This window comes from Ylistrum balloti, unplaced genomic scaffold (assembly GCF_031769215.1).
Source record: "Ylistrum balloti isolate Yb309-2 unplaced genomic scaffold, AGI_CSIRO_Ybal_v1 Utg371442, whole genome shotgun sequence".
In the NCBI taxonomy this organism is placed as follows: domain Eukaryota; kingdom Metazoa; phylum Mollusca; class Bivalvia; order Pectinida; family Pectinidae; genus Ylistrum; species Ylistrum balloti.
Window position 1 is genome coordinate 138,480 of NW_026782756.1, and position 230,788 is coordinate 369,267.

The following is a 230,788-nucleotide window of genomic DNA, read 5'->3' on the forward strand; positions in this document are numbered from 1 at the left end:
AAGACTTGAGTACCTTACTCGAGAAAGGTTCTAGTACATTACTAGTGGAAAGACTTGAGTACCTTACTCGAGAAAGGTTCTAGTACATTACTAGTGAAAAGACTTGAGTACCTTACTCGAGAAAGGTTCTAGTACATTACTAGTGGAAAGACTTGAGTACCTTACTCGAGAAAGGTTCTAGTACATTGCTAGTGAAAAGACTTGAGTACCTTACTCGAGAAAGGTTCTAGTACATTGCTAGTGAAAAGACTTGAGTACCTTACTCGAGAAAGGTTCTAGTACATTGCTAGTGGAAAGACTTGAGTACCTTACTCGAGAAAGGTTCTAGTACATTACTAGTGGAAAGACTTGAGTACCTTACTCGAGAAAGGTTCTAGTACATTACTAGTGGAAAAACTTGAGTACCTTACTCGATGAAAGGTTCTAGTACATTACTAGTGAAAAGACTTGAGTACCTTACTCGAGAAAGGTTCTAGTACATTACTAGTGGAAAGACTTGAGTACCTTACTCGATGAAAGGTTCTAGTACATTACTAGTAAAAAGGCTTGAGTACCTTACTCGATGAAAGGTTCTAGTACATTACTAGTGGAAAGACTTGAGTACCTTACTCGATGAAAGGTTGTAGTACATTACTAGTAAAAAGGCTTGAGTACCTTACTCGAGAAAGGTTCTAGTACATTACTAGTGGAAAGACTTGAGAACCTTACTCGATGAAAGGTTCTAGTACATTACTAGTGGAAAGACTTGAGTACCTTACTCGATGAAAGCTACAATTTCATTACTAGTGGAAAGACTTGAGTACCTTACTCAAGAAAGGTTCTAGTACATTACTAGTGGAAAGACTTGAGTACCTTACTCGAGAAAGGTTCTAGTACATTACTAGTGGAAAGACTTGAGTACCTTACTCGATGAAAGGTTCTAGTACATTACTAGTGGAAAGACTTGAGTACCTTACTCGATGAAAGCTACAATTTCATTACTAGTGGAAAGACTTGAGTACCTTACTCAAGATAGGTTCTAGTACATTACTAGTGGAAAGACTTGAGTACCTTACTCGATGAAAGGTTCTAGTACATTACTAGTGGAAAGACTTGGGTACCTTACTCGAGAAAGGTTCTAGTACATTACTAGTGGAAAGACTTGAGTACCTTACTCGATGAAAGGTTCTAGTACATTACTAGTGAAAAGACTTGAGTACCTTACTCGAGAAAGGTTCTAGTACATTACTAGTGGAAAGACTTGAGTACCTTACTCGATGAAAGGTTCTAGTACATTACTAGTAAAAAGGCTTGAGTACCTTACTCGATGAAAGGTTCTAGTACATTACTAGTGGAAAGACTTGAGTACCTTACTCGATGAAAGGTTGTAGTACATTACTAGTAAAAAGGCTTGAGTACCTTACTCGAGAAAGGTTCTAGTACATTACTAGTGGAAAGACTTGAGAACCTTACTCGATGAAAGGTTCTAGTACATTACTAGTGGAAAGACTTGAGTACCTTACTCGATGAAAGCTACAATTTCATTACTAGTGGAAAGACTTGAGTACCTTACTCAAGAAAGGTTCTAGTACATTACTAGTGGAAAGACTTGAGTACCTTACTCGAGAAAGGTTCTAGTACATTACTAGTGGAAAGACTTGAGTACCTTACTCGATGAAAGGTTCTAGTACATTACTAGTGGAAAGACTTGAGTACCTTACTCGATGAAAGCTACAATTTCATTACTAGTGGAAAGACTTGAGTACCTTACTCAAGATAGGTTCTAGTACATTACTAGTGGAAAGACTTGAGTACCTTACTCGATGAAAGGTTCTAGTACATTACTAGTGGAAAGACTTGGGTACCTTACTCGAGAAAGGTTCTAGTACATTACTAGTGGAAAGACTTGAGTACCTTACTCGATGAAAGGTTCTAGTACATTACTAGTGGAAAGACTTGAGTACCTTACTCGAGAAAGGTTCTAGTACATTACTAGTGGAAAGACTTGAGTACCTTACTCGATGAAAGGTTCTAGTACATTACTAGTGGAAAGACTTGAGTACCTTACTCGATGAAAGGTTCTAGTACATTACTAGTGGAAAGACTTGAGTACCTTACTCGAGAAAGGTTCTAGTACATTACTAGTGAAAAGACTTGAGTACCTTACTCGAGAAAGGTTCTAGTACATTACTAGTGAAAAGACTTGAGTACCTTACTCGAGAAAGGTTCTAGTACATTACTAGTGGAAAGACTTGAGTACCTTACTCGAGAAAGGTTCTAGTACATTACTAGTGGAAAGACTTGAGTACCTTACTCGAGAAAGGTTCTAGTACATTACTAGTGGAAAGACTTGAGTACCTTACTCGAGAAAGGTTCTAGTACATTGCTAGTGAAAAGACTTGGGTACCTTACTCGAGAAAGGTTCTAGTACATTGCTAGTGAAAAGACTTAAGTACCTTACTCGAGAAAGGTTCTAGTACATTGCTAGTGGAAAGACTTGAGTACCTTACTCGAGAAAGGTTCTAGTACATTACTAGTGGAAAGACTTGAGTACCTTACTCGAGAAAGGTTCTAGTACATTACTAGTGGAAAAACTTGAGTACCTTACTCGATGAAAGGTTCTAGTACATTACTAGTGAAAAGACTTGAGTACCTTACTCGAGAAAGGTTCTAGTACATTACTAGTGGAAAGACTTGAGTACCTTACTCGATGAAAGGTTCTAGTACATTACTAGTAAAAAGGCTTGAGTACCTTACTCGATGAAAGGTTCTAGTACATTACTAGTGGAAAGACTTGAGTACCTTACTCGATGAAAGGTTGTAGTACATTACTAGTAAAAAGGCTTGAGTACCTTACTCGAGAAAGGTTCTAGTACATTACTAGTGGAAAGACTTGAGAACCTTACTCGATGAAAGGTTCTAGTACATTACTAGTGGAAAGACTTGAGTACCTTACTCGATGAAAGCTACAATTTCATTACTAGTGGAAAGACTTGAGTACCTTACTCAAGAAAGGTTCTAGTACATTACTAGTGGAAAGACTTGAGTACCTTACTCGAGAAAGGTTCTAGTACATTACTAGTGGAAAGACTTGAGTACCTTACTCGATGAAAGGTTCTAGTACATTACTAGTGGAAAGACTTGAGTACCTTACTCGATGAAAGCTACAATTTCATTACTAGTGGAAAGACTTGAGTACCTTACTCAAGATAGGTTCTAGTACATTACTAGTGGAAAGACTTGAGTACCTTACTCGATGAAAGGTTCTAGTACATTACTAGTGGAAAGACTTGGGTACCTTACTCGAGAAAGGTTCTAGTACATTACTAGTGGAAAGACTTGAGTACCTTACTCGATGAAAGGTTCTAGTACATTACTAGTGGAAAGACTTGAGTACCTTACTCGAGAAAGGTTCTAGTACATTACTAGTGGAAAGACTTGAGTACCTTACTCGATGAAAGGTTCTAGTACATTACTAGTGGAAAGACTTGAGTACCTTACTCGATGAAAGCTACAATTTCATTACTAGTGGAAAGACTTGAGTACCTTACTCAAGAAAGGTTCTAGTACATTACTAGTGGAAAGACTTGAGTACCTTACTCGAGAAAGGTTCTAGTACATTACTAGTGGAAAGACTTGAGTACCTTACTCGATGAAAGGTTCTAGTACATTACTAGTGGAAAGACTTGAGTACCTTACTCGATGAAAGCTACAATTTCATTACTAGTGGAAAGACTTGAGTACCTTACTCAAGATAGGTTCTAGTACATTACTAGTGGAAAGACTTGAGTACCTTACTCGATGAAAGGTTCTAGTACATTACTAGTGGAAAGACTTGGGTACCTTACTCGAGAAAGGTTCTAGTACATTACTAGTGGAAAGACTTGAGTACCTTACTCGATGAAAGGTTCTAGTACATTACTAGTGGAAAGACTTGAGTACCTTACTCGAGAAAGGTTCTAGTACATTACTAGTGGAAAGACTTGAGTACCTTACTCGATGAAAGGTTCTAGTACATTACTAGTGGAAAGACTTGAGTACCTTACTCGATGAAAGGTTCTAGTACATTACTAGTGGAAAGACTTGAGTACCTTACTCGAGAAAGGTTCTAGTACATTACTAGTGAAAAGACTTGAGTACCTTACTCGAGAAAGGTTCTAGTACATTACTAGTGAAAAGACTTGAGTACCTTACTCGAGAAAGGTTCTAGTACATTACTAGTGGAAAGACTTGAGTACCTTACTCGAGAAAGGTTCTAGTACATTACTAGTGGAAAGACTTGAGTACCTTACTCGAGAAAGGTTCTAGTACATTACTAGTGGAAAGACTTGAGTACCTTACTCGAGAAAGGTTCTAGTACATTGCTAGTGAAAAGACTTGAGTACCTTACTCGAGAAAGGTTCTAGTACATTGCTAGTGAAAAGACTTGAGTACCTTACTCGAGAAAGGTTCTAGTACATTGCTAGTGGAAAGACTTGAGTACCTTACTCGAGAAAGGTTCTAGTACATTACTAGTGGAAAGACTTGAGTACCTTACTCGAGAAAGGTTCTAGTACATTACTAGTGGAAAAACTTGAGTACCTTACTCGATGAAAGGTTCTAGTACATTACTAGTGAAAAGACTTGAGTACCTTACTCGAGAAAGGTTCTAGTACATTACTAGTGGAAAGACTTGAGTACCTTACTCGATGAAAGGTTCTAGTACATTACTAGTAAAAAGGCTTGAGTACCTTACTCGATGAAAGGTTCTAGTACATTACTAGTGGAAAGACTTGAGTACCTTACTCGATGAAAGGTTGTAGTACATTACTAGTAAAAAGGCTTGAGTACCTTACTCGAGAAAGGTTCTAGTACATTACTAGTGGAAAGACTTGAGAACCTTACTCGATGAAAGGTTCTAGTACATTACTAGTGGAAAGACTTGAGTACCTTACTCGATGAAAGCTACAATTTCATTACTAGTGGAAAGACTTGAGTACCTTACTCAAGAAAGGTTCTAGTACATTACTAGTGGAAAGACTTGAGTACCTTACTCGAGAAAGGTTCTAGTACATTACTAGTGGAAAGACTTGAGTACCTTACTCGATGAAAGGTTCTAGTACATTACTAGTGGAAAGACTTGAGTACCTTACTCGATGAAAGCTACAATTTCATTACTAGTGGAAAGACTTGAGTACCTTACTCAAGATAGGTTCTAGTACATTACTAGTGGAAAGACTTGAGTACCTTACTCGATGAAAGGTTCTAGTACATTACTAGTGGAAAGACTTGGGTACCTTACTCGAGAAAGGTTCTAGTACATTACTAGTGGAAAGACTTGAGTACCTTACTCGATGAAAGGTTCTAGTACATTACCAGTGAAAAGACTTGAGTACCTTACTCGAGAAAGGTTCTAGTACATTACTAGTGGAAAGACTTGAGTACCTTACTCGATGAAAGGTTCTAGTACATTACTAGTGGAAAGACTTGAGTACCTTACTCGATGAAAGGTTCTAGTACATTACTAGTGGAAAGACTTGAGTACTTTACTCGATGAAAGCTACAATTTCATTACTAGTTAATAGACACAAGTACAAATTTGATGCTGCCTTTTATTAATTTATCTGTTTCAAATAGGATGGAAGTTCCAACTGCAGGTGTAGGATTTCCTGAATAGATGATGTTTGGTTTATGAGATATTACTGTTTTAAAGGCACAGTACCATTCTAGTTAAAAGGCAGAAGTACATTTACTTGTTAATGGGCACAAGTACATAACTAGTTACAGGCACGAGTACAGGTTTGAGGTTGCTTTTTATTCAGTAATCTGTTTCAAATAAAATGGAAGTCTTGGACTGTCCAACTGCAACTTTATCATAAGACTATTATCACTGGTGTACGATATCCTGAATGAGATGATATATGGTTTAAGAGACATTACTGTTTTCACCAGGTAGCCACTCTTTGTTTTTATTGTTTGATGATTTATCCTTTGTTTTGTTCTGTTGAGTGTGTAATTTATATCCGTGGTGCATATCTCTGTATTTGATATCTTAAGTGCTCTTGTCTAGCATTAGTGGACAGTTTTATTCAGCCTTTTTTATTTTCCAAAGTAACAAATGATGGCATGTGTCAGAACGTTTATGTTTGTGATAGTTGGTAAGATATGTTACTGTCAGACTTATTACACCACAGAAACCTTTCAATTTCAAAAAAATTTAAAATCGATAGAGAATCATATTCCTGACAAGAGAGGTCACCAAAACAGCAGCTTATTACAAATTTTATTTAGAACCACAATAAGAACTTTTAAATCATCTTTTGTTGTTACATTGAAAGGTATTTATGGAGGCTGCCACAAATTCAGGGATAAAATCGACCAATTCAACACACGAGTAGGGTAGACAGGGTCTCCTAGCATAATCTGACTCTGTCTTTTTATACTGTGTTTGCTACAGAACACTCCTTAGTGATAAAGATTGGTCTCCCTTTATGTTGTGACAATGGCTTTGACAGGGAGTTTTATACTTTTACAGCACATTTATTTTACTGATTATTGTTACTGTTCATGATGTGCAATAGTTCTGTATGGTATAATTATTTGCTTTAATTTCTATATACAAAATTTATACCGTATATACATGATGCCATTGAATAGATTCTGACTAATTAGCATGGAAGCCAGTCCAGCAGACAACCACCTTGCTGTTATACAGCAAAATTTTATGTAATCCCATCTAAATAGAGAAACGTTTTTCATCATTTGCCTGATTTTGTTTCACAGCCAGGATTTTATTGTATGAATATCTTGGGTAAAATACATTGGTATTTATGTTGAATAAATTTAAGAGATTTTAGACAGTTTTTAAAGAAAATAAAATGCAAGCCAAATGGCCAACATTTAGAATGTGTTATCATGGCAGATGTACACTACATTGATGATGAAATTTGTCATGGTGTATATATTCTTAGATTGATACAATTGTACATGTATATCAAAATAATTATTTATGGAAGAATAAATCCTTGACTATCACAGGTGGCATTTTCTTATTATGTGGCAAAACATGGTGTTATGTAGAAGTATGTTAACTAGAACAAAATTAAAATTATCTGCATTAAACAAAAGCTACTACACATGTTATTATTGGTGATCAGGGTCATTACACAATTACAGGATTACATGATTCTGGTGATAAAAAATCTGAATCCAATACAATAAATGAACGATTTGCTGATTGAGATATTAACACCACTTGCTGGTCATGACTCAAATCGCACTTATATGATTCCACCACTTGAGACATACTACAAGGATTGCAGTGTGTACTTGGTATCCTCTACAATAACTTTGAACTAGTCACAGTTGCTATACACCATTCAATATACTCTGAACTAGTCACAGTTGCTATACACCATTATACTTTGAACTAGTCACAGTTGCTATACACCATCCATTATACTCTGAACTAGTCACAGTTGCTATACACCATTCAATATACTCTGAACTAGTCACAGTTGCTATACACCATTCAATATACTCTGAACTAGTCACAGTTGCTATACACCATTCAATATACTCTGAACTAGTCACAGTTGCTATACACCATCCATTATACTCTGAACTAGTCACAGTTGCTATACACCATTATACTCTGAACTAGTCACAGTTGCTATACACCATTATACTCTGAACTAGTCACAGTTGCTATACACCATTATACTCTGAACTAGTCACAGTTGCTATACACCATCCATTATACTCTGAACTAGTCACAGTTGCTATACACCATTCAATATACTTTGAACTAGTCACAGTTGCTATACACCATTATACTCTGAACTAGTCACAGTTGCTATACACCATTATACTCTGAACTAGTCACAGTTGCTATACACCATCCATTATACTCTGAACTAGTCACAGTTGCTATACACCATTCAATATACTCTGAACTAGTCACAGTTGCTATACACCATCCATTATACTCTGAACTAGTCACAGTTGCTATACACCATTCAATATACTCTGAACTAGTCACAGTTGCTATACACCATTATACTCTGAACTAGTCACAGTTGCTATACACCATCCATTATACTCTGAACTAGTCACAGTTGCTATACACCATTATACTTTGAACTAGTCACAGTTGCTATACACCATTCAATATACTCTGAACTAGTCACAGTTGCTATACACCATTCAATATACTCTGAACTAGTCACAGTTGCTATACACCATCCATTATACTCTGAACTAGTCACAGTTGCTATACACCATCCATTATACTCTGAACTAGTCACAGTTGCTATACACCATTCAATATACTCTGAACTAGTCACAGTTGCTATACACCATTCAATATACTCTGAACTAGTCACAGTTGCTATACACCATTATACTTTGAACTAGTCACAGTTGCTATACACCATTCAATATACTCTGAACTAGTCACAGTTGCTATACACCATTATACTTTGAACTAGTCACAGTTGCTATACACCATTATACTTTGAACTAGTCACAGTTGCTATACACCATTCAATATACTCTGAACTAGTCACAGTTGCTATACACCATTATACTTTGAACTAGTCACAGTTGCTATACACCATTCAATATACTCTGAACTAGTCACAGTTGCTATACACCATTATACTTTGAACTAGTCACAGTTGCTATACACCATTATACTCTGAACTAGTCACAGTTGCTATACACCATTATACTCTGAACTAGTCACAGTTGCTATACACCAATATACTCTGAACTAGTCACAGTTGCTATACACCATTATACTTTGAACTAGTCACAGTTGCTATACACCATTCAATATACTCTGAACTAGTCACAGTTGCTATACACCATTATACTTTGAACTAGTCACAGTTGCTATACACCATTCAATATACTCTGAACTAGTCACAGTTGCTATACACCAATATACTCTGAACTAGTCACAGTTGCTATACACCATTATACTCTGAACTAGTCACAGTTGCTATACACCATTCAATATACTCTGAACTAGTCACAGTTGCTATACACCATTCAATATACTCTGAACTAGTCACAGTTGCTATACACCATTCAATATACTCTGAACTAGTCACAGTTGCTATACACCATTATACTTTGAACTAGTCACAGTTGCTATACACCATTCAATATACTCTGAACTAGTCACAGTTGCTATACACCAATATACTCTGAACTAGTCACAGTTGCTATACACCATTATACTCTGAACTAGTCACAGTTGCTATACACCATTCAATATACTCTGAACTAGTCACAGTTGCTATACACCATTCAATATACTCTGAACTAGTCACAGTTGCTATACACCATTCAATATACTCTGAACTAGTCACAGTTGCTATACACCATTCAATATACTCTGAACTAGTCACAGTTGCTATACACCATTATACTTTGAACTAGTCACAGTTGCTATACACCATTCAATATACTCTGAACTAGTCACAGTTGCTATACACCAATATACTCTGAACTAGTCACAGTTGCTATACACCATTATACTCTGAACTAGTCACAGTTGCTATACACCAATATACTCTGAACTAGTCACAGTTGCTATACACCATTCAATATACTCTGAACTAGTCACAGTTGCTATACACCATTCAATATACTCTGAACTAGTCACAGTTGCTATACACCATTATACTCTGAACTAGTCACAGTTGCTATACACCATCCATTATACTCTGAACTAGTCACAGTTGCTATACACCATTCAATATACTCTGAACTAGTCACAGTTGCTATACACCATTCAATATACTCTGAACTAGTCACAGTTGCTATACACCATTATACTCTGAACTAGTCACAGTTGCTATACACCATTATACTCTGAACTAGTCACAGTTGCTATACACCATTTATACTCTGAACTAGTCACAGTTGCTATACACCTATACTCTGAACTAGTCACAGTTGCTATAGTCACACACCATTATACTCTGAACTAGTCACAGTTGCTATACACCATCCATTATACTCTGAACTAGTCACAGTTGCTATACACCTATACACCATTCAATATACTCTGAACTAGTCACAGTTGCTATACACCATTATACTCTGAACTAGTCACAGTTGCTATACACCATCCATTATACTCTGAACTAGTCACAGTTGCTATACACCATTATACTCTGAACTAGTCACAGTTGCTATACACCATTATACTCTGAACTAGTCACAGTTGCTATACACCAGTTGCTATACACCATTATACTCTGAACTAGTCACAGTTGCTATACACCATTCAATATACTCTGAACTAGTCACAGTTGCTATACACCATCACCATTATACTCTGAACTAGTCACAGTTGCTATACACCATTCAATATACTCTGAACTAGTCACAGTTGCTATACACCATCACCATTATACTCTGAACTAGTCACAGTTGCAGTTGCTATATCCATTATACTCTGAACTAGTCACAGTTGCTATACACCATTATACTCTGAACTAGTCACAGTTGCTATACACCATCCATTATACTCTGAACTAGTCACAGTTGCTATACACCATTCAATATACTCTGAACTAGTCACAGTTGCTATACACCATTATACTATGAACTAGTCACAGTTGCTATACACCATTATACTTTGAACTAGTCACAGTTGCTATACACCCATTATACTCTGAACTAGTCACAGTTGCTATAGTCACACCATTATACTCTGAACTAGTCACAGTTGCTATACACCATGCAATATACTCTGAACTAGTCACAGTTGCTATACACCATTATACTCTGAACTAGTCACAGTTTGCTAGTCACAGTTGTTGCTATCACACACCATATACTCTGAATAGTCACAGTTGCTATACACCATTATACTCTGAACTAGTCACAGTTGCTATACACCATCCATTATACTCTGAACTAGTCACAGTTGCTATACACCATTATACTCTGAACTAGTCACAGTTGCTATACACCATTATACTCTGAACTAGTCACAGTTGCTATACACCATCCATTATACTCTGAACTAGTCACAGTTGCTATACACCATTATACTCTGAACTAGTCACAGTTGCTATACACCAATATACTCTGAACTAGTCACAGTTGCTATACACCATCCAAAATTCTCTGAACTAGTCACAGTAGCAATACACCATTATACTCTGAACTAGTCACAGTTGCTATACACCACCATTATACTCTGAACTAGTCACAGTTGCTATACACCAGTCCATTATACTCTGAACTAGTCACAGTTGCTATACACCATCCATTATACTCTGAACTAGTCACAGTTGCTATACACCATTATACTCTGAACTAGTCACAGTTGCTAGTCACAGTTGCATCCATTATACTCTGAACTAGTCACAGTTGCTATACACAGTTGCCACCATTCAATATACTCTGAACTAGTCACAGTTGCTATACACCATCCATTATACTCTGAACTAGTCACAGTTGCTATACACCATTATACTCTGAACTAGTCACAGTTGCTATACACCATTATACTCTGAACTAGTCACAGTTGCTATACACCATACATTATACTCTGAACTAGTCACAGTTGCTATACACCATCCATTATACTCTGAACTAGTCACAGTTGCAGTTGCTATACATTATACTCTGAACTAGTCACAGTTGCTATACACCACCATTATACTCTGAACTAGTCACAGTTGCTATACACCATTATACTATGAACTAGTCACAGTTGCTATACACCATTCATTATACTCTGAACTAGTCACAGTTGCTATACACCATTCAATATACTCTGAACTAGTCACACTAGCTAAACACCAACCATTATACTCTGAACTAGTCACTGTTGCTATACACCATTATACTCTGAACTAGTCACAGTTGCTATACACCATCCATTATACTCTGAACTAGTCACAGTTGCTATACACCATCCATTATACTCTGAACTAGTCACAGTTGCTATACACCACCATTATACTCTGAACTAGTCACAGTTGCTATACACCATCCATTATACTCTGAACTAGTCACAGTTGCTATACACCATCCATTATACTCTGAACTAGTCACAGTTGCTATACACCATCCATTATACTCTGAACTAGTCACAGTTGCTATACACCATTATACTCTGAACTAGTCACAGTTGCTACACCATACACCATCCATTATACTCTGAACTAGTCACAGTTGCTATACCACCATTATACTCTGAACTAGTCACAGTTGCTATACACCATCCATTATACTCTGAACTAGTCACAGTTGCTATACACCATCCATTATACTCTGATACTCTGAACTAGTCACAGTTGCTATACACCACCATTATACTCTGAACTAGTCACAGTTGCTATACACCATCCATTATACTCTGAACTAGTCACAGTTGCTATAGTCACAGTTGCTATACACCATCCATTATACTCTGAACTAGTCACAGTTGCTATACACCATCCATTATACTCTGAACTAGTCACAGTTGCTATACACCATCCATTATACTCTGAACTAGTCACAGTTGCTATACACCATCCATTATACTCTGAACTAGTCACAGTTGCTATACACCATCCATTATACTCTGAACTAGTCACAGTTGCTATACACCATCCATTATACTCTGAACTAGTCACAGTTGCTATACACCATCCATTATACTCTGAACTAGTCACAGTTGCTATACACCATCCATTACTCTGAACTAGTCACAGTTGCTATACACCATCCATTATACTCTGAACTAGTTGCTATCACAGTTGCTATACACCATTATACTCTGAACTAGTCACAGTTGCTATACACCATTATACTCTGAACTAGTCACAGTTGCTATACACCATCCATTATACTCTGAACTAGTCACAGTTGCTATACACCATCCATTATACTCTGAACTAGTCACAGTTGCTATACACCATCCATTATACTCTGAACTAGTCACAGTTGCTATACACCATCCATTATACTCTGAACTAGTCACAGTTGCTATACACCATTCAATATACTCTGAACTAGTCACAGTTGCTATACACCATCCATTATACTCTGAACTAGTCACAGTTGCTATACACCCATTATACTCTGAACTAGTCACAGTTGCTATACACCACATTATACTCTGAACTAGTCACATCTGAACTAGTCACAGTTGCTATACACCATCCATTATACTCTGAACTAGTCACAGTTGCTATACACCATCCATTATACTCTGAACTAGTCACAGTTGCTATACACCATTCAATATACTCTGAACTAGTCACAGTTGCTATACACCATCCATTATACTCTGAACTAGTCACAGTTGCTATACACCATCCATTATACTCTGAACTAGTCACAGTTGCTATACACCATCCATTATACTCTGAACTAGTCACAGTTGCTATACACCATTATACTCTGAACTAGTCACAGTTGCTATACACCATTATACTCTGAACTAGTCACAGTTGCTATACACCATTCAATATACTCTGAACTAGTCACAGTTGCTATACACCATTATACTTTGAACTAGTCACAGTTGCTATACACCATTATACTCTGAACTAGTCACAGTTGCTATACACCATTATACTTTGAACTAGTCACAGTTGCTATACACCATTATACTTTGAACTAGTCACAGTTGCTATAAACCATTATACTTGAGGATTATATGTATGTGTTGAGGGACATGGTTTTGCTCTATTTACAATCACCTTTTGGATAGTCCATGCAACATGATCGCTGGTTGGTTGCGAGAATGTGCAAGAAATGATCAAACAGTATTTATCACAGGAACTTTTGTCATTTTAATAAAATATACTTACTTAAATACATTTTATGATTTGCTGGAAAATTATCATTTCAGTCTACTATTTGACTTGGGCAACACCCATTTTCAATTGATGATGAAATAGTTAGGAACATCAAAGGTAGAATACTTAAGAGGCGTTTTAAGGACTATGGATTAAGGGTTTTCAATGAAAAATGTACATCTTGGTCAAAATCAACACTGGAAAACTTATTATAAAGGAGAGAATGAGGAAAGCATTGAACATAGAAACAAGCTATCACTTTTGTTGCAATTTTATCAGGAAAGCAGAGGGGAACAGCAGCACATCAAGAATGAAAGCATTCAACAATGGAATGCTGGTCATTATTCAACAAAGGAATGCTGGTCATTATACAACAATGGAATGCTGGTCATTATTCAACAAAGGAATGCTGGTCATTATTCAACAATGGAGTGCTGGTCATTATTCAACAAAGGAATGCTGGTCATTATTCAACAATGGAGTGCTGGTCATTATTCAAAAATGGAATGCTGGTCATTATTCAACAAAGGAATGCTGGTCATTATTCAACAATGGAGTGCTGGTCATTATTCAACAATGGAGTGCTGGTCATTATTCAACAATGGAGCGCTGGTCATTATTCAAAAATGGAGTGCTGGTCATTATTCAACAATGGAGTGCTGGTCATTATTCAAAAATGGAGCGCTGGTCATTATTCAACAAAGGAATTCTGGTCATTATTCAAAAATGGAATGCTGGTCATTATTCAACAATGGAGCGCTGGTCATTATTCAACAATGGAGTGCTGGTCATTATTCAACAATGGAGCGCTGGTCATTATTCAACAGGAATTCTTGGAATGCTGGTCATTATTCAACAATGGAGCGCTGGTCATTATTCAACAATGGAGCGCTGGTCATTATTCAACAATGGAATGCTGGTCATTATTCAACAATGGAGTGCTGGTCATTATTCAACAATGGAATGCTGGTCATTACATTCTATGGACATTGTGCATTTTAATTTCTTTCTGATCTTGCCAATCTACAGCTTTATATTTCAATATCCCTATTACCAAATATGGTGTAAGTGCAGGTACTAGACTCTTATTCCTGAAGTATCTATAAGTAGGTCTACTTCAGCAATCTCTGTTCACATACATGTTATATAAAGATAACAAACGTTCTGTGTAAGTACACTTCGTTTTCTTAACATGTATGTTAGATTAGGTTAAACACAGAGGCGTGCCTATATGAGCAATTCATTATTAACTGGCTCAGACCTGTATTAAGAGCCTCCTAAAGGACAGATAGAAACTGGCTCAGTAAGACAAGTAGTTACTTAAACAAAGTTCACTCGAAACTTACAACAAATAAAGTTTCCATACGTGTACAGTTGTGATGCCATAAAACAGTTGGATATACATGTACACATGATTGTAAAATATTATAACGGAATTCTTTACTATTATTGTACTCATACGATGCATGGAAACTAATAACGATGTACATGTTCGTTATATATTTACGTGTATACTGGTCCCCAAATCATATATCAAATAGTTAATTAACTAGAGACGCTCCTGTGCTCCGTTCTCAATTTTAAACCATCGGCCTCCTCAAGTCGTAATGTTAAATCCATAAGCTCTCCTTGTAATACCCGATCAGACAATATCCCGGATCCGGCTCCAGTTTGAGTGGGGGGTGTAAGAGAGACACATTTTCCGTCACTGTCATATGTCAGGGCATTAATCCGACTGGTCACAAATGAATAGACAGATTCCCTTTGGTTATCACTGATGCGAAAGGACGGAACAGTGTACATGTATTCACAAACTGATGCCTAGTTTAACATCATTTCCGTGCTTGAAAACCATATGAAACAGGTTTCAAATGCTTTCTTGCATTTCATACTGAAGACCTTATAGCTATATGCCAAAAGGAGATTAACACCAACTCATTCCATACTACATGCATAAACCTGGCCAGTTCTGGGTCGTCTCCAGAAAACTGCAAAATAATGAATTACACTATATCATACAGATGTTTCGCCCGTCTAGGACTCGTCAGTGATACTACATCATACAGATGTTTCGTCCTTCTAGGACTCGTCAGTGATACTACATCATACAGATGTTTCGTCCTTCTAGGACTCCATCATACAGATGTTTCGCCCGTCTAGGACTCGTCAGCGACTACATCATACAGATGTTTCGCCCGTCTAGGACTCGTCAGTGATACTACATCATACAGATGTTTCGTCCTTCTAGGACTCGTCAGTGATACTACATCATACAGATGTTTCGTCCTTCTAGGACTCCATCATACAGATGTTTCGCCCGTCTTGGACTCGTCAGCGACTACATCATACAGATGTTTCACCCGTCTAGGACTCGTCAGTGATACTACATCATACAGATGTTTCGTCCTTCTAGGACTCGTCAGTGATACTACATCATACAGATGTTTCGGCCGTCTAGGACTCGTCAGTGATGCTACATCATACCGCTGTTTCCCCCGTCTAGGACTCGTCAGTGATACTACATCATGCAGATGTTTCGCCCGTCTAGGACTCGTCAGTGATGCTACATCATACAGATGTTTCGCCCGTCTAGGACTCGTCAGTGATGCTACATCATACCGCTGTTTCGCTCGTCTAGGACTCGTCAGTGATACTACATCATACCGCTGTTTCGCCCGTCTAGGACTCGTCAGTGATACTACATCATACAGATGTTTCGCCCGTCTAGGACTCGTCAGTGATACTACATCATACAGATGTTTCGCCCGTCTAGGACTCGTCAGTGATACTACATCATGCAGCTGTTTCGTCCGTCTAGGACTCGTCAGTGATACTACATTATACAGTTGTTTCGCCCGTCTAGGACTCGTCAGCGATGCAAAGGCCGTAAATTGTTGAACTTAAACTTAAACCAGGTCTTAACGCATACAATATTCTCTTTAAACCAGGTCTTAATTCAATACGATATTCTCTTTAAACCAGATCTTAATTCAATACAATACAATATTCTCTTTAAACCAGATCTTAATTCAATACAATATTCTCTTTAAACCAGGTCTTAACGCATACAATATTCTCTTTAAACCAGGTCTTAACGCATACAATATTCTCTTTAAACCAGGTCTTAATTCAATACGATATTCTCTTTCAACCAGGTCTTAATTCAATACGATATTCTCTTTAAACCAGATCTTAATTCAATACAATATTCTCTTTAAACCAGATCTTAATTCAATACAATATTCTCTTTAAACCAGGTCTTAACGCATACAATATTCTCTTTAAACCAGGTCTTAACGCATACAATATTCTCTTTAAACCAGGTCTTAATTCAATATGATATTCTCTTTAAACCAGGTCTTAACGCATACAATATTCTCTTTAAACCAGGTCTTAACGCATACAATATTCTCTTTAAACCAGGTCTTAATTCAATACGATATTCTCTTTAAACCAGGTCTTAATTAAATACAATATTCACTTTAAACCAGATCTTAATTCAAAACGATTTTTTTTCTACATTCACTACGATTCTCTCTTTAATCAAAACCCGCTTTTTATCAGACTTAGATATTGGTATTGTTTTACAATTAAGATACTTTTTCAATACTTGACCATGAACGCAATTGAAGGCGAAGGTTAAGTTATTTAAAAGAATTTAATTAATATTGCCGATGACAGACGGACGTTGTAAAGAACAAGTATTTTTGGAGGACCGGTACGCTGTACCTGTCCTTGTGGGCGGGGTCATCTGCACCAATGTCTGTTATATATATACACCTGTCTCGCTTCCTTGATTACCAGTCTTCTTATATTTCTTGAGATTTGTTTCTACTGGTATAAATGCAACGTACTTAATTATCTGTCAGCTCGAATAATGCATTACCAATAGCTGTAGCGTTGGTATCTTTTGTCTCCGGTGACATGCCCTTTATTCCCGACAAAGGTTACAATGGACTTCGTCTGAATGACTGGGTCAGTGATTCTTAATATCTTATTGCTGGTCCATTTGTCGAATCAGCCTTTTATCGAGCCTGTCATCAGACGTGCCGCGGTATATACCAACCCTTATATGTATCGATATTGAGTGCTGATACACGTGTATTTGATACCTCAGTGTAGATATATTATGTATGTATAGCACCCGGCAGCTATCATCATATCGCGAGATACACACCCTGTTTAAAGTTGTATAAGTCTGGAAGGAAGTCGAATCGGGAGTTTTACCACGAATGTTCATAGTTTAAAGTACTAAATTTATACAGGGGCGCAGTTTTATGCATCATCAACGATGGACACACGTGATTCCGTTTGATTTTGATGTCATGAATACTCCAATTTCTTGATATCATGCGATGTTTCAACATTTTCGTCGACGGAATAATTTTAACTGTGTATTGCTGATAAATACAGGCAGTACATTGACAAATATGTGAAGCACTATTAATCGATAGCCAGAGGAAATATGTCTCAACGTTCCGTGCCCGAAAATCACCGTTAAAATGATGAAACGACGTTTTACAAAAACATCCCAATCTTTCCAACAGGCCGGACAACTTGGGAAATCAGGCCTGAAAGAAGAGACCAGGAAAAGGGACGCTTTTCAACTAAAACATGTAAATCCCTTACGCTGTGGCATGTGTTCTGGAACCCTACGTAATCCAAAGTTGCTTCCATGTTACCACACTTTCTGTTCCAAGTGCCTTCAGGAGTACATTAAGAGAAAATCCACCACGGATGAACCATGGTCATTTCCTTGTCCTTTGTGTTTGGTGCCTACTGACATTCCTCAAGATGGCGTCTCCGGCTTGAAAGACAATCTGTATGTACTAGTGTACGACGCCATGCACGCCTCTAAGAATCCGTGTCAGCAGTGTGACACTGGGGCCGGGGCGGTGGTCAGGTGTGTCGACTGTGACGAAAACATGTGTTTATCGTGTAAAAATGTCCACCAGAAAATGAAGGCTACCAAATTACACAAGCTTGTCCTCCTGGCAGAGCACGAGAAGGTCCTCAGTGAATCTCTCTTGCGACAATGCACGTGTCCAGAACATGCGAATGAGGAAATGTGTTTTGTCTGTAAGCCATGCAATGCACTTTTATGCATGCAGTGTAAAGAGAGTCATCTGGACCATAAGTTAGAGGATGTGACAATGACCGCCAAGGTAAGGAAAGAGGAATTGTCAAGACTGGCAGACGGTGTACGGTCATACTTACCCTACATAAAAAATAATATGAAAAAGGCTGACAAAGAATCAGAAAAACTAAGAAAAGATACGGACAAGACAAAACAACACATCATGGACACAGCCGAAACCCTAAAAAAAGAAATCGATGCATCGTGTGCAAGAAAGATAGAAGGTGTTGATGAAATTCTAAACCAATATCTGTCATCTATCGAAAGATTCCGCGCAGAAATGGAGCGAGTTTACCTTTCAATAAAAACTCTCGCGGTGATGTCGGATCAGATATTTGATCTGGCACCTGACAGTCTGTTACTGCAAGCAAATCATGACATCAGCGCGCGTTTGGAGTCCGTTCCCACGGAGATACCCGCATGTTCTTTAGAAAGCGCCCAGACAAGTTTTGAGCCGAATTCCATTCCACATGCAGAATTACTGGGCGAGACACATTTGACAGTCTTGCCAATCCTCAAGTTTACTCCAGGTGACAAGAAAGTTCCGACATTTTATTGCCCAGGTCGGCCCTACTCGATATGTCCGGTGTCTGATGATGAAGCTTGGGTTATCCACGACACCTCAGAGACTATACAGCTCTATTCCAAGCATGGTGCAATCCGACAGTTCCTCAAACTTCCAGGGGAAGCAAACGATATATGTTGTTATCCAAATGGCAATCTCTATGTTACAGAACTTAGAGGGTGTGCTATCTGGAAAATTGGCATTGACAACGCTGTGACAACCTTTACTACCATCGATGACACTGTCCGTGGCATTTGTTACTTTTGTGAGAAGTTCTATGTCACATGCAAGGATTCCAGTAGACACCGGGTGTCCATTTTGACAAATGATACGGGAGATGTGGAAAACGAGATCATACAAGACAATGGCAGACCGATTTTTTGTCATCCAGACCGTCTTGCAGTCACAAGTACTGGTACAGTTTGTGTGACCGACAGGGGCAAAGATAGCGCTGTCATTTTCGTCACGCCAAATGGTCATGTGAAATCCTCTTACAAGGGAGAGGGAAGCGGCGAAGATGAGGGACGTAGGGAGCGATTTGAACCCTGGGGACTATGTGTTGATCAACACGACAATATCTTCATATCTGATCGTTTCAATGACAAAATACATGTTCTCAACGAAAGTGGTGTCTTTCAAAAGTATTTGCTTAATGAAGATGATGGGATAAGGCGTCCCCTGGGGGTTGCCGTGGACAATGCTGGGCACATTTGGGTCGGCAATGAGGACGGAAGTATCCGTGTATTTGAGTACCAAGAGTTGTTGTAATGTTCAAGAGAATTTCATTTTTCACTCGGGTACTTCTGGAGTCTGAAGAAAGACTTATTTAGGTGAGTCACCCGAGTGTTTCATGAGATTTTCGGATATACTGTCTACTCCGTGATTAACCGCTGTTTAACAATGGTGGATAATTGAAGACACGATTCATCAAATGGCAAACATATCAAATTAACTTCAAACGCATATGTGCTAAAATGATATTTATTTGTTTGAGTAGTTATTTACACGCATACAAATGATAAACCTAAAACACTAAATTGTCTCGAATGGTAGAATTACACCAGTGGGTGGTTATAGTTAAGTTACATATCCTAATATATGATGTGAAGCCAACAGTACAGAGAATTTATTGATAGATTTAGTACGGGAAATGGAAAGCTCCTGTCGGACAGGACGATTCTGTTCTTATCTGTTTATTTATTTAATTATTGTTTTGTCTTAATACAACTTGTTTCGTAAGCATCGTTGTTTTGTCCTTTTGTTTTTTTTTTACTCAGTTATTTCGTTGTGTCTGAATGATAACACTCGAGAATATTATTTTTACGTTAAACCTTTCCATGATGTGTTTTTAAAAGGCATAGGCTTACCTTCGTTGATAATATTCAAACCAAAGGCGGGGTTCGAATGAGTATCGTATTATTAGATGATGGACAGAGGTTTGGGAAAACATTATAAAGTGTGCAATGAAGAAACTTGTAGATGCACTGTAAGAATTGAAGGGGTTGAAACGTAGGTAAGGCAAACTGAGATAAATAAACATTGAATGATAAAACAGGTCTGTTAATTTAACACAGAACATTGGGAAATTAAAAAAAATTAAAATACAGTTGTCCATAACGAACGACTAAACATCATGCTTTAAATACTGATAAGGGAAATAAAATTGAAGAGTCAAGAAGTTTTATTTATAGTCTCATATTACAAACAGGATAAACATTAGCACTGTAGTGCTATTCTTGCGACAAACACAGATATAAGATTAACAATAACACAGTGCAGTTATATAAATACTATGTACATAACAAGATCAATATCAACATGTCACAGTTAGTTTAGACCTAGATATAATAATCAAAGAAACAGTTTACAAATGGATTCTTGTATCTTGAAATCCCAAACAAGTCTAATAAACATACATACACAAGAAGATACTGACATAGACCCACTATACACCAAACAAGACCCCACCCCTCTCCCACCTCACCTCACTGACAAAGGCCCGCTATACATCAAACAAGACCCCACCCCTCTCCCACCTCACCTCACTGACAAAGGCCCGCTATACACCAAACAAGACCCCCACCCCTCTCCCACCTCACCTCACTGACATAGGTCCACTATACACCAAACAAGACCCCACCCCTCTCCCACCTCACCTCACTGACATAGGTCCACTATACACCAAACAAGACCCCACTGCCCTCGCCCACCTCACCTCACTGACATAGGCCCACTATAACCATACAAGACACCACCCCTCCCCCACCTTACTGACATAGGTCCACTATACACCGTACAAGACACCATCCCTCGCCCATCTCACCTCACTGATATATGTCCACTATACACCATAAAAGACACCACCCCTCCCCCACCTCACCTCACTGACATAGGTCCGCTATACACCAAACAAGACCCCACCCCTCTCCCACCTCACCTCACTGACATAGGTCCACTATACACCAAACAAGACCCCACCCCTCTTCCACCTCACCTCACTGACATAGGTCCACTTAACACCATACCGGACCTCACCTCTCCACCACCTCACTGACATAGGCCCACTATAGACCATACAAGACACCACCCCTCCCCCACCTCACTGACATAGGCCCACTATACACCAAACAAGACCCCACCCCTCTCCCATCTCACTGACATAGGTCCACTATACACCATACAAGACACAACCCCTCCCCCACCTCATCTCACTGACATAGGCCCGCTATACACCAAACAAGACCCCACCCCACCTCACTGACATAGGTCCACTATACACCAAACAAGACCCCATCCCTCTCCCACCCTATAAAACTATTACTTTTACACAAATCTGCAGATAAACAGAATGTTTATGATAGTATATAGGACAGAATAGACAAATTAATCCCGCTCTATTTGGACTCAAAGTGTAACCTGTGAGACCCGATACATTACTTCTTCTAAACATATAGCCTACCAACAGAAAACATGCCTTTTTATTAAATTGTTGCTATATATTGTTGACTTGTGCAAGTCTCAAATATGTTGTATGTGTTTGTAAACAATGATTTAAAGGGCAAGTAAGCTTCTGCTGTCCTGGGTCATCCGTCCAGCTATAACTATGAGTTTTTCTGCTATATTGTTTGACCATCTTCTTTCCTTGATTTTAAAGAAAGCTATCAATTATATTTAACTGGAAACATAAGAAAATCTCAATTCAACTTTGCACAGACGAGGGGGTTGACTAAGGGACAGAACCCATATGGAGTAATTTGTCATATTGCTTTAAGCATATACTGTGAAACATAATCACAGATATAGTACTGTTGGTCATAAAGATCCAGGTGAGTGATACAGGCTCTGTGGGCCTCTTGTGTTTAATACCAGAACAGTGTAGTTCACTCTGTTCATTGTACCACAGCAAAAACAAAAATAAAAACATGGGAAGTCAACATTGGTGTTTTGTTATTTATTTTGAATACCTGATCTATTGATTTAAAACAAATACACTCATAAAATATTTTTGTCATTAGCTAAATAAGTCAATATTAAATAATTATGTGTCTATATTGAGGAGCAAAATGCCTTGCTTCCTGTGGACATATTACAAAGAATCTGTATAAATATATATACATCCATCAAATAAATATCAAAATTTATAAGTTTCAATGTGTATGTGAATATTTCCTCAAACCATTTAATGTAGATTCTACTTCTATTTGATACTCAATGTGATGTGTGTGCCTCCTACTGTCATTTATAATTGAAATCAATGTTACAATGAACGGTGATGAGTGATTAATATATGTAAATATGCATCAATGACATTCAAACGATGATTTCGCGATTAAGTTATAATTATCACTTGTGTAATCTGATTTATAAGATTGGCCTAGACTTTGGTGCATTTCTTTCCAGAGCCAAGAATTTTATTTCAAAACTTGCATATGTTGTAAAATAATAATAATAATAAACTTTATTTTCTGAGGATTACATATTTAGCCAACGGCTAATCTTCCATATGGTCCTTTTGTTTGTAAAATACAGTATATATATGTTAGTTAAAAGTTACATATTGTATATACATAGTAAACCTGAAGTAAGAAAGCAAGATATCACAGATAACAATTTGGATTGGAATATCACAGGATGCATATATATCATACATAATAATAAATCAATTTAAACAGATCCAGCCTTATACATATATATAATTGTGTAGCAAAAAAAAAAAAAAAAACAAAACAAAAATGTGTGTTTACAATGTTGACAAAAGAAATACACTGGAGGATAAACAGTTAATTATGGGTTAAAAGTTTTATAGGTAAGACAACAGGATAGTAATCTGCTAAAATATTGAATAGACTTAAAACAGTTCTTTAGAGAATTTTATTATGAAATCTGTTCATCCATGCTCCATGAGGTGATTGCTGAGGGAATGTTTAAAGGAGGCAAAACGTGTTGCTGTCCTTATCTCATTCGGCAAACTGTTCCAGAGTTGGCTTCCTGCAACTACAAAATTATTGCCATAAAACTTGGTACGATGTTTAGGAATATGTAAAATATTGCAATGGCTTGATCTTGTACATCTGGTATGGATATCAGACTTAAACAAACTACATAAATATTCCAGAACAAGATGATGGACACATTTGTATACCATTGAACCTGTCCTGTAACAATGGACAGTGGGGAAAAACGCATGCATTAAAATATTTGATTCTAGCGTTCCTCGGAAGGTATTTCTTAATTCTTCTCAACAGACACAAACCTTTATTTACTTTTCCTAATACATAGTTGACATGATCTTCCCAGCATAAACACTTATCAATATTTACACTCAGCAGTTTAGCAGATTGTACCTGGTCAAGCTCTGTATTGTTTAAAGACAGATCTAAGACAATCATTTCTACTATGTTTCTGCTTTGTGGTTATAACCATACAGTGTGTTTTGTCAGCATTAATAACCATTCTATTTTCAGTACACCAGTTTTTTGACTGCATTTAGGTCACATTGTAATAACAGCATTAACATTATATGCTCATTACTCAATAGATTACATGGAATACGTATCAACCTTCAAACCAGTGAGTAAAAACCTTGGACATGTTATAGATAGACTACCTGGTATCCAATCTCTAGTGCAATTATGTACACAATTTAACTAACATCACACAAATAGAATCAAACTTATGAAAGGAAAACAAAACGGTGACAAAAAACATACAAATTTGGTAGGTTTTCAAACTTACTTCAAATCAATTGCTTCAAAAAAAAATCTTGAAAATGATTATAGAAGAAAACATTTTTTTTAAAGAGGATTTGCATTAAAATGATCAATATGAAGTGGCTGTGAGAACATGTACATGGCTTTTGTCCTAGATGTGAGACAGCGGATTGCTATCTATTGTGAAATTGTGAAACGCTCAACCTGTTTATTACTTCAAACAAAATAAAGTATGCACACAAAAACTGCAAAACAAACAAAAAAACCAAGACTTTGGTATATCAGGGACTACTCACTCTGACTAAATATCTTATTTACAGACTGTACTGTTTATGTAATACATTAAAATTACACCTAAATCTAAAACCTTTTGAGAGGATAAATTAACAAGACTCTTTAGAGACTCAAGAGAAGCCTACTCAGTAAAAGGAATACAAATTCAGGCTCTTTTTTAAGTATCACAATTGACACACATTGTACAGTCTATAGCTGACCCTCATTTTGTGGACTGTCATGTCCATTAGAAGGTGCTTCAGAAGAAGAAGGGATCCGAAAGAAGAACACATAACTTGAAAGTGTCCCTTCTGGATCATTTTGGTGTTCTCTCCAGGGAGTCATATATCCACTTTCATCATTCGGATAAAAGTACCAGCGTCCAATTGGTCTCCCTTGGCTATCTGTCTCACCAGAAGTATCTGGACAGTAGACTCGGGACATATAATGTCCCAGGTTGCCCTGTCCATCCGGAGGTCGAACAAAGGTAAACAAGAACATGAAGTACCTATAATAATAAAAAAAAAATTACTAAAAAAGAAAACACCTTAACACAATCAACATTTCTCAAATTCTAATGATTTTTTGAGTTTGCTTTCATAATCAGATTAACAAATTTTCTCAAATGTCGTGTGGCCTTTTAAAAATTCTTATGTTCTATGACCTCTTCACAGAAATGGCATAGCCCTGGAAGACTGGAATTTTTTTACTGTATGCCTGTACGTTTTATTTGAGGACTCCAAAGAGTTATCCCTGAATTTTTGTATTGTATCACTAACATGAGCAACAAACCAATACAAACCTTACACCAAAGAGCTCCAGAACCTCATTATCATTAATGCTTTGACTGTGGGGTATGAGATCATGAATGAAGTGTAAATTAATTGGAAGAATGAGTGGTGCAACTCCGGATTCAAATTCTGTCTGGGTCATTGTTTCACCGCCACATCTATATCAAAACAATAATTAAAGCCAGAGATTACTACACAGATTCATGATCAAACAAAACTCAAAGAACATTACAGGTATGTGTATATTCTGTTGTTTGTTGTCTTTGTGACATGTTATAGCAACCTAAATTATCAGGGTGCGAGGTCACACAGGTCAATAGTGCATGTGATACATGTAAATAACGGTCCAGAACCGATGTCCAGACAGTATGCTTCAATTTTTTTTTTATTTTGCAGAATATTTTTTCGTCCACCAAACAGCATGATATAAAATCTGAACTAATCAGTGGTGTAACAAGACCGTCTGAGTATAAGATTCATGTGCACTCGGAAAGTTGTGCATAAGACTATGATTTTGATGATGTGGTACATACCCCTCCTGGCTGCAAATGTCACTTCCAGATGAAAAAAAGTCACTTAAAAATCCTTGGAAACTCCTGAAACTGTAAATGATTATATTAATAATTCAATTATAAAAATTGCTTAGAGCAATGCATTTGATAACAAGAGATTCACAGGGCCTGTATCACTCATCTGGTTTGGTTTAACAAAATTACTTTATAGAAAACATTACACTCATATTTTATACATTATCTGAAAATCTGCAGTAAAAAATTCACACACTCAACATTCAGGCCAACCAGATTTTTTTTAAAATACTTTATTTCAGTGAATGATGTAGTAGGTATCAGAAACACTAACTTTTAAAGAAAGTAAACTTACTTATTAAATTGATAGCAGCTGATGTCCACACATGGATTTCCCTGAAAACTATGCCCACATTTTTTGCAACATGTTCTCCGACAATGCCGCAGTTGTGCTTGTAAAAGAGGCATCACCGTATATCCTTCTGAATTAAACATGTCAGGAGTTCTAGGCACTAGAAAAGATTTAGCCTCTGTAAATCGCCCTTCCTCACACATACACAATGCCTGCCACAGATGCTGTAAATACGATACATGATTACCAAATCTGCTACACTTACATAAATATATCAATAATTGCTCTCAAAATAGAAATGATCCCAGCAATTTTGTTTTTATGTAATTGTGGGATGCAGGACTAAGTCAGGTACCAGTGTAAAATTTTTAAGAAAGATACATTTCCTCTCAAGAAGTACTAATAAACAAGAGATCCTAGTGGGATCTTGGCGCCCACCATTTGAGATTTGTTTTTGTTTGTTACAGGTGTTGTAAATGTTCATGAACTGGTCTTCATTGAATGTACTCAATGATGGCACAAGATATTTTTATTAAGCACCTATTAGCAAATATCATTTGAAAAAGATAAAAAAGTATTATTAGATAGCAGTCAGTTACAGGTGGATAATGGACAATATGCTTGTGCTGTATTACTGTCGACATCCAAGATGGCTGCCTGTGGGCCACCTTGATTTCAAATCAGTCCAAAAAAGGTACAATGCACAACTATGGAACAAGGGAAACCAATATCTATGAAATATCAGAAGGATCCATCCAGTACTTCCTCAGAAATAGCAGTAACAAGATTTTACTCTCAAAATCCAGGATGGCCACCTGTCTGCCATCTTGAATTTGAATCAGTCCAAAAAAAGTACAATGCACAACTAAGACCAGGGGGAACCTGCATATGAAATTTGAGAAAGATCCATCCAGTACTTTCCCGGAAATAGTGGTAACAAACTTTTACTTCCAAAATCCAAAATGGCCACCTGTCAGCCATCTTGAATTCGAATCAGTCTAAAATAGGTACAATGCACAACTAGGGACCAAGGGGAAACTGCATATGAAATTTGACAAAGATCCATCCAGTACTTTCCAAGAAATAGCGGTAACAAACTTTTACTTTCAAAATCCAAGATGGCCACCTGTCGGCCATCTTGAATTTGAATCAGTCCAAAAAAGGTACAATGCACAACTAGGGACCAAGGGGAAACAACATATGAAATTTGAGAAAGATCCATCCAGTGCTTTCCCAGGAATAGCGGTAACAAACTTTTACTTTCAAAATAAAAGATGGTCGCCTATTGGCCATCTTGAATTCGAATCAGTCCAAAAAAGGTACAATGCACAACTAGGGACCAAGGGGAACCTGCATATGAAATTTGAGAAAGATCCATTCCGTACTTTCCAGAAATAACGGTAACAAGAATTGTTTACAGACATGGATGGACGGACCACGGACGCAGGGCGATTTGAATAGCCCAGCATCTAAAAATACTAAAAAAAAATCCAAGAAGGTCACATTTTCATTTTGTTTCTCAGATCACTTTCAAAATTCAAAGAGCACCATTGTATAGGAATTGAGGGGAACCTACAATGAAACTTGAGAAAGAATGTCAACAAACTTGCATTGTCAGGATCGAAAACAGCAATAACAATCATTCATTGCCAAAATCCAAGTTGGCTGCCTGCCAACCATTTTGTTTTAATGATCAGTCCAAAATCAAACAAGAGGCCCATGGGCCTTAATGGTCATCTGACAAAAAGCAAGCCAAACTCTAACAACAGTGAGTCTGCTGTTAAAACAGTGGGCTTTATTCATTTGAATAAAATTGGTAGCCCTTCCTCCAACCATCCTACAGGCCCAATATCAGCACTCTTGGACTTTTGCTTATTGAGAAGAAGTCGTTTGTATATTTTAACATACTTGAACCCTGTGATTTTGAAAATGGGTCGAGGTCATTCATTTGAACAAACTTGGTAGCCCTTCCTCCAACCATCCTACAGGCCCAATATCAGCACTCTTGGACTTTTGCTTATTGAGAAGAAGTCGTTTGTATATTTTAACATATTTGACCCCTGTGACCTTGAAAGTGGGTCAAGGTCATTAATTTCAACAAACTTTGTAGGGCTCCATGCCAGCATGCTATGGGCCAAGTATTAGCCCCATAGGCCTTCTAGTATTTGAGAAGTCTTTTGAATGAAAAGTTTGCGGACGACGCACGGCCGACGGCGCAAGACGACAGATGAAGCACGATGGCTATAGGTCATCTCGACCCTTCATGACCCTTTATGACAGACAGACAGAAAGAGACCAAAGCTATCCCAAGTTAATTCACTTATAAGAACTGTAATTACAATTATCAAAAGTTAAAACTTACACTATAGGAATTTTGGCATCTGTATGCTAGCTCCCCTAAAAGGCGTCGTAATGGGGGGGAACGTGATACTTGGAATAGACCATTTAAAAATTGGTCTAAACTACAGGTGTTAGATAATGTCATTTGTCCTCCTTTCCTTCCTCCATGTGGTACACCTGCAAAGATTTGAAATTAACCATCAATTCAGTATCAACACAAGTTTACCAGGCCTTTATGAATATCTATGGAGGTCAGTGAAATTCTTAAAAAAAGTTGTCATATACATAAAGATACTGAAAAAATTAACTGTAAAAGCTGTCAAAGCTACAAAACTTATGTTGTGACAAAAATTACCTGGAATTCGGTTTTCTGGTGGTTGAGTTGTATTGTTTCCAAAACATTCCCGTTCTTGGGTGTTGTCTACTTCTTCAACAATTTAATATGGAAAACAATGATGATATTTAAAGTGACTGAATAAACATGAGGCTCTCAAGTATAGCCATTAGCCCTAAAGATGGAAAATCTCTGATGGGTCAATATGGACCCTTAATTTAGCACTATACACATGTAAAACAAAATGTCAACTGGTCTATAATTATGACATAAAATTCTAGCTAAAACTAGATAACACTAGTAGAACTTGTGTAAAATTTAATTACTGATGTGCCCCAAGGAAATAATCACTGGAGTGTCCCCAAAATAAGAAACAGATGTATAGTATTACCACAGAATACTGAGGATAACCCTCGAGATACCAAGGTATCAACATCTATATATCAAGCCAACCCCCTATATAAAGGAGTTCTCACTGCTTAACTCAACAGGGGTACCATTGACGGAACGGTGCAAGGAAAGTACTAAGAAAGCAGAGCTGTCATCCAGTTGTCAGAATGGTACAAGTACTAAGAGAAGGGAGCTGTCATACTGTTGACAGGACGGAGCAGTGAGGAAGCAGAGGCGTTGTCCTGCTTACGGGCAGAATGGAATTCTAAGTAGGAAAAAACATTTCACTGACGAGACAGAGAAGTAGGGAGTTGAACCTCACCTGACGGTGTATAGTAACACAGTCAGCTGCCGACTAGAAGTAGAGAGAGCGAGCACCCAAATATGACCAGCTTTATAGACCCAAAATAATCTCTAACCAAGAGATTCCACTAACAAAATCCTACAAAGCAAACCAATGGCTCCATCCACAATAGGCAGCCAATCAAAAATCGGTTAACATAAGTAAACCGCTGCGACGAAATAGGAAAACAAACAGGGTACATGGTTCTCCGGAGTTATGAGCTTCCCCAATAACAGTATTACGAAATGGAACCTAGTGGTAACAAACTGTCCTAGCTAGCCTAGTGACTTAGTGTCACCATATGCAATGGTGCGTTTAACTATAAATCTCATACAGTAAAATCTGACTCTGCCACATTATGATATATACTAAGTTAACAATCATATAAGCATGCTTACATTCGACAACAAAATTATTGTAAACCAATACATTAATAGGGGCCCTGTAAAAAATATATTAAACATATAACATAGCTACTGTGACAGAATGGTAATGTGACCCAGTATTACTTTATATGGGAGTGTGTAGAGACCAGATCTAGAGCGTATGTCTGGTTTCTTTACATCTGACCTACATATTTAGAAAGATGATTTGCTCATGGAACCATAGGATGGTCTGATGCTATTGGACCACTCTTCATTAGTTATAGTGAATACATAATTAGCTGATTATACCAAATTGGATGACAACAAAAGGTCAAGTCCTGGTCAAAGTGATGTCAAGATCAGTTTGAATTAAAAGGGATAACAGTTTACCTAGAAATATACCAATTTAACTGGATTACCAGTAAGTTATGGAAAGGAACATAAGCTTAGTCCTGAAGGCAGGTGGAATGAACTTTAAAACATGATGAAGACTTTTATCGTTAGTTATCTATTTATTTATTGGGTTTAACCCTACATATATTGTGACAGTCTACACGCTACCATGTTGTAGAGATCTGAGATTGGGTCCAGATTATTATGGTGTCACACTATTGTGCCCAAACCCTCTGTCCCCATGGGGTTGGGTGGGGGAGGAGTGTCTTAGTCAAATCATTCAGAAAAAACAAGAATTTAAAATAATTTGCTCTATTCCCTCTTATCAGACCCCACCCCTAATGCCTCAGGTGGACTAAGACCCACCCTTCACATCAAATTTGGGGAAAATCTAATCCTTCTTACCGACAGAACAAGTAGGATTTTAAACAATTTTCTCTATTTCCTCTATTGGGCTCTACCCATTCTGCCTCAGATAGCCAATGTAAAGATTTTTAAAACATCTAACCCGTGTGAACTTGAAAGAGGGTCAAGGTCATTTATCTGAATATGCTTGGTATCCCTTCATCCTAGCATGCTACTGGCCCAAGAAACTGTCTCTCTGTCTGTATGACAACATTCTCCAATATCTTTACCGGCAGAAAATGTATAATGATTCACCATGCATACATTCCAATATTATTATCACATCCAGCTTAGACTTTATCTTTGACCAAGTTATGTCATTCTTTCAATGACATTATGAAGTAAACTTTTCTCTGTCTGACAAAATCAGAGAAGTATCTACAAGAATCAAAAGGATGTTTTAACTCGGGTTCACTTGAATCCTTTTAAACCATTTACTATCTACTAATATATATAAGTTTAATCAAGATAGTTTTGTTTACTCACGGTTGGAATCCCAATTCTAAACTCCCGCTGACATAAACCTCACCATATATGTCTTTTAAAGTTTCAGCAAGCTGCAAACATTAACAATACTATCATTTTATATAATCATTATTAGTGAAAAAAATGTTCAAATGCACATTGAAATATCACTACATGAAACTCAATAAGTCATTTTATAAATCATGTACAAGCTGCAAATCAGATTGATATAATAAATAACAGCCAAACCAAGAGCCTAATATTTAATGTTCTGAGTTGATACCTGAAATTTAGCAAAACATATGTCAAGTTTCATCAATTTATTTCCATCATTTAGTGAAGGCAAAGGACATGTAAAGAGTTGAATTCAACAAATTTAAATCTCATATTTGGTAGATTAGAAAAGATTTATATTGTTACTAGTTGCTGTTAGCTAAAACTAAACAAGATTACCACCAATAGTACAAAAGCTCACATAACCCTTGCACCAAAATTTTAACATTAGCTTTGACATAAAAAGTTACAAAAAGGGGAAAAAAAAAAAAAAAAACAAAAAAAAAAAAAAACAAAAACATTTTTCGAAAAAGATTATTCATTCTGACTCCCAGAAGTAACACTTAACCCTTAAACCACCCCTCAAACCAAACATCAGTACCCCACTACACTTACAAAGAAGTTAACACTTGCAGTAGGTAACATGATACAATCAATTGGCTGGTTGCTTGAATACAGGTTGTTCATCTCTGCGACTCTTCCTATTGCTAGGCATTGTCATTACAACAATGTCTTATTTATAAGTATGATACTCACGACAACTTCCATATAGGGAAGAACTTCCTGTTTGTCACAGTCGCACAATATATGTACAGTTCCTTCTTTTGTAGTAGAGTCCGAGACATCTTCTAAAATAGATACACATTAATTAACAAAGGATTTATATCCTGTCACAACTAATATGCAATCAATGATTCACAACATACTGGCTAACCAGAAATTGCTTAATGCTAAATATATTCATTATGACCAACAATTCTTTTATCAATAATTCTGTCCTGTTGTAAGTCCTTCACTTACCAATACATGTGGTATTTCTGAATGTAACATTCCACTCATTCAATTTAGAGTCAATTAAGATAAACTGATTACCTATATCCACTTCTATCATAACTTCATTTGATTGAATGCAATATCCTGAATAAATAAAAGGCATAATCATTCTTTGGAGTTGAAACACCTCTGATACATCATTATCAATTTAATTGTTCAATTTAAAGCAGCACACTTAATTGTTTAGATTAAATTAGAACTGCCATTCTGTGGGTAACTTATACCACCTGTGGTGGCAAAGAGTTAATACATCAATTGTTTTAGTTTCAGGCCCAGTGTCCTCAACGTTTTAAGTATGATATCAAATTTTTCCGAGACATGTCCCATTCCCTTGTCATGCTCCATCTCCTTACCATATTTTATAAAGTCAACCATTAAATGGCTCATTTAAACCCTGTTCTTCAAAACCCTTGTATATCAAGTTTCAGCATAATCAGACAATATCTCAATTTTGACCATTCAGAAGTTTCCATTTAGTTTCCATAGTAACGGATCTGGTAACACTTGATGTGTAAAATTGATAAGTTCGCACAAGTCAATGAATTAGACAATTAACCTTTTGAAGCACTTCTGGTACTTTATCTAGGTTCAGTGCATCAATTTTTCTCTCTTTGTACTAGTTAATGAATTAAAAAATGCTTATCCTTTTGTAACACAGCTGGTACTTTCAGAATGACGCTTATTCTTACGCCTGGTACTTTATCTAGGTTCAGTGTATAAATTTTCCTTTCCTTGTACTTGTCAATGAATTAGGAAGACGCTTATCCTTTTGTAATTCACCTGATACTTTTATCAAGATTCAGAGTGTAATTTTTCCTTGTTTTGTACTTGTCAATGGATTATAATACACTTATCCCTTTGTTACACTTTTGTTACAGTGTATTATTTTTCCTTTCTTTGTACTAATCAATGAATAAAGAAGACTTTATCCTTTTGTAACACTTCCGGTACTTTATCAAGGGTCTTATTTTTGCTCTGCTGCAGTTTTAGAGTTACTAAAGTAACAAAAGTAGCTAATAAGGCAGTAAATGCTTGAAAAATTATGACCATGATATGATTTGGCTTCACCTGCATCCTCACTATCACAATTGGCAAGATCTATATGTGAATCTTTCCAGTGTTGCGCTTTTCTCTGCTTGATTTTTCTGGTCTGGAGTACAACTGTCATCGACATAGCTAGGATACATGTGGTTCTGGTCGAAACATTCTTTAAAAGCTTTGTGTGACCTATAAGAGACAAACCATCAAGATATACATTTGGATGTCTATGAAAAATTTGAACCAAAAACTAAATACTTGATTAAGTACGATCCAATAAGGAGGATGTAAATCATCCAAAAATACTCTCTATTGAGGTTAAAGGATCTGCTCTGATTTGACTTACAGTTTCTTTTATCTTCAAAATCATAACTGTAGCATAGAAAATGGTTTGTTTTGTTTTAATCATAGAAAATGCTAATGCTTACGACATAAGCGACCCAGTGGCTGGCAGACCATAAAGGTAACCACAACCAAACTAACAACGTCAGACAACAAGGCAGAGTGACAAGATCTAACCATGTCGACAAGAATTATGTACATGGAAAAAAACCAAGGAAAAACCCCTATAATATGATAGCATTGTTCAACCAAAATGTGAACCATTAAGTTTCAAGTCAACTCGGTGCTTGGAAAACAGCTTTTTCTAAAAATACCAGCCAAAAATTGTGAGTTTTTTTTTTCATATGAAAGGAGGATAACTCTCTAAACTACTGACTATTCCCAAAACTTTTTAAAAATACCCGTTGTAACCTGAGCGAATGTATAGCCAGAAAAAGCGCATCTACAAATGGACGGGCTGACAGACAGAGCAGGTGAGTCCAGTTGTCTCCCAACTCCCTCCCCTCAGCCTCCTTGCAGGATGTTATGTCAGCTTGTATACAACCAATGTTTTTTATCCTTCTGTTACAAAATCAATGTATTTTGTGGTACCAGGAGAGGTTGCCATGTATTACAAACAATTGAAAAAAAAGCACAAGAATATTGTGTCAGCATGCTTAGCAGCCCTGAAAATCATTGTATGACAACTACATATTGTACTTACGAACAATAATTTGTTGTTGGATCACTCTGATAAAGAAGGGTGTACACACACGGTGCTATGAGCCTCAGCATCAGCTTGTCTGGTTTGTCACAAATAGATCCTTTCAAAATTTCCACTATAAAACAAACAAAAAAGGCTCATCACATTTAATGGTAATGTGGGTTAATCTAATGCTGTGTTTGCCGTATATAAGCAGAGGTAATAAGCAACAAAAAAATAGTAAACTGAAAACTCATTCAAACAAATTATTTCAATAAGTATAACAAGAGATTCCTTAGGAATCTTGGTACCCATCGTTGTTTGATATTGATGTCATAACATGATATATGATATTTGACCTTGACCTACTTAACATAGCTTCAGAATCATATAAAAATATTGAGATACAAAATGTGAAATTGACTTTTAACCTTTTTGACCAGACCTTTGATAAGGCACTTTCCCATATGATATAGGTAAACATTGCTGCATAATGTCATAATAAAACAAAAAAAAAAATTAGCAGAAAAATATCTAAACAAGAGATCCCAGAAGGAGATTCATCCTATACTTCTCAAGAACAAGAGACCCATAGGGCCTGTATTGCTTACCTGGTTTAGTTTGCTGAAATTATTTAATTTCAACTGAAGGAAAGAAACATTTAAAACACTTGCATCTATTTCCCCCTTGTCAGCCACAAGGGGGTTATATGCACAATTTATACAAAACTAAGTTCTCTTCACTCAAGAATGCTTCAGATCAAATCTGGACAAACTTTAATCATACCAGCAGAAGAAAGATTTTAAAGAATTTCCTCTATTTCTACTATTGGATCCCACCCATTCCATCCCAGACTTCTCACAAAATAATGACAAGATTTTTCATTGCTGAAATCCCAGATAGCCACCATTCTTTCCTCTGATCAGTCCTAAAATCAAATAGGCACAACTTGGGGGAAAAAAGAAACCTTCACATGAAATTTGAGAGATCCACCCACTTCTACCCAAGAAATAGTGATAGCATTGTTAAAATCAAAGATGGCCATCTGGCCACCATTTTGTTTTTCTGATAAGTCCAAAAATTAAAAGGACACAACTAGGGCCCAAGTGGAACTTATACATGACAAAATTGAGACAGATCCATCCCATACTTCTCAAGAAAAAGCAATACAAAACTTTCATTGTAAAAACCAGTAATGGCCACCTGTCAGCCATTTTGTTTTTCTGATCAGTCCCAAATCAAACAGCTTAGGACCAAGGGCAATCTACGCTTGGAATTTGTGAAGGTTCCATTCAGTATTTCTTAAGAAATAGCAATAACAACAAGAGAATCAGACAAATTGATAAATGCTCCCCAAAAAGGACTTTATTGGACACAACGAAAATCAGTTGGTATCTTCCCTATTTCTTAAGCAATATTTACCTGTCTCATTGCATTTGTCGAGTAAACTAAGGTCAGCCTTTAGCCCAAAATGTTGAAATGAGTGCTGGATAAGCCGCTTTCCACCAACAAGTAAATTTTTCTCCGTACAATGATCTCCAGTTTCCTGCAAATATTTCCTGATCGATCCAAGTTCCATTGTAAACACACTGAAAGTATCAGAAAAGAACATTAAGTTTCAAAAAATTCATCCGAAAGTACACTCCTAGAGTGATGATAAAGAAGAGTGACTGAATATTCTAAAAATGACTGTGGTCATAGTCTTCTTCAACAAACATAGATGAATATAATGTCCAATGTAGACAGAAATATTTCAATACAGGATTTAGATTTATGATATTTAGCAAGCTGCAATGCAGAGTGAGGGCTTCTATTAATTTTATCTAATGTATACTATGGAAAGTAATTTGTGAATTTCTCAATGTAATACCTGCACACAAATTCCCTCAGTACCAGTGTTATGTTGAAAATAGATTCATTCACTGGGAGGCTTCCAGTTGTGCTATTCTGAAAACTAGCTGAGCCATTAATAAATGGGCCATCGGTGGTGACTTTGGTCCAACTATTCATGTTCATGTAAGCAATGGTAGCAAGTTGGTAGACTGATTGGAAGGTTCCACTCAAAGGGTCTGAAGAGCCAACAGATTCCATGACTCCTTGTAAATATGCAGGCAACAAACAAAGCTGTCCATCATTACTGTTGGCTGGAGTGAAATATCGGTAGAATAAATTATTACACGTTATTATTTGTTGATAAATAAGTCACTGAACTGACACATTATTTCATATGGAAATCATACTATTGTCAAGAGAGAAATCAGTGCTTCAACTTTTGATGGCAAATCAAAGTATACAACGATGGTTTACGTAGAAATTTCTGGACAAATTTAAATATTGGAAAAGGGACAGTAACTCTCTTAAGTATTGTTGAGTCAAGATGCTGTTTATGAAATCACATTTTTATGTTAAGTATTTAAAGCCTATTCAATTTCAGAGAAAGCGTTCAAAAACTGAGTGAAGAGATCTCCGTACAAGCTAGTTTGAAATGAATAGAATGATAACCGAGAAAGGTCTTCAGAAAAAAATTTAAACAAAGAAAATAAGGCAGTAACTCTTCGAAATACAGTGGAATCAAACTGCCATTCATAAAAACACAACTTCCTGTCATGGTGATTCTGCCTACCAACCATGAACAAGATTCATTAAAATATTTTCATATTTACTCAAGTTATCCTGGTTACAAGGTTTATACTAATAAAACTATGAAGGGCCATAACTTTTCAAAACTACAATAGAATCATTCCCATTTTCTAATTCATCCAAGATGTTATTAATTGAAGTCTTATGTAGTACCGGTATATGTAACACGTTCCATCAAATTCTGTTCGTGTTTACTCAAGTTATCATGTCCACAAAATCTGATGAGAAAAAAAATTGCAAGAGCCATCAATCTGAAAATAACAATGCAATCAACACTATTGTCGAACTCATCCAATGATCTTATCCAATTAATGCAGCATACCAAGTTTTACAAAAATCTAATCAAATTTACTTAACCTGTCGTTTTCGCAAGAAAAAGTTAAGTTCTATGACAGAGAAACATTGGTGAATTGACAATTTATGCACAAATCAAAGTTTCAATCTCCTTATATCATATGTATGATGATCTATCTAAGAGCTAAAAAAGACATTTCATTCACCTGGACATGAAGTAGCATTGAAGTCAGATGCATTGTTGAAAGCATATTTCATTGCAGGCAAGATCCACCCCAAAGCAGACTTGTTGTAAGTAGATCCATTGTTCAATGTAGAATTCATTACACACTCTAAGGTAATGTTGATTAACCTAAAATCAGTAGTTCAGTACAATGTTATTCATATGTTCTGTTTGTTTAATTGTTAAATAGAGGCAAACAATTTCTGTAAGAACAAAAGTAGATCTTTTTTTATTTACAGAAACACTTTAACTTGTGCAGAATAACTCTTCAATTACCTATTACATAAATTAAAACTTATAAGTGAAAGTACTGTCTCAAATACTGTTTTGTTCAGAAACTGCAAGTCACATTTGTGCTGTGAAACAAAAAGAAAACTTGTCATGTAGAGTTATGTGTGGATTTTTCTTGTCTTTCCCCCACCCCCTTAGTATTTTGCACTAACGACAGTTACAGCTTACATAATTTTAGTACAGGACACATGCTGTACCTACTTTCAGATATGTCATACTGGATGTAGTAACCAATATACAATCGAAACTCCAAACAACAAAACATGTAATAACTACTCCAATCTAATGCATTTGTACTCACATCATTCCCTCCCACACACATGTACAATACCCTTACTGACCAACCACATATACATTATATATTTTACGGGATGACAATAGCATGAAATTAGAATTTGCTTTTGATACGCTACAAAAAACGAAGTATAAAGCTACAGATCATATCATTGACTTTATTACGAATCAATAAGCATTTGAAAAAAAGAGGCCCTAGAAAGCTTTTACCTGTTTAAGAAAACATTTCAGCACTTCATTGTCCAAACACTAAATATAGCAAAGTTCTCATTCACAGTCCTTTAGTAAACAAGCTTAAAATTAGTTTCTCGGAATTGTGGGGATCAAATTTTCTCAAAAGCTCTTACTGGTTTAACACTTTTGTTTTTATCATTCCTGAAGATGCATGTAACCAAGCTAAATGTTTTCATGTTTTGTGTAAATGCGATACTTTTTTTAACATACAGGTAAGTCACTGCTACAGGATGGTGACACTAATTAAGAAGCCAAACTTTAATTGGATAATTAAACTGGTTATCAATCGCTAAGAGACCAAGTGTTGTGTGTACGACGGACCACCGATGTGCCATAATTAGCCATGTGGTACGCACAGGTGACTTTATACTTTGTGTATGTATAATACCATAGCACATCCAAAATATTCCAGTGAAAATACTGGGAAAACTAAAAATCAAGAAACAGTATTACTACTTACTTGCATGTAGCTAGGTGAGTCTCATATGTGTTTGGAGTATGCCCTGTTTTCATAACCTCTGCTAGTAGAGCCAAGCAATTAGTCCAGTTGCCATACCCTACACCATCTGCACCAAGAATAGCAAGATTGTCTACTTTATTTGAAATACAGCTACCTTTTTCAAGTTGCTTGAGAACACATTTAAAGTTCCTATTTTGTACAAAAAATGAAACAATGTTTACAGGCCCCATCCTCTGCCATCCGGTCAGCCAAACCAATCATACTAAAATAAACTTCACCCAAGGATGCTTCAGACCACCTTGGGACAAACTAATGCCATTCCTAATGAAGAAGAAATTTCAAAGAATTTGCACTACAGAAAAGAGGTTTAAAATAATCTGTTCTGGTTTCAGTATTGAGCATCACCTCTCCTGCGCCAGGGGGACAAGACAGATTGTTTATAACAAACTGATCCTGACCAATCACCATGTACACATCAGACTCCCACCTGTTCGAAAGCTTATGTCGACCCTCAAACGTCAAGATCTTGACCAAAACGCGATCGCCAATGTCCAACATGGCATGTCGAACTTTGACATCGTACATCACTTTCTGTCGATGCTGGGCCTCCCTGGCTTTCTTGTAAGCCAACTCAAATGACTGAGACATACACTTCCTCAGATCCTTAGCATACTCCGGCATCCTGACACTGCTCCCAGGTTCCTCCAACCCTAATACCAAATCAACTGGAAGTCTAGGCTGCCTCCCGAACAACAACTCAAAGGGTGAGTAGCTGGTGGTGTCGTGGCGAATACAGATGTACGCAAATGTCAATGGGCCTAGATACCGCTTCCAGTCCTTCTTCTGGTCATCGTCCAAAGTCCCCAGCATGTCCATCAACGTCCTGTAGAACCTCTAGCATGTACCGTTCCCACTCGGATGGTAAGGTGACGTCCGAGACTTTTGGATATCTAGCGTCTGACACAGATGCCGAATAACCTCACCGCAAAAGTTAGCTTCTTGATCTGAATGGAACCGCCGTGGAATTCCATAGTGATGAATTTAATCCAGGAGGGCGTCGGCTGTAGCTCTGGCAGACATGTTGCGTGTTGATATAGCCTGAGCGAAGCGAGTAAAATGATCTTTAACTACTAAGACGTAGGTATAGCCTCCTTTGCAAGATTCCAGGGTGAGGTAGTCCATGCAGACAAGCTCCATTGGCTGTGTTGTCACGATGTTCACCAATGGCACCCGCTGTGACGTAGGTGTTTTCCTCAACACACAACGAGGACACTTCCTTATCCAACCATCCACGTCCTTGAACATCCCTGGCCAGAAGAATCTGTCTCGGAGCAGGGAAATTGTCCTGTCCCGTCCAACATGGTCGTGCAGGTAAGTGAGGACCTTCTCTCTCACCGCCAAGGGAAGAATCAGCTGGTCAACACTTGAGCCTTCCTGCTGTACGCATCTGTAAAGTACACCGCGCTTGAGGTTCAGCGAATCCCAGACTCTCATCATCGTCGCATGGTGAGGACTAGTAGGAATCTCCCTTTTGGTAGGCTTTTGGTTCCGTCTAATGAATGGTAAGAGCTGGCTAATCACAGGATCCTGTGACTGTAACTGTCTCCAAACCTGTGGAGTCATGGTCTGAACATCCTGTATGTCATCATCTATGGCATCCACCGCATCAGCAGACATGCAGGTGCTTTCCAGTAAGGAATCCTCCATATGGACCACAGCCTGGTACATCGCCTGAATGCTGGATGATGAAACTACCCCTTCATGTCCTACACCATCCTTCAAAGCCTCAGTTGTAGCCGGTGTTGGAAGTCTGGATAACGCATCAGCATCTATGTTGTGTTTGCCAGGCCTATACCTAATATCGAAATTGTATGCTGACAATGCTGAAAGCCAACGGTGACCTGTCGCATCCAAATTCGCCTTAGAAAGAATGTAAATCAAAGGATTGTTATCTGTGTAAACGGTAAAGGCCCTCCCATACAAGTAGTCGTGAAACTTGTTTATACCCCTGCCCTCGAGCCCGGACGGACAACATAAAGTCCATGATGTTAATGTCCGACCAGAGCACGAGCATCGGGGGCAGGTGAACTTATATATTTTATATACTCTAGCATAGTGAGGAAAAACACTCTGTTAATATAGGTATTTCATAAATGTGCACACACACTAAATATTTAACTGCACTTTTATGGTAGCGCAAATATTGTAGAACGATTTACACATTACGCATGTTCTATGAGTTATTTGTACACCTGCAAGTACTATTTTCAGTTCCATATCAAAACACATAAAGGTAAGGAATGGTTGATCCATACATGTATGCCAAGACACTCAGTGTAGAGTAAATTTATTTGACTTATTTAGAGGCGAGAATGGGAAGAAATAGCTAAATTTATCCATATGATTTTACATCATATAGCAGAGAATCTCAGTTCAAGAGTATAAACATGACGATGGGTAGTTCATAGAGGAACTTTTAGTTAAGTGTGAAAATTGCGGATATTGGAAGAATAACACTGAATCGTCATGCTAAGAGGAATGAGTTATCAATGAATACTCTTATGATTCTGTTGACTATCAAATGGACTATGGACTAACACAGGAGTACATTACATATATATATATATATATATATATGTAGTATAATGATCGACCATAATCTATACTGTATACAAAAATCGGTATTGAAGGATGTACTGTACAAGTACAGTGAAGCAATAAGAAAGGGAAATGTTTCTTATGTGGATACAGTGTGTCTTCGAGATCTTGCCTTCCTTGGCAAGTCTCCTCGCAAAGAAAGCTAGTTTACTCCGGTTTTGGGTAAGGTCTTCGTTCACAGAGACGTGTTTAAAGTCAGCACTGCTTCTAAATCCTGAGCTGGATTTAAGCAGTTTAAATTTGGCTTCGGTCGATCGAAGCCTAACAATAATTTGACGGGTCTTTCCAAAAGACGGACGACCCACACGATACGATCTCTCAATATCCTCAGGTTTGAGATCGACAGACGCTTCGCTGGCTGCCTGAATCAGCAGGTCGTTGGTAGTCTCATCCTTGGTTTCTGGAAATCCAGAAAACCTGACCAAGGTCCGGCGCCCATATTGTTCCAGGTCGTCTATCTGGAGACGAAGTGCGTCATTCTCGGCCTCCAACTTGGACACGCGATTGACCAAGGGTGCGATGTGGCTCTCCACAGCACTGCTGATGTCGTCCAGCAGTAGGCCCCCGACGGCCCTGGCTATCCTATCAACATCAGCATCAGATATCGAACTAGAGTGTGGGGGAATGCCAGTAAACTGTGACGGCTGTTGAAAAAACATATGTTGGAAAGGCAGGCCGGCTGGTTGGGTCTGGACGAATGGTCCTTGGGGGACATTGGATTGAGTAGTATCCGTCATCGTACATGTAGGAGACGATTCACAAGTGTAGGAATAAGTAATAACCCCAGGAGAGCAGTCTCTCAGTTTTTTATTTTCGAATGGTGACGGAGTGGAAGAAATAGAGAGCGGGCGTTTCGACGTAGGCACTGTTGCATCAACACTCGGACTGTTCGTTCAATATGTAAACAGAGTTCGCGGTTGAATGGCCTCGAGGTCTCGCACTGTACGCGTACGTGTATGCGTGAATGTGTCTTTTCAACGGTGAGCCATTACCTAAAGCAAAAACAGTTCCCGTGAAAAGTTAGACTGTTTGAATTGCCGAAGAAAACTTAAGACACTGGCAACATTATAAAAGCACCCTAGAGACAGTAGAACTTACATTTCAATCGGAGCTGAAATCTTTACGTCCATCATGCCACAGGGGCAGGTCACTGCATGTAGAATTTGGGCATTAAATTGTTCTTAGTGTAAATATTTTGTTTTTTAATGACCACCATTCAAAAATTTAAGTTTCAAATTGACCAAAATTGTATTTTTCTCGCAGAACGTACTTTGCTGCGCAAGACCGAAAGACGATTTACAGGATCGGGCAGAATCGGGGTAGAATAGTGCCGTTTTATTCATTTTAATGAATTACCTTTGCATTGATACCATCATATGTTAAACATTATGTTCAGTTTTAAGGAAAAATGGAGACCTATTACATAAAAGAAAACTGAAGACGTATTACATAAAACACTCATATCTGCTTTGGTCGCGCAAGACCGAAAGACGATTTACAGGATCGGACAGAATCGGACAGAATCTGGCAGAATCGGGCAGTTTTTATGTAGAATTTGGGCATTAAATTGTTTTTTGTGTAATTATTGTGGTGTTAAATGTTTTGGGTTTATTTTGATTTTTTAGGATATACATGCTATGTGGAATTTTCCATCGCAATCCGACCTCTTTTATTCGTATAAAATTGTAAACTCGCATTATATAAAATGGCGAGGAGTACCATTACATGTCAGAGAAATTGAAAGTATTTATTTATTTATTTCACATCATGAAATTAGATCAAGACAATTTTTGAAATGGTAATAAAAAATAATTTTCAAAAATAAGCAAAAATAAAAGAAAACCAACTACAATGGGTCTCCGTGAAAGCAGGGTCCTCGATCCCGGCACCCGTTGTGGGCAATGTGGTGATATATTGCCGGCGCGACGATTTACCCAAATACACCCAAATACACCAAATACACCCAAATCTTTCCCAGATATACCCAAGTAAAGCCAAATTATAACCAAGTATACCTAAATCTTACCCAAATATACCATTATCATACCCAAATATACAAAAAATCTTACACAATTACCACAAATATTAACAATTTAATCTACCGGATGTCATTTTTCAGGTCAATAACGTTTCTCGATTGCGATTGTCTCCCTTGAAAAGTGAATTTCTGAGCTTATTCAAATCGACCGACCATTTTCTGGACAATTTAATGTTCATTATCATAGATACTCCATTCCCCACGAGATTCTTAATTATGTCGCAATTATGATGTGGCAGAGACGATATTTCGTTATTATAATATCAATACATATATACGTTATAGCGTCCGTCTATTAATTTAAATATGCGTTTCCCTTTATTTTGGCCTTGGTGTATGTTTAAGGTATTTCTATTTCTTGATTGGTCAGTTTCTGATAATCCCGTCAGTACCTCTTTCTTCAGCCAATGGTCAGTGTTTTCTTTGTCGTTATTGTATTTTGGTCATTTTTGGCGCGCTATTCGGCACTCTGTCCATAGGCACTTGACTGACAGGATGGAATTTTGACAGGTAAGACATTTACTAATTTTCACTAAATTAATTGTGCAATTACTAATTAATTTGCTTCCTTTGAAAGTATATTCGATTTGTGTAATCGTGGTCGGATTTATATATGTACCGGTAACGCTATATGTTTTTTTTTAATTTACTGTATTGTGTTTGTTTTTTATGCAGATTACTGTTACTTATTAGTACTATATCGTCGGCTGTACAGTGATCCCACCGCCCTATTCCACAAATGGGTACGCTCTTAAAAGTCTGATGTATATTCAATTTATTGCGTTTTTAACGATCTGTTCTGTATGTACATGGATGATAAGATTTGCAATATTCTTTATATATTATTATGCTCAATATAGCATGTAACTATTATATTTGAAACTGTAAATCTAGTTAAAGTATTTGTAATTTTAATAGTTCTATACCTACATGTATAAGCGAACAGCTTGTTATCAAAATATTCATATTGTGCTGTATATGTGCGATATCTACAAAGTAATTTATGGTAAAGCCATCGCTAATGATTGTTATATATTGTTACAGGGTGATAAATGTAGTTTTATCAATAAATCGGGGAACCCTTTACAAGTGTGTTTGTTGGTGTTTAAACTGGCAAAGATCTACACTGCTACAATGATATTTCATGATTTATTTGGTATATGGTCAAAACGACCTCACTGCAATAACGGTCCTAGTTGAAACGGTCATACCTGTATATAGTGTAATGTTGCGCTAGTACTGTGGTGATTAAAACAGATTTTGAAAATTCAATACATTGTATATCATCAATAAAATGCTGATCTCTAAAAAAAATAATAATAGTTTTAAAGAATGATGTGTTGCGTTTGTCTTCATTTAATCCTTTACCATTCTCAGTAATGAGAAGCAATTGGGAAAATAAATATTGCAAATTCTTACAGCAAGATAATGCTATTTTTTTCACATTTTTATTTAAACATACATTGTGACCCAATCAAACTTATTCCCAAAATTTCTTTATCACCAAAGCAATAGATTTCGAGAAAATTTTATTAGAAAGAAACGGAAAAAATCAAGAAATTTGTCGTGTGAAATGTCCGTTACCATTGTTAAGACAAAACCAGCTGCCACGGGTAGAAAAGGAACAGTATCGACAATCTTTGTGATGGATATTGATTATTTGTGATCAATTTCAAACTACGGAATCAATTTGGAAACTGTATCTAATCAAAATTGAAAATAAGTTCCGAAATCTAATTTTCCGAGACCGGAAACTTTTCTGAATACCAAAGCTTTCTACTGAACTGTCGTAAAACACAGAATGTAAAAATAAAATCAAGCAAAGTTTTTAACAAGTTAAATGTTGTTTTATATGCAAAACAAGAACAATGAACTTCAAGATAAGAGCCAATTATTGGTGAACATTTCAAAATTGTGTTCAAAATGTAACGTACATTTCACGTATTACTGATATTTCAAACTCTAATATTTCGTCAAGTGTACCACATCATTATGTGGAAAAGAAACTGTTCTAAAATAATTTGACCACACATTTTCAAAGCGTGACAAACTCTATCAAGTTGAACCAATTTTTAATTCGATAAAATGATTTTCTTTGTAAAATATCACCGAATTTTCTACACACCTATATATATATATGCTAAAATCTAAAATATTACCTTATTTTACGCAAAAAAAAGACAAAATAGTTGGAGTCAAATAACGCTCACTGAGTATCTTTTCTTATGGTGATGTAAAATGAGAAACAAACATTGCGGTGACGTATATTTCCTTTTTTCGATATATTCGTTTACAGAGTTTAGAAAAGGACACTCAACAATGGATACTATTTCGCTGGTTGTGGTGAGGGGGTGACAGGGTCGGTAACCCGTGACAAAAACAACTGTCGTGAACGACACCCATACTCGCGGTTCACTGATCACCAGCAAAACTTTAATCACTGGTCATAACTTGGTCGTAATTGTGAGGTCAGTTATCGTTAATTAGTGGTCGTTGGGCTGTAAGAAGTGGTCGTAATACGGAATAGCTAGGTGGTCGTAAAAAACGGGACTGAAAAAAGTGCCCGTAATATAGCGGGGTTGTCGTAATTTTTGGGTTGGTCGTTAGGTGAGGTTTCACTGTATAGTGTTATGCCATACAATACTTAAAAGACATTGCACGGACTTTAGAATTATCCGTAACTTAAACCTAATCTGCGTAGGTCCCTTATCCCTCCTTTCCACTTCTAGACATGTTTCAGACTGCTACAGCTAAGATAAGGCATTATTAGGGTCTGGAGCCGTCTTCTAAACTAGCATAATCAGACACACGCCGCTGAAGACGGTTTCATCATTCTCCGGGAATGCAAACCGACCCTCACGTTGCCAGAACACTTACGTTCGTCGGTGAGACGATACCCGGCAACAAGAGGATCGCGGAGAGACGCAAAACCTGTAACTAAATAAGTAAAGGACTGATTAGTGTGATGTCTAGATTCCCGGTTAGAGACAAGGATGTGTGGCCTGTCTAGACAGCTAGAAGGGAGTCAGACCTGCCTAATTTTCAACACAATTTTTCAGTAAAACATTATTTTACAAAAAGAAAAATATCGGCTTGAATTATTTTTAAAAATCGGAAGTTTTGTTCATACAAAACATTGAACACCTCTGTTTGGTCTATTTTTAGCTCTACTTTCTCTTTTACAAATCAACGCTGTCTTGCATGAAAAAAAAGCAATCTATAATTAACAGATTGTGTTTTTTATTGGAAATATTTGTCATTTTCAAGATAAATGTCACGGGACTTACATTACAAAGCTGGGTAGAGATTAGAGTGGGCTACAAGTTTACGAACGTTGTCGGCTCCATCTTCCTTTTGCACATGCGCACGGTTTCATCTACCTCGCAGACACCCGGCAGCATACAGCGTGCTCACCGATACACAGGGTAGGCCTATGCCTGATACTTTACTAATCGGATTTTATATACTTACTATACTTAACAATTTTAAGAAACTATCGAGATATCTTTACAATAGACACAGACTATTAGAACTAGGAAGTGTATTTCACGCCGCATATGACGCATGCTTTTTCATGTGAGGGCAGGGTCTTGTTTACATTTGTTCTTACTGTCTAAAATGTCGGCATGATGGATGAATGACTTTTTACGGTAGAATAAGACTTCTCTATGTCGAAAAACTTATCTACTTCAAAATAGCCCTCATTTCATACCGCATAGAACTTAGGAAAACAACAACCGGTCAGATGTCCCAGTTATTAGTATGGCGGTATCCGATAGAAACGGCATAAATAAAGTGACGTAACATGGAATGTACAGGCATTAGGCCTAGTCAATGTCACACATAGTTTAACCCATACATTTTAATAAATATCTCATTCTTTCATCTCTTTTACTTCTTGGGAACTTTCCCCTGTTGTCGAATAGCTTTAAAACTTATAATTATTACAGTAACAAATTTTGAGAAGTCCCATGTTTATAAATGGTAACATATCAGCTTCTTGCTAAAGTATAGATCTAATAATATTTCATCAATTTTGGAAGAGAGTATGTTATAACTGGAAAATCATTTTCCTTTGTCCTTGTTGAATTTTGCTATACCTATTGTCATGCCACTGTGTGATAATGAAATTACACACTTGCAGATTTGCTGATTAATTAATTAGTCCTGTATCTTGAAATCATACTTGTATATTTGATAATTGCATTTATAATTAATGTAATAATAGTAAAGCACAATGTGTTAAGAAAAGCACAACAAAAATATGACTACCAAGTATAGTGACATAAAAAAGTTTTATGTAATATTTGTGAAATTTGGAAGAAAAAATTTGAAGTCTTAATTAATCATGAAAAGCACTGTATGGATCTATCAATAATTTCATTTTTTCATTTTTAATTTTCATTTGTTATGATTGCTTAATCATAATATTAAATGCTATAGTGTTTTAAAATTTCATTACCTGTTTTCTAATTGTCTTTGGGATTGCCTTCTCTTGCTTGGATATGTAATAAAACGATAAATTGCTTACAAAGCAGACTATGTACACAGCATCATAGAGCTATAAGATAATTTATACAGTGATCAATAAACATGACCACCAGAAAATTGAATTCATCCAAGCATGACAAAACATTTCAATGAGACTATTATAAAGGAGGGTTAAAAGTAATTTGCACTCAGCTATCTTCCAGTTTGATATCATCAAATTTGACACATGATTTGGCACACATGCTTTCAACTATAATATGGCAAAGTAATCAGTTATCGCAGTTCACTATATCTAACAAGAATTTTTATAGACATTTTTAAAGGGGAAAAATTAGGCTTAATCTTTTTTCTATCTGGATCATTGACTATGAATCGCATTATGGAAATTAATCCTGTAAGGATAAAAGTCACAGTATAATATTCTTGTTTGGATTTTCTATGGTCACCTGTTATTCCCATATTGGTTGATATGCTGATTCAAAAAGACAAATTATTCACATGACTGATTTACTGCAGCAAATTAGAATGATTGTCATACCAATGTTCACAGTAAAATGAAAAATAGCTGCCTAAACATGTGGTATGAATTTAGCTGTTGTCTTTGGTTGATTGTTGTGTCATCTCTTGGAGTACTGTGTTAATGAAAATTAATTTAGGAAAAAAAATTTAAACTTTAGTTACCGTATTTATATAGCTATAAACCCATGCCTGATGATAATCCCACCTACATCTATTGTATCTTCATAAAAATGTGAACAAATGCTACATCACTGTAATAATATGTCTGCCCTCCTCCTAAGAGTCAGAAAATGTTTCTTTGGTTCCCTTGCAGGATAGATATGCTGGGTTTATAAACTTTATATATTTTACAACAATTGTGAAACAAGTTATTTGAACTTATGCTAATTACTCTTGTTGGCCCGGATGGAAGTGTATGAGAGGTCTTATTGTGAGAGGAAATCGGAGTACCCGGGGAAAACCCACGTGGTCAGGTAGGTGACCACTGCCTTTTCACATTTGTTCTAGTAGTCAAACCCAGGACGGCTAGGTGAAAGGCGAGTGTATTCCGACCACCCATGTTAGGTTTCCATACTTTTGATAACGTCTGTAAATAATTGTTTTTGTTTTCAGATAAAAGTAGGCAAGATCTGGTAGAAAGCTTTAGAAATGGCAGGATTCATAGTAGATGCCCAGAAAATGTGGGATGAGGTTCTTGTCAATGCAGGTAAATACCTTTTCATCGCAACTGTTAGACACATTCGTGAATTAGAATAATCAAAACTATGAACACAATTTCCTTTAGGAATGTACATTTTCATGTTTTGAGTACTGCACAACAGATTTTTTTTTGTAGTTAATGTAAAATTTTATAGTTCTGACAGAAAATCTACTCTACCTGGTTATCTTAAGCTGTTGAAATAAACTAGTGATATCAAATCTGAGTCATAATTCAAAAATCTTTGAATATCTTTATTGTATTGTTAAAAGAATGGTGCTGCTTTGACTCAAACGTGTGAACACATTCTCAGTTCTTTATTTCATTGAGAATTTTAAATCCAAACTTTATCACAATAAATCAGTGGATCAGGACCTCTTGAGTCCTAAATTGCTTTAAAGTGGAACTATTGACATAAAAATACAGACTATATTACTTAAAGTTTGCATATTTTTTTTTCAGATCCACGTGTAGAGGATTGGTTTATGATGTCCAGTTTTGTCCCTAGCCTCATTATCTGTGTGTTGTACATAACAATTGTGTTACTTGGCCCCACGCTGATGGCAAACCGGAAACCAATGGAGATCAAAAATATCTTGTTGGTGTATAACTTGGGAATGGTAGCTCTCTCTACATATATTTTTGTGGAGGTATGTTATTTTTTTTTCACTGAAATGTTTTGTATTACCATGATATCATTTATTTGATGTAGTTGTGAAAATTTAATTGTAACTAAAAACCCAATGGCAGTACAATTACAATTGAATGAAATATGTGAAAGTATCTGTCAGTCAGATATGAAAATGGCACTGAGTATAATGGCTGATTTTGGAGTCAATCCATGCAACAGTTAATACTATAAGGATAATATCTGAACTGTATGTAATGTTTACCTACTGGAAGTCCAAATGGCCTTAATAGCAGGTGTAAAACTTCTTATTTAATGACTGAAAAAAACTTTTCTGTTAAACCACTTATATCACTTGCTGGGACTTGCAAATTCATTTTGGTGTGTGTGTTAAAAATTAATACACTGTATACTACACATTAGTGAAAAGTGAGTGTTTTCAAGAGGTGCAGGTTTAAGATTTATGTATGAAGATGGCAAATAATTTGTTTCTGTGGGATATGGACAAATTATAAGTCTTATATTACCCTTCTTTCATATATGTCCCACATACTATGTACTGTGTATATTTTCCCAACAGTTCCTGTTGTCGGGCTGGGCCACTGGTTACAGCTTACATTGTCAGCCAGTAGATTACTCCAACTCTAAGGCTGCTGTGAGGGTAAGAAACATTGACAAGCTCAAAGAATGCTATAAATATGTGAACTGTATAGAAATGTCCAACAAAATTAAGTTTGATTTCCCAATACAATGATAGAATAAACTACTTCATTGTAATGTCTTATCTAACTATTACTACACCATACTCCTTGATTAGATAGATTGTTACTTGTTTATCTTCTCATTTTATTGGCCCATTACCAGTCAAGGTCATTTTGAGGTGAGGTTTTTTTATAGCAAATGTAGGCTACCCTCACATACCATCCAGAGCAAATGAAAGAAAGCTTCATAAATGCAAGAAAACAGAATGGTCATGATCTTGGCTTCAGACCAACCTGTACAGGGATCAAACCTATGAACACTGGATCTTCATCTGAAGTTGTATAGTTTGATTCTCTACAAGATCAACGTAGCTTTTTTAGTTAGATTGATGTGAACAAAACATTAATTTTTACTTGTTATGGCTGGAAAATGCATACATTATAATTTGTCTTCACTGAGTCTTTCACTAGTAATATTTAATATATGGTTTCATATGAAAGACATCAGCCCAACATGATGATTATGTATGTTTAATTACATGTTTCTTTTATGATTTTGCAGATGGCAAGTACTTGCTGGTGGTTTTACATATCCAAGTTCATTGAACTTTTTGACACCGTAAGTACATTATTGTATTATGGAATATAAAGTGGCATGTACTGTTTAATCTTAACTACAAGTTATATTAACTTTTTGTGATATGTCATGCATGAACTGATGATCTTTATACCAATAAGAGAATTTCATGACATGGCCAGTCATGTTCTGCAGTATTCTTTTTTATTTTTTAATACTTCTCTTACAGAACATATGATATGACCATAGGTAAAATTAGACAATACAAAATGTACTTTCCAATTATATTTACATTGATATTGGCAAATTTTGCAATTAGCAGATTGTAAATCTAATTTGAATTTAAATTTTGTTATGGTAGATGAAGCTGTGGATGATCTAGATATTTTCTTTTGCATGTAATTCAAACACTAAACATGATGTTAATTGGAGCAATATTTGATTTTATTTCAGATTTTCTTCATAATGAGAAAAAAGTTTAGCCAGGTTTCATTCCTGCATGTATTCCATCATGGGATTATGCCGTTTTCCTGGTGGTTTGGAGTCAAGTTTGTGCCAGGTATGGTTTCTCTCTATCACATGTAGTGATATTGTTTATGTGAAAAAGTAGTAATATAATCTGTAGAAAGATTGTCTACCTGAAAACTTCAGTAAAACAGGAGTTGTCTCCCCTCTGCAGAGACACTATTACCAGCCCGGTTTTCATTTATCACCGTGAACAATGGGACCACATTTTTTCATTTATAAAACAAATACTACAAAAGTATTTTGCTTTCTGGTGATCTTCTACTAAACCGTTCAAGGCCAGTGTTAAAATTTGCAGGTATGTCCTGATAATTCCTGACATGTTGCATAAAAGAAACAAACAGGCCCCAAGATTGACATAATATTTACATTTTTCAAGACTTGAGACTATTTCTGTAAAATAAATTTCCCTGACCTACATTGAAATACTTTTCAAATGATTTGTTTCAATTCATAACAAAACTTCTAGCAGTTGTTTCCAGAATGTCACAAGCAAAATAGATATGACAGAGGATTTTCACTGTTTACTGCTACAGGTGGATTTGGTACCTTCCATGCACTGTTGAATTCCTTTATCCATCTAATGATGTATACCTACTATGGACTGGCAGCTTTGGGACCTCAATATCAAAAATATCTTTGGTGGAAAAAGTATATGACAAAAATGCAGCTGGTAAGTGCAGCATGTAAGACATGTTAATTACCTGTAAAATGTCACCCATTTCACTTCAATATCAAATATAGAGGGCAACACTACACGCTACCTTCACTTAAATACAGTAACAGATAAAGAGTATTTGCCTGGTCCGTTAATTCAAGGATGCTGTGTCCTGTTATTTTAGCTGATATTTCACACATTGAGAAAAGAGTTGATACTTCAGTTGTCAGGTGGCATGTTATATAAAAAAAGGACCCAATAAGACCCCAAATTTACTATTTGACTTTCATTCTTTAAAAATGGTTCCATAATGAATCTTTTTATTGGCAAATGTTGACAATCACTGCAAACATCTATTTGACTTAGAATTTCAAGAACTATGCATATAAGTTAATAAAAATAAAGATTCCTGGATCATAGCTTGGTCGTTATGCAGGTACATCCTGAGCCTTTTTTCTAGATTAAAATGGGATTATCTTTTGTTTTGTTAATTTTTTTTTTTGTTGCCAACATACTGGATATACATAACAAAATATCATATAAAACAAAGCAAATGAAAGAATAATGCTTGATTAAAGCTACATTGTTAAGTAAATCAGATGTATGAAGTGAAGAACCACATAAAAAGAAACAAGGTGTCCTCTCATTTACCTCTATCCTCTATCGCACCACAACAGATTAGTTGTTAGCATTAGTGTACTAACTCTTAAATACAATAAGACAAATGGGGTTATTTTGATCTTTGTTAGAATTTGTGATTTGTACATAGGCTGTCAATTTTCTACATTGAAATCTCTAAAGTATTTTCTTGATGTTTGCTTTTATCTTGGTTATGTGACACTCAGAAAAAAAGACATGATGGATTTCATGTATGTACTGATCAGGAATTCATCTAAAGAATGATAGATAGTCCTAACAGAGAAAGACTTTAAAACCTTTACATATACCCAAATCCAAATCTATTGACAGCTTGGCAAAGAAGCTTTGGGAAGTGGGCAGAGCTTCAACATCACCAAAGTTTGCTATAAGCATATATAATATTACTAGGTACAATTACTATATCAACACGATGGTTAAACTCAAAGTTTTGCAAATTTTTGAAATATATTCTGTTTATAGGCTTTAGTTGAGAGTTTGATATTTTAATAAGATATGAATTGATTTTGATGAAAAGGAAAAGATAATTTAAAAACATGTATTGGCATATTTGGTTACAAGTAATAAAAATGTTTTCTTTATTTGAGATATGGGCACGGAGAGTTAATCAGTTTGGATACAAAGTGTTTTGAAAATACATAAGAATTTAAAAGTTGTGCCAGTCAGTGGCACTGAGTTATCTTTTTTGTTTTGTTTTTGTTTCTTACACTGTTATATTTTTTTAACATGAAAGATGTAAGTGTGTATATAGTTTCATTTGTTACAGAGTTAAATGTGGATTATAGGGTATGGTTTATGGTGTATGTTTGACTTTTCAGACCCAGTTCATACTCTGCCTGATTCATGCCACACAATTATTGTACATGGAATGTAATTATCCAACACTGTTTGCCTACTGGATTGCACTGTATGCAGGAATATTTCTTGTGCTGTTTGCGGACTTCTACTACAAGGCATATATGTCCCGCAGGTCAAAGCCACAGAGCAATGGTGCTGCACAGAATGGTGTCAAGGAGAAAACTAATTGATGTTCCTGGTTGATTAGTTCATTAGTTATTTGCACGATTGTTAGAGATCTGATTTATTTTTTTACTGAAATGCTTTTACTTTGTGCCTTTTTTACACTATTTATATAATAGTACTAACAACACTTTGGTAGGTGCCTCCATTGTCAAAATATATATGAAATAATTATGTTGTACTACTGAGTTTGATCTGATTGTTGTCGTATTACTTAGATATTGACATATATTATATTTAGAAATTTGTAAAAGTCACTTAATTGCTGCAATTAACCTGTTAGCTCTATCCAAAGTTTGTGATTCTGGTTTTTCACTAGACATTTCCTTGTTTTATGTATACACTGGTAGAACTACATGTTTTGATTAAGGTAGTGGTCTGTTTGGCATTGCGTAGATACATTACTAAACAATCCAGTTATTAATCTACCTACGAGTCCAGGCACAAATGACCCATACATTTCTAAATTGTCCCATTAATATAGAGAAATCAACATGCTATATATAGGGAATGTCATGTTATTTGCTTGGTTTTTTGAGGAATATGTTCAACATTTCAAACTGTAGATAAACTGAAGAAGATATTCGTGATATTGCTGAGGTGATGATTATTTGTGGTGCACTGTAATGCTGTAGAACAAACATGACCTCATCAGATTTATTTGAACATTTTTGGTCCTTGAATGACTGTTAAATGGTATACAACATCAATTATATATGTGATTTACAACATCAATTATATGTGTGACTTACAGGACTATGTAATACATTGTATGGTTTATATCAGAAAATTCAACACGACTAAATTTGATACAAAAACCAACAGACCAAAATGTTTCAAATAATTTGCATATCAGGTGATGTCTGAAAAAATGATATCTTTGCGTGTCCCCTTAAAAAGTAGTACTGTATGTCTGGATCATGATGTTGGCAGCTATAGTGGTTGTTTCATGCATTATTCTGTGAATCCCAAAGACCTCAGATTTCTTGTGTGAAATCTAAGATCAGTATATTGTTTGTTACTTCCCTTGGGATTATCTTGTTCAGACTTCTTCATGTCAGTTTCTTTATTTGAATGCTTGGAATGGCAATTCAGGTCTATGATTGGGTAATTGTGACTTCCTATCGTCATCTGTTGTCCTGTGTCAGGACAATTGGTTACTGATGATGATAACAAAAAGAAAAAGGATTAAAGCATAATAAAAATATTCCTCTTTGACTAGCAATACACCATGAAGTGCTGAAAGTTTTAACTAGGAATTTTTATTGAGCTGCTTCTGAAATCCAATATGGCTACCAACGACTAACAGTATCTTGATTTTTTTCACTATCAGTGTTTTGATTTTAAGAACTCCTAAAGGGATGCTACGGCATATTTTCAGATTATTAATGTTATTATTTCAGTTACATTGGCTTCTGCAGAAATCTTGTTAAAGTGTGTTGTATGTAACAGTTGTAAATTATTCCGTATCCTCACTACATAGGGATATATACATGTGGTAAAACAATGACCCATCCTGGTGCACATATATCCGTCCTCGTGTGAACCCGTTTTTTATTGGCATACTATTTTTGTTCAATTTTGATTCATTATGAGAATATCATACTATCTTAACAATTTTTGTTTAGTTATTACCTTTATACCTCCAACTAGAGGATGGGCTTATTTGTGAGCATCCCATCATTCATTAGGGTCTACCATCTTTGTTAATTTTCATACCTTACTTAGACCTAGTTCCTCGAAGACACAAAAAAGTGGAGAGGGACTTATTTGTGGGTGATGGCTTAAATGAAGGAAAATTCAGTGACTTGGGGGAGAAAAGTGCATTCTAACTTCAGACAGTCCTGACTGGATATACTGAAAGTTGATGCCAACAATAGGGTCATTACAATTTGAAATGTTTGCAGTCAAATGCCCTATTGATAAAAAGGTTACAGCCGAACTTGATCAGAATGCAAAATACCAGGTAGTTGTGGTTACATTGGTAGTTCTGAACCATTGACGATGTCATATTATTTTGTGTGATTAAGATGTTTAGAAAAATTCTATTGTTGATCAATCATTTATTTACAGTCTGTCTATAATTAATTACATACAGTTTATGAATTCAATGTATCTCTTTTACATGTAATAGAATAGAAAGAAAATTAAGCTTGACAAATGATTTACACATTGATAGGTGAGTGTGATATAACACTATTATTCCCATTAGAGAATGGTTGGTAAAAGTGATCTACATATTGGCAGGTGATTCTGTCCCGAGAATGGATGAAATGTTTGATCTACACATCAATATGTGTCCTGTCCTTGAAGGAAGGGAACGTTTGATCTACACATCAATAGCTGATCCTGTCCTTGAAAGGGTGGGAATGTTTGATCTACACATCAATAGCTGATCCTGTCCTTGAAAGGGAAGGAATGTTTGATCTACACATCAGTTGTTGATCCTGTCCTTGAAGGAAGGGTATGTTTGATCTACACATCGATAGGAGTCCTGTCCTTGAAGGGAGGGTATGGTTGATCTACACATCAATAGATGTCCTGTCCTTGAAGGAAGGGAATTTTTGATCTACACATCAATAGGTGTCCTGTCCTTGAAGGAAGGGATTGTTTGATCTACACATCAATAGGTGTCCTGTCCTTGAAGGAAGGGAATGTTTGATCTACAAATCAATGGGTGTCCTGTCCTTGAAGGAAGGAAATGTTTGATCTACACATCAATAGGTGTCCTGTCCTTGAAGGGAGTGTATGTTTGATCTACACATCAATAGGTAATCCTGTACATGAAAGGAAGGGAATGTTTGATCTACACATCAATTGTTGATCCTGTCTGTGAAAGGTAGGGCATGTTTGATCCACACATCAATTGTTGATCCTGTCCTTGAAAGGGAGGGTATTTTTGATCTACACATCAATAGCTGATCCTGTCCTTGAAAGGGAGGGTATGGTTGATGTACACATCAATAGCTGATCCTGTCCTTGAAAGGGAGGGTATGTTTGATCTACACATCAATAGCTGATCCTTTCCTTGAAAGGGAGGGTATGTTTGATCTACACATCAATAGCTGATCCTGTCCTTGAAAGGGAGGGTATGTTTGATCTACACATCAATAGCTGATCCTGTCCTTGAAAGGGAGGGTATGTTTGATCTACACATCAATAGCTGATCCTGTCCTTGAAAGGGAGGGTATAGCTGATCCTGTCCTTGAAAGGGAGGGTATGGTTACACATCAATAGCTGATCCTGTCCTTGAAAGGGAGGGTATGGTTGATCTACACATCAATAGCTGATCCTGTCCTTGAAAGGGAGGGTATGTTTGATCTACACATCAATAGCTGATCCTGTCCTTGAAAGGGAGGGTATGTTTGATCTACACATCAATAGCTGATCCTGTCCTTGAAAGGGAGGGTATGTTTGATCTACACATCAATAGCTGATCCTGTCCTTGAAAGGGAGGGTATGGTTGATCTACACATCAATAGCTGATCCTGTCCTTGAAAGGGAGGGTATGTTTGATCTACACATCAATAGGTAATCCTGTCCTTGAAGGGAGGGTATGCTTGAGCTAAACATCAATAACTGATCCTGTCTTTGAAAGGGAGGGTATGTTTCTTCTACATATTGATAGGCGATTCAGAGCAAAGAATGATGTCAGGTTGGGTGTGTTCCTTTATGAACTGATCAGAGGTCTTGACCAAAATAATCAGGTTCCAAGTCATAGCAGATCAAAAGGGTTGGGATTTTCTTTATTGTTAATCAAAGATTATCTTTTAAGGTCTTGCTAGACTTACACATTATGTATCAATAATGTAGGTTTTATTTCTATGATAAAGGTCCTTTTTTTTCAATATCTATATATTTATCGTAGGTTGATCACAATTTTTATTCACAAAATCTTTGAACACTTGTCTTATTAATGGATTTATTTTTTGGGAGTCATATTGAATATCAATCCCATTCTTATCCATTGTTATTGCGTTATGATTATAAACATTTTTTAATTTTAGTTGTTTAGGGTGTTTTTTTCATTAAAACAACATGGTTTATATATACAAAGAAAGTTCTCTATGATGTTCTGTGTTTCTGAAAGATTGTTTTGATATTTATTGTGTCGTTTTTCCTAACTTGGATACAAGATTATTGGTGTAATAGACTCTTGCCTGTAAGATATTATTATGCAGATGTATTTTGAAACCATCCAAATCATCTTTTTATGTTAAGAGAATATAGAGAATTCAATCATTTAATACATTGAATTTATTTTTAAGTAAAAATTTGCATTGTATTGTTTTGATGTCTTTCACACTGATATTAAAAATAGTATCTGTTATTGTGTGAAAGACATTTTTGCCAGTATTGACTGATATAGTACTGTCACTAATTCATTGCTTCCAACATTTCAGATTTTTAATTCAGTGAACATGAAAATTCATTTTTTATCTTTGTTAAATGGTATTTACTTAACATGAACAATCAATTTCATATGGAAAGCTTGCCAAAGAATTGCATGTCTGATTCACTAACATTGTATAAATACTAGTAGTCACAACTTCATTATTCATTATATACACCAAATATAATTTTTCTTAATTCACACTATTTTTGTTGGCATTGCTAAAACATTTTGTCATTATAAGTTTAAGATTTGGAAACAAAATTAGTTGGTTTTAAGGTATCCTCTTGAATACGAGTTTTTGTGGAAGTTCAGGGATATGGGCATTTCATCTGCACAGTGTTGTAGAGCTTTTGTGGCTGTGTGATAAAGTGTCATGTCTTGACAAAGTTAAGCAGCATCAAGCACAGTTATCTCTTGGATGGATGGCCAGTATCCCGGTGCATGTAGCATATTTACTTTTATAATTGAAAATAAACAGTAGTGTTTTTTTATGCTTTGTCAACCAAGAGAAGTAAATGTGCAAACATTCTGATAAATATCTTACTCATCTATATATTGTTGATTAAAATAAGATGTTTATGATGGGTTAAATATGTGTATATACAGCACATTGACTTCTTGGTGCTTTAGATACATTCTCTATGTAACATATCCTTAGGTGCTTCTTACACAGCCTCTGATACATATCTTCAGGTGCAATACATACATTCTCTGGCGTATGAACAAAAGTGATTTTAAGACATGTTCATGATTATATTGATTTGCATGTGCAGTTATTTTAGTTTTGCATCACAGCTGGTTAGTCCAATAATTTTTATCACAGTATAATTATCTGTTTATAATTCACATATTTTGTGATGGCTATCACATTAGGTTTGCTTTAGTATAAATTCTATTTTATTTCATATATTACTATATAATATATTGCACAAAGATTATGATATATAATATATAGAACAAAGGAAGAAGATCTAGAAAGAAGTTGTGAAACTTTCATTGACATAATTCTTTGTTTGCTTTTTTCACACTTGAAAACTGTTACACATGTAGTTACATTATTTCTATATTAAATTGATCCAAATGATAAAGACGTTTGTGTTTTGCAGAATAAATAATTGGCCTTCATCTAAGGCCTGACAAGTAGCCAATCAGGGATGCAGGGGTAGAAGCATCCAGGGATGAAGCCCCAGTAGGGATTTGGAGGGAAAACCTGGAAAGAAATTTGGATGTTTGGCATTTAATTTGCACTATCAAAATTACATGTATACCGCAGATGTATTTGTTTAAAGGCAGCTACATCCCTAGAGGCCACTCTCCACTTATAATATCCTTCAAAGTCTCCATTTACTATTTGTAGGGAAGAGCTCTAGTGTTCTCTTTCATATACAGATTTCCCATTATTTGCAGCTGTACAAGTTGAATTTTAGGACTGCAACATCAGGAAAATAAAAATGACCTCTTGCATTTTGACTGAAAATGCTTCTTAATGCTATTTCTTGAAAAGAAATGGAAGGATCTTTTTCGCAAATTTTGCATGTGCATGTGTCAGGTTTTTATTGGTCGCTAGTATTTAATTATCAGTTTCGGTTCAATTGCAAAAAAATGGTCTACAAATGTACTCATGTATCTTGGATTTCTGACAAATTATCTGACCAAATTTCATATCTAGGGTTTTTGTTCATGCTTATCTATGTTAAGTCTTGAGACTACGCGGAAAAGTAACTTAATTCAAATTTTGCATTATAGTAAAATCTTAAATGACCATCAATGATGCAATACTCCGCCCTTCAGGTCCATTCTTGCATACCTGGCAGGTAAAATAATAGAATGAAAACTTGAGATCATTAATGATATATAGAGATAGGTAATTCTCCAAATACGAAAAGGAAAGAACTTGTCAATGAAAGCATAGGTCCTTTTAATTATAATAACATTTTTTCAGAGTCTAATTTGGGGTATAGCTCTGAATTTTTTTTCATGAATATGAACAAAAATCCCCAGTCCGTATGTAATTTAAGTACAGTAGACCTATAAGCATGTATGATCATGAAATTTCAGTTTATTGTTTTCACAAAAAATAAATATGGTCACTTGGGTAATTTTAGAAGGGGGTGCACACTGGGTGCATCCCCTCTGGATCTACCAGTGGTTGATTCCCAAGAAGTTAGAAGATGGGGTCCAAAAGAGGGTCACAATGTAAACAAGTATAAAAAAAAACTTGCCAGAAGTTAATCCTTGGAATTTTACAAGTGTAAGTGAAATTATAATAAAATGTGGGAATTGAAATGTGTGTTTGACACCAAATATCACAATCAATAACAAATTTGTGAGATTATTGATGCCTGCATGGTCATGCACATGAGATGAATGGCCATTGAGAAACATGTCTTTGAAGTATACAGGGTATGAGATGGTAATGTTCACTAAAGGTGAAAATAATGTGATGTGATTTGTGGTAATAAGATTCAAGGGGAAACAGGGTGAAATGGTCTTTCATAGGTACATTCAACTGTACAAGAGAACCCAGAAGCCCACCAACATTTGATCTTTATTTTCTATAAGTGTCATATCTTACATTCTTTTCTTTGTTTTTGGCACAAATAGTGACTTAGGGAAACCTACATTTGATAAAGATTCCTCCAGTTCTCAAGAAAATAAATAACAAACTTTCATAGTAAAAATCTGAAATTGGCCTGTCTGCCAAGTTAGACATTTCATCAGTCCCAAAATCAAAAGAGCACAACTAGGGACCAAGGGGAACCTACGTAGGAAATTTGAGAAAGATTCATGCAATACTTCTCAAGAAAAAGTGATAACAAACTTTTATTGTCAAAATCAAAATGTTTTTCTAATCGTCCCAAAATCAAACCACACAACTATGAACCAAGGAGATCAATAGAGAACTTATTAAGATGTAGCAATATCAAACTTTCATTGTCAAAATCCAAGATGGCCCTCTGTCAACCATTTGGTCTTTCTAATCAATCCTAAAATCACAAGGCAGACTAGGGGTCAAAGGGGAGCTACATGTGAAATTTGAGGAAGATCCATCCAGTAATTCTTGAAATACCAAGTATTATTGATGGATTAATAAATGACAGAATGTAAGGGGATGCATTATCCCATGTAAGTAGATTTGATTATTACCTGGTTATAGATGTGTACAGTCCATGGGCCCCCTTGTCCTTATTCATTACTGGCCTGACACACACAGGGTATCCAGTTGGTGCCCTTGATCTACGGATTCTGTACTGTGTTACCAAAAGAAGGCTAGTGTTTTCATTCAGATGATTTAATTTAGTATTTGCCACTGTAATGATAATGTCCCAGGCAATACAGCATATTATGTTGGTCTGTGTTAAGGAATTTGGAACACTCATTAGTACCAACTTTAGATGTATCTTTTTAAAGGTGCTCTTCACAGGACCAAGGTCATTATGTGTTAGAACGTAAAACAAAGTAAATGTCGCTAAAAGGAAAAGTGACTGCTCGTACATACTAACTTCGAAAAGTTTAAATAAAACCAGCAAATACAAAATTTCACATACATCAAATTTTATTAATTAATTTCAAACATACAAATGCTGCAACTTTGTATAATATTTTTTCAAGTTGTCTTGTTTTATTACCCTTTTCAGGGTGCACATGTAGCCTTCATATTTACAAATTGAATTCTTTTAAAACAATATCTAGTCTTCCAATGTCTCAGTGTCTGTTGGTGAATTAATTTTCTTTCTTGCAGCCCGTTGTAATAATCTTTTTTCACGTTCATATTCTTTCATCCTAATCACAAATCTGAAAGAAAAGAAAGTTTAAACCAATAAAAGATCTTTAAAATTTCATGAATGAGAAATCTGAGTAAATATATAAGAATTATAATTGACTTTTTATCAATACTTTAACCTTGACATTGAATCCTGAAATACAACAATTACTTTGTAATTTTTTTGTATACTTGATATTTGAAGGAGGTTTTATTAAGGTACTTAAATTTAGGAACAGCTGTTAGAGAATTGACCTTGAATAAGTTTCCTCTCACAGCAAGACCCCTTACACATCTCCAGTTGGACCAACAAATGTGATTGATATGAGCTGATAGCTTGTTTAGCAGTTATCGTAAAATAATTAAAGATATAGTTATATTAAAGTTTTCATATGCAGATATGAACAAATGCTGACTGAGACACTGGTTCCTGCAATATGAAACATTTTAAGGTTAAAATATATCACATCCTTGTGAGGAACATTTGAAATCAGGTTGATGAAGATACAATAAGAAATGGAGAGACTACAGGAATCAATACAGCATATGATATTCAGGTTATGTGAATATGGTGATACTGAATGCTTTTTTGTGTAAATACATCTTTGTATTTCATAAATTGTCACAGGTCCATTCTATACAATTGCAATGTGGTATTCCCTCACAGTCTTTTGATAAAAATTTGAACAACAGGAACATTTTTTTAAACATTTTCTTCAGGTTGGTAATGTCAATAGAACAGAAGTTCTTATAACGCAACCAGAAGAAGATTAGAGTGTGACTTTTGATGACTGCACAGTCACCATCAGACAAATGACCAGTGTGGAGCGTACTAACACTGACGTATGTAGCGTATGAGATGGAAGCAACCAACTTTTTCAGCTGTACTGTAATCCTATGTACACTAAAGTAGAAAACAGTGTGTGGAAGGAGATTTAAAGAGATAAGTATTTTGTATATGGTCTTCATTTTCTTACAGCTTTAATATTCATCAATCTCAAATTCTTATAATTTTACGTACTCATCAAACTGGCAATCATCCCAATGGTGCTTTTCATGAGAACATCTGTAACCGAATGGCATATGCTTCCGAAAACATTTTTGTAATTCAGCATAATGATGGGCGCAGTAATCCCGAAATTCTTCTGGTATTTTATATGCTACCATTTCTTCATATGTAAGAGTAGGCTCTGAAATAAACAAAAACTCACAATTAGCAGAATATTACAGAGTCTTAACATAGAAGATGTGAGGTGGTCTGACTAAACTTAAATACATGTAATACATTTAATATTTCATACAAATAAAATAAAACCTGACATCAACTTGTACATACATTATGCACAAAAGGAATAGAGGGCTAAATACTGATGACTAGTAGTAGATTGATGCTGAAAGAAGTTACGTCATATTTCTTGTGTTGCTTTCTGATAAAGTGACAGTCAAATGACTTGTTGCTGAGAAAGTCAAGTGATATGGAGAAGAGGAAGTCATTTTGCTATGTCAAAATGCTGATATAAAAACAAATTTCAGTATTGGACCATGCTTACCAAATGAATTTCAATCACTGGGTCACATTATGTCGAGGAAAAATATACCTTATTGGTCACTGGATTGTGTAACATAGTAATTGGTTGGTGGCACTTTTTCTCCAATGACTTGACTGATAATCAGATGAATGCAAAGCAAGGTATATGTGCTTATGAAGTAATATAGGAGAGATTGACCAGAGTGTGACAACATATAGGTAAAGTTTGTATATAAGTTATAAATACTGAAAATATGTGATTTTAATCTTGCTCGTCTGGTAGACAAGTGAACTGATGGTCATGGGGTCCAGATTTTTAATCCTCCATCATCAACATTTCCCTTTAAATAACCTCTCTTTAATAACCAAAAAACAAATTCATGAAATGTTCAATGCTAAATTGGGAAATGTTAAAAATCATATAAAAGTCATTTTTGTTACAATGTTCTGAATGAACTTTATGTGTTTCTATTTCAAATCATTTCCTATTTGAGAAACCATTTAGCAGTAAATGTTACTTAAATGTAGGACTATGATATTACCATATGTGCCCAACCTGTAAAATGTTGTAGCAAAAAATATTCTTGTTTTAAGTTCAGCCTTTAACAAATTGGGCACACTCCCACATATGGGTAATATTCCAACATTTAAGTAACACTTACCAATTTGAGTAATAAAATTTGATACTCAAGTGTGAGGTAATTTGAAATAGAGACACTAAGAGCTTTCAAACATCTGCATCAAAAATTCATCACAGCCAAAAAATATATGCAACATCATACATTTTTACACAAAAAACAAACAATTCCGTTGACTTATTTTTTGTAAAAACAACAAACTTGATCACCTCCATTGCTTATAATGTGTCTAAAAAAAAAGAACACAGGTAAATACACACTCACCTGAGATATTTGCACTGAATGGTCCCAATGACTATAAAGTGCAGTCAATGGAGAACAAAGTCAGTGATGTAGATTGTCATTTTAACACAAAGTTAGATAAGAGAAATGAATATTATACAATATTTTATTGGCTATTGAGTCATGTCAGGGCTCTCGATCTGCCAGATTTGGGGCAGATATTTGACCCAATTCCCAATGCAAAATAGTATCTTTTTTCCCAATTCTAAGGAAAACACTGTTATTATTCCCAATTCTAGGGGCCCCGGACCCTTGGCCCCAGTCCCAAAATGGGGTGAGAGCCCTGCATGTTGAATTATGACACCCTGTTTTGATGCAAATGTTTGAAAGAACTACATGTCTATCTGTTTTAAATCACTATGCATTCAAGTAACAATTTCATTACCCAAATCGGTAGCTGCAACTCAAAAGCAGGGCTCTTTCCCATTGCAAGAGTGTGCTCAACATGCTTAATCTTTTTTATATTAAATCACAAGTCTTGAACTGTTCAACAATGAATAATTTGTGTTGTTATTATCTTTTGGAAGGCCAGTACAACATGTTTCATGCCAAATGTGAAATGCTTTATCTTTAATTCCAATTAGTTGAAAGATTTTAAGTTAACCTAAAGTCATTAAGTTCATACCTGTTTGAGGATAATAAATCATCTACATCTATATAAAGGTAAGAGTCCTGTCATGACATTTCTTTTCATTTAGTTTGAGACATCCAATATAACTGAACACTTACTTGCTTTTAATGCATTACGCTTGGTACTTTATGCAAAGAGCATTATGCTAAATCCTTTCTTTGAAATGCTTCATTTGAAATGCTGAATGTGAAAAGCATAATCAGATTGATATTTTGTGCTGAATGCAATATGCTTTAAATGAACTATTTTTAATGAAATAAACCCTCTTATTTTGATATACTGAATGTTCGACACCTGCTCTAGGCCTACGGGCAACTATGGACGCTTTCTGTATCCCTTCCAGTTCGATTATAAATCTTATTGATAAAAAACATACTGTTTGACATTTCACATTACGCATTTCATTTTCAGCATTTTGCAAATATCAATTCGCGTTGAGCATTTTGCATGTCTTACATTCCACTTTATTACAAATACCAATGTGTTGGTGCTCAGAAAATTTTCATTGGGGTATTGAGGATCAATCAGAACAGTTGAAGGTGAAATGGTCAAATTGAAAAGACAAATGATCGTGATACCTCTCTCTTTACGACCATTGGGAAATCCATAATTGGCGTCAAAAGTAGGGGGCTCCAGACGATTAGGATGCAAATGTGGTTCCTTCCATTCCCGGTAACCTGATGACATTACCATCCCCATTTTGCCACTGAGACAGGCTTTCAATGGCGACAATCGCTTAAGTTCATAAAAATAAAAGAAATACATATATTTTGTTTATAAATTATGAAGACATGTTTTTATCGTAATTCATTATATTCAACTAAAATTACATGAATTTGAAATATACAACAAAACTTATGTTCTTTTCTATAGTTTTGATAGTTATATCATACTTACTATTGAAAACGGTGTGCTCCCTCACGCAAGCGCCTTTCAGACTTCCGATATCCTTTCATTTCCGGTGTGCATGGCAGCCTTTCGAAATAACGCAAAATGGTAATATGTTGTGTAGTTTTGTGCGGGTGGATGGTTTTAATTATCATCGTATTGAATAGAAAGAAGCAGTTCATAATATTTTCTGTTGTAATGATAATAATATGTTGACCAGTTCCATCAAACTTGTTTTACAGATAATAGATAGCATTACCCCAGTAAAAGTATGGTCTCTGTAACTATCATTTGTCCATTTGTTTCGGACCCTCTAGGAATCACATCTCGGTAGCTAAGCTAAGTTGACGAATTACAACAAAGCAATTATATACACGTATTGAAATGTTTCCAGAATACATTTTCAATAAGGTGTCTTTGTAGAATCAGTATTTTCAATAAATATAACGAAACCTTGGTCACCTGAAATTGTAGTCTCGTTCACCCATTTTTGTATCATTTCTCTGTTGACGTAGTATGTGCAATCGACAAGAGTCTGATAAAACGAAATTATTTAAATTGTGAGTTACACATGCTATTTGTATTTTGAAATATTAAATGAGATACACTACCTTCATGTACTCTGTTGTACATCACACAGGAATTGTTTTCTTGGTGTACTCTGCTCGTGTGACAACACTTCTGTTTTCTGTTGTCATAACTAAAATGTTCAAGTCACCCTTTTAGCCTAAAATGCAGGCTTTACATTGTCTCTCTGATTTGACAGAATGGTTATTATCACTTTCTTGATTGGAATTTATAAATTGAAAGAAGGGAAAAGGTCCCAATTTCACAAAAGGATATAAAACGTGGTGGGCACCAAAATCACCATGGGATCTATACCTGTAGATTTCAGACAGACAAAATTTACTACCACAAATCTGTACTTTGGCATGGTTTATTAATTGATTATTTTTTTTTAAATTAGATTTAATTTGTTTTTCTTCTTACAGAAGCCAATTTTACTACATGGTCATGAGCGATCAATCACAGAAATCAAATACAACAGGGAGGGTGACCTTATCTTTTCTTGTGCTAAGGATCACCAACCTAATGTGTGGTATTCTCTCAATGGAGAGAGACTTGGGTCCTTTAAAGGACATACAGGAGCTGTGTGGAACATGGATGTCAATTGTATCCTTTTAATGTTAAAAATTATATGTAAATGTTGTTAAGTAACTGTTGAAACAAGCCAAGGTCAAAATAAACAAAAGTTGATATTGTTCAAATGTTTTAAGTAAATTATAGAATTTTAAACAAAAAACACTGTATATGTCAGTAGTTGTTTTTGAGGGTCAAAAAAATGGTTACTAGTAAAGGCAGTTGAAATACTCTTTAACTCATAGGTGTCTACAGCCTATGTTAATCTTTGAACAATATGCCCATCAGCATTTATTGTAACTCTGATAGAAATTCTTTCTCATTATCCTGTATCAAGCTCATCTCTACTTTGAGTCTGTGACAGTGTGTTGATCCTGAGAACTTATTGTACATTGAAGGATGAATACTCGGTGCTGTGTGTCCATTTATCACCCTTACCTACATGTACCTGTTAACTGCAGTCAGGATTTTTGTACATTATATAACATTTGTTCTATTATGAATAAAACAGTACTTTCAGAATTTTACCTTGACTACAGCGTTCAGGGGACACAACCTATGTGTTGACAGCTTCTGCAGACAACTCTTGTAAACTGTGGGATTGTCAAACAGGTCAGTTAATAATGATACTTAGTATTCAGTCATGTTAATTAGATCACACAATCTGTAAATGAATTTAATCATCACATAACAGTAACATGGCATGAATTTGATGCATTTTAGATAGCTGCCATAAAGTGTCTGTATTTCATTTTGAGAAGCATGAAGAGACAAACTTCCCAACAGGATTGTTTATTTTGTTTTATTTATTGTTTGTTTTTTTTTTTTGTCGCTAGAGATTTGTTTACAGAATCTCTTTCAATTACAAGCTTTTGCAGTATAAAGATATATAACTTTGCAAAAATACCTAAGTGAGTAATTAAGTCCGCTTAATTTGGTATCTTACAGGGAAAATGCTGTCAACAATGGAGTCTAAGACAGCTGTACGTACATGTGGGTTCTCATACAGCGGAAATCTTATAATGTACACAACTGACAAAACCATGGGACATCCTTGTGAAATCCACATCTACGACATCAATGATATGAGTACGAACTTTAAAAGTTAAACTAATGACAATAATGACTGAACTGTAAATCTGATTGGAGGAGTGTAATAAATCACACCTTTCATCTATCAAGTAATAAAATATCTCATGAATCAGTAATATGAGTATGATCTGTATATTACCTGCATCTGTGACATAGAAATACCCAGTTTGCCAGTTCAGTTCATTTTGACTTAATTATAGATACCAGTATGTTGATTGATCATTTGTGTTCACTTAAGCATAACCTTAATACAAATTATTTCACTTGAAACTTTATTTGATAATTTTGGTGCAAACTTTTATGTACTTCAGGAGAGCCGGCTATGATCATTCCTATAGCTGGGCCAAAGATAACATCTGCTCTCTGGGGTCCATATGAAGAATACATTATCACAGGACATGAAAATGGAGAGTTATGTCACATTGATCTTAAAGTAAGTGTTAAAAGTCATTTTCATTATAAAACTTATGAATAATCACCATGCTTAATCACCATGACATCAACTTGTGTTTACCTGAATGGCAGTTTGATTCAGTAGATTTTAAAGGTGTAATTGCTCCCCCTTTTTTTTAGACCACCTGAGACAAAGTCTCATGGGGATTTAGTGTGATCACCTGAGACAAAGTCATGATTATGTATTATTTTATCAAGAGAATATATAGCACCATTTTCCTTGTGACATTTTGAGACAATATTACCATATCATTTTGTACATTGTTCTGCCCTTTGGTACTTTCTTTCATCTGATGGTCTTTGTCTGAAAATTTGGGGGAACATTGACAAATAAAAGATTACAGGGTTATCTGACATGATGTTTTTTATATGATAATATTATTCATAATGTATTGATGGTATTTCTCTAACAGTACCTGTGCTAAATTTATTTGTAGACTGGTGAAAAGATCCATGCTGTCCATGACCATTCTAAACAGATCAATGACATCCGATACTCTAATGATATGTCCATGATTATCACAGCATCGAAAGACACTACAGCCAAGGTAATTAACTTTATCAATGTTTTAAGTCAACACACCCAAGGTTATTCGCTGTCTCAATAATTATAGTCTATGCAACAAAGAGAACCAACTCTGTCAAGGTTTGATTGTCAACACAACAGAGGTAACCCCCCCCCCTCTGCCAATATGAAATTAGATGTCTAAATACTACACATTTGGAAATCTGGAACTGAATCATTAATTTGATAGATTTTTTTGATGTGAAACTTTGGGTGAATACACAAGTCTGTAAGCTGATCAATTAAACTTTCTTCTAGTATCTGAATTTCATCGCTTTGTTTGACTTATTTGTTATCAAATTTAAAATATACACAAATATTTCACACTGTCCAGCTAACAAGAAACACCTTTTAAGGCTTAATCATGGTTAAGATAATGTTTTGAATCAGTTCAGCTTGATCTACATAGAATTTACATAAATTAAATATTAGAAGATTGTTTATATGGTGATTGTGGCATACTATTTCTATAAGAGCACAAGTATACTATTTTGTGATGTTTGTAACCCATCATCATTCAATTTTCGGTCTGATCAGAGAAATAAAATGGCCAACAAGGGGCCATTCAAGATTTGGATATTAAATGTTTGTCATTGCTATTTGTTGAGAAGTACTGCATAGATCCTCCTCAGAATTTATATGTAGGTTTTCCTTAGTCCCTTGTAATGAACTTTTGTCTTGGGATTGTCAGAAAATCAAAATACTGACCGGCTTTTATTTGACAGTTGAGAGCAATTCCAAAATTTTGTATAATTAAGAGCAAATTAGGGGAACACAGAGACACTTTTAAAGAGTTAAAGAAGACCACGCACGCAGTGGTGGGGGCCAAGATCCCTCTGGGATATCTTGTTATAAAAAACCATATAATGCAGAATAAATCTTTAATGATCTTCACAGCCAGAGTAACTAATTCTGTCAATGTTTATGGTCTGTACAACCAATATTGTAAAATTAGCTTTTTGTGCATTATCATCAAAAATTTATTCGAGAGTTTTTAAGCTCAGAATAATGTGAACTGAAAACAAAACAAAAACAAAAATAACTGAAACCAAAATATTCCAAAGAAATGGAAATATGAAAAATTAATAGTTTCTATTTGATCAGAGTGAATCAAGTACTGATTTCAAATATTAATCTTTCTGTAATATTTCCTCTCCACAGCTGTTTGATACATTATCCTTACGACATATGAAGACCTACAAGACAGAAAGACCTGTCAACTCCGCAGCCATTTCTCCTATCAGGGATCACGTAAGTTTATTATAAAGTTCACAAAACAGTAGTAAATTCTTAATTCTTCTGAACACATTATAGAGATCCAAAAGTATACTCATTAAATCATTAGCCATTTCAAAATTAAATGAAAATGTTAAATGTATTAACAAAAACTTGTCATGTTTCTGCTTGTATCCTGATGTCACATTTCTGTCTGTATTCTGATGACATCTTTCTGTCAGTATCATGATGTCATCTTTCTGTCTGTATCCTCATGTTTCCTGATGCAATATTTTTGTCTTTACTTATTGATGTAGCTTTCTGTATTCTGATAAAACCTTTCTTTCTGTATAACAATGCCAGGTGGTACTTGGAGGTGGACAGGAAGCTATGGAAGTCACTACAACTTCATCAAGGGTAGGCAAATTTGATGCTCGCTTCTATCACCTTGTCTTTGAAGAGGAATTTGGCAGAGTTAAAGGTCACTTCGGTCCAATCAACAGTTTATCATTTCATCCAGATGGAAAAAGGTAGGTGTTTTTGACAAACGCAAGTACCATCAATGTAATCAATACTATTTTTCTAGAAGGGATTTTTGAGGACGTGCAATGATTATTTGTCCTTATAATGGTCAAATAGATATAAGAATATCATGGATTATTATATTCCACTGTGTGTGTTATTGCTTTTGTGTTATCTTCCTAAATTATATGTATCAACATGTGCACTGGTCTGCTGGGGCTACGCCATACAAAGACTGGTAGTTAATAAACATGTTTGAATTATGATGATATATTGAAAAGATTTATTATTTATAGTTGAAAAGATCTTATGAATGTCGTCAAATTTATTTAGACTGAGACTTCTTTTGAGTCCATTACAAGCCTTTGCAAATCAAGAACATCAGAATTACATCATGGTATAACAGAAAGCGAGTTTGATTAGAAACATTTCCTGTGATCCGAGTGCAGCAGACATTACTGGAGTAGTAGCCATTTTAAATACCAACTGCAGATGGATATCTACCAGTCTTTGTAAAGCGAGGCACAGTCCTTGTGAAAATAAGCTTGGAATGTGTGTTACCCTGTTGATTTTTTACCTCCCCTGATTCTAATACTGTATCTCTTACAGCTATAGCAGCGGAGGAGAAGACGGATATGTACGAGTTCATCATTTTGATCCAAGCTACTTTGAGTTCAGGTTTGATTATTAACACTAGTGGAACGTTAAAACTTGGAAATTGACTGTTTATTTATATTCAAAAAGTGCTCTGGACACTGAAAAGGTCTGCCATGCCTAAATCTCAACACAACGGAAAATTAATTTGGAAGATGGATAATGTTCCTATCAGCAAGATCCATTTCGAACACAGTGGTGATTATTGGATCATGAATAAATTTTTCATCTGGATACAATATCTTGTCTTTATTTTCATTCATGTACTTAAGATTTTATTTCTGTCTAGCCATCTCTTCCTTTACCCAATATCACATAATGGTTCGATGTTTGGTGATATTAGCCAACTTTCCTTATTCTTTAGCAAAACCTCTCCATAACTAGATATATTCAGTTTCAGTATCATAAGTCTGTATCCGAAACAACAGGAAACAACATGAATACACTGGTTGATATAAAACCATTTATTAACAAAACATGGCAACAGAACATCTACATAAGTGTTGGGTCTGTTTTATTTGTAAAAAAAAAAAATCATACAACTGTGTACCATTGATATCTTGCAATAAGCACACAAGTCAACACATTATCTTCATCTCAAAGTCAGGAATTGCGCTTATAAAGGGCTATTTAAGCAATGATATAGTGTTGCTAATAGTTTTGTTGAAACCACAATAAATGTGGGTGGGGTTATTACTAAGCATGTGCTTGTCACTGGATTTGTTCTGTAATGTCAGAAAAACGTCCAGCAAGTTACCACATTTGATAAAATTTAACAATCTTCAAGAATATACTGTTTTTGACAAGGCATTACTCTTACACCTCTCATACCCCAACCTATTGAAATCACATTTAATCTGACTTGTAGCTTGTTGGATGCAGGAGAAATGTGACGGGTCCATAGAGGCATCAAATCTTGTTTATTTCTCAGAATTCACAAGCCAAAAGTATTAAAAAAAAACTTTCTTGTAGAATAATTAATCGGAAACTATCAACAAATTATGAAATATTGTGTAAACTTCCTGTATGCATTTTCATAATGTATTGAAGTTTTATGATATTGCTAACTACAAAATACAAAAAATATTTGGAATAGTTTATGACATGTAATTTTAACAATTTAGGCTATATAAATATAGCATTCACAGACACATAAATCACCCCTGACAATGGACATGTATTATCCAATTCAACTTGAATGACCGACACACAAATCTGCTGCTTTTCAAATACATGTTAGGAATTGTTAAAATCAGAGAATGTTTTATTGGTGGTTAGTCTGAACTATGTTAATTTTCTAGAAAGCGAAAACAATCTTCTAGAAAATCCCATTCAGACTTATTGTTCCTTGCAGAAACTAAATGTAAAAATGGATGAGCCCACCTAAGCACAAGCATCTCAAATGTAGGTGGTAACCTAATTTTCATTAATTGAAATATGATTTTGAAATGTCAACCAAGCACGATTTGTGATCCATCGTTCATCACAAAATGACTGAATAAAGTCTGTATTGCAACATTTATTACAGAATATCTACATTTGTTGTGAGCATATCTTAAATCCTGTCTTTCGTTGGGAGATGGTATCAGGATTTGGAGGCCCTACTCCTGCTTCTACTAGACCCTGCTGACTTTTTTCGGTCTTCCTTAGGACTTTTAGGTTTCCTCACAGGAGTCACTGCTGGTGTTTTCGGTTTCGTGTTGAATCTTGGAGGCTGGCCTGTAAGAGATACTTGACAAGATTAGTCTTCTACCATTACAATGACTTTGAATGAAATTAGCCGCAAAAAATTTGATTCAGACAAGAAAAAAATCAGGCTAAGTGATTTCAAATGAATAGAAAATGGGCAAAGATCTTGATTTCAACATACTTTAGTAACTGATGCATGTTTGTTGAGTTAAATCTATAGTTAAATTTCGCTCCGTTGAGGATAGTATATATATATGTAACTGGAGTTTAAACTTGGCTAAAGGATATGTATTGCCTTTAAAACTCAAATAACTTTATAACTTTGATAAGCAGAATTTGATAGCAGCCAATAATGACTACAGAAGATTTATCTCACACTACATTACACAAATTACACCTGTTTTCCTCTTCGATACCTTAGTTTTTGTCATGATATGTTTGTTGGATGTACATGAAGCTAACAATGCTTTAGATGTTTGAAAGCACTGACTAAAATAAAATCATGAGTGATGAAAAAGTAAAGCATGCTTTGTAATTAAATGTTGTGTAATATAATTTTTCATGCAATATATATGTATTCAATGTCAGTATGTATTTCTGTAGTAAATCTCGATTGACATGATCCACCTTTACCATTGTGACATGGAATGGATTTATCATGTTACCTTCTTGTTTACTGATCAAAACAACATTTGTATTAGCGTGTTGTTCTGTACCTATCTACCAACTGTTTTTTCTATATAAATGAGAATTTTAGTAAAACACATTCTCCCATTCCTGCTTTGGTATCATAGTACTTGTATTATTGGGCTTTGTGTTTTGTCACTCTATAAAGTTAAAATTGTGTAAGAAAATGACAAAAGAATTATTAATTATCACTCTAGAATAAAATTGTTACATCAAATGCCATTGAAGAAATTCACCATCCTATAACGTAAATGTTGTGTGTGGTGCCATTATCCACTATCATGGCGAGATCTTAAATTCACAGCAAACCTTATGGCAAACAAATCAATGAAGCAGTCAAATTTCACACCAAAACACAACTTATATCCATCAATATTTTATGAAAATGTCATCTTTATACTTTAAACAAAATTTAACTGTTTTCTGATGTGTTGACATGAACATGGAAGCAAATTGTGAAAAAAACATTACAAAGGAAATTACTCGTAATGTATGCATATAAAATTTCAAAACTAGATTTGTCCAGTTTGTTTGGAAGTGCTTAAACTTCTAAACCTCTCAATCAAAACCATGGTGTTTTACCTTGGTCATCAGATTTGAAAATTGGTTAATAATAGTGAAATGCTGAAATTGGTAGCCATTCATGATCCGAGTTACATTTATGTCATCAATAATCATTAGATTTTGTGATTAATTATTTGACAATTGTAACATACAGGACAATCTTTTTTCAGGGTGTTTTTCTTGCTATTTTTGACTAGGATATCAGCCTTGGATTTGACAACAATTTTTGTACTCAACCTCAGTCAACATATGTTTATCATTGTTACTGTATCAGTAATTGTTACAATTAGACTTCTGATTACTAATGTGAATGATAACTTTACTGAATACCCAAATTGTTAATATCACTCTTAAACATACTTTCCTGAATACTGATTGTTAATCTGAAAATGTACCAATTAGAAATATACATGATCACATATCTGTGTATACATTATGACATAGAGAATATATATAGATGGCTACATAATACACATATTTCCCCAACAGTTTGTTATACACATACAATAAGATATACCATGTGTTTTGTATATATAATAGCCCTGGTCAATGTCGCCTGTTATCCAGAAACAAACCAGTGCATTTGCTTCTATTGTAGCAAAAACAAAAAACATCAACAAATTCTGTATAAATGGCTGTGAGATTATTGAAATACTTACATCTCCTCGTCATCTACAAGTAGGTCTTAAAACGAACAACGATCATCAAAATTCATTGACACAGTCAAGCTAATAAATTCATACACTCCACCTGTTTTATAACAATGCGAAATGGCCAAAGCTTAACTGAAATCTGATATTCTTGTGAACTTCATGCTCCCCAACTACATTTACCATGATCTATTTGAATTTTGTCAACCTGCCCAAAAGTGTAGACTTAAAATTCTCCTCTATAGATATATATAACTGTTAGAAATGGAAAGTGGGATGGGATTATGTGAGGGAAATCAAAGAAATCCTACTCCTCCAGTAAACATTGATGTTCTTTAATGAAACTTAGTGTGGAGCATCCATATTCAGGAGGGCTTATTTTGCAAAAAAAAAAAAAAAAAAAAACATATGAGGATTAAAATGGGAAATGAATTCTTGCAGATCTAGTCTATACCTTTCCTTAAATGTTGAGGGATGTCTGAGGGGAAGGAATTGTAATCAAATCAGTTTTTGATGGTAGAGGTTAACGTGGGTGACATATATTCATACAATTTCCAAAAGGTTAAGGAGGTTGCTAAGTTAGAAAATCAACTATGGTCATACAAGTCTCTAGAGCTTAAGGGGGTAGTCATATAGGTGACAAACTTTATCAGAACAAGTCCCTGAATGGTAAGTGGGTAGTCATATAGGTGACAAACTATATCAGAACAAGTCCCTGAATGGTAAGTGGGTTTCCCTGTGGGTGACAAAACTATATCAGAACAAGTCCCTGAATGTTACGGGGGTTTCCCTGTGGGTGACAAAACTATATCAGAACAAGTCCCTGAATGGTAAGTGGGTTTCCCTGTGGGTGACAAAACTATATCAGAACAAGTCCCTGAATGTTACGGGGGTTTCCCTGTGGGTGACAAAACTATATCAGAACAAGTCCCTGAATGTTACGGGGGTTTCCCTGTGGGTGAAAACTATATCAGAACAAGTCCCTGAATGTTACGGGGTTTCCCTGTGGGTGACAAACTATATCAGAACAAGTCCCTGAATGTTACGGGGGTTTCCCTGTGGGTGACAAACTATATCAGATCAAGTCCCTGAATGTTACGGGGGTTTCCCTGTGGGTGACAAAACTATATCAGAACAAGTCCCTGAATGTTACGGGGTTTCCCTGTGGGTGACAAACTATATCAGAACAAGTCCCTGAATGTTACGGGGTTTCCCTGTGGGTGACAAACTATATTAGAACAAGTCCCTGAATGTTACGGGGGTTTCCTTGTGGGTGACAAACTATATCAGATCAAGTCCCTGAATGTTACGGGGGTTTCCCTGTGGGTGACAAAACTGTATCAGAACAAGTCCCTGAATGGTAAGTGGGTTTCCCTGTGGGTGACAAAACTATATCAGAACAAGTCCCTGAATGTTACGGGGGTTTCCCTGTGGGTGACAAACTATATCAGAACAAGTCCCTGAATGGTAAGTGGGTTTCCCTGTGGGTGACAAACTATATCAGAACAAGTCCCTGAATGTTACGGGGGTTTCCCTGTGGGTGACAAACTATGTCAGAACAAAACCCTGAATGTTACGGGGTTTCCCTGTGGGTGACAAACTATATCAGAACAAGTCCCTGAATGTTACCGGGTTTCCCTGTGGGTGACAAACTATATCAGAACAAGTCCCTGAATGTTACGGGGGTTTCCCTGTGGGTGACAAACTATATCAGATCAAGTCCCTGAATGTTACGGGGGTTTCCCTGTGGGTGACAAACTATGTCAGAACAAAACCCTGAATGTTACGGGGGTTTCCTTGTGGGTGACAATCTAAGCCAATACAAGTCCTTGAAGGACAAGGGGGTTTCCCTGTGGGTGACAAACTATGTCAGAACAAAACCCTGAATGTTACGGGGGTTTCCCTGTGGGTGACAATCTAAGCCAATACAAGTCCTTGAAGGACAAGGGGGTCATCAAGATGGTGATAATTATGTCTATAAAAGTTCCTGATGATTGAGGGGGTTCCTGTTCACAGAGAGAGCTACCTAGTCTAATGATAGAGAGTGGTGGATTTACATACATTGTACACAGGGAAACATTCACCTTTGCATAAAACTTTTCATTTTGACCCAATGTCAAATTCACCCTTACATATGAGTACATATAAACATGTTTCCACTGAAATTCAAACTTAGCTCAAATTTTATTTTATTGCAAAAAGGGTGAAACAGGTGAAAGATAAACTGCTGTGAACGTTTTCTTGTATTTAATAGACTAAAAATTAGGAGAAACATTGATTTGAGGAAGATAAACTTGATATCGATTAAACATTTGTAACAGATAACATATATGTGTATACCTCATGGCTATGAATATTTCATTATATAGCACAAAATGCAGGAGAATGTTAAAACTTACAGGTTATGCAATAGTAGCTAGCTGAGATTACAGAGTATATAAGTCAATAAATATTGATAGCATCAAATTAAATACTGCAAAAACCCATATAATGTACACTGGGTTTTTTGGAGAAATTTAAAGTCCAAAGTGTGATTGCCAATATAACATAGGTAAATGATTACATTATCTATGTGAGATATTTCTGATTTCTTTCTTGTGGGTTTAAATTATGCAAAGATTAGGAGGGTTGTTCCTTTTCCAGACTTACCCATGTTAGCAGGACGAGGAATGCTTGTCTTCTCCAGCTTAAGTTCCAGATCCTCTTTCATGTCGTTTATGTTGTTTTTCATCTTATCCAACAATGCACTGGTATGTGCTTGTAAAACCTCTCGGATTATTTCTCCTACTTTCTACAATCAACAAAAAAAGTTAAAGGAATTAGTGAAAATTTGAAACTGCAATCCATTTTAACAGCATTTTCTTTTGAAACTTTATTCAAAGAGAAAAATTCAATATGATATTTACTTTCATATGCATGTCAAAAATTTTGACAGGATGCACTAGTACATGTATCATGGTAAGGCATAGTCCCTCATTCAGTGTAAGCTTTAATTTGTATGGAGTTCTTCCATAGTTCTGTTTCTATTTTGGTAGGCTTGATTATCATGACATGAAGTTGTGAATTCTTGAATGACAGCTGATTGAACAACTTTTTGTTTAGGTATTTCTATGGGGTTCCCGCCCCTCCCCACTCTTTCGTTTTGATTCGATAGATTGCAAGTTCTTTTTATTGTCTTTTATTTCTTTTTTTATTCTATCACTATTTTCATCTTTTCTGTAGATCTCTTGAAGTTTCTGACTGATCTCTTTCCAACTTGTTACACTTTTTCACTTAAATATATATCACTGTTTCCACTATGTTATTTTGACTCAAGGAGTTTTGGAAGAGTTATTGCCCTTTGTTTTTTCCAGCTTTTGTTGATCTCTTGATATATCCCCTCACTTAGTTTACAACAGATATTGCATAAATTGGTAGATTTTATTATAGTGACATGAAATTGTGCAGTTCTATTCATTGAGATACAATAATGTGTTTCTCTTCAGTAAGGGAAGGGCATATGTCGTTCTGCACTGCAATTTTCTTGTTAAAAGCAAAGAATCAGTTTAAACAAATCTTCCAAAAAGTTATTTTATTTCTACTCTACCTCTTTATTTAATGGCTGTTGTTCCTGACTTTCTGTAATTTTTTTCATCATCTGCTCTTTCTGTTTACCAGCTTCTGCAGCCTGAATCTCCCGCTTAGCAGCCCTCTGCTCCGCACAATCTCTCTCCCTTTGTTGTACTGCTTCATACTTCTGATTATATTCCCAAATACGTTTTTCTTTGGCTGTCTTTAAGGCTTCTGAGCACGATGATGGAGGTGTATGAATCTCTAGTTGGACATTGGGTACCCGACTCTCACGATCATGTGTAAATACATATTGGAATAATCTGTATTGCCTCATGAATGTCAAAAACACATACTCTGCATAAACTTTGTAATTTCTTGTAGCTAAAACAAAGCCCAGTTCTTCTGATTTCTGTTTGAATATTTCCAATGTATCTGGAAGACTTTTACCTGGAATATTGAAGACGATATATCAGAATCAAACAAAACAAAATAAAAATTAAAGAATTTATTTTTTAGCTATTGAAGTAAAGAATTTAGTAAATATCAGTTCAGCAATCAAACCTCTTTATGCTCTATTACTTGTAAAAGTAACATTTGATGTTGTGAAGGAATTAGTTTAACAGTCAATATGTCAGTCAGAATCGAACTGACCTACCTAAGATTTTACTGTTAAATTAGATAACAAACATCACATTACACACTAAAACATGTTATATTTACCAGCAAAGCTCAGTGTCATTGATGTTGACTGTAAATGGCGCAGAAGTGCAGTTTTATGATTTCATTAATACATTTTACACACTTTGCTATCCTATGCAGATCCTTGTTCAATTTTTACCTACCATGATCATTAAAAAGGAACAATCATTTAAATTTTGACAACTTTAACATAGCAATTCATAATAAAATGACAGGTGATCCATGTCATTAGGTTTGTATATTTATATAGTCTTAAGAGTAACAATGTCATGTCAATGTAAATCTTAATCATCCTTGCATACCTATAGATTCCTGTAACAGTTGTTCGGAGAAGTCCACAGCTGCACACACCTGGTCCCAGGAAAAGCCCTTCTCAACAGCAAACATAAGGCACTCATAAAGGAAATCCAAATGGATATCATGGCGCATAGCCAGCTCTGCATTGAAGGGCTGCCATCCTAAGTGTTTTAGGAGACTTTGCTTCCCTTTTTCTTTCTGAAGAAAAATAAATAAATAGAAATGCCACATGGTTTAATATAATATAGCTTTGTATCTAGGAAGGATTTTTTTAAATAGTTATCCTATTTTAGTATAATTACATAAATGGCCATGGGAAGCATCAATCATACATATTTTTAACTTAACTAAAAGCAAACTACAATATTATGTCAACACTTTTAATCTTAGAATAATTATCTAGCAATGTTTGCATCCCTCCTTGCAATGTGTTTGCCCACGAACACTGCATCAACCCAGGTTATATAGCCCCTCCAACAAAGCCTTTCACTCTCCTAGCATGTACTTGATTGGTGTACTGAATCAAATTTAGCAGGAAAGATTACTGTATCCCCACCGTGGGTCACACCTTTGACCCCTGGCTTAGCTAAATGGAATTTCCCTCTAGCATGAAGCTAAAATGCTACCATACCTCTATATAAATTAAAACCTGTCACAAATAGAAAGTGTATAGTTATTGATATGATGAAACTGGGTATATTAAAAGCATGTATAAACGTTGTTTTTGTACAGTTTTACCGCTACTGAGAACCCATGCTATTTTTTCAACTATATATACAAACACATAACGGTCCGGAATCGATGTCGAGACAATACAACTACTTGGCAGAAAATATGACTACTACACAATTTTCCGATCTTTGGAAAAAAAAATCAGAAAAAAACAGACAAAACAAAATTTGATATATTTCATACGACGACTTTCATTTTTCAATTATAAATGTAAATAATTGCATCAAATCAATATTTGGCGTAACGTAAATTTAGGTGTCATACACATTTTCTTCGATAGCACGATCAACTTTCGCTTTCGACGCATATGAATGTGGTTAACACGCATGATAAATTGTTTGGCACTAAATATATTCAGAGAAATAAAATAGAAGTTTCATTTTAAGATGAAGGTGATTTGTTTCAGCCAAAATGCTCATGCGAAGCAGTCAACATACCGAAAGACTTGCGACGTGCTGTGCAGCAGTTGTTGACAGAATCGCCGCCATTTTGTTGCTACCAAGCTTTTAACGCGATTCTCGTAAAATCTCGACTTTGTTAACTACATTATTTGCAAGATAATGCGAAACATAGATCATAGTATACTTCATATTTTCAACATGGCAAAAATGGAAATTTGAAAAAACAAAATTGACGTTATGAATGGACAAATAACAGAAAATAATTGTTTGCCGATCTATTGTAAAACAAAATCACGTGATTAGAAACGAGATTAACCGCCTGCTTCATGTGGATTACTTTCCAGTAACGATAGTAAACAACAAGGAAATGTCATCCTACTTCAGACAAGGTAAAACTAAAGATAGAGATGCACTGCCAACCTCTAGATTAGTTCTATCGCGCGTGTTAACAGAATTTCTTCTTTAACTAATTCACATAATGTTGTCAGTGAACAAAAATGTGCATGCCCGCGAAACGCAATACATGTTGAACAAGTTCATTTTTCCAGATCTCGTTTTAAAAAGTGAGACACTGATGGTTGAATGTTTCCTTAAATGCGTAAATGCACTTGTTTTTCTTGTTTACCGAATAGCATAACGATCTGTCTGTGTAAATCGTAAGGGGAATTAAGGTACCTGTTACTTGATATTAGGAATGCAAAAGAAGATGTACAATTATGCCATATTATATTTGTCCATTTTTAGCCGAATAAACAATGAATCATTGAACCAGCTTGGATTGATCTATGTTTCAATATCTTTCAATTATGGATTAATCCTGATTTTATGTATTTGAATTCTTAAAATCCTTTGACAAGTGTTCCATTCATCTACATCCTGTATAAAAAAAATTATAATTTTCCTGATGTTTAGCCTCGATTAATCAATGTCATGCTGTGGCCTCTGCTTTGGGTTATACATCATTGTTTATCGCAAAGATTGTCTACACCATTCAGTAGACGGTATTTGGATAATATCACTCCTTCTATGTGTATGTATTTGGGGGATAGTGATTCTAGAATTTGAAGCGTTTCACTGTTTGATTTATCCTTGAGATCATACTACATTTTTGTGGTGTGTTGTTTGACTCAATAGCTTGTATCCTTTATAAATAAAGGACTCCATGTCTTTAGAGTCTAAATATGGTCATAATAAGGCTTTATATAAAGACATGAACATTAATAGGTAACCCTGTTATTATGAACTTCATGAAATGTCTATTATGAAGTTAATATGTTTGTTGATATACATTTAGGTGGATGACTGGAAGAGTTCCAAACTAATGGCAGACACTGATACCATGGACTCCAAAGGGAGGGAGGAGTTGGACCCTACCTCCCAGAATACAAAGGAGGAAAGGAAGCAGTTTCGAATAGTCAAACCAAAAACACGCAAGCTCAAACCTTTGTTTGAATCAGATTCACAGAGTGTGGAGGAGGGAAGGAATCGTAAAGATCAAATTCATCACAGTCGCACATCTTTGACTGCCCCAACACAAGCAAAAATATGTTACTTCTACAAAGATGATGATTACACTTTCAAGTCATTGAAAGTAGCAGTCAGTGACCGTAAATACAAGAGATTTGATTCCCTCTTTAGTGAATTAACAAAAAGAATGCCAGGTTTAAACTATGGTGTTAGAAGCATTTTCACACCACGAGGAAAAAACAGAGTTGAAAGTTTCGATCAGTTGACGAATGAGCAAAAATACATCTGTTCAACTAAGCGACATACACTGAAAGGTTTGGATTTAGACAGACTAGATAACCGTGAAATGTGGCACTCAACTCGTCCTCCAAGTGGACGTAGGGCATATAACCGTCTGGTGAGGGACTCTCGGTTACGAGAAAGTAAAGTGAGAAAAACAGGAAAACGAGACCCTCAGATGGCATATGCTTATTATTATTCCATGCCTAAAAAAGTTACCATTATGAGGAATGGAGACCCAACAAATCGTCATGTCATGATATTTAACAGAAAGACTGCCCAGACATTTGACCAAGTGCGAGATGACATGGGAGATGTAGTGAAATGTTCAGCCATGAGAATTTACACCATTGATGGAAAGGAGGTTTGTATTTACTAAAGAACACTTATACAAATCGATGCATTAACATCACTGAACAGGCAACTTAATTTTGATTTCTTAAACTGTTAGTGTTGGCAGAATATCAGATTTTCATGGGTAATACCTATAAATCAAAGTCCATGTTACATTTACTCTTTCATTGTTCCATAAATAAATGTGAGATTGCTAATAAAAGAATTGTTTACATACTCTAATGGATCCTGATGATGAGATTTGTAACAATACTACTCAATATTTGCAGCAAATGATGCCCTTTTCCTCCTGATCATTATGGTTTGATAAATTTTAACAGATACGGAATTTACAGCAATTGATGAACGGCCCAGATGTAATGATAGTAGGAGGTAAAGAACCATTCCGTCACATGGAGGGGGTTTCATTCACACCTCGACAGTCCAGACTCGCCTTTTCTCGTGGGGGCCTCAGCACTCGAGGAGGGTCTGACATGATTGCCAGGAAAATGCAAGAACGAAGAGAGAGATTAAAGAAAACTCGTAAGTATTATTTTAGAATTTCAAAGTAAACAAATGAGTTGTACATTTGGGAGAATCAGGTTATGTAGATAGGTTCTTGGTGGTCTGTATTCAATTGGTATTCATCAAAATCAAAATGTAATATTATATCACTTTGCAAACCTCATGTTTCCTACTTTAAAATCTTTCACCTGCTAGTTGAGATCACCCTATTTCATCCCAAAGGGGTTGTAAGATTAAATCAGTATTTTATCACTGCATTGGTGAATGGTGGGGACCCAATGGTACTGTATCTGTGACAACAGGTGATTTAAGAGTACCCAATAGTAATTGGTTAGCATTTGTCTCCGTGGCAACATATGATCGAGTGCTGGACATTCACCAGCATTGTGGGTCTCTCATATGTGATGGCCAGCATGAACTGTAAAGACTTTGTAGAAAGAAGAGTATAAAGAGTTTGAAAATACAATGTATTGTATAACATTTAAGATTAATGTTCTGCAAAATATTTTGCCAACCACTTCAGTGTTAAGATTGAGCACAAGTGAGAATTCACATACTCAAGATTACTTGACTTACTCTGACAACCAGACAACTGAATACATGTAGTTTATTTGACAAACCTGTTACCCCTCTATATGTTAACAAATAACCATAACCATACATTGCCGTTTTCAGAGGGTAAATGGAAGGTCCTAGTCCAGACCAACAAACACCCGTCTACTGGAACACCAGCTCAAGTAACGCTGACTGTGTATGGACACAAGGGAAATTCTGGACCCATTGCTCTTGGAAATGGAGATGGCACCCAATTTAAAAGTGGGAACATGGATACATTTGATGTATGTATGGGGACTACTATTGTTGGGGAAAAGCTAAAAGATTGATTGTTTGATCAGCCTTCCTCCAAGAGGTGATGATCAGTTTTTGTATATTTGGTAATCTTTGTGGAGGGTTTAATTTCACTTTGTTTGTGATCGTTAAGGATTGCAAATATGCAACATAGATTTTACTGTTTATCAAAAAATGCTGTCCTGTTTATAGCTGAAGAATAAATTGCTTGAAATTTGATGTTGTGAAATATCTCTAACCTTGATAACTGAAAAATATCTAACAGTACTACAGTATAAAATTGATGGTATTGTAAAATTGTTCCTGGGATCAATTCTTCTATTATATCAATAACACCTGAAAATTTGTATGTTGGGGTTATTCATGGAAACTCTTGATTTAGTCAAATGAGCCATTATTGATTAAATAGATTAGTCAAACAATGCTTAGTCACATTATCATATTACAAATAGACCTGGTTTCCTTATTCAATCATCTAAAAAGGAATATAAGTGGGAGGGAGAGTTTTTTCACTTAATTTCAGTAAAGCAAATGTGTTCTGTAAACATACACATTCAGTAACATATGTAAAAATGAACTCATTCATGTACATCATTTTTATCACAATAAGGGAAAACATCAAAAGAAAAAAATGACTGAAATTTTTTCCACAGAAAATAACAATAGGCTATTCGTACTGAGTACGTTTAGCCTAAAAACCTTTTATAGAACTGCTACATAATGAAAGAAACAATAAATGTAGGATTCAATGAACTTTCATCCTTATTTGTTTTCTGCTGAGGAAGTTTTGGCAAGTAGAAAACCTGGATCATATCATTATTTCATTATGATTAATGAAGGTTTTATTATCCAAGGTTGTAGTACAACAGATGCTTCAGTGATTAATACTTTTCAATAAAATTTATATGGAAGCACAGTCTTGGGCTTAACAGTGTCTAAAATTGGCTGAAAACATAAGGAGGGTTGAAATGGAAGAAGGAAGGAAAAAAGCAATACAATTATTTTGTTGGTCATATTTACAAATGGTCAGTTAAGTTACCTTCCTGAGACTTTTAAAGAACATGAATATAGATTATTGTGCTCAATGACTGGAAAGTTGAATTGTTTAGCAAACATGTGAAATTATTAGTCTTTTGTTTTATTAGATATTTAAAGGTCAAAGCATGCAATGACATTTACTTATATAGCTGATGAAACATAAGATTCACTTCTTTTTATTGGGAAGTTTTAGATTTATCAAATATTTTCGCATAATTTTTAACATTTGCTATTTACACACGAGCTTCCTACATAAATTATTTTTTATCCAAATTTAACAAAAAACTCCCACAATTGTAATAGAATGTGTGATCTCATTCTATAGGTGTCTGTAGGATCATAGTAGGAATTATAATGGTATGTGCGACTTCATTCTACAGCTGCCTGTAGGATCATAGTAGGAATTATAATGGTATGTATGACCTCATTCTACAGCTGCCTGTAGGATCATAGTAGGAATTGTAATAGAATGTGTGACCTCATTCTACAGGTGTCTGTAGGATCATAGTAGGAATTATAATGGTATGTACGACCTCATTCTACAGCTGCCTGTAGGATCATAGTAGGAATTGTAATAGAATGTGTGACCTCATTCTACAGCTGCCTGTAGGATCATAGTAGGAATTGTAATAGAATGTGTGACCTCATTCTATAGGTGTCTGTAGGATCATAGTAAGAATTATAATGGTATGTGCGACTTCATTCTATAGGTGTCTGTAGGATCATAGTAGGAATTGTAATAGAATGTGTGACCTCATTCTATAGGTGTCTGTAGGATCATAGTAAGAATTATAATGGTATGTGCGACTTCATTCTATAGGTGTCTGTAGGATCAATAGGAGAGATATACAAGATTCGCATTGGACATGACAACTCTGGAGACAACCCAGGATGGCTCTGCGATGAGGTTAGTTACAGATATTAAATGTAAGATTAAAAAAAAACCAATAGAGTTTCTAGAGATTTTTTATATTTTTGTAATGTATTTTCTTTTCAATCTACTGTTTTGAAACTTAGTAAATAAGAAATTCAAAATTACTAGTAAACTTTGTCTTTTCAAGTATAGATTTGAAAAAATTATTAAATGAGATATATAATACAAAAAGACTTTAGGTGTGAACTAAAAAAATGAACGTGAAAATATTTGGTTGTAATAAATCTTGTATATAATGATAAATCCTTGTTCAATGTTTGATATCAGGTAAAAATGATGGACACACACAGTGGTGAAGAGCTGAGATTTGAGTGTCACAGGTGGATGGCTCGAGACGAGGATGACATGGAGATCTGTCGAGAAATGCCTGCTGTGCGTAAGAGGGAGCCCATACTACCAGGTGTGTGGACAAATCTGTACCATACTGTCAAAAGTGGAAAGCTGTATAGGGCAAAAAGAGAATCAGATCACAGTTCAGTTTTACAGTTCCATCGGGGCATTGGAAAGTCATAAGGTCAAAGGTGAATTTAAAGTAAAACCTCATACACTAGAGGTCATTTATTTCTCTTTGAACCTGTAAAAGTAAGAGAGAAAAAAGGTCAAATCTCATATAATATAGGGTATTCACGTCATCTAGGCAGGAGGAAAGGAAATGAATAGAAATGAAAAATTGACCAATTGAGACAGACTTAAAATTTTTACAACTTATTTTGACTGATACTGATATTTCTATTTTCCTTTTGTAGTAATACGATACGAAGTGTATATACACACAGGAAGTCTGTGGAATGCTGGGACAGATGCAAATGTGTACATGACCATATATGGTGATCGAGGAGATACAGGTGTAAGGCAGCTGTTTGCTGAAGCCAAGACCTCAGTGTTTCGACAAGGCCAGGTAAGTGATTTGTAGACTAATAGACCCTATTTTATACTCTATCATGTGAAACAAATTATATCCATTTCTTTTTTAACTGGAAAATGGTATTTCATGATAACATCATAGATTTATTAAATGACCCTTTGTAGTAGATGTTTTCATACTTTAAAACTTGGTGTTGCGTTGCAGGAGGATAGGTTTACAGTGGAGGCAGTCAGCCTTGGACGTCTAAAAAGGGTCATTATTGGCCACGACGGAACAGGCTCTGGTCAGTATTTAGGACTATAAATACATACATAGTAAAGGAAATAACATTAACCAGTTTTCAAAAAAACTTTTCATAATCAAGCAAAATGAAATACTGTAAAACTTAAATTTGTCGGCATTAATTTTTAGATATATTAGTAAATTAGGGAAAGTGCTGAGGCTTATGATTTTTTGCAGAAGATTGGTTGAAGAAATTCCCCCCCCCCCTATTTTTGTTGTTGTTTTCATCAAAGGTGCACAATACTTTATGTGTGTGTATTGTACTAAAATTGTATATGTTTGCTATTAGTAGTTTGTAATGTTTTTTGGTATTTCTTGTGTTTAGGAAATGGCTGGTTTTTGGAGAAAGTTGTGATCAGGGAACCAAATAGCAAGGCCACAGATGACTACTCCTTCTACTGTGGAAAGTAAGTCACACTTTTATGTAAAATAGAAATAATTTATATTGATATATGAATTAAACTTACCTGTGTACTACTAAGTAAAAGACATCTGTATAGTCTACTATAGATGAAGGCTGTTTATAACTTATATGAAATTTATATAGTAGTATTGTAGTAGAAGATACAGGCAATACTGACTACATATGTTTATCTTATCAGATATTTGGGGTAATTTTATTTTCATTTGTTTTGCTGATGTAGAAAGTCAATACAGAAATATATTAAACATAAAAATAAAGTGACATGTGAAATATGTCTTACATTGCATTTTACTGAATGATAGTAATTTGCAATTGGAGTATTTAAAAACAAATAATTACGTAAAGAGTGAAAAAATAAAACTACAGGAAAGGAACATTTATATAGCCAATCATTTACCGTTATAATGAATATTTTGTATTCTGGAGTTATCAGATAAAGAGTTGTGTATATATATCCACTGTCAAGAGAAAAAATGGGTCACTATTGTGTAACCCAATTGGAATTGTTCAGGCTGTACAGAACTATTCCATGATAAACAAATACACTTGTACCGTATGTTGGAAATATAACATGTAAAGATCACAACACAGTTTCAGAATTTCTTGTCAAATGTTAAACAATAAACCAATGATAAAACTCGTGTCATTTTAACCCCTTCTGAATATCATAACATTTTCAGACCCTATTTTATGCAGAAACCCTGAAAGCAAATAATATTCAGCTGGTTAGTTTTTAATAACAGGTACAACTAACTCCCTCAAACTACTTTCCATATATCCCCAGATCAGCCTCTCATGGTGTTGTTCTCAGGTTCAGTCAATCAAAAAATTCAACTGCTTACACAAAGCAATCAAAGATTCCTTGACAGTGCACATAATTCTCAGCCAAAAATATCATTTTTTCTTCCTTTACTTTCACATCAATGAGGCATTATTATATGTTAGAAAAAAAAACTGCTCAAAACTGGAACTCTTCTTCAGAACTGATTCAGTAGTATCCTTCATCTTAATCATGGTGTAAATGTTATGTTTTAGATTAGGTGATCTTCCTGTTTGTACATTCTGGCTTACGTAAAATGTTTACCTTTCTGTTATGTTTTAGGTGGTTAGATGAAGGAGAAGATGATGGGAAAATTGTGAGAGAGCTGAAAGTTCAGGAAGAATACATGGATGACATACTAGAAAAACGAAATGTGAGTGAGATCAGCGACAAAGCAGAAGATGATGATTTAAATGTTTGGTTTGAGTATAAAATTGATTTGTAATATCTAGAATGACTGAATTTCTGTCTAGTATCTTATGTTTGTGAGTGCATTACATACTTCCTTAGAGTATCATAATATAGTGTATTTTTGTGATGTTTAGCTGTTTAGTACGTCAGCTCTGATATCGTAAACCATTAAATGGGTACATGTGATCTGAATATGTATAGAAATGTAAGTTATTATGGGTATCTAATACTTCCAAATGGTTTTTCCTTTGAAATTCTTTGTAATTATAAACTGGTTATATTTAAACTTGTTATGAAGATATTATCTGTCTGCTTTAGACACTGCTTCATGCTGCAAACACTCACTTGTGACATGGTCAAACTTTGTTGTACATAAGCCATTCACTGTGCTGAGAAGTGAAACTAATTTTTGGCTTTAATCACCTAACTCATGCTATTTTTTTAATCAATTGATGTGAAAAAAAGTAAAATTAAAAACGATGTTATCCTAAATACACCATGATGTATCTTATCTATACAATGTATTACATTAAGGTAGAGTGTCTCAAATGTCTAGGTAATCTTCCTGGAAGAGAAATTCAAGGTATTTTTTTTTTCACTTCGGAATTCTTGCCAATGTCTACACAAGGAGTCAAACAGTCTGTATTGTGAAGAACACTCTGTACTATACCGATCCTTAACATCTTTGATGTTAACAAGGATTTGTTCACTTCACTTTACTACAGCAGTGAATGAACACTTTGCCTGTCATCTACTTTGTATCAATATGACAAAAATAACACCAAGTACATGTTTTAAATAGAAAAATACCTTACAAGCTCTGTATACAAAGCATTGGGACTCTCTACTTGATAATCTGTTTTGCACTTTGTAATTTGTAATAAGTTGTTTAATGTGCTGTGAACACTACAATAGCCCTAATATGGTATGTTTTGCACTGTAAGCCTTTAATTGAGCATTGTACTCTGGAGCAATGTCATTTGTGATTTTTTTAGCACTTATGTTATTGTTGCTCTGTTATTAATCCACTAAGTGTTTTATATTAATCCTTCTGCTACTAGATGTAAATCATCTTGTGTCATCACATACAAATTGTCATCTAAGATTTCCTTTACTTTTCTCCATTTCTGTATCTTTCTGTATCTCATCTTTTTTCATCTTAACAAAGCTTCATTTGTGTTTGCATCATTATGTGCCTTTGGGTCGCTCAAAGGACGAAGATTATAACAATACATGTGATTTAACCTCTATGTACACTTGTCTTTGTCAGCACATTCTCAAAACATACTGCACATGCACTTCTTATAGAACCTTAGATAAATGAAAACAGGACAGAGTTTTGAGAATATTGAAATGTATCACAGTGGCTGTGGTTCTGTAACAAGTGTCTAGAAATGTATTGGTAATTGTTAAACTACCAACATTCACTGTATATATTAGGAGTTGTCAATTTCACAATCTCCTCATGTTCTGTTTTGTAAGATCCACTTTAAGACAACATGATATGCATATATTTCAATGTTTGCTAAATTGCAGCTCCTACAATATTTTTGACATTATAGATAGCAGTCTGTAGTCTTGTGAGGTTGTAACATTGATGATAATTCCTATTATATCATCAAACCATGTTATATGACCAAAGTTTAACTTTGAACTTTTGTACTTAACTACTAACTTTTGAGGTTATGTTAAAAATTTTGAATTGTAATGTTTCACATTTATTTTGATAGTGATTTTATGGTACTGATGCATATTTGTTTATGATTCAATTGTAGCTAGTTGATATATGTAGGATGAATATTTACTTTGTGAGCATGAGATGTATGATAAGGGGAGGTAACCCTACTGGGTCTTTCAGGGTTGCTTGGGTTTTTGCATAAAAAATGGTTTAGTCAACATTTCAGCTGCATGTCAATTTTTGGCTTTGGTTGGGACAGACATACATATGTTAATACAGGCCTTGAAAGGCTTCGTCAAGATGCCTTTCTTGTGTCAAGGGCAGGTAACTCTTTTTAACGCAAAGAGCAAGTGACGTGAGAGTTTGTATTGCAGTGGGAGTATGAGATGTGGAAGTTCCAGAAAGACAGCAAGGTCAAATTCTACAGTTTAGTCACACACAAAGCTGTCCGTATAAGACCCAACCTCACAGTTGATGCGCTAGCTGATGATCAAGACAATGATGGTAAGTTTTGGAGATGTTTCAATTACTTCTTAGGTGTAGCACTGATGTTTCACTGTAATTATTTCAGTCTTAAGATGGTTGTATGTAACAAAAGGTGAATTTTGTGTTCCAGCAGTGTTCAATGTGGTTGTGAAGAAAAAATCTATGGTGAGAGCATTCAGTAGTGCAACAAAACCCAAGAACTTCCTAGCCATCGACAATGGCAAGATCACCATGCAGGTAATAATTTGTGTTGTCTATGTATGTAGTTATTGCCACATGTAGCCAATTCTTGATACAGTGAGATTTTGTTGAAACTGTAATCGATATAAACCAACATCTAATTCTGCAACAGGTAGGCTGTTATGTTACTCAAGGAAGGCGTTAAAATATTGTCATAGTGTTGGAGTAGGAGAAGTTATTTAGCTGTGTGTTTAGATTATCTTGGGTAGATTTCTACTGTGTTGAAGTGACAATTTCTGAATAAAATACATTTCATTGACAGGGTATGGGAGGACCATATTGTGAATTTCGGGTACGTGTCCAAAATGACTGGTCAGTGATGCTGGAGTCTATTAAGAATCCTCTACAATTTGTCACATTTGGTGAAGATGGTCAACCCGATGATGTGCGAGGCATTCTTGATAAGGACCCGACTCGAAGATTCTTTGTTTACACTAAGGTAGGTTATTCTAGTAATCTTCATTATATGAAACACCCTGGATAAACAAATCAGACGTGAAGATTTTGTTTACCCTTATGTTAGTGATATACTACAAGGTATTTTTTTGTGTAACCAAATAAATAACTGTTATATTTTATTCCTTGCACACAGGGAATGTTTCGTCACCGTGGTGTGATCATGCTGTGTTCCTCCTTTACACAAGCCATCACAATCAACCATGACTACACCATGCAGGCTACTGGAAAACAAAACAAAATGGCACAGTTCAGGGTTCACAAGATCTCTACTGGAGGTGTTCGCATGTTTGAGAGCATGATGAGCCCTGGAAAGTTTATACGCATGAAAGATGGCAAAATTGATTCATTGGTGAGTTATAGATGTATAATCAGATAAACTGGAAATGCTGCTATGAAATAACTATTATATAGTTGTCACCTCCATGATTGTTAACCATGAAGGATGAGATAAACGACCTTGAACTTCAAGGATGGGAGAAATTGAAGAAATAAATTGAACTCGAGAAATGAGAGAAATATGTATGATTAAAACATTAATGCTTAACTATTGGCCATTTAGACTCAGAATAATGAATAATCCAACTGCCATTATTTGTTGACCTTGACATTGTTAAGATGTCACTGGGAATCCCTATTGCTATTAATACATGAACTTTGACATGGCAGGGTGAGCGAGATGAGTACTCTCACTTCATAGTTGAAAAGCATCGTGACCTGGGATACGTATCACTCCAGTCAGGTACACAGCGTGGCTTGTATCTCGGGATGAAGCCAGATGGTCGTATATGGCCCACAGTGGATACAGGTGTCAACAATATCTGGTTGTACCCTTCAGTCATTGAATGTAAGTCACTGGTTCTCTGTGATTATGTTACTTCTGCCATATATCTGGTATTTGACTAAACAGGATTTATTCTTAACTTTAAAATGTTCAGAACAGCTATACCTCTTAATGTCTCTCTGTTATCATACTGGAGACTTGTTGTACATTTATGTAATTCTGTACATACACGTTGTATTGGGACTGTTTTGGTAATATCAATTATACTGTCTTTTGGATAAATTTTATCTAAAATTTGTTTAAGAATTTTAACAAAACGTTGTATAAAGAAGGACCTGTTCTTGATTCTCATTCCTACCTGACAGTTGGTGTCCCGAAGATACGAAGCACAGAACAGGTTGAGGAGAATGCCATGATGCAAGCCAGACAAACTGACAGTGCCATGACTGTTGACTACACGCCCACTCCTACTCCCCGTGCAGACTTTGCAGGTATTGTAAAAACATTGCTACGTATTCAGATTCCTTTTAAATATAGCTTAAATCAAAATCTGATAAACTGGTATTACATATAAGATGCCTTAATCACTTAATTACATTTGAAGTTGTAGTTTTTTGTGTATGTATGGCTAATGGAAATTAGAGGTTACTCAGTCAGTAAATGACATTAGCCATATCTATTGATACTTTTTAGTACATGTATCAGAAGGAACCAAGCCTGCTGTCAAAGGTAGGTTGTCTGGAGACTGGTTGTGAATGTGGTGGCTGTACAAGGAAACTTGGTTGGCTGAAAACTTTATAAACTTGAAGCTTGATACTATCTGCAAATGCAGGATGGTCCATATTCTCCAAGTTTCCCTGTACATGTCATTCAACGTTGTTGCAAGTCATCATAACATCATTGTTTGCTATTTTTGTGAATGTGATTGTTTTATAAAGTTAATTGTACGTCATTTGAATTCATTGTCACTTTGTTTGTGACTAATTGCTTGAATTGAATCTAACATATGACATTTTTTTTTGTTTTGAAACTAATACATGTCTATGTTTGGTCTTCACAAAATTTCATAATGTTTTAGTAACTGGGTAAATGGTGTGAAATATATCTAGTTTAGGAAACTGAAGACTCTCCATTACAAATGAGTTAAACTAACGTTTAGCCCTCCTATGCTGCATGGCCATTAGTCTTCAAATGATATAATATGAATTTACTTGAATGTCTACTCTGTCAGTTTGCCACAGAAAACTTGTTGTGACTTACATTTACTCAGCTAACTTTGGTTAGGTTTGGTGTTAACATTCATTTTTTTCTGAAACATGTATATGCAAGATTTCATTTACATATATATCTGAACCCTGTTACCTCTATATTATAACCACTGCTAGACAATGGACATTTTACAGTGTAAACATGTGCTACTGGAGATCTTTAAGTATGACGATTTTTCATTTGGTCCTTGATACCTGGCAAATTTCTAAATGTGGACCTTGGTTTCCTTGTGTTTTGTAGTGGGAGACTGGAGTATCCAGGTCAGTACCTTGGACACACTACAGGATGGAGAAGTGGCCCTGGTTGTGTACGGTGACCATGGAAACTCGGGAGCTATCCAGTTAGGGGCTCCGGGTAAGGACATTTTCCAGAAAGGCAACAAGGACGAGTTCAGGGTAAGTAGGGGGCTTCAATGTCCTATGTTTACTGTTACTGCTGTCATTGATAAAGGGAGGATATTGTTTTACTGAGTTTGGCTTGCTGAAACAGTGATTCTGAAAAGATATAAATTATCTAATGCTGCATTTATTATATCCATTGTGACATTGTTTGCATTTTCAGGCAAATCTGCAGAAAGTTGGTACAATAAAAAAAATTCGACTTGAACTGACTCCTAAGGGACCTGATGCCTCCTGGAAGGTAGAAGATGTTGTGTTTGAGAACTTGGGTTCTGATGAAGTGCTTGAATTCCACTTTAATAAATGGCTGTCCAACAAAAAAGAGGATCAACAGAACATGAGAGAAATGCCAGCCATCAAACCCGGCACAGACTCCTTAAGATGTAAGTGTGGTAGAAAACTTGTCAGTTTATTGTATCAGACAGGTTTTTAAGTTGCTGTATCAGACAAGTTTCTTATTGACTGTATTAGACAAGTTTCTCATTGACTGTTTCAGACAGGTTTCCCAGTGGCTGTATCAGATAGGTTTCATAGTGGCTATATCTGACAGGTTTCCTAGTGGCTGTATCAGACAGGTTTCCCAGTGGCTATATCAAACAGGTTTCCTAGTGGCTATATCTGACAGGTTTCCTAGTGGCTGTATCAGACAGGTTTCCCAGTGGCTATATCAGACAGATTTCCTAGTGGCTATATCAAACAGGTTTCCTAGTGGCTGTATCAGACAGGTTTCCCATTGGCTGTATCAGACAAGTTCCCCAGTGTCTGTATCAGAAAGGATTCCCATTGGCTGTATCTGACAAATTTCTAGTGGCTGTATCAGACAGGTTTCCAATTGATTGTATTAGACAAGTTTCTAGTGGCTGTATCAGACAGGTTTCCCTATTGGCTGTATCTGACAAGTTTCCAGGTTTCCCATTGGCTGTATCTGACAAATTTTCTAGTGGCTGTATCAGACAGGTTTCCCAGTGGCTGTATCAGACAAGTTCCCCAGTGGCTGTATCAGAAAGGTTTCCCATTGGCTGTATCTGACAAGTTTCTAGTGGCTGTATCAGACAGGTTTCCAATTGGCTGTATCAGACAGGTTTCCCATTGACTGTTTAAGACAAGTTTCTAGTGGCTGTATCAGACAGGTTTCCCAGTGGCTGTATCTGACAAGTTTCTAGTGGCTATATCAGACAGGTTTCCCAGTGGCTGTATCAGACAGGTTTCCCAGTGACTATATCTGACATGTTTCTAGTGGCTATATCAGACAGGGTTCCCAGTGGCTATGTCAGACAGGTTTCCCATTGGCTGTTTCTGACAAATTTTCTAGTGGCTGTATCAGACAAGTTTCCCAGTGGCTGTATCAGAAAGGTTTCTATGTGGCTTTATCAGACAAGGTTCCAAGTAGCTGTATCAGACAGGTTTCCCATAGGCTGCATTAGACAGGTTTCCTGTTAGCTGTAACAGACAAGTTTACCTACCATTGACTGTATCAGACAGGTTTCCCACCAACACTGACAGACAGGTTTCCCAGAAACTGTATCAGACAGGTTTCCTAGTGACTGTATCAGACAGGTTTTCTAGTGGCTATATCAAACAGGTTTCCTAGTGGCTGTATCAGACAGGTTTCCTAGTGGCTATATCAGACAGGTTTCCTAGTGTCTGTATCAAGCAGGTTTCCTAGTGGCTATATCAGACAGGTTTCCTAGTGTCTGTATCAAGCAGGTTTCCTAGTGGCTGTATCAGACAGGTTTCCCATAGGCTGCATTAGACAGGTTTCCTGTTAGCTGTAACAGACAAGTTTACCTACCATTGACTGTATCAGACAGGTTTCCCACCAACACTGACAGACAGGTTTCCCAGAAACTGTATCAGACAGGTTTCCTAGTGACTGTATCAGACAAGTTTCCCAGTGGCTGTATCAAACAGGTTTTCTAGTGGCTGTATCAGACAGGTTTCCTAGTGGCTATATCAAACAGGTTTCCTAGTGGCTATATCAGACAGGTTTCCTAGTGTCTGTATCAAGCAGGTTTCCTAGTGGCTATATCAGACAGGTTTCCTAGTGTCTGTATCAAGCAGGTTTCCTAGTGGCTGTATCAGACAAGTTTTCCAGTTCCTGTTTTAAGCAAATAGTATGATTGATAGTCACCAGCTTCCATGCTTAGTATTAATCACATCTATAGTAGAAATACCTTCAATTACTGTATCTTTGTCCTACAGTACTGTAAAATCATATATTTTCATTGGGTTCAATTTTTGCAGTATTTCGAAACATTTATTCATGGATGCTTGATTTTGTGGATAAATAGCTCAATAATTCTACTTTTTCTAACAGATCATGGATATTTGAATTTGTGGATTAAGAGTACTATAAAATCAATCAAAATAATGAAAAAATGAAAAATACCCACAAAAATTAATTATTGTACTGTAAATCTTTCTGCCAACTGAAGGTGAGGTGTTACTTGTTGGTCCTCATGGTGTATTGAAGGAAAATTATGGTATCTGTGTGTATGATTCTGATGTTGATTTTCTGTGTAGCCTGTGATGGCTGTGTATGATGCATAGATGAAATACATGTCCTGTTTCTGCACCAAACATTACTGTCATCAATTTTATGGTTCAGCAGACAAATTATAATAGTGATAACATTTTATGAAAGTCATACAGGTGTAATGGTGTTCTACAAAGTAAAGAGATAATATCTTGGTGTATTGCTAAGGCATGTTTATGCGTATAGATCTGAAGTCACTATGGGGAGTTGTGTTTTTAGAATATTTTCTAGTGTTGGTTGGAATATTTGGTTGATTAATAGAGAAAACTTACACAATGAGATTCAGACATAATTCTATTTATACCGTGAAACTTGTATGTCAGACCAACCGTCTGTAAGTTACCTGTTGAAAGTTACTACCAGTCTAAAGTTACAAAGTGTCTTTATCTACTACCTGTCTTATAAATATCACCAGTCTGTATCTTTTGGTATGTCTTTATCACTTCTCTAAATCTATCAACTTTCTATATCTATCATCATTCTAAATCACCTGTCTTTATAAATTACCTGTCTATACATACCACCTGTCACATGACTACATCTGTCATCTTTCTACACCTGTCATCTGTCTATATCTATCGTCAGTCTAAATCACCGTCTTTATAAATTACCTGTCTATATCTATCACTTGTCTATATTATATTACCTGTCTTTAACTGTCACCTGACTACATCTATCAGTTGTCTACATCTATCACCTGTCTACATCTATCATCTGTCTTCACCTATCATCTGTCTATATCTATCACCTGTCTACATCTATCATCTGTCTACATCTATCACCTGTCTACATCTATCATCTGTCTACATCTATAACCTGTCTAAATCTTCCACCTGTCTACATCTATCATCTGTCTACATCTATCATCTGTCTAAATCTTCCACCTGTCTACATATATTACCTATCTACATCTATTACCTGTCTATATTTATAATCTGCCTATGTCTATTGTCTGTCAACATCTATCATCTGTCTATAACTACTGCCTGTCTGTCTCAATTCTCTGTTTATCTCCACCTCAAGTTTGTAGATACAGTGTACATTGTTATAGAAATTTTAAAAATAACTCTATTGACTATAGATCACTTGTCGACTTATTTGTTGAGACTGATTTTACTGTCCTTAAAGGATTGATAGAGACATGTTTTACACTGTCATACCAAGCAGTAGGTCTAGAGGATTAACTGGTAACTTTGTTTACATGTACAATGATCAGTAATCTCTATTTACCAGTAATGAAGTATAAGGTGATAGTCCAGACCGGAAATGAGATTGGTTCAGAAACAGATGCTACTGTCTACTTCAACCTGTTTGGAGATGATGGAGACATAGGAAAACGTCTCCTGCTTAATTCCAGCAATAGGCAGAGATTCCGACGTAGTCAGGTCAGTTCTCAGTTTGTCTCTTGTTGCTTCCTTAAACCCATATATTCAGTACCTTTTATTCAAATTAGATATTCAAGATCAGTGTTACAATTATCTAAACAACAAGTTCAAGATTCATAATTTAAGGAATTTTTTTCTTCTTCCTCAAAATTCAAAAGAACAAACTAGAATACATTGGAACTATAATAAAATCTTTTGACTGATGTTATTTCAGGTTGATGTGTTTGAGCTGGAGGCAGTTTCGATTGGTCGTCCACAGCGGTGCATTGTAGGTCATGAAGAGACAGCTGATGGTAAGGGATGGTACTTAGACCAGGTTGTAGTACAGGAGGGAGATGATGCACAGGAGAAGTACATCTTTGAATGTGACAGGTATGTAACTTACCCAGACTTGTTTCTATCATGTGCAATGTAAGGTTAACCAAGGTTACCAGGAGCAACCAAGGGTCATGTAGGGCTACCCAGGGTTATACAGGGCAACCAAGACTTGTGTAGTACTACCAAGGGTTGTGTAAGGCTACCTAGGGTTATACAGGGCAACCTAGACTTGTGTAGTACTACCAAGGGTTGTGTAAGGCTACCTAGGGTTATACAGGGCAACCTAGACTTGTGTAGTACTACCAAGGGTTGTGTAGGGCTACCCAGTGTTATACAGGGCAACCTAGACTTGTGTAGTACTACCAAGGGTTGTGTAGGGCTACCCAGGGTTATACAGGGCAACCTGGACTTGTGTAGTACTACCAAGGGTTGTGTAGGGCTACCTAGGGTATTGAAGAGATACTCATTGCTGTAAGAGGTTAACTAGTATTGTTTGAGGATGCATAGGATTGTTTCAAGATATCTAGGGCAATGTAAGTAAAACCTGGGGCTCCATGGGGCCAACTGTTGTATGGGGAACTTAGTGATGTGTGGGGCTAACTAATATTGCTTGAGGCTATTTGGATTCATTGGAATATGAAAGGTTGCCAAAGGTTGTGATGTGTGGGGCTAACTAATATTGTGTGAGGCTTTTTGGATTCATTGGGATGTGAAGGTTGCCAAGGGTTGTGTAGGTCTATCTTGGGTTATGGTGGGGGTTAATAGGGCTGTAAAGGATCCCTTTGGGATGTATTGGGCTATGTAGAGCTTAGTGATGCTCCTCATGGCTATGTGGGACTACTAGTATTGCTTAAGGTTATCTAGAGTTGTGTTATGATTACTTGGGTTGTAAAAGGTTGTCAAGGGTTGTGTAGGTCTACCTAGGCATTTGTTGGGCCAACCTTATGCTGCCAAAGGTAACCTAGGGTTGTGTCGGGCTATCTAGGGCTATATGGTGCTGCCAAGGGCAGTGAAGGCTCTCTGCTTCTATCATTATTTGTGTCAAGAAATCATGTATGTGTTGATGAGTATTAATGTCTAATCGATTAAGAACAGTGCTAGTATTACTGTAATGTCATATTCTCTCTACTACACTGAGGATTTTCTTTTTGTTGTAGGTGGTTGGACACTGGTCAAGAAGATCGCCGTATAGAGAGGACACTTACACTCAAGGGTAGGTGATGGTGTTCAATCACGTCGTACTTACCAACTGCTCATCTAACCGTGTTTTGGGCGTGGTTTGAAAACTGGGAGCATGTGATGGGTGGGTGTATCTGAGATGTTTGCTGAGTGTGTGTCTGGGTGGTGGAAAGGAGGGGATGAGGTGGGTGGAAGGGCGTAGATAGGGTGGGGTGGTGGGATGGGGTGGGGGGTGGAGGGGTCTGCATGCTGGTCCATCTGTTAAATTGACAGAATCTACCTGACAGAATTTACCTTCCCCTGTAATATGTGTCACAAGCCAAACAAGAATGACCATATAGAATAATATTCGTTCATGTACTTTTGTTGCCATCAAAATGAAAAAATATAAACAACTGAAGGTATTATGTTACCAACAAATCTCAAAACATTTACATACTGCCCAGTTCTGATGACTGGATCAGAACTGTGAGAGAAAATAATTATCAGTTTGTTAAATGAATTACGGTGGCCATATTTTTAGATACGCATCCTATGTTTCACATTGTTTTGTACAGATTTATTTCTTAGCTGTTATGTTAACTGGAACATTGCTTTTTTACTTTGCATTTGTTAAGTATGGGTATATTTACTTGTTGATGACCTAATGCACATGTTGACATTTATCTCATAAATTTATTCTTTTCCTTTAACGGATCATACGTGTAAGATATTTTACGTTAACTGATGCCTAAAGATTGTTTTCTTTTCGTCGTTTTTTGGCTTAATGTTGGTGTATAGCTGTATGGAATCTCATTCGTATGCTGATTTGTGACTGGTATATCATTATCTATTGTGGCATGTTAACGTTTGTATGCTTGATCGTTATATTGCACAACTTATTTTAGCTTATTTACAATCAGCTGATAGATATACATTAGTTTTTATAACTTATTTATTACATACTGTTATATTTATAACTCAATATATAGACATTAAATATTTTTATATTTAATTCTGCCTTAAATTTACTATTTATATACTATTTTTTAAATTTACCTGAGACTTCTTGTATGAAGGAAAAAGAAAATGCTGCTTTTCATAAGAACGTTGAATTTGGAAGCAGTCACTATAAAAACCCAAGGTGATGAGATTTTAAGAAAAATTGTGTCTAAAAACACAGATGTAGATCAGTGAAATTAATAAGCTTTTCACTTTAAAGACATGTATTCCAGAGTTTGAAGATTTTTCAGTTGTTATGTGTAGACTTTTGGTGTTGGGTAATTTTGTCTTCCATAGCTATTGTTGTTTGGAATATTCAACCAAAGTCTTTTAGGTTTGAATATGACAATGATAAAAACTGCCTTGTATTGTGTCTCTGTTTTAGAAATTACATGATGTATGGAGAACTAGGACAAAGCTCTACAGCTAGTTATAGTGAATAGATTAACCTGGTAGTGATAGAAAATGGGATGAATTCATTAGGAGCCTAACACATAGCTATAAGACAAGTTTTGGTACAGTTAACAGCCCAACATTAATATCATCTATTTAAAGATCAGGATTAATATTAACTGTATAGTTTGACAAAAGACATTGGTAGACATATTTGATATTGCTGAAACTGTGATTTAGAATCACCTAAATAGTACAGATCTGGTAGCTGAGAGTTTAATAGTCAGGAGGTCACTTTGTCACTTGTAGGGGCTCAGATGTGTAGTCTACATGATTACAAGAAGTTAGTAAAAAGATATACAGAAATCCTATTTTGTATTCATCTGTCTGTCCATCTGTTTTGTAACCCATTTTGTGCACATGATAAGTACGGTACCTGAAGTAGAAGTGTGCTTGTGACATTTAGTCTTCTCTTTGCCAATTTTCTGAGGATTCCTCGTCGTTTTCTTAGATACTACTACCCTCTAATTCCATTCTACTTAATCTCTGTGCATGTTTTGAGTACCCAAACATTAAGTGTCTCTTGATTTACTTTCGATTTTGATGATTTTCTTTGAAATTATGACCCTTTCATGATTTCCTTACATAAATCTTCATATGGGAGCACTGTTGGTCACACTATTGTTTTTTGTCATATATTTTCATAGTATGAGGAATTTAAAACGCATACATAGGCAAGGTCTCAATTTTTTCTAGTTTGTTGATCATTTTTAAGTCCTTATTAAGTTTGGAACATTTACATTTTAAACCTACTGTAACGTGTATTTGAATAACAAGGCTAAATATTTCAACTGTGTATATTCTGTTTTGGATTATGACATGAGAATCTGGATGAAGCTTGTGCTTGTAGTAATAGAACAGAATACTCCCGCAATTTCTGTGCTGCACCAAAATGACAAAATAACAACAATTCTGTTTTTTTTTTATATTATTTTCAACATAAATAAATATTTGATTTGTCTGCAATCCCGTACTGATCCCAATGTTTGATATTTGATCAATGATTTGAAAACAGTTGCTTGTTTTTAGGAAAAAAGATAATATTTAAATATAGATCTGAAGGGAATTCATCATTTTTTAATAACCGTTTTTCCTGTAGTAGATATAAACAACCTGTAAACATAACTCCACATGTGGCTCACTTTATCAGGATGATTTTGTTGAATTGTTTGAGTTGGTAAAGTGACACTTTAAGAGTACATGTATGTTTTATGACAGTGTGGTTTAGATAACAGGAATGGGTTTATATTTGTTGAGGTTTTGTTTTAACAGAAAATCTAACAATACCTCATAAATCATGGAGTGATTTTAACCAGCTGAATAAATAAACCTGGTGAGAATAACTCATGTACATACTGCTGTACTGCTTTCCAGACTGGTGCTCTTCCTTCATACTGCAGTCATACACATTTTTGTGGAAATATTATTTTGGCATATTTTCGTTAATAGTCTAATGCTTGAGCATTGATAACACTTCAGGATTAGTATACCAGGTATGACTGTCATCTCAAGTAATTTGTCATCTGTTATTAGGATGGGTTAATGGGGAGATAGGTGAGGAGTTTGTGGTGAGGTTAGAACGCCACACACCCTCAACACTGACCACTGACTCATGTGTGCTAAAATAATATTTACACTAATATTTGTATGGTAATGGTATAGAATTGTGATTTCTGCTGACCTGTAACCAAAGATGTAATTTATGATATTTATAGTACAGAGAAAAATAAAGATTAGATGAAGAATTGTTTGTACTTGTTTTTTCCTTGTAGTATAGTTCTATTTCTATCTTTACACAGATTCTCAGGTTACTGGTAAGATAAATACCATCAGATGATAATGTTTGGGCTGATGTTTTGGTATACTATTAACAGTGCTTTCTGTGAAATTCAACCTTTTGCATTTTAATCAATTCAGTCTAACGTTTTGACTGGAAATTTATATAGAATTTTTGATATTTTGGAAAACAAATTTTTTTTTTCCTTTTTTTTATTTAGCTCACAAGAGGTATTTACAATGATTTAACAATACTTTTGTATGATGTAAAATTTTAGTCAATACAAAACTGCATTGTTTGACTGCCTATTCCATAAAAAAAGCAGCAAACATCATTCATGTCACAGTAAATCAATGTCAGACAAACATGAAGTGATGGTCCTTTCATCAACTATTTCCTGAAAAATTATTGATTGAGATTCAATTACGCTTATCATTCATTAAAGGGTGGTAGTTTCTACAGTAAATGTCCTTTACTTTGTTTCAAAAGTGTATTTTATCTGTATACAAGGGAGAGGGAGAAAACAAATCAGATGGAAATACACTTTTATATTTTGGTTTTAGCTGGAAGGAGAAACAAAATTCAAAACGAGACATGAACGGTTGAAATATTTAAAATTGTGTATTTCCTATTTAATGCAGCTGAAATTAAGGACATTTACCGTAGACGTAAAAGGTTAATCAATTTGAAAAATTGCACATATACCCATCATGATTGTTACAAGAACAGTGTAAAAGTGTTGCCTAGAAATTGAGGGTCTAGAGGAGAGAGTATGTGTACTAGAGTGAGGTATATATGGTGTCCGAAGGTGTGGATTATTTACTTCCAGTATTTGATTGTGTTGACTGATTGTACACTTTCATTTATAGACCCTTGATCATTGAAGCTTGGGTTGAAAGTACTTATGTCCTTTATGAGACAAATTAAAATGTTTGATGTGTTGGATTTCATTGATTCATGCCATATAGGGTGATGTAAAAAAAACTTTTGATGTTTTTTATGTGTGGTTTTTATTTTGCTCCATGTTATATTTGTGATATTGTTATTTAGATATTGTCAATTCTTCTTTTTCAGATCTAAAATTACAACATACTTAGCTTTAGTACATTATTTAGTTTACTAAATTAACAAGTAGAAAACATAATAGGATTATACACTTGCTTATAACAGAGATCAGGTATCAAACTAACCATTTATATAAAAACAATCTCTGTATTTTGTGTTGTGGGCTGTGTACAAACCATAAGTAATAAACACTTACTGGTTTTATGTATATAACCATTTATTTTTCAGCAAATCATTTCTGTACTAGTTTATTTAATTCTCTTTAATTCAATTGAGAGTTGGAATTAATAGGTAAGCAAATTATACCTGGCTTGCTCTACTGGATATTTACACAAGTTTTGGTGTTGAGAGTAAATGTGATCCAAGTGATCACGATATCCATTCCAGTAAGTTTTTATTTGGCACCTGTAGGTTTTCTAGTCTTGCGGCGCCTTTTGTAAAAACAGGCCTAATATACATACTCATTGTTGAGATATATAAATAGGCTTTGAAAGGCAATAGAAAAGTCCTTGTTGAGTTAAATAGCTTGGAAACCTTTATCTGGCAGTGTTAACATGTGGCAGTGAGATATAGATAGGGTAAATACAACGGAAATGGATTAAGTGGGGGTCTGGAGGAGAAGTATACCACACTGATATACCCGAACTATAACATAGACATGATTTACATTTAAATTAAAAATTATTCACGGTTCACCTCATGACTTCACAGTCCAGAAATGATCAATCATTCTTACCTAAATTTTACAAACATCAAAAGGTATACATAATTGATATATCCCTGCAATAAATGTTGATCATTCAAATTTTATTGAAATTATCAAAAATGAAGAAAATTTACTACATTATATTGTCAAGGAATATTGATTGTTGACTGCTTGAAGTTGTTATCATAACTTTCTAAATAAGTCCATTGGCTTTTATTTACAATAGTATCACTAGTCAGACAAATTAAATACCCAGGTGAGATATACCTCAACTCCTGACCTCTAAATACCAAGAAGTGATTGTATTGGATGTAATCTTTATTTACTTAATGGGGTTTAAATTTATATCGTTATGTTAATGTTTATTTGGAATGTTTTACAACATGGAGAAGTTAAGTAGGATTAAGTATTAATTGACACACAGCACGACAGTTAGCATGGGTATCATGTGTCGAAATTGACCTTGTACACATAATTACATTGAATAAACATTTATAATGTTCTGAAAACTATTGTAACAAGCAACTGAATGTTTCACTTGCCATTCATCAACGTGAAAGGACTTGATTCCCAAATCAATTGTAAAAAGTCATTGATTCCAGTTTTCTCCAATACACCTCAAATCTCTATCTACATTACATTTCCTCCAATAGACCTCAGATCTCTACCTACATTACATTTCCTCCAATAGACCTCAGATCTCTACCTACATTACACCTACATTACATTTCCTCCAATAGACCTCAGATCTCTACACTACCTACATTACATTTCTCCAATAGACATTCTAGTTTACATTTCCTCCAATAGACCATTACATTATAGACCTCAGATCTCTTCCTACATTACATTTCCTCCAATAGACCTCAGATCTCTACCTACATTACATTTCCTCCAATAGACCTCAGATCTCTACCTACATTACATTTCCTCCAATAGACCTTAGATCTGTACCTACATTCGAGTTTCCTCCAATAGACCTCAGATCTCTACCTACATTACATTTCCTCCAATAGACCTCAGATCTCTACCTACATTACATTTCCTCCAATAGACCTCAGATTACTACCTACATTACATTTCCTCCAATAGACCTCAGATCTCTACCTACAATACGTTTCCTCCAATAGACCTCACATCTCTTCCTACATTACATTTCCTCCAATACACCTCAGATGTCTTCCTACATTACATTTTCTCCAATAGACCTCAGATCTCTTCCTACATTACAATATCTCCAATAGACCTCAGATCACTACCTACATTACATTTCCTCCAATAGACCTCAGATCTCTACCTACATTACATTTCCTCCAATAGACCTCAGATCTCTACCTACATTACATTTCCTCCAATAGACCTCAGATCTCTACCTACATTACATTTCCTCCAATAGACCTCAGATCTCTCCCTACATTCGAGTTTCCTCCAATAGACCTCAGATCTCTTCCTACATTACATTTCCTCCAATACACCTCAGATCTCTTCCTACATTACATTTCCTCCAATACACCTCAGATCTCTTCCTACATTACAATATCTCCAATACACCTCAGATCACTACCTACATTACATTTCCTCCAATACACCTCAGATCTCTTCCTACATTACATTTCCTCCAATACACCTCAGATCTCTTCCTACATTACATTTTCTCCAATAGACCTCAGATCTCTTCCTACATTACAATATCTCCAATACACCTCAGATCTCTTCCTACATTACAATATCTCCAATACACCTCAGATCACTACCTACATTACATTTCCTCCAATAGACCTCAGATCTCTCCCTACATTCGAGTTTCCTCCAATAGACCTCAGATCTCTTCCTTCATTACATTTCCTCCAATAGACCTCAGATCTCTACCTACGTTACCTTTAACTCCAATAGACCTCAGATCTCTTCCTTCATTACATTTCCTCCAATAGACCTCAGATCTCTACCTACATTACCTTTAACTCCAATAGACCTCAGATCTCTTCCTACATTACATTTCCTCCAATAGACCTCAGATCTCTACCTACATTACATTTCCTCCAATACACCTCAGATCTCTTCCTATATTGGTCCCAGAGGGATGATAAGTTGGTAGAAAGTTATTTCCCTATTATTGTGACAATTATTGTAAAATAGATAACTTATATTTATCATATGATAAACCAATGGGGCCAACACATTACTTCTTTCTCAAAGATGAAGGATAGGATTATTACAGAAAATTGTTAACATTTTATTACATGAACCATCTGTTATCCTTGTAATATTTTGGGTATAACTTGCCAGTGTGATAAGCATTTTTCATTGATTGTGCCAGTCAATAATCAACTGTGATGTCATATTATGGACAATGACATTATGTCATATATATTGAAAAGGCACAAGAAAATGGCTGCCTTCATTAAATTGTAAATTTTTACTTTAAAATCTGTCAAAATTTTACTCGTCTTAGCTATATGGAAAAGATTTTTTTTTTCTTTTCATGTGAGATTTTATGATCGTGCATAAATAAAAACTTCTAAGACGCATTCAATAAAATCTCATGAAATGAAAGTTCATTTAAAATCACATGTATATTGGTTTGAAGAGCAACATGCTTGGATAGGTCTATTGCATGGATTTTTATCACATATATATGATAAGTTATTAAGATTTTAAGCTTTTGTCTATTTGTGTACATGTCTATTTATACAGCTGTAGCATGACATTCCTGCACTTATACTAGGTGATATAAATTTCACTTGAATATACAAAAAATACAATGGACAGTAGAATAATCATATAGCTATTATGTCTTTGATATATTTCAATGGTAATAAATTTATCTTTGGTGTATGTCATTGGTGAAATATTACCTTATCTGCAATATATTTCAGAGGTGAAACCTGTCGTCAGATTAGAAAGTGTAGCTGAGACAGCAGAGGAAGAGGAACTAGAACAGGAAGAAATTCACCCTGAGACTTTCCGAGGTAAAAAATTATCACCAGTTATGTCCCTTTATAACACTTAAGTATTCTTTGGAGGAATATTGATTGTTTTATTTGAATATGTGTTGTTAACTTTGTTACATATGTTTTATCAGTAATTATGCATCAAGAATGTTTGTGTACCAGGTAATTTGCTTCTGTCTACTGTTGATATTCTGTTACAATCAGATGGAGACTGGCGGCTGTACCTTACCACAGGGTCTGATGCTGTTATGGGCACTACCAACAGTGTCTCCCTCTATGTTTATGGGACCAATGGTGTGATTGGGCCAATCTCTCTCGGTCAGGATGATGAGGAGCCTCACTTTGGTGCTGGAACAACTGATGAGTTTAAGGTACGCTCAGTTTGTAACCAATAAGATGAGTTCAGTCAACTGCTCTGTATATAAGCTTATTAAATGTTATAATTTTTAATTGGTTAATTAATGGCACATATACAAAGTACACAAAAAATGATGACACTGTAGATATACATAACATGAGCTGTGGTAGGGGAGATAATTTAAGCTCAGATAGGTGTATGTAAGTATTTGAAATAAGCGGGAATATACTTACAGGTGTTTATAGGACCTGATCTAGGAGACCTTTACAAACTGAGGATTGGCCATGATGACAAGGATAGCAAGTCAGGATGGTTCCTTCAAACGGTCAGTATCTCATGACAACTTTACAGATTCTATACATGTTTATCACTTCAATAACTTACTTGCAGATACAACTAGGAATTCATTATGGTAATTGTATGTACTAATATTTGTCATTGTATCACATGACAGATTTAATTTCATCACATGACAGATTTAATTTCATCACATGACAGATTTAATTTCATCACATGACAGGTTTAATTTCATCACATGAAAATATCTTTTTTATAGATGAAAATGAAGAACATCAGGACAAGTGAAGAACATGTGTTTAAGGTACATCGATGGATGTCTAGGTCACGTGATGATCGTGATGTATGTCGGGAAATCCCTGTGTCCACCAATGGCAAGCCACTATTACCAGGTGGGTACATCCCTATAGTAGTACTGTATGTGGAATAATGTGCATGGTGTGAGGGCGGCTTACTGCTTCCTCAACAGTGTGAGGCAGGGCTGGGGGTCTTCTTTTATCTGGTGAGATTTCACAGCAGTATACTTTACTGTGTAACCATTACACTGCCAGTTTGTTAGCTTTGCATGTTTCACAGATGGATGCTTACTGATAAAGAAAATAAAACTTTGCATCGGTATTTTGTTCTTTCTGAATCATACTTAATGGACAATTTCCCTTAACTTTAAGATTTATATAAATCAATCTTTGAAATTTTGTGAGAGGTTAGGTATACATACAAAATATGCTCTGAATTTTGAATAGCAACCTTATCATCTCAGTGGTACAGCTCAGAAAACAGAAACAAGGCAAATTATATTATTGTTGATTTCACAGTAAGATTTGTATAATTAACCTGTAAAACTTAAGTGATATACCTGTAAAATCTGTATTATATACCTGTAAAATCTGTATTATATACCTGTAAAATCTGTATTATATACCTGTAAAACTTAAGTGATACCTGTAAAACCTGTGTTATATACCTGTAAAATCTGTGTTATATACCTGTAAAATCTGTGTTATATACCTGTAAAATCTGTGTTATATACCTGTAAAATCTGTGTTATATACCTGTAAAATCTGTGTTATATACCTGTAATATCTGTATTATATACCTGTAAAATCTGTGTTATATACCTGTAAAATCTGTGTTATATACCTGTAAAACCTGTGTTATATACCTGTAAAACCTGTGTTATATACCTGTAAAACCTGTGTTATATACCTGTAATATCTGTATTATATACCTGTAAAATCTGTGTTATATACCTGTAAAATCTGTGTTATATACCTGTAAAATCTGTGTTATATACCTGTAAAATCTGTGTTATATACCTGTAATATCTGTATTATATACCTGTAAAACTTAAGTGATATACCTGTAAAATCTGTGTTATATACCTGTAAAATCTGTGTTATATACCTGTAATATCTGTATTATATACCTGTAAAATCTGTATTATATACATGTAAAATCTGTGTTATATACCTGTAAAAACTGTGTTATATATAAAACCTGTGTTATATACCTGCAAAATCTGTGTTATATACCTGTAATATCTGTATTATATACCTGTGCGTTATATACCTGTAAAATCTGTGTTATATACCTGTAAAACCTGTGTTATATACCTGTAAAACCTGTGTTATATACCTGCAAAACCTGTGTTATATACCTGTAAAATCTGTGTTATATACCTGTAAAATCTGTGTTATATACCTGTAAAATCTGTGTTATATACCTGTAAAATCTGTATTATATACCTGTAAAATCTGTGTTATATACCTGTAAAATCTGTGTTATATACCTGTAAAACCTGTGTTATATACCTGTAAAACCTGTGTTATATACCTGCAAAATCTGTGTTATATACCTGTAATATCTGTATTATATACCTGTAAAATCTGCGTTATATACCTGTAAAATCTGTGTTATATACCTGTAAAATCTGTGTTATATACCTGTAAAACTTAAGTGTTATATACCTGTAATATCTGTATTATATACCTGTAAAATCTGTATTATATACCTGTAAAATCTGTGTTATATACCTGTAAAACCTGTGTTATACCTGTAAAACCTGTGTTATATACCTGTAAAATCTGTGTTATATACCTGTAAGATTTGTATAATTAACCTGTAAAACTTCAGTGATATACCTGTAAAATCTGTATTCTATACCTGTAAAATCTGTGTTATATACCTGTAAAACCTGTAAGTTTTGCACAGTTTATCAATATGGCTGTATACAATGTTATCAGCCAGTGTGTGTTATCTGTCTGTTGAATGTACCTTTTTTCTGCCTAGCCATTTATGTGCTGTTTCACCCTGCTTTCACCTATTTCAGTGATCACATACACAGTCCAAGTATACACAGGTTCCGAACTCAACTCCAGTACCACAGCTGACGTGTTTATATGCATGCATGGTCAGCGAGGTGACACTGGCCAACGTAAACTTGTCAAGTCAGAGACAACAGAATCAGCTGTGTTTCAACAAGGCACTGTATGTCATCCCAAGCAAACATCATTTACTGATTGATATCAATGTCACACATCATATTATCTTAAAACGAAAACCAAAACAAAAAAAACAATATTGAATGATATAAGAATGAAAATATGAAGATGATAAGAAATTTGTTTGCTGAGAAGTCATGGTTAATGGGACTCTACAGTAATACAGGGCAGTTTTCTATTATTCAATTGTTTCTTTATTTTCATGACAACCAGATGGATGTGTTCCATATTGAGGCTGTGTCGCTTGGTGAGCTGAAGAAAATTACAATAGGGCACAATAATAGAGGTGCTAACCCTAGCTGGTTCCTTGACAAGGTTGTTGTCAAAGAGGATGAGGCTGCCACTGCAGAGGAGATATTCTTCCCTTGTAACAGGTAAAATAGGCAACAGCATTCTGTGCATGACTTTAGTGATGAAGAGAAGAATTTATGAGAAGAGAGTCAATAATTGATTTCTAGGTTTGATATGAAGTCTTGTCATATCTACCTTACTATGTATAAAACATTAACCAAAATATCTTTGGATGTCTCTGAGTGCTTACCATTAAGTTACATTTAAAACATGTCTATACTTCAGATGGCTGGATGAGAATCAGGGAGATGGAACGTGTGAAGTTGACCTGATTCCACAGAAACCGACCAAGAAGTCTGGTGAGCGTTATATTGGCAACTTGTACAGAATAAATATTACATGTATTTAGTACTTTGAAGATGGTAAGTTAACTTACCATTTGAAAATATCAAGGGAAATTTTTCACTTCATGCATTGTAAGAAAACATAAATCAGATATGGAAGGCCTCTGACGGGCAACTACTGAGTAACGAAATGTATTATTTCCCAAATTACACAGAGGGAGAATACAAAGTATGGATAAAGACTGGTGAGGACTCCAAATCTCCCAATGGTGGAACTGTGTCAATGGTTGTATATGGAGAAAATGGCAAGACAGATCTAGTCAAACTGTTTGCCCCCAATCCAACTGCCAAATTGTTTGAACCAGGCAATATTGACCAGTTTGAGGTAAGAGATTTAATCATGGATTTATTAGCATGGAAGTAATAGTATCAGTACTTGTCAAGGCCATTATTGATGTGAAAGTTATAACTGAAAATTCTTGTCAAGGCCATTATTGATGTGAAAGTTATAACTGAAAATTCTTGTCAAGGCCATTATTGATGTGAAAGTTACAACTGAAATTCCTTGTCAAGGCCATTATTGATGTCGAGGCCATTATTGATGTGAAAGTTATAACTGAAAATTCTTGTCAAGGCCATTATTGATGTGAAAGTTACAACTGAAATTCCTTGTCAAGGCCATTATTGATGTGAAAATTATAACCGAAATTTCTTGTCGAGGCCATTATTGATGTGAAAGTTACAACTGAAATTTCTTGTCAAGGCCATTATTGATGTGAAAGTTACAACTGAAATTCCTTGTCAAGGCCATTATTGATGTGAAAATTATAACTGAAATTTCTTGTCAAGGCCATTATTGATGTGAAAGTTACAACTGAAATTCCTTTTTGAAGCCATTATCCTTGCCAAGGTTCTCCAGTACACTTTTTAAGGTATTTTGAATATTTAAAGTTTTTATATCTGGACCTGTATTATTTGATATGATTGACAGATATCTGTTGGAGATATAGGTGACCTGTATAAGATTCGTACTGTCAGGGAGGACACACCTAAGTGGGATGGATGGTTTCTACGTGAGGTAATTTTAAAAAAGTAAAAACTTCGATCTTTTTTCAAGGTAGTTAAGTTTCTATTACTCTGTAAAAATACTCAGAAGTCAGAATTTATCTTATGAGCTTATTTGTAGCTATTATTAGTGCTAATGTTAATGTTGTGTTGTTTACACAAACCAACCTTTCTTCATGTGAGGTTCTACTTCACATCAAACATCTGTTCTGCAGGACAGTGTCCATCTGTCACCATGGAAACTAAGTTGATGACCATTAAGCATTGCAAATACAAGTACATATTGGCTATATCTGTAGGTGAAGCTACAGGATACTGTAACCGAGGAAGAATTTGTGTTTGGCTGTAACCGATGGCTGGCTCGAGACAAGGAGGATTTTGATCTGGTCAGAGAGTTTCCTGTTGTCAAAGCAGATAAATCACCACCTTCTGGTTAGTAGTGGTAAAATATTCCAAAAATTAAATAAACAATGTATGTATGTTATCCAAAATCCAGAATAATAGTGTAAAGTTGATCAAGTTGCCTTGAGATAAAGAAGCCAAATGTTAAAAATTAAATTACATGTACTTAATGTATAAGTCTAGTAATGTTGATTTCCTATTGTTGATAGTATGTGATACTGTATTGTTGATCTTTCAGTGTTTCATTATGAAGTTACTGTATATATTGGTGAAAACTGGGCTGCTGGAACAGACTCCAGTGTTTACATTAACATCTTTGGAAAGAGAGGAGACATGGGGCGGAGATTATTGTACCACTCCAACTCTAACAAGCAGCCGCTAATGCGAGGTCAGGTCAGTATCACCTTGTCTGCCACCAAAATGAGGTCAGGTCAATTTCACCTTGTCTGCCACTAAAGTGAGGTCAGGTCAGTATCACCTTGTCTGTTACTAAAGTGAGGACAGGTCAGTTTCACATTGTCTGCTGCTAAAGTGAGGTCAGGTCAGTATTTCCTTGTCGGTCACTAAAGGGAGGTCAGGTCAGTATCACCTTGTCTGCCACTAAAGTGAGGTCAGGTCAGTATCACCTTGTCTGTCACTAAAGTGAGGTCAGGTCAGTATCACCTTGTCTGTCACTAAAGTGAGGTCAGGTCAGTATCACCTTGTCTGTCACTAAAGTGAGGTCAGGTCAGTATCACTTTGGTCAAATGATTATTAAGTATTCTACTTTTACAATTAATTGATAAAACATGTGACATATTCATTGTTTTGTACAGGTGGACACTTTCTTGTTTGAAGCTGTTGCTTTGGATGACCTAACACACATAGAAATAGGTCATGACACTAAAGGTCACGGAGCAGGTGTATTTATAGACCAAGTGACTGTGTCAGAGACTGACGGTCCTTCCCCGACTCGTCTCTATGTGTTTCCATGTAGACGCTGGCTAGATCAGAGAGAGGGTGACGGTAAGACATGGAGAAATCTACCTCTTCTAGACGTCAAAGATGTCAACAAACCAGCAAAAGAGAAAAACTTGGCCAAGAAATCTAGTAAGTGCAAATGCTTAAAAACCAGCCAAAGAGGAAAAACCCGACCAAGAAATCTAGAAGTACACACACAATAACAACCCAATCAAAGACAAAAACCTGGCCGAGATATCTCGAAGTACACACAATAACAACCCAATCAAAGACAAAAACCTGGCCGAGATATCTAGAAGTACACACACAATAACAACCCAATCAAAGAGAAAAACCTGGCCGAGATATCTCGAAGTACACACAATAACAACCCAATCAAAGAGAAAAACCTGGCCGAGATATCTAGAAGTACACACACAATAACAACCCAATCAAAGAGAAAAACCTGGCCGAGATATCTAGAAGTACACACAATAACAACCCAATCAAAGAGAAAAACCTGACCGAGATATCTAGAAGTACACACACAATAACAACCCAATCAAAGACAAAAACCTGGCCGAGATATCTAGAAGTACACACACAATAACAACCCAATACACACACAATAACAACCCAATCAAAGAGAAAAACCTGGCCAAGATATCTAGAAGTACACACAATAACAACCCAATCAAAGAGAAAAACCTGACCGAGATATCTAGAAATATCTAGAAATACACACACAATAACAACCCAATCAAAGAGAAAAACCTGGCCGAGATATCTAGAAGTACACACAATAACAACCCAATCAAAGAGAAAAACCTGGCTGAGATATCTAGAAGTACACACACAATAACAACCCAATCAAATAGAAATAGCTGTCCGAGTTTTCTATAATTTAACACACAATAACAACCCAATCAAAGACAAAAACCTGGCCGAGATATCTAGAAGTACACACAATAACAACCCAATCAAAGAGAAAAACCTGGCCGAGATATCTAGAAGTACACACACAATAACAACCCAATCAAAGAGAAAAACCTGGCTGAGATATCTAGAAGTACACACAATAACAACCCAATCAAAGACAAAAACCTGGCCAAGATATCTAGAAGTACACACAATAACAACCCAATCAAAGAGAAAAACCTTGCAGAGATATCTAGAAGTACACACAATAACAACCCAATCAAAGAGAAAAACCTGGCCGAGATATCTAGAAGTACACACACAATAACAACACACAACAACCCAAAGACAAAAACCTGGCCGAGATATCTAGAAGTACACACACAATAACAACCCAATCAAAGACAAAAACCTGGCCGAGATATCTAGAAGTACACACACAATAACAACCCAATCAAAGAGAAAAACCTGGCCGAGATATCTAGAAGTACACACAATAACAACCCAATCAAAGAGAAAAAAGAGAAAAACCTGGCTGAGATATCTAGAAGCACACACACAATAACAACCCAATCAAAGACAAAAACCTGGCCGAGATATCTAGAAGTACACACACAATAACAACCCAATCAAAGACAAAAACCTGGCTGAGATATCTAGAAGTACACACAATAACAACCCAATCAAAGAGAAAAACCTGGCCGAGATATCTAGAAGTACACACACAATAACAACCCAATCAAAGAGAAAAACCTGGCCGAGATATCTAGAAGTACAGTACACACACACACAATAACAACCCAATCAAAGACAAAAACCTGGCCGAGATATCTAGAAGTACACACACAATAACAACCCAATCAAAGACAAAAACCTGGCCGAGATATCTAGAAGTACACACAATAACAACCCAATCAAAGAGAAAAACCTGGCCGAGATATCTAGAAGTACACACACAATAACAACCCAATCAAAGAGAAAAACCTGGCCGAGATATCTAGAAGTACACACACAATAACAACCCAATCAAAGAGAAAAACCTGGCCGAGATATCTAGAAGTACACACACAATAACAACCCAATCAAAGACAAAAACCTGGCCGAGATATCTAGAAGTACACACACAATAACAACCCAATCAAAGACAAAAACCTGGCCGAGATATATATAAGTACACACACAATAACAACCCAATCAAAGACAAAAACCTGGCCGAGATATCTAGAAGTACACACACAATAACAACCCAATCAAAGAGAAAAACCTGGCCGAGATATCTAGAAGTACACACACAATAACAACCCAATCAAAGACAAAAACCTGGCCGAGATATCTAGAAGTACACACACAATAACAACCCAATCAAAGACAAAAACCTGGCCGAGATATCTCGAAGTACACACAATAACAACCCAATCAAAGACAAAAACCTGGCCGAGATATCTAGAAGTACACACACAATAACAACCCAATCAAAGAGAAAAACCTGGCCAAGATATCTAGAAGTACATTAGTATGTGAACTATCTAGATTTCTTGGGCAGGTTACATACCTGTGCCCCATACATTTTCTTAATATCAAAAGGTTTCCTGGATAGTGAAGGAATGATGACTACTTTGGTGAAATTTGGGAATGTAGAATTGATAAATGAAAATTAGAAGCATCCACCTTTTGAGAACACTTACCAATACATAGGTAGTCTATAAAAACCAAATTCCACAAAGTTTACAAGTTCTACATAGTCATGTGATACCAGTGTGTGAGGTCTGTCATAATTACTTTCACTTTGGTATTTCTGTGTTATAGAGGGGAAGTATAATATTGTGGTAAAGACTAGTGAAGCTTCAGGATCAGGTACACATGCCCAGGTTTACATCACAGCAGAAGGAACCAAAGGCAAGGCTGAACGATTACCACTGGGCGAAGTGACTGAAGATAATATCTTATTTGATGAGGGCGTCACCTCGGAGTTCAATGTAAGGGCCAATTCTGACAATTTAATGATAAGGGTTCTGTTTCTCTCATCACAAATTTAATGATGCAAAGCACTTTTATCACCTCGAGGTTGAAGTTTAATTAATATTGCACTAAAATTCGATTGCACCAAAATAAGTATATTTTCAGTATTTTGAATAGTATCAAATATTTACAACAGCCAATCATTTGTATGTCATAAGCATTCCAAAAATAGTGAAAAAAATCCACTTTAGACCTGCTGTCTTCCTGATTGCCTTTCTTGTCTAAGTAAATTTAACAACAGTACAAAATATCTTCTTATACTTGCTAGTTATTTGTGTAAGTTATGCACAAATGTGATGACGAAACACTCCTACCTTTAGTTCTTCTGTCACATAATGCTACTGATATACTTAGTATCCTAAATTTCATCCTTATTTATATTTACAGTTAGACTTCGGTGATATCGGAGACCTGACAAAAATCCAGCTAGACCATGACAACCAGAATCCTAATCCCAACTGGCATGTTGACTGGGTAAGTTTTACTTCATGATTTAAACATGGCAAAAAATATGTCTAACTGTAGTCTACTGTAGCAATAAACAGTAATCTAATGCTTCAACTTGTCTAAGAGGACGTCCCTGCCAGTGTGACAAACAATTGCAGTTGTTTTCCTTATAGTTCTGCTATTTGTTGTTTGGTTTCTCAATGACTCTGTTGTTTGTTGTTTGTCTGCTGTAAAAAATGCTGTTGATTTCTACAGATGAAGCTGTCAGATATTGACACAGAGGAGGAGCTTGAAATATTCGTGGACCGCTGGTTTGCTCGGGACGAGGATGATGGTCAGATATCACGAGAGTTTCCCATTGTCAGGAAAGGAAAGATACCACTTCCTGGTAAGGACATAACATATTCATAACCATCTGGTATTGATTATTTCTGTCTGTTGGAAAAACACTTGCTCTTTCATGAAATAAAATCTGTGATTCTGTGAAGTAAATAGTTTACAGATATTACAAGTCAGCAATCGTGAAAAAATACCTATATTTATCCTGTAATCAGCCCAGGGGCCAAGCACAAAATTCTTAACTGAAAGAAGAAGGTTGGGTTATTACAAGACAATAAAGTAGCATTTGTTCAAATTTTTTACAAAACTTTAATATACATGCTTGGGCTTATTGCCAAATAAATGTAGAAATTTCTAAACTGTCATACTAGATGTGTTTACAAAAATAGTTTAATATTCCTTGTTAGAAGTTATAAGTCTATCTGAACCATTTAAATCACTGAATTTTCAGTATAAATGTGTGTTGTAAGCTGTGATACATCTCACAATATTTTAAATGATTATGAATATGGATTTCTCCCGACTAAGATGGAGTACTATATGACCTCTGACCTTTACAGAGAGACAATACGTCATTGAGATACAGACCGGTAATTACCCAGAAGTATCTGTGACTCAAGGAAAGGCCTTCCTGACTCTAACAGGAAGTGATGGGAACACGGGGAAACGCCCCTTAGACACGCCCTTCTTCAACAGTTCTCAGCTGTGGAGACCAGGGCAGGTGGATGTGTTCATTATAGAGGCTGTGTCTGTAGGCAAACTACAGACGTTACAGCTTCAGTTTGAAGGCAAAGGCAAAGGTAAGCCAACCTTAACACAGGGTAAATTTTGGCCTAGTTTCCCTTTAAATTTCAAATTCATCATTTCTGAAATTTAAAACAAGATGAAAATTGACTTAATAGTTTGAGTTTAGATTTTTGAAATCTCTTCAATTGGTTTGCAAACCTTTTCCTCCCCTGAAGATTTCTCACTGTAATAAGATGTGTTGTTTCAGACAAAGTTTGGTATGTGGAACGTGTCAGTGTATTTGAGGGTCTCAGTGCAGTATCTCAGATTGTGTTCAACTGTCAACAATGGATTGATGTCAATGCTGTCATTCCTGACAAGTTCAAGGTTTCAGGTGAGTTTAGTGACAGCTCGTTTTTAATGTTCCGAACCATGGTATATAGTGTATGTAGTGTTATCCTTAGCTGATTTTCTGTTATAATTTCCATTCCATCCATTTACTCTCAAACAGATACAGATATAGAGCTGTAATTTGGTATGTATCTGTAGAATGATACTATACAGGTCAAGCTGTGACTTGGTTATAATTGGAATGCTTTGTCTAACTCATTGAGAATTTTGAAAATATCAAAGCCATCAAAGACTACCAGAGGTGGTGATAACTGAATCAGATTCAGCAGAGCATCTTCACCACAGGTAAAGATCTGAGGTGTGTGGTTTAATCCCTACCTGTATGTTTCTGAAGAAGCTATGCATCATTTTGTGCTGTTGTGGCTAGGTTATGTCCTTGGGAAAGACACTTTACCCCTTTTGCTCTGGAAAATATGCACATTGTTTCATGTTTCATTATGATAGCAACCAGCTACTACAAAGTAACTCATCCTGAAAATGACTCATGTTGTACACAGGGTTATAATTCCAATAAACAAATTAACTATACTAGAAAACTACCATTAGGATCACATTTAAATGATGATATTAATGTAAATAACTCTAATACCATGATAGAGAAGGTAAATCTATTTTATTGTTGACCATCGTATCGATAGCGTCTCAGATGGATGGTGAAAATTGTTCAATGTTAAGTTTAATTTGAAAGTCTTCATGTCAGAAGATGTATTAGATTAAACTATTACATGTTGTCTTACCATGCCTGGTGTCTCTTAACAGAAATATTGCCATCCATTTGTCCGAATGAGATCACCCAAAAATGGTTCAAGGATGTTCAGCCTCTTAGGTCAAGTGGAGAGTGGTCATTGTCGGTGTTCTGTGGTCAGCAAAATTCAGGAGCTACAACAGAAGAGGTCTACTGTGTAGTGTATGGACTCAATGGTCAATCTGATCCAATACATCTGAATGCTGACCAACAGTTTACACGAGGTGCTGCGGTGAAGTTGGAGGTAACTGTCAACATCAGTTAAAATCCATTGTCATAATGTTATATCACTTTGTATATCAAAATTGTTATCAAGTGTATCTAATCTTAATTGTGATTTTTTAAAATTTGTTTAAAAATCTATTGAGATTTGAGACTAAAAATTCTCACCGAGAATTCATGGTCCACTGAGAATTCATGGTCCACTGAGAACTCATGGTCCACTGAGAACTCATGGTCCACTGAGAACTCATGGTCCACTGAGAATTCATTGTCCACTGAGAATTCATGGTCCACAGTGAACTCATGGTCCACTAAGAACTCATGGTCCACTGAGAATTCATGGTCCACTGAGAATTCATGGTCCACTGAGAACTCATGGTCCATTGAGAATTCATGGTCCACTGAGAATTCATGGTCCACTAAGAACTCATGGTCCATTGAGAATTCATGGTCCATTGAGAATTCATGGTCCACTGAGAATTCATGGTCCACTGAGAACTCATGGTCCACTGAGAATTCATTGTCCACTGAGAATTCATGGTCCACAGTGAACTCATGGTCCACTAAGAACTCATGGTCCACTGAGAATTCATGGTCCACTGAGAATTCATGGTCCACTGAGAACTCATGGTCCATTGAGAATTCATGGTCCACTGAGAATTCATGGTCCACTAAGAACTCATGGTCCATTGAGAATTCATGGTCCATTGAGAATTCATGGTCCACTGAGAATTCATGGTCCACTGAGAACTCATGGTCCACTGAGAACTCATGGTCTGCTGCGTGATTTCTCTGAAAGGAACATCCCTTTTGTTTAAAACTTTTCATTAACTCTCCAAAATGACAACCAGTAAAGTATATGTGTACTTGTAGGGCCAGGTTGTAGTAAAAGTACAACTTACAATGATTGCTGTTTTTTGTTGTCAAGTATGCAAGTCATGTGAATAATTCTCAGGACACATACATTCTTATACAAAACCTAACATTTTCTAGCAAAAGGAATGGAGGGGAGGGGGTAGGTGTTTAATGTGTGAAGTATAAAATCTTGTTAAGTTTCAGAAATAAGGTTGTTATTGTATTGCAGGTAAATCTAGGGGACATTGGTGCAATTTACAAAGTGAGAATGTACTTCGGAGGAGACTACACTGGTGCTGCCTGGTTTCTCAATAGGGTAAGTAGGTTTTACTGCTAGCCATTATAGTGACACTGTCAGGTAAATACATGTTTTACTGTCAATCATTATACTGCCTGTAATTATAGTGACATTATTGAATAAGTACAAGTTTTACTGTCAGTCATTATAGTGACATTATTGAATAAGTACAAAGTTTACTGTCAGTCATTATAGTGACATTATTGAATAAGTACAAAGTTTACTGTCAGACATTATAGTGACATTATTGAATAAGTACAAAGTTTACTGTCAGACATTATAGTGACATTATTGAATAAGTACAAAGTTTACTGTCAGTCATTATAGTGACATTATTGAATAAGTACAAAGTTTACTGTCAGTCATTATAGTGACATTATTGAATAAGTACAAAGTTTACTGTCAGTCATTATAGTGACATTATTGAATAAGTACAAAGCTTACTGTCAGACATTATAGTGACATTATTGAATAAGTACAAAGTTTACTGTCAGACATTATAGTGACATTATTGAATAAGTACAAAGTTTACTGTCAGACATTATAGTGACATTATTGAATAAGTACAAAGTTTACTGTCAGACATTATAGTGACATTATTGAATAAGTACAAAGTTTACTGTCAGACATTATAGTGACATTATTGAATAAGTACAAAGTTTACTGTCAGACATTATAGTGACATTATTGAATAAGTACAAAGTTTACTGTCAGACATTATAGTGACATTATTGAATAAGTACAAAGTTTACTGTCAGTCATTATAGTGACATTATTGAATAAGTACAAAGTTTACTGTCAGACATTATAGTGACATTATTGAATAAGTACAAAGTTTACTGTCAGACATTATAGTGACATTATTAAATAAGTACAAGTTTTACTACTAGTTGCTATAGTGATAGTGTCAGTTAAATACAGTAAGTTTCATAGCAACTTTATTAGGTAAGTACAGTAGTTTTAAATTCCTGTTGTTACAGTACCAGTACTTACTGGCTATGCCTCTTGTCTTGTAATTTACAATACATTAACAATAGAATTTCACAAGCCATCCTTTGTTTCACACTTTTTCAGGAAAATGCAGAAATTTTACAAATAACTATTGTAGGATGATGTTCAAACACTGCTCTTCCTATACATAATCTGTGATGGTGGCTGTACATAGAGTTACATGTATATGCAAGTTGTATGTGTTCTACAAATGATCTGTGTTAGCATTAAAATGAGATATACACATCGTATACACATTGTATACACCTGGTCAGAATCTAATTGATATTCTTTGAATTGATATCAGTATATGAGTTATTGTGATGATGTAAATATACTTAGGATGAGGACCAGCCAATGGTGAAGTATCAGCTAAAACTCATGTTTCTTCTTCATCTATAAATTAAACAAAAACAGTGTAATACACTCTGTCAGCTTTCAAAGTTATCACTATCAATGAGTATTGGGTTGTATTTTAACAGTTAAAGCTGAGGGATCATGATACGGGTGAGGAGTTCAGTATGGTGTATGATGGGGAAATGGAAGGTACAGAGGAAAATCCTGATGGCACTCTCGAGTTGGCTGCAATTAGACCTGACCAGGAGCCTCTACAAGGTAAGCTATGGTAGAGAGGAGCCTTATGAGATACATGTATCTTAAAATCTGGGGTTTGGTTTGTCTTTCATATTTTACTGCATGGATATAGCATGAGGAAAGTAAGACAACTATAGAAATCTTTCAGATTTGAGATTGAAGCTGGTAAATCTAGCAGGAAACCTCTACTTTACTGAATAGACCAAGCTTGAATGAGGCTGGGTAGACCCAACTTGGAAATAAATATAAAATATAAAGACAAAAATGAATAAATTCAGACGTAGATAAGACAGTGATGTCATTGATTATGCTAGGAAACATCTGTTTCATCATTTTATAATGTAATATTGCTGTATTTCCTATTTTTATTGTAGAAAATGAATATACGCTGTATGTTGCCACGGGTAATGAAGAACAGTCCGGAACCGAGGCAGATGTGTTCTGTGAGGTGATTGGTCAGTGGGGAAACACAGGGAAAAGACTACTTAGGAAGTCAAAATCTGCTGTTCCATTTAAACAAAGCCAGGTACATATACCTGTAAACCTTTATTGTGTTATGTGATTAGTTAGACAAGTGATTGACAACAAACTCTTTTTATGTATTATGCCATTTTCTTTCTACAGGTGGATGAGTTCACAATCACTGGCCTTGACCTTGGCGAAATAAAAAAGATTTTGATTGGTCACAGTGAGAGGGGGCGTGGCAAGGGATGGTTGTGTGCTAGAGTATTGATCAAATCTACACTTAATCAGGACCTGCGGATATTCCCCTGTAACAGGTATTGGTTTAAGTTTTGTAGAATAATAAGTTTAAACAGGATATCAGATATCCCTATATCAAAAGTAGACTGTCCAATATGATTGTATGGGAAGGTCGTTTTCTAAACAACAATGCTGATGTATAATACAGAAAATTTGTTATTTTGAACACACAATGAAATCTGACAAGACATCTAAACTGATTTTTACTTTGTGAGTGTGACTATTGTGTGACCTAGAGTTGTGAATCACTATCTCAGTTAACATGGTGTCTGTTTTCCCTGTAGGTGGATGGACACAGGATGTGAGGACCGACGTCTGGATCGAGAACTTTTGCCCCTGGGATTTATGCCTCTAACACAGTCTCCTGACAGCAAGTCTGGTATATATCCTTTAACATTAGGTGTTTGGTATCAAACTACAAAATTCTGTACAGACAATACTACAACTTAATAAGCATATCTATCTATCAGATCCTGTTTGGCTTAGGTCTCAGTCATGTATGTACATATCTAAGTTATCCAGCTTCTGTACTGTCAGTTTGCAGGTTTCAGGAGTTATCATATCTTGGTACTTTTGACACGTAAAAGACTTTATCCCAATAATATTTATTTCTCTCTGTATTTTTTAGATGCTTTTCTGTGATAAAGACGCTGAAGCTACACACAAGTTTTTCCTTTTCTGTGCATGTAACTGGGCTGATGTTTATATCAGCTGAAGGAATTTTGTTCTGTATATCAAAATGTGAAAAATTACTGTGATGAAAATACCATCATTTGATCATTTGAATTAAATTTGATATCAGGACAAATATTTCTATTTTGAATACTGAGTTATCTTCAATGATGTGAGAAAAGTTAATGTTTGAAACTCTTTGTTGTGGGTACACTGTATATAGTCAAAGACTTTAATTACTTCTAACAGAGGGTCAGTGGACAGTTCAGGTGTGGTCAGCTGACCGTAGTCTACTGCCTAAGTCAGCTGAAGAACTATCTAGCAAGTCTCGGTCAGTGTCACTGACCGCCTATGGCATGAATGATGTTGAGGGACCTATAGAACTAATTAATGAGCAACAGGAAAGATTCCTCCCTGGGATGGTCAACAAATTCCCGGTATGTTTTTTTTTGTCATTCTCGTATGCTACTGCAGTAAACAAGTGTAATGATTTTGTTGTTGTTTTGAAACTTCTGGCTTTTCCGAAATAACCTGTTTGTAAGCAGTGTATTTGATGGTTTAATTCAGAAAAGATTTGCTGGACATATTGCCAAATTATTTGATGTTTATATAACAGAAAACCTTTGATCCAACCTGTCTCTTACTATTTAGATTTACTCATTACGCTCAGCAATGAAATGGTGATTTAAGTAAAGTAACATTTGCATCATGAGTGTCGATACACTATCAGAGATAACACCTATCTGTAGGGTTTAATTCTAATTTTATCCCTGTTTCCCTTAAGGCAGTATGTGACATTACGTGTGTAGAGATACTCTGGATTCCTTGTATGGGTTTTTTTGGCTTTTTTTTTATTTGTGGTACATGTATTGAGATGTTGTGAATTGCCTCTTATTGAAAGTTTAACATTTTACAGCCAATAGACCTCAGTAAGATTGGTGATCTTCATAAGATCCGTGTTAGTTCTGGCTTGGAAGGTGATCCCAGTCCCGTGTGGACCATCTCAAAGGTAGGTAACTCAGACTTGCATTAATCTGTCTTATATTCCTCCAAATGTTTCTTTGGTCTTTATTACAAATCATACCATATTTTTGTTCTTTTGCATATCAACACCCAATTATTTAAACGACAATTTGTTCTGATATGTATCACTTTGTTTTGACCCATGCCTGAATATAAGTCAACTCATATGCTTGCCAATGCTGTTCTGTAGAATCACCAACAAATGCTATTTCTTTACCTTGTAAGAAGCCTGTCCCTGAGTTTGATTTGGAGCTAATGAGGCTTATTTCAGAACAAGTTTTGGAATAGGTATTTGCTTATTGTCTTGTCTAATTTCCTGTGTTTATGAAATTCCCCCAAAAATGAACATAACCTTTGTCTGTCCCAACTTTAGCTATGCTTACTGCATAACCTTATGTTAACACATATTACAGGTAGTTTTAACAGACACTCTGACAGAAGAGCAGCTGCTGTTTGACTTCTCTGGCTGGGTTGGAGAAGAGGGGGGTGACATCAGAAAGGAACTACCAGTCATTAAAATGGGCAAAGGCTACAAACAAGGTAGGTGTTTTTAGTGCCATCTTTCTAGTATGCTTTAGTGTCTAGGACAGATGTAATAGGTACTGTTTAGTGCAATACAAAATGTATGCTACAGTCTCAAAACAATGTGTTAGGTATATATTTAGTATTTTCAGTTTAGTAAAGTTCTACTAAAACATTTTACAAGGTAAATCAAGGCTTTTAGTTCAATTTTGAGAGTTTAGGTACTACATTCTCTGAAGTGCAGTTTAGGTATATCCTCCGAAGTGTAATCTGTTATAAAAAATACAGCTACTGGTTTTGCAGTTTTAAGTTAGTATATTTTTTGAAAATTGAAACTTTCAAGGAAGAAAATAGTGTGTTTCATACAAATTGTGTACAGTGAACATTTAAAGTACTGTCAAAGTTCAGTTTGTTACATTGATTCTGTTATGAGTGTCTTACATCTATGAGTATCGATATATTGGGACATTGAGATGTATTGAGTATTTTATATACCTGAGTATTGATACTCTATTGGGACATTGAGATGTATTGAGTATTTTATTGATACTCTATTGGGACATTGAGATGTACAGAGTATTTTATATACCTGAGTATTGATACTCTATTGGGACATTGAGATGTATTGAGTATTTTATATACCTGAGTATTGATACTCTATTGGGACATTGAGATGTACAGAGTATTTTATATACCTGAGTATTGATACTCTATTGGGACATTGAGATGTATTGAGTATTTTATTGATACTCTATTGGGACATTGAGATGTATTAAGTATTTTATTGATACTCTATTGGGACATTGAGATGTATTGAGTATTTTATTGATACTCTATTGGGACATTGAGATGTATTAAGTATTTTATTGATACTCTATTGGGACATTGAGATGTATTGAGTATTTTATTGATACTCTATTGGGACATTGAGATGTATTGAGTATTTTATATACCTGAGTATTGATACTCTATTGGGACATTGAGATGTATTGAGTATTTTATATACCTGAGTATTGATACTCTATTGGGACATTGAGATGTATTGAGTATTTTATATACCTGAGTATTGATACTCTATTGGGACATTGAGATGTATTGAGTATTTTATTGATACTCTATTGGGACATTGAGATGTATTGAGTATTTTATATACCTGAGTATTGATACACTATTGGGACATTGAGATGTATTGAGTATTTTATATACCTGAGTATTGATACTCTATTGGGACATTGAGATGTACAGAGTATTTTATATACCTGAGTATTGATACTCTATTGGGACATTGAGATGTATTGAGTATTTTATTGATACTCTATTGGGACATTGAGATGTATTGAGTATTTTATTGATACTCTATTGGGACATTGAGATGTATTGAGTATTTTATTGATACTCTATTGGGACATTGAGATGTACAGAGTATTTTATATACCTGAGTATTGATACTCTATTGGGACATTGAGATGTATTGAGTATTTTATTGATACTCTATTGGGACATTGAGATGTATTAAGTATTTTATTGATACTCTATTGGGACATTGAGATGTATTGAGTATTTTATTGATACTCTATTGGGACATTGAGATGTACAGAGTATTTTATATACCTGAGTATTGATACTCTATTGGGACATTGAGATGTATTGAGTATTTTATTGATACTCTATTGGGACATTGAGATGTACAGAGTATTTTATATACCTGAGTATTGATACTCTATTGGGACATTGAGATGTATTGAGTATTTTATATACCTGAGTATTGATACTCTATTGGGACATTGAGATGTATTGAGTATTTTATATACCTGAGTATTGATACTCTATTGGGACATTGAGATGTATTGAGTATTTTATATACCTGAGTATTGATACTCTATTGGGACATTGAGATGTATTGAGTATTTTATATACCTGAGTATTGATACTCTATTGGGACATTGAGATGTATTGAGTATTTTATATACCTGAGTATTTATACTCTATTGGGACATTGAGATGTATTGAGTATTTTATATACCTGAGTATTGATACTCTATTGGGACATTGAGATGTATTGAGTATTTTATTGATACTCTATTGGGACATTGAGATGTATTGAGTATTTTTTTGATACTCTATTGGGACATTGAGATGTATTGAGTATTTTATATACATGAGTATTGATATGTTACAGTGGTACCATACTATGTTGAGGTGTATACTAGTGAGGAGGAGATGAACGCTGGTACTAAAGCTAATATCTTCCTCACACTGTATGGACAGCAGTTTGACTCCGGTCGCCGACACCTTACCAAGAGTCAAACCAATAAATCCAAATTCCAGACAGGACAGGTGAGTATCTCTTACTGTAGAGAACGCAATATCTTAAAATCTTGTCTCATATTGTCAGTGTTTTGTCATTCCCTTTGTGGATCGAAAGGAAAGGAAAAGTCTGATTGGATGTAGGAAATTAAAAATATGCCAGTGAATATGAACAACGTATGTAAGGTCAAAGTAAATCTGTTTTATTTTTTTAGGTAGACATATTTAAATTGGAAGCAGTTGACCTTGGAGAACTTACCAAGGTCGTTATGGAAAAGGGACCAGGTGACCCTTGGCTTCTAGAAAAGGTCATTGTGAAGGCTGGAGAATTCAAAAATATAGAATATATCTTTGATTTTAAGAAGTAAGTTATCATATATATATATATATGTATACATTAAGGTGAAATAAAATTTTTTGAATCATTACAGGAGGATTAACTTGTGTGTACTAAGAACTCTGTCTTAATATACAGTGATGAAAGTTAGTCTGTCTTCCCTCTTGTCTGTCCTTCTGTCCATCACTCAGATCTTAAATTAGGGTTGCTTTAGCTGGCCGTATTATTTTGGAATGTGATTCATTATGGAACTAAGATATCAAATTTCATAATTATGTTCTCGGTAAGTCACATACATTTACTTCTTACTCACAATCAGGGGATGATCTTGGTCACACTGTCCTGTGATGAAGGTTCAGATTCGCTTGTGATAATTAATGTTGTAAGGACTGCCTCTTAAAGAAGTCATTCTTAATAAAATAATGATCGTTATCACTTGATTATGATGATATAAAATCTGTTGACTATATTGTAGATGGGTCGGTACCAAGGAGGAAATGGATAAGGAAGCTGAGGTCAATATACGTACTACCAAGGTGGAGTCCAGCTCTGTGGTGCTGCCATATGGTGTTGATTATAATCCTATAGCATCAAGTAAGTACCTGGGTCAAGGTCATTACGATAGTACTTAGGTGATTATTACTACCACTCCACAATCATGTGATTAGCTATCAGCCAAAAAATCCAGAATATTATCGAGTGATAAAGGGATGTAGAAAATGTTTTTTTTTTTTTTTTTATGGATATTAGAGAAAAAACTGCTGATTTCCTTTTTTAGAGGGATCATGGACGGTGGAAACTGAGACTGGTGGACAGAAAGGTGGAGACTCAGCCACTGATATAGTCATGGTGATGAGTGGTGACAAAGGAGAGTCTGGGCCTATGTTACTCAAGTCTGGACGAGAAAATGCCTTCCAGATAGGAATGACAGACACATGTAAGGTAAGGGAAGATAACCTTACAGGGCATTACCAGGATTTGTTTTGTAAGGGGGGATAACTTTATCAGACGTCGTCAGTATTTGTTTTGTAAGGGATATAACTTTATCAGGCGTTGTCAACATCTGTTATTATTCAATGGGGGAGGTGGGGGGTGATAACTTTATCAGACATTGTCAGTATTTATTATGTAAGGGGGGATAACTTTATCAGACGTCGTCAGTATTTATTATGTAAGGGGGATAACTTCATCAGACGTCGTCAGTATTTGTTTTGTAAGGGATATAACTTTATCAGGCGTTGTCAACATCTGTTATTATTCAATGGGGGAGGTGGGGGGTGATAACTTTATCAGACATTGTCAGTATTTATTATGTAAGGGGGGATAACTTTATCAGACGTCGTCAGTATTTATTATGTAAGGGGGATAACTTCATCAGACGTCGTCAGTATTTGTTTTGTAAGGGATATAACTTTATCAGGCGTTGTCAACATCTGTTATTATTCAATGGGGGAGGGGGGAGGGGGTGATAACTTTATCAGACATTGTCAGTATTTATTATGTAAGGGGGGATAACTTTATCAGACGTCGTCAGTATTTATTATGTAAGGGGGATAACTTCATCAGACGTCGTCAGTATTTGTTTTGTAAGGGATATAACTTTATCAGGCGTTGTCAACATCTGTTATTATTCAATGGGGGAGGTGGGGGGGGGGGGGGGTGATAACTTTATCAGACATTGTCAGTATTTATTATGTAAGGGGGGATAACTTTATCAGACGTCGTCAGTATTTATTATGTAATGGGGATAACTTCATCAGACGTCGTCAGTATTTGTTTTGTAAGGGATATAACTTTATCAGGCGTTGTCAACATCTGTTATTATTCAATGGGGGAGGTGGGGGTGATAACTTTATCAGACATTGTCAGTATTTATTATGTAAGGGGGATAACTTTATCAGACATTGTCAGTATTTATTATGTAAGGGGGATAACTTTATCAGACGTTGTCAGTATTTATTATTAAGGGGGATAACTTTATACGTCGTCAGTATTTATTATGTAAGGGGGATAACTTCATCAGACGTCGTCAGTATTTGTTTTGTAAGGGATATAACTTTATCAGGCGTTGTCAACATCTGTTATTATTCAATGGGGGAGGTGGGGGAGGTGGGGTCAGTATTTGTTTTGTAAGGGATATAACTTTATCAGGCGTTGACATTGTTATTATGGGGAGGAGGTGGGGGGAGGTATTTATTATGTAAGGGGGATAACTTTATCAGACGTCGTCAGTATTTATTATTAAGGGGGATAACTTTCAGACGTCGTCAGTATTTGTTTTGTAAGGGATATAACTTTATCAGGCGTTGTCAACATCTGTTATTATTCAATGGGGGAGGTGGGGGGTGATAACTTTATCAGACGTCGTCAGTATTTATTATGTAAGGGGGATAACTTCATCAGACGTCGTCAGTATTTGTTTTGTAAGGGATATAACTTTATCAGGCGTTGTCAACATCTGTTATTATTCAATGGGGGAGGTGGGGGGTGATAACTTTCAGACATTGTCAGTATTTATTAGACAGACGTCGTCAGTATTTATTATGTAAGGGGGATAACTTTATCAGACGTCGTCAGTATTTATTATGTAAGGGGGATAACTTCATCAGACGTCGTCAGTATTTGTTTTGTAAGGGATATAACTTTATCAGGCGTTGTCAACATCTGTTATTATTCAATGGGGGAGGTGGGGGGTGGGGGGTAAGGGGGATAACTTCATCAGACATTGTAAGGGATATAACTTTTAGGCGTTTATGTTATTATTCAATGGGGGAGGTGGGGGGTGATAACTTTATCAGACACAGTATTTATTATGTGTCAGTATTTATTATGTAAGGGGGATAACTTCATCAGACGTCGTCAGTATTTGTTTTGTAAGGGATATAACTTTATCAGGCGTTGTCAACATCTGTTATTATTCAATGGGGGAGGTGGGGGGTGATAACTTTATCAGACATTGTCAGTATTTATTATGTAAGGGGGGATAACTTTATCAGACGTCGTCAGTATTTATTATGTAAGGGGGATAACTTCATCAGACGTCGTCAGTATTTGTTTTGTAAGGGATATAACTTTATCAGGCGTTGTCAACATCTGTTATTATTCAATGGGGGAGGTGGGGGGGGGGTGATAACTTTATCAGACATTGTCAGTATTTATTATGTAAGGGGGGATAACTTTATCAGACGTCGTCAGTATTTATTATGTAATGGGGATAACTTCATCAGACGTCGTCAGTATTTGTTTTGTAAGGGATATAACTTTATCAGGCGTTGTCAACATCTGTTATTATTCAATGGGGGAGGTGGGGGTGATAACTTTATCAGACATTGTCAGTATTTATTATGTAAGGGGGATAACTTTATCAGACATTGTCAGTATTTATTATGTAAGGGGGATAACTTTATCAGACGTCGTCAGTATTTATTATGTAAGGGGGATAACTTTATCAGACGTCGTCAGTATTTATTATGTAAGGGGGATAACTTCATCAGACGTCGTCAGTATTTGTTTTGTAAGGGATATAACTTTATCAGGCGTTGTCAACATCTGTTATTATTCAATGGGGGAGGTGGGGGAGGTGGGGGGTGATAACTTTATCAGACATTGTCAGTATTTATTATGTAAGGGGGATAACTTTATCAGACGTCGTCAGTATTTATTATGTAAGGGGGATAACTTCAGTATTTATCATCATCAGACGTCGTCAGTATTTGTTTTGTAAGGGATATAACTTTATCAGGCGTTGTCAACATCTGTTATTATTCAATGGGGGAGGTGGGGGGTGATAACTTTATCAGACGTCGTCAGTATTTATTATGTAAGGGGGATAACTTCATCAGACGTCGTCAGTATTTGTTTTGTAAGGGATATAACTTTATCAGGCGTTGTCAACATCTGTTATTATTCAATGGGGGAGGTGGGGGGTGATAACTTTATCAGACGTCGTCAGTATTTATTATGTAAGGGGGATAACTTAACTTTATCAGACGTCGTCAGTATTTGTTTTGTAAGGGATATAACTTTATCAGGCGTTGTCAGTACATCTGTTATTATTCGTCGTCAGTATTTGTTTTGTAAGGGATATTTTATCAGGCGTTGTCAACATCTGTTATTATTCAATGGGGGAGGTGGGGGGTGATAACTTTATCAGACATTGTCAGTATTTATTATGTAAGGGGGGATAACTTTATCAGACGTCGTCAGTATTTAATATGTAAGGGGAATAACTTCATCAGACATCGTCAGTATTTGTTATGTAAGGAGGGATAACTTTATCAGACATAGTCAACATCTTTCAGGGGACAGGGAGCTATGGTATGCCAGACTTAACATACATCTGAAGGTAATAATAATGTAATGGTTGAACATGAATGATGCAAATAATTGATGTTACTGATGTGTTGCAGTTGACCTTGTCTGATGACATTGGAGAGCTTTACAAAGTGAGGCTTGGTTTCCAGGACAACACCCAGCCTAAAGGCTGGTATCTACGCAAGGTAACATATTTCTTCTTCTCCACTTGTATATCTAAAGTAGAAGCTTATTGATCCAACATCTAAGAAACAGTGTTGTACCACATAACCATTATCTCATATTGCTTTTGATTGTACTCAGATAAAATGTGAAGATAACGACACTGGTGACATATTTACTTACGAACTCAATGATTGGATAATGGTTGATGATAAGTTGGATGGATGGAGGGAGTTTCCGATTGTGTGGCCTGCCATCCTGGTACCTCAAGGTAAACTTCTGTCTTGGAAACACTTAGAGCAATATTCATGTAAAATTACATGGAAGTCAAGCAGTTTCAAAACCTCCTCTTACATATCACCAAGAATTTGTGCAAGTATTCTACATCTGTTCCATTTAATCAAATATTCATAAATTTCCTTCTGTAGCTAAAGAAGAAATAACATTTTTGAAAAATCCAGTGTCGAGATAAATTAATGGTAACTTCTTTGTTATGTGTGGTCTTTAGGAATCTAATTTAATTAGTTTTCTTATACATATTCATTTTAATCATTATTTTAGTTAAATTGTATCATGTGTAATTTGTGTACTATGACTGGTAAGAGGAAGTTTCCGCTGTGTTACAGTGATGAGATACCAGGTGTATGTACACTTAGGACAAGTCCACAAACCTGTGGATGATGTGTATGTCTACCTGTATGGAGATAAAGGAGGCACTGGAAAACGAAGCCTTAAACATTCATTGTCCAACAACGACAAGTTCCAGCATAACCAGGTTCTTAATTCATATACCTAATTAGAATTTATTATCAGTGGGAATTTTACATCTTGTAAGGTATATTTCTTACCTATGAATAAATAATTTTCATTGAAAAATGTGAATGATCTCTGTCTCTTCCTTTGAGAGAATAATTTGATTTGAACTCTATGCAGCCATCAGTTAAACTATATTTAGATGAATAGTAATAATTTTCAAACTTTATGTACTGTTGGCAACATGTCAAGGAGAACTTAATGATATTATTACTGATGTTGAGGTCATTTGCTTGTCCAGGTTGACCAGTTTGAAGTGGAGGCTGTATCCCTTGGAGATCTACAAAAGGTCACCATAGGTCATGGCACTTTGGTTGAAGGTGAGATATCTCTGATATTGATGGAATTCCTGGTATTGATGGAAACCCTATATTTAATTTTTCTTAAATTATACATTTGTGAAGTAATATTTCTATCAAAGAGAATGAAGGAAATGCTTTCTCTTAGAACCTGATACTGATAACTTTGATAACCCATTTCAGGTTCTGGCTGGTTCCTTAAAAAGGTTGTTGTCATGGAGTCCGATGAGACTGTAGAGGAATATGTTTTCACCTGTGATCGGTAAGTGTTCAGTTCTCCTTATCTCATTGGGACTGCTTTTAAGTTGGTTCACCAATGAAAAGTTCACATGTTATGTCAGATGTTACGGATGGCCCATACATTTTTAGGATTTAAAATTAAGTTAGGTGTTGGTAGACAATGGAATTGTTATCAGAGTTATTGCCATTTATTGTTACAGCTGGTTGGATGCAGGAGAAGAGGATGGTAAGGTGGAGAGGACTCTGTACCTGAAAGAAGGCTCGGGGGGCAGTCCTTCTCCAGTTCCAGTTGTCCCTGTCCCAGTCATTAAGGAGAAGGTTGATAGTCCTAAGCCCGAACCAGAGAAGGTTGATAGTCCTAAGCCCGAACCAGAGAAGGTTGATAGTCCTAATCAGAAAACTGACACACCAGAACCAGAACAAATGGAGCAGGAGGTCAAGAAATCACCTACCCCTCCTCCACCTCCTCCTAAAGGTAAATTCATAAACATTTAAATCACTCTGTTTTGGAAATCATGCACTCCTACCCTTTCTCCACCTCCTCTTATAGGTAAATTCATAAACTTTTAAATTTCTGTGTATCGGAGATCATGCACTCCTCTACCTTCTCCTAAAGGTGAATTCTTAAACTTTTAAATTACTTTGTATTTGAGATCATGCACTCCTCTACCTTCTCCTAAAGGTGAATTCTTAAACTTTTAAATTACTTTGTATTTGAGATCATGCACTCCTCTACCTTCTCCTAAAGGTGAATTCTTAAACTTTTAAATTACTTTGTATTTGAGATTCTTAAACTTTTAAATTACTTTGTATTTGAGATCATCATGCACTCCTAAACTTTTAAATTACTACCTTCTCCTAAAGGTGAATTCTTAAACTTTTAAATTACTTTGTATTTGAGATCATGCACTCCTCCACCTCCTCCTAAAGGTAAATTCATAAACTTTTGAATTACTTTGTATTTGAGATCATGCACTCCTCTACCTTCTCCTAAAGGTAAATTCATAAACTTTTAAATTACGTTGTATTTGAGATCATGCACTCCTCCACCTTCTCCTAAAGGTAAATTCATAAACTTTTAAATTACTGTATCAGAGATCATGCACTCCTCTACCTTCTCCTAAAGGTGAATTCTTAAACTTTTAAATTACTTTGTATTTGAGATCATGCACTCCTCCACCTCCTCCTAAAGGTAAATTCATAAACTTTTAAATTACGTTGTATTTGAGATCATGCACTCCTCTACCTTCTCCTAAAGGTAAATTCTTAAACTTTTAAATTACTTTGTATTTGAGATCATGCACTCCTCTAACTTCTCCTAAAGGTGAATTCTTTTAAAAGGTAAATTCATAAACTTTTAAATTACTTTGTATTTGTGATCATGCACTCCTCCACCTCCTCCTAAAGGTAAATTCATAAACTTTTAAATTACTTTGTATTTGAGATCATGCACTCCTTGAACTGTTAAATTAAGTCATTTGAGCATGCAGTGACAGTAACACCTCAGTTATTCGGTTACCCCCCTGATTATTGTTTTTTAGTCTTGAATCATTTATATATTTTTGACTGTCCATCCACAGGAAACCCTTGGTCTGTTTCCACGGTAACAGGCTCGGAGAGTGGACAAGGCACAGTAGCTGCAGTAGCTTTGGTTATTTATGGAGATAAGGGTCACAGTGAACCAGTGGTGATTGGAGATGACCCAGACTTCCGATTCTTTGAGGGGAAGACAGATGAACATCAGGTACTGCTATCAACTGGGCAGCAGAGAGGAGATTGTGACAATAGCTATTTGATGATCTCTGGAGCAGCATATGTGTCTGAAATTTAAAAATGATAAATGTTGTATTGTATCCTTAATTGACAGTTTTTAGGAAATTTCAGTAAATCCTGTTGTTATAGAATTTTACATCTAATATGTATTACATTGTGCAGGTAAGGGTGGAAGCAGATGTAGGTGCTGTCTACAAGGTGAGAGTGGGGTTCCATGGTCAGGAACATGACCTCTCCTGGTACGAGAATAGTGCTACAGCCCCTTCCTGGTTTGTAGAACAGGTAAGTCTGTAGGTGATTAAATCATCTTTATGATAAAATTTCAATTGTTAATGTCATTCAAACATGTGAAAGAAAACAATAACATCTGGTTGTCATGTTTTATGTCATTGTCATTGTTATTAAGAGATCTAAAAGGTTTAGTAAGACATAGTGTGCTGTTTGTTTTCTCTACTTTTATATTTCATGTCTCTTACATCATGTGTTTTTTTCCATTATAGATCAAACTGACCAACTCAACAAGTAATGATGTGTACACATTTGATACGAATACTTGGGTGAAGTTGGACGGGAAAGATGATTTCTGGAAAGAGTTCCCTGTCAATCAGGAAAAAGATGAGCTGACAGGTAAGTGACAAGACGTGAAACAGACAAGTCAGGTAATTACTGTATTATGTCTGAATTCAGATGATTCTCCCGCTCATCCATTTCTAGACCTGTGTAACTGACTTTAAGCTTTTGTTGGCAGTGAAACAATACTTTGTTGAGGTCTACACAGGGGACAAGTTTAAGGCTGGTACTGACGCCAATGTGTTCCTACAATTATTTGGAGAGCGTGGTGATACTGGCCGTCGCATGCTCCTTACATCCAGGAACAACAGTAACAAGTTTGAGCAAGGATCAGTAAGTTTTTATTGAATTTACACTTTTAGTTAACCCTTTCTTGGTGTAAGGGAAATGTTATAGATGTATTATATGGCTTATGTTAAACATTTTGATATCTTAAAAATCAAAAGATCAGTTGTACAATGTTCTATTATAGCATTGACTTCTGAATGTTGGTGATTGAAGGTGAAGATTGAAGGTCCATTTTTGGAGGGAAGGGGAAGGTGAAGGGTTACTGTAGGAGGGGATGAGGAAATCGAAGATCCCTCTTTTTATTAATTAAGTTTCCATGAACAGAAGAATTTTCTGAAATTGTAGATGGATGCGTTTGAGATTGAAGCAGTTGATCTTGATAACCTCACAAAGGTCAAGGTTGGTCATGATGGATCTAATGCAGGATCAGGATGGTATCTAGACAAAGTGGTTGTGAGGGAATTTGAGTCGGCTAAGGAGAGTTTTGTGTTTCAATGTGACAAGTAAGTTTTATACTTATATCATTGTCTATATTAGGCTTTACTCTTCTGTTAGTTGCTGTGGTAGTCAGTCAACTCTATACTGTTTATTTCTTTTACTTCATTTAATGTTACAAACACTTCATGCTGTATAAAGACTCAGGTCATGTCTTTAAAGGTAACTATGGAACCTCTGTTCTTTGACATTGAACTACATAGATAACTTTGACATTGTGGTGTGTAAACACATTTGACATAATTGACAGGTGGCTAGACACAGGAGAAGATGATCAGGAGATAGTGAGGGAGCTGATCTTGTCAGAAGTGACTATTGAAGAGGAAAAACCCCCGTCTCCTAAAGGTACAAATCTGTCACTTCCAGTCCAGTTATTTTGTGTATCGGATTAACATTGTTTCTATTGTCATTTCTAATACTTATCTCACATTTGTATCAAAGAACCATTGTTTTCCTTTACATTGTAGGTGATCCCTGGAAGATTTGCACTGTGACTGGTGACGAGGTTGGACATGGCACGGGGTCAGCAGCTGTTGTGGTCATTTATGGAAGCAAGGGTCAAACTGAACCTAAAGTCATAGGGGAGAGTGAAGAATTCAGATTTGAAACAGGAAAAACTGATGAATTTATGGTATTTTTTTTTTCATCATTTCAAACAATTTTATTAATATGACGAAAGCGATTAGTTTTACAATACTGAGAAATCACTCCCCATTAGTATTTACTCAGCAACCATCCATAGAACACTTCCATTCCTAAAGATGATATAAAAATGCAAGATTTTAAGTTCTGCAAATTTGGCAAGATAATGCACAGTTTTGTATACAGATGTTTGATAATAGGGTTAAAAGATTTCCTCTGCCTAATCATGATAAGTATTTCTTTTAAAAAAACCTATTAAAACTGTATTAAGTGGTCTTTTTTCTACAATTATCCCAATGTCAACAATTGACCTCTTCCTCAGTTGAGGTGAGCTAGGTATAGAACAACAAAATAGCATTTGTTGTTGATACAAATGGATAACAAGATATGGTATAGATACTAGGGATGGGCTCATTGCTAGAATTATAATGATATATATGATAAAGCTGACAACAGACTTCTTGTTTGTCTGTCAGGTTTTAACGTTCAAATGTATTTTGGCAATTTTAAGGCAGGATATATGTAAAAAACATACAACAGTGTAAATCTGTCATTGTCATGTGTCATTTGTTAGAATAGACTGTGGTATAAAACTACTGATGATTCAGATTGTATGTTTCTGCTGTCCAGGTGCATGTGGAGGAAGATATTGGACAGGTGTACAAGGTCAGAGTTGGTTTCCATAGCAATGAACATGATCTGGTGTGGTACGAGTCTCCAGATAGTGCCCCATCCTGGTTCCTTAAACAGGTTTGTGGTAGATTTTTATAGTTCTCCATGATTTGAAATAATTTTGTCATAAAGGGGATAATAACACCCCACAGTAAGTTTATTTAATCAGTAGAGGAAAAAAGTGTAATATTAGTAGTTTAGGTTAATTACATGTCTTTAACATTTGTTTCTTTTGTAGATGACATTGACAAATATGAAGTCTGACATAACCTTGACCTTCCCTGCTGACCATTGGATAAAGCTAGATGGCAATGATGACTACTGGAGGGAGTTTGCTGTTACGGCTGATTCAGAACAGGACCAGCTTACAGGTAGGTCAAGGTCAGTTCAGGAGAGGATCAGGTTGCTGGTAGGTCAAGATCAATTCAGTCAAAGAGCAGCTAACAGGTAGGTCAAGGTCAGTTCAGGAGAGGATCAGCTTACAGATAGGCCAAGACGATTTAGTAGAGAACCAGTTTATAAATAGGCTAAGATAACTTAGTAGAGAACCGGCTCACAGATAGGCCAAGACGACTTAGTAGAGAACTGGCTCACAGATAGGCCAACGTTTTAGGAGAGAACCTGTTTACAGATAGGCCAACATTTTAGGAGAGGACCAGTTTATAGGTAGTCAAGGTGGACTCACCAGAAGACAAGCGAACAGGAAGGTTGATTCCTGAAAAAATGTATGGCTCTAGCTAACATTGAGTAATGTAGCATACAACACAAAATATACTCAATGATATCCAGTACCTTGGTTAACAGCCCCCACAAGGTTTGAATGTAGAAATTGTGGAAATTCTGCTCCACAGAATTCTGATTATGTTGCATTTGTTAATGTCTCTAGTGTTGTGATATTGCAGTGAAGACATACAGTATAGAGGTCCATACCGGTGACAAATTCCAGGGAGGCACTGACGCCAATGTATTTATGGAGCTGTTTGGTGAACGAGGCAATACTGGGCGCAGACGTCTCCTCAAAGCCAAGAACAATGCCAACAAGTTTGAGCAAGGGGCGGTAAGGACTTAAACTTTCTTTTCTATGTCCAGAGGAAAGATACTGTAAAATATTTGTAGAAAAACTGAAATAAACTTTTAAAAGATTTGAAAAAGGATTGAATTTGATGGATGTGATGGATTGGGTGTCCTTGTTAATGATGTTAACATTTCTTACAGAGGGATCTATTTGAAATAGAGGCTGTTGACCTTGGAAAGTTGACCAAGGTCATGGTGGGCCATGATGGTGAGAATCCTGGGGCAGGATGGTTCTTGGACAGGATAATTGTCTCTGTGTCTGATAAGCCTGCCCACAAGTTCATCTTTAAATGTGACAAGTGAGTAATGTTTTATCATGTTTTAATAATGATTTGTGATTTTCCTAAAACCCTTCACTATCTTAAAACTATAGGGTGATTAAGCCTCAACATGGCATCATTCATTTCCCTAGATGGTCTATTATTTCAAAGTTTGGGAAATGAGTATGAATTAAGATACATATCATTATCTCAAGGTAGCACATATTTGTGAAATAAAAAAACAAATGAAATGTAACTGGAAAGAGGTATATATGGCTTCAGTCTTTTCATTGTTGTTTGGGAAAAAGAATTAAATGTTGTCATAGGTTTGACAGTTGTTTAAATAACAAATGGGTTTATTTCAGATGGTTGGATGTAGGAGAGGAGGATGCAGTGATTGTGCGAGAGCTGCCCCTCACCAATGAAGAAGAAGTGCAGCAGGAGACACCCAAACCACCACCCAAAGGTAAATATCTCAAAGTTTATTACCATGGAAACATAAAATTATCATACTGGTATTCTATGTAGTTCAAAGATTGCATTCATTGAAGTAAAGGAAAAAGAATTTTTTTTTTTCTTTGTAATCCTGAAACTAATTCTGATGTGTTATAATGACTTATGAGACATTTGTAGGAAGACACTGCAGAATAAACCTTATGATAAAGTTGTATGGAAGGAATGACAAAATCTAATGTGTATTATAGCATTTACTGGGTCTGTGGAGTCGCTATAGGAAACCTGTAAAAAAAAAATTGTTTGTTTGAGCAGAGGGTGATTTCCGTGTCTACATCATGACCGGGTCAGTACCCAAGGCAGCAACCACAGCCCAAGTGACCTTGACAGTGTACGGTGATGCTGGCAACTCCGGACCTCTACAACTTGGCAAAGCTGATAGTGGACAGTTCCAAGTGGGACAAACAGATGAATTTGATGTATGTTTGTCAGTATTTCTTGAACAGTCATCCAACATGTAGTTCTGGTGATATATTTTATTTAAAAATGTTTGATTAAAACATTCCTGTAAAAATGGGTAATTATTCTGTATATGCACAATGACAAGTATCAGGCCAGCAATTTATGGTGAATAATCTTTCTTTAAAAATTAGAATGGTCAGTGCTCACACCAGGTTTCAAAATCATAAATGGACTTCATCAGAAGACCGTGAAAAATCCATGTAAACAAATCAGTAAGTGTTTTATGTATTTGTTGTAGATCTCCTTGGACCCAGAGGACCTTGGAGAGCTCCGTAAGATTCGTGTGGAGCATGACAATTCTGGACCAGATCCTGGTTGGTGGCTAGACAAGGTAAATACTCTGTTAATATTGTAACAATTCTGGCTCAGATCCTGGCTGGTAGTATATAAGGTAATTGTAACAATTCATGACCTTATGATATAACACTATGACTTGGTACCCTAGGTAACCCTCCATGTCCTTGTGATATAACACTATGACTTGGTTCCCTAGGTAACCCTCCATGACCTTGTGATATAACACCATGACTTTGTTCCCTAGGTAACCATCCATGTCCTTGTAATATAACACTATGACTTGGTTTCCTAGGTAACCCTCCATGACCTTGTGATATAACACTATGACTTGGTTCCCTAGGTAACCCTCCATGTCCTTGTGATATAACACTATGACTTGGTTCCCTAGGTAACCCTCCATGTCCTTGTGATATAACACTCTTATTCATTCCCTAGGTTATCCTCCATGACTTGATGACAGATGAGAAGCTATTGTTTGATGTGGACAGATGGCTGTCCTATGATGACAAGGGCGGAGATGTGGTGATAGAAATCCCAGTGAAACATCCAAAACATGATGCTTGGCCAGGTAAAGGAGATTTCACATTTACAGCTGAAAATTGCAACTTTTCTACCAGGTGTTCAATGATCAATGCATTATGCACCTTTTCCTGTCATCCTGTCTGAACGACAATTTTGTTTTGCATCATGATGATTAACATTTTTCCATGTAGATATATATTTAACAGCATGAAGTTCATGGCTGCTTTTGTTTATGCAGACAAATTTGTTCCTGTAGATTTTGAATGTAATATTTCAGGTGTAATACAGTCTTTGTAGAGGTCTGTTAGAGAGCAGACTAAAATAAGTAGGTTTATCATTACTTTACGTGAACAGCATTGAACCAACTGGTCAAACCATTTGATGAAAAATGGGCCCAGATACTGCATGACTGAATTTGGTTGGATTATACATCTTGTGTACAAGCTGTTTTGAATTGCAACATAAAAATTGAATTTTTGATTTGAAGTATAAAATTGCTGATATCACATGATGTAAACATGGCGACCTATTCTTTCCTTAAGGGCCTACTGTTTTATCTTTGTGACAAATTGTATCAATGAATTGTGACAGATGCAATAAGATGCTCCAGCTAGTGGCATGGTTCAGAATATACACATATACTTGATGCAGTTCTGATAATATCTGATAAATGAAAAATTACAAAATTAATTTAATTATGGTGTTACTGTACCTCCTTGTCTACATTTTGACTTATCTTTTGATCACTTTGGATTTTTCTCAGTTGCCTCCAAGGCTTTAAAATTTAGGCCCTTAGCATCATTGACAATACAACTGCATGATGCAATTTAATTCAATGTCTTGTATTAAAAGGTGCTATTTACTTTGTGTGTCTTTTGTACAATCTCCTTTACTCTTAGTGATATAATGAAAATGATTTCTCACAGCAATGATGACATGAGAACTTGATTGAGACATTACAGATATAGAGGTAGAACTTCAGAAGGATTATAACAGAATAAGGAATATTTTTATCAGTGTTTGTGTGGCTTGTTTTATCAAGTATTTATTTTTTTCTCTTTTTTTGTGATTTTTTTTACTACATAGCGCCAGGTAAGATTGCTTAATTTAACTGTGGTTTCATTTAAGTATTCATTATTGGCTTTGTAATAGCAAAATACATCTTTATATATATGTGTATATATATGCATGTGAAGTTTCACCTGACACAGAAAACTGCATAAGCTTCTCACTTGTACTAGAGATAAACAATGCTTTAACAGGGATTTGTGTGGTAGAATTTTATGCTGTGTTATCTATTCATGGTCCTGTTATGTGTAATCATGCTCATCTGAGTTTGTGAAAATAACTTTTCATGGTCTCAAAATGTCAACTTTATACTTAATATTGCTTCTAGAAGGAAACTTTTGCTTAAGAAATAATATCTGAATAATTCATTGATTCACAGAGAAATGTAAAATTAATCAGACTAAATTTTACTTAAAAACAAAAAATTAAAAAATTTTCGACATACAAATATTTTGGCTTGCTAGCTTGTTTAAAGTAATTAAAACTTCACTAATATTTTGTTTTGATTTGTACTACCAGGTGTTTACATTATTGACATCTAAAGGCTTCCTTATTTGACAAAACAAAATGTTAATTATCATTCCACTAGATTGCTTAATACATGCTGAACATCTAACTTCATTCTTCAAATACTCAATGATCATTTCAAATCATCAAAGTTAGAAGCTTATCAGTGGTTGTTGGTGAATAGTATGTTGTAGACAATGAATAATACTTTAGTTACCTGTAGCATGATAAGTACATGTTTTGATTACAGGAAACATTTTTCATTTTAAGTGTGATATTGGTCTTAGTATATTTTATTTGGTTTTGAACTTTTCAATGGAACGGTGTGATATTTTGTGTAAATCTACTTTTCATCCACTCAATTTAGTTGATAAACCTCTGATACTTTTACATTAAACCTTAGATATATTTACAGTAAACCCCCAGATACTTCAACAATAAATTTAGATACATCTACAAGTAATCTTAGATACTTTTAAAATAATCCTTAGATACATTTACAATAAACCCTCTGATATTATAAAGATAAATTTAGAAACTTGTATAATTAACCTTACATAGATTTACAAGAGATTGAATACTTTTACAACAAACCTTAGATACTTTTACAACAAACCTTAGATACTTTTACAACAAACCTTAGATACTTTTGCAATAAACCTTAGATACTTTCACAATAAACCTTAGATACTTTTACAACAAACCTTAGATACTTTTGCAATAAACCTTAGATACTTTTACAACAAACCTTAGATACTTTTGCAATAAATCTTAGATACTTTTGCAATAAACCTTAGATACTTACGCAAGAAAACTGAGATACTTTTACAACAAACCTTAGATACTTTTGCAATAAACCTTAGATACTTTTGCAATAAACCTTAGATACTTTTACAACAAACCTTAGATACTTTTGCAATAAACCTTAGATACTTTTACAACAAACCTTAGATACTTTTGCAATAAATCTTAGATACTTTTGCAATAAACCTTAGATACTTACGCAAGAAAACTGAGATACTTTTACAACAAACCTTAGATACTTTTGCAATAAACCTTAGATACTTTTGCAATAAACCTTAGATACTTACGCAAGAAAACTGAGATACTTTTACAACAAACCTTAGATACTTTTGCAATAAACCTTAGATACTTTCACAATAAACCTTAGATACTTTTACAACAAACCTTAGATACTTTTGCAATAAACCTTAGATACTTTTACAACAAACCTTAGATACTTTTGCAATAAACCTTAGATACTTTTGCAATAAACCTTAGATACTTACGTACATATTTTTACAGTATACCCAACATACATTTGCATTAGCCGCTTCTAACAACCCATTGAAACTTTAACACTAAACCTTATAAACCAATGATAATTCTTCCATAAACCTTAGAAACTTTTACAATACACCCTATAAGCTTTGACAATAAACCAAAGATAATTTTACAATAAACCCTATTAACATTTACAATAAACCCTATAAACATTTACAATTAACCCTAGAAACATGTAAAATGCACCCTAGATTCTATAACAATAAATCCCTGATTTTTTCATGATTATCCAAATGAAAAACATGGAAATTTGCCAGAAAAACATGAAAATTGACTTTGAATTTTGAACTCACCACCAAATGCAATTTTATTTAACATAAAAAAAATTAATTGCATTTGGCTCATTGAACTAGGTTTTCATTTTAGGATTTTTTTGTGTTTTTGACACTTAGTTGTTTCTGAGGATCAAAGTGGGAATAGATTGATAGAATTCTTGTTTGTTGTAATATTGGTACGCCTGGTATTACCTGTACAGTGTAGTATATATTTTATTGAAAATTATCTCATTTTTTTTCATTTCTTTTTAAATTCAAATAAACAAAGGCAGATTTATAAAATTACTGGTTGTGAGGGTTTGCATTACTAAAAATATCTTTCTGGTCTATACAGAGTAGGAATGGTCATTACTTGCATTATCTTAGAAAAATTGACTAGAGGATCCTTAATTTTGTTTTAGCAACCCACTTCCTATCTTTAAATGTGAATCTGGTGGAAATTAGTACTGACGATTTTCAGGGTACGCTTTCATAATTGTGCACCCGCAGCATTATATGAATTTATTTTTTTTACTTGTAACATGTTTGAAACAATTCATATTTGACTCAGTTTGTACAAACAGCATTTGAAGTGGGGAATTGGGGAAATTCTAGCATCAGAATTTTTGTTACTGTTGTTTTAATTGATACTTTTTATTCCTAGGAAACAAAATAGAAAGTGTCTAGATTTTTAAGGCCATTGATGGGATTTAAATCCTTGAGATAGTTATTAGGAGACTTTTTTTATGAATTAATATGTATAAACTTTACATATATTTTAGCACTAATGAGCAATTTGGCATATCATGTATTTTAATTAAGTACAAATGAAAATTTATTCAACATCCAAAAATACACATCCATACAATAAAAGATACTTTCTAATATTGATCCTGCTGACTGACTTTATTTTCTCTGCAGTTAACAAGTACGTTGTACAGACAACAACTGGAGACGAAGCTGGGGCTGGGTCTGATGCTAATGTTTACATCAACCTATTTGGCACGCTGGGTGACTCGGGCAAACGCTACCTGAAAAACAACAGGGAAGGTGGAGATGCCTTCGAGACTGGAAGGGTAAGATGATGTACAAAGGACACTAAAAACCTGTGTGATTTTCACACTTATGAAAATTGTAAAGTCACAGTGATGGGTTGGTAAGGTATTGTCTAGGGTGTAGTATTCATAGGCATTAGGAATTTTTTATTGAAATCCATGTTTGATTAATCCATTCAATAAAGATATCAATTTTCAAGTGATTTGATAGATGCAGCCTTTTAATATCATTATATCTCTGGAAGATAGGCAAATTGTGAAGGGCAGTGTTAATGTTATCACCCTGTGCCAAAAGGCCAAGTGAGCTCATGGCATACCTCAGTGTCTGTCAACATTTTTCCTTAAAATCACTACTAGTCATAAATGACTTTTGGTCAGAAGCATCCCTTGGTGGTAGGGAACAAATTTTGCACAAATGTTGGGTCTCTGCCTCCTGGGGCAGGAAGGCCAGGGCCCAATAGGGGAAATAGAAGAAATTCTTTAAAGTCCTACCCCTCCTGTAAGGATGATTGGATAGTGCCCAAATTTGGGCTGAATCAATCTTAGGTTAAGGAGAATCAGTTATGTATAAATGGTGGGCCTAGGCTACATGGGGCAGGAGGGGCAGGGCTTAGAAGGGAAATCGAGCAAATTCTTTGAAATCCTACTTCTTCTTTAAGAATGATTAGATTTTCCCCAAATATGGGCTGAAGCATTGTTCGGTGAAGAGGAATCAATTTTTTTTAACCTTGGGTCTCAGCCCACTTGTGTCAGAGGGGCAGAGGCCAAAAGGGGAAATAGAGTAAATTCTTTAAGATCCTACTCCTCTTGTAGGCGTGATTGGATTATGGTAAAATTTGATCTTAAGCATTCTTGAGTGAAGAGTAATAATTTTTGCCAGATGAGTGATACAGGCCTTATGGACTTTTTGTTAAAATCATTCTTATTGCCCAGGTGTCCATTTAAAATATTACCAACACTTACTGGTACAGTGTGTCTCTTATCAGTCATTTAATTGGTCAGTCAGTGGGTGTATGCTGGTCTTTGACTTTCATCCAAAGGGTTTAAATTCAATATAAAGGGACCTTTAGCTTTGTTTAATCCTCAGGTTTGTCATTACCGTGATCATGTGACCAGTAGCTAAATATTCCATCTCTCTCGAGTGTAACACCAGTTTAACCAGTAGTAATCTGTGAGCCACTTTCATTATGTGAGTGATATAAACCCTGATAGCCTGATTGTACCATTGTTATTTGTAGGTGGACACCTTTGTAGTGGAGGCTGTTGAACTTGGTCGCCTGGAGACCATTGTCATTGGTCATGATTCCTCAGGCTCAGATCCTTCCTGGCTGTTGGAGAAGGTCACGGTTATGGAGTCAGATGATGCAGAAAAACGTTACTTGTTCCCATGTGGCAGGTGAGTCCCTGTGCATGCTGTTTATAATACATGTTATCTGATGAAATTTTTCTGGATCATTCACTGTTGAAAATTATGCTTTTGACATGTCTTTATGAACAACTGCTCATAGTGTATATGGTGTAAAACCATCATGATGATACATACTGCCTTGTTACCAAGAAAAATACTCTTCAACTGTACGTGTTGGACATAACTTGGTTGTAAACATTTGAAAATTCCTTGTAAAATTGATAATGCCCTGATAGTACAATTATCAAAAGTGATAAGGAAACAACTGATATTCATGCTTGTAAGTTTCTTTGATGATCGAATGTTCTTTTATTGGCAATAAATTAGAGTTTACTGCTTGTTAAGATTTGCCAATGAAACACTTGTAAAGAAAATAAACTGCAGCTTAATTTTAGAATTTAATTATAATTTGAATATCTCGCAGGAAATTGATAATTGTATAAATTTTTCATTACAGTTGGCTGAAGGATGAGAGCAATGTAGGATCAGTGGAACTGGAGCTGTACATGGATCGAATGGAAAAGGTGGAAGTTGTTAGCTCTGACCTTAATGTTAATGGAGGTCAACGGGAGAAGCCTCAAGAACAGAAACAAGAGGAAGACATAGAAGGAGGTACAGGAGAGACAGAAGGTGGTGAAGGAAATACAAATCAGGAAGAAGAAAAAGAGGGACAAGAGGACAAAGAGGAAGAGAAGTCAAAGGATGAGGGAGGGACAGAAGGTGGTGAAGGAGAAACACAAGGCCAAGAAAAAAATGAAGAAGAGAATCAGGCGGAAAATAAAGAAGAGACAGAGGAAAACAGGGATGAATCAAAACCAGAAAATACTCAAAAGAAAGTTGACGATGAGTAAACAATGGCTGATTATAGAGAATCAGTTTTTATATAAAGATGAGTAAACAATGAAAAACGGTGATGATATTTTGTAAGGTTGGTAAATCCCTTATTATTGCACTTGACTTTGATCCATGAAAATAGAAATGTAAAGTGTGAATGAGAAAATTAATGTGTCAAAGTTTAGGCTATATCAAGTTTTTGTGTCAGAAAAGTTTAAACCAGACTTTACCTGTGATGTTAGTAACATGTTGGTGATGGAAGTCAGAGATTTACTGTAGTAATGCTGTTTGCTGTTATATTAATCAGGGTACAAAATTGTCATATATGATTATTTATTGGTAATGGGCCTTTATCAATATCTAAAAAGCTGCCAAAGTATTCATCATAACCTTCTCATGCAATATTCATCTGTCTCCTAGGGAGTTTCCTTTACAAATATGTTGATTACAGAGCTTAGAATATAGTATTGTGTAGTGATGAATCTCGGACTAGAATATAGTATTGTGTAGTGATGAATCTCGGACTAGAATATAGTATTGTGTAGTGATGAATCTCGGACTAGAATATAGTATTGTGTAGTGATGAATCTCGGACTAGAATATAGTATTGTGTAGTGATGAATCTCGGACTAAATCATTCTCTAAGGAAAATGACCTTGTATTACAGTATTAACAAGGCTTATATTTTTTAATCGTATATAAATATCAACCATTGTAAAATTTGTCCACAGTATACCATTATACAGTTTCTGTGTTATATATTGCTAGAGTGCTAAAGTTTGACCATTGTGATGATAAAACCAGGCATGTATATTTAGTTTAAGATTAAATATGTATATGTATTATCAGCTGTAGACAGAGAAATACCTACAGGTTCACATGAGAGGTAGTTCTGTCCTGATAATGGCAGAGTATGAATGTCAGGTACTGTATATTGTTGAAATCTACTGTCGTTGTTTGGTGTGAACATGCACTGTTTACTGTCGTTTGATTTTTGACGATCCCTGTCTATAACATCGACATATTTGAGATTCATTTCTATTTGTAAAAAAAGTCTTCATTATATCCAGTGTTTGCATTTTTCAAGGTCATTCCATCCATAGTTTGTGATCCATCCAGATCATGTGACCATGCCATGTTTTTCATTGTTAACATATCAAGGTCATGTGACCTTGTCATACCGTCCATTGTTCAGGACATGGCCTACTAATCCAATGAGTGATACAAATTAGTCTCTTGTGATGTAAAATTTTCTAACACCTGTGTACTTACTGTATGATTCTGTCCTAGAAATCTTTCATTATAGTATTAAAGAGGTCTTCCAGCTGATTTACCAAATATAGATTATGTAACTTACATGTCACTTTTGGCCATAACTGGTCTAGTCCAGATATTTGTATATTTAAACTTCTATAACTACTATGAATATCTTGTTTGTTTTTGATATAGTATATATACAAAGAACAGAGGTTTCATCCTGTACACAATGTATACACCCATGTACAATTATTGCAGTGTGGATATTTTCATGATAATAACTTGTTTTTAGTTGGTAAGGGATTTATATATATTGACATTTGCTCTAAAAGTCTGTTATGGGCTCTGATTGTTGTCAGGCCTGTAATTTGTGTACATTGAAGTTTGTTGACATTTAAACCAGGCCTATAATTGGTGTAATCTAAAGTCTGCTGACTTTTCACTATGCCTGTAATTGGCGTACATTGATGTCTGTCAACATATTGCCCAGGCTTGTAATTAGTTTACTCTGAAGTTTGCTGACATTTAACTGTAATTTGTGTATGTTGATGTTGGTTTTCATTTAACCAGTTCTGTAGTTTTTGCACATTGATAGCTTTTGACATTAAATCCGGGTTCATAACTCATTTTTGTAGACATTTAAACCAGCCACATGATCTAATGTCTCGACATATTTGAAAGAAGATGTGTAATACTGCAGTCTAACCACCAATTAAAAGTCCTTAGTTTGTGCTGCTGGATGAGTTTGAGCTGTAGGGCCATGCAAAGTACTTTTCAGGAGCATTAACTGTATATGTGAAGGTTGCGTCCATACAGTTGTATAAGATTATATGGCATACCACTAACTTAGTTGATGTTGTAGTTATATTTGATTCCCTTTATAACTAATGGAATATCAGTCCTTATCTTGTAGATATAAAACAAAAGATAATTGATCTACCTCAAACTATTCTGTATTGGTGAAGTAAGACTTTAGCAAAAATTAACAGTGATTTCAGGGACAAGTGTTTTGAAAAATAAAAACTAGTCATGTTGTTAAGCAAGAAGTTTAGTGTTAATGGTAAGCATTGAATAGAGTAGGAAGCAAAATTAATTAATGATATATATAATAAATCTCCAGAGGCGGACAAAGTCATATGAATCTCATAATGATCTATGTTGGTAGAATAATGTACAGATTCCAAGCATTAAACTGACCCAGTGCCTTAATACAAATAGTTTAGAATATTTCTCAGATTATACAGATAAATGATAACTTAAGGTTTAAGAGCACATGTAGTTTTAATCGTGACTCAGATTTTATTTATTATTTGTTGATTTTTATTGATATTATTAGATTTACTGTTTTAATACACTCGACAAGTTTAATTATTTCTTTTTTAAGTTCCTTACATCATTTGTGGAACATGGTTTAGGAAACTTTTGACTGATCATGTGTATTAAATAGAAGTTGTAAAATAGTTGTGTATCATAATTTATACATTCTATAATTATGTGATTTTTATATAATTAACAAATACATTTAACTTTGTATCTTTGTAAGTATTTATCAAGTAGATATCCGTTGTAAGAAATCACTGGTTAAAATATACACTGATTATTTTTATAGCAAAAATTAATTGTACATATTTTTATTGACAGAATCTCCAGAATTTATTATAATATTTCATATCATGCCAATCACACAGTGTAGTCTTTTTTTTATTACAATGTATCTAGATGTGCCAAGAATTTTCTCCAGATGAAAATGTTTAATTCTTTAAAGTTAGTTAGTTTTCAAGTTCATAGAATCTTGTTAACTTATAAAAAATGGCTCATTGAACAGAAAATTTGTTGTGGTAATTTGATAATTTTGAAGTTCCTTTTTCTTGACTGTGTTGTAGAATAGTTCTCTTATCTTAGGGACTTGTTAATAAATGAAAAATTTATGAAATACTTAACAATGTGAATAAATTACCAACACAAACAAACTTTCAGCAGAGCTAAACTATAACTTTCTTGTAGAGGCTGTACCTATTTACTTTTCTTGCCTTTCTATTTCGTTGTATTTGTTTTGCTAATTATAACTATTTATTACAGTAATTTTACTGAATCTCTATATCTGTGATATTAAGGAAATATATGCATTATGATTATAAATTTTTAATTATATTTAACACCTGTTAAACAGTCATTGTATACTTAGTGTAAATCACTATAGTTAAAACACTGTCCTTTAGTTTTAACTTGAAAGAGAATCTCAAAAATATTTGATAGAATGACTAGATTTAATCATTTTCACGATATGACTCTGACAGTAAATACAAAACGCCACCCTTTTTTCTGCTAATATTGTGGTGTACTGACCTTTTTTAAGGTGAAGATTGTAAGGAAAATTATATAAAGTCCAAAGCGTTTCTCTGTGATGACCTTGTCTTAATTTTCTCTGTGGACCAGGTCACTTTTGTACAGTATAAGGGATTATATACGGTTTGTTTTGTGTATGTAAGAACCATTTTAATATTTTGTTTACTACATTTCATATCCATTATTTACAATATATTCATTAACAAATTGTTCTGTTTTGTTTTCTTTCAATTACCTTCACCTGTACAATAATGACATGACCTGTACAATAATGACATAATGACATGACCTGTACAATAATGACCTCACCTGTACAATAATGACATGACCTTTACAATAATGACCTGACCTGTACAATAATGACATGACCTGTACAATAATGACCTGACCTGTACAATAATGATCTGACCTGTACAATAAATGACATGACCTTTACAATAATGACATGACATGTACAATAATGACATGACCTTTACAATAATGACATGACCTGTACAATAATGACCTGACCTGTACAATAAATGACATGACCTGTACAATAAATGACATGACCTGTACAATAAATGACATGACCTGTACAATAATGACATGACCTGTACAATAATGACCTGACCTGTACAATAATGACCTGACCTGTACAATAAATGACCTGACCTGTACAATAAATGACATGACCTGTACAATAAATGACCTGACCTGTACAATAAATGACATGACCTGTACAATAAATGACCTGACCTGTACAATAATGACATGACCTGTACAATAATGACATGACCTGTACAATAATGACCTGACCTGTACAATAAATGACATGACCTGTACAATAAATGACCTGACCTGTACAATAATGACATGACCTGTACAATAATGACATGACCTGTACAATAATGACATGACCTTTACAATAATGACCTGACCTGTACAATAATGACATAACCTTTACAATAATGACCTGACCTGTATGATATATGGCATGACCTGTATGATAAATGACCTGACCTGTACAATAATGACATGACCTGTACAATAATGACATGACCTGTACAATAATGACATGACCTTTACAATAATGACCTGACCTGTACAATAAATGACATGACCTGTACAATAATGACATGACCTTTACAATAATGACCTGACCTGTACAATAATGACATGACCTTTACAATAATGACATGACCTGTACAATAATGACATGACCTTTACAATAATGACCTGACCTGTACAATAAATGACCTGACCTGTACAATAATGACCTGACCTGTACAATAAATGACCTGACCTGTACAATAATGACATGACCTGTACAATAATGACATGACCTTTACAATAATGATCTGACCTGTACAATAATGATCCGACCTGTACAATAAATGACATGACCTTTACAATAATGACATGACCTGTACAATAATGACATGACCTGTATGATATATGGCATGACCTGTATGATATATGGCATGACCTGTATGATAAATGACATGACCTGTATGATAAATGACATGACATGCTCTACGTGACCTGGACTATATGGCATGACCTGTATGATAAGTGACAAAGCCTGTACGAAAAACGACATGACCTGTGCAATAAACATATATATAAACTTTATTTATTTTACAACAATTGCGAAACAAGTTATGTCAACTTATACTAATCACTCTTGTTGTCCCGAATGTAAGCACGAGGGTCTTATTGTGGGAGGAAAACGGAGTACCCGGGGAAACCCCACGTAATCCGGCAGGTGACCCCTTACCTTTTTATGTCCGTTCCGGGAATCGAACCCCGGTCGGCAAGGTGAAAGGCGAGTGCATTACCACTGCGCCACCCGACCACCGAATAAATATCATGACCTCTACGATAAACGCCATGACCTGTATGACATGACCTGTACAATAAACTGTCAAAATATCATGACTCAGTCACTGATTACAGGGTTAGATACCAGTAACATCACTGAATTCCTCAATACCAGTCCAAACCCTTTTATCTCTATGGTGTGAAGATCTGATTTACTGAAAAAAGTAAAACCAACAAATTGTACTAACATTCTATTAAATGTTTTATTTTCTATTTGGATTTACATGTATATATTTCATTATTCAAATACAAATAAAACTAGACATTAAATGAATGCGGTGTGTAGAATGTGCAATGTATATATGGATTCCTCGTACACACCTCATAAATCTGACGGACGGAATACTAGATGTCAGTTAGGCTAGACACCAAAACAGATTTCTTAAAATCAGGTTGCTTTCAAAATAAAATCCAGAGAAATTGAATTTGATTTTTAAGTATTATCACCACTGTTTGGTTTTAACAGCAGGTGAAAATAGTTTTGAATTTAAAGAAAAGAGCACTTGTCATTAAAAAAAATGGAATGTATTAAAATAAAGACAAATGTTCACACAATTTTCTTACAGAGAAACAGACATCCATATAACACCACTAGCACTGGTCAATATAAAAGGTCATACATCTCAACATGAATTAACTTTCGATAAAATCCCCAACCAAAATTTTCACTCCGCAGTCAACATGCACTTGTATTCTTTTCAAAGAAATTTCAGAATTTAAAACTTTCATTGATTAATGAAACAATAATTGTCCAACACAAGTTCATTTCCAGATGACGATTGTATGAAACATTTCAATCTCTTGTGTGGATTATTGATGTAGGGTTAATAATATTCTATCTTATAAAGGATGTGAAAAATTAGAAAAATTAACATAAATCTAGCTTTAACTGATAATGATGCATGCGGAAATGGTATATAAATACTTGGAAGGAAAATAAATTAAAAAAATGGTATACAGAAATGTTAAATCCAGAAAACCCTGCTAATTGAAATCTCTAATAATGACTACAAATAATACTGAAATCACAGGTTTGGTTTCATGGGTGGAGTATTGATATCTCGTTGAGGCTCTGCCTCGTTGTGGTGAACAACCAAAAAAAGTCTATACATATATATGCACTGTACCATTCTCGTTTACAGTTGTCATGTTCTTATCATCCTAAATTAAACATATTTGTAAAACATAGTGTATTTAGCAAAGCAATTATTTCCTCACTAAATATTTGGTCATAACTCAACAGAATTGTACATCAGAAAATGTAAAATTTTTCCTGTTTCATTTTTCTAATTATAGTAATTAGAGAATAAAAATCAAGAAATTAAATGAGATTCAGATTTTTTAAAAAAAATGTAATTAGAATAATTTTCTAAAATGTTTTAAAAACGAGCTAATTTTTTTCAATTACTGTTTTTGTTTTCTCTCTCTTTCTCTTTTCTGAATAACAAAATTGAACTACAGACATTTAAAGAGGAAAAGAAACCAAAAAGATTTTAATTACAACAGATAAGAAAACAAGAAACTTTCAAGAAACAAGAACGGGTAAAAACTACAGCTGTTATATATATATCATCCCATACATGCAGAATAACCTCAAATAAAAAATTCATCTTAAAAATACGTCCGAGTCACCTTTTTTCAGAAAAACAAATAAATTTTGTAGCCATAGTGTACACAATTATACCAGAATTACTATATAAAAATGTGTCTCATAATCTAAAAAGCGTGATTTATATTACATCATATACTGATTTTTTTTTTTAATTCCTCAGGATATTTTTGACAATATAAATAAAGACCTAAAGAAAGATATCAGCACTTGAGGTTGAGGTAAAACATTTGTAGGCTTCTATCATACTCCCTAGCTCTGCTACGGAAAAAACATCAAAGTTTTAAAAAACAACTCTTTAATCAATTAATGGCAGATGTAATAACTAAAATTATTTCATGAAAGGACAAACAAAATCAATAAATATTTGATTAAATACCATAAATACTTAACATCAATATCTAAAAATAATCAAATATTACTGTAAGTCACAATATTGATGAGTAATTTATTTTTGCAAAATTTCAATATATCATTTATAACAGAAGAGTTGTTTCGATGTAAGTTTTTGAAATTCTTGAATAATTTTTGTAGTGTATATGGGTATTTTTTGCATGAAATTACTACAGAAATAAAGTGCTCCCAAAAATTGTTGAGGTACAGTAACAATATCACAGAGATTGGTTGACACTGGTCTCTAACGGCAGTATATGCTGACCACTGACACTAAATCCTCTCCAGCTATTAATATGCATTCTTATACATCTTCTGATATGATGAGCTCAGGGTATCATTGAAAACTTGTCGGTGGGACTTGGCTGTAAATTGAGCTGCTTTATCTGTCCAGTATTTCCCGTTGTCCAGGTGTACGTAGGCTTGTGGACTGTAACATAATCATCAAATGTTTATATTTCTACTGCATCATCAGCAGTTGACATGAATGTCTGACATAGCCTCAAGACCTGAGAACTTTACAGTTATGTTTTAAAGATAGAGAATAACCCAACAGTTCAATTATAATCTTACGGGACTTATTACCTGGTTATTAGTTTCTGGTCCTATGAGACTAGAAGTATTTCCCACAGACAAAACAGATGAAATTCTATAGATGCAAATCGAGCATAAAAGAACAAAATCTATTAACATATCTGCTATTGCCTGCAATGGTAAATACAGATCTATGGAGCCAAGGTTGATAAAAAAAATCTCGGTTAATGAAGGGTCCTAACTCTGTATAAAATGGGCACTTTATTATCAAAAATTTACTTGTATCTCAGGTTGAAATTACTCTAATCTGTGATAATAAACATCTCAACACCATCCCAAAAGAAACACACAAAATTAGGTCTTATGATTAGAGGATCTGATAACATTCAGCAACAACACTGACATTTCACGAGATTACATGTATGCCATTTTGCACACAGCTAAGTGCTTTAATCCTTGATAAAGCTGTATCCTGGGAGTCTTACCCTGCTTTAACTACAAGTACAGTCTTATTGTGTAAGGAAACCACTGACTCCGTAGGCATAAAAATCATAAAATTATAAGAGTGATACATATATGTATAAAGATTAATAAGCCAATAATCTAGGCATTATGCCATGCATAATCACAAACATACCTGATACCCCAACAACAATTATAGCAAACAACATCTCAACATAAACAGCCACTAGATTTCTAAAGTCAAAATATCTAAATTTAGTCTAAATTCTACACATAAATAAGATAAAGAATAGAAAAATAAGAACAGCAGAACTGCAGATAAGATTCTATATTAAAGAGAAAAGACATTTTTGACGGATTTGAAACAGAAAACCAAGACAACATGGAAGTGATTTACTTTGGGGTTTATCTGGCTTCATGTTAGTAAACTTTTATCAAGGTGTGGTGTGATTTATCTGGCTTCATGTTAGTAAACTTTTATCAAGGTGTGGTGTGATTTATCTGGCTTCATGTTAGTAAACTTTTGTCAAGGTGTGGTGTGATTTATCTGGCTTCATGTTAGTAAACTTTTGTCAAGGTGTGGTGTGATTTATCTGGCTTCATGTTAGTAAACTTTTGTCAAGGTGTGGTGTGATTTGGTCAGCTTTCCATATCTAACTCTGCTAGTCAACAATTAGTGGATTTTAACCAAGCTTGGTTAGGAGTGTCCTTAGGTCAAAGGACTCCACAATATACATTATGTATAATCAGAGGGATGGACACGAGTCTCACAAAGGAAGTAGAGGTATTTCTTCAGAGTAGATTCAAATAATTTTACTAGGACTTTGTTTAACCCTACTACCTATCTGTCTAGTTTATCACAAGGAAACAATTCAGATGTTCACTAATGTCCATAGACATATGCGCCCACCATCAGCCCCATAGTTCAGCTTGGTGCGGTAGTCTTAATGTGTGGGACATTACATGGTGGAAAGTCCCACAATTTCACCATTTATCATTATGCAATTGCTAGGCCTTAAGATACAGTTTAACTCCATCTTAAATCGCTCTGAAGATCATTGGTAACAGGGAAATAAATTATCAATTATAATGAAAACAATTTGATGAAAATGCTTAAATATTTCAGGCGGTTGTTACACACTTGAACTCTTCGGTTAGACACATATAAAAGACAACAAAGTTTCCTCCCTAAGACCGACAACACAAAACATTACAAGGAGTGATATGTACATGTAAGCTAGGAGCATCCCACAGCTGGACTGCTAATAATACCTCCGACTCTTCACAATGGTTGTGTCAATTTCTAAGTCATCCAACGAGTTCCTAGATAGAGATCTGTAAGGAGAGTATCTCCTGGGAACCTGTTAAGGCAAAGTATTAGATTCCAATAAATAACTGTAAACATGTCTCTGTGTTTTTAACAAGCATGACAATGTCATTGCTTAAATTATACACATAATTTGTTTGAATTGAATTTCAGAATCTAAACACTGGCTTTTTTGAGGAATTTCTCTGCATAAGTTAAGGAAATAGAAAAAAAATATTACAACATAATGAGCTGGCTTGTCACTTATATTATGTTTGTTAAATAATGAAAGTTACATCAGTCTAGACAATGGTAAAAGCTTAAACCAAACATAAATTATGCAAGCAAAATTTGAATTTCCTTTAAAGTTTCTGCTGCTATGTTAATGCTGGATTCCAACATTATCAGGGACTTAAGGAAATTCAACAGATATAAACAGATTTACCACCAAACATGGGCTTATTGCCACATAAATATGATATGTTGGAGTACTCAGAAATTATTTAACACATAGTGTGTATAGCTACTACTTACAGGAGATACACTCCTCAAGATCTCACGACTCCTCCTTAAACTCTCCTGGACCCTCCGTTCAATCCTCTCTGCAGGCGATAGGCCACTGTATCTCTCACGCAAGGAAGAGCGATACAGGAGAGGGCTGGGGGAACGTGACCTTGGAGGAATGTAAAGGTCATCGACAGAACGGGTTAAGGCGGCAACTTCAGCATCTGTTGAGGAATGAAAATGTATCAAAAAACTCCAAATGGTAAACAAACTAATATTTTATTTCATTATTCATCAAAATGAACAACACTCTGATACTGATACTCTATTCTATATGGTCTCACTAATGCAACACAAAGATGATAATAACTAGTATTTACTGTAACAGAAAGATAACTTATCCCAGAGGTACTCGCTCTCGTCATCACTTGGGACAAATCGTGATTGATAGACAGGACAATTTATCCTGGTGGTACTCGCTCTCGTCATCACTTGGGACAAATCGTGATTGATAGACAGGACAACTTATCCTGGTGGTACTCGCTCTCGTCATCACTTGGGACAAATCGTGATTGATAGACAGGACAATTTATCTTGGTGGTACTCGCTCTCATCATCACTTGGGACAAATCGTGATTGATAGACAGGACAACTTATCCTGGTGGTACTCACTCTCATCATCACTTGGGAAAAATCGTGATTAAAAGACAGGGACAACTAATCCTGGAGATACTCACCCTCGTCATCACTTGGGACAAATCGTGATTGATAGACAGGGATTGGGTCATCACCAGCTTCCCTCAGCACCTTTTTCAAACGGTATTTGTTTAAGCTGGGATAGGAGGCATAATCGCTGTAATATTCTGAAAAGAAATGGCATGACAGTACTGTTTACCATTCTCGAACAAATTCATCAGATAGGGTGATCATTTCCATATATACTGAGTCTTCAAACCAGAGATATTTTGAAATTCAGAAACTATATTAAATTGTTTTAAATGTAAAATGAAAATATGTGAAGTCACATTCTACCTGTGTCTGACAAGGCACTACGGGGTCTGCTGCTCGAGCGCTTGGCCTTTTTCTTGCCTTTTTTTTGTTTAGGTCCTCCAGCTCCAGGAGTTCGACCAATCAAGCTTTTCTCCAACTGTAAAACACAATAGATCAGAGATTATAAACCGTTCTATTTAATATGTTTACTAAAACAGCATAGCAATTTTCTGTATTGAATATTTCAACTATAATCCCTGTTGAATATCACTATTAACAATGACCTCTGTTGAATACATCAATAGTAACAATGACCTCTGTTGAATACATCACTAGTAACAATGACCTCTGTTGAATATCACTGGTAACAATGACCTCTGTTGAATATCACTAGTAACAGTGACCTCTGTTGAATACATCACTAGTAACAATGACCTCTGTTGAATATCACTGGTAACAATGACCTCTGTTGAATACATCACTAGTAACAATGACCTCTGTTGAATATCACTATTAACAATGACCTCTGTTGAATACATCACTAGTAACAATGACCTCTGTTGAATACATCACTAGTAACAATGACCTCTGTTGAATATCACTGGTAACCATGACCTCTGTTGAATATCACTGGTAACCATGACCTCTGTTGAATATCACTAGTAACAGTGACCTCTGTTGAATAAATCACTAGTAACAATGACCTCTGTTGAATATCACTGGTAACAATGACCTCTGTTGAATACATCACTAGTAACAATGACCTCTGTTGAATATCACTGGTAACAATGACCTCTGTTGAATACATCACTAGTAACAATGACCTCTGTTGAATATCACTGGTAACCATGACCTCTGTTGAATATCACTGGTAACCATGACCTCTGTTGAATATCACTAGTAACAGTGACCTCTGTTGAATAAATCACTAGTAACAATGACCTCTGTTGAATATCACTGGTAACAATGACCTCTGTTGAATACATCACTAGTAACAATGACCTCTGTTGAATATATCCCTAGTGCTGATGATTTCAAAAAGCATCCAACAACATATCAAACTGTGGTCTTATTTTATAGTTTATTCTAGTTTTAAAGCTACTAACATGTCTGACAACAAAGGGTGGTCGTCCAACACAGCTGGAACTTGACGGGCGTTTACTGGTTCCTACTTGCTCTAGTTTCTTCCTAAACACAGGAGACGGAGACCTAGAACGAAAAACAGAGGCAACTGTTGGCTTGTGGTAGTTTTTCAGGTCCTCTTCAGCATCTACTTCCACGAATGTCCTACAGGGAGGTAAAAAGAACAGCCCAGTCAGTTAGACAAATGATGTGTACAGAAAGGAAAGTTGTATATCACATCATAGAAGAAATATGAATCAAGAGAAAAGAAGATATACCATCTACAGAAAGTACTAAAGTTATACAAACTAAAATAGAAGTTGTAAGGGTATATTTGTATCATTATTGTATTATTGAGTAAACCATCATTACGAAAAGTAGTAAGGACCATAACTAATACCTTTGAAATACAAAAGTAAAAAAGGATATGCAAGGATATAGAAACATGACTAAACAAATCTTTGAGAAGTAACTATTACAAAATGTTACTACATAAAGTATAGGATAAAATCTGAAATCATCCACTACAAGCAGAGTTACATGTCACCTTGGCAAATTAGTTAGTGCATGTATAAGAGTATCTGGCCCTCACATTTCTCAGATCAACTTTACAGATAGTCCTTTCATATAACATAAATTTTACTTTTGAGGTACAGAAAAAATCCTTATATAAATAACATAATGTTCCCTACTTACCATTGTATATAGGTGAAGGAAAAACTGAGGAAGTGCGGGGAATATTTAGGGTACAACAGTATACAATATTAGGATCAGATAGTTTGTGAGGATAGAGTACAGTTGTTTGATGGTATATACAGGACATGTTAAAATTTCCTTGTTAAGTTCCCATATCACTTTTATAATATGGGAGAATTAGTATGTGTTTTATCACCTAGGTTGAAAGCCACATAAATCTTGAAGTTAACACATGAAAAGGCTGAAACATCACACGACAAGGTCGATGACATCACATGACAAGGTTGATGACATCACATGACATGATATTTATGGCCAGGAACATCATGTGACAGTTACACTGTCTTTTGTATGGCTGGTGGATTTCGCATGACTGCGGCAAGTTCACCAAACAAGAAACATATGTGTAAAAACAAAGAAAAAAAAGCAAAAATGATATAGAAAAGCAAAAGCAAGATAGCTCTGATACACGAACACATTGATAACAGATGAAAGAAATGATAAATTTCTAAAATTAAGGATGTATTACAGTGACTGAGCTGGGTTTTGTAGGTTGTGTAACATAACAAGCATTGAATAATTACTACTAAATTACAGAAATCACATGAATTCATAATATTAACCTTATCAATTGAATTTCAAAATTGATATGATGACGTTTTCATTGAATTTATAAAGATGTATCAAATTTTGATATTTTTTTTTAAACTGATTCAATAATTTTCAAAATATAAAATAAACTATTTATATTACATAAGATAGCTACAGAAAACACAACATGTGTATGAATTGTTATAACGGTACATATTAAAACATGAACAGTAGGTATACTATGATTCAGAACACATGTACCAGGAGTTTCTTTACCACACAATAAACCAAGTAAGTTTGAAAAGCAAATAGACAACTTTAAAATTGATAAATATAAAATATGAATAAGCTATCAAGAAAGATCTCTCCTTGGAAATTATTTCAGTATTACACCATTGTTATACACCATTTAATCATGTTCCTTTAAACACATTTCCTACACAAACATCATGCTGTACCATGGGTACAAACTATAATTATATAAAGTATAGACTAGAACAACAAGGAACATTAATTTCATCAAACAACTTCCCATCCCATATAACTTCCCAACGGTGTACTCCTCTGCTGCTATATATAAAAAGGTCGCCTTAAATTTTGAAATGTCAGAGAAGCCAAAAAAATTTTTTTTTTTAAGTTTTTTTTTTTTTTTTAAACCAGATCAAACCGAGATAAAGTGAACTGCTTCTATACCAAAGTTAGCATGTACATAACAACAAAGTTTAATCTCACACACGCAAATATGGATGACAAACCTCATGGAGTTTCTTGAGCTTGGTCGAGATCTGGAACGCCTCCTTGATTTCTGTGTGAAATAGATGAGTATATGTACTTATCAAACACTCAAAAAAAAAATGGAAAGAAAATCCTTTGCCATGAAATGTGGTTCAGTTGAATATTTACCAACATGATTATGTACTTAACTTTGAATATATCTTCATAGTCCAGGTAGGTTGAAGGAATGTTTAAACAGATTGCAGTAAGTAAAATATTAAGATCAAGAAAGTATAATTAACTGGATTTCTGTATAATCTAATGCTTATTACCCTTTCATCCATCAAAGCATCCTCCAAGGCATCAAGTTCAGGGGACAGAGACTCAGAAATGTTGGTCACAGTGATAAACTCTAGCTTAGGTGCAATTCCCTGTGTTACAACAAGTGAAGAAATTAAAGGAACATTCTTAACAGTTTACTGCTATTTACTTAATCTTACAAAACAAATTATAATGAATAAACATCTACAAAAAAAATTAATTCAAACTTTAATCACAACAAAAATACAAGAGAAATTCTTTGTAATATGTTTTGCTAGTACTGAGGAATATCTTACTCACAGGGAAGTCCAAGGTGCGAGCTAGGAGCAATTCTCTAGTGTTAGAGGCATAAGCAGGTGCTAATGTTGGATATGGAAACAGGAAGTCACGAGCATTGGAAGAATAGGAAGCTAGGCGAGTAGCACCATCACAATCGTCACGTAATTGTAGAAGTTCTATTATCACCAGTTCATCTGCAAAAAATGGTTTCACAGTTCTAATTCACATTCAAAATATGTAATGTATTTTTGTTTTTGTTCTGTTAAAAAGACTGAATTGTCATAATGACTGAATATTACCAGTCATTATATGTTATCTATATGGATCTGATGAAAAAATACTTGCATTTATTGACTTGAGTCTAATAATATATACTATAAAACCATAAAGGGCAACAAAAACACCACAGACAGTCAAAGATGTTGGGGAAAATGTTCTCATATACATTATTGATCCCAACCACAAATCTAAGACTACATCATGTGACATATTTTTCACATGTTAAAGATGACATTAAATGTTTAAGGTATTACCTTCCAAGTAATCAGCCACTGATGAAGGGTCTAATGCTGTGTAGTAGGTCTGAAGTCAAATGAGTGAAACAAAAAATGCTGAATTGTTTACCATCTAAATAAAATGTGTATGAAAAATATCTTACCATGAACAATTTAATAAAATCAATAATAACAATAAAATATTAGATACTTGTTTTATGCAAATGTGAAGCTTATTAATATAACATATGATATAATGAATTGACTGTTTTTTAGACAAATTGATCACAGTGTCAATGATAATGATTACACTTACTTTATCAAAGAGCAATTCTTCCTTTATGAATAAGGGGAAAATTGAAGGAACAAGATTGGTGGTTCTATATTCCCCAAACATACAAATACTGAGGTAGACATCTTCTCGACTACTTAACCATACTCCTGGGGCAGTCACCTGTTTGAAAAAACATCACAAGTTTCGTCCTGTATTGTAGTCTTTGTTATTATACAATTTATATAAATATTAAGTAAAACTTCCATTTTGACCGTTTTCCCGTTCCCATGGCTATTAAGTGGCTTGATTATATTCTTGTATCATTTATGCTCCATTGATATGATGATATGCATCAACCTGTTGCATATTAGTTCTTTTAAAGAGGGAAACTGCTTATGGTCTTCAAAGTTGTATATCTTATGATATGTCAAAAATACTTCTCACAAATTTGTTGCGACATAAACATTAGAAATTATATATCAAAATGTGTAAATATTGCAGTAAGAATTGTTACCAAAACAGGAATTGTACTACTAGAAACGGTAGCAGTGTTAAGCGGGTCTTTTAAGTAAACAAGACACGACATGTCCTTTGGTATTGTTCTTCGAAACAGTACTTTACCTTATTTACTAATACGTTTTCATATAAAAATAAGTTTACTTACCGCTCTGATTTTAAGATCCACCCGACATCTCATAGCCCTTCGTGGCATGATTGCAATTACGGAGGTAGAAAACGATTTCTAATTAAACTGAACCACACTGACACCACACAAGTCAGGAACCAACCCCAGCACAAGGCCCTCCGATGTCAGGGACGCTTTACGTCAGCAACCAGACAAGGGGAGGTAATAAACAATTAGGGCATTTATCAAATGAAATAAATTAAAGCATTCCGTATTAAAAACATACAAAATGCAATAAGACAAACGTAATAAGTATAAAAAAAGATCCAAGGAATTAAAGACTTGTTATCATTTTTTAATAATTCATATCAAAGTAATTAAGGAATGCTCCCTTCATTGGATTATCAATACTGCTAGATGGCGCTATCATGAGACGACTTCCTGTTTATGTTTAGGAGAGACGAGAATGTCGGAGTATGATTCTGTATCTCGTAGTTCTCTGAAGCTTAAAGGCGTTTCAGATCATAAAGTGAAGAAGTAAGTTGGCACTGATTATCATTTTGATGTTGAGTAGTGGCGAGATAAAACAACAGACATTTATCTGGAATGTAAACAACCTGAGAAATACCCAGTCATCTGCGGGGATGCACTGTAACTTACTCGGTCCTCTCACTCTCTGAACTCGGACACATAGGTGTACGAGCTGGTCATCAAGTACTGTTTAAAATAACTGGTCGAAATGGCATACACACAATAAATGGTCAAATACTTGTTTTAAATTTCATTTTGAAAAAATAACATTCGATGATTTTTGTTCAATTTGTTCCAATATTCAATAAACCATACACTGTACATCGGTGTAATCTAATTGACAGTCAAGAGTAAAATCACGGAAGGTAAGTGAATCTACTTACCTGTGTTTATTCTGATTCGGGGTTTCATTGTCATCAATGGCAATATTAAATAGTGATATGGTTTTTTTTTCAAAAGTAGACGACATACTTAAGAAAGTTTCGTTTGCAAATGTAGCTTATCACATAAATGTCTCAGCCTGTGAATGAAAAGGTGCCTTTTTGTCCAATTATTAAAAAGAAAACAACCCTTTTGGACTTGTCTGTACACAAAGATATCCAAGGATATTCCTAGACTGTGTCTTTTTTCCCATTATGCAGTTGGATAGCATTCTTGGTTCTCCTTGGCTGTCAAGCTTATCGCTATACCATCCTCTTGGTTATCTTGCGATAATTTCTGGATTACACGTGCAGTGCTCCTTTTGGCACTGACCAATGAGAATAAGTGACACCAAAAAATCACCAAACCTGATGTAGACTGAAACTCTTAAACTGCATTTAATAAATGTGTATATATTTTAAAAAGATAGAAATGTTTACCAGTACACAGGGGGATATTTTGTAATTGTCAATGTTTATCACAACATAATCTGGGTTTTAAAATCAATGCTGCATATTACTGAACATTTTTAGAAGACATTTGCCTTAAAACAAACAGTAGATAAATAACCCTCCACCCTTTTTTTTCCCAAAAAATTGGTTATTTTAGGAAGAAGAAAAAGAAGGATAAAGAACGAGAAGCTATGAAAATGTATGAACAGGTCTCTAACTCAAAGTCATCAGAAGAAGATGGAAAGAAGATGAAGACCATGGATAAACGGACAAAGGCAGAACAAGCTTTTGACAGAGCAAGAGAAAAGAGGGTAAGCTGATCGACTTCAAATCTTATCTCCTTGGAACATCTCTTTACATCTGCAATTGAAATAAATGTTTCCATACAATGGGACTGCCACTTAAACTCCTGCTGCTAATTTCAAGATAATATCAAATTCTATATCGGTATGTCAAGTGTCAAATAGAAAATCACAAATTGTAGTACAGACTTTATTGTCCATTTATGTTATACACTTGATAATTGTGTACAAACATGCTTATTTTTCTTATCACTTCCTCCTCATTCTTATAATCAATTACCGGGTAATATGTTTTTAGGTCACTTGAGACAAAGTCTCATGGTTACCTATTGCAATCACCTTTGTCAGGCATCATGTGTCTGTAAGCAATTTAACATTTTCAACTCCTTCTCAGACACTCCTTAATAAATTTCAATACAATATCGAAATTTTACATTGCCTAAGATGAACCAAAATAGTGAATTATACGGTCCACACTACACAGGGGCCTGAGAGGCGGGCAACAAGGGTCAAATTGACTCAAATTTCAAAACACAGGGGGATATTTTGTTATTGTCAATGTTTATCACAACATAATCTGGGTTTTAAAATCAATGCTGCATATTACTGAACATTTTAGAAGACTTTTGCCTTAAAACAAACAGTAGATAAATAACCCAATACCCAGATATGGTAGAATCAAGTGCTCTTCATTGATGGAAGCATCTTAAGGTGCTTTACCAAAATTGTGAATTTAATGGCTATAGGGTCTCACATTTCCTCATGGGATTGGGGTCAAGTTTACTGTAGTTTATATTGGAAAAATAGCTTTTTGAGATGATTAGTTTAATTTCCATTGGAAATATTTCAGACTTTGTTAGAAATATTAGCGAAGGAAGTTGGTTTTTAATGATATGCCCATATTGATCTTGGTTGACTCTCAGGGGCTGATGGGTGGGGCCAGAAGGAGTCAAATTGGCTCAGATTTCAAACATTTTTTTCTCAACACCCAGATATGGTAAAATCAAATGCTCTTCATCGATGGAATCACCTTAAGGTGCTAAATGGGTCTCACATTTCTTCCCCAGGTGGATGTAAACTTTACTTTAAATTTTAATAGAAAAATTGCTTTTTTGAGGATAATGTTGTTTACTTCCTACTGGAAAGAATTATTGGTATAGTATTACAGTTTTGATGGTATGCATGTATTGAAACTGGCTTACTATCATCAAGGTCATAATTTCTTTTTCATGACACTTAAGAGCTACTTATCCTTAATATTGCTTATCTCAGGTGACCCTCAAGTCTGCTTGGCCTATTGTTTGATATAAACACAATATTGATAATAGTTTGTTAAATCTGAATGCATTCTTTATTTTCATGTAATTGCAGGAAGCAGAATTGATTGTAGAAAAAGCCAGTAAAACTCACAAAGAACGAATCATGGTAGGTTTGAATTACATGTATTGTATGTTGTATATGTATATACCAACAGATGCAATTCTAGAAATAATTTTCAACATATTTTCCAAATATGATTAAAACCATTCCTTGATCCCTGCTCCTGTTTCACAAACTTCAGTCTGTTTTGTAGTGAAACTTTTGAAACAAGAGCATGGACAGAGAAATGAGTTTAATCAGATTGCTTTTTCTCCATATATACCAGCTCATGCAGATTGCCATCTGTGAAGTAGGTTAAGTGAAAAACTTTTTTTACTGAAAAAAGGATAATTTTTCATAGCTTTTCAAGTTTGAAAATAATTTCTTTCACGAGTGGAAATCATTTTTTTCATATTAGAAAATAGAGAACTTCTAAAGATGAATGCAGACTGCTTATATCTGTTGAAACCCTGTGAAAATAGGAATATAATTTGGAGGTTTTTCTTCGGTAGAGTTTTGCTTCAAATTAATTTGAACTGCCAATACATTTTATTTTAGAACATTTTAGATGTATTCATAAAAAAAACTGCTGTGTATATTATACACTAGTGCACACACTATTATAAAAAGGGAGGAGGAGAGAGAAAAAAAAGTGATATTATCACTAGAGATAGCATGCAACACCATCCCTATTGACTGATCATATCTGGATATGAAGATAATTTACAAGAGAAAGGTTTATTTTAGTACCCACTTTACAGCAAAAAGACAATACCATCTTCACATCATTAACTGTTGTATATTGGTAATGTTAATACATTATCTTCACCATCTTCACATCATTAACTGTTGTATATTGGTAATGTTAATACATTATCTTCACCATCTTCACATCATTAACTGTTGTATATTGGTAATGTTAATACATTATCTTCACCATCTTCACATCATTAACTGTTGTATATTGGTAATGTTAATACATTATCTTCACCATCTTCACATCATTAACTGTTGTATATTGGTAATGTTAATACATTATCTTCACCATCTTCACATCATTAACTGTTGTATATTGGTAATGTTAATACATTATCTTCACCATCTTCACATCATTAACTGTTGTATATTGGTAATGTTAATACATTATGTTCACCATCTTCACATCATTAACTGTTGTATATTGGTAATGTTAATACATTATCTTCTAGATAACATTACAATAAAACTAATTTCTGTTGTAATACACAACTTTGTGTCCTGTATATCATAGATATTTTATGTAACAGGAAGCATCATTTCAAATACCTTCATTTATTTTTCAGTTATTCAACAGTCATTTGGATGCAATGACAGAGCATTTTGATATTCCAAAAGTGAGTTGGACAAAGTGATGTGTATTGTGTGATTGGACAAAGAGACAATTTCATCTGTACACACATGATGATACTTTCATATGGAATCTCCTGGCTTATGTGGAAACCAGTTTTTGGACAGACAAGCCTCCGATAGCTCATGTTATTGGCAATATGTCAATAACATTGTGAACTTTCTGTGCATGACTGAACAGACATTGTCTAGTAGAAAGAAGTACTTCCATGGAAATATGAAAAATGAAAAGCTGCAACATTTTTTAAAATTGCATTTAGTCACTGCATATAAAATTTTAGCATCAAAGAAAAAGGACCGTATTTCTTGGGAGATATTGTTTTATTTCGATTGCTTTTCCAAGTTTTTTTAATCGGGATATGCTGAAGGTTATGGAACGAACAACTGATAAAATGCTAGATATCTCTGTATTGTTCTGATTTATAAGGCTGAGGGTTTTAACATTTGCTCTTAAAAATCTTACTATTTTAATTTTAACAAGGAGGATGAAGGTGCCTTTGTTACAATACAAGCACTTAAAATAATGTGATTGAAAATTATCATAAAAGTGATGTTCTGTAATAAAGTAAAGGCACATTGTTTGTTGTTCTGTCAATTCATGTAATATATTAAAACAAAGAGAAATTATGATATTCTTAACAGACTTCATCAGAAATATGTTGAATGTTTATGCTACAAAAAAAAAAGATGGAAACCACACATTACATAGTGAAGATATATGGCATAATCTTTGTCATTAATGTACAGATCATTTTTTTAATTTGCCCATAACAAAATCATATAAACAAGAATCCTACATAATGACTGCAGATGATGTGTCTAACCAAATGTGAGTGTCGTTTAATATGACTTTAGAGGTGGATGTGAGGCTACTCTATATAAAGTGGTTCTGCAGAATATCTTGTCATTCTCAAGATCAATTAGTTCATAAGGTTTCATCAGAATGGAGAATAATGAAAATCATTGACCGATGGAGAAACCGGCAACATGACTTAAAGAGTTCTGTCATATTTTGTCAACTTGAAATCAAATGACCTCTGAAGCTGATGGAGCAGTAATTAAAGTCACTTCTGCTGCATCACTGCAGAGAAACAACATGCAATCCCAGGATTGATCCTGGTGCCCATAATTGTATGTTATCAGTTTTATGTAAGGTGGATCTTTTCCCTTTTTTCACTCTTCTTTCCTCTTTTTCGTTCTTAACTATTTCTAACATTGACAGCCAAGTTGATGAAACCAGCGTACAAAACTCCAGAATGATCTGTCAAGTACTCTCTGTGAAATAATTAATTTGATGTTTCAAATTTAAGGATGGATTGTTTGTTCATTTTGTTTTTGCACAACATGACAACTAGATGTGAAACATGAGATGGAGAAATCCATCAATTACTTCTCAAGTGGTAAATTATAACTATCAAAAATAATGATGGTCTCCTGTTGGCCATTTTTTCTTATCATTCTCAAAAAGCACATTGCACAAGGGACCAAGGGATCAGCATATATATAGAATTTTAGAAATATCCACCTATAGCTCACAAGAAAATCAATAAAAACCATGACTTCAAAATCAAAGATGGCTGTATGTCAATGATTTTATTTCTCTGATTAGTCTCAAAATAAATATGGCACAATTAAGGACCAAGGCATCCAATATTTCAAATTTAAAAGAGATCCATTAAGCAACTACTTTCAAAGAAAAAGTGATAACCTTCTTTTGTCAAAATCCATGAAGGCTGCCTGTCAGTGCTTTTGTTTTTCAGATCAATATCAAAATCAATAGTGCACAACTACCAGGGATCAAGAGAAATTAGAGAAAGAACAACCTAGAACTTCTGCTGGAGCATTGCCAGCAATCTTTCATGGTCAAAATTCAAGATAGCACCCTGTCAGCCATTTTGTTTTATATATTCCAATATTAGATAGGTACAGCTATGGACCAAAGGAAACCTCCTTATGAAATTGAAGATTTGTCCATCCAGTACTTCTCCAGAAACAGTGATAACAAAAGTTATATACTATAGTACGGACAGACAAATGACTGATGCAGGCAACTGAAATAGCCAACCAACTGAGAGTGGTGCGCTGAAAAACTTGTAAATACATAGAACTTCCTGCTACAAATAAAGAGAACAACAATGTTAATAGTAATGAATCTTTATTCCTTTCTTTTCACAAAAATCAAGGAAATAACTTTGAATGTTTAACAATCAAAATACTCTGTAAACAACCTCACACAATAAACAATAATCTCTATCAATGACAAGTTATTTTCATTTCAAATTAGGTTAATGAGTTCAAGAATGGATTTCACAGTTCTAACTTCATATTACAGAAATTACTGACTCACAGAAGACTAAATAATTTTTATCTTAATAGTCGTTTTCACATATAGAATGTACCCTGATGATATAATGTATTAGTTTCCTACAAAGGACTTTCTCTCCCAGTTCTACAAATGATACGATGAGATTCTTGATTGGCACTTTGTACATCAGTGTGTCAAGACTGATTCCTTTATTGTCACCAACTAATTGTTAAATTCTTTACGTAAATATCTGTGTAGGTTACTAAAATTGTGTGACATTCCCAGTTATATTCTTAAGTCATTTTCTAGAACAAATTGGTAAGAAAAGTAAAAATGATGTAAGAACTGTGGAAATCAACATTTTAATCACTGGAAAACCATACTCTTACAAAACAATGAAAGTTGGGTAAAATGTCTGTTGTTCTAGTAACACTAACATTGTTGATCAGTGATGAGAAAAATATTATGGTTGAAATAATGTAAATTTAACCAGTAATAAATAAAAACTAGAGCCATTGATTGTACCCAAATATTTATCACTTGAGTTTATGAGTAAGCTAATACACCAACAAATGTGCTTTTTTTTTCTTCAAATATTGATAAGTTTGAAATAACCACACATTTGACTTCCCATTGAGACTCTTATCAAACACAGTTTTCTCCCTTTATGTAATTATAAGACCAATGGCTACACTTGTCAAGTACCGGTACACAAATTTTAACAGGAAACATTTTTCTGTATTAATATCTAATGTACAAGTATCTTCTGGGCAACAACAACCCCTCCCTCCCCTAAAACACCAACTACTGTAATGCTTCTTCTACTCCCTGATCTAGACATATGGGACATCCTTGGGTGTCCTCGGCACTTACCATTTGTGTATACATGTACATATATCATATGAGCAGGAAGCAGATCAATGCCAGCACCTTTAATGAATGTACACGTATTATATGCTTACATCAATCTGTCTAACATAGTTAAGATAATTCCAAACGTCCCTTTTTAACTAAACATTTCTTTTTTACATTAAACAATATACTCACTGATATTGGATGTTTTATATTTGTGAAACAAGTGAATATTCTGACATAACACAAAGGGTAGAATGAGATTACCATGAGATGAGTATTTCATCTCAAATGTTAACAAAGAGCATTATAAAAAAAAAAAAAATTTAACAAGTACAGATTTTGAGCATCTTACCCTTGCTTCATGGATGTTAATCCATACCCCCACCCTACTGAGAAAATGTGGAGCGACATTCATCAATATCTATGCTTTTTACTTCAGAAAATCATCATTTGTTATCAATATGTTTTTGTAGCATTAGTGGTTCAGACGGGGCAGTGGCAATGCACTTGCGTTTCACCGATCTGGGGTTTAATTCCCAGAATGGATGTGAAAAGGTATAAGTTCACCTGCCCGACCATGTGGGTTTTCACTGGGTTCTCCAAATTCTTCCCACAGTAAGACCTTTAGCAAGCTTCCAACTGAGCCAAAAACAGTGGCTAATAGAAGTTGAATTAAATTTTGTAACATAAGTTTCCAAAAATCTGTACCATCAGTCAAGCATATGGTAAAGATTGTGTTTAGGTCATATTCTGCTGAAAACTCTATGGAAGTGCCAAGTCATGAAGTCAGCAAGCAAATTAGAGATTTTTATATCTATTGATCTCTGCTAATTGGTACAGGCAGTTAGATGTTGATATTTTCACTGGTTTATATGCTGCACTTTTGTAACAAATCAAATTTAAAGCAAAAAACTGTTCATTGTTGTTTAAATCTAATGAAAATTTGACCTTCAACACAGCGTACCAGTAAACCAGAGGGATATGATCTTATTTTCGTTAGATTGGTATTTTTAAATCTGCTTGAATTTCCACATGATTTCGAAACTTTGAATCATTTCTAATCAAAAGCTGTTTTTGTTAGTGTATTCAACAGCAGTTGAAATATACAATCAAACAAAACTAAATGATCTGTTGAAGAATTAACAGAATTCTATACGGTTCACTAACAAGGAATTTATATCACAATATTAACCAATGAAAAATCCAGTTATAACATTGTCAATATACATATGAACAATTACCTTGACCTTCATGGGATTAACTAGAGTATATTGATTTACAAGCTTCAAATTACTGGCACTTAAAAATATGAATACTAAATATTTGTAACTCATAATAGCAGCACTAGAATAAATATCAAATTATATAAATCTAAAATGACATTGAAACACACCTATAATCATTAAGTCTACTCATTTGTAAGATAATGACCATGCATATATGGTATTCACATATCTGTTGAATTACAAGAACATTTTCCCACCCCAAGGATGAGACTGAGAATTCTAACCCAAACAGAGAGATTGAGAAATGTCTAGCCTGAACTTTCACTTTGTTATACATTTTAAGAATTTTACCTTTTCTGTTTCACCCTTAAGGTGGGGAACAATTATTCATTGTCACCTGATAAATACAACTACATGTAGATATAAGTTATGTATAGAACTTTGCCCAATGCTTCACTCAGGTCATTGCAACCAAGCAACAAAACAAAAAATACAAACAAAAAACAAACCAAAAAGATTGACACATTTACATATATCATATATATCTACTAGTAACTCTTTTAATTCAAGAAAGAAAAAAATATCATCAATTATCTTCTGCAGAAGAAATATACTTCATGGAGGATTCTGTTTTTACATGTCAAAGGTCATCAATAATCCATACTTCTGGTTTGGCATGTGGCCTACTATTGACATCCTAAGTACTCGGAACTCCTCGGGTGTGCTTCACACTCGAGGAGTCCCGAGTGACATCCTAAGGCATTGTGGACAAGGATTTTCTGGATAGGTTAAAAGAAGGATACTCTGACAGTAGTGGGAGAACTTCTGTAATGCCCAGTAACTCCAGGCCCCTCATGTTACCACAATATGTCCATATTAGATAAGCCTCATTCAGCTGACCCCTTTACAATAAATGTAAACTTTACATACAACTGTTACAAACCTGGACGGAAATTAAATTACAGAGTAAAAAAACAATTAAAGTTAAAAAAAAATTGGATGTATACATAACAAACAATGAGATGTATATTGAGAACAAATTGCCTTTCTTTTTTTGTTTGCAAACTTTTACAATAAATAAATTCAATCTGCTTTGATAACCAACAATTTCCAATTTGTAGCATATGGTTTTAACAGATGATAATAAACAGCGTGTATGAGATAGAGTACAATGTAATATATAATGTTTAGATATATATAGCAATAAAAAGCATGAAATAGTAAAAATACAGTAGATATAACAGATCTTTATAAAATGTCATCAGATAATGTGTAAATATATTATCATGGAAATAATAATCCCTTACAGCAATTACAAAGCAGTGCTCATGTATGTATCCTGTAATTAGTCCAAGGGGCCACAACACTACTTCTCACTCAAAGTCAGGAGTGGGTTTATTACAATAAGCCCAATGCATTACCACTGACTCCAAAGTCAGGAGTGGCTTATTGCACGACAACAAGTCAGGGGTGGGGTGAGGGAAGTCAAGGATGTGTCGGAGGAATGATGTGGGGCAAAAAATACATTTGACACAAATTTTGTCTGGGCTTCTTTGAGGGCAATAAAACATTATCTTTGAATCAAAGTCAGAGGATTAGATTATTACAATGTGTTTCCCCCGGGAAGAACTTCCTTCTATCTCCTGTAATAAGCATACGCATGGTTAAAATCATATCCAGATTTCATTTTCATGCAAAGGGTCTATTCTTTACTATGATTCAGAGATTCTGTGATAGCCTCCTGGACATATTGCAGAATAAATTAAGCAATTCAAAGCTAGCAAAATAAACCATCAATACAATACCTAGCTATTTTTTATCATAAGCTCCAATTTTTAAGGATTCATGATCTTCAAAATAAAACTAGGGTGAATTTCAGAAATTGTTTAAATGATCTAAGTACCCAAATATCTGAGGACAATATACATCAAGCTTTCAATAGCAGAGCCATATAAATATCAAAATCCAAATATCACAGATAGCTTCTTATACATATTTCATACCTAGAGAGAACTTCCCATCACTTCTTCACGACAGATGGTGATAACCTTATCTCTATACCAAATAATTCCTCCAGACTATTCCAGAAATACAAATAAGATATAAGGAGCAGGGAGACAATCATTTGTGATTACAGAGTACTTTGTCCTGGAGGCCATTCCTTTTGCCCTAAGGTTCACCAAACAAATGTAAACCATTTCTTTTATTCTAAAGTCCATCAAAAAATGTAAACCATTCTCTTTGTCCTAAGGTCTATCAAACAATTGTATAAAATTCCTTTTGTCTTAATGTCTATCAAACAACTGTAAACCATTTCTTGTGTTGTGACTTTTTAATGAATAATTACATCAGAGAAGAATTTCTCTTCTGAACAGGTTCTATATCTATCCGATGTCAACAGCATCACACATCACAAATTCTATGTTCCATCTTTCTCACAAACTAAACAAAATCCCAATAATAAGCAGATAAAGGAGAAGAGAGAGATACAACCTTACTGCTATTCATGACAATGACCAAAACCTGAACCTTGAGGGCACTGGGCACAGCTGTGACCACAAATAGAACATTAAATATGTTTTACCTGGAATAGCCTAAAGTAACACTTGGAAAAGTTATGTACTAAAAATAAAGCCTCCTCTAGACATTGAAGATAATTTTCATAGAAATTTATAAAATAAAAGATAATAGGAACTAACAATCACTCTTCCTTGAAAACTAATATCCCTCATAGTTTATAGACAGATCAAAGTGACATTGTAAAGGTAATGAGATTCAAACCTACACTGTGTTAATACATTATACAATGTTAATGACTGACATCTCACTCAAAAAGATGTGAATATGTCAGAAAACAGTAACCTTCATTGGAGGATTTTCTCCTAGCCTGAATGTGCATTCACGTTGCTGAAAATTTATACACTTTTTGTTGTTGTGTTGTGAAATCCCTGAAATGTAAAATAACAACATGGTGTCTTGTGACCATGGTGTTTGGTCAAACACTTCAGTACTACTTGTGACAGCTAACATTCTTACACAGATACATGTAACCTCTCTAAATCCAGACATCAAACTCTCTCATGTAGAGAAAACAAAAATAACCATAAACCTGTATATAATTCATTTATCCCTCGTATCCTGGTATCTCAAGGATCCTGATATCTCTTCATAATCAGACAAAGCAGTTTGAATACAAGCAGCTCTTCCAAACACTGTCATACAACACACAACAAGTAACAGGTGTATGAGCTTGTGGCTAGAATTAATAGATGATATAACGGATATGATCAGTCACAACATATGTCTCAATACTGACAATCATTGAAGATACGTCTATTATGTTGGCCCTCTCTAATGGTAAATACCTGTGTTTTGTACATAGTGAAGTGACAATGAATATATACATAATGAAGTGTATCTGTCAGTGACATCATAAAATGGTACACACCCCACACTTGGTGACTGTGACCTGTTGTGGGGTGGGATAGTCTGCTTGGGTAACCATGGAGACTGGGATGGGGTAGGGATGGTGAATGCTGGCTTGCTCCAGATTGTTGTTGAGGGAGTTGTCTATACTTTCCATGCTGGATAGACTTGAAGATTCGTGATGGATTTGGTTACTTTCCTTGCTACTTATGATTGTCTCCGTGTCATAATACTTTGTGAGGTCTGGGTTGGCATAGTTCATCACTCGTTGGATTATCTCCCTGTATTTGTCGTTGAGGTCACCATGGATACCAGTTCCTCCATGTCCTCCGACACCTGTAAGGGAGATTGTTGCTGTGGTTACTGGTGAATATCAAATAACACAGAGCAAACCACAGTACATTTATGTACATCAGCTTCATATAATTTTCCACCCTTTATTATTTCAAAACAATTTTTCCTGCCGATGAATTTATCCTATCCCTCAGACACTTTAATGAAGAGTTGTGATAGAGTTAGAGGAACTGGAGAAATCTTATTTCTCACCAATCCAGGTTATATTAAGTATCCCGTTCAAACATTAATAAAACAAAAGAAAATAATCCCCTTTACTGCAATTTTCAACCGACAGGTAACAAACCCCAGTAACTGACACCAGCTAGATATACAATGAGAAAATCAATTTTAATAAACTTCTAACAATTTTGGCCAGATATCACAGATGATAATATCAGAATGGGAAACAGTAATTCCTGAATATGAATATAACTCTAGTTTGATAATAAAATTTCACATATCTTTAATGATTATATAAATAATGAATTTTTTACTATAAATTGAAAATACATATATACAAAAATGTTATACATTAAAAGTTTGAATTCAAACAATAATAATTCCTGATAAAGGAGATGACAGAGATCAAATATGATCTGTTGTTGTGTACCTTTCATATCTATGTAGACAAGCTGTGAGAAGATCAGAGACATTCCTCCTGGAGGCGGCCAGGGTACTGATTCAAACATCACAGGGATGATGGGCTTGGCCAATAGGTCTGCCAGACTGAGCTCTCGATTACAGTGGTGAGACACGACATACTTTGGAGACACACAGGAAAGCACCACCTAGTCAACACAAGACAGGGCTTTACACAATTCAGTTCTCAATCACATTAATATCTTGCCGATGAAGTAAACCTGCCCAGATATACATTAAATATTACACAACAGACAAATATAACAAACCATTGCTATATACCAAGTGAACTTTATCTTAATTGCAGACATACCTTTGAGTTTCTGATTCCCTCATCTATCTTGATGTTAAGCTGGTCACCTCCTCCCATCTGACCAATGTCCATCCAACAGGACAATCCAACCTTCTCCAGTCGGTCTCGCAGTGCCTTCACCTCATCCTGGCAGTCCCACTGGTAGCTGATGAACACTTGGGGTGGGTCCTGAGTCGATTCTAGTGGAAACATAAGTTGTACAAGAGGTTAGATACAGGAAAAGTACATTAATGAGAATGATGCAGGTATGAGAGAAATAATTAAGATAAATACAATCATGACCATTTTCAGATTCTGGAAAACACCACAAAAAAACATAATGTCAGATTTGAAAAAAAAAGGAAATTCTGATGTACCTTTATTTCAAAAGGATTATTTCATTTTAAAATCATTCATCTAATTTGGGAACTTAATAGATAGTATTAATATTTAACTATGTACAGAGTTCACAGAGTTCAAGGGAGACAACTCTCATTTCATTTTTTTCATAATTCTACCCACAAAATGTAACAAAAATGATAATTATCATAAACACCATGATAACTAGATTAAAATAAGCTTCATAACAATACATAGTTTAAAATTTCTTATTGCTTTGTGATAAATGAAAACCTCTGATTACGTAAAGAAAATTTACATTGATGCATAAAAATTAGATATGTAAATAATCCATACCATTACCAGAATGTCCCCTATAAGCAAGGTGTATATATACAAGAATGTACCCCTATACTGTTGTGTTGTAAGAAAGGAGAGAAGGTTAGCACTCCCCTTGATAAGGACGGAAGGGACCCTTGTGGTCTATACAACACATATAAGGCACTTGTCTCCTTACTTTGGAGACAGGTCTTTATTTTCAAAAAGCAGAAACACTGCTGGTTTCCCTGTGAGATTTCTAACATATGGTTCAGCAATAACACCTCTTTATCAATCATAAATAAATTGGACTTTTCCAGTCTGCAATTGGGGACATTTTATTACAGTGAATCAATGTTTATCGTTTGCAGGAAATTCAAAAACTGTACATTTCCATGATACAGTCATTAATCATGGAATAATTCTGTGTCCCCTGTACATACCAAAAAAATAGCAGCATTTCCATTCCTTTTAAAATGTTACACATAGGGGCAATTCGATTCTAATGTAATAATCCTAATATCAATTTGAAAGCAAGGTATCATAATTACAGAATATGAAAAGTAGGAGTGGGAGATAAATACCAAAGGGGTGGATATGCATGACAATCTAAATAGTTATATCTCATAATTGCCTGTTTTATTCAGCGAATATATCCATGTACAAACCGCAATATCCATGTTTATTGCCTTGACATCAGAATAAGGTAATGAAATGACATCACATAATTGTAGATTACATTGTGACATAGCAATGGTGACCATAAATATAGAGCCGAGAGGACTTCAATTGTGACATGGAGAGGTATGTTTTTATAGCTCTTTAACAAACTCTGATCATATTACAAGGATTTGAATTTCATTTCCAGTTCATAGATGATTCTAAAATTTGTCACAAATTTTTCATTTTAACTTGCTAAAGGCTCGCTTAAATAAAAACAAAAAGTTTTGTTTCAGAATATACACAAGTACTTGACAATGTTCTAAAATTATTTGAAATATGAAAATTACAAAATCTATTATAGCTAGAGGCTGGTGCATCTCTTCATATAACTTTTTAAAATTTTTGCTTCTGATCACTTTGGATTTTTCTTTTGATCACTTTGGATTTTCCTCAGTTGCCTCCAAGGCTTCAAACTTTAGGTCCTTAACATCACTGAAGAGCCCCAGAGGGGTGAAACAACTGTATGATGCAGTGGAATTCATTGATTGGCTCCATTCTAACTTTGTATTAAAAGGTGCTATTCACTTGTATGTCTTTTGTACAATTTTCATAAGTCTCATATGAAATGGAACATCACATATGATCTCTAATGACCTAGAATGTTTTGAAGAAATTTACTGAATCAATTTCCTGATCTATCATACATTTTCTCATGCTTCTTCCTCTGTTGTTACACATGTTCTCTACCTTTTGCCTGTTGTATGACTTCCACAATATCATCTCTGTCTATTTTCTCCAGGTAGCCAATCAGCATGTCCACTGACAAGGCAGTATTACCACTGGTTAATATCCAGTCCGCCAGCAGAGCCAGGCCAGGGTTCAGATCATCTGTGATCACTTCTATCTTAGCCTCTTTGTAACCTGTAGCATAAAAACTATACAGTAAAGCTTTACAGTATATACTCAGCATAATCATCATCTACACCATATCAAACTTGGTAGAGTTTTTGTCAGTTATAGGTTGGTCAAGATTGTACAAACATCTCTACATTTATAGAAGCAGGGTACCGAGTACTGATTGGATTAAATAAGTACTCTACAATATCTGGATGAGAGGATTAAGCTTCATACCCATCAGTTTGGCCAAAGCTAGCCAGTCCTGGTTCTCCTCTCCTCCATTGAGCAGCTTGGCAGCACTTTTGATCCAAATAGGCAGGTTGGGATTGTGCTTCTCTATATTTCCATGTGTCTCCAGCATGTCTATGCTGGGTAAGATATGGCCACTGAACTCTGCAATCATAACAGACAACATCACTAAGGAACCACAATACAGACCACATCACTAAGGAACCACAAAACACACCACATCACTAAGGAACCACAAATACACACCACATCACTAAGGAACCACAATACAGACCACATCACTAAGGAACAACAATACAGACCACATCACTAAGGAACCACAAATACAGACCACATCACTAAGGAACCACAATAAACACCACATCACTAAGGAACCACAAATACAGACTACATCACTAAGGAACCACAATACAGATCACATCACTAAGGAACCACAAATACAGACCACATCACTAAGGAACCACAATACAGATCACATCACTAAGGAACCACAATACACACCACATCACTAAGGAACCACATTACACACCACATCACTAAGGAACCACAATACACACCACATCACTAAGGAACCACAATACACACCACATCACTTAGGAACCACATTACACACCACATCACTAAGGAACCACATTACACACCACATCACTAAGGAACCACAACACAGACCACATCACTAAGGAACCACAATACACACCACATCACTAAGGAACCACAATACACACCACATCACTAAGGAACCACAATACACACCACATCACTAAGGAACCACAATACACACCACATCACTAAGGAACCACAATACACACCACATCACTAAGGAACCACAAATACAGACCACATCACTAAGGAACCACAATACAGATCACATCACTAAGGAACCACAAAACACACCACATCATTAAGGAATCACAATACAGACCACATCACTAAGGAACCACAAATACAGACAACATCACTAAGGAACCACAATTCAGACCACATCACTAAGGAACCACAATACACACCACATCACTAAGGAACCACAATACACACCACATCACTAAGGAACCACAATACACACCACATCACTAAGGAACCACAAATACAGACCACATCACTAAGGAATCACAATACACACCACATCAATAAGGAACCACAAATACACACCACATCACTAAGGAACCACAATACAGACCACATCACTAAGGAACCACAAATACACACCACATCACTAAGGAACCACAATACAGACCACATCACTAAGGAACCACAATACAGACAACATCACTAAGGAACCACAATTCAGACCACATCACTAAGGAACCACAATACAGATCACATCACTAAGGAATCACAATACAGACCACATCACTAAGGAACCACAAATACAGACCACATCACTAAGGAACCACAATACAGACCATATCACTAAGGAACCACAAAACAGACCACATCACTAAGGAACCACAAATACAGACCACATCACTAAGGAACAACAATACAGACCACATCACTAAGGAACCACAATACAGACCACATCACTAAGGAACAACAATACAGACCACATCACTAAGGAACCACAATACAGACCACATCACTAAGGAACCACAAATACAGACCACATCACTAAGGAACCACAATTCAGACCACATCACTAAGGAACCACAATACAGACCAAAACACTCAGGAAAGTTATAAGTGGGACATACTTGAGAAAAACACATTATATCCAGTCAATGTATTATTCAAGGTAGCTATATTTTACACTATATATATATATACTATAATCTTAGAATCAAATTCAAACTTTCCACATTGGAATAGTTTGGGAAAAGCGGTGTCACATTTTGAAGATACTATAATCACAACATCCAATTAAATGGCAACTCTAACCGTTCAACATAACATACCAGCATTAAAAGGTTCTGGAAACCATTTACGGAACAAGTTGGTTTTTACTCTTCTATGTTCACAGCATACAACCTGTAAGCAAACATGACCAATTAGCAAAAGTGTAACATAAACTTTTACAACAGATAGCTTGGCTTTATCCATGTAATTTTGTAACAGTACATGATCACAAATAGATGCATGTTTCATTAGGATTTTTAGTTTTAAATGCATTTATATCAAAATCAATTTACTGGCTTTATACAGATACTTCACAAGGTCTTTTTGAGAAAGGCCAAAAAGAACTTGTCCTGGTAGATTTGCCATGATAAAAAGCTTACCCTGCTTGACAGACATTCATCAAGGTTGAGAAAATGCATGCAGAGTTCCTCTTGACAATTTGGCGCATCATGGGAGTAACAGGGGCGACCACAAGGACACGCTACACATATAGTATAATACAGGCGTTTGATCCACATCTCCTTCAGTTCAAACAGACTTGCCTCCAAAAAGTTGCGTAGCTACAAAAAAAAATCTGATTAAAGACTTCAGTATGATATGAAGAGCTACCATGTACATCATTATACAGCAATTTTAATTCAGTGATACATCATTTATGTAATATATATACATTTACACTGTTAGAAATGTTAACAATAAACTATAAAATATTACTTCGGCACAAACATCAGGTCTTTATATCCTCTTTTGCACAGATTTCTGAGTTTAAATCCTGTGTTTTTCTGTCTATCTCACACCTCTACCTTAGCACAGATATCAGATATTGAATCCTGTGACTTTCTCTCTATCTCAAACACTGACCTTAGCACAGATATCAGATTTTCCCTGTATATAACATATCCTGTCACTTTCTGTCTATCTCAAACTCTTACCTTAGCAAAGACATCAGGTTTTCCTATCTCATCACTTTCTGTCTATCTCAAATACTTACCTTAACACAGACATCACATTTCTATATCTCATCACTTTCTGTCTTTCTCAAAAACTCACCTAAGCACAGACATCAGGTTTTCATACCTATCACTTTCTGTCTATCTCTAATTCTTACCCTGGCACAAGCGTCAGATTTTGGAATCCTGTCACGGTAGTTGTCATTATCATCAGATTCTATAGATGAGAAGTCATCGTCACTGGCTATACGCATCACCACAACCTGTTATGTATACATGTTATACACCTATTTTAAACTGATCCTCAGAAACACTTTAACTCAAATCATGAATATCCTCAAAATTATTCAAAATTGAATCTTTTCTTAAACTTACACAGAAACCGTCCATTCATTTCATTTCAAACCAACCATACACTGAATATCTAGGCATACAAGTCTTTAAATAAATTTTACTGTACTAATTTAAATTTGAGTCCTGTTTTCCTAAGCCCCTGCGGAACAAAAGGCAATCACAATAGGTCATTGTGAAACTTCATCTCACCTAATGATTAATATATACTTTTGATATCAAGTGATCAAAGTACATACAATATCACCAGGTACAGACCTTGATACGATGGCACCTCCTTGGTGCCATCTGTAGGACAAAATCATGTTCCTGGTCAAGGTAGAACCGTGCAACATGCCGGAACATACTATATGGCTCTTTTCCTGCTTTCCCGAGAGTCCAACGGACTGTCCTTGTCAAAATTCGATGGAACAGATCATCTGAATATACAACAGAGGACAAGTTAATACATGTGTTATGTGACATTATTATCATTCATACACTAAATTCTATTACAGCATACAGTTCATATAAAAAAAAAGTATAATGAATTTGGAAGAAAAATTGGCCATAAATATATATTGAGGACTCACCTGGGAGGAAACCACAAAAGTTGATGTAAAATACAACATCAGTGTCATAGGCAGCATACAGACGTTTGTTGTCTCCACATTTTGCCAGGTGTGAGGGAACATAATAGGAAAGGTGTTTCTGACCTCCATTGGACTAAAACAAAGGTTAAGAACACAATTGAACAATAGAGAGACACGATTGTGTACAACTACACACATCCATCAACTCCCTACAATTAGACAAATCATACTTCCATGTTTAGAGAAGCACCTGTTAAATCTTACATACTGAAGATGACAAGACACTTGTTGGTGCTACCAACCTCCCAATACAGAAATTGTTATGGATCCTGCCTGGTAGTGTATTGGACCTAAAATTGTCCCCCTAAGTATATCTTCTGTGTCGTAAAATAATAATAACTGGCCACAAACTTTGAATATATTGTCAAGATCAACCCTCAGTTGTCTTGTTGGTATCTGTTCATAAATATATGTCCCCATTACATGAAAATCTTACCTTTTAAGTGAATGAATACAAATATTCATCAGGATATTTAAGCACAATAACATACATGAATACATGAATGACGAAGCTTTAATACATACAAGTAACTGTGTTTGATAAATATCTATAAATATATAGCGATGAACTTGACCTTAACCTTGGAAACAATGAAAAAAAGAACTCATCTGATGTATTGTCTTAATTAACACAGCACAACCCCTCACCATGACCCCCCTCGCATCCCTCAACAAGGGAAAAAAATGGCAGGGATAAAAAATGCATAACATACTACAGACATTTAATATCATGAGTACAAAAAGTAAAGGATCATAAATATATGTAACTTTTCTACCATTTAGATAAATTCAGCTTGACACTCCTTGACCACTGTTTAACCACCAATGCACAACAAATTTTATATTATTATACAAGACACAGTTGAATGAAATCGTTTTTTCATTCTTTGACTTGACTTTTGTATTTCATATTCTGAAAGTTTTATATTTAATTTTGATACAAATAATTTTCTCTTTGAAAAGTAATTCCATACTCTAATTGTGCCCAGTATGTTTAACTGTTACACATAGTCACACCTATAAATGTACCTGAGACAAGGAGAGGTCCAGTGACCTCTGACACACAAGGTCAAACTTTTCCATGAGTCCTAGGAGGACAGGCTTCTGGTCAACAACATCCATCCACAGATGGTCAATGAGAGCTTCTTCAAGAATGCCTCTCTCCTGGAAAAGGCGCCATTTCTCCTTCATCATATCCCACTGAAACAGCAAGGAGAGTACACACTTGTTTAAACAACAGTGTTTGACAAGCACAAAGTACATCTACACAAAAATAAATCTACAAAATTTCTGAAACTCTTAGATCAACATCTCAATGGTATTGTAATTAAATAGTGAGTATGGCCTCTATGGTTCTACCTTGTCTAGGTGCTACATACCTTGTCGTCTGTCTGTTTGGCGATGAGAATGCGTGTAAACTTCTCAACTAGCCACTGTGGGTTTAACATGACAGTGTTCCTTAGGAGGTTGTCCATGGTTCCAGTACCTCCAAAGTATACCAACACGCCTAGGTCATGGTAGAATTCCAGCATGATCTTAACTTCTTTATCCGAAGTGATGCCCAAGTTATTAGCTATTTCCATCACCTACAGACAATACATGTAACAATATCACAAACAAAGCTTACAAATCAAATAAACAGATAACAATGAAAAGATGTGGTCATACTGTGCATCTATATGTTGTTTGTAATAAGCCTCTCACTGAAAGATTGTTGTTACCTTAGTTAAATATATTTCCATAATAAAGTGGCATTTCTCTTTTTGCTGATTCAGCCATATAACATATTTAATGTGTATGTCACTGATACTGCACACAGGAAAGTCTTTGCCAGTCACAGTTAATTTTTCATCCATTTCATCCAAAACAGCAAAACTTCCAGGTGAGGGGATGTTAGGTAGATTTTAGGGCAAATTTCAGACTGTTTAAAAAGAAATAAGATTTCTGCAAAACTAAAAAATGCCTAAGGTGATTGTTTCCCTTGACACAGCATAAAGAAAATGCTTTTGATTTTTTTAATTGATTATATGAGTCCACACGAGATCTGAATCATAGCTACTGAGGTTGATTAGTATCAACTTGGTAGTTTTATCATTAGATATAAAAGCTTAAAACTTAAAACTGGTTAGTGAAGAGTGGTCACCACTAACTCATTTTCTTAATGTTACAACTGACCTGGTCGAAAGAAGCATGGTTGAAATCATTCTTGACAAGGTTGGCCAGTTCCTGCTCAAACCTGAGCCAGTGTATAGGCATCTGTTCCCCCATATATGGCTCTTTACCAGCAATCTCCTCAACATGTTCTCGTAACGCTGTCACCTGTACAATACAATGCATGCATTAGAGTATTTATGATAATACAATGTACTAAGATAATTATAAAATTGTTTGAATTTTTAGGGTTTTTATGTAATAGGTCATGTTGAATATACAATTAATGTATATAAATTTGCAAAGTACTAAATGTAGGTTTTTTTTCTTTTATTATGAAAGCAATCCGTTAGATTTAAAGTATTTTTGTCTACCTACATTTTATGACAAAATGGTTTCATCTTTACCCTGTCAGTAGCTATTTGATATGTCAGATGCCTGCATCACTCTCAGAAAGAGATGGCAGAGTGTTATCATATAGAATAGCAGTACAGCATGAAGCCCTTGGACCACTCACCTGGTCATCATTCTCTATACTATTCTCCACTGCCACAAATGGTGTCACTATGTGTTGGGCGTAAGGTTTGTTCACACAGAAATTTCTGATTTCTTCAAATTTTTCTTCAACCTAAACCAAATAATTTCAGATGTAAGCACCATAAATATATATATATATATCCTCTACATCATTTTTAGTACTGTATTCATCACCTAATAAGCCCGGGGGAACTCAACAAATGATCAAAGTATGGAATCCAACAAATCACAGAATAATGATCATTTGTCAGCATTTCACCATAAACTACAACAAACGTTGGTAGGCTTATCACCAGACAGAGGCTTACTGATACAGAATATGTTGATAACATGTTAGATACACTGTCAAACTAAAATAACTTTTAAAAAGACATTTCCTAAGGAATAAAGTAAATAACAAATATAGGAACAAATTGGAGTCTATGTAAAAGGGATATCTACCATCTGTTCTTGCTCTGTGGGGTCCGTTGATAGGCTTGCCCTGTGGGTCCCCACTACGAAGATTGGAGGAGACAAACGTGTGTTGTCAATGGTATTAGAGGTGTTCTGGGAAGTATGGGCATATATAGACCTCATCCAAAAATCCATGAAATCTAGGGTAGTCATCTCACCATCAGGATTTTCCTGCAACAGATTTTATACAATAATATCTCATATTGAATGTCTTAGTACAGTCATCTCACCACTGGAATTTTCCTGTAAAAGTTTTTATACAATAACAGTATCTCATACTGAAAGTGTTTTGTTTAAGCTGGTATAGATTTGTCCTTTATAATTTATATATATGAATTATTGAAGTTCTGTTATAGCTGGAATCAAATAGATTTCTCAGGAACAGAGTATATGTTAATAACTATAATATTACACCTAGGGTTCTCCTTGTAGCAGTTCATACAGAACCAGTAAACAGGATAAGAGATTACATGTTCCAATTATAAGGTCTGTTGCCAACTGAACATATCGTCTAAATGCAAATAAAAAAAATTCAATCTAGAAAAAAAACTGAAATGAGTACTTACATAGGGGCTCAAATAGATATCCCCCACCCCCAGGTTCTTTAGAAAATCCACAAATGTGGCCTCTGACCTTGACCAATGACAACTAATATATAATCAGGTGTGGAACCTGTGGTTATTTACTAAATCTGCAAAGGAGTTAGCCTTGTGCTATGGGTGAATGCTGGCAAGGAAGGGAATGGAAGGAGAGAACAGAGAGAAGAGGGGACCTAGGGGAGCCTTGATGATCACCTGAGATAAGCAATATTGATTATAAAGGTTAAAGGGTTGCTTTCAAATGACATAAAAAAGAAATTGTGACATTGATAATTGTAAGCCATTGTCAATACATGGATACCACCAAAACTGTCATCCTAAACTACAAATTCTTTCCAGTTGGAAATAAACAACATTATGCTCAAATATGTAAGACCCTGGAGCCATGAAATTCACAATTTTGGTAAAGCATCTTAAGCTTCTGCCCATGTACAGCATTTGATTCTGCCATATCTACGTGTGGAGAAGAAGTTTTGAAATTTGAGTCAATAAGACACTATTTGCCCCACCGCTCAGGCCCTGTGGAGTAGGGACAGTTTAATTCATTATTTTGGTTCACCTTATGCCAGGGAAGATTTCTGCAAAATTTCATTGAAATCGTTCCAAAGGTTTTTAAGAAGAAGTTGAAAATGTAACACTGTTTACGGATGCAAGGCGCCGGACAAAGGTGTTCGCAATAGGTCATCATAAGACTTAGTGGCCTAAAAATAATATTTCATGCATTTATGGACTTTACAGAAAATCAGTCCCTCCTCTGAGACTCCCTGTTACTTAAAGGAGATAAATTCAAGCTTTGTGGTATGGGTACATGCATAAAGATACACACAGATGGATGCAAGGTGATTTATATATTTATTTATTTTTATTGGGTATGAAGGTATTGTCTATGCCATCACTTGGCACAATAACTGTTTACTGGACTGTAGGAGTACATACCTGTTGTGGTGACTGGACAGATTTGAGATCTTGAGTCAGATTGAACACAAAGATATAAACAGCTCTACAGGTAAGGAACACCTGAAATAATCAATTGAACGGTTGAATAATGAGACCATTGACGTTGCCCCCTGGGCTGGATTACATAATACAGTACATGTTTATAGAAATTGCATTAAAACTCCAGGCTTGATCAGATAGATAGTTCCAGTAAAATCAAAGTCCTACACTTACAGAACACCTGCTCTTACACTTCTTGCACTTTTTCAGGAGTTGCAGTGTACATCTTTCTATGGTTCATATTTGGTGCTAATTTCACTTAATTTGAGATTGGATTATGATTATGTTGACATGTTGGTAAAGTCTTCTTTTTACCCATGTATCCTCAAATAAGCTCCCTCCTCAAGTGAAAAATTTAGTATTTAAGTTTGGATTGAGGTTATTTGTAAACTTTTTTTAGCTTACTGTTTTAAAATTGATGCAGGAGCTTTTTTTGTGGACAGGGGCTTATTTCTGGATAAATCTAGTATTAAAAAGACTGACTTACCATACTGATATAAAGCCTTACTTACTTGGTGGGTAGTATAAAACACAGGCTGACCAGCAAAATCCCATATATTCATGACAACCTTCCTGTCCTTCTCCTTGACCACAGGACTCTGGCTGACCTTGGACAGACTGGAGCTGGACAAGGACTTGAGTTTGGCCTGATTGGATTTGGTCTGGTTGACCTGTGGGGTTTGATCAAGAAGATCCTGGACAAGCTGGACAACACGATCTGGTACCTCCTTGATCATCTCTGGAGGGATGTAGTGAGCCTTGTCTCCATGTGAGGAGACATTGCGATCAGACTAAAACATAATACATCAAATTTAAACTTGGAGTAATAACACTTTTTATTTTCTTATTTTCTCAAACTCTTTTAATCCTTCTCTTATCCTTTTTATTTTTTTCCCTCTCATTTTTTCTTATTTTGTTTTTTCAAGTTATTTTTGGATAACATTAAAGTCTGAATTAACAATGAATAGCATCTGATTTTCAAGGAATGTACCCCTCTCTTTGAAATTCAACAAAAGAGAAAATTTTACACATATTATGACATACTTTTCTACTACTAGGAAGTGACATCCTGGCACTTTCCCGACTTCCTGATTTCCCCTTGGGAGCCTCTGATTTTTGCTTTCCTTTCTGCTGTAATTCCTTCACTATGTTCTCAGCTAGTGCCTGATAGTATTCCTCCTCTAGCCCCTCAGCTCCCCCTAACCAAGTAAGAATACAAATTTAACACCTTTCAGTTACAACTAGAGTAAAACTTTACAAACAAAAAAAAAATGTCATCCTCCAGTTCCCCTTAGAGCTGAAGTATTGAATTTCTCCACAAAAAGTGTCTATCTATTTTTATTATGTTTCAACTTTTTTCTCATAAATATACTACAAAAAAAAGACGAGTTTACAGAAGAAAACTATATCCATGAAATAAATTGAAGGATATTAACTTTATAAGACCACTGCCTCTGAAAGTTCATCAAATGAAAACATCTATTTCTCATTCACAACAACCAAATGAATGGGAAATTCTAAAAGACTAAGTTATTAATGAGAATTGAAAATCTGTTTGATTGACTGCATCAGGAGCAAATCTGACAGAAGGAATCAATTTACTAAGGCAGACCGACATACATATTCAACATATATTCCAACAAACTCGTATGTGACATGAGTATTTATGTAAGTACCCATAATGCCTAGCTGTTTTTTTTCTTCAATGTGTTCCTCAGTCTCTTTCTCGAACTCGCCACGGACAGCCATCTTCCACTGTGCATGATTGGTGGTACTAAAAGAACATGACGCAGACAAGTCGATCCCATCAGCCTCCGTGCTCTCTTCATTCACATTGTAGCTGTATAAAGCAATATGATGGATACATGATGTGGCATGTGAACAATTAACAATAGCATCAAACTGACAATAATATATTAAAGTATAGAGCAAACAATCAGCTATGCAGGTCATTAAAATTTACAATTAGAATTACACCAATGTCCCTTTACAAGGTCCTGTTAAATACCCCTAAACTTGGGGAAGCAGTAATGTGTTGAACCCTTGGAATTATTGCATTATCAATATTCTTTTGGCTAGAAAATTGGGAAATTGGGAAGAAAATTTTTAGGAGTAAATTGCAACTTTTCAAAATTTATCTTGAATATGAAATAATTTAAATTTGGAACTGGGCCTGTTATCACGCTCAAAAAGTCCTCAAATAAAACCCTGTATGACAGAGGTTACAAACTCATGATTCAGAATTATAACTGTTTCAGACAGTACAAATTATTTATATTAGTTATCATAACATGGAGAAATACCTATCAGAAATTAGTATTTTCATTATCTTAAATACATAACTAAGTCACCCTTTTAATGTCTCTTAATAAAGGAATGTTCAAAGTTCCATGAAGTGCAAACACATTTCATTAAATATGAATGTATTGATAACATACTAGTACAATAGGTCTAGCCTGATGTTGTATTGAACATTTTGTGGTTGAATTGGACACCTGAATTCCTGCAGGTACATGTACATAAATAGCTAAAATATTATGAATGTTTGTCCAGTCCATGATTCTGGGCATATCATCATGTGCTCTTAACTTTTAAAGATGATATTTCATGACTATATATGCAATCAGTACCTTTGCCCCATCATGGCCTTTTTGAGGCTGGTTTTGCCCACACCATCCTGTCCCACCAACATCAGACGTGTACGACACATCGGTTGGGTACCTGATGTACAGGCCTCTTCATAAGCCTGCACAGCTTCAGGACCACGGGCAAGGATTTCTTTTGGAGCCTCATCTGTGAAAGACAAAATATATACAAAGTTCTATTTTGGAGCCTCATCTGTGAAAGACAAAATATATACAGAGTTCTATATGCCACAATAAATTGTATACGTCATTCTTAAAAATGCACATATCAAATAAAATAAACACATTATAGCATTTTGAATACATCTGACTATTTAGAGATGATACTATCTACATTACTTCTGCCCCTGTACTTTAAGGTTGCTATCTATATTACTTCTGCCCCTGTACTTTAAGGTTGCTATCTATATTACTTCTGACCCTGTACTTTAAGGTTGCTATCTATATCACTTCTGACCCTGTACTTTAAGGTTGCTATCTATATTACTTCTGACCCTGTACTTTAAGGTTGCTTTCTCTATCACTTCTGCCCCTGTACTTTAAGGTTGCTATCTATATTACTTCTGACCCTGTACTTTAAGGTTGCTATCTATATCACTTCTGACCCTGTACTTTAAGGTTGCTATCTATATTACCTCTGACCCTGTACTTTAAGGTTGCTTTCTCTATCACTTCTGCCCCTGTACTTTAAGGTTGCTATCTATATTACCTCTGCCCCTGTACTTTAAGGTTGCTTTCTCTATCACTTCTGCCCCTGTACTTTAAGGTTGCTATCTATATTACTTCTGCCCCTGTACTTTAAGGTTGCCTTCTCTATTACTTCTGACCCTGTACTTTAAGGTTGCTATCTATATTACTTCTGCCCCTGTACTTTAAGGTTGCCTTCTCTATTACTTCTGACCCTGTACTTTAAGGTTGCCTTCTATATTACTTCTGACCCTGTACTTTAAGGTTGCTTTCTCTATCACTTCTGCCCCTGTACTTTAAGGTTGCTATCTATATTACTTCTGACCCTGTACTTTAAGGTTGCTTTCTATATTACTTCTGCCCCTGTACTTTAAGGTTGCTTTCTATATTACTTCTGACCCTGTACTTTAAGGTTGCTTTCTATATTACTTCTGACCCTGTACTTTAAGGTTGCTATCTATATTACTTCTGACCCTGTACTTTAAGGTTGCTATCTATATTACTTCTGACCCTGTACTTTAAGGTTGCTATCTATATTACTTCTGACCCTGTACTTTAAGGTTGCTATCTATATTACTTCTGACCCTGTACTTTAAGGTTGCTTTCTATATTACTTCTGCCCCTGTACTTTAAGGTTGCTATCTATATTACTTCTGACCCTGTACTTTAAGGTTGCTATCTATATTACTTCTGCCCCTGTACTTTAAGGTTGCTATCTATATTACTTCTGACCCTGTACTTTAAGGTTGCTTTCTCTATCACTTCTGCCCCTGTACTTTAAGGTTGCTTTCTCTATCACTTCTGCCCCTGTACTTTAAGGTTGCTATCTATATTACTTTTGCCCCTGTTCTTTAAGGAAACCCAAGTTTCAAAACAAATTAATTTGAATCAATTCTGGTCACCTGCAATGAGCTCAGCTCAGACCCTAGGTTGATTACTGTAAATCACTTTGATTTTCCTGAATACTTTATTTCTCAAACTTTTACCCACTTATGACATATTCCCAGATACATGATTTCACAAACGCTGATCTACAAATGACTTTAAATTTGCAAATGATGAGCTACTTAAGGCACTGACTCTTTAAGACTCTGATATCAGAAACCAACTCATCATGGATGCCATCCACAGTTATTTTCATACAAATATTCATTATAGGTTTAAATTTGCAATTGATTCACCTTTATGTTAATGTGAACATACATCCCATGCAAAATATAAGTGATTTACAGAATCAACCTACAGGAATGACTGATGTGAACAATTTACCTGGTACTTTATTCCTGTTGAGATAATAACCCAATATTTTGCATTGTTATACAAACTCATCACATACAACAATATAAAACAGGAGCCAACACTTATGCTGGTAGTATGGTCACCAGGGATGACAAGCCCCAGGTCTGTTTGAACATATTCCCAGGAGTCTTGTCTATTTGTCAAGGCTTGCAGTACATCGTGTGGGAAGTTTAGTAATGAATGCAACATAACACTTTGGTGAGTTGAAATAATACATAATTTCAAAATTGAATTTTACTTATGAGAAAGTGAAAGACTTATCTTCATAGCACATATTCCCTATAATATCATCAATCACTTTCAAATTACCGGTAATTAAATTTTTTGTCAAGTCGTAAATTACATCATTTTGCCATAACAACTACCAAATCCAAAATAAACTCAGCATTCAGTCCGTTAGAACGAAGGTCCAGAGAGGAATGTAAACTGAATTAAGGTAATACTAGTAAGCTGTAAAGCTACCTAATCTACACAGTTTCTGTATACTTAACAATGACAAATCCTTCTTCCATTGTGTGCTTCATACCACTACAAACGGACAGATATAAAAATGATGTTTCATAATTTTTTCTATTTCTTGAGATAACTTTTTAAAATAATCATTTACCAATTTCCTTTGAAAAAAAATATAGATACAAGAAAGGTCCTTATTAAAACTCTTCATTTAAAGCTGATTCTTATTTCACAGTGTGTATTGCTGCACAAGATTCCTGTTTGTAACTTTGATAAAACTATCACATTATATGGTAATGCACTTCCATTTTCATCCTTCTGTGCAAGGTACACTTAATTTGCAGTCTATTGGTAAATTTGAGTCATTTAGAAGCTCAACATAAATGGATATTTGCATTCAGTTTCACATATGCAATATTGAGTAAACAATAAAGGCATCACAATGTCAACAAGTTTTTGAATCAATATAATTTTTAACGCTGGTCATGTGGTGCATGATAATCCAATAAAATGCTATGATGCAAGTATAAAGACAATAAACATGGCTTTGTCCATTCGTCTAAATAAAATAATGACATTTTGATGAACTAATGTCATACTCCATAGTTACATTATTGTGAATTGTATTACCATAACATGCAATTTACAGAAAGTTTGTGTGGTTTAATCCAACACACATATCCAGAGTATCATTATAATTCTGACTGGGTATTGATATGTAATTACAGTCCTCACACTGACACTAACACACTAAGATTTGTTTTTTATTGATGTGTAATTATGCTAAGTGTGCAGGTAACCATAACTACAATTTATAGATGTATCTCTATCCATCTGACATAGGGTCAAATTAAGGTGAACACAATTCCACAAAATCCAATAGGAGCTCAAGGTAAAGATTTCCCATTAACAACACATGTACCTTGCGAAGCTCAGCCATAAAATGTGAGTAATTTCTATATGATATGGGTTTCAAAGGTCATAAAGACATTTATACTACACACAAGCACCACTGTATTCTGACAATGGTAAAACAGAATTTTAGGAGCATACTTAAATTTTTATTTCTAGTTACAAGTGTTTGGAGGTTGCATTATAAGAGAAAATGCTCACATACACATGTGTAATATTGTTTCAATGCCTCTTCTAGGATTCAAACTCAGGACCTGTGGTTTACTAGTCTGATGCTCAACCAATTGAGCTGAAGAGAAGTTCTCTCTAGTGAAGCAGTTGGGGCTAATATTTACTAGGGTTACATACTCTCCGTTCTGGAAAGAACTCATCCTCAGGGGTTACCGTAATACTCATGGGGCATGGCAAAGTGTTATTCCCGAGTCCTTACATGGGCGCCATTGTAACAGATATCATTATTTTTGTCAATGCCTCCTCTAGGATTTGGACCCTGACCTCTGGTCTACAAGTCTGATGCTCATCTGTTTGAGCTAAAGAGTTCTCTCTAGCTGAATGGTATATTGCAGCTAGTATTTACCAGGGTTACACATGCACACCATTTAACATACATTTACTGGCTGGATACACACACACTTTCAGCTGGATGCACAAACACACACTTTCAGTGGGATATACACACTCTCACTGGCTAGACATAGAACAAGAGGCCTAGCGACCTTGACTATCACCTGAGATAAGCAATAGTGAAGAAAAAAGTTAAAGGATAGTTATCAAATGTCATTAAACAGAATTTGTGACACTGAATAAAGTAACCAAGTGTCAATACATGCATACCATCAAAACTGGAATCCTATACTGATAATTCTCCTAAAGTTATTTCCATTAGGAAAAAACCAATGTTATGATCAAAAATGCAATTTATCTATGAAATTACAGTAAAGTCTAAAAAAAATCTTCCCCAGGATGAAATGTGAGACTCATTTTGGTAGTTAAAGTACCCTAATATGCTTCCATTCATGAAGAGCATTTGATTTTATCTTATCTGGATGTTGAAAAGAAAATTTTGGAAGTTTAAGTCAATTTGACCCCCTTTTGGCCCTGCCCATCAGCCTCTGGGGGTCAGTGAGGATTAAAATGGGCATACCATCAAGCTGTCATCCTTCACTCATAATTCTAACAAAGTTTGAAACATTTCCAATGGAAATTAAATTATGCTCAAAAATCTTGTTTTCCTATATAAACTGTAGTACACTATATCCCCTACCCACAGGAAAATGTGAGACCCAGGGGCCATGAACTTCACAATTTTGGTAAAGCACCTTAAGATGCTTCCTTTTTGAAGAGCATTTGATTCTACCATATCTGGGTGTGGAAAAGCTTTTTGAAATCCGCGTCAATTTGACCCCTTTTGGCCCCGCCCTGCCCCACCCCTTAAGCCCCTGTGGGGAAGGGACTGTATAATTCCCAATTTTGTTTCATCTCAAGCAAGGGAAGGTTTCTCCAAACCCTCACTGAAATCGACTCAAAGGTATTTGAGAAGAAGTCAAAAAAGTGAAATTGCTTATGAAAGCACAACCTGCCATGCGCCATGTAAAATGCACGGTGCCGGATAATGGTGACTGCAATAGGTCACCATGATACTTTGTCTAAGGTGACCTAAAAATTACTGGCTGGATACACAAAACTTTCATCCACTAGATACAATTACCCATACTATATGGACATGCACATCCTCATCAGAGGAACCATTTACACAAAGCTGGATTTTTTCCTCCATTGATGCTTCTGACCAAATTTGCTCAAAACCTGCTTTGTGAGTCATTACTATTAGCGATTTGTAGGAAAAGTTAACCGCCCGCTAGACAATGGACAAACACATGGACAGAAGGAGTATGGATGCTGCAGTTAGCATTAAGCTCACTAAGTGCTAGGTGAACTAACAGAATGTCATCTTAGAATTAAAGAAAGACCAATAATTACTGTGCAAGACAACCAATTGAAGAAATGCTTACCACCAGATTTCATTATGCCAGGGTTAGATATATTTGATAATTCTCGTGTCCATCGTCCTAAAGCATGACCATTTCTGCTGTTACTAACGGTCAACTTGCCCCTAGTCAACACATCTGACACTCCTAATTGGCTGGGTACTATCGTAAGTAGGTGATAGAGTCACAGAACGAATGCATAAATTTAATGCATCTATAGATATTTCAAATATAAATCCAGCTGCAGTGAAATTCTACATGTTGAAGTATCTTCCACCATCACATCAGCAGACTGGAAAGGTCAGTATGTATGTTATTCAATTAAACTGAAACTAGTTCTGTTTGTACTGCATTCTCAGCAGAATTACTGAACAAAGTTGATGTCAATCCATCCACAAATTTTCATCTTACAGAATACAATTACAATGTCTAGTTATGTTGCCGGTCCTTGTACAATTTGTCCGAAGCTACCTGAATAGATGTCCAGCCATGACCTTTCCGCTGCCAGAAACAAACACACCATGTCAAGCTCTGTTACAGAAGTATCAGCATAATTGAATTCTCCCAATGAGGCGGCATTAAACATTTACTGGACCCAGACGTAATCAGATATACTTTCCTTTTAAACAGGTAGATATGTACAGCGCAAACGGCTCTCAGGTAGGTTAAAACTAGGTATACTCTACCTGAGACAGGTAAACGTGTGTACACACATGTGAATCGAAAGTTGTTGAATCAATCACCAATCCTCGCCTCCTTTTGTAAATCAATCAATATTTTCCACAGATCTGCTTTCCAGTACAACGCACACAATTTAAAAGGCTTCTGTTTGCATTATTCAGAATTACCTTTAATCAGTTACAATGTGATGAGTAATTCTGTTTGTTTTTAATCTAAAAAGTCAAACCTGAGATAATTTAAAGTACTGCTGATAATATCAATAATATCAATAGACTGCTTTACATGTGAAATATTTGAATGAACTGTTTTAACCCACTGCAGGATTTCAATTACTGGTATGTTGAGGAAGTACAAGGGTATGCTATACAAAGTAGACAAAATTACAATTAAACTTGTTTCATCAGCAAATTTAGAATATCATGATTTTTGGGAAATTATCAGATATATATAAAGATGTTATTGAAGTATGGGTCTTGTGCACCTCCCATCTATATGTTGACATTTCATTTGATCATTTTCTGTTTGCCTCCGTTACCACATGCACAAAGGCTTCAAAATTAAGGCCCTAAGCATCATAGATGTGTCCTAGAAGAATGAAACAGCTGTGAGATGTAGTTTAATTCATCACTAGGTTATTATGTATCTATTTTTTGTATCAAAAGATGAAATTCACTTGTGTGTCTTATGTACATATCAAAAGGTGAAATTTACTTGTGTCTTATGTACATATCAAAAGGTGAAATTCACTTGTGTGTCTTATGTACATATTAAAAGGTGAAATTCACTTGTGTGTCTTATGTACATATCAAAAGGTGAAATTTACTTGTGTCTTATGTACATATCAAAAGGTGAAATTCATTTGTGTGTCTTATGTACATATTAAAAGGTGAAATTCACTTGTGTGTCTTATGTACATATCAAAAGGTGAAATTTACTTGTGTGTCTTATGTACATATTAAAAGGTGAAATTTACTTGTGTGTCTTATGTACATATCAAAAGGTGAAATTTACTTGTGTGTCTTATGTACATATTAAAAGGTGAAATTCACTTGTGTGTCTTATGTACATATCAAAAGGTGAAATTTACTTGTGTGTCTTATGTACATATCAAAAGGTGAAATTTACTTGTGTGTCTTATGTACATATCAAAAGGTGAAATTTACTTGTGTGTCTTATGTACATATCAAAAGGTGAAATTCACTTGTGTGTCTTATGCACAATCTTTGGAATGTATACGTTAATCAGGTCTACCTTCAGTTACACCATAGGCAAAATCATGAAATTGGACTCCAGGCACAATATAATCAGGTTCTGAAATTTATACAGCATTGAGAACAATAATTTACATGTACATAGAATCTAGTAAGTAATATTGACGGTATGGTCTAAAATTGCTACGGGATCCTAACAGAAAAATGTTCACTGACTGTGTATTACTGGGATATATGATCAATAAGTAATAAAGACAGTACAGACAAGTGAATTGTCAAATTTTTGTGGCAATCTGTCTCTTTATCAAGTTACAAACATTACATCAATTACATCACGTAGGTATAACACTAAACAAATACAAAGTTCTAAATATAAATCCAGAGTTATGTTGTCTCAAATAATTCCTTCAGCCGATGGATGCCAAAGGATTTTTAAATGGGCCAAAAACCGTCCGAAGTTGTTGTATGAGGAATGTTGATTTGTATATCAATGTTTTATATAAATCTGGGCATGTTGTGCTCTGTAGCCACTTAGCATATACAAGATCTCAGAGAGAAAAAAAACATTCTGTGTCACACTCAGAGGAAGGAGTTTACTAGTATATAACAGCCCCACTCTAAACAAGGAATTGTTGGTTAGAAATTTTATTGTTAGAAAAGAAAAGAAATGAATGATTTATGTATAATTACAATCAAAAGCATTTTGTGAAAAACAACAGACTGGACCAACCTCTACCATCATCTATAGATACACCACACTGGACCAACCTCTACCATCATATATAGATACACCACACTGGACCAACCTCTACCATCATCTATAGATACACCACACTGGACCAACCTCTACCATCATCTATAGATACACCACACTGGACCAACCTCTACCATCATCTATAGATACACCACACTGGACCAACCTCTACCATCATCTATAGATACACCACACTGGACCAACCTCTACCATCATCTATAGATACACCACACTGGACCAACCTCTACCATCATCTATAGATACACCACACTGGACCAACCTCTACCATCATCTATAGATACACCACACTGGACCAACCTCTACCATCTATAGATACACCACACTGGACCATCCCTACTATCATCTATAGATACACCACACTGGACCATCCCTACTACCATCTATAGATACACCACACTGGACCAACCTCTACCATCATCTATAGATACACCACACTGGACCAACCTCTACCATCATCTATAGATACACCACACTGGACCAACCTCTACCATCATCTATAGATACACCACACTGGACCAACCTCTACCATCATCTATAGATACACCACACTGGACCGACCTCTACCATCATCTATAGATACACCACACTGGACCGACCTCTACCATCATCTATAGATACACCACACTGGACCAACCTCTACCATCATCTATAGATACACCACACAGGACCAACCTCTACCATCATCTATAGATACACCACACTGGACCAACCTCTACCATCATCTATAGATACACCACACTGGACCAACCTCTACCATCATCTATAGATACACCACACTGGACCAACCTCTACCATCATCTATAGATACACCACACTGGACCAACCTCTACCATCATCTATAGATACACCACACTGGACCAACCTCTACCATCATCTATAGATACACCACACTGGACCATCCTTACCATCATCTATAGATACACCACACAGGACCATCCCTACCACCATCTATAGATACACCACACTGGACCATCCCTTCCACCATCTATAGATACACCACACTGGACCAACCTCTACCATCTATAGATACACCACACTGGACCATCCCTCTACCATCGATAGATACACCACACTGGACCATCTATCCAGGACCTACCATCTATACACCACATACACCACACTGGACCATCCAACCCTACCACCATCTATAGATACACCACACTGGACCATCCTACACCACACTACCATCATATAGATACACCACACTGGACCATCCTCTACCATCTATAGATACACCACACTGGACCATCCTCTACCATCTATAGATACACCACACTGGACCATCCTCTACCATCTATAGATACACCACACTGGACCATCCTCTACCATCTATAGATACACCACACTGGACCATCCTCTACCATCTATAGATACACCACACTGGACCATCCTCTACCATCTATAGATACACCACACTGGACCACTGGACCATCTATAGATACACCACACTGGACCATCCTCTACCATCTATAGATACACCACACTGGACCATCCCTACCATCTATAGATACACCACACTGGACCATCCTCTACCATCTATAGATACACCACACTGGACCAACCTCTACCATCTATAGATACACCACACTGGACCATCCCTACTATCATCTATAGATACACCACACTGGACCATCCCTACTACCATCTATAGATACACCACACTGGACCATCCTCTACCATCTATAGATACACCACACTGGACCATCCACTACCATCTATAGATACACCACACTGGACCATCCTCTACCATCTATAGATACACCACACTGGACCATCCTCTACCATCTATAGATACACCACACTGGACCATCCTCTACCATCTATAGATACACCACACTGGACCATCCTCTATCATCTATAGATACACCACACTGGACCATCCTCTACCATCTATAGATACACCACACTGGACCATCCTCTACCATCTATAGATACACCACACTGGACCATCCACTACCAACTCTAGATAAACCACACTGGACCATCCCACTACCATCTATAGATACACCACACTGGACCATCCTCTACCATCTATAGATACACCACACTGGACCATCCTCTACCATCTATAGATACACCACACTGGACCATCCTCTACCATCTATAGATACACCACACTGGACCAACCTCTACCATCATCTATAGATACACCACACTGGACCATCCTCTATCATCTATAGATACACCACACTGGACCATCCTCTACCATCTATAGATACACCACACTGGACCATCCTCTACCATCTATAGATATACCACACTGGACCATCCTCTTCCATCTATAGATACACCACACTGGACCATCCTCTATCATCTATAGATACACCACACTGGACCAACCCCTACCATCATCTATAGATACACCACACTGGACCAACCTCTACCATCATCTATAGATACACCACACTGGACCAACCTCTACCATCATTTATAGATACACCACACAGGACCAACCTCTACCACCATCTATAGATACACCACACAGGACCAACCTCTACCATCATCTATAGATACACCACACAGGACCATCCTCTATAGATACACCACACTGGACCATCCTCTACCATACACCACACTGGACCATCCTATAGATACACCACACTACCATCTATAGATACACCACACTGGACCATCCTCTACCATCTATAGATACACCACACTGGACCATCCTCTACCATCTATAGATACACCACACTGGACCATCCTCTACCATCTATAGATACACCACACAGGACCATCCACTACATCTATAGATACACCACACTGGACCATCCTCTACCATCTATAGATACACCACACTCAGGACCATCCTATAGATACACCACACTACCATCTATAGATACACCCCACTGGACCATCCTCTACCATCTATAGATACACCACACTGGACCATCCTCTACCATCTATAGATACACCACACTGGACCATCCCATACTCTACCATCTATAGATACACCACACTGGACCATCCTCTACCATCTATAGATACACCACACTGGACCATCCTCTACCATCTATAGATACACCACACTGGACCATCCTCTACCATCTATAGATACACCACACAGGACCATCCTCTACCATCTATAGATACACCACACAGGACCATCCTCTACCATCTATAGATACACCACACAGGACCATCCTCTACCATCTATAGATACACCACACAGGACCATCCTCTACCATCTATAGATACACCACACAGGACCATCCACTACCATCTATAGATACACCACACAGGACCATCCTCTACCATCTATAGATACACCACACTGGACCATCCTCTACCATCTATAGATACACCACATAGGACCATCCTCTACCATCTATAGATACACCACACTGCCATCTATAGATACACCACACAGGACCATCCATACCATCTATAGATACACCACACTGGACCATCCTTACCATCATCTATAGATACACCACACAGGACCATCCCTACCACCATCTATAGATACACCACACAGGACCATCCTCTACCATCTATAGATACACCACACAGGACCATCCACTACCATCTATAGATACACCACACAGGACCATCCACTACCATCTATAGATACACCACACAGGACCATCCTCTACCATCTATAGATACACCACACAGGACCATCCTCTACCATCTATAGATACACCACACTGGACCATCCTCTACCATCTATAGATACACCACACTGGACCATCCTCTACCATCTATAGATACACCACACTGGACCATCCTCTACCATCTATAGATACACCACACAGGACCATCCACTACCATCTATAGATACACCACACAGGACCATCCACTACCATCTATAGATACACCACACTGGACCATCCTCTACCATCTATAGATACACCACACAGGACCATCCACTACCATCTATAGATACACCACACAGGACCATCCTCTACCATCTATAGATACACCACATACACCACACTATAGATACACCACATGGACCATCCCTACCATCTATAGATACACCACACTGGACCATCTATAGATACACCACACTGGACCATCCTCTACCATCTATAGATACACCACACTGGACCATCCTCTACCATCTATAGATACACCACACAGGACCATCCTCTACCATCTATAGATACACCACACTGGACCATCCACTACCATCTATAGATACACCACACTGGACCATCCACTACCATCTATAGATACACCACACAGGACCATCCACTACCATCTATAGATACACCACACAGGACCATCCTCTACCATCTATAGATACACCACACAGGACCATCCTCTACCATCTATAGATACACCACACTGGACCATCCACTATAGATACACCACACAGGACCATCCTCTACCATCTATAGATACACCACACAGGACCATCCTCTACCATCTACAGATACACCACACAGGACCATCCACTACCATCTATAGATACACCACACAGGACCATCCTATAGATACACCACACTACCATCTATAGATACACCACACCACACTATAGGACCACACTGGACCTACCATCTATAGATACACCACACAGGACCATCCTCTACCATCTATCGATACACAACACAGTACCAGCCACTACCATCTCTAGATACACCACACAGGACCATCCACTACCTCTACACCACACAGGACCATCTATAGATACACCACACAGGACCATCCTCTACCATCTATAGATACACCACACAGGACCATCCTCTACCATCTATAGATACACCACACAGGACCATCCACTACCATCTATAGATACACCACACACCACACTGGACCATCCTACTACCATCTATACACCACACTGGACCTCTACATCTATAGATACACCACACTGGACCATCCTCTACCATCTATAGATACACCACACTGGACCATCCTCTACCATCTATAGATACACCACACTGGACCATCCTCTACCATCTATAGATACACCACACTGGACCATCCTCTACCATCTATAGATACACCACACTGGACCATCCTCTACCATCTATAGATACACCACACTGGACCATCCTCTACCATCTATAGATACACCACACTGGACCATCCCTACCACCATCTATAGATACACCACACTGGACCATCCCTTCCACCATCTATAGATACACCACACTGGACCATCCTCTACCATCTATAGATACACCACACTGGACCATCCTCTACCATCTATAGATACACCACACTGGACCATCCTCTACCATCTATAGATACACCACACTGGACCATCCCAACAATCATCTATAGATACACCACACAGGACCATCCACTACCATCTATAGATACACCACACAGGACCATCCTCTACCATCTATAGATACACCACACAGGACCATCCTCTACCATCTATAGATACACCACACAGGACCATCCTCTACCATCTATAGATACACCACACTGGACCATCCTCTACCATCTATAGATACACCACACTGGACCATCCCGACCACCATCTATAGATACACCACACTGGACCATCCTCTACCATCTATAGATACACCACACAGGACCATCCACTACCATCTATAGATACACCACACAGGACCATCCACTACCATCTATAGATACACCACACAGGACCATCTACCATCTATAGATACACCACATACACCACACATCTATAGATACACCACATCCATCCTCTACCATCTATAGATACACCACACAGGACCATCCACTACCTATCATAGATACACCACACAGGACCATCCCTACCACCATCTATAGATACACCACACTGGACCATCCCTACCACCATCTATAGATACACCACACTGGACCATCGAATCCACCATCTATAGATACACCACACAGGACCATCCTCTACCATCTATAGATACACCACACAGGACCATCCACTACCATCTATAGATACACCACACAGGACCATCCTCTACCATCTATAGATACACCACACAGGACCATCCACTACCATCTATAGATACACCACACAGGACCATCCACTACCATCTATAGATACACCACACAGGACCATCCTCTACCATATATAGATACACCACACAGGACCATCCTCTACCATCTATAGATACACCACACAGGACCATCCTCTACCATCTATAGATACACCACACAGGACCATCCTCTACCATCTATAGATACACCACACTGGACCATCCACTACCATGTATAGATACACCACACTGGACCATCCACTACCATCTATAGATACACCACACTGGACCATCCTCTACCATCTATAGATACACCACACTGGACCATCCTCTACCATCTATAGATACACCACACTGGACCATCAACACCATCAAACTTATAAGGAACTACATACAATAAGAAAAGTTTGGGTATTTCATAATTTTTCTTGATGCAATTTTGATATTCTTTTGTCAAAATGAAACTATCCCTGTGTAGATGGCATCTTTAAAGATCTCTGCAAAAATATGGATGAAACATACATCTTATATCCCAATGACAAACCTTTCGACCAATATGTAGCCCAACTATAAAAATTATCTTATTGCAATGATCTAATGATAAGCAGTCACTTACATAACCATATAGATTTTTGTAAATATTCCTTTTGAATTCATCACATATTTCAATCTCTTGTATATTCAGAGCAGGTTTCAAAACTAAATCTTCATATCTGTTGAAAAAGTATTACTGTACATATGTATGTTACTCACCTGGTTTTACCCATTTGGCACTTTTGGTGTTTCCGTAGACATCAAGACACAGCCATACATTACGGTCAGTTGGAAGGCCTTGAAGACAGGCACCCTTGTGTAATCCATCTACGAACAGCTGTAGCTGACCTTGTGAACTGAGATACAAGGTCAAATGTGACCCTGTATCCACAAAGCACTCACTGATTGGCTGGATCCAGTATCCTTCCTTTTTGGCCAGGTTAGGCAAGGCATATCGTGGAAGATCAGCTGCACTAATCTTACCAGGATCTTGACAGGTCAGTCCAACTCTAAGGGCACCACTCCAGGTCTGGACAGTGGTCAGCTCTAGACACACTTTCTGGTTGACCTTGACAGGCAGGTCACTGAACACAATGCCGTTGCAGAATGAGGTATCTGATCGGGTGGCCACAGTCTTGTTCTCTAGCAGTGAAACACCAGTGCCATGGACATTATGAAATTTCATTGTCCTTTTTTCACCAAACTTTTTGAATGATATTTAAGCCTTTTATGCCCTCACGGGCCATATTCTTTTTCATAGATAAATAATTCACATGTTGATTATCTTCTTGAGCTGTCTACAGCTGTGTTGTAAATGTCAGCCATTATTCCCTGTAGGAAAAGACAGAAAAAATGGTTTTCATATTGATTTACATCAATTGCCAACAAATGCCAAAGAATAGCTCCTCAGAGCCTGTGTATAAATATGGAAGGTAAACAGATCAATCAGATTCTTATGGGCTCCAGAGAAAAGGTCATCTGATGTATCAACATCATTCTGACTAGGTAATAGGGCCTAGTATAGCTATATGGTCCTCTTACTGTACAGCACATTAACGAGACAAATGTCAACAGTTAGGATAGTCATACTTCAAAGAGTTGACCTTTTATATGAAGGTAGATTGGACAAAAAGTCATTTCATTTATATTTAAGGACATGCCTTCAAGTAATAATAATTATCTTTGACAGAATTTTAGATAATATCCAGAGCAAACCCTAATCATACAAGGCTTTATTAAAAATAACAAGGTTTGGTATTTTCACTAACTTTTGCCCAACCTTAACATTTGCAGTGAAAGTATCAATTCTTCCAGAGTCACAAACTTCAGAAATGACAATAATTCTGGAGTAGAAAGCCCTAGGAATGTGTTGTCTTTACCCAGTATTTAATTTAGATGATCTTACATATGAAACTAGAGCTTACACACAGGATAGAGACAGAGTGGCAAATCCAAGCTGGTTGTACGTGGCATCAATGAAAGCTGTGAAAAAATGTTTCTTGGTGAATTAATATCATATTTCACCTTGCAGGGCGGAAAACTTTGATATTTTTCACTTGTGCTGTGCACTACAAAAAAAATCAAATTTTCCATCCCACTTGATGAAACATGAATGTTATTGTCATCAAAAGACTTATCCTCTATACAGCAAAATAATTTTCGTTAATTTTAGTTCATTTTCATGAATTTCATGGGTACTCTTAATATGTCAATTAATCTGTCGACAAACTTTTAAAATATGTATAAGAAGATTTATTGAGCTATATTTATCGATGAAATCAAGTGTCCTTGGAAAAGTTTCTACAAAAAACACAAAAATTGAGCCCCACAAAAATACATGATTTTACAGTATATTGTCTGCCTTCCTTGTCAGCTCTTTTCTTGCTCTCTCAAAGTGCAGCCTTCTCCACCTTTTCCCCCTCTGTTTGTCTCTACTATACCTTTTTAATAAAAGTTTGGAATACCTAACAAATCACCAAATTACTATTTGTATTTGTTAATTAAATAATATGGCTGTGACTTTTCCTCATGAGATGGACAGCCATGAAGTAAACAAATGTTCGTTCTTCACTGAAGGTTCACAGTTCCTGTACTACCAATTATCATAATGGTGCCGATCCCATTTCTCTATTTACTACATCTAAGGTTGCTTCCTGGTTTTTTTTATTCCTGACCTACATGTATTTACTCTCACAATAACACCATGTCCTTATTTCTTTTTTTATTTAACTATTAGTAATATTTTGAAAATCTATCCATACATATCCTGATTCTATGTTGTCATATCCACGACCACATTTGCTGGGTAAGGGATAATCCATCATCAAACTAGCCATTATCAACTCATCTACCAGGATATCCTGAGTCCAATTTGAAATTCATCGTATGATTAAATGAATTGTTGAATTATTGATGTTTCATTTCCATATAGGAAAAGGTGGGAGGTTTCAGCAATGATTTCTATTGTTCAACATTATGTATTATGTTCATATTGACTAAACAGATTGAAAACAATTCACACATAACTTTCTTTCCTTTATTCATTTCAAAATGTCTATATACTAAATTGAACATGTACCTGTCCTTTTTTGTCTTCTGAATGTCCAATGATTTAATTAATCTAAATGATCATGTTGGTCCTCGTCTCCTATATTGATCTTCTGGAGAAATCAATACAAAACTACATGGATGTGTTATAAATGTTTACGGCTATAGTCTGTTTTATGTGAGCTATTTTCAGTTTGTTAGCCGAATACAATTTTAATGAGTTCAGAGCCATAGTCTGTTTTATGTGAGCTATTTTCAGTTTGTTAGCCGAGTACAATTTTAATGAGTTCAGAGCTATAGTCTGTTTTATGTGAGCTATTTTCAGTTTGTTAGCCGAGTACAATTTTAATGAGTTCAGAGCTATAGTCTGTTTTATGTGAGCTATTTTCAGTTTGTTAGCCGAGTACGACTTTCATGAGTTCAGAGCTATAGTCTGTTTTATGTGAGCTATTTTCAGTTTGTTAGCCGAGTACAATTTTAATGAGTTCAGAGCTATAGTCTGTTTTATGTGAGCTATTTTCAGTTTGTTAGCCGAGTACGATTTTAATGAGTTCAGAGCTATAGTCTGTTTTATGTGAGCTATTTTCAGTTTGTTAGCCGAGTACGATTTTAATCAGATTTTAATGAGTTCAGAGCCTATAGTCTGTTTTATGTGAGCTATTTTCAGTTTGTTAGCCGAATACAATTTTAATGAGTTCAGATCTATAGTCTGTTTTATGTGAGCTATTTTCAGTTTGTTAGCCGAGTACGATTTTAATGAGTTCAGAGCTATAGTCTGTTTTATGTGAGCTATTTTCAGTTTGTTAGCCGAGTACGATTTTAATGAGTTCAGAGCTATAGTCTGTTTTATGTGAGCTATTTTCAGTGTGTTAGCCGAGTACGATTTTAATGAGTTCAGAGCTATAGTCTGTTTCATTCCATCTGTTTTCAACCTACTACCCAAGCAAGTACAATTTTAATGTGAAAGTGGTGGCCTTGGGAGGTATACACACTATCACATTTCATACAATATATACATTCCTTCTGTAGATATATATATTCAAATATAAAAGTTGAATTCTCAGTGTCCAGTGAAATATCTTAGAATAACTTAAAACCACACGTCAAATTAAGCATTAGCGCTTTCATTTCTGAATCTTCATGATGCTTAATAAATTGCCTGGATACAATGTCCATGACATAATAATAATACTTAATTTGACATGTTTTTTTAAGTTATTCTAATATATATGTATACATATATGAAATATATTTACATTTCCCACAATATAAATAAACCAGAAAGAAGTGTTACTTAAGGAACCATATATGACACCCAAGGGATAACCATAATGATGTCAGTATTGTATGTATGATAGACACAGTGACAATTCACTGTCAGAATGGCTGTTCCACTTGACTGATTACACTGTCAATACCAAGTCATTTATATTGGTTTAAATCAAATTATAATCTGTTAAACACAACAACATGCCCAGAGAATATAAGCATTGAACTCTCTCGTCAAGGCATTGATTGTATACATGACAATGCTGTGCAAGTAAGCAACATCACTGCACCTTAACAGTTCAATGCTTAAATATAAATACTGTATGCCATGCCACACCAATATTCATTTGTTATGTACATGTTCTAGGGTGTGATAATGTGTTATTATGCATATTGACCATGATACAGATCTCACCATGTGATACTCAACAGATCCTGAGATAAACCATAGACTTGTACCGGGTGGGGGTGGGGTGTGTGTGTGTGTGTGTGTGTGTGTGTGTGTGTGTGTGTGTGTGTGTGTGTGTGTGTGTGTGTGTGTGTGTGTGTGTGTGTGTGCGTGTGTGTGTGTGTGTGTGTGTGTGTGTGTGCGTGTGTGTGTGAGTGAGTGTGGGTGTGCTTCCTATATATCTCATTTTCTCTTGGCAAAATTTTTCATGTGTTATCTTTAATCCTAATGAAAAATACAGATAGGTAAGTCTTGGACTTTAGAAACACTGAGAAATACAGAATGGCAGTACTACCTTTATGAACAATCATCTCTAATGAAGAATTTATTAATTCATAGGTGTTATTGAAATCGAAGGATGCTCTAATTGTATATGATTATATATAGAACAAACAGCTAAAGGGTCAATGTGGATGGGATCGATATCAGAGAATATATATGGATCTGGGATTAATCATCTTTGATGGTACAGGGCAAAAAAAGTAATTATTATGTATGTGATGTATGTTAACAGTGTCCTAGTCTTCTTATATCACTGAGATAAACTCCAAACATGTACAATGATGGTCAAAAATAGATTTTATCTTGCAATACTACAGGTAATAAGGGTGTATATACAGGAGCCTGGAAAGTTAGTGAATCTAACAATGATATCCTTGGAAAGGGAAAAACTGGGACGAATACTGTGTCATTGAGAATGATCAACAATTCGCTGACACAACAGAAATCAAAGTGTGACTGAAAAGTATTCAAGTTGAGGACAACGGCAGGTATTGAGGGTGATTGGTGATCATTAACCATATCAGTTTGTCTTCACTACAATTATACATAAGCATTTCAAGAAGAACAAAGCATACAATAAGGACAATAAAAGGTGCCTACAATAGCTAATATCTTCAAAGTAGAGCTTTAAGAATACAAATTTGAGAATCCTAGGGGATGAAAATGGACAGAATTGGAAAAACTTTATAGTGGTAATACATGTATATGCAGGGCTCCTGATCTGCCAGATTTGGGGCCGAATTCCCAATGCAAAATAGTATCTTTTTTTCCCAAATTAGACCCCAAGTTTTCCCAATTCTAAGGAAAACACCATTATTTTTCCCAATTCAAAGGCCCCCAGGCCCCAGTCCCAAAATGGGGTGTGAGAGCCCTGATATGTATATTACAACAATAAAAGTTTATTTGAAAATGAAATATAAATAGTACCATACATTAATTATCACATGTAATGAATACTTTGGTTTGCTGGGTTTACCATTCAAGGAAGAGCAACGGTCATTTGAGGCAGGATTGTAGTAGCTGGTGGATACCTTACTGAACAACATACAGGAGGCTTGTCACATGCCTACCAGAGCAATAAAAGTTAAGTATCTTGTCCAAGGACACAACCAAATCAGCACAGACCGGTCCATTTCTCTCTGTTTCTTAGCTTCCATTTCTCAGCTTCCTGAGAAACACAAACCAACATGGGTAGGGAGAGTCAAACCACATACCTTGGATTTTCACTCAAGGTTTCATAGCCTAAAGGTTAAACTGTAGCTATCACATGAATACATAAAGAAGGTAAGAAACAGGTGAACATCAAAAAAACAAATTCAAACAGAGTGAAGAGGTGTATGAGGAAAGACTAAGTATGAAATACGGAAGAGTCCAAGCAACTTTTAAGACAAGGGTGGATAACATTGCAGAATGGTCATGATCAGCAAAGATAAAAAAAATGTTGCATTAGCAATATATACAGGTAACAAATCTTCCTTTATTTATCTTGGGACTTGCACCAGCTAAACTTAAAGGCACATATTAACGTTACTAAGAGAGACTAGATTCTCTGGTCTGTGTACTAAGTTTTTCACAAGGACCAAGAAATATAGCTGTGTATTGATTATAATGAAATTATATCATGAACTTTTCAATACTTCTGTGTCCTACTCAGTCTTTTAAAACTTTCAATGATATATCTTAAGAAATTATCAGAGAAACTTTCTAAATCTTCTGTTTCTTTGTTTGTATATCAGGTTTGTCATCCCATAAACAGCATGGGTCATTTTGAGGTGTATTTTTGTAATGACTGGTGACTACCTCACTGATTAACATAGGGGAGGACCGTTAAATGCCATCCATAGGAATGAACCATGTACATGTGCCTCAGATCTCCATCCGAGTTCCAGTAATTGGTCAAAGCTATATTGAGCCATCACAGTAACAAAATCTCCTGGGATTAGACATTGAAAATCAAAATTACATGTCTGCTTTTATGTACATCAAAAGCATCCTACAGGAATTGAATTAGGGTCTCTGGTGTGGCATTATACTGCTCAATCAACTGAGACCATTAAATTTTCTTATTGTTTTTTTTTTCAACGATGAATGTCAGTGTTCTGGACATCAGGAGTATATGACAATATGTGGGAAAGTAAAGTAAAGGTGGATTGACATTTTGAATTCTTGACAATTTACAATGTCACTCATCGGTAAAGTGTGCATAACAGTTCTTGATCATTATTATACAGAACAGTTTATTCAACACTGACTATAGAGTCTAAAACTCGAAATCTAAAATCTCACACAATTAAACTCAACACACAACGATACATATAATACAACATAATACACAAAACAAATAAACATTATAAGAGACCCTCCCAGTACAAATCACCATCCCACCCTTACCACCTTCCCATCCCATCTCACACCCTATATAAATAGTACTTCTACAAAAGCCATGGGTGGTATATATAAAAGTATATAGTTCAGACCCCTTATACATTTCTATAATCTGCACAATACCTATACCTGTCCATCTTTCCTACCTCTCCCAGTCGTCTTCCTTTTCTAACATCCCTACCCTTTAGTGCAGGAAGTTTATAATTATCCCATAGCACTCATTCCATCAATAAGCCACACCATAACAAGTCTTCTTTATTAACCACTCAGTAAACTCTCACTAATACCTCCAACCTCCTCCAATACCAACCTCACAATCACAAAATATAATCATATAAAAGTTGGAAAGTGAACAGCTACATGAAGAAAGGAACAGCATGGAATACCGAAAGTATAGACATCAAAAAGTGAACAGTATATAGAGTGGCATATAGACATGGAAAGAAGAATTACACTGGCATGGACACCAAAAACAGATCACCACCATACTAACAACTAACCATTAACCCACAGTCTGTCTGATCTATAGCTCAGATTCAGTATTAATGACATTTGAATCTAACCTGTAAAAAGACACATGTATTGCTTCATCGAGACCAGCAGTGTTTACTTAATCATGAAGTTTGAAGGAACCAGATGAAATTTCAATCATTCAATATTTTTGTTTCAAAATACTCTCAGGATGGTTTGAACATTGATATACTTTAATAAATCAAATTAACATATATTTCAAATATTTTGTATGAAAATGGTATTGTTTTCATTTTTATCAAGCATTGTATACTCTTCTGTTCAGTAAGCAATAAACAAATGCATCATTTATATATTTAAAAGTTACTAAGTCTTAGATATTGCCATCAGACTCAAAAGTTTGATTCTAAAGCCATGACGTCCTGACCAGTACACTAGATGTCATTTTTATCTGATGACACTCTTAATATATGTTAACCTGCATGTCCCTTACCCTGAAGTACACTACATAACTTGAAGTCCCTATCAGTTTTCAGGTAGCAACCGACCATGTGTGTTTGTCATCCATAGTGGGGCTGTGTGTGGACATTGTACACGCGTGGTGTAAATCAACACATTGTACACGCGTGGTGGAAATCAACACACTTTCAGACGTATTAGATCGCATGTGCACGCTTACCTGCATGTGTGACGCTAGAAATGTCTTGAACAACAGAGCCAAACACAGGGACATGACTGGTATATGGAAAAACAAAAACAACAAATTCACATAGATGTTTGAATAGCAAGAACTGACTGCAAAGCGTTTTCTGTACACAGAATCAATTTACTGTTCGCCTTTACCTGGCTCTCGTATACGTCACAGGTGTGATAATTATAATAACTGTCCATGCTTCTGACTGGCTTCTGACCTGTATGCATCACGTAAGCTGTTGAAAGTGTTAAATACGAATGTTCTCAATTGTTTTTACTAAGATATACCAGGGACGTATTATACGTCCCTGGATATACACGTAATTCAACTGTTAATCTGGGTGACAAAAAATATATAGGTAGATTGTTGGAAGATAAAGCATTTCTCTTAAAGGCACAGTAATTTATATGTCATCTCCCCTTCTATGGAGTTACAACCCTTGTTACTGTAATACATATAAATGGACCGTGGATGGGAAATTCGTGTCAAGTCCGGCCCACGATGAAAAATGAAATAACATTTTCCGCGAAATTGTTTCAAGTTTGTAACGAAACGCACGTATGGAATAGTTAATGTTTGTTACATCCTTACAGATTTCAGCATCCTCGATACTCCAGGGTTTACGATCACTTTCGCCCTCTGCACCCTGGAACATGCCATGGCAAAACTGAAGGTTCCATGTGCGACACATTGTGGACAAGATAGAAAGAGTAGATTGATCCTTTGAGGTACATCAAACGAATCTTGAGGTCTGACATTTTTAGAATATCTTCCTTTCTTTGTCTTCCTTCCGATCTTTCCAAAATTTGATACAACGCTTTCACAGACATCCTTTGTTAAAATAGTTATCTCTGGATGAGAGCATGTTCCGTGATCCTTTGAACAGCGGCCCTGCAGGTGGGGTAACATGCTATCCCCATTGTATAATCGTAAGAGGCTACTGAATTAATGTAAAGTATTTTCCTTCTTTATAAACTGCTAATGTCCTCCTAGAAACTGTCTCGCTTTTAGCCTTTTGTTGAGTATTCGACCAAGGGGATGAGATTTCGCCAAGGGTTCAGTCTCCCATTCTGATCTTCCAGAGTTACTGCCCTTCGTTTCAGTGTCGGTACAGCGATAGTCTTTACTTTTCTCTCTGCTCAACTCCCAGCGTTAGGATAGTGTAACAGGTGACTGGAAAAGGGTGTCCTTCTGGATCTTTTCGTCAGTATACTTCAGTGTTACAGCACTATAAAGCCGGCCTCAGTTCCCCAATATCATATATATATTGCAATCTCTCGAAAGCACGCACTCGACACATGCACTTAATGACCTTGCATTTTTCGGAGGTCGTCCGTAAATGACCCTTGTTGTTGATAGGACGTTAAAAGTTCTCCACATACTCGACCTACATACGTAGATATGCACTTTCAAAATGCAGTGGCAATTTTTCACCCTACATGAGGATCACCTCGTATTACTTTAAACCCTTTGGTATCATCAGCAATCAGCTTCCGACTGTGTAGTGCCTGGGAAGATCGTTGATATACGAATAATGTCGGTCCCAGGACTGACCCCTCTTGTACTACTAATGTAATTTTTCGTCCATGTGACATCTGTCCTATATGATATTTGCTGTTCCCTGTCGGAGATAAAGCTGACCTTCCGGTAAATATTGTCTCACTGGTATGCATTATTCGTTATTCTGACCACCTATCAAGTTAGCAATTTTCTGTGTAAAATCTTCAATATATAGTTTGATCCGACAGCCTTGCAATTCAATTGTGTATCAGTATAGACAAAATGTGGACCGCTATAAAAACTGATTGATTTGTGCTCACAAATTGAATTAACTGACAAATTTAATGTTTTCGCTCATTTTTTTAAACCTTTGTATATCAAATAACCATTTCATCACTGTCATTGGGAGAAGTACGGTTTAATTTTTTTTATTGTTGATATGATTATTTGTGGAAGGAAGACAGAAGGATAAGAAAACCTGCTTATTCAAGTTAGATACATACTGCTATCGGTGTACGTAATTGTCGGATAAAGGGAGATAATTTACTCCCTTGACTGGCCTATAGTGTTAGTAACATGATAGTTTCAGGTCAATTTCTAACTATTCACACAAATCTAATGTCTAATATTTTTAGTTTCTTACTATTGCCTTTTCTTTTCGGTTTCAAACCTTTTCATGTATAGGACTGTATTGTTGCTGTCGTAACTCAAATCTGTGACAATGTATATTTCTTTAAACTTTTATTTGAAATCTTCGTCGAGCTCTATAATGATTGATCTGTGTGTACGTTACCGTTGAATATTGGTTTCACTGGTATAATGAAAAGGACAAGACAATAACAATAATAATACATGCTATCGATCAATTATTTATATGTTCTGTGTTAGCTGTTTTTACTCTCATTGAGCAACATAAATCTACAACTCGAAAACGTCAGTTTAGATCTGTGTTCGTCTAGCATGAGAAAAAAGTGTTCATGTGTATGAATGACTTATATTATTTTACACTCAATCATCATTTGAGGATATTGATTTGAAAGTAATCAATAAATCGCCTGTTATTGTTTTTTTAATGACGCACTTCCGACATTACCTGCGACATCTTTTTTTAATTTCTCACTCTTGCATGAAACTAGAAACACGATCTTCCGTGCGAAGATTACCTGCTGCACGCATGTTTCTTGTTCCTCGTCTTTTCCTCCACACAATCATGATCTTTACACCTGAGCTTAATTTTCTACTGGTGAAGTTAAACGTAAAGCGGCCATATAAGGACATGCAATGTAATTTTACTGTATTTTTTACAATTTTATTACACTTTGATTACTTATCCTATTGACAAATAATCACGGGACACGTTACTGTATTTTATAATTTTATTACGCTGTGATTACTTATCCAATGTGCATATAACCACGTGACAATTTACTGTATTTTAACAATTTTATTGCGCTTTAACTACTTATCCTTTTGGGGTATAACCACGTGACACGTGACTGTATATCCTTACAGATCATAACATTATGAAAAGCAATATTTGTATTGTTAATCCGCGAAACGATGCTAACAACACAACGTATCGTTATTTGTGTTAGTTTTGACTGTATGATATGCGGTGTACATAGGATACAGTGCAGATAAATAATTTCTTGACACGTCTACAGATCAGAGGTATATGACGAATTTCTCTCCAGATTAACGTTAATTGATACTGCCCTGTTCATACTTCCATCAACAAATAATACGGTGGATCTGATCTGGCCAGAACATTTCTAATTCCAGGCAATATTTAACTTCCGGTTTTATGTGTTAGTATTTGTTTTACTTGCACATTGACCTATCTGATTACATTGCCTATATATGTATTGGTAAGTTACAAAAAAACCCAGTCTTGTGATTTTTCAATCATATAATTTTTTACAATGGCAATAGAAGTGATTAAGTGTAACCCGTGAAACTGTACCAGATTTCTCTGGAATCCTCAAAATTAATTCTCCGCCGGGATGCTACGGGTCTGTAAAAAAACATTTACGTACACTTTGATATCACGATTTATCTCCCTTAAGTTTATAAAAATGACACAAACGCCACTGATTGTACGCATAAATCATTTATTGTATAAAACATTACAAGAAGAGAATTTAGACACGTGTATGACGCTAAATGAGGTCAGCACCAAACAGGAAAATGATTGATTAATATTGATTAGTAATTTAGTTTTTTCCTTCTAAAATTCCAATGATGTACTGCAGTCAAACTGAGGTATTCTAGGCAATGTGAAAACAACAAGGACTAGATGTAGTTATAAAATGACCTTTCTATGTATAGAAGCCTTGGGATACTGTTCCCTGTGGCATGCCGAAATCATAGTTTGTCAACTGGCAGTAACCATCGTGTACTTCATTAGATTACGATTAGTCTCTAAAGATATATTTAGTATAGCTCAATAAAGAAATCTCAAGAAAATCTATGTCTTACAAACATGTATCATATTAATAGATGTCATTTTACAAAAATATATATTATATTAATGGTATGAAATTTCTTAATATCAGATAGATTATTATATATATTTGATAAAATACCATCATGATTTCATTAGAACCATTGCTCCTAGAGTCATACTGGCTCAACAACTAGCTGCAAAATCAATGGTTTGCTATTTGGTTGTTAATGTTAGAGAGATGATGCGAAAACCGGAGATGCGATTTTCAGACTTGAGGTCTAACTAACAACACACAGCAACAGAAAACCAAACGTTGATATTCAAACGAATTTTAAACTAGTGAGATCAAAACTTGTCTACAATTAGGCATCATTATAGAAACAGTGAACAGAAATACTTTGTATCCAACTACCGATCTATCTCGATACATACATTCCCATGATCACATCACAGACTCGGATAAATCACAAATATCGAGTCTATTCACAGACCCATTAAAAGTCAGAGACGATCAATGTCACATGAAACAGATATCAACAAAAAGCATGACAAATTACAACGTTGTTTAGCTATGTATCTGAAACATTTCCAGTTAAATCGCATAAATCACACGACTCTGTCATCTCATCAAACAGCCGCACAGCCGGTGTAGAATGATGAAAGGATTTGTTCGGTCCGTGGTACTGCTGCTGGGTCGATCATCGAATTAATTGATCTGATAATTAGAAATATCACAGAAATGTGAAACAGTAATTCCTACCTTTTGGAAGCAAAATTCTGTTTAAACTAAAATGTCAATCAGACCTATTAAGTTACATAAGGTACCTTTGATGTTAAGAAAAATAAAAGTAAAAAGTCAAACAAAACAGCTTCCTTACCGGAGAAAATCGGGACAAAAACCGATTCACCTGGTGATTTTCATTTCCTTATGCACTTCGGATTTGAAAAGGGTTCACATTGGTTCTAATTCAGTTCAAATGTTAAGACAAAATTCCAATATACCGAGCTGAAAATTTCTATTTGTGGCCAGAATACCCAAAATAAGCAATGGATACTATTTCAGTACAAATAGACGTTAATTGTGTTGAAATCGCTAGAGCTGACTACTTTAAATTTTGATATAACACACATGAAAATTAGTTCTATTACATAACTACCTGTTATCAATCTAACAACGCAAATTACATAATATTTGTTGTGACATGTAGCATGACCCAGCGAAGCTGTGCTTGGCTGAAGGTTTTCATTGTTTCGATGTGACGTCATAACATCAACGGATGATATGCATTGTGACATCACAAAGGAAAGAAAGAGTGAAATGATCGTCAATTAAGATTTTTGTATCATTCTGAAAAATGTGTTTTTCACGAAGGTTATATGATAAACAGAATCTTACATCCGTTTCCAATTCATTAGAAATGTACGGGATTCGTCACGATTTTTCTGAAGACTGGGAATTTTCTTCTTTGAATTAAGAAAATTTGTGTCTTCTTTGGTAAATCTCATGAAAAAAAAAAGACATTTATGAGTTTCCATCAATTACCTATCATCAAAACATATAATTGATATTATCCGGTTGGTTAATTAATATCACCTAGGAGTCATTACCATACAACATCAATTGACGTTCCCTGTAAGGACAATATTCAAGGGAAAACTGACAGCACTGACAGGATATGACCTCGAATGAAAATGAATAGGGTCATATGAGTTATAATTAGAAATAAGAAACTTCACATTTTGAGTTATAATTGGCAATAACTATTCAAATCTCATGTTTCCTGTTCGTTTACAAGTGTAAGAAAAAAGATTGAATCAGCATGACCTCTCCCTCACAGAAAAGATTCATTGTTTTTTAAATACAGCTGTTTTGACCCTTAAGGAAGCGACCACTACAGCTCTTGTATAGTACTGTACCACAGTTCAAAATTACCATTCTTCAATATAGACTTGAAAGGAACAAAGTATGAATGATAACTCAAAATGTAAAATGTAATGAGGTGATTATACAATGTATCATTGTACTTGTTAACAGATTAGTAAATAAGTAATAAAAATATTCAAACTACACATATATCTTAAAACACATCCATATAACTTGATACCAGGTTTTCTTCAAACATTGTGTTTCTAACACATACACACACAATTTGTATTAAGGTAAACCTAGTTTTCTCTCCCCGTCAGTAATTTTTTTATTTATGGTAAATTTTATACTGGAATGCCGTTCTGTAAGAATAACATTGTTTGCCAACGATACTTCAATAACACATTTATAGTATCCGACAATTTATATTTTAATATGAGTATGGCCTTGGCTAATGCATAATGACATTTCAAAATGCTAAATGACTAATTTATAATTTGATTCAATTCTACTATATTGTGTGATTCTTTGCAAGAATTCCGAAACGCTGTAATGAATGCTGTTGTCATACGAACTATCGTCATCACTCAGACACTTGGCACAGGATACTCGGCACTTCTAAGGTAAATTGATACTGTTCAAACTTCTACATCACCTAGACTCAACACACCGCCATTGTAAAGGCATCAATATTTCAAATCAACCTAGTGTAATGTTGCGTTGTTGTATGGATTACAGAATCTCATAATTATAACAAATTAACTATCGATACAGCAGTAACTCGTCAAAGCTTCAAACAAGTAGCTTAATGCTAACAATAATTTCTTTAAAAAATAGACATAAATTTCGATTTCCAAAAATGTAAATCTATTGTTAACACATAATATACAGCATATGAACACTTAATTCTCGGAAGATTCTACGCGAACTTTATCACAAACGTCACTTCCGTTTATTGCGTGCAGATAGTGCGTTCATTGAACGTCTCTGACCGGAAGGGATCCATGTTTTGTCCTTGGTTATCGCGGGAAGGGCCTGTTGTGATGCCTTAACACTATTTGGGACAGACGCCCTTGTTGGAGGTTTAAGTGTACCCGGGCCTGCGTTCACATTGCTGAACCTAGCAGTCTGTGAGCCTTGAGTAGGCTTAGGATACTGATTCACGTCCAGCTGTTCCCTGTGACTAGCTCGGGTGGCTACATGCTCGTGTGCATGTGACCTGTTATTTAACAAAATGTCCTTAATATCTCTGACGTCATTAGATATTTCTTTGTTTTGTTCGCGAAGATTTCTCATCTCCTCGTACTGCTGTTTCATCACTTCACGCATGCGCTCTACTTCCTGACGCATAGCTCGCGAGGCTTTTTCCAGTTCATCGCGGAATTTCAAGTTCATTTCACTTTTTTCGAATTCTAAAATCTTGATCTTCTTATTTTGTTGTTCCATGACATTTCTTGCGCGTATCAATTCCGACTCCATAGAATTTAGCTTATCTTTCATTGTTACGAGTTCGTGTTTGAGCTTTCTTATTTCCTCGTTCTGGTGTTTGTATACAGTATCGGATTCTAGTTGTCGTTTTACTTCCTTCAGTTTACCGACTTTCTTGGTGAGTTTATCAGCATAGTCCTCCGTTTGCTGCACAAGATCACGAAGTCCATTAATTTCCTCCATTTTAGCAGATATTTGTTCGTCCTGGTCTTCTCTTTCCTGTACAAGTACGTCGATCCTCTCCTCCCGATTAGTGATCGAGCCCCTCAGCTCGGCTATCTCCTCCTCCTTTTGCTGCAACGCTCTCTCCTTCTCCGTGATCATGTTCTTCTTCTCTTGCTCGTGTTGTTTAGCCTCAACATCTATTCTGATCCTCAGCGTCTCAATTTGATGTTCAAGCGTTTTGTTAACGTTTATGACCGTTTCCAACACTCCCATGGCCTCGGGAGGGACATTGAAAGCACCAAACGGTTCCCCAGGGTCGGTCATATCCCCCGTCGACGGACGGGAACTTGTCATTGGTGAAGATAACGTGCTTTGGGACAAGGTCTGTGTTGTGATTTCGATCTCCGGTATGCGAGTCGTCATCCCCTTTCCATGTATTCCAAATTCTTCATCCTGTAAGTGAAACAACGCTGTATGTTTAAATACTTATAGTAAGTATTCGTTAACATAATTTCGAAACTTAAATCCTAAAAGAGTATCTAGTTCATTAATACCGATACTAGTAAGAAAACCCATCTTTACATTATTCATCAATGTTATCTCGCTTACCCGTTTGTGATCCATGCTGAGGTCTTGTCGGGATGGCAGAACTTGACCCCCGCTTGCCATTTTAGGACCTGTAAACAATTAAAGATCCAATTTATAAAATCATTCCATATTATGGCCAATGCATAAATGATAACTGATTGTCAAAATCTTGTTTAAAGTCTCCAAAATTTGGCATGTATGCCATTTCTACCTACCACGGTAATTGTAAATGCAGTGATATATCTCTGTGAAGTGGACTCCATGACTTGCCCTGTGTCCAGTTAGGACTATCCCGATAGACACAGACATGGGACAAGACCTCCGATAGCCCCAACTAACCGAACTTCATTTGTCATGTGCTTAAGTTTACACTGAAATTCTAATTCAACTATCCTGTAATCGAGGTCATGAACCCTGCTCCATTCAGAGAGTTAACCTCACTTACCTATGTGTCTAAAAGTAGATATTATACTATATTAGATCAAGTGTTCTTTTTGTCGTAAAAGGTCAAGTGGAGTTAATCCTGTTGCGTCATGTATGATACATATTTGTTGTGTTGCGGGTTTGTAACAGTATACCATATAGACACTGCCACACAGCAATCTCCAACTAAGCATACCCAGGAATAACATTGAAATGATGCAGTTGTACAATAGTTTTATTACAACATGCACTATGTAAGTAACGTTCTCGAAAACGGTAGTCATACACAGCCAATCCCACATTGTTTTACAAACTTTACAGGTGTCTAACAGACGCGAAAGAAACATTACTAATGTTAATCGCAGCAGTTTATATCCTATTGTTGTGGGTGTTAATGACTGGATTATCCAGTAGCTTAGTGTCAGTTTGTGTATAAACTGACGTTATACTGTATACTAATACTTCAAACGAATAGACAATGTCACGGAACATTTCAGATAAATAACAGTATCTTAACATCTACAGTATCAAGCCAGTATAATGCTAAACATCAACATTCTTATATCAAGGTTACTGCCTTCGCAGTATCTTTATTGAAAGAAATGTGTAAAAATTAAGGGTTGTGATAACTACAACGTAATTTTACAGCTACATTAAAACCTTCCTCAAAATAGCAACCGAATTTGTGATAATGAAACGATACTCACATCGCATCAAAATATCAAGTTTAATAATAATATATTTAATCTGGAAATCATTCTTATAACTCTGCCAGTCAATAACTGACTGAATAAATACAAAAGACACACAAGTGAACAGCACCTTTGATAAAATTATAGTAGAGCCAAACAAAGAATTAAACTGCAACAAAAAACTGTTTCTTCCTTCAAGGACTTGTCAGTGATGAAAAGGCCTGAATCTTAAACCTAAGAGAATACTAAAGAACATCAAACGTGATTGAACGAAATGTCGAAATCGGGATGGGAAGGTGCACTAGCCCCATGATTCAGTAAATGTCGTATGTCTGACAACTTATGAAATGTCGAAATCGGGATGGGAAGGTGCACTAGCCCCATGATTCAGTAAATGTCGTATGTCTGACAACTTATGAAATGTCGAAATCGGGATGGGAAGGTGCACTAGCCCCATGATTCAGTAAATGTCGTATGTCTGACAACTTATGAAATGTCGAAATCGGGATGGGAAGTTGCACTAGCCCCATGATTCAGTAAATGTCGTATGTCTGACAACTTATGAAATCGTTGTACGAGTAAAATCGTTATACCAAAGTATTGACAACAAATAAATTACTAAATAACCACTCAACTCTGAGCTATAAATATTGTAGTATTGACAACAAATAAATTACTAAATATAGAGTCAACTCCAGCCTATAAATAGAAGGAGGAAGATCCCATATATCAATCAAATAAAGACAACATATACTACCACATCACGCTAAGCAGAAAGCTTTGTTTAAAAGTAAAGGCCGATCTATACCAATCTAACAAATATAACGATTGAAGTAGTCCATAAATTTCGTGCGATTTCAGACAGACGTATATCTGAAAGTAAGACTGATGTCTGAAAGTTACCTTACTTGTAAATCTGTTTAAATTTTGACTCGTATAAATAAAATGTCGAGTAACCATTAAGAGGAACACAATTTGGGCATCAAAATGGAAAACCCGAGGGGCAAGGTTTAGTACTCAACATGCACGAAACGTTTGAAAACTGCTACAATTTGTACTTTTGGAATGAAAAGCAGGAAGAATTGTGAAGGGCCATTTTACTATAAATGTCTTGTGATATAGGAGAACCTCAATCAGAAGAAAAACTTTGGAACACTGAGGAGGGATCGGATCATGTCAGAAATAATGGTATCACATAAATAAATCTATAAGAACTATTAATTGGCTGCAGAGATGGTTTATGTTATCATCATAAATACGGTGAACGTTTATGGTTATAGTGATTAACGTCCTATCAACAGCTGGGGGCCTTCGGTCTTTGACTAGGCGTAGACAGTTATAAAAATGTAAAACAAGTCCCGAACAGGATTGAACTACCCACACCAAGAAAACATTTCATAATTTACTTCTGGCGAAAAGTTATCTACTTCAAAACATAATTATACACATTCCCAGCTACAGGAATACTATTTGGAATAATTGTGATGTTCGCCGTTGCCGACAGAGCGACTGAATTTATTTGTACATTGATTCATGGTCTTTCTTTCTTGTTGTGTTTTAGATCCAACAAAAAAAAATGGCTGAATTGGCTGGATATAAGAATTGCTTACCATTGATTCCAACAGCCATACTAAAAGTGAAAATGTAAAAAAAAAAAAAAAAAAAAGAAAAAAACGTAATCAACAAAAATACTCCGTTTAATGCAGTAGTCTGTGCTCGGTACCCTTTCTAACAGAACATTTGTTTATATCCTGTATATGACTCGTTATTTGTCGGTGAGCTGATGTATACTACACGTACATCTATTTTATTACCGTGAACAAACATTCACATCACTTCTCTGGAGTTTGTTTCGATGGTTAACTTCACAGGTAATTCTATAAGTTGAAAAGCCAATGGTAGGCCGATTTATTATCTGACGTTATTGTGTCAGCTGTGACGTCACAACGCGCTTATGTCATCAGTAACTCCTCGTGTAATTCTCTAATATTGTTGCCGGTATTAACCATTGCGTGTCTCGTTGTAGCCACTACAGCACATTTACGTCGCTAATAGATCTATAATTGGTAAACGCAGATGTTAAAGCGGATCATTTCATAGCAAGGAAAATGGATAGTATTTGTTGACGTCATAATTATATTGGCTCTTCCACAAGAAAGCTATGTGTCAGATTTTGAATTTTCAATCCAGGTCACAGTATGGCATTTTTTAATGATATATCATTAACTGGATCGTTTTACGCAGGCTTCATTTTCAAGTATTATTTGAAACATAAAACGTATTTGAGAATTATAATTGAGTTGGGTTTAAATGTTAACAACGATTCAGCGTTTTAAACAAAATTTTGTATTATAAATCAGAAATGCCAGATATAACGAACCCTTTGGACAAGTGTATAAACATGTACTTATCAGCTGACAGGTGTGTGACAGACATGACGTAACTTATGTAATCTACCCCACGTAGCCCACCAAACAGATAAACAAGTGACTAATATGTATCAGAATCAGTAAGAGTTCTCTTACGAACATTGACAAACGATAATCTACTTCATACGGCAGTTCTTAGACTAAATTTGCAGGTTCGAAGCGACAAAAGCGAGATTGTACAAAAACACACAAATGAGTCGCACAAAAGGAGAATCCTGTATGGTATACACAAACAATGAATTAAACTGCATCCTACAGATGTCTCGTCTTAATGGGACTTGTCAGCGATGATTCAGGCCTAAATTCTTGAAATTTAGTAAGCGACTGAGGAAAATCTTGGTCGAAATCAATGCCCATATTGGTGATATGTTAACCCCAACTCTCGTGGATGTGGGTTCGAACTGGTAATATTGAAATACTGTCAATTAGTTCAAACCTCTCTCATATCAAATGGCTTGGTTCTTCATCAGAATATAATTGCTTACAATAACTTAAAGTATATTGTTGAGTTTGCCGACAAGTCTTACACTAAATCAAATCATTTATGACAATAACAATATGTTAATCAGCCATGTGCCCATGACTGATCGTTCTGTAAAGTGTTCTGAAAAAAGTTATTATATTATTATATTCCAATACATAGCTCCTGTCCTTAGACCAGATTTTCGTGGGGTTTTATTTTCGTTGAATTTGTGGTAACACGTTATCCATGAATGCCGACGAAATGATAACCAGATGAAATTGTCAAGTAAAGTAGTAAAGTAAATTTAGTGAGTATTCACGAAACAAAGGCCAACGAAAATGCATATTAGAAATATATATATATATATATATAACAGTAGCTATATCACATGCACAGTCCTAGCTGTCTCAGAATATACATAATATAACAGCAGCTATATCACATGCACAGTCCTAGCTGTCCCAGAATATACATAATATAACAGCAGCTATATCACATGCACAGTCCTAGCTGTCCCAGAATATACATAATATAACAACAGCTATATCACATGCACAGTCCTAGCTGTCCCAGAATATACATAATATAACAACAGCTATATCACATGCACAGTCCTAGCTGTCCCAGAATATACATAATATAACAACAGCTATATCACATGCACAGTCCTAGCTGTCCCAGAATATACATAATATAACAACAGCTATATCACATGCACAGTCCTAGCTGTCCCAGAATATACATAATATAACAACAGCTATATCACATGCACAGTCCTAGCTGTCCCAGAATATACATAATATAACAACAGCTATATCACATGCACAGTCCTAGCTGTCCCAGAATATACACTCGTACTGACGTTATTTCACAATCAGTCTTTATGAAATTTAATGCATTGTGGAGATAGTGCACCTCCTCGTTGAAGGACGAAAACGCAATATGAAGCAGTTTGTTTTGTTAGTTATTTCTAAATTTCGATGGAAGGGTCGCTTACGTGTTTATCACACAATATGATATGTTGTTGCTGTGAGAGTAAGTTACTAATTTTCCAATGATAAACGACGCCCCTGTGTAATGATCAATCGTTCACCTACATGATAATTTATAGAAACTGAACACTCTTTAACATGAGTGAACACTGTTTAATGTTACATATCATGAAACTCATCATTATACGTCAACTACGTACAATCCTTGTCTAGGTGAAGCACACATCCGTGCTAGTGATGGGATCGATAGTGTAAACAAACCATGGAGGATATTCCCATGCTAGTCGATAATAATTATAACTTCAATGTCTGTAATATCAATTTATAAATCCATGACTGACAATGGCTTGACAGTTGAAGGAACTCTGGAGGTGTATCTCGGCCGAATGTCGGTCCCTTTACTGTAGATATTGTGTATGGCGCTTCTATGTATCTGGTATATAGCGAATCAATAGCAATACACGCCACTTACAATTTTATGTGTAACGTTATTTGTGTTCTTTAAACTATTTAAATTTACATGTCTTCATGTCAGTGCTTGCTTGGTGTACAAGTTAACGTTATCTATGACCTGAAAGGGCTACCTCTTGGTGAATGCATAAACAATATATACATATGTTTTCAACAAATACTTGACATATGCTCTCCATGAATATAATCATCGTTCATTTCAGTAAAATAATTGATATGCGAAAAATAATAGCTTAGAGAGGGAGAGAGTCTCAGATTTCTGTAAATGAAAATATGTGTACCTTACGTCTAGAGTGTCAACTAGGTCCGTTAAAACCTGTTACAGTAAATGATGTTAATGCGCAATTATTCTTCATCTCGTTAATTACCTACCTGCAATTATAGGTCACAGCATTGGTTTTGCTTCCTGGTCACGTCTAGGTGTTACAGTCTACGTTCCCCTTCTTCCTAGTCCCCATTAGACTATTATACCCTGCTGAGATCGAAGCTACCCAAAGTTTACCCACCTAAGTATGTATTGATCAAGTCTCAGCTATACCCCTATACAACCACACCATGGGACACTCTCTGCTTATAAGTAAGCAATGTCTCAAGTCTAGACGCATACTGTTTAACGAACAGAGCGGTTATAGTGATAAAGTACCCAAGTTAGTACTGGAAATATTTACATTCACCTGTTTTTACTTTCTTGTATTTCAATGTTCAATATACAAATGTATAACCTGTGAAAGAAGAAAGGACATACGTTTCTGGGTGAAAATGGATGTGTTACCACTGCGCCATTCTACCATCCCGATGTTAAACATTATTCTTTCTTTGGTGATTTGATATATTTTTGACGTTTCACTCTCGGAATTTTCGTTTGGTTAATTTTCCTGTGATATGTATCCTTACTAATTCGTTTTTGTTCTTTGTGATAGTTGTGTTCGGTTTCTGAACGCTTCTTTATTGTCTGTGTGCGGATTGTTACTACTGCCCCCAGTACATGGTGATAATAGGCGACTAAACTTCCTATCTTACTATTTTCTCTCTTTGATATTTTGTGTTATTCTTGTTTAAATTTCAATTGACTCTGCCTCACTTTTGGCCTTTAGTTGAGCGTTGGTCCCAGCGAGGAAGACGTTGGAATCTATTCCCCGCCGAAACATACCAGAATCTTGAAAATTGCTAGGTATTACTCCCTGGTAACATTCAGCATTGTGGCAGCGTAACGACTAATTCACCCAAAGTCAGCAAAATGTGACTTGATGGGATATCCTGCTGGGGGTCTTCAGCAGTATAGTTCAGTGTGAAAATATGAAAAACCACATTTTTGAATATACAATTTTAGTTCTAAGTCTCAAAGAATATCATGTTTTATGCCCGTTTAACATGAAGTCGGCTTAAAGTAGTTTCAACCGCAAGGTTCAGGCAACCATTTTAATCGAAAATAGATTAATAAAAACAGCAATAAAAAGGGTTATTATTTGAATTTTTGTGAAAAGTTTAAACTCTTTAAATTTTTAATGGTGCTCTCCATGGAAAATGAAATAGTTTTCCAAATAACCCTTTCTTATGGCCAACACTGAATTACTTCGATTGACTACGTATGTGAACTCAGAGTCAACACTAAGGAGCAGTCCCCGGCTGTGACTCGTCCACCTTTGTGTATCCAGGGACATACATACAAATGTAGACTCTTTCTTCTCACACTGAAGACTCGGATTTTAAATTTTCAATACACAGCTATAACATTTCAATGAGATCAATAGGCTGCCATGTAAACACACTTAATCAGCGTTGGGAATTACACTGTGAAATGAGTCATATTCAACGGCAGTTATAATTATTCAAATGGTTATTTCCATACCATTGTATAGACATTTAAAAAATATATCAAAATTGTTAATTAACATATTTATATGTAATTTGCATCTAATTCGTCTATGTATCATACTAACTCGTGTCATTGTTCGTGTTGCATTGTAAGGGGAACAATTACCTATGTCTCCCTTATATATCAAAGATATGTATACACGTTTAACATTATCAAGATACCCAATTACTGATACATGATATCATTAAAGATAGAATGATACAGAGATTAATCAGGAGTTAATTATAAAGGACACATTAAAATACATTAGTCTGAATCAATCTGGTCTCATCCACAGCTAGTATGTATGTATTTCAACCAAAACATATACTGTTTTAATCTGTTCCCATAAGTAAAACAAAGGAGGCAAACTGGTATAAACTATGCCTGTTTGTATGCTAGCTGTACTGTATATTTCGGTTCTTACCTGTTCGTCTCTTGGTCATCGTTGAAATCCTTGCGATCCTTGATATCCGTACATCTGTCAATTTGGTGTCTGAGTGAGTAAAAAAGATTACATTGTATTCCTTAAAACGTGTGATAAATTATTTGCTAGTTTGTTTGTCTACTCATTTTAGATAAAGTAAACTGGAGTTGGAGTGTTATGAATAATAAAGCACGAGAACGACTCTCCACGTACCTGATAATTGGCCTTAAACACTTGCAAACTGGTCAACATCCTCGCCACATTGGTTCTGTATCTATAGACTGTTGGTACACGAGCAGACTCAC

The 230,788-nt window shown here is 35.5% G+C and overlaps 9 protein-coding genes, 1 long non-coding RNA gene, 1 other non-coding gene and 1 pseudogene across 13 annotated transcripts; 7 read left to right on the plus strand and 5 right to left on the minus strand.

Moving 5' to 3' along the window:
* The first annotated feature begins 1,940 nt into the window (after positions 1–1,940).
* Positions 1,941–4,015, plus strand: LOC132562517 (uncharacterized). Its single transcript, XR_009554760.1, has 3 exons — positions 1,941–1,957; positions 2,058–2,547; positions 2,598–4,015. It is a non-coding gene; the product is annotated as an uncharacterized LOC132562517 (long non-coding RNA).
* Positions 4,016–18,415: 14,400 nt separating this feature from the next.
* Positions 18,416–20,248, plus strand: LOC132562531 (E3 ubiquitin-protein ligase TRIM33-like). Its single transcript, XM_060227276.1, has one exon. It carries the CDS (start codon positions 18,416–18,418, stop codon positions 20,246–20,248), a length of 1,833 nt encoding a protein of 610 aa, XP_060083259.1.
* Positions 20,249–49,625: 29,377 nt separating this feature from the next.
* LOC132562530 (elongation of very long chain fatty acids protein 7-like) lies at positions 49,626–57,357 on the plus strand. The gene is made up of 7 exons (XM_060227275.1): positions 49,626–49,685; positions 50,139–50,326; positions 50,885–50,965; positions 51,568–51,624; positions 52,036–52,141; positions 52,644–52,780; positions 54,241–57,357. The coding sequence occupies exons 1-7, from the start codon at positions 49,628–49,630 to the stop codon at positions 54,448–54,450; spliced, it is 837 nt and encodes a 278-aa protein (XP_060083258.1). The 5' UTR covers positions 49,626–49,627; the 3' UTR covers positions 54,451–57,357.
* Positions 57,358–62,376: 5,019 nt separating this feature from the next.
* LOC132562515 (NADH dehydrogenase [ubiquinone] 1 beta subcomplex subunit 7-like) lies at positions 62,377–66,415 on the minus strand. Its single transcript, XM_060227261.1, has 3 exons — positions 66,259–66,415; positions 63,623–63,791; positions 62,377–62,633 (listed from the first exon to the last, which is right to left on the minus strand). The coding sequence occupies exons 1-3, from the start codon at positions 66,377–66,379 to the stop codon at positions 62,528–62,530; spliced, it is 396 nt and encodes a 131-aa protein (XP_060083244.1). The 5' UTR covers positions 66,380–66,415; the 3' UTR covers positions 62,377–62,527.
* Positions 66,416–66,609: 194 nt separating this feature from the next.
* On the plus strand, positions 66,610–72,448 carry LOC132562514 (eukaryotic translation initiation factor 3 subunit I-like). The gene is made up of 9 exons (XM_060227259.1): positions 66,610–66,676; positions 67,561–67,741; positions 68,255–68,320; positions 68,657–68,797; positions 69,112–69,233; positions 69,691–69,801; positions 70,980–71,069; positions 71,397–71,563; positions 72,165–72,448. The coding sequence occupies exons 1-9, from the start codon at positions 66,674–66,676 to the stop codon at positions 72,244–72,246; spliced, it is 963 nt and encodes a 320-aa protein (XP_060083242.1). The 5' UTR covers positions 66,610–66,673; the 3' UTR covers positions 72,247–72,448.
* Positions 72,449–73,237: 789 nt separating this feature from the next.
* LOC132562536 (uncharacterized protein C8orf74 homolog) lies at positions 73,238–81,567 on the minus strand. Its single transcript, XM_060227283.1, has 5 exons — positions 81,517–81,567; positions 80,353–80,545; positions 79,386–79,798; positions 78,449–78,590; positions 73,238–73,928 (listed from the first exon to the last, which is right to left on the minus strand). The coding sequence occupies exons 1-5, from the start codon at positions 81,565–81,567 to the stop codon at positions 73,795–73,797; spliced, it is 933 nt and encodes a 310-aa protein (XP_060083266.1). The 3' UTR covers positions 73,238–73,794.
* Positions 81,568–82,801: 1,234 nt separating this feature from the next.
* On the plus strand, positions 82,802–148,636 carry LOC132562518 (lipoxygenase homology domain-containing protein 1-like). Its single transcript, XM_060227263.1, has 74 exons — positions 82,802–83,590; positions 83,901–84,102; positions 84,760–84,923; positions 86,792–86,878; positions 87,173–87,305; positions 87,652–87,803; positions 87,975–88,053; positions 88,378–88,459; positions 89,579–89,669; positions 91,760–91,889; positions 92,002–92,108; positions 92,374–92,550; positions 92,704–92,919; positions 93,237–93,414; positions 93,717–93,842; positions 94,861–95,015; positions 95,182–95,401; positions 98,788–98,939; positions 99,154–99,311; positions 100,415–100,470; positions 108,295–108,387; positions 108,532–108,740; positions 108,963–109,052; positions 109,284–109,416; positions 111,354–111,511; positions 111,739–111,899; positions 112,102–112,175; positions 112,376–112,545; positions 113,152–113,238; positions 113,525–113,657; positions 113,866–114,020; positions 114,443–114,716; positions 117,291–117,460; positions 117,891–117,977; positions 118,206–118,338; positions 118,850–119,089; positions 119,284–119,419; positions 120,178–120,415; positions 121,478–121,564; positions 123,019–123,151; positions 123,505–123,656; positions 123,755–123,909; positions 124,177–124,271; positions 124,814–125,001; positions 125,481–125,573; positions 126,001–126,127; positions 128,289–128,446; positions 128,632–128,736; positions 129,245–129,347; positions 129,532–129,695; positions 133,163–133,252; positions 133,371–133,500; positions 133,856–134,004; positions 134,284–134,362; positions 134,525–134,603; positions 134,782–135,056; positions 136,162–136,325; positions 136,517–136,636; positions 136,855–136,981; positions 137,103–137,257; positions 137,558–137,715; positions 137,958–138,052; positions 138,175–138,338; positions 138,980–139,099; positions 139,260–139,392; positions 139,924–140,078; positions 140,237–140,394; positions 140,721–140,821; positions 141,124–141,287; positions 141,569–141,661; positions 142,063–142,195; positions 146,244–146,398; positions 147,616–147,773; positions 148,243–148,636. Exons 1-74 carry the CDS (start codon positions 82,802–82,804, stop codon positions 148,634–148,636), a joined length of 11,304 nt encoding a protein of 3,767 aa, XP_060083246.1.
* Positions 148,637–156,192: 7,556 nt separating this feature from the next.
* LOC132562533 (spermatogenesis-associated protein 6-like) lies at positions 156,193–165,123 on the minus strand. 3 transcript variants are annotated; one of them, XM_060227279.1, is made up of 12 exons: positions 165,039–165,123; positions 164,417–164,554; positions 164,140–164,188; positions 163,628–163,800; positions 163,339–163,437; positions 163,048–163,097; positions 160,990–161,092; positions 159,926–160,040; positions 159,631–159,756; positions 158,924–159,117; positions 158,356–158,444; positions 156,193–156,517 (listed from the first exon to the last, which is right to left on the minus strand). In XM_060227279.1, the coding sequence occupies exons 1-12, from the start codon at positions 165,084–165,086 to the stop codon at positions 156,379–156,381; spliced, it is 1,323 nt and encodes a 440-aa protein (XP_060083262.1). In that variant the 5' UTR covers positions 165,087–165,123; the 3' UTR covers positions 156,193–156,378. The 3 variants fall into 3 exon arrangements, with proteins under 3 accessions (XP_060083262.1, XP_060083261.1, XP_060083263.1); XM_060227278.1 differs by having other exon boundaries at positions 160,990–161,170; XM_060227280.1 differs by having other exon boundaries at positions 156,443–156,517; positions 158,314–158,444; positions 160,990–161,170.
* Positions 165,124–165,445: 322 nt separating this feature from the next.
* On the plus strand, positions 165,446–170,028 carry LOC132562528 (protein FAM32A-like). Its single transcript, XM_060227273.1, has 4 exons — positions 165,446–165,536; positions 166,560–166,713; positions 168,076–168,129; positions 169,386–170,028. The coding sequence occupies exons 1-4, from the start codon at positions 165,466–165,468 to the stop codon at positions 169,452–169,454; spliced, it is 348 nt and encodes a 115-aa protein (XP_060083256.1). The 5' UTR covers positions 165,446–165,465; the 3' UTR covers positions 169,455–170,028.
* Positions 170,029–171,599: 1,571 nt separating this feature from the next.
* Positions 171,600–207,302, minus strand: LOC132562532 (uncharacterized). The gene is made up of 22 exons (XM_060227277.1): positions 206,801–207,302; positions 192,127–192,289; positions 191,173–191,336; positions 190,541–190,695; positions 190,009–190,287; positions 189,437–189,517; positions 187,890–188,072; positions 187,422–187,539; positions 186,936–187,072; positions 186,140–186,346; positions 185,815–185,960; positions 184,875–184,888; positions 184,701–184,823; positions 184,387–184,547; positions 183,936–184,040; positions 183,208–183,387; positions 182,887–182,959; positions 180,980–181,138; positions 180,596–180,769; positions 178,550–178,728; positions 178,208–178,385; positions 171,600–177,597 (listed from the first exon to the last, which is right to left on the minus strand). The coding sequence occupies exons 1-22, from the start codon at positions 207,264–207,266 to the stop codon at positions 177,266–177,268; spliced, it is 3,777 nt and encodes a 1,258-aa protein (XP_060083260.1). The 5' UTR covers positions 207,267–207,302; the 3' UTR covers positions 171,600–177,265.
* Positions 179,287–179,408, plus strand: LOC132562538 (U6atac minor spliceosomal RNA). The gene has a single exon (XR_009554761.1). It is a non-coding gene; the product is annotated as a U6atac minor spliceosomal RNA (small nuclear RNA).
* Positions 207,303–221,442: 14,140 nt separating the features above from the next.
* LOC132562513 (serine/threonine-protein kinase MRCK alpha-like) lies at positions 221,443–223,040 on the minus strand (annotated as a pseudogene).
* Between the last annotated feature and the right edge of the window lie 7,748 nt (positions 223,041–230,788).

Coding starts and splice junctions, on each gene's coding strand:
- LOC132562531 (XM_060227276.1), top strand. CDS start 18,416: ATGTGTTCTGGAACCCTACGTAATCCAAAGTTGCTTCCATGTTACCAC.
- LOC132562530 (XM_060227275.1), top strand. CDS start 49,628: ATGGCAGGATTCATAGTAGATGCCCAGAAAATGTGGGATGAGGTTCTT. Junction 50,327..50,884: donor CTACATATATTTTTGTGGAG/GTATGTTATTTT, acceptor TTTTCCCAACAG/TTCCTGTTGTCGGGCTGGGC. Junction 51,625..52,035: donor TCATTGAACTTTTTGACACC/GTAAGTACATTA, acceptor ATTTTATTTCAG/ATTTTCTTCATAATGAGAAA.
- LOC132562515 (XM_060227261.1), bottom strand. CDS start 66,379: ATGGGGATGGTAATGTCATCAGGTTACCGGGAATGGAAGGAACCACAT. Junction 63,792..66,258: donor CAATGGTCGTAAAGAGAGAG/GTATCACGATCA, acceptor TGTTTATTTCAG/AGCCTACTCTTACATATGAA. Junction 62,634..63,622: donor GATGATTGCCAGTTTGATGA/GTACGTAAAATT, acceptor CTTTTCTTTCAG/ATTTGTGATTAGGATGAAAG.
- LOC132562514 (XM_060227259.1), top strand. Junction 69,234..69,690: donor TATGTCACATTGATCTTAAA/GTAAGTGTTAAA, acceptor ATTTATTTGTAG/ACTGGTGAAAAGATCCATGC. Junction 71,070..71,396: donor TTTCTCCTATCAGGGATCAC/GTAAGTTTATTA, acceptor TAACAATGCCAG/GTGGTACTTGGAGGTGGACA.
- LOC132562536 (XM_060227283.1), bottom strand. CDS start 81,567: ATGGCGGCGATTCTGTCAACAACTGCTGCACAGCACGTCGCAAGTCTT. Junction 80,546..81,516: donor AGCACGTCGCAAGTCTTTCG/GTATGTTGACTG, acceptor ATTTTTCTTCAG/AAAGAAAAAGGGAAGCAAAG. Junction 73,929..78,448: donor TCCTCGTCCTGCTAACATGG/GTAAGTCTGGAA, acceptor TATCTCTTACAG/GCCAGCCTCCAAGATTCAAC.
- LOC132562518 (XM_060227263.1), top strand. CDS start 82,802: ATGGCAGACACTGATACCATGGACTCCAAAGGGAGGGAGGAGTTGGAC. Junction 93,415..93,716: donor GTACCCTTCAGTCATTGAAT/GTAAGTCACTGG, acceptor CCTACCTGACAG/TTGGTGTCCCGAAGATACGA. Junction 109,053..109,283: donor CAGGATGGTTCCTTCAAACG/GTCAGTATCTCA, acceptor TCTTTTTTATAG/ATGAAAATGAAGAACATCAG.
- LOC132562533 (XM_060227278.1), bottom strand. CDS start 165,086: ATGCCACGAAGGGCTATGAGATGTCGGGTGGATCTTAAAATCAGAGCG. Junction 164,555..165,038: donor TGGATCTTAAAATCAGAGCG/GTAAGTAAACTT, acceptor TTTTTCAAACAG/GTGACTGCCCCAGGAGTATG. Junction 163,438..163,627: donor CTCGCACCTTGGACTTCCCT/GTGAGTAAGATA, acceptor GTTGTAACACAG/GGAATTGCACCTAAGCTAGA.
- LOC132562528 (XM_060227273.1), top strand. CDS start 165,466: ATGTCGGAGTATGATTCTGTATCTCGTAGTTCTCTGAAGCTTAAAGGC. Junction 165,537..166,559: donor TCAGATCATAAAGTGAAGAA/GTAAGTTGGCAC, acceptor TGGTTATTTTAG/GAAGAAGAAAAAGAAGGATA. Junction 168,130..169,385: donor CTCACAAAGAACGAATCATG/GTAGGTTTGAAT, acceptor TTTATTTTTCAG/TTATTCAACAGTCATTTGGA.
- LOC132562532 (XM_060227277.1), bottom strand. CDS start 207,266: ATGAAATTTCATAATGTCCATGGCACTGGTGTTTCACTGCTAGAGAAC. Junction 190,696..191,172: donor AAAACAGCTAGGCATTATGG/GTACTTACATAA, acceptor TTACTTGGTTAG/GGGGAGCTGAGGGGCTAGAG. Junction 190,288..190,540: donor CACTTCCTAGTAGTAGAAAA/GTATGTCATAAT, acceptor ATTATGTTTTAG/TCTGATCGCAATGTCTCCTC.